This window comes from Strigops habroptila, chromosome W (genome assembly GCF_004027225.2).
Source record: "Strigops habroptila isolate Jane chromosome W, bStrHab1.2.pri, whole genome shotgun sequence".
In the NCBI taxonomy this organism is placed as follows: Eukaryota; Metazoa; Chordata; class Aves; order Psittaciformes; family Psittacidae; genus Strigops; species Strigops habroptila.
The window spans coordinates 34,081,023-34,341,980 of NC_044301.2; the positions used below are offsets into that span (position 1 = coordinate 34,081,023).

At 50.1% G+C, this 260,958-nt stretch overlaps 7 protein-coding genes, 1 long non-coding RNA gene and 1 pseudogene across 9 annotated transcripts; 2 read left to right on the forward strand and 7 right to left on the reverse strand.

The window, feature by feature from the left end:
• Positions 1–14,588: 14,588 nt before the first annotated feature.
• On the reverse strand, positions 14,589–27,801 carry LOC115619010 (fatty acid 2-hydroxylase-like). Its single transcript, XM_030511027.1, has 7 exons — positions 27,526–27,801; positions 19,588–19,683; positions 17,791–17,933; positions 17,586–17,692; positions 16,003–16,175; positions 15,299–15,551; positions 14,589–14,670 (listed from the first exon to the last, which is right to left on the reverse strand). The coding sequence occupies exons 1-7, from the start codon at positions 27,799–27,801 to the stop codon at positions 14,591–14,593; spliced, it is 1,128 nt and encodes a 375-aa protein (XP_030366887.1). The 3' UTR covers positions 14,589–14,590.
• A 6,959-nt stretch (positions 27,802–34,760) lies between these two features.
• LOC115619011 lies at positions 34,761–104,700 on the reverse strand (annotated as a pseudogene).
• A 5,902-nt stretch (positions 104,701–110,602) lies between these two features.
• Positions 110,603–127,280, forward strand: LOC115619149 (E3 ubiquitin-protein ligase ZNRF1-like). Of its 2 annotated transcripts, none has more exons than XM_030511200.1 (5): positions 110,603–111,035; positions 124,679–124,774; positions 125,325–125,430; positions 125,536–125,626; positions 126,303–127,280. In XM_030511200.1, the coding sequence occupies exons 1-4, from the start codon at positions 110,603–110,605 to the stop codon at positions 125,591–125,593; spliced, it is 693 nt and encodes a 230-aa protein (XP_030367060.1). In that variant the 3' UTR covers positions 125,594–125,626; positions 126,303–127,280. The 2 variants fall into 2 exon arrangements, with proteins under 2 accessions (XP_030367060.1, XP_030367059.1); XM_030511199.1 differs by lacking the exon at positions 126,303–127,280 and adding an exon at positions 126,038–126,125.
• Positions 127,281–127,671: 391 nt separating this feature from the next.
• LOC115619012 (probable D-lactate dehydrogenase, mitochondrial) lies at positions 127,672–133,774 on the reverse strand. Its single transcript, XM_030511028.1, is given in 13 exon segments — positions 127,672–127,859; positions 127,919–128,030; positions 128,108–128,198; positions 128,321–128,451; positions 129,078–129,150; positions 129,152–129,204; positions 129,291–129,484; positions 129,551–129,710; positions 130,142–130,318; positions 130,369–130,478; positions 131,884–131,995; positions 132,140–132,585; positions 133,647–133,774. Coding segments are annotated over 13 exon segments (1,932 nt in total). The 3' UTR covers positions 127,672–127,714.
• Positions 133,775–135,632: 1,858 nt separating this feature from the next.
• LOC115619013 (breast cancer anti-estrogen resistance protein 1-like) lies at positions 135,633–148,467 on the reverse strand. Its single transcript, XM_030511030.1, is given in 13 exon segments — positions 135,633–135,911; positions 135,913–136,059; positions 136,061–136,129; positions 136,461–136,505; positions 136,508–136,558; positions 136,789–137,928; positions 138,357–138,398; positions 138,401–138,475; positions 138,680–138,712; positions 138,714–138,842; positions 140,086–140,823; positions 147,353–147,469; positions 148,357–148,467. Coding segments are annotated over 13 exon segments (2,976 nt in total).
• A 10-nt stretch (positions 148,468–148,477) lies between these two features.
• On the reverse strand, positions 148,478–224,240 carry LOC115619014 (craniofacial development protein 1-like). Its single transcript, XM_030511031.1, has 6 exons — positions 224,218–224,240; positions 223,917–224,133; positions 222,002–222,102; positions 205,648–205,752; positions 153,866–154,024; positions 148,478–148,568 (listed from the first exon to the last, which is right to left on the reverse strand). Exons 1-6 carry the CDS (start codon positions 224,238–224,240, stop codon positions 148,478–148,480), a joined length of 696 nt encoding a protein of 231 aa, XP_030366891.1.
• Positions 180,751–198,944, reverse strand: LOC115619147. The gene is made up of 3 exons (XR_003994934.1): positions 198,933–198,944; positions 186,605–186,607; positions 180,751–180,876 (listed from the first exon to the last, which is right to left on the reverse strand). It is a non-coding gene; the product is annotated as an uncharacterized LOC115619147 (long non-coding RNA).
• A 1,647-nt stretch (positions 224,241–225,887) lies between the features above and the next one.
• LOC115619065 (transmembrane protein 170A-like) lies at positions 225,888–227,856 on the forward strand. Its single transcript, XM_030511079.1, has 3 exons — positions 225,888–226,005; positions 226,103–226,273; positions 227,412–227,856. The coding sequence occupies exons 1-3, from the start codon at positions 225,888–225,890 to the stop codon at positions 227,540–227,542; spliced, it is 420 nt and encodes a 139-aa protein (XP_030366939.1). The 3' UTR covers positions 227,543–227,856.
• A 3,437-nt stretch (positions 227,857–231,293) lies between these two features.
• On the reverse strand, positions 231,294–250,082 carry LOC115619171 (solute carrier family 12 member 3-like). The gene is given in 26 exon segments (XM_030511218.1): positions 231,294–231,432; positions 231,709–231,773; positions 231,885–232,020; positions 232,113–232,199; positions 243,148–243,259; positions 243,455–243,556; positions 243,926–244,008; positions 244,156–244,262; positions 244,393–244,533; positions 245,084–245,195; positions 245,605–245,704; positions 245,782–245,937; positions 246,025–246,126; positions 246,210–246,333; positions 246,546–246,653; positions 246,926–247,080; positions 247,376–247,460; positions 247,712–247,842; positions 248,072–248,183; positions 248,375–248,485; positions 248,670–248,809; positions 248,930–249,025; positions 249,234–249,309; positions 249,411–249,557; positions 249,794–249,941; positions 249,943–250,082. Coding segments are annotated over 26 exon segments (3,015 nt in total).
• Between the last annotated feature and the right edge of the window lie 10,876 nt (positions 250,083–260,958).

Sequence of the window (260,958 nt, forward strand, 5' to 3'; positions counted from 1 at the left end):
GGAAAGACAGACAAACAAGAAGCCTACTGTCCTAAGCACCTTCATCTCCTCAGCTGAGTGTCACAAGAAGTTACAGGAATCAAAGGAAGCTCTAAACTGAAGCAGACCAGAAGCCCAATTAAAATACTGGATGAGATCCTTCTCTGAAAGCACTGCTGATCTCCAAGGTGCAACCTAGTGTCTTCAACAATACTCCTTGATAAGATAACAGCAGAAGCATGGTAAGTAAACTTACTTATTTTGAACATTTCCAGGATTACTTATACATAGCATCCTGCAAACAGCAAAAGACTGTATTTAACATTACAGTAGCAATTACCCATTGCTGCTACTGCTCTTGGGAACTGCTTGCCAGAAAGCCCTGTGGCAGCAACCTGCTCCTATCAGCTGTGGGCATAATGATCTCTTAGCACCATCTGTTGGGAAGCTCAAAAGGATTTCCCCATCCAGTTTTGAAACAGCAAGATGACTCAAAAAAAAAGCCAAACAAAACAAACAAAACAAAAAAACCAAAACAAAACCCAAACAAAAAACAAAACCAAAAAAAACCCCCCCAAACAAGAAAAAACACCCCAAAAAACAAAAACACTCCCCCAACCCCCCTCAAAAAAAAACCAAAACCAAAAAAACCACAACACAGCAGTATGCAAAGGCTCAATACACAGAACTGGTCCTGCAGCTGGCTGTTGGGTCCTGCTGAGTTGAAAGCAACTGTCCAATGCTGCCCTGAGTCTAGAAAAGCAAGAAACAAAAGCCAGTTATTTCAGGGAAGCTAAAGACTCCACACGTTTCTCCACGCTTATTTGTGGCAAAATCCCTAGGCTCTGGCTACAATAGGAAGGTATCAAAGTCATCAAAACAGACCTTCTCTGGTAGAGGGGTAATCCTAATCAATCACCTGCTTTATGAACAATCAGCAGTATCATATGGCAGCCACTTATTTTGCTCAGCTCAAAGAAAATCTCCTTGTTACAACAATACCGTCTTCCTTTGGGTGGGGTGAGTTGGAGAGAAGAAAAGCAAAGTAGTGTTGTTCACTAATAACCTAAGGAACTTCTAATCAATACCTCCAATCCTAACTCAGACCTGGTTCCCATAGTCACTGGTAATATTAGATGCACAAGACTTGTATCAGTTTCATTCCATTGACTACTTTGTGCCTAGTCTGTCTACTTTCCCCTCTTCTATCCATCCCTGGATTGAAATACTCTTCCCCTCTCCCCCAGCAGTTCAGCTATCATCTCAATTATCCATGAGATTCAAAAGAATTTTTTCAGGTTGCCTTCTAGCCCCAAGAACTAGTGACCTTCATATACAATCTGAGGGCAAACAGTACAGTTACATTCAATCATCTGGGAGGAGAAGAGCTCTTGGTCTCCCTGAATTTAAAGGCAATGCTCCAGTTAATTATGATTTCACCTTTGTAGCTTTTGTAAATGTCAAAGATGAGACAAAACCCAAACAAGCCAGAAATGGGGATTTCTTACTGGCTGCAGAGCATTTGCACTCATCAACCTTTAAACCCATCACAAATGGCATTAAACACAGTACTTTTTCTTTGCCTGGAGGTAAAGAAAAATAACCCCCTACAGAAAAATATTAATTTGTATGTTTGGGAAAGTTTCTGCAGCAATTGTCACCAGAAAATGTAAACAGGCAGTCCCAAATCAAAGGTGAAATGCAAAACAGAGCACAAGTTCCACCGAGCTAAATGCTGGCTGGAACTGCCCAGTCAGCACTGCTGCAGGAAGCACTGACAGGAATCTGGCAGAGCAGAGCAGAGGGAACAGTGGGAGCAGCAGCTCTGCAAGCAAGATGGAAAGTGTAAAAGGGCTCAGGAGTCAACACAAGAAACAGGGGATTCACTTAACACAAGCAAATATCCTTCCAGAAGAGGTCAGAAAGTGCCGTGCTATTCTTGAGCTTAAAGGTATGTGAGGTGCCCAGAATTTGGCCACAGCCACGCACCTGGACTGAGCTGGGCTTTGTAAGCCAGGAAGCAAGGCAGTTTTAAATGATGCCAGATTTGATAAGAGTGTGTTCAGACCCAATTTCATCTCTGCTTTACCTGGCACTGATTGTCCTCTGGGAACCACCAACTCCCTGTTGGCTGTGAGCTCTCCTCACCTGCAGACATGTGACCTGTGCCCCTTGCAGCCTTTGCAGGAGCCATGACAGGACTCAACTGCAGGTCAGGCTCAGCAGCTGCTTCCTCTGTACCGGCATTTGGTATGACAACAGTGTCATCAGCAGGAAGAGCTGCAGCACTGCCTCCTCCTTCATTGAGCTCCAGAGCATGGGATGACAGCACACCATGACCAGAGGGCTCTGTGGGAAGCGTGTTGAGGTTCTCTGCAGAGGAACCAGCCTCTGCTTGGCTATCAACTTCCATCTCTTCTTAAGCCATTTCTGCAAAGAGTTAAAGAAAACCAGTATTTAATTGCAAATGTTGCACCCTACTTCCAGCCTGACAGTAGCAAGAATCAAGTGCAGCAGTGAGTGACTACAAAGCCTTTAGAACTCAGACTCAAGAGAAAACTTTGTCCCTTTGCAGCAGAGCTAAACCATCTCAAGTCAATACACATACATGAGTGGGCATAGCATACAGAAGTCTTTGGCTTAACAGCAGCTAGCACAAAGGCACATCACAAAAATCAATTTAAGTAAGTCTTTGGATTAATATGGAAAGTTAAGGATTTCTCACTGGCATAATTTGCCAGTAAATTCAGGTGGAGAACAGTTTGGAAGTATTTGAGAGATCCTCCATAGTGAGCAGCACTGCACAAACACCCAAAGACAGCCAGAAACAAGCTCTACAATGCAGTCCTTTGTTGCATTGCTTTCAGGGTGTATTTGAGTTTCTTTGAATAAGATTCTGTATAACAGAGTAGCATGATCCTTACCCACGGCTTGCTTAACAGGCCCTTCAGGTACCTTATATTCACCAGCACTACAAACCCAGAAAGGGTATCACAGCAGAACCCACATCCAAGACATTACAGGCAGCAAGTTACCTACAGCACCAGCATTTGCTGGTCCATATTCAGCCTGAGACTGAATCTGGACCCACAAATCCTGCAGATAAACAGGAGATCTGCAGTACGACCTCACTTAGATTATTTAAGGATGGTTGCCCTGCAAACATCTTTAGGATAAAGATTTCAGGCTACCTCCTATACAGAAGTACTATCTTAAGTTTTGAAGAATAAAAGACACTGTGCATTGCTAATTATTATGCTGCTATATACCATTAGAGCACTTCAGTCACCCTGTTCTACAGGCAGCCTTACAACACTAAAAAGTTCAAGATTACTTCATTAATTGAATAAATAGGTGTGCAAAAGAATAAAATAGTCCTTTCCTGGAGGAGGTGCATGGATTACGTTCCACAAGCTGCTGAAAGACATTTCACATTCTCAAAAAAAAAAATACTTAAGCAATCATAAACCTGAAAGGCCTTTGGAATTTACCATCACTTATGTGTCCAAAGCACACATCAAGATTTATTAGGCTAGGGACTGTGCAAACAGAGCAAGAACTGCTTTGAGTACAAAGAATACCCAGAAAAAGTATACAAGAATTACTAGAGGGGCTTGTAACAATGCTCGAATATTTTTATAGAGCTTTTAGGAAATCTTAACTTAAGAATAGTTTTATAATTCTTATCCCAATAACCAATTCAGCCTAAGTTAGGCCCAAATATAACCCAAAACCGAGCACACGCTCGACAAGCACCGATTCATTTCTGGTTTCTTACGAGGTTTGCTTGTTTTAACCAAGAACCAGCCACACGAGCAACGCGGGAGGGAGAAACCTCCTCCGGCAGCCGCGAGCACCCCCCACGCTCGGGACGCCAGCCCTGGCCGCGCCTCAGGCCAGGACCCGCCATCACACAGGCCTCCCACCGCCCAGCCCCGGCGACACCAACCCGCAGCACGGCCCCGCGGAGGAGGCCCTCCCGCGCCCGCGGTGCTCATGATACACCGGGCTAAGGGAACCGCCGCCACTCATCTACAGCCGAGCCACCCGAACGATGCTGCACCCCTGCCGCCCTACTAGGTAATTATCACCTCTACGCCCGCTTCTATAGGGCAAGCCGGTGCCAGGCCCGCCTTCTCATTGGCCAGCCGCTCTGTCCGTCTGTCCGACAGAACGGAGGGACAAAGAGGCGAGGGGAGGGAAGGCAGGGTTTGTTTTGATTGGCCAGAAAGACGACGGGAGGGCCCAGCTGATTGGACTGTGAGACCCCTGACAGCTTCAGGGGCGGGGCAAGGGGCGGGGGACCGAGTTTCCATTGGGGGAGCCGCCGGCGGGGCGAAAACGGCGGGAATTCGAGCGCATTCAAACAGGGAGTGGGGTGTTGCTATGGTGGTGGGATCTGTTGTGTCTTGAGGGAGCGCCGAGGCAGCCGCAGGGCTGAGGGGCAGATGGCCTTGTGGCCTCCCTCTGGTCACCCTCATGTCACCCCGGCTGCCGGGGCTCCTGCTGGCCTCTCCTTGTGTCCCCCCTTTGTGTTCTCTGGGGGCAACATCACCGGGGCAGAGCCTGTGGCAGGGTGCCCCCGCCTTCCCCTCAGACCCTTGGAGGGGTGGAGGTCTCAAACACACGTGTATTGAACAAACAGGGAGGGGGGCGAGTGGCATGCTGTGTGTCGCTGCTCCCCCTTGGCTTGTTTTCCGAGGCACCCGGCTGCTTTCAGCCACCTGCCCGTTTCCCAGTTAACTTCCTTGGTTTCTGCTTCTCTCCAGGTCAGACAGCATGTCCACAATCTCTGCAGAACACAAGGGTGTTAATCGAAACAGAAATCTGAACAGAGTATTTGTTATAGGCTTTCCCCCCCCACTTCTATGGAAGACAGCTTTCCTTCATGGATAACAACCAGGACATGGAGTCACTGTCTCCTCAGGCCAACGCAACTGGGCAGCCATTAGAATCACAGAATCCCAGACTGGTTTGGGTTGGAACAGTTCTTAAAGCTCATCCAGTTCCAACCCCCTGCCATGGGCAGGGACACCTTCCACTAGATCAGGTTGCTCCAAGCCCCTGTGTCCAACCTGGCCTTGAACACTGCCAGGGATGGGGCAGCCACAGCTTCTCTGGGCACCCTGTGCCAGGGCCTCACCACTGTTACGACCCAGACTGACTTAAGAGACAGTGAAATCTTCCCTGCCTTGGAGCAGTTCCTGAGATTGCAATTTATTGCTCAAAGCCCAAGGCAGGAATTCTTCATGCACTGTGTTGCAGCTGCTCCTCCAGTTTATGGAATCTGCAGGATCTGAGTGGGGATTAACACACGCACCCCTGCTCCCAGGTCTGTCCAAGAGAAAAAGCTTACTCTTACGTGATGCCAAATGAACAGCCTAGTGATAATTGCATAAACCTTAACTGTATGAACCATCAGTTACAGGAGAAAGAAAGGTCTAGTATTAGGGGACTTGTTAGCATAAGAAGGTAAGTCAAGGGGGGATCCCAAAACACAGACAAATTCATATGGAAAATAAGGGGCAAACTGACTGCCGCAACAGCTGATTGAGGGATACGAAGGGCCCGTGGAACAGATGTCCAGGACACTTATCCTTGGCAGAAGGGCGCTAGGAAGGGTCAAAGGCCCAGCAATGGTCAATGACTTTCCACAGGTCTTCAGGACAATCTTCCCCAACAGGTTCCTGATATTGGTGGTTGCAGATTTTCTCCATGATCTCCTGAGGACTGCAGCCTGAACAACACAAATGCAAACATGAGTGTCAGGACAGAGCTTTGCTGCCACAGGAGGGTGCTGGCGAGGAAACCCAGTGCACAGCCATGCCAAGAGCCTTCCTGCAGCCTACCACATGGAGAAGCCTGCAGAGAAGCCACCCAAACTGTCTCTGCAATGAACTCCCCTCATATTTGGCATGACACCATTGGGCTTCAGTGGAGCAAGATGTGTTTACGCTTCAATGCACAGGAACATCAGAGACAAACATTATTTGCATGTTTGTGGTTTAAGCATGTTGCTGAAATGATTTAGTGTATTGTATAACAGGGATGCTCCAGGAAGGAGCAGGGAGCATCCAGTGTGTCATGGTTTAAGCCCAGCTGGTAACTCAGAACCACCCAGCTGCTCACTCACTCCCCCCCTTCTTCCTCCTGAAGACTGAAAAGTCCTTGATAGGAGTAAACATTACTTAGCAACAACTAAAAACATCGGCGTGTTATCAGCACTGTTCTCAGGCTAAAGTTGAAAACACAGCACTGCACCAGCTACCAAGAAAAATGACTGCTAATGCTGAACACAGGACAGTATTGTCGTGGTTTAAGCCCAGATGGTAACTCAGAACCACGCAGCCGCTCGCTCACTACCCCAACTTCTTCCCCGCCCCCCACTCCTGGAGGGATGGGGAGGAAAATCGGAAGAATGTAACTCCCACGGGTTGAGATAAGAGCAGTCCCGTAACTAAGGTATAATGCAAAACCACTACTGCTACCACCAATGATAATAATGATTAGTGAAATAACAAGGGGAGAGGATACAATTGCTCACCACCCGCCGACCGATACCCAGCCCGACCTGAGCAGTGATCTGGCCCTTCTGGGTAACTCCCCCCAGTTTATATACTGGGCATGACGTGCTGTGGTATGGAATACCCCTTTGGCTAGTTTGGGTCAGGTGTCCTGTCTCTGCTTCCTCCCGGCTTCCCCTCCTCCCTGGCAGAGCATGAGACTGAAAAAGTCCTTGGTTGGAGTAAACATTACTTAGCAACAACTAAAAACATCAGTGTTATCAGCGTTGTTCCCAGGCTGAAAGTCAAAAACACAGCACTGCACCAGCTACTAAGAAGGAGAAAAAACGACTGCCATAGCTGAACCCAGGACAGTATCCGCCCCTTATTCCATACCATTCACATCATGCTCAGATCCCACATTTTTCAATATATCATCGCTTTTGTCTTTTAGATCTATATATATACCCCCACACCTGCGCACAAAGAGAGAGATATCATTCCTTAGACCATGGACCAATCCCTATAAAGTTGGTGAATTCATCCAGTCCATGATGTCAGGCTCCATCTCTTGTAACAGTCTTTCAGGGCAGGAGGGACGGTGTGTAGTGTTGGGTTGTTGCCTGCTGATGACACCATCAAACTCGTCTGGTCACTGCTGAGCTCATCTGGTTTTGTCAAAATTCATTCTTTATTGGGGTGTTGATTGGAGGGAAGTCAGGGTCAGTTGCTGGAGACATGAAGAAATCTAGCTGGTGGGCTATAAAAGCCTTATAGAGCAGGCAACAGCATACAATTGAGTTCATTGGCTGTTTTCCCCCAAAATTAAATCCCCTTGAGGTACACATGGGACTTCCCCATCTTCCCGCATTACCCACCAAGTATATCCAGGTCCCTGAGCAAAAGCAACCCCACAACAGAAGGATCCTCTGAGAGACCGGGTAAGGTGGACAGCTGCTTAATTTCCTCTGTCTCCAAGGCAGCGATACCAAAAGCCCATCGATACCCTTTTGGGTCTTTGAAGTACCCTCTCCTGAGATAGTCTATGCCAAGGATGCATGGAGCCCCTGGACCAGTCACAATGGGGTGCTTTTGCCACTTCCTCCCAGTCAGGCTGATTTCAGCCTCCAGTACAGTCAACTCTTGGGATCCTCCTGTCACTCCAGAAATATAAATGGGTTCCACCCCTTGATACCTTGATGGCATCAGGGTACACTGTGCACCGGTATCTACTAGAGCCTTATACTTCTGTGGGACTGATGTGCCAGGCCATCTGATCCACACAGTCCAGTAAACCCGATTATCCCTCTCCTCCACCTGGCTGGAGGCAGGGCCCCTCTAATAGTGATCACAAGATTGTCCTCTCATGTCTTGTAGAAAGGCATTACTATTCCTTGTCACAGGAGCTGGAGTAAAATCAGCTCTTTCACTCCATCTGGGAAACTGCTCACCAGAGAATGGAGCAGCAGCTTTCCTGGGAGGATCATCCTTGACCATTGTTCTCCTCTTCAGTTGACGCACCCGTTGCTCCAGAACTGAGGTAGATTTTCCATCCCACTTTCTCATGTCTTCTCCGTGATCCCGCAGGTAAAACCATAGGGTGGCCCGTGGCATGTACCTCCTATATTTTCTTTCTCGAGGACTAGGGTGCCTTCTGTTAATAGTTGAGACATGGGTTGGTACATGTGGGGAGCTGGATAGATCAGATAAATCGTCTCTCAATTGTTTGAACTCCTGGGACAGTTTTTCCACAGCTGAAATGATGGAAGGGGTGAGATTGTCTTTGAACTCTCAGAGTTGACAAGTCACTTTATCCACTGTTGGACTTCATCCAATTCATCCACTGAACACTCAGTGTTCATCCCACTTCATCCACATCACTCCAGGTCATTGATGCCAATGTGTGGGCATATGATGATGGCGCACTCCGTGTAAGTTTCCGCCACATGGGTCGTGTACATTCAACTTCATCTGGATCTACAGGTGCATTCCCGGCATCTGGCCTACGATAGATCATCTCTAGAATGGCTGATTCCCTCAGGGACTGGATGCCTTTCTCTATCATGGTCCAGTTGGCTGAGCGACTCGTAATATGGTCCTTGTAGGGAAACCTTTCCTTCACAGCTGCCAGGAGCTGCCTCCAAAGGCTGAGGGCTCGCTTCTCTCTTGCAATTGCTTTGTCAATTCCTCCTTCCCTGGCAAGTGATCCCAGCTGCTTGGCTTCCCTACCTTCTAGTTCGTGACTGTCGGCCCCACTGTCCCAGCATCGGAGCAACCAGGTGACGATGTGCTCCCCTGGATGATGGCTGAAATGTTTTCGTATATTCTGCAGCTCAGTCAAGGTCCGGAATTGAGAAGTCACCTCTTCTTCTTCTTCCTGTTCCTCTGATTCCTGTATCAATAACTCTTGTTCAGATGCTGTTCCTTGTAGTAATGGCATTGGGTCTTCATCTTTCTTCACTGCAGGGGTTGCTCTTTGTGCCTCTCGTTTGCTTTTCCCCTTGCTTACTGGGGCAACCAACGTTGGCATGGATTGGCCATTTGGTTTAGCTGCAGTGTTTGTCACTGTGGTTGGAGTGGCTGCAGCATCTGTCACCGGGGTTGTAGTGGCTGCAATGTCTGTTGTCAGGGTTGGTGTAGCTCCTGTGCTTGGGGGTTGAGTAGCTGTGTTGTCTGTTGCTTTGCCATCAATTCCAGAGACATCTTTTTCCCCTTGAAGGTGCTGGAGAGTGTTGAGCAGGGCTCTGTAGGCGCAGGCCAAGCCCCAGCACGTTGCCATGATTTGTCCCTCTCTGGTATTATCAGGATGACAGCACACCTCGTTTAAGTTTTCTGCTAATTTTTCCAGATTTCACCCCTTGTTCAGGGGTGAAGTTCCAAAGCACTGGAGGGGCCCATTGGTCCAGGTGCTTGCCCATACTATCCCACACACCCTGCCACTTATGGCTGTCTAGCCTCAGGAAAGATCTCTTGGTGGTCCTCTTAGATCGTCATTTAACCTTAGACAAGATCTGAACCCGACCCTGCTTAACTTTTGAGATCAGACAAGATTGGGCATTCTCAGGGTGGGATGGCCATGGGTAAAACACACGCTGTATGTGTGCCAACATCCTGATCCCCAGAACAAGCAGCAGGCAGGTCTCAAGGGTATTCAAAGGCCATCCAAAACCTTTAGAACTCTCAAATGCTGCTGTAAACAGCCTGGTGGGGGAGTGGGGGGTCTGAGGGAATGTCTCCTTCATAGTTTGACCCTCCGAGGAGGAAAACAAAGATGTGCAATTGCTAAAAAATTCCATTATATGCCTCCCAAAGTATAGAGGTGATGACCACTCTGGGAACGCAAGGCAGATCAGTTTCATGATCAATGATTCTATTGTATTACAAGTCATTACCATGAAGTACAGTGAAACAATAACCTTAGCCCAGGCCTCCCAGCCGATAAACACCAAAACAGCAAATACTGGCTGTAAGTAAGGTACAACATGCTGAAACTCTGAGATCAAGTGCAACAACTCTGAGAGCAAATAAATCAACACTGTGAGGACTATTAATCCGAAACAATGAATGCTTATCACAAATACGATTAGACACACTCTGGTCAGACCTGTTGTTATCTTGACACTTTGTGCCCCATGTTGGGTGCCACAAAGGACTGTCCTGGTTTAAGCCCAGCTGGTAACTCAGAATCACGCAACTGCTCACTCACTCCTCTGCTTTGTCATCCCCCTGCTCCCGGAGGGATAGGGAGGAAAATCAAAAGAATGTAACTCCCCCGGGTTGAGATAAGAACAGTCCAGTAACTAAGGTATAATACAAAACCACTACTGCTACCACCAATAATAATAATGATAAGGGAAATAACAAGGGGAGAGAATATGAAGCTAAAACGGGAAAAGGAAAAGAAAACAATAAACACAAATGATGCCCAATACAATTGCTCACCACCCACTGACCGATACCCAGCCCGACCCAAGCAGCAATCTGGGCCTTCCAGCTAACTCCCCCCAGTTTCTATACTGGGCATGACGTGCTGTGGTATGGAATACCCCTTTGGCCAGTTTGGGTCAGGTGTCCTGTCTCTGCTTCCTCCCGGCTTCCCCTCCTCCCTGGCAGAGCATGAGACTGAGAAAGTCCTTGGTCGGAGTAAACATTACTTAGCAACAACTAAAAACATTGGTGTTTTATCATTGTTGTTCTCAGGTTAAAGTCGAAAACACAGCGCTGCACCAGCTACTAAGAAAAATGACTGTTACAGCTGAACCCAGGACACAGTGCCAGACAGGAGCCGCCCTGGGCAATGTGGCTTTTACTCAGGGGACCAGATACTTCTGTCTCACTTTCAAATGGGATTTTGGAGGTCTCAATCTCCCCCAGTACGATCCCGAAGCTGGAAGAAGACAAGCAAGAGTTGAGCATTCATCCCACTATGTTGTCCTCCCTTCGCCAACCGCAAACATCTGCTTATGTGTCTGATTAAACCTTGGCCTTCTTCCACAGCTCAACAGCGACCCTGCCTGGCATCTGCCTGCTTACAGACATCTCTCAGGAAGGATAGACACACCTGTATATTTCACAGGGCTTCTTGTAGGGGTAGTTGATGTCTTTCAGGTTCTCAGGAGCTATGTAAGCCAACATAGAGACTTGTTTCCACGTATTCTTGGCTTTCCTCTTGATGGATGACTGTTTCACACAGCTCAAATCCTGAGAGCTGCTTGAGAAAATGAAAGAGAGAAAGGGGGAAATAGTAGATGTGCAAAATGCTGTGGACTGCCCTGAGATGGAGAAAACAAAGCGAGGTGTCCTGGGCAGCAAAGGCTAGCGTGCAGCCACATGTGTTGCCTGGCACATGAATCTTTCTGCAAGTGAAATGACAGGTGAATTGCCATAGTTTCAGCTCATCCCAGGGTGGATGGCTCAGAAATGCATACTTTGCTGATGATAAAACAGAGATAATGATGAACTGAGGTGTCACTGTCTGTCCTGGGTTCAGCTGTAGCAGTTATTTTTCTCCTTCTTAGTAGCTGGTGCAGTGCTGTGTTTTTTACTTTAGTCTGAGAACAGTGCTGATAACACACCAATGTTTTTAATTGTTGCTAAGGAATGCTTACCCCAATCAAGGACTTTTCAGTCTCTCATGCTCTGCCAGTGAGGAGGGACATGGGAACCCAGGAGGAAGCAGAGACGGGACACGTGACCCAAACAAGCCAAAGGGGCCCAGATCGCTGCTTGGGTCAGGCTGGGTATCGGTTGGCAGGTGGTGAGCAATTGTATTGGGCATCACTTGTGTTTATCATTTTCTTTTCCTTTTCCCCTTTTAGCTTTATTTTCTCTCCCCTTGTAATTTCCCTTATCATTATTATTATTGGTGGTGGTAGTAGTGGTTTTGTATTATACCTTAGTTACAGGACTGTTCTTATCTCAACCCAAGGGATTTACATTCTTTCAATTCTCCTCCCCATTTCTCCAGGAGCAGGGAGGGGGAAGAAGCAGGGGGGGAGTGAGCAAGCAGCTGCATGGTTCTGAGTTACCAGCTGGGCTTAAACCATAACAGTGCCTAAGGTGACAGAGGAGATGGCTCTACCCCGGGTTTTATTCTGGATGCATGATACAATTGCTCACCTCCCACTGACCGATACCCAGCCTGACCGAAGCAGCAATCTGGCCTTCTGGGTAACTCCCCCCAGTTTCTATAGTGGGCATGACATGCCATGGTATGGAATACCCCTTTGGCTAGTTTGGGTCAGGTGTCCTGTCTCTGCTTCCTCCTGGCTTCCCGTGCCCCTCCTCACTGGCAGAGCATGAGACTGAAAAGTCCTTGATTGGAGTAAACATTCCTTAGCAACAACTAAAAACATCGCTGTGTTATCAGCACTGTTCTCAGACTAAAGTCGAAAACACAGCACTGCACCAGCTACTAAGAAGGAGAAAAATAACTGTTACAGCTGAACCCAGGACAGTATTTGGGGCACCCCAATCGCTTCTGCTGTGGGCTTAAATCCCTCCCCAGTCCTCAGTGGGGCCACTGGCCCCCACCTCCTTACTGGGGACTGTGCCACAGCAGTGGCCCCATGTCAGAACATCCCCATGGTGCGCTGTGGCACTGCCAAGGGGGACAGGAAGTCAACCGTGTGCTGGGCTGCATCCCCATCAGCATGAGCAGCATGTCAAAGGAGGTGATCCTGCCTCTCTGCTCTCATGATACCCCACTTGGAGCACTGCATGCAGTTCTGGTGTCCCCAACATAAGAAGGACATGGATCTGTTGGAGCAAGTCCAGAGAAAGGCCACAAGGATGATCAGGGGCTGGAGCACCTCCCGTATGAAGACAGGCTGAGAAAGTTGGGGCTGTTCAGCCTGGAGAAGAGAAGCTGTGTGGAGACCTCATAGCAGCCTTCCAGTATCTGAAGGGGGCCTACAAGGATGCTGGGGAGGGACTCTTCATCAGGGACTGTAGTGATGGGCCAAAGGGGAATGGGTTCAAACTTAAACAGGGGAAGTTCAGGTTAGATGTAAGAAGTTCTTCCCTGTGAGGGTGGTGAGGCACTGGAACAGGCTGACGTGTGGCAAATGCTCCATCCCTGGCAGTGTTCGAGGCCATGTTGGACAGAGCCTTGGGCAACATGGTCTAGGGTGAGAAGTCCCTGTCCATAGCAGGGGGTTGGAACTTGATGATCTTAAGGTCCTTTCCAACCCAAACCATTCTATGATTCTATGACAGGGGGTGAGGATGCAGGGAAAGGGGAGGAGGAGGAGGTTGGGCAAGCAGGGCTCTTCCCTGCTTGCCCCAGGCATTGTAACACCCTCAGCATCAGCTCTGCACCCTGCTGAGCTCCCCCCACTGGGCAGCAGGACCCTCCAGAGCACACCCATCCCACACTAGGGGTGCTAGTCCTTTGGGACCTTCCACTCCCCTCCCCATCCCTGCAGCCTCGGGACCCCCCAGCATCAAAGGAAGGAGACTGCAGGCACCTGTGCTGGAAACAGCACTTGACCTTTTCCAGGAGCACAGGAAGCTTTGCAGTTGGCTTTGTCAAAGGGGCCAGCTGGTTTTGGGAAGCATGGGGCAGCACATGATGCTGTTGCCCAACTTCAGAGAAGTAAGCTGTTGCTTCAGCCAGCTTAGGCTTACCAAGAGCCTGGGATCACACAAGTTCACTGTGGTTTCCCGCTGCAGAGAGCATCTCCCTGGCCCTCACCATCATCCACAGCACAGCTTTTGTCAGCAGGGGGAGATGAGAAAGGAAACCCCCAGCTACCATGGCACTGAGGGTCATCAGCACCTGGGAAGGGATGCACCCACGGTGGGAGAACGTAGGAAGAGCCCTGAGGGATACACTAGCCCGACCCTTTTTAAAAGGCTTTATTTTTCAAAATATACAGTTTATTTATAATTGTAGTGTCTACAGTTTTACACAGAACTTTAAAGGTTTGGAATAAATAGCTGCAGTAAACATTAGGAAAAAACCCCCCACAACAATCACAGGATCAACAAGAAAAGGCATTTGGTAGTAATTCTGTCCATTGGAGTTTGAGTTTCAAGTAGCCAATGTCTACAAAACCCACAAACTTGATAAATCTTGGAGAGATAGAGGTGCATTGTTTAGAAAAAGGCGAAATCCAGATCTGCAGCATCCCCATGCAAAGGGCTGCAGGCCAAGAAAACCCTGTGCTGGGATCAGGCTGGGAGAAGGATATGGGATATAGAAGCCCCTCGGCACGAGTTACGTGATGGAGTTAACTGCAGCGTGTTGGGCCAGGGGGCTCCAGCAAGGTTCCAGGGCAGAGGAGTGAGGGTGGCATCAGGCACTTCATCTCTCAGGCAGCAGACCTGCCTGTGCATCTGTGTTCTGGAGCAGGAGGGCAGCAAGGAAGGGGCAGGAGCCCCCCAGGGAGCCCCGCAACCTCCTCCTCCCCTTTCTCTGCATCCTCACTCCTTGTCCCCCGTGGCAGTGCCACAGCGCAGCACGGGAATGATCCAGTGTGGGGCCACTGCTGTGGCACAGTTCCCAGGAAGGAGGCAGGGGCCAGTGGCCCCACTGAGGGCTCTGAGGGATGCCAGCCCCAGACCAGGATGGACAGAGCCAGCAGCCAGGCACCACACCAAGGCCATCAGTCCTCCTTCTCAAAGGTCTCCTCAGGGATGAGCGTCCCGAAGGGATGATCCCAAAAGTGAGTGGTGATGCCGAAGCCTGTGGGTGGGATAGAGAGAGCTGAGCCTACAGCACCACCATCACTGGGATGCTGCTGGGGCAGGGCGCAGCTTGCTCTACGTTAACTGGCATGGGGGGGAAGGGAGGAAAGCAAGGCGAGGGTGAGGAGGAAGAGCAGAAGGAGCTGGCTGGGCCATGCCGCCAGCCCCATGGATGATAGCTTATCTGGATGGGGCATTTTCTCCTAGGAAACTGGACAAAGGGCAAGTTGAGCAACTGCCGGGCTGGGGAAGGTATGGAGCAGACCCAGAGGAGCCCCGGGCCTCACCCTGTGCCTGACAACACCTCCTGGCAGGAGGAGATGCTGCTCCAGGCAGGGACAGGCACCCACATCCATGTCTCTGCCCCGGCATCCCCAGGCAGCATTGGTGCCCACCAGCAAGATGGATTGCTGCCTTCATCCCTGCACCACGCCAGCTCTCTGTCCTCAACCGGGGAGCCACGAAAGGTGTCCCATGGGCTGCAACACATCATACACTGCTTCCCCCTGCATCATGGATGGGTTTCCCCATCCCAAATCCCAATCCCTCTGCCCACACACACACAGGCAGAGGAGAATTTGACAGCCCTTTGCCCCTGCCAGCATGCACAGGCAGTGTGGCACTACCTGATTTTTGGTGTTCAAAGTGGTGCTTGACATGATAAGCCTTCAGGCCATACAGGTAGGTGCCCTTCTTTGGTGATCCGTAGTGGAGGTAATAGTGCATCATGTCGTAGATGACGTAGCCGCAGAGCCCCCCAACAAACACCGAGAGCCCCAGCGCCTCGGGCAGCAGGAGCTGCAGGACGCCATAGAAGAAGCCGATCACTAGCGAGGCTGGTACAGGAGGGAACACCAGGCGGGAGCTGTCAAAGGGAGACTGGAAGCAGAGAAGGATGGTGTGAAAGGGAGCTCCTAGCTCACCCCACATCCCCCAGTGCATTCTTGCAAAGAAGGCTGGGAAAAGCCAACACCAAAGCCTCCAGAAACCCTCCCCAAAAGATGAGCCCAGTGGCGAGAGCAGCCCCTTGCTGCTGCTGGTGGCTTTGGCTGACAGGTTCCCAAGCTCCACAGGGACATTTCCTCCAGTGAAGCTAGAGGGAGCCCATGGCTTTTTTTGTCTTCTCGCTTGCCCAACTGGAGCTTGCAGCTTTAACTCCAGCTCCTCTGAGCCCGTCTTGCAGCCCTTGCCGGTATTAAGTAAGGGCCCTGCTTGGGGCGAAGATGCCACAAGTCACACCATTGAACGTGCACCAACAGGCTCCACCTGAGCAAAGGCCACTGTTCCCACGGCTCAGTGGGTGCCAGCAGAGGTGTGAGCTGCGACTCACCTTGTGATGCTGCCCGTGCAGCAAGAAATGCAGGGTGATGAGATAGTAGTTACTAGCAGGTGGCTTCATGTGGAAGACAAAGCGATGGATGAGGTACTCTAGCAGGGACCACAGGAACATCCCCAGGAGGAAGATGAAGGGGAAGTAGTATTTGTGGACGGGGATGGAGTACTCTACACAATGAGACATGCAGCAGTTAGCAGGGCAGGTGATGTGCGGGTGATCTTCTCCATCACCATCCTCATCTGGACAAAGCTCGGCTCTCCCTCCCTCTCATCTGCCTCCTGCCCAGAGCTTCCCCAGGGAGCTCCTCAAGCACCACTCCAAACCACATCTTCCTTTGATTCCTGTTAATTTATACTCTTTATGGAAACAGTCAGCTTCTTGCTGCCACAAGGAGCCAGCAAGGGGGGTCCCCTACATTCCAGATGGCAATGGGGGCTTGGATGTGCACTGCAGGGACAACCCTGTTTGAACAAAGCTGCTTCACCCACCAGAATAAGGCAGAAGGGACCTTATCTGTGCAGGCAGCACTCGTGACAGTTAAATAGTGCTGCCGGTGCTGGGTTTTTATTATTTTGGGGGAAAAATAATAGGTTTGTTGGGCACTTTCCCCCGCAGAGCATTTTTCAGCCACCTCCTCCTTTCAGGGCTGGCTGCCAGCCCTGCATCGTTGCTAGAAGAATTCAGATTTCCCCCAAACACATTCAATTTTGGGGCAAAAGAACAAACCCAAAACCAAAACAAAACCAACAAACCCTTGGCAGCAAGGTGCCAAATGCCATGAGGAGTAGGAGGTTGCCAGTGCAGCTGGGCACAGCTGACACCGGGTGGCACCTTGCAAAAAAACCCAAAACCCAAAACAACCAAAACCAAACAAACAAAAAACCAAACACAAACAAAACCCCTCCAAAACAAACAAACAAACAAACAAGAAAAAAACCCCCCACAAAAACAAAACCAAAAAAACCCCAAACACAAAAGACCCAACAAAACCCCAGGGAGCCCAGCAAAAGAAAAAAGGACAACAAAGACAACAGCCTGCCCCGGCCACACTTGTTATTCCCGGGGGAGCAGACAGTGGGAGATTCAAGGGCAGGTGGTTCAGGCAAACAAGCCCCACACTGTGCGATGCCAGCAGCGCTGAGAGCTCGGTTTGTTCGCCTGCCATGCCAGCATCCAGCTGTGGCCCAGGGTGGGTGTCAGCAGGGTTGGCATGCACCGCAGTACCCATGGGGCTTAGGTTTGGGGATGGAAGGAAGGGAGGGAGGCAAGAGGGAGCAGGCTGCATGCTCCATGCCTCTATCGATGCCCTTTGCAGGGACAGAATGGTGTGGGTGAGAGGAGGGGATGGAGGTGGGTGAGCTCAGGCTTTAAAGCAGTGCAGGTGGCTTTGTGCAGGGGACATGCCAGTGGCCATGGGGACAGGGGGTCACCTGCTGCTTGTGCATGTGGCTCATAGTGAGTGTGCATGGAAGGAGGGATGAGGAAGGGATGCAGAGGTCTTCCCCACACCCAGGGCTGTCCCCTGGACCCAAAGTGGGAGCAGTGAGTGAGCCCAAAGGCTTTGCTGTTGCTCATACCTGTGGTGAAGGATGAGAAGAGCCTGGTGTTGCCCTGGGCAAGGGAGGTGTAGCTGACCCAGCTGAGATAGAGCACCACGGGAGCCCACACCATGAACACCACATACCTATGGGGTAGAGGGAGATGTCAGGAGAAGCGTCCCATGGGGTGGCAAGCTGTCCCTCCCTCCCCATAGAGGTACTGGCACAGACCCCAGGGGCTCACCATGCTGTCTTGGAGAGGGACTCGAGGAAATCCAAGTAGAAGAGGCGGATGGGACGATCTACAGGCTGGTGTACCCACTCGTCATACTTCTCCCCCAGGTAGCCCACCTGCCACAGTAAGGGCTTCTGCCAGTCCACCAGGTCCTGAGGGAGCAGACACCGGTTGTACCCACACACTGCCCTGGTACTGGGCACAGAGCTGTGGGATTTGGGGCTGCAAAGCCCTTCCCATGCCCCATAAGCAGCTGCTTCTTGCTCCAAACAGCCCCAAGCTCCCCATAAGCACCAGCATGGGGCAGACAAGCAGAGCCAGACACACATCAGCTCCATCTACACACAAACATGGGGCTGAGCTCACCCCTGTGACACTGGGTACCTGCCAGCAGTTCAAGGTAAAGGTGGCTGTACCCAGACCTGGCTCAGCATTAGGCCCCGATAACAGAAGCTCTCCCTGCTCCATGCCAGTGCTCACTCCATGCCAGTGAGCTGCAGGTAGGATGTGGAGCCCATCTCCATGGCATTGCCCTGACCAAGGGCTTTTCTCCTTGTGGAGAGGACACACAGGGTGAATACAGCCATTTGAGTGCTCCAGCAGCAAGGAGCAAAGCAGAAAGGGATGGGGAGCAGGGATATAGGATGGGAATGCAAACACCAGTCCCTGCTCCCATGCATAACTGCATTCAGATGGCTGCAAGAGCAAGAAGGGACCCATGCAGGTACGCATGTCTGCATGGAACAAAAATAGAGAGACACAACCAGCAGCACCACTTCTGCTGTTGCTCAGCATCCCCAGGCACATCTTCTGCTGGCCTAGCCAGATAAGGTGGTTTCTTGGTCCCACCCCTGCCCTGGGACAGAAACCATGCTCACCCCACCAAGCCCCAGGCCTGGCACCTCTCCATCATCCAGCCTGTGCCGTGTGGCACCAGCGCAGCACCAGCACCTGGGGCTGTGCCACCGGTCATTTGGCAGCGGTGGTAGGGGGGTGGCTCAGTTTGGGGTGTTTCAGGGTAAAGAGCCAAGGTGGCCATAGGCATTTTTGGGACTCTGCTGCAGGCAGGGATGGATGTGATCACCTAGGAGAGGAAACAACCCCAGCCCACAGTGGGTGCATGGGATAGGGATGGAGACACCCTCCATCAGGGAGGTAGAGGAAAAATCAGAGCAAAAAGGTCACTTTGGAGTGACTGATTTTAAAGGCAGTCAGCAAGTGAAATATAAAGATGGGGGAGGGTGAAAGGTGTTCTCCTGCTCAAAATAAAAATATCTTTTGCAAGATAAAAGCACACTCACTGAGGAGCATGCAAGGCACAGCAGCCAGATGGTGCCATAGAAGGCAGGGACATTCAAAGGCCCCTTGGGGACAAATCCCTACCCCTGTGGCATGCTCAGATTGGAGCTGGCAGGGCAGGGAGCACTCTGCACACATGGGGATCACCCTGTCTGGGCCAAGGGTTCCCTTAGTGCTCAATCAAGGGGAAAAAAAACAAAGTGGGAAAAAGCAATAACTGAAGCAAGGTGCAGCCTGGCAGCACATCCTGCTCGAAGGGCACAGCTGCTGTCAGAGAAAACCATCTCCTCCCACGCCACCACAGCAGGAGCCTCCCAGCATGGCCATGCCTGGGCAATAAAGCGGGAGTGATGCTGTCTGTGCTGGGAGAAAGGGCAGAAGCAGCCAGAATGGCCCGGCTCCCTCCTGGCATCCCTCCCATCCCAGGGGTCAGCAGACAGCCAGCATTCCTGCAGGGAAGAGAGCTGGTCTCCCCCAGGAGCACTCTGGCAGACCCCCAGATCTCACCTTCTCCACATCCACTATTTTACAGCGAGGATCCATCTGTGTTGGGGTCTTGGCTGCAGCATCTGCCACCTGCTCATCCACTGGCTCAGCAGGGCTCTGGAAAGGGAAGGAAAACCCCACAGTGAAGCACCGGTGGCAGATGTGGTTGGGGACAGTGATGGCCATGCCATCCAGGGTCACAGGCACAGTGAGACCATGACTGCTTGCTAAATGAATAAGGGGGAAAAATCTGATGAATTTAAGTCAGTACCTGCAGAGCAGGTTCCCAAGGGATGTGGCCACCAGCTACCCTTGAACTGCCCATCAAGCATCGCATGCTCGGGTCTTTTTGGAATCTCTCCCCAAGCCCAGTTGTCAGAGCACCCCACCATGCTGCTGGGAGGGCACCTGGTTCTGGTGCTTCAGGGGGGCATCGCTGGGTTAGTGCTCACCACACTGGTGATGGGCTCCCTCCTCCTCACCCCGCTGCTCTCCAGAAAAAGCCCAACTTGGCATTTTGGTTCCCGAGGTTCATTTTGGAGCCAGGAAGTATGGCACAGCCAGTGCCACCACCCTGGCTCTGGGCACAGGGAAGAAACGCAGCAGGATGGAGATCACCGCAGGGAAAAGGCAAAGTGCCCTTTGCAGGGTGGTGCTGGGCTGGGCACCTTGGCCACAGGCTACGCAAGATGGGGTGGCGGATTTAGGTTTGGCTAGAAAAGGCACACCAAGGCTTTGGGGACACAGCAGGATGAAACCTAGGTTGTGGTCCTACTGCCAGGGCTGGCCAAGAAACAGGAGAAACCTGCCTTGTGTGAAGCTTGGAAACAAATCCGTCATCAGCTGCTGGCGATGGCCTCCTTCCCACAGCCCTGCCAGCTCTGGCGCCGGCCCTGCTGCTGGCATGGGGCTTGGTGAGGGCACAGCATGCCTGTGCAAGCCTAACTCCAGCCATGCCTCCCAGCACCAGCAGCCTGCTGGGTCCCTGGGCAGGACATGCCAAACATGCCTTCTCTCCCACTTTGTCACCTCGAGTTACCCATTAACCTGGCAGCAGGGTACGGTGTGGCCCAGCAGCCCCGGCACACCAATGCCCACTGGGGTTCCCAGTTGTTGCAGGGAGGAAGTGTGTCCTCCTGGCAGCAATCGGGGGTCCTCAATGTACTCTCCCCACTGCTCGAAGAGGGATGTGATTCCCTTGAGGGATACAAGAGCATCACATCCCTATTGGGAATAAACCCCCTGGCAGCTGCCAGAGGAGCTGGGATGCAGGAGGACCAGTGTCACCTCACTAGGGCAGACAGGACTTTACTCCGTGCCACACTGGTGACACCGAGGTAGGGCCTGGGCACTCCTTGCCAGCCAGGCTCCCACCTCCTGTCCCAGGCTAGCCAGATTTCAAGCCTCATTCCACTGGTACAGGAGCTACGCTACCCAGCCCCAAGGCAGCACCTCACCCTGGGGCAGGGTAGGGCTTATTTCCAGCCAGGCTGGACTTGAGCAGGCATCAACTTTACTGGAGGCAGAGCACCAGCATAAGTTCTGGACCACCACACCTCCCTCTGTGAGGGTCCCCACTGCTATTTTTGGCTTTGCATGCTCTGTCCTTCAGGCAGACATCCTGAAACTGAGGTGGGATGCCTTGAAATCCAGCCGAGGATGGTCAAGTTATGGTTTTGCCCCCTCCCCACAGGTGCTTTGGAAGAAAATTTGGCTTCGAGAGAGAGAAATGGCTCCTCCATCCCCCAAGAAATGAGCCTGTGCTTTCCACCTCAACACTTGTACCTCAGCCTTGCCGGCAGCAGGAAGGATGCTTAAGAAAGCCAGGCTGATGCAACCCCCAGCACCTCTCCTTCCCTTTCCGAAATGTCCACATGCCTCCATCTCCCCTGCCCACGGACACCCAAGCACCACGTCATGCCCGGAGGCTTCCCTGTCCTCCCAGGTCAAGGAGGTGGATGGGAGCTCAGACCGCACCTCACCAGCAGCACCCAGTCTGGGCAGGATGGGTGCCACCAGTGAGATGCCATCACCCTGTGTGTGATGGCAGCTCTGTTCCAGCACCCAGCCTCACCTGAGTCACCTCCTGGTGAGGCATGGTGTGGCATGATGTGCTGTGGTATGGAATATCCCTTTGGCTAGTTTGGGTCAGGTGTCCTGTCTCTGCTTCCTCCCGACTTCCCCTCCTCCCTGGCAGAGCATGAGACTGAGAAAGTCCTTGGTCAGAGTAAACATTACTTAGCAACAACTAAAAACATCGGTGTGTTATCAGCGTTGTTCTCAGACTAAAGCCGAAAACACAGCACTGCACCAGCTACTAAAAAGGAGAAAAAAAAAGTGACTGCTACTGCTGAACCCAGGACACCTCCTCAGCGGGGGAGCAGGAGGAAGGCTCTCCTCTTGTTCATCCCAGGGCTGGCACCAAAAGAACCAGCAGCTGTGGCGCAACTGGGTGCAAGACATGCCTGCATGCCCCAGCTCGCTCCCCAGAGTGGCAGCATGCTCCTTCCTTCCCCACACAGGGATCCTGCATGGACCAAGCCCCACCAGCACCCAGACCAGCAATGGGACTTCAGCCCATCCTCCTCCTCCTCATAAAAGGTGGGTTTGAAGGAGGCTGAAGGGGTCTTCGCGAGTGCCAGGCTCTGCCTGTTGCCCATGGGTGATGCTAATGCATCAGAGTCATCCCCAGGCAAACAGGTTCTGCCAGGAAAGATGCGCAAGAACCTGATGCAACGAAGGGAAAGTTAACACTTACGAAAGGCCATCTTCCCACTGCCACCCCAGTGAGGTGCCAGCTCTCCTGCTGAGAGGCAAAGGGGCCAAACACTCAGGGCACAGTGCAATGTGGTGACCAGGTGACCCTGCACCTGCCCCTGAGCATCCTGCTGCCCTGCACAGGTCAGGCAGGGAGCTGAGCACCGGTCCTGCGCCAGCTGGAGAGCACTGGCTATAGAATCACAGAATGGTTTGGGTTGGAAGGGACCTTAAAGCTCATCCAGTTCCAACCCCCTGCCACGGGCAGGGACACCTTCCACTAGAGCAGGTTGCTCCAAGCCCCTGTGTCCAACCTGGCCTTGAACACTGCCAGGGATGGGGCAGCCACAGCTTCTCTGGGCACCCTGTGCCAGCGCCTCAGCATCCTCACAGGGAACAACTTCTTCCTGAGATCTCATCTCAATCTCCCCTCTGTCAGGTTAAAGCCATTCCCTCTTGTCCTGTCTCTACAGGCCCTTGTCAAAAGCCCCTCTCCAGATTTCTTGTTGGCCCCTTTAGGTATTAAAGACTGTTACAAGGTCTCCCCTGAGCCTTCTCTTCTCCAGGCCGATGCTGCCCCACAGCAGGGATCGAGGTGTTAGAAGAAAAACAAAATCCAGCTGTGATGCGGGCAGGTACAGATAGAAGGGATGGTCTGGCATGAGGTCCAGTGTGCCTGGGATGCAGGCAGGAGGAGAAGCTGGAAACCTCCCCCTGGCCCAAGCAGGGGGCTTCCTGCTTCCTGCAGACCACCACTCCACCAGCAGCCCAGACCCAGTTTTTCTACCCCAGAGCCTCCAGGACCTTCACCAAGCTCCTAAATGAGCTCAATTTGCTGATGTCCACATGGGACAAGCTGCGTTGGCAATGCAGGCTCAGGCATGCAGCATGAGGACACCCCACGAGGCACAGGGAGCCCAAGCAAGGTCCCCACCCATGGTGGCATGGTCCCAGCATCACCATCCCACCAGCATCATGGTGCCTGGGGCAGTGGCTAGCAGAGCCCACAAGGCTGCATCTCAGCCCATTAAACTGGGTGCAGCAGGACTATTAAAACAAGGTGGAATTTAACTTGTTCTTATGATAATAATAAAAAAAAGCCACTTCTTATTGCAATGCCTGTGAAGAACATGTGAGTGCCTATGTCCAGGCAAGCTCAGGTGCAATGGAGAACCAGGGCAAGCCCAACATGAGGTGATGTGGGTAAAAGGAAGGGGAGGACACCAACCCCAAGAGGGATGGGAGATTCACTGTGACTCACGGCCACATCACACACCCCAGAGAGGCTGTGATGAAAGTCTCTCATTACTTAAATTGAAGGGGTAATTAGATGATCCAGTTTCCCTCTAGCAAGGCTGCTAAAATACAATGTCTAGTTTGGGTAATTGTTGCTTTTCATGTTGATCTCCCCTATACATTGTTTGCATAGATAAAGAGTTTGAGGGTTAATTTGTCCTTAGCCAAATGGAGCTGGGTGACACAGAAGAGGGACCTGCAGCCGAAGGATGGAGCCAAGCTCCTGAGAGCAGCAGGAAGGGGTGCAGAGAGGTGTGCCAGCAGGATGAAGGCTGCCTCTCATCTTCCTCTTTGCTTTCCTGCACTAATCATAGAATCACCGACTGGTTTGGGTTGGAAAGGACCTTAAGATCATCCAGTTCCAACCCCCTGCCACGGGCAGGGACACCTTCCACCAGAGCAGGTTGCTCCAAGCCCCTGTGTCCAACCTGGCCTTGAACACTGCCAGGGATGGGGCAGCCACAGCTTCTCTGGGCACCCTGTGCCAGCGCCTCAGCATCCTCACAGGGAACAACTTCTTCCTGAGATCTCATCTCAATCTCCCCTCTGTCAGGTTAAAGCCATTCCCTCTTGTCCTGTCTCTACAGGCCCTTGTCAAAAGCCCCTCTCCAGATTTCTTGTTGGCCCCTTTAGGTATTAAAGACTGTTACAAGGTCTCCCCTGAGCCTTCTCTTCTCCAGGCCGATGCTGCCCCACAGCAGGGATCGAGGTGTTAGAAGAAAAACAAAATCCAGCTGTGATGCGGGCAGGTACAGATAGAAGGGATGGTCTGGCATGAGGTCCAGTGTGCCTGGGATGCAGGCAGGAGGAGAAGCTGGAAACCTCCCCCTGGCCCAAGCAGGGGGCTTCCTGCTTCCTGCAGACCACCACTCCACCAGCAGCCCAGACCCAGTTTTTCTACCCCAGAGCCTCCAGGACCTTCACCAAGCTCCTAAATGAGCTCAATTTGCTGATGTCCACATGGGACAAGCTGCGTTGGCAATGCAGGCTCAGGCATGCAGCATGAGGACACCCCACGAGGCACAGGGAGCCCAAGCAAGGTCCCCCACCCATGGTGGCATGGTCCCAGCATCACCATCCCACCAGCATCATGGTGCCTGGGCAGTGGCTAGCAGAGCCCCACAAGGCTGCATCTCAGCCCATTAAACTGGGTGCAGCAGGACTATTAAAACAAGGTGGAATTTAACTTGTTCTTATGATAATAATAAAAAAAAGCCACTTCTTATTGCAATGCCTGTGAAGAACATGTGAGTGCCTATGTCCAGGCAAGCTCAGGGTGCAATGGAGAACCAGGGCAAGCCCAACATGAGGTGATGTGGGTAAAAGGAAGGGGAGGACACCAACCCCAAGAGGGATGGGAGATTCACTGTGACTCACGGCCACATCACACACCCCAGAGAGGCTGTGATGAAAGTCTCTCATTACTTAAATTGAAGGGGTAATTAGATGATCCAGTTTCCCTCTAGCAAGGCTGCTAAAATACAATGTCTAGTTTGGGTAATTGTTGCTTTTCATGTTGATCTCCCCTATACATTGTTTGCATAGATAAAGAGTTTGAGGGTTAATTTGTCCTTAGCCAAATGGAGCTGGGTGACACAGAAGAGGGACCTGCAGCCGAAGGATGGAGCCAAGCTCCTGAGAGCAGCAGGAAGGGGTGCAGAGAGGTGTGCCAGCAGGATGAAGGCTGCCTCTCATCTTCCTCTTTGCTTTCCTGCACTAATCATAGAATCACCGACTGGTTTGGGTTGGAAAGGACCTTAAGATCATCCAGTTCCAACCCCCTGCCACGGGCAGGGACACCTTCCACCAGAGCAGGTTGCTCCAAGCCCCTGTGTCCAACCTGGCCTTGAACACTGCCAGGGATGGGGCAGCCACAGCTTCTCTGGGCACCCTGTGCCAGCGCCTCAGCACCCTCACAGTAAAGAACTTCTTCCCCATTCCAAACATAAGCAGGCAGCAATGCTGGATGCCTGCAGGACCACAGGCTCCTGCATCCCTTGGCATGGGGATGGTGCAGCCCTGGGACCTCCAATGGGCGAGGAGAAGCACCAGCAAAGCCATAGGGGTCTAGAGTCAGACTGGGGCAATGCACCACCTCCTTCAAAGAGCTGCTTGGGGTTTGCCTGCCCAAAAGCAGTCAGAGCAAAACCCAAGCACCACCAATGGCATCAATTCCCCATTCTCCCTCCAAAAGGGATTTTTGGGGAGTGGCAAGTCCATCAGAGCAGCTCACACATCAGGTGCGTGCTGGATGCATGCCAGACAGCAGGCAGCATTTTTCCCTCCCCCGTGTTACAACCTGGGACGGTTTATCTAGTGCCAGGTAGTGTCTGATCTCCCTGCACCCTGGCATTATCACGCTGTGTATTTGCATAGGGACAGTGGCAATTCCCATTGGTGTGAGAACTTGTTTGTCCGGAACCTTCCTTCACCCCAACCCATTGGGATCGTCATGCCTGCAAGGAGGCAGCGGCAGCAACGGGTGTCCCAACAGACAGGGTGCCATTGCTGGGACCCAGGGAAAGAGCAGGCATCACGCTGGGGCTGAACAAAGCCCCATCTGTGGCACTGCCACCTATCAGAGCCAAGGCTGTGCCTCAGGGAGCAAGTGCAAACAACAAGCCCAGAGGGACTGACCAGTCACCGACCTTGCCAGGATGTCCAGAGGGGAAAGCGGCCAAACTGGGCTGGCAAAGGGGCTGGGATGGCCCCACTGCTTGAGCATCCTGGGGCAGCAGCGCCTGGTGCCAAGCTGCCTCCTGGAAGTCCACCCGGCAGCAGCGCAGCTTCCTGGGGCACTTTCCCTTCTGCCTGGGCAGTGGCTGAGTGTGGGGCTGGCGTGGTGGGGACAGTGCTGAGTCACAGCCACCCTTATCCCACACCCAGACATCAGGGAGGTGGCCCGGCTCCTCATCCCAGCGGTGGCCACTTGCTGCCCACAAGCCCTGGTGCCCAGCACCCCGGTCCCTGAGGGCCAACAGTGCCAGGAAGGGTGCCCTGCCCCATGGCTCTGCTAAAACCCACAGAGTTGCATGTCCCCATCTCCCATGCCCCTCCAAAGACCCCAGCACCTCCATGCCATGCTGGCATGCCAGAATCCACCATCAGCCCAACTGCCCAGCATGGCCAGGGTAGGATGTGTCCATGGGATGGGATCCCAAAGATACCAGGCTCTGTGTGTCTGGGACATGGTCACTCTCAAGCACCGAGCTGCCTGGAACCTACGTGTCACGGGATCCTCTGCACCTCAGGCCCCACGGAGCCCAGCCCCACTGACACTGACAGCTCCAGACCTCCCTGGAACCAGTGCATTCCATGCACCCGGGACCTTTGTACCTCATACACCTCAGGCACTGTCCACACAGAGGCCTGGGAGCCTCAAACATGCCCTGCCCCATACACCACTCATGCTCCGAACACCCCAGGCCCTCCACAGCCTAGAGACCAAGCACCCAGTGCAGCTCCAACCCGGATCTGGGTGCCATATACACCCTATATGCTACATGCACCCCAAAGACTCCATGCCCTGTACACCCCAGACCCTAAACAGCTTCTGCACGTCCTGTACAGCCTCAAACCTATGGAGCCTGGACATGGAGTCCCCTACAGACCCTGTACAGCTCAGACTCCGTGCACCCTGGACTTGGGGTGCACTACAGACCCCTGCACTGCTCAGATCCCACACAGCCTGGGCCTGGGGCACCCTATGGGCTCTGACATCCCGGGCCTGGGACACCCCAGACCTGGGGCACCCTGGACCTGGGATACTCTATGGGGTCTGTACACCCCAGACCTGGGACACCCTGGACCTGAGGCACCCTATGGGCTCTGTACACACTGGACCCACAACACCCTCTGTACTCCGTACACCCCGAACCCGGGGCACCCCGCAGCCTCCGGCGGTACCTGCTCCTCGCCAGGCTCCATCTCCCCCACGTAGTACTGCTCCAGCCAGCGGCGGGCGTTGTCCGAATGCCGGTGCGGCGGCCCGTCCAGTGCGGCGCTCACGTCGGTGCCCGCCCGGCGGCGCAGCAGCTGCTCCCCGCCCGGGTGCAGCCGCACGAACCCGCTCAGGTCGTAGAGGCGGCGGCAGCAGGACACGAGGCAGGCGCCCTGCGCGCAGCGAACCCGCACCTCGGCGGCGCTGAACGACCGCGGCGACGCAGATGGTGGCGACGCCATGGCCCCGCTGCCCGGCGCTGCCCGTCCCGGACCACACCGCTCCCGCACGGCACCCACACCACCAGACTCTGCCGGTACCTGCACAACCGCATGCACGCATATGCCGACAAAGCCACGCCCCCCCCGGAGGGGCTTAGTCGTGGAGGCTCCACCCCCTTGCCGCGAGGGAATTGGGGGGGGGATAATTGGGGGCCTATGAGTAGGAGATGGGGAGAACGGGGCACCCCGGGGGGAAATGAGGGGCCTACGGGTGGGTTATGGGAGGAGTGGGGGACCCATGGGTGGGTGATGAGGGAGTGGGGCACCCCGGGGTGGGGTAATGGGGAGCCCATTGATGGGTGACGGGGGGAATGGGGCACCCCGGGGGGGGAGAATTGGGGGCCCATGGGTGGATGATGAGGGCAGTGGGGCACCCACGGGGGGGGGAGGGGAATGGGGGGCACACGGGTGGGTGATGGAGGTAGAGGGTGTCCACGGGGTACCCCAGGGAGAGCACAGGGGCATGCTTGGGGGGGGCAATCCAGGTGGGTTATGGGGGTTCTGGGGCAACTGGGAGGGGGAGAAGTGGAGTATTGGCACTCCAGGGGGAGGGACAGGGGGTGGGAGTATCTGGTGGGGAGTAATGGGGGGTACGGGGCACCCCCCCAGAAGCTCCATGGTGGCTGAGGCAGAAGGAACCCCAGTCCCAGCTCAGAGCCCCCCAGGAGAGTGGGGTCCCTCCTGGGGTCCCTCTCAAGGCCACCCCACCCCAGCATCACTTGCCATGAGGCGCTATGCCCCCCCCAGCTAATTAATAATTAAATGTCACACACGTGATTAGCTGGGGGGGGGGGAGGGGCATAGCCCAGCACCCCAAAATGCCCCCAGAGAACCACAGACAGGTAAATCACAAAGAATGACAAGAAAGGAGCTTTCCCCCCCCATTTTTGGGAAGCCTTCCCTCCAAGCAGCTGCTGGGATTGGAGGGGACAACACTCCTGTGGGGTGACACTCTTGACCGTGGTGATTAAGGTGGGGTTTGGAGTCAGGAATGGGGGGACCCCCCCCAGGCCCTGCCCCAGCCCCCCGGCTTTGGAGCGTTAAGTGATGCCTTTAATCAAGGCAGATGCCAAACTTGCCATGATGGCTTCACCTTCCAGCCCTGCTCCCGGCGTCACATGGAGCTGTTGGAGCAAGTCGAGAGGAGGCCATGAGGGTTAGATATAAGGAAGAAGTTCTTTACAGTGAGGGTGGTGAGGCACTGGAATGGGTTGCCCAAGGAAGCTGTGAATGCTCCATCCCTGGCGGTGTTCAAGGCCAGGTTGGACAGAGCCTTGGGTGACATGGTTTTAGCGTGAGGCATCCCTGCCCATGGCAGGGGGGTTGGAACTAGATGATCTTAAGGTCCTTTCCAACCCGAACTATTCTATGATCAGGGGCTGGAGCACCTCCCGTGTGACAATAGTCTGAGAAAGTTGGGGCTGTTCAGCCTGGAGAAGAGAAGCTGTGTGGAGACCTCATAGCAGCCTTCCAGTATCTGAAGGGGGCCTACAAGGATGCCAGAGCGGGACTCTTCATCAGGGACTGTAGCAATAGGACAAGGGATGATGGGTTCAAGCTTAAATAGGGGAGATTTAGATTGGATATAAGGAAGAAGTTCTTCCCTGTGAGGGTGGTGAGGCCCTGGCACAGGGTGCCCAGAGAAGCTGTGGCTGCCCCATCCCTGGCAGTGTTCAAGGCCAGGTTGGACACAGGGGCTTGGAGCAACCTGCTCTAGTGGAAGGTGTCCCTGCCTGTGGCAGGGGGTTGGAACTGGATGATCTTAAGGTCCCTTCCAACCCAAACCAGTCTCTGATTCTATGTGGTCAAAACCATCCCTTGATGGCCAGGCAGGGATTAAGGTTTTTCAGGTGAGTGTGGGGACAGTGGTGCCACCTCATCGTAGGGTGCTGGGGGAGCAGAGGGGACCCCGCCTGTGGCCCCACCACACTGTCCCCCTGTCGCTGTGCCATCTCCCTGCTGCCCTGGCCAGTTCTGCTGGTGGTATGGATCCAGCCCCGCCACAGTGTCCTGTGGCCGCAGCAGTGCCGGGAGCAGAGGCCCCTAGCACATCCCAGTCTATCCCAGCCTCTCCCCACAGCCCCAGGGGCTGGTGAAACCTGGGAAAGGCATTTCCTTCCCTTCACACCCACATCCAGACCAGGTGAGAGAAGGCAGGCTGGGCACCATGGTGATGGCCCAGGAGCCAGGGGATGCTCCACACTCCCGGGATTCAGGGTGTCCAGGTCCCTTGGGCACATCATGCTGCAAAGGGCCAAACTGGGAGTTCACTTGTGGTTCCAGCTCATGGCAGGGATGGGACCAGCTTTTACCAGCTACAGGTTCCCAGCACAGCACAGGGTGCACCAGTGGGTCTCTGCCATGGTCCCCTCCTAAGCACACAGGGATTGCTGTCCCCAGCTCCCCTGCACCAGGGCTTGGGGACATCAGGGAGCCTGTTGTGAGCTGACACCCCGTCTGCCCTCGTTACAGGGTGGCAATGGCTCCCGGGCTCCATGGTGGGGCTCTGTCCTCCGTGCAAGGTACAGGGGTGTCCCCAGGGTGGGCGAGCTGACCCCCAGCTCCGTGGAGGGATGCTCCAAGCACTGGTGGCACTGGGAGAGGGTTGGTGTGAGGACCAAGCTGTATGACAGACACTGCTGTCACAGCAGTGGAGGGTTTTGCCACTGTCCCCCCATCCCACCACTGTCCCCATCCCTGTTCCCACACTGTGCTGGGCGAGCAGCCCCTGGGGCGAACAGCATCCAGGAGTGGAGCTGTGTGATGATCAGCCCAGCCCAAATGAGAGCAGCCAAGTGGTTTTGGCTCCTCAGCTCTGAACTGGTTAACCCACCAGGCAGACACTGAGGCCAGCACAAGGCAGACACAGGAATGTGCTGCGGGGCTTTGGGCAGGATCAGGCCCTGCAGTGCGGGCACAGGCTGGCGCTGGGGGAATGGTGCCGCAGCCACAGACCAGGAGGGGGCTGATACAGGCACTGCAGCATCCATAGGGAGAGCTTCTCCTTGGCACCTTCTCCGACATCATCCTTCTTTCTTTGCTGCCAAACTGATCATCAGAGATTAAACTTCCTTCTCCATGCATGGAGAGCCTCGGCAGGCACAGGGAAGGCACCTCACACTCCTTAAACCCCTGCTAGCTCTGCGGGGCACAAAAAGGGTTTGAAAAGCTGGTGGTGGCCTCAAGAGCATGGTGCGGGCTGTCCTGGGAGCTTTCTCATCCAGGCACCCTTGGACAAGCCAGTGTGGATGCACTGGGCAGCCCTGGGGATGCACTCAGTGGGCAGCTGAAGCAAGTCCTGCCAAAGCAGCTACTTGGGGTTGGCCCAAAGGTCTCCTGTGCTGAGCATCCTCCTCTGCAATGGCCAGCAGTGATGGAGGAAGAGCAGGTACAGCAGCATCTCTGCAGAGTGCTGCTGGTTGGGGACACATGGGCAGGGCTCTGGCTGGCAGCAGTGTCACGGGTGGCCTGGGATGGACCTTCCCTCCCTGGAAGTGCCTGGTCACTCCCAGACACCTGGCAAACCCATGGCACTGGTGATGCCCCAAGGGAAGCGGTTTCACACTCTTTCTGTGCAGCGTGCGAAGAGCTCACTCCTGCCTCATGTTGAGCAGACAGTTTAATTCAATATCCCCTTGCTCCTGCACCAGCAGAAACCAGGAAGGTGTCACCCCATTCCCCAGCACTCAAGACTGACCATGGCCCATGGCCGTGTCGGTGGCTGGATGCTCTATTTGATGTGCCTGGTCTGACCACGGCAGCATCTTCAGAGCTGGTTCGGTGTGCGGTATGCCAAGACCTACCTCCTGAGCTGTGCCTGCCTCCTCTCCCCCTCCTGCTCACTTCTTAAAGCCTGAAGTTCTAAGAGATTTGGCCAGATTTGGAAACTGTTTGCACTTTAACAAAGAGCAGGTGGCTCAGGGGACAAGCAGTCAGGGACAGAGCAGATGGAGGGGCTGGTGTGGGTGCAGCAGCACGTCCTGTCTCTAATCGCTGGTGCCAAGCACAGCCAAGGCAATGGACTTCTCACTGGGCTCTAGGCAGTTGAGAATAAACTATTCCAGTTTCCTCGCAATAGTCACTTCTGCATTGAGCAAGACCGCTCCCAAAGCAACCACCACAGATGCTGCAGGGCGTGAGACAAACACCTGCAGTGTCCAGGAAGAAATTCCACCTACCTGTGCAGGGTTGCACAAACAGCCACGGCAAAGCACTTTTCCTCCTTCCTCCGAAGCCCCAGCTGCCCTCCACCTCAGAGGTATTCAGATACTATGGAGATAGACCCTAATGAACTGTAATAACACATAAACACTGGGATCCATTGGTCTATCATCCTTAAATAACACGTCTCCTTTCCCTTCCAACCTACACACCTGCACTCAAGCATGGAAATGAAAACACTTCCGAGCTGAAGGGCTGGCACGTAGGAAAGCGGAGGGTGGGAGCTGCTGGTACAGAGCACCCTTGCCCCAGGGCCAGCTCAGCACCCGTTGGGCTTGCTAGGGGTGCAGACACTGCCCGGGGCCTCTCCAAGCTGCAGGATGTGGGGTTTGGTTCACCAGCAGCTCAGACTCCACCCGGCTTCGTTTTCATAGAATCAGAGACTGGTTTGGGTTGGAAGGGACCTTAAGATCATCCAGTTCCAACCCCCTGCCACAGGCAGGGACACCTTCCACTAGACCAGGTTGCTCCAAGCCCCTGTGTCCAACCTGGCCTTGAACACTGCCAGGGATGGGGCAGCCACAGCTTCTCTGGGCAACCAGTGCCAGGGCCTCGCCACCCTCACAGGGAAGAACTTCCTTATATCTAATCTAAATCTCCCCTGTTTAAGTTTAAACCCATTACCCCTTGTCTTATCACTGCAGTCCCTGATGAAGAGTCTCTCTCCAGCATCCTTGTAGGCCCCCTTCAGATACTGGAAGGCTGCTACGAGGTCTCCACACAGCTTCTCTTCTCCAGGCTGAACAGCCCCAACTTTCTCAGCCTGTCTTCATACGGGAGGTGCTCCAGCCCCCTGATCATCCTCGTGGCCCTCCTCTGGACTTGCTCCAACAGCTCCATGTCCTTCTTATGTTGGGGACACCATAACTGCACACAGTACTCCAAGTGGCGTATCATGAGAGCAGAGTAGAGGGGCAGGATCACCTCCTTCAACCTGCTGGTCACGCTGCTGGGGATGCATCCCAGGACATGGGGGTCCTGAGCTGTGAGCGCACACTGTTGGAAAAACACTGCTGTTTTCCCAAGAGGTGCATCACGACCTGGGGCAGCTCCCAGCACCATCCCATCATCCCACTGCGAAAGCCAGTCTGGGAGTCCCAGCAGCAGGCAGTGAGCCCCCCAGCTACTGCAGGTATCTAGGGCTGCTGGGTGCAGGTATCTGGAGCAGGATCTCACTTTGGGGTGCAGGGAGAGGACTGTTAGGTGCAGCAACGACTGCCATGCTGGGAGGGAGAGCTGAGGAGAGCTCCCCACGGAGGGAGAACCAGCACAGCGACACCAAGTTCTACCAGAAGAGCATTTAAAAAAATAACTTTAATGGTTTAATGTTTTCAGATACACCCATCTGTTTATTCCACAGCAAAGCTGGCACAAAGGTTGGGAGCAGGCACAGCACAGGGCCCTGCTCAGCAGGCAAGCGCAGGAAGAGGGGATCAGCGCTGGCACAGGGTGGGGGTAACTCCAGCGGCCTCAGCCCTCACCACACATTTGCCCAAAGCCAAAGCTCAGGCTGAAGCCTGCTCAGGAGAGCTCGGGGTGCTCGGGGCATGTACACAACTGCACAGCAGTGTCCCCGGGATGGGAGTACCCAGAGGCACAGCCCCAGATGGATCAATCCGGTACATTCACCTATTGAAGCTCCACAGGGAGAAAAGGCACAAACTTTTTGCCTTCGTGAATCCCACCATCCTTTCAAAGCCCCTTTTCCCCTCAAAATTGCTGGCTCCCCAGCTCAGGAGCCTTGTCACTCAAGCACACCAGCAGCAAATCTTAACTTATTTATAGATTTCCCACATAGAGCCTGGAGAAAACAGTCAAAAGGAGTTGCATGGAGCAAGCTCAGTAGGGAAGCAAAGGCTTTCCAAAATGCCCTCAGATGCCACCACCCATGGGAATGCTGCGTGGATCCCAAACTCAACAGGTAGTGTCACTGACAAGGCAGGGGCAGGCAAGTTAAAGTGCATTATCACTCAGTCAGAGCAGGAGATGAAGACACTTTAAGAGTAATGGGACTAAAACTGCTGGAAGAAAGGAACTAATCCCAGTGACCCGGGGCACACAGTGGGGCTTTTCACACCAGCCACAGGTACAGACCCATGAGGGGGAAGCTATTTAGGAAGTAATCCTGAAAAATGTCATTTCATTCTCTTGCTTTATGGGATAATCTAAACAATGTAAACAGCCATTCAAAAAAAAACCCCAACCTTGTTGCTTCCTAAAGTAACTCTGAGCACAGTCCCATGGACTGTTCTCCAAGCGCAGTTTACAGTTCACCTTTATAGCTCACTGTTGCTTGTGAATTATTTCTGCCTTAACTATTTGGCTCCCTTGGAGCCCCTGTAAAGACACTATGAAGCAAGTCTGGCTCTGCCAGGAGAGTCCTTTCCAAAGAAACTTTTTAACACCTCCTCATCCCCACAGAGACTAGCGAATATTCACACACTCCTCTGCAGGAGGGAGCAATTTTTCCGGTCTGGCATCCATTGCCAGCAATGGACACAGCGAGTTTGGTCAAATCAGTCTGAAAGCAACCTGGGAAGCGTAGGAATACTGGAAGCACTTGTAAACATCACTGCAGAGCATCACCAGGACATCTTGCTTCAGCTCCCTGTGGCATCTCCTCCAGACACACTGTGGAGCAGAGCTGATTCACTTGGGAATTAAAAGATTAAGTCCAGTTCATGGGATGTCAGCCCTGCTCAGAAGGTGCTCTCGAGCAGGCAGTGGCACCCACAGCCCATGGGGCACACTTCCTGGGTGCAAAACCACTCCATCATACGGCTGGTGTGGCTCCCGTGTCTGCACGTCAGGCAGAAATTGGAGCCTTGCACCACCACGTGACAGATGGCGCACTGGAAGGTGAAGTCCTTGCAGATGGCACACTGGGTGCCACACACCTCGCTGTGGCAGTGGCTGCAGTACACACCGAACTCTGGCGGGAGGGAACAGAGAGTTAGTGCTGGCAGCCTTGCACACAGCCCCCTGTTCGACAGAGTCATCCCCCAAACTCACTGCCCAAGAGATCTGCCTCAAATCTCCTCCAGGGTGGGAGAATGGTATAGAATCATGGAATGGTTTGGGTTGGAAAGGAACTTAAAGCTCATCTAGTTCCCTGCCATGGGCAGGGACACCTTCTACTAGACCAGGTTGCTCCAAGCCCCGTCCAACCTGGCCTTGAACACTGCCAGGGATGGGGCAGCCACGTATCTTTGAGAGGCTTCAGTTTGGTATCAGTGCCGTGGCTCTCAGCCACGGAGGGGCAATGGCAGTGGTCAAAGTCACCAATTTTCACTCCAGTTACTCCCCAGGAGGAGTCCCAGGTGACAAAGTGAGACAGCCACTGCTTCTCTGGCATGTCTGTGAGATGCTCCTCTCCTCCCACATGCTCCTCTCCTCCCAGGTTAAGTTCACCTTTTTCCAGAGGCCTAAGAAGAAGATTTTTTGGCAGCTGCCCTTAAATGGCAGTTCTGGGAACCTACACTGCTGGAAAAATTTTGGAAGGGAAGTTCTATTTGCCTATTTCTTGGCTGGTTCACCCACAGTTAGATATCTTTCAATTTTACACAGGCACTAGAAGAACATTTCAGCCCAGATTCAGAGATTAGAACAGCACATGACTGGGCTCTTCTCCAGAGGGAATAAAGAATGGCCATCAGCATAAATAGCTGAACATCACTAGCATAGCAGTGTGTGCTTTTCCAGCTTTGCTGGAGAGATGTTACAGTCTACAAAGCCCTTGAACCAACATCAAGCCCTTGAACCAACATCTGCAAGCCTCATGTCCACCCAGAGCTGAGAAGAAGCTAAACCCATTTGCCAGCAGAGCTAACCTCTGGGCAGCACAATGGACACTTTTCATCCCACCTACTGACCCTGTGTTCCTAAGCTCCCAAGGCAGAGCCATGACTCTGCCTGGGCAGCTGGAGCAGACTGAAGCAGGCACTCACCAATTCCTTTGTGGGGATCAGGAGGACAAGAGACAAACTTGAGAACCTCAGCCCACTTCTCTCGCATGCCCCAGTGGTAAAGGATTTCTTCATAGCACTTCTTAAAGTCATCAAACTGCTGAATGTTGGCAGGATCCAGGAGACTAGAGGAACAAACAGGGTTGTCATCCACTCAGTGGCTGCAATCCTCTTCCCAGTGATGCCTATGCAACCAGCTAACACTGCTAGCAGAGCAGCAGATTACTTTCCACGTGTTGCTGAAACCTGGCTGAATGCTAACTGGTCTGGCCTTAACTTCTACCCCCAAGGGTATGGACTCAACGGGTGCACTGCCTACTGGGGCCCCCACCATGGCCACTTGTAGATGTATCAGATGCCATCCCAGCAGAGTTGATTTGCAGTATGAAGCTTCTCCAAATGACTATCTTGAATGAAAAGGTCCAGGAGCAGGCATGGTACTTGTCCTTGGTTCAGCTATAGCAGTCATTTTTCTCCTTCTTAGTAGCTGGTGCAGTGCTGTGTTTTTAACTTTCAGCCTGGGAACAACACTGATAACACACCGATGTTTTTAGTTTTTGCTAAGTAATGTTTACTCTGACCAAGGACTTTCTCAGTCTCATGCTTTGCCAGGGAGGAGGGGAAGCCGGGAGGAAGCAGAGACAGGACACCTGACCCAAACTGGCCAAAGGGGTATTCCATACCACAGCACGTCATGGCCAGTATATAAACCCAGGGGAGTTACCCAGAAGGGCCAGATCACTGCTCAGGTCGGGCTGGGTATCGGTCGGCAGATGCTGAGCAATTGTATCCTCTCCCCTTGTTATTTCCCTTATCATTATTACTATTAGTGGTAGTAATAGCAGTTTTGTATTATACCTTAGGCTTAGTTACTGGACTGCTCTTATCTCAACCCGTGGGAGTTATATTCTTCCGATTCTCCTCCCCATCCCTCCGGGAGTGGGGGAAAGAAGAAGGGGGGGGAGTGAGTGAGCAGCTGCGTGGTTCCAAGTTACCGGCTGGGCTCAAACCACGACAGTTCTTTGTGGCACCCAATGTCGGGCATGAAGGGTTGAGGTAACGACAGATCTGACCAGAGTGTGTCTAATCATATTTGTGATAAGCATTCATTGTTACTACTCGTCACAATGTTATTTATTTGCTCTCAGAGTTGTTGCGCTTGATCTCAGAGTTTCAGCATGTTGTACCTTACTTACAGCCACTATTTGCTGTTTTAGCGTTTATCGGCTGGGGGGCCTGGGCTAAGGTTCTTGTTTTGCTGTACTTCATGGTAATGACTTGTAATACAATAGACTCATTGATCATGAAACTGATCTGGCTTGCGCTTCCGGTGTGGCCATCACCTCTATACTTTGGTAGGTATATAATGAAATTTTTTAGCAATTACATTATTTTTTTTTTCTCCTTGGTGGGTCAATCTATGAAGGAGGCATTCCCTTAAACCCCCCGCTCCCCCACCAGCCTATTTGCAACAGCAGTTGAGAGTTCTGAAGGTTTTGGATGGCCGTTGAATACCCTTCAGACCTGCCTGCTGATTGTGCTGGGGATCAGCATGTTGGCAAACATACGGAGTGTGTTTTACCCAGGGCCATCCCACCCTGGGAACACCCTATTTCATCTGATCTCGAAAGTTAAGCAGTGTCGGGTTCAAATCTGGTCTAGGGTTAGACGACGATATAGGAGGACCACCAAGAGATTTTCCCTGAGGCTGGACAGTCATGAGTGGCAGGGTGTGTGGGATAGTATGGGCAAGTATCTAGGCCAGTGAGCCCCTCCAGTGCTTTGGAACTTCACCCCTGAACAAGTGCAACATCCGGAAAAACTAGTAAAACACTTAAACGAGGTGTGCTGTCGTTCTGGTTATACCAGAGAGAGACAACTCGCTGCAACGTGCTGGGACTTGGCCTACGCCTACAGAGCCCTGCTCAACACTATCCAGCACATTCAAAGGGAAAAAAATGTCTCTGGATCTGATGGCAAAGCAACAGACAACGCAGCTACTCCAACTCCAAGCACCACAGCTACACCAACCCCAGTGACAAGCACAACAGCTACTCAAACCCTGACCACAACAGACAAGGCAGCTACTCCAAATACAGCAGCTACACCAACCCCAGTGACAAGCACAGTAGCTACTCAAACCCTGACAGCAACAGACAATGCAGCTGTTGGTGTTACTCAACTCCCAAGCACAACAGCTGCACCAACCCCAGCAATAGACATTGCAACCACTCCAATCCTAGTGGCAGACACTGCAGCCACTCCAACCACAGTGACAAACACTGCAGCTAAACCAAATGGCCAGTTTGTGACAATGTCTGTTGCCCCTGTAAGCAAAAGCAAACGAGAGGCACAAAGAGCAACCCCTGCAGTGAAGAAAGATGAAGACCCAATGCCATTACTACAGGGAACAGGATCTGAACAAGAGTTACTACAACGTGGATCAGAGGAAGAGGAAGAAGACGTAACTTCTCGACCCCAGACCTCAACTAAGCTGCGGAATATGCAAAAAGATTTCAGTCATCTTCCAGGGGAGCACATTGTGACCTGGTTGCTCCAATGCTGGGAGAATGGGGCCGATGGTCACGAACTAGAAGGTAGGGAAGCCAAGCAGCTGGGATCACCTGCTAGGGAAGGAAGAATTGACAAAGCAATTGCAAAAGAGAAATGAGCCTTCAGCCTTTGGAAGTGGATCTTGGCAGCTGTGAAGGAAAGGTTTCCGTATGAGGATGATGTTATGAGTCACTCAGCCAATTAGACCATGATAGAGAGAGGCATCCAGACCCTGAGGGAATCAGCCATTCTAGAGATGATCTATCGTAGGCCGGATGCCGGGAACACATCCGTAGATCCAGATGAAGTCGAATGTACACGACCCATGTGGTGGAAACTTACACGGCATCAATGACCTGGAGTGAGGCAGTAGCACCAATAGTGGATGAACTGATTCATCATCTCCGAGAGTTCGAAGACAATCTCACCCCTTCCATCATTTCAGCTGTGGAAAAACTGTCCCAGGAGTTCAAACAATTGAGAGACGATTTATCCAATCTATCCAGATCCCCGCGTGTACCAACCCATGTCTCAGCTATTAACAGAAGGCGCCCTACTGCTCGAGAAAGAAAATACAGGACGTACACACCACGGGCCACCCTATGGTTTTACCTGTGGGACCACGGAGAAGACATGAGAAAGTGGGATGGAAAACCTACCTCAGCTCTGGAGCAACGGATGCATGAACTGAAGAGGAGAACAATGGTCAAGGATGATCCTCCCAGGAAAGCTGCTGCTCCAGTCTCTGGTGAGCAGTTTCCCAGATGGATTGGAAGAGCTGATTTTACTCCAGCTCCTGTGATAAGGAATAGTAATGCCTTTCTACAAGACATGAGAGGACAATCTTGTGATCACTATTAGAGGGGCCCTGCCTCCAGCCAGGTGGAGGAGAGGGATAATCGGGTTTACTGGACTGTGTGGATCAGATGGCCTGGCACATCAGTCCCACAGAAGTATAAGGCTCTAGTAGATACCGGTGCACAGTGTACCCTGATGCCATCAAGGTATCAAGGGGTGGAACCCATTTATATTTCTGGAGTGACAGGAGGATCCCAAGAGTTAACTGTACCGGAGGCTGAAATCAGCCTGACTGGGAGGAAGTGGCAAAAGCACCCCATTGTGACTGGTCCAGGGGCTCCATGCATCCTTGGCATAGACTATCTCAGGAGAGGGTACTTCAAAGACCCAAAAGGGTATAGATGGGCTTTTGGTATTGCTGCCTTGGAGACAGAGGAAATGAAGCAGCTGTCCACCTTGCCTGGTCTCTCAGAGGATCCTTCTGTTGTGGGGTTGCTGAAGGTCGAAGAACAACAAGTGCCAATTGTGACCACAACAGTGCACCGGCGGCAATATCGCACCAACCGAGACTCCTTGATTCCCATCCATAAGCTGATCCGTAGACTGGAGAGCCAAGGAGTGATCAGCAGGGCCCGCTCACCCTTTAATAGCCCCATATGGCCAGTGCAAAAGTCTAAGGGAGAGTGGAGACTAACAGTAGACTATCATGGCCTGAACAAAGTCACACCACCATTGAGTGCTGCCGTACCGGACATGCTAGAACTTCAATATGAACTGGAGTCAAAGGCAGCCAAGTGGGATGCCACAAGTGACATTGCCAATGCATTTTTCTCAATCCCTTTGGCAGCAGAATGCAGGCCACAGTTTGCTTTCACTTGGAGGGGCGTCCAGTACACTTGGAACCGACTGCCCCACGGGTGGAAACACAGCCCTACCATCTGCCATGGACTGATCCAGACTGCACTGGAACAGGGGCAAGCTCCAGAACACCTGCAATACATTGATGACATCATCGTGTGGGGTGATACAGTGGAAGAAGTTTTTGAGAAAGGGAGGAAGATAATCCAAATCCTGCTGAAGGCCGGTTTTGCCATAAAACAGAGTAAGGTCAAGGGACCTGCACAGGAGATTCAATTTTTGGGAATAAAATGGCAAGATGGACGTCGCCAGATCCCCACAGATGTGATCGACAAGATAACAGCAATGTCTCCACCAACTAACAAGAAAGAAACACAAGCTTTCTTAGGTGTTGTGGGGTTCTGGAGAATGCACATCCCAAACTACAGTCTGATTGTAAGCCCTCTCTGTCACGTGACCCGGAAGAAGAATGATTTCAAATGGGGCCCTGAGCAACAACAAGCCTTTGAACAAATTAAATGAGAAATAGTCCATGCAGTAGCCCTTGGACCAGTCCGGGTCGGGCCAGATGTGAAAAATGTGCTCTATACCGCAGCTGGGGAGAATGGTCCTACCTGGAGCCTCTGGCAGAAAGCTCCAGGGGAGACTCGAGGTCGACCCCTTGGCTTTTGGAGTCGGGGATATAAAGGATCCGAGGCCAGCTATACTCCCACTGAAAAAGAGATACTGGCAGCCTATGAAGGGGTTCGAGCTGCCTCAGAAGTGATTGGAACTGAAGCGCAGCTCCTCCTGGCACCCCGGTTGCCTGTGCTGGGCTGGATGTTCAAAGGCAGGGTCTCCTGGTTGGTCAACAGGAGGGGATCTGCCAACAGGGCTGGCCCAGCCCAATCAGAACTTTCACGTACTGTAGAGGGGGATAAAGTTCCTGTGGTGCACATAAAGAATTTGTTGGGGAAGACATTCTGGGTTATTCCTGCTTCAGGTAAAGGCAAACCCACTCGTGGGGTTGCTTTTGCTCAGGGACCTGGATATACTTGGTCGGTAATGCGGGAAGATGGGGAAGTCCGATGTGTACCTCAAGGGGATTTGATTTTGGGGGAAAAAAGCCAATGAACTCAATTGTATGCTGTTGCCTGCTCTATAACGCTTTTATAGCCCACCAGCTAGATGTCTTCAGGTCGCCAGCAATTGACCCTGACTTCCCTCCGATCATCACCTCAGCAAAGAATGAAGTTTGATGAAACCAGACAAGCTCAGCAGTGACCAGACGAGGTAGGCGCTGTCATCAGCAGGCAACAACCCAACACTACATCCCGTCCCTCCTGCCCTGAAAGACTGTTTCAAGAGATGGAGCCTGACATCATGGACTGGATGAATTCAGTAACTTTATAGGGATTGGTCCATGGACTAGGGAATGATATCTTTCTCTTTGTGTGTGTGTGTGGATATATATGGGACAGGGGCGATGGTGTGTTGAGAGATGTGGGATCTGAGCATGACATGAATGGTATGGAATAAGGGGTGGATACTGTCCTGGGTTCAGCTATGGCAGTCATTTTTCTCCTTCTTAGTAGCTGGTGCAGTGCTGTGTTTTTAACTTTCAGCCTGGGAACAATGCTGATAACACCGATGTTTTTAGTTGTTGCTAAGTAATGTTTACTCTGACCAAGGACTTTCTCAGTCTCATGCTCTGCCAGGGAGGAGGGGAAGCCGGGAGGAAGCAGAGACAGGACACCTGACCCAAACTGGCCAAAGGGGTATTCCATACCACAGAACGTCATACCCAGTATAGAAACCGGGAGGAGTTACCCAGAAGGGCCAGATCACTGCTCGGGTTGGGCTGGGTATCGGTTGGCGGGTGGTGAGCAATTGTATCCTCTCCCCTTGTTATTTCACTAATCATTATTATCATTGGTGGTAGCAGTAGTGGTTTTGTATTATACCTTAGTTACTGGACTGCTCTTATCTCAACCCGTGGGAGTTACATTCTTTTGATTCTCCTCCCCATCCCTCCTAGACAGGGAGGATTCTCATCACCAGGGCTGCAGTTACATAAAGGGACCTCTGTATGGGAGGTATTGTCCTGGGGGCAAGGAGAAGGCTGCTAATAATGGCTACAAGACATCATCAGCTCTGCTAAGCCCTGTTCTCTGCTCTTCTCCATGTCACAGGTAGATACCCTGATACCACCCTGAAACATTACAGCTTTGGTGCTAACAGGGCTGATGCTGCCCCAGGCCATGTATATCACAAGGAATTAGCCAACAGCTTTAACTGTGACACTGGAGCCCTTAAGAATGATGTCTGTGACGCCTTCACAGCTTCTTCGGCCTGCGGGTATTTAATGGCACGAGGAACCCAGCCTTCCCTACTGCTGCTGCTTTTCCAGTGAGAGGAAAAAGCACAGCACTGCTTTTCCTTCCCCTGAACCTTGTGGAATTAGCTGGCTGATGACACTGCAAGGCCACTCTTGATAATCACTGAATGTTCATGGTGACTGGGAGAAGTGCCTGAGGTCAGGAAAGCTAAGGCCCAGTTAGAATTAAATCTGGCAAGGGATGTGAAAGATAACAGGAAATGCTTCTATAGGTACGTAGCAAATAAAAGACAGACTAGGGACAACGTCGGCCCTCTCCGGAAGCTATCAGGAGAACTGGCTACCCTGGATTTGGAGAAGGCTGAGGTTCTTAATGACTACTTTGCCTCAGCCTTCACTGGCAAATGCTCTGACCACACCACCCAAGTCTTGGAAGGCAGATGCAGGGACTGGGAGAATGAAGACCTTAGGCCCACTGTAGGAGAGGATCAGGTTCGAGACCATCTTAAGAACCTGAATGTGCACAAGTCCATGGGACCTGATGAAATCCATTCATGGGTCCTGAAGGAGGTGGCAAATGAAGTTGCTAAACCACTGTCCATCATATTTGAAAAATCACGGCAGTCAGGTGGAGTTCCTGCTGACTGGAAAAAGGGAAATAAATACAAACCCCATTTTCAAGAAGGGGAAGGTGGAAGACCCGGGGAACTACAGACCAGTCAGTCTCACCTCTGTGCCTGGCAAAATCTTGGAGCAGATTCTCCTGGAAAGCATGCTAAGGCACATGAAAAACAACAAGGTGGTTGGTGACAGCCAACATGGCTTCACTAAGGGGAAATCCTGCCTGAACAATTTGGTGGCCTTCTATGATGGAGCCACGGAACCGATGGACAGGGGCAGAGCAGTTGACGTCATCTACCTGGACTTGTGCAAAGTGTTCGACACTGTCCACACGACATCCTTGTCTCTAAATTGGAGAGACACCAATTTGATAGATGGACCACTCGGTGGATAAAGAACTGGCTCGATGGCCGCATGCAAAGAGTTGTGGTAAACGGCTCAATGTCCAGTTGGAAAACAGTAACGAGTGGTGTCCCTCAGGGATCGGTGTTGGGACCAATCTTGTTCAACATCTTTGTCGGGGACATGGACAGTGGGATTGAGTGCGCCCTCAGCAAGTTTGCCGATGACACCAAGCTGTGTGGTTCGGTTGATACGCTGGAGGGAAGGGATGCCATCCAGAGGGACCTTAACATGCTTGTGAGGTGGGCTGATGCCAACCTTATGAAGTTTAACCAAGCCAAGTGCAAGGTCCTACACCTGGGTCAGGGCAATCCCAGTATTCACAGCTACAGGTTGGGTGGAGAAGAGATTCAGAGCAGCCCTGCAGAGAAGGACTTGGGGGTGTTGGTTGATGAGAAACTGAACATGAGCCGGCTTTAGTGTGCACTCGCAGCCCAGAAACCAGCCATATCCTGGGCTGCATCAAAAGAAGCGTGACCAGCAGGTCAAAGGAGGTGATCCTGCCCCTGTACTCTGCTCTCGTGACACCTCACTTGGAGTACTGTGTACAGTTCTGGTGTCCTCAACATAAGAAGGACATGGAGCTGTTGGAGCAAGTCCAGAGGAGGGCCACAAGGATGATAAGGGGGCTGGAGCACCTCCCGTATGAAGACAGGCTGAGAGAGTTGGGGCTGTTCAGCCTGGAGAAGAGAAGGCTGCGTGGAGACCTCATAGCAGCCTTCCAGTATCTGAAGGGGGCCTACAAGGATGCTGGGGAGGGACTCTTCATTAGGGACTGTAGTGATAGGACAAGGGGTAATGGGTTCAAACTTAAACAGGGGAAGTTTAGATTAGATATCAGGAAGAAGTTCTTCCCTGCGAGGGTGGTGAGGCACTGGAATGGGTTGCCCAAGGAAGTTGTGAATGCTCCATCCCTGGCGGTGTTCAAGGCCAGGTTGGACAGAGCCTTGGGCCACATGGTTTAGTGTGAGGTGTCCCTGCCCATGGCAGGGGGGTTGGAACTAGATGATCTTAAGGTCCTTTCCAACCCTAACTATTCTATGATTCTATGAAAACAAATGTCACTCCCGTGTTCAAGAAGGACAAGGAGGAGGAACCAGGGAACTGCAGGGCAGTCAGCCCAACCTTGATCCCTGGGAAGGTGATGGAGCAGCTGATCCTGGGAACCATGTCCAGGCACATGTAGGACAAGAAAATTACCAGGAGTAGTTGGCATGGATAACGGCCTCAATCGAGGCAGTCACCCCAAGTGCTTGCTATAGCCAGGCTGGAAGCAAAACAGTACAAACTGGTCTATCTCTTTACTTGTCTCCCACTGGAAAAGGCAGCAGTGGGAGCTCTTGGCTCTGGGATAACATGAGATCTAAGGGCCTAGCTGGGTATGTCTAGGGTGTTTGCAACAGTTCCTCCAAAGCCCAGTGGCACAGCATGCTACAGAAGTCAGAAGGGGCAGGACTGCAGGAGCACTGACACGGTTGTTGCAAGCCCTGCTCACTTCCAGCCATGGAGTCCCATCATGTTGGCCAAACTCTGGAAATATGCTCTAGCAGAGCACATCTACAGTCACAACCCTTCTTCCCCCACTGCAGGAGCCATCTACAACCCAGGCCAGAAGAGAGGGAGAGCCCTCTATTTCCTACCCAGGTGTCCATACCTACGCTCCAGCGTCCAGTGCCAAGTCCAAGATCTGACATGCTGGAACAGGAGCCAGAGGAAGTAAAGCTGGGCTGTTGAGGGGGAAAGAAGAGGAAATCATGTCATCTACATGAGCCATGTTCACAGATAGCTGAGACAAATGGGAAAGTACTGGCAATCATACATATCAGCTGTGGGAGGCCAGGTTGGAGGCACGAGGAGGAAAGGGGCCTGAGTTTGGGCACCCCCGTAACCTGGATTGGGCTTCAAATACGCTGCGGAGCATGGCCAGGGTCTGCACATCGTGGAGCTACGAGTAACAAGCCAGCCTGTGAAATGAAAAGGTCAGACAGTGTGGGACTGGGCAGAATTCAGTGGCAAAAGCATTGAGACTCCAGGGCAACTAATTCTGACCCTGTTGCCTAAACCAATTTGGGACACATTACTGCCCAGAGGAGGCATGTGTGCCCTGCAGGACTGGGTTGTCCTTTCCATCATGTCATTGAGGAGCCAAGTCCTCCTCCTGAGAACACTCACAGGCCAGAGAAAGACAGGAGCTCTGGGAATCCAGCAATACTCATGGCCTGATTATCCCAAGTTTGTGCAGCTTCAGGAACAACATCCACAGAATTGATTTTAACAGGATGTAAAGCTGGAGACATTAGACTCATCCCCAGCCACAATGTCTTTCTGAGAAAACCTGTGGTGGGGTTTTGCCTTGTGGACCACAGGTTTTCTGGGTGGCTATGAAGTTTCTGGTTTGCTCTGAAGACTGAAGGTGAAGAAGAACAACCTGTGCTCCCCTCCCATCACTGCCACGCAGCAGGAAAGAGCTAGGTCAAGCAACAGTAATGCCAAAGTACACCTCACAAATCCTGTGACTCCAAATAGGGTATACTGAGATAAAAATTACTAATTATGTCCTCTCCTGAACAGATTCAATGGCAGGAGACATCTGCAGCTAATACTTGGCTTTGAAACCAGTGGAATGGTTTCCCACTAATGTTTATATGGCAACAGCGAATCTGAAGGTGAAAAAAGCAGCTGCACCAACCACCCTCATTTAGGAGGTGGGGAGCAGAAAACCAAAATCCCCAAGTCAGGCATCGTGGGCATGCTTGAAAGCAGAGCTCCAACTGCACCTGGCCTATTGCTCAATGTTAGCCAAGGAAGACCTGGGTGCTAGATGGGAGGCCAAATGCTGCCTCCTGTATGTCATAAACACACTTGCAGCTTCCCTTCTTGATGCACCTCAGGCTTGAGAAGTGAATATACATGCTGTGGCACTCCTCCAAATCTGAAATGACACCTTACCACCAGTACATAGTTATGGAGAGCTCTGCTTCAGCAACCATTCCTCAACCCCTCCCCGGCATTCAGACACCTACAGGGACTCCAGTAATTGATGTCCAAATGGATGTTGTGCCCAAGGTATCTCCAAATCTGGGTCAGACTTCGGTCCAAGACAGAGATCAGTGGCTACCATGGCCAGTAACCAAACCTGGCAGACAGGAAGGAAAGTCATCAAAGCTACAATTAGAAACAACCGCACTCCCAGGGCATAGGTGTGTACAAATTCACTCACAGACAGATAATAATGGAGCTTGCTTTCTTTTTTTTTTTATTGGCAGCAGGGAGCAGTTTCAGCCTCCATGTCACAAATAATATACAGAGTAACACAAACCCGAAGCTTTCCCTGTCCTACTTGCTTTGAGTTTGGGTTAAACCTTGAAGAACAGTCTAACAGACCTGTCGGGGTAGCTTAACAGACCTATTAGTGCATTTTATATTCACAAACCTCAAAAGGGTTTAGATTTGATACAGTTTTTGGGTTCAGAGATGTCTGGTGGCTGAAAGTTTACTTGTCATACAGTGATTCAGCAGTATCTTTTGATTAGTTGTGTTACTGAACATCTCTGTTCTCCTGGCACAGCCCAGTGCAGACAGAAGTACAAGTTTACCATTTCTACTCCAATAATTTAGCTATTTCACATGAAATTTCTCCTTTATTTACCATACTCCACTCTGAAAACGGTTCCATCTTTTCAGTCTCTATACTGCTGATCTAGGACTGTTTTTTTCTGTTGTGCCTTTTAAATTGGGGCAATTAGAATATTCCAGGGAAAAGCAAAGCTCCTAATTTGGCATGAAAGAAAGAACAGGAAAAGAAAAGAAGCATGGTGCTGGAAAGACAGCAACCATAAAACCCAAACCCACATGCTCCAAATATGAAAACCAGCCAAGAACAGTAGTCCCCCAGCTGCTCACTGGGAAACCAGAAAGAAACAGGAGAGGAACTGAAAACAAAGACAAGGCCGAGTACAAGAGAGCACAGAAAGGAAATGGGAAAGATGCCACTTCCTACACTGCTGTAGAGCACATCTTACATGTAACCTGCAACTCAAACCTCCCTATCTGCTAGGAACAGGGCAAGCTGCAACACAGGCTAGAGTTACACAGGACAGGGAAAAACAAGCAAGAAACAGAAGTATCTCAGAGAAAGCTTGCAGAAGTCATTCCACCCAAGCTCTGGTCCAACATGGGCAAATGAAATGGCAAGATGAAGTAGCCCAAAACTTCCCAATCAATACAAGCTTACTAGCATGGCCAGGATCCCATCCCTTCTCTTATTCAGGGATCACTGCCATCCTTCTCCCACTATTCATCTTCAATAACACACTGCACATCAAGTCCAGCTCCAAACTAGCTGGGATTGATCCTAAGAAGCACCATTTCCAAGGAGATATCAGACCAAACTTGTATCAGGATATCCCCAAGCCAAGGTTCATTCTTGTCCCTAGAAGCTGGTGCCATCAGTTACGTGGTCCTGTGCCCATTCAGTCAATTGGTCTGCTCTGATTGACCTGGAGTGAGACAGTGGCATGCTGAGGAGAAGCAGGCTGGTCTTCAGCCTGTTCCCCAGTAGGATAACACACCCACCACTGGGGAGTCTCTGAGAGGCTGGCAAGGTGGGCTGAGGAAACCCATGTGGGCTTTCCTGCTTATCATTAGAATTCTTTCCAAGACACGTGGCACTTTTACTGCTTAAGATCTTACAGCAAATAGAAAAAGGTCAGGGTGTTCACACATGAGATATCTAGAGTGGAAAGGTCCAAGAGGTCTTTTTAAAGAACATTCTTTTTAATAATATAGAAAAAAAGAGAAGGGATATTTTTATTTTCTCTCCCCATACCCCTCTGCCTCCTTTAAGAAGGGACACCTGCTTCTTCCCTGAATGTCCATAGATTGGAAATTCTGTGAAGGACCAGACAGTATTACCAAAGCTAAGGAAGAAAAAAATCAGGAACAGAGATTTTGTAACTATCTGAAATAGAGAGTTTGGAAAAAGAAGCCCCTTGTTCTTAAAAAAAACAAAACCAAAACCAACCAAAAACCACAGAACTTCTCCATCCTTTCCATTAAAGCAGAAGAACTTGCTGTACAGACACTGGTATGCACAACCAAGTCTCCTCCAAGTGAATGGGGCACTCCAAATACTTCTGAAATTAAAAAGCCTTATGAGCCATTAACAGTTTACAGTTTGAAAATGTGCATTTATTGGGATTTTTAAGCCTGTGCATTTAAGTGTGGCATTTAACATGAGATTTGAAAAATAATTTGTACTGATAATTTCTCTCTTGAGCTGCAAACCTGTAAGATTTGCAGTGATGGTGCTGGAGCACCAATTCAAACTCTGTATACAACACCCCAGCACAAATTTCTTCCATCACACTTTTCAGATTTATAGGAGACAAGTCCCCTCTCACAGGCAGAGGGATACCATAAAAAAGCAGCAAGGCAAGAACAAAGAAAGAAGGTACAGAAGCATTCAAAGATCAGTGCTGACTGATGTCAGGAGTAAAGCACAGCCCAAACTAGCTGCTTTGATTTGGGAAAGGATGCCAGCCCATACGTACTCACATGTAGAGCTCTCCTAGCAGCTTGTGGACAGGCAGCAAGCAGGAAATATCTTGGATAATATAACTTTCCTGGTGGCTTTGATGGGTCAGTTGTTGGCATCTGTCCCCTCTCATTTGCTTTTCCACCTCCTTGATTTCTGCAGAACAAATAGCAATGTGTTACTGGGAGGGAGGACAGCAGGCTTCTTGGGCCAGGGAACACAGCACTAGGGTCAGGAATAATGCAAGCAGCACCCAAACCTGACTTTCAGAAGGCTCTGTGTTACCCTGGAAAACATCCATGACATGCCCAGGAGAACAAGCATCTCCATCTGTAGAAGTGAAAAATGGGTCAAGGCAGCAAGCTCAAGGTTGGACTCACTCAAAAAGTATTTTGTGAGTTCCCCTGTGAAAGCCAATAAGAGAACAAATCAGCCTCGGGATGCCAATCAAACCTGGGCAGGTTTGGCAGAAAGATGGTTCAATCATCACTCTCATTAGAGGTCTGGTCCGGGAACCCTCTGTGCATAGACCACTGCTGACTTCAGCCAACATCAGCACAGAGGTGTGGGAGGCAGCTTCTGCTTGCCCTTAGCTTCAGGACAAACTGACAGCTCCAGAGTGTCTCTCTTAGTCTGTCCCTTTGATGTTTGAGTAAACCCCTATTTAGCATCATGACAGGGTTCCCACCTCCTGCTTTATCAACAGCTTCAGAAAACTGGCAGACGGTAAAGCAGGGCCCAAGTTTTCCTAGCTACCATGCTCACAGCCACTTAAAGCTGGCTCAGAACATAAGGTGGTGGGGAGAAGAAAGGAGAGCAATCAACACAAGGGAAGAAAACCAAGAAGCCAAGATTCCCAAATACTTTCCATAACAGACACAGAGACCATCTTAATGCCAAGCTGCATAAAGCTACCTTGGCTGTATACCATAGAGTATTTGGCTGATATCCTGGCCTCTTCCAGCTCCTCACTCTAGGAAGGTGAGGAGAAGGAGGGATGAGAGGATGAGTGGCAGCATGACAGGGAGAAGGCACTGGAGCTCTACTGGCTGCTATGCAGTGTTCCCCAGAGCAGCAAAGAATGCTTTGCAATGCTGCTCCCCTATGGCTTGTTCCCTCATTGACACACAGATGCTCCTATGTGGAAGTGTCTCCTGGTCATGCTGAGTTATGGAGGGTGTCCTGAGGCACTTGTGGGGCTTCTTACACCCCCCCATCTGAAGCAGAACAGCTCCTTTGTTGGGGCCAGCAAAGCAGCCCCGTGGTGATAGCTCTGCAAGCTCACACAGACAACGCATCCATGCTCCTAAAGAACAGGCTGGGCTACAGGAAAGGCAGGACTTGGACCTGCAAGCGGGGTCACTTCTACTGTGGATGTCAGGCCAGGTCTGGGATGGCTGGGTGCCAAACTACCACGATACACAGTCCTGTGAGAACCTGGGCAGGCTTATCTCAGATACAAAATACCCTTAAAAAAAACTCATTAGAGAAAAAAATACTCATTAGATCTTAAGAAATTAATTCCTCGTTCACTGCCTGCCTGGCCCAAGCTCAGGCCAACATGCTGAGGAGGTCTTGCCATGCTGAGCAAACATGCTACTAGCACATGTCACAAGAAGCAAAAAGGATGTGCTCCTGAAGCCACTCTGGACAATGGGTGACTGAGGCTCAGAGGCTCAAGCACAGGCTTGACAGTAAGTGAAGGAGGCATTTCAGACCTGAAAGAGGTGGAGGTGGATTTTTCCAGGGATGCCCACATGAGAGCATCACCAGTTCCCCTGATCTTCCACCACTCCTCAGAGGAAAGAGAAGCAGAGTGTGCATGCTGCCCAATATTCAGAGGTGCCAAACGCTGGTGGAAACAGGGCTGTCAGCATTCAGTGCTATGGAAAAGCCGGCTAGGAGGCTGACTAGGGCATGATTCTGATCTCTGCCACGTCTCCTCAAGTCCTAATCCATACAAGCAGAGTTTGCCCGCAGTATTTATCTGCTACATCACTCTGAGAAGTGCTATGCAGTAGAAGGATAGAACGTGGTCAGGTGGGAGACCAATCTCTCTTGAGTCCATCAGTTCCTAATGAAGGCATTGTCTGATAGTTCTGATTGTTCTGACAGAACTATGGGAACCATCATCATTGACAGCAGAAGCTCTACTTTGAACCAAATAATTGCTGGTGTTCATTACAGGAGTAGCTCTCCACCAGGCAGTATTTGAGCACTTTTAACAGGGGTTACCAGAGGCAAGGAGAGCTCTGGCTTGGGTTTGTCTAGCCAAGGTCCACCACAAGGTTCCTCTTTCCCTTCTGCTTCACCTCTTCTCCCAGGAGAAGCTCCCACTATGGTGTTATTGAAAGGTGTCACCAAGACTCACAGGCATTAGGGTAGGATGGAAAATAGGTCTCTTCCTAGGGGCTGGAGCACAGGTCACAAGGGGGAGAGCAGGGAACATAACAGTTGGAGCTGAAGCAGAAATCAACATGTGTGCACCAAGCTATGACAGCTGAAGATCAAATTCACAGCTTCACAGCACAGGGGTCTTCTGCACTGCCCCTGACATTTCTAGCTCCTCCTGCAGCCTAGGATCCATGTCAAGCAGAACTGCATCTACCCAGCTGCTCCTGAGAGTTTAAGGAGAGGAAGAAAACAAAGAAAATAGCTACAGCAATAGTAAATTAAGACTCATCAGTTCCTCAGAGCACCAGAAGGAAAGAAACCAGAGCATTTATGACAATCATGGGGTTGAAGGTGACAGTGGGAACAACACTGAATAATGACTGAAAAAGCCAGCCTGCACCACCATACCCAAGGCTGTAATTTGCTGCAACCTGAGGTGATAATGATGGCAGTAAATGGGTTTCGTGTGGAAACAGATAGCCCAAGAATAAGCTGCTAACTGCTTTGTAGCAACCACCATCATCACTGTGTACTCAGCAGAAGTAGATCCAAAATGCTGCATGCCTGCTCGGAAAGGATGCCCAACAGTTGGGGGTGTGTGTCTTTGGATCCTGCTGAGGCAGGCAGTGCCGTAAGTAGCATCATGAAATGTAAAGTGCCTGTTTTGCATAAGCAGATGCAAAATTTCAGGGTTTGTGGTATAAAGTGGTGTTAGCAGAGCAAAGGGAAAGGTTGTGGACAGAAGGGAACAGACTAATATTCTAATATTTATTTTTTTTAAATAAGATTTAAAAATTGCTGCCTCCCTGCAGAAAGCTATGCCCCTTTATTTTGAACTACTACTTTATTTTGAACTACTGCCTACAGATTAACTCCCCCATGCAGGTCATGCATCACTGCCTGGATTTTTCTCTTCAAAATAACCAACATTTACTATTTCCAGCACCTCCCACAGTACCAAGCACCTTCCACAAAGGGGGTAAAAAACCCCCAACCTATCAAGGCACTTCTGTGCCCCACAGCAGGAATATTTCTTTATAGCTTTCATTAATTAATAGCTGGCACCTGCCCTGAAGCACTGGCATTTCTGAAATGGAGGCTAGCCATTACCTAGAAAGAAGGAGGAATTATTCCTTGCTAAGCTCTTGCTTCCCTGAGCAATGCTGAGCTCTTCCTCCAGAAGGGGGGGGGTACCTGGTCTGCACGAATACTCCACACCTCTCTTCGTGTATGCTTGCCTCTTCACCTTGGGCACTACAGCCCACTTTAGAGAATGTGATTAGCCTCTTCTAAAGGTTATCCACAAATACAATCAATCCTTCAAGGCTTGGATTAATCCATGTATCATTTTATGTATCTGTTAAAAAAAGTATAACTTTATCACATCACTACTTGCTCTTCCTTCCAAGCCAGTGGTAAGGGAATTAAACTGTGGCCCTTTGTGCACCACAATTTACCACACCACAAGCTGGCCAGTCCCTTGCTTGGTTTTCTTTCTTTCAGCCTGTTCCTAATTCAAGACAGAACTTAATTTCTTGCCTCCACTGCTCACATTTCTTTATTAGCTCTTTGCAAAAAGCCTTGATGGAATCAAGTAAATTACTTCTGGTTTCTTTCACCTATTACTTGCTAGTATAGTCTTAGAGCTGTTGTAATTAGGAAGGCTTGATGCTATTATACCAAGTTAAATTAGGTGTTACAGGATTCTATTTTATTCCCTGTTGTCTTATGAAAGGATAGCATGAGGGACAGCAGCTGTGGGAAAAAAAAAAAAAAAAAGAGTTTCACACAAACATTGAGAAAAGCATTCCTAAAGAGATCATCTTTAAATTGAAATGGAGTTTTCTAAGCTTTGCCTATGCTTGGCACATGAGTGATGAGATAGTAATTGCCCAAATTTACAGCACAGCTTGAGCAATGCTGATATCATCAAGATGTTCACATGGTTCAAGTTGAGAGACACATGGACCTGACTAATGGAAAACGACTGTCAAAGCAGCCTCGGAGGGGCAGGTGCCAGGAGGAGGGAGTAGCTGGAAGTGCAATCCCTCCATGCTGAATGCAGGGTGGTGCCATTCCTGGGGCTGGGAGAAGATCACAAATTAAGGAGAAATTCTATTTATTGCTGCAGGAAATAAGGCTTTATGGTGCACTGCACTGAGAGTAGGCAGCTCATTTTAATGAGATGCCAGATCATTGTCAGCAACTCAACCAGTTTGTTTCTTCCACAGCTCTTAAGTGATCCTCCCTCTCCAGCAAGGCTGCTTCTTTTTCAGAAATGAGGTGCTCTAATGTCAGTCTCATTAGTTGGATGATGAGGCATAATAATCATTTAGCTCCTCTGCGGCTCTGTTTCTTAGAGGTTGATCTTTTCTTACACTTCAAACTACCCCTTGGCATCCTTTCCTGACTGCTAGTGTAGGCTTAAATTATAGGTTTAAACTAACAATAATGTGTATGACTTTAACATAGTAAAATACAACAAAGTAAAATACAAACATGTAGAGAGTAAGGAATGTCTGGCTGATGGGGGAAAGAACATCATGGGACTGATAACAACTAAGGAGGCAGTAAATAAGACCAAGGATGCCAGCCTTCAAGATAGCAGAGACTGGAACAGAAGCAAGGACATACCAACTGCTAACTCAGCACTAGGACCTTGTGAGCATGCACAAGCACTGAGGTCATTCAGTAAACACAGTGAGGAAGACTATCAAGGACCACGAGAGACCCCCACTCAGCAAGAAAGCGCATGTGCAATTAGGATGCAAATATTATAATTAGTTCATGGATATCTCATGAACATGTAAAGCATTTCCCAGAAAGGTTGTAAATATGCATAAGTTTGTTGGATATATGGATGCTGCTTGTAGACTCCAGGGGCACTCACCTTTGTGAAATGATTCGCGTGTGCGCCCAGCACTGCGATAAAGAATGCTGCTTTCTAAAACTCCAAATTGAGTCTTGGAGAGTTTCTCCGACTGACTTTTGCAGTAACACTAGGCCAGGTAAAATAGGTATGTTGTAGGTCAGTATTTGTACCATGCAAACTACTGTCTGCTCCTGTCCACTTACACACTCTTACTGAAGCCCTTGGCCCTGTGTGGAGTGCAAGTCCCCCACCTCTGTGCAGGTTACTCAAAGGCAGGCAGGTGGCATTTTATTCTTGAACCCTTGGGTAGAAGACAGGGTTATATCAAGGACAGTATTAACACAGTGCACAGTACCAGGAAGTCATTAATTGCTTGTATGGACCAACATTGCCAGGCAGAGCAAGGAGACATCTGTATGTGAAAACATTATACCCAGAAAAGGGAAGAAAGACACCAAGAAAATTAAAGACAAAAGGTAAATAGACTGAAAAGTGCCCTGAACCAGCAGAGTAAAAATACTGTTCCCAATGGTTCTGTTACACAATGAACAGTTGCAAACCATGATCCCCACTTTCATTCACACAGTTGTACTATACATTACCTACATCCCTGTGTCTGTGTCCCACACCAGCCTCTGCAGAAGACTTTGGCAACCACGAATCTCAATAAAGTCTTCCACACAGATTTGTATTACTGCAAGAAGCACTGAACTGCTTCATGTGACCTTGTTCATACCATGAATTGTCAGCAGAGCAGAGGACCACACCCTGGCGCCTCACATGCCAGGCTCCTACTCTAATGAATTTTACTCCTCTTGGATGAGGAGGAAGGCAGCTAAGTGCAAACTGCATTATTTTTAACACAGTTGTCCAGCAACATGGCACAGAAATCTGTAGGAAGCTAAATAAACACTCCTGCTTACTCAGATATCCCTTTAACATCCAGTGTCCTCCAGGACTTCATCCACTGGAACCTGCTGTAACTGTTTATTTTAAACAATAAAAGCCACATGTCAGGATATCAGAAGAGATGTAGCGACCCTGCTACTTGGCAGGGCCATGTAGAAATTGTCATTATGGGTTGAGGAACTCATTCAGATTGAATAAGTGATCAAATTCACTGACTGACTATGCAGAATAGCTCCAAAGTAGGCTTTCACTACAAAAGTGCAGACATTTCATTAAGCACACAACTCAGTATTATAGCAATGATAAATGGAATCTCTTGAAGCACATTACTGCACACTCACTTGAAAAAAAACTTCTGTTTCAGTTCTGTAAGAGTCAACACAATAAAAGTGTTATTTGTGTCATGTGCAATGTATTTTACATTGATTTCCAGCTGATGATGAGCAGTCAGGGCCCATCAGCCATGCCTTTGGCCTCTACCTTCCCTTGCATCTTGCTGCTGGGAGAACCCTGCAGCCAGGGAGCTGTGGGGTGAGGCTGGCTGCAGGGCCCCATGGAAAGAGAGAGGAGAAGACTGCAGCCTTGTGCTACAGGTTCCATCACCAGGCCTCACCAGAGAAGGAGAAACAGGTTATTTGAAGGAAATTCAGTATAGTAGAGAAGCAGCAAAACTAAGCTCAGTTGTCCCATGCTCTCCTGTAGTGAGAGCAACCACTGCCAGCCTACACTCCCATGTGCTGTGAGTTTGAGAGGTCTGCAACCAGATAGACACCAGGCAAAGCCTGAGGGATGTCCTGAGAAGCAGCAGTTTCCAAGCCCTGCCAAATTCCCCAATGGGAAGCTTCAGGATACTGCTGTCCACCTCTGTGTGGAGCTGTCCCCAGGTCCCCACTGGCATGACCCTCTAACTGAAACAGGGGGGGAACCACAGCCACAGCACTTTCTAAGAGACATCCAGGTTTGAAACACTGATGGCATTGCCACAGTATAGATCCTTTCTGCTGACTACTCTTCTTTAGTGTGGGGGTTTTTTTTTGAGGAGTTAAAAAGAGGAAGAAAGGAGTGTGCATGTGTGAATAAAAAGTGAGAAAGTTATATATGTGTGTGTGTCTGTGTGTATACGCACACATTTAAATGAGCACAGAAAGGCTCAGTGCCAGATTTGGTTTCATTTTGGTTTACTAAAGAGATCCCTGCTGGGTTCAGCAGCTCCCCTCTCTTTACAAGAACATGACATATTACCTGTCTAGAAATGGGCAAATTCCATTTGTTTGCTAATGGTAGCAATGCCAGTGAGATTGCTACATGGGATTTAAATACCTGGTTATTGCTGGCAAACTCAGTTTTGGGGCTGAAGTTATATAACATGAGAGTTTAACACCCATTTCAACTTCTATTTTAATGCAAATATAAAATCCAAGCTTGAGAGCAAGGAGTTAACTATACTTAGTCTGGGCTTTTAAAAAACCTCACAATGAAATGACATAAAAATATGTAGCGTTGATCTAACAGAGGCCATGGCATTAACTCCTGAAGAATCAGAAAACCTTTGCCAAAAGGCGAGTTTTATTTTGTTTTTTAAACTATTTCATCTGCAAGAACATTTGAGCTAGCTCCCTGCTAGGGCCCTTACACTTCTTCCAATCCAGCATGTGAGGAGAGAGCTTGGCTACACAACGCTCTCTCCATTTTCTTCCCCATGACACAAATCTTGTTGCCATCAATACAAGGGCTGAGGAGATGTCGTGGTTTAAGCCCAGCTGGTAACTCAGAACCACGCAGCTGCTTGCTCACTCCCCCCTACTCCCGGAGGGATGGGGAGGAGAATCGAAAGAATGTAAATCCCACTGTTACAGCTAAACCCAGAACAGGAGACAGGTCATGTGAAATTGCACCATGCTGCTTCCACATGTTATTTTTAGCCTTGTCTGTCATCTTAGAGAGCTGCATGTCAGAGACAAGCACGCTGCAGAGGACAGAGGTAGCTCTTTAAATAAACTCTCCTGCAAAGACCAGAACAGGCTGTAATTATACCAGGCAGAACCATTTTCTCTTCCAGAGACAGAGGGTGTCCCCATGGCTAGAAAGTGTAGTGACTAACTCATATCATGTAAGCAGGACACAGTCCCAGAGAGGTCAGCTGTCATGTTGAGCACTGCTGGAAAATCAAGACCTCTTTTGGTGCCAAGGAAGGATGAGAACTCAAGGCTCTGACTTTCCCTCTGCTCCCGGGACAGGAGTTCCCAAGTTCCACTGCAGCAGAGCGCAGACAGCTCTCAGCTTTCCTTGGGGTACCTGGAAGCTCTCCATTGCTGCAGATTAGTGCCCTCAGCATGGACAATGGGCAAACTACTCGAAAGCCCCAGTTCTCAGGCTCTCAGTGGAAGCTTACTGTATTTCTGCAAGCCACTTCACCCCCTGCCGAAGCAGAGAGCTGGTTTCTGAGCAAGCTGCACAGCCTATTACTCCCCAGCATCTGCTCCAGGCACGTGAGGCTCTCAGCTGCTTCAGAACTACCCTACGGTCACCTTATGATTACCAACAGGTCTTCCTCACCCCCTATGTCCCTGAAGGAAACAATCCCACTCTCCGCCAAAGCCTTGCTTGTAAACAGCAATGACAGCAAGACCTACACCTAAGCCAGAAGTATGTGGATTGGAAGATCTTTGAAGAATCACGTAGGAATGATTTTTGTTTTAAAAAAGTCCAAAGGGGCACATATCCCTGAAAGAGACACCTGTAATAGAAATAACCCAATATACCCCATAATCTAGGAGAAGTTGTCAGTTAGCTGCAGAGAGCCACAATCCTTTGTAGTTATATACATCAGGAAGTACAGAGAACAGCAGAGTTGCCTATATGTATTTACCTGGAGGCTACAACTTAAGTGTGAGATTTTAACTCTACATAATGCAAAGGGAGACCGTGTAATGCACTGAAGGAAGCTGTGATGGTCAGTGTAGAGAAATATCAAAATAAGCAGGTCAAATGCTAGAGAGGATCAGTTACTAATAGGAGATAAATCCATGTGACGTTTTTACAGAGCTGCCTGTAAAAAGATGCCTTCCTCAGAGGAATATGAAGCTTCTGTTACTAGCAATGCTCACAGCTATATGAAAGGAATACAGATCACAAAAGCTGAAGTGTTAGGAAAGGCTTTTTGGTCTGGTACATACCCTCTCTTTGTAGTAGAAGGAGACCTGCTCCTCGCTGCATGTTGGACTCCTGCTGTACAAATGCAGATTGCCTGGAGTCTCTGTGCGGATCTTCATTGGAGTAACGAGGCCACTATGGTACACTGATAAAGCTGACAGGGACCTGGAAACAAGAGAATACACTTTCAGGAGCTTTCACCCACCAAACTGCCCTGGAGGCTCACACCAACATCTCCATTAACAAGCTGCTAACAATGTTTCAGGTGTTTTGAAAGGAGTCTCAGTTGAGGGCAGTGCTGTAAAGGACCAGGTTCTCTGTGTCGAGGGCACAGCTAACACTAGAGGTCAGTAACTCCAGCATAGGAACTAATCTATTTTCCCACCCATGACAGCAGCACACCTCAAATGTGACACTAGTACTCACCTGGGTGCGGGCTCCATCGGGGACACCGCACAGTACATGGTCATGGGTCTCGTGAAATACACCAGGTACCCTGAAGAGACAGGACATGGCATAAAGATCACACAGCGAGGAGCAGATTACTTAGGGGTGGGTTACACAATGAAACCTGGTAATTTAAGGTATCAGTCAAGGGACTGGGTGCCTATCCATTACCCTGAGGGCTTTTAAACCTCAAGTAGACAACCACATTTTTTGAACTCAAATGCACTCCCTGCAAACCCATTAAAGAGCATGTTTTGTTGATTGTCTTAAAAGCACTATCTCAAGTGGCTTACAGAATGTTAAAGACAGTAAGAGAAAATGAGCAGGTACATACTCATGCTTTAACTCTTCACCAGAACTTGTCAAGCACTGATACTCCAGAGGCAAGTGAGGTGATGTTTGGCAATACAGAGAAACCATTGCAGCTTGTATGGTTCTCAACAGGATAACCGTAGCCATCTGAAGCCACTCCAGAGCACTCTCTCACAAGCCTTACCCCATTTGTCAGCATCTCAGGTGTCTTCAGCCACCCACTCTTGCAAGAGTTTCAGGACTTAGCAGGTTTCACTGAGCCTATTCAATGCAATACCACTCTGTTTTTCTGGGAATTCAGTGAGGACTCTGTGAAAAGCAGCTTTCAAAACATGCTCAAACTGGGATGTAGTGAGGTGTGGAGGAGGCATGCTTGCATCTGTGAAAGAGCTCGGTGAAACTTAATAGCTCTTACTCAGACCTTAACCTGTTTTTTAAGGATGATCTTTGCATTGTACACATTGCTGGAAACCTGGACATGACTGTGTAGGCTTAAATCACAGGTTTAAACTAACAATAGCATGTGTGGCTCTAAACTAACATAGTAAAATACAGCAAACTGTTCTAACTTGCTAACACGTAGAGAGAAAGGAATGTTTATCTGACGGGGGAAGGAACATCACAGGACTGATAAGAACTAAGGAGACACTAAATAAGACCAAGAATGCCAGCCTTCAAGATAGCAGAGTGGCACCCAGCGTGGAGCGAGACTGGAACAGAACAGAAGCAAGGACATACCAGCTGCTAACTCAGCACTAGGACCTTGCGAGCATGCGCAAGCACTGAGGTCATTCAGTAAACACAGTGAGGAAGACTATCGGCAACCACCAGTGACCCCCACTCAGCAAGAAAGCGCATGTGCAATTAGGATGCAAATATTACAATCAGTTCCTGGAGATCTCATGAATATGTAAATCATCCCCTGGAAAAGCTGTGAATATGCATGAGTTTGCTAAATATACAGCTGCTGCCGCCGGCAAGTAAGGGGTGCGCTCACCTTTGTGAAACGATTCATGTGTGCGCCCAGCGCTGCGATAAAGAATGCTGCTTTCTAAAACTCCAAATTGAGTCCTAGAGAGTTTCTCCGACCGACTTTTGCGGTAACAATTTAGCGCCCGAACAGGGACCTTCTGCCATGTTTCCCGCAGATCTGGGGAGTCTCTGGGACCTTCACGCTGGTGTCGGGGAATTTCCCTGAAAGGAACCACAGATCCCCAGACTGACTCGGGACCTCAGTAAGATCCCTGATTTTATTTCTTTAAAAAGGCATTCTTTTGGTCCCTTACCCTGTTAGTCGCAGGGGATGCCCTGTGCAGTGGGTAAGGTTAGTCTGGTTCTGGCTGTCTGGACTCCAGTATCTGGGTGGAGGTCAGGATCAGGGGTACCACTGCCTCCAAAGGGAGAGTCCTGCTGAGACGAGGAAGTCCAAAATAGTAAATAAAAAAAAATTCAGTTTTAAGTAATATTAAGCTTGGTGGCTTTGTACGTAACAACAAAACTTTCCAAACCTAAAAAGCCCAACCAAAAGAACATAATAAGGATCATTGTATAAGATAAATTGTTGTAGCTGACATAGTTTTTGAACCTCATGACCTTCGTATAAAATTTATTGTAAGCAAAATAAGGGCTGTAGATAAAGTGTCTGAAACTAGCAGATGTTCAGGATGTGCTGTAGCTAAGTTAACTGATAAGTAGAAGGACGAGAAGAAATCACTCATGTCAGCAGTGTTACTGAACTAATTAAACTGGCGTAAGCACTTATCTACTGCGCAGACCTCAAAGACTACCAGAACAAGAATTCAAGGAAAAGATAAGGTGATGAAGAGGAGGATGATGAAGACACGACCACCAAAGACCACTACCATAATAAAGTGCGCATGCGGGAAGAATGTTCTAGGAATGTGATGTCATGTATAAACAACTTCATGAATATGTATACAATATAATGAATATGTATGACTAACAACAATATAATCATGGTTTGGTTGATGCTCGGACAGAACACGCTAGGAGGAGCTATCCCCCGTGTTCTCCAGCGCCGCAATAAAGAATACCTGCTTGTCAACTTAAAACTTTGTTGATGAGTTTTTAACGAGTTCTATGAATCACCTGCAAAGGTCCCTGCTGGGTTGCATTTTGCAACACTCTGGAATGTGGGTGGAGGTCAGGACCACTGCCTCCATGGGGGGGGGGGGTGGGTTTGAAGAAATCCCCATTGGGTTGCATTTTGCAACACTGGAAACAAATCGGTGAACCCCCGAGTGGCTCAGTCACTCGGGAGACTTCGAAACAAAAAGTGGTGGACCCCTGGGTGGCTCGGTTACTCGGGAGACTCTGGTAAAATACTATAATCAATGGTGGCTGTTGTACAAACTGGATTTTGGGGAAAAGTGGCCTGTGAACAGCACAATTAATTATAATACTTTGTTACAATTGATGTTATTCTTGAGACGAGAAGGAAAGGGGGATGAAGTAGCTTACACGGAAATGTTTTTCACTTTGAGAAATCATTGGGAATGGCAAAAGAATTGTGGTTTTAATCTTGCACCTCAGGACCTGTGAGCATTGTCCTTAGAGAAAGATAGTAAAATTCGCTTAAATGCTGTTGCTCTTTGTGCAGCATAGGACAATTTGAATTTGATGGTTGCCCCCTGGAGAAGGGGTATTGTGAATAACAGGGCCAAAGGTGCTGACAATGAGAATCAAGCACAAGCACAGGCACAGGCACTGAAAAGAGAGATGTTAGAGGGGGCTGAAGGATTTAGCCCTATAGCAGGGTGAACTAGGGAAAACAAGGGGAAACTGTGATTGTGTCTTTAAGACAAGCTGTGGGCAATGATGGTCCAGTCACGATAAAGATTCCCTTTACCATTATAGATTTGAATATTTGGAAACAAGTGGCTGGTAATTATGCATCATGCTTTCAAGAGTGTTGACAGGGATATGATTATTCATACGGCTCAGACCGCAGTAGTGCAACAAATAATGTCAGGCACACTGGCAGGTATACTGAATCTTCACGTACCTACTGCCAATCCTAACTGGGACCCTAATTGGGACCAGGACAGGCAGGCTTTGAAACAACATCAGTGGTGGATTTTATTCCGTATTAGGAATGCGGCCCTCAAGGCAGTGAACTGGTCTAAGGAAGTTGTGAATGCTCCATCCCTGGCAGCATTCAAGGCTAGGTTGGACAGAGTCTTGGGCAACATGAGTTAGTGTGTGGTGTCCCTGCCTGTGGGAGAGGATGGAAACTATTTGATTATTGCCAAAGAGAAGTAACTGCTTGGCTGGAGAAGAAAGAGTTAAAGAAGAAACAAAGTACATTGTGCAATCAAGCAGAGCAACCCATCTGGACAGGAGCAGGAGAACAGAAAGATAAGGAACTGGTTATTTGGGACTGTTTGTGAAACGACAAAGAATGTTGAAAAAACAAAACTGTAAATCAGGAAGTAAACATGATGTGATAAAATAGCTTGGTATAAGAGTTGGAGCAATAGGCTAAAGATAGCTTTTGCTAGAATGGTATAAAAGCCAGAGGAATAGGCAATAAAGTGATTCGCTGCATGAAGATGCTTTGAGTCCATGACTTTCATACGCCACAAATGGTGCCCAAACAGGGACTTAAAGAGACAGCAATGGCTGTACCGGTGGCGTAGCTCAGCTGAATGAATGTAGCTGAAAGGAAGCTTGAGAAACAGAGCTGAAAGTAAGCTCAAGAGACGGAGCTGAAAGGAAGCTCGAGAAACGGAGCTGAAAGGAAGCTCAAGAGACGGAGCTGAAAGGAAGCTCGAGAAACGGAGCTGAAAGGAAGCTCAAGAGACGGAGCTGAAAGGAAGCTCAAGAGACGGAGCTGAAAGGAAGCTCGAGAAACGGAGCTGAAAGGAAGCTCAAGAGACGGAGCTGAAAGGAAGCTCGAGAAACGGAGCTGAAAGGAAGCTCAAGAGACGGAGCTGAAAGGAAGCTCGAGAAACGGAGCTGAAAGGAAGCTCAAGAGACGGAGCTGAAAGGAAGCTCGAGAAATGGAGCTGAAAGGAAGCTCAAGAGATGGAGCTGAAAGGGAGCTCAAGAAACGGAGCTGAAAGGGAGCTCAAGAAACGGAGCTGAAAGGAAGCTCGAGAAACGGAGCTGAAAGGAAGCTCGAGAAACGGAGCTGAAAAAGGGAGCTCGAGAGTCGGAGCTGAAAGGGAGCTGGAGAGTCGGAGCTGAAAGGGAGCTGGAGAGTCGGAGCTGAAAGGAAGCTCGAGAGTCGGAGCTGAAAGGAAGCTCGAGAGTCAGAGCTGAAAGGAAGCTCGAGAGTCGGAGCTGAAAGGAAGCTCGAGAGATGGAGCTGAAAGGAAGCTCGAGAGACGGAGCTGAAAGGAAGCTTGAGAGACGGAGCTGAAAGTAAGCTCAAGAGACGGAGCTGAAAGGAAGCTCAAGAAATGGAGCTGAAAGGAAGCTCGAGAGTCGGAGCTGAAAGGAAGCTTGAGAGTCGGAGCTGAAAGGAAGCTCGAGAGTCGGAACTGAAATGAAGCTCAAGAAACAGAGCTGAAAGGAAGCTCGAGAGTCGGAGCTGAAAGGAAGCTCAAGAAACGGAGCTGAAAGGAAGCTCGAGAGTCGGAGCTGAAAGGAAGCTTGAGAGTCGGAGCTGAAAGGAAGCTCGAGAGATGGAGCTGAAAGGAAGCTCGAGGTGCACCATAATTACCATTCTGCAGGACAGAAGGTAAGTGGCTGAGAACATGATGGGAACACCATCACAGTTATCCTGAGATCAGCAGCACAGCCTGGAAGTAATGCGCCGTCTGCTTGAAACTCAGCATCGGCCCGTATCGGGTCCGCAGCTTGTGACTTTGTTAGAATGGATCCCTGATAAAGTGCCTGACTTTCCAGCTGGTGGCACTTTCCAAATCCCGGCTTGGCAAATTGTTGGTAAACGGCTGCATGATGCTGCTTCAAACGGGGACCCCACAGCAGGGAAGCATTTGACAACCTGGTGGCAGATCCTGGCCACTCTTCACCAGGTACAGACCAGCGCTGCCTCTGATGCCGTCATGTCTAAGGAAGCTACCGATGCTCGTGAGGGGGTAAAATCTCCTGAAGCCTCATCAACAGCTGCCCTCCCCCCGTGCCCCCTTCTGTCTCCCCGTCTGCGCCTCCTTTGTTGTCGCAGTCCTCACCACTGACCACGATGATCCTCGCCGCGCAAGCACCTCTGTCAGAAACGGCTGAGTCGGGTGATGACCCTGATAACCCTGATGATCCTAACGACCTTATGGACCCCTTTGATCCTGGTTTTGTAGATCTGGAGAAGGAGCTGGACTTGTTTCCTCCTCCTGCTGAGTTGCAGACATTTACAGGGAAGCAGGGGTGGGATCCGGAGGACCGATGGCAGGACTGCAGGCGGGAAGCTCTTAAGCGAGGGGACATTGGGGTAGCGGTGGCGTGCCCAGTTGTCTCTCGGCCACACCAGGCTCTCTCAGACACGTTAACTAAAAAAAAAAAAGGGGGAGCTGGGATCAAGACTCCCCACAAGATAGACTATGGAAAGCCACATTCGTCTTGAACTTTTTAAATCGTAATGGCTAGCTCAGTCGGTAGAGCAGTTGGGGGGCCTTGTACATTTGATAAAATTAATGAGCACACGCACATGGAGGAGGCTGAGCAAGAGCGTGATTGTGTCTGTTATTTAAACATGGGTGCGAGGATTTTGATGGGATGTGTTGCATGAATCTAAGTGACCACTCAGAATCGATTCATACTTGCAGCTAAATCAGGGGTGGGACGCTTTTGGTCTGTTTTCATGGCTCGGGAATTTTGGATCGTGGGTTAAAAATATCACAGGGTTTATTTTAATAGCTCTAATTGCTGTATTAATGATTGCCTTATGTCTTCCTTGTCTTTTTTCTTGTGTTCAACGATCAATCGAACGAAGTATGAATCAGGTTATGGTCACACAGTTATATGCGAACCTTGCCCTTTCGCAGATAAATAAAGAAGGGGGAGATGTAGGAGAGGATGGAAACTATTTCATTATTGCCAAAGAGAAGTAACTGCTTGGCAGAAAGAGTTAAAGAAGAAACAAAGTACATTGTGCAATCAAGCAGAGCAACCCAGCTGGCCAGGAGCAGGAGAACAGAAAGATAAGGAACTGGTTATTTGGGACTGTTTGTGAAACGACGAAGAATGTTGAAAAAACAAAACTGTAAACCAGGAAGTAAACATGATGTGATAAAATAGCTTGGGATAAGAGTGTCCTGGGTTCAGCTATAGCAGTCATTTTTCTCCTTCTTAGTAGCTGGTGCAGTGCTGTGTTTTTTAACTTTCAGCCTGGGAACAACGCTGATAACACCGATGTTTTTAGTTGTTGCTAAGTAATGTTTACTCTGACCAAGGACTTTCTCAGTCTCATGCTCTGCCAGGGAGGAGGGGAAGCCGGGAGGAAGCAGAGACAGGACACCTGACCCAAACTAGCCAAAGGGGTATTCCATACCACAGCACGTCATGCCCAGTATATAAACCGGGGAGAGTTACCCGGAAGGCCCAGATCACTGCTCGGGTCAGGCTGGGTATCAGTCGGCAGATGATGAGCAATTGTATCCTCTCCCCTTGTTATTTCCCTTATCATTATTATTATTAGTGGTAGGAGTAGTGGTTTTGTATTATACCTTAGGCTTAGTTACTGGACTGCTCTTAACCCGTGGGAGTTACATTCTTCCGATTCTCCTCCCCATCCCTCCGGGAGCAGGGGGAGGTAGAAGAGGGGGAGAGTGAGCGAGTGACTGCGTGGTTCCGAGTTACTGGATGGGCTTAAACCACAACAAAGAGTTAGAGCAATAGGCTAAAGATAGCTTTTGCTAGAATGGTATAAAAGCTAGAGCAATAGGCAATAAAGTGATTCGCTGCATGAAGATGCTTTGAGTCCGTGCCTTTCATATGCCACACCAGCCCATGGCAGGGCGGTTGGAACTAAATGATCTTAAGGTCCTTTCCAACCCTAACTATTCTATGATTCTAAGATATAAATGAATCACCTTCTGGATTCGTGGAAAGATTAAAAGAGGCGATGTGTAAATATACTACTATTGATCCTGAATCAGAGGAAGGAAGGAGAGAATTAGGCCATTTAATAAAAGGTCAAGCCATGGAAGATATAAGGAAATAGGTACAAAAGCTTAAGGGGGAGGAGCAATATGATTTAGGAAAAATAATGAATGTGGCCTAGGAGACCTATCACAATCGGACCACCATTGCTCTGGTGCAAGTTCCCCAAAATGGTGGTGGAAAGGGGTTCAAGTCCCCGATTATTAATATTGTTGGTTGATATAATACAATATTGTGTATTGTGGGTTATAGCGTGTCGGGTTTCAACTAGGAATCTGTTATTGTATATGTGGGGGCATAAGGTAAGCTCCAGAGTAAAACCGAATGTTTAATAAACAAAATCAAAAATAATTGTTGGCTGTAGCTCTCACCCATGAAACCAGGAAAGGGTCAGAAAGAAGGATTACATGGAAAGGTTTGTGAACAGACTCCACGGGTTGCACTGGAAGAGAGAATGCCCTCAGAATCAAAATAAACACTGGAGATTTAGTGGAATGTCAGGACAGGCAGAGGAAATTATTACTTCAGATGAAGATTGAGGAGGACTGGGGGAAGATTCAAAACCCTCCCCAACAGAGCCCCTGGTTACAGTTAGGTTGGGGAATGATAAGGTAAAATTTCTTGTAGAAACAGAAGCTACTTATTCTGTTATAAATACTTGTAAAGGGCAATTAAGCAAACAAACAGCTTCAGTCATTGGTGCCACAGTGTGGACAGGAACCTTGCCTTTCTCTCAACCTTTAAATTTTAAAATTGGCAAACAGATGTTGACCCATCAATTTCTTTCCATGCCTGAGTGCCCCGTGCTGTTATTGGATAGAGATATACTGAGTAAACTACATGCATAAATTGCGTTTAAAGAAAGGAAATTCAGATACATATTCCTGATGAAAAGGCTGTGGAGGTCTGAGTTTTTGTGTTACAGAAACCAGCCACTGAGCCAGATATACCAGAGAAAGTGGAGAAAACAGTGTCACCCCACTAGTATGGGCTGCTGGAGTACCGGGACAATCACGAAATGCAGAAGCAATAACTATTCATCTGAAACCAAATGTCAGACCAGTAAGACAGAAACAATATCCTATAAAACTGGAAGCAAGAAAAGGAACTAGAGCCTCTAATAGAAAATTTTACCGAATACTTTGGGACAAAAATGGACTGTATTTGTACTTCAATTGGTAACAACCATTCTGGAACAAAAAAGCAGTCATTGGCTTTCCCCAAGCAGGCTGTTAAAGTATCAGGCTGTGCTTTTAGAACAGGAGGACATAGAATTGAAAGTAACTAACCTTTTGAACCCAGCAGTGGTTTTGACAATAGATCCAGAAGCAGGAAAGCTGACTCACAACTGTTTACAGACTATTGAGCAGGTGTATTCCAGTCATACTGACCTGCAAGATACATCCCTGAAGGATGTGGACTACGAACTGTTTGTGGATGGTAGCAGCTTTATGAAAAATGCAAACTGGAGAGCAGGATACACTGTGGTAACCAAACATGAAATAACAAAGGCTAAAGCCCTGCCCCCCCAACACATCAGCACAGAAAGCCAAGCTGATGGCGCTACTGAGACGGTGCTTTTAAGACACATCAATTTGATAACACTCCAGTGAATATTGATAATCACGTTGCTGACAAAGCAGCCAAAGAAGCTGTGGGTGGGGACCTTTTATTAATATTGCCTCATAAGTACCAGTGCTTGGATAATGAAGTTCCAAGTTATCAAACAGAGGATGAGAAACTACCTAGTCTATTAGGAGCCAAGAAGAATGATGAAGGATGGTGGGTTACACCAAACAGGCAAGTAATAATTCCCCAGCCTCTTAAAACACCCGGCAACTCATGGGGGAACAGAATCAATGACTGAGGCTTTAAAGCTCCAAGTTCTGACTATGCAAATGGCTGGAATTATAAGTGTTCTAAAGAAGTGTGAACCTTGTTTACCATGCTAAGAGACCCCCACCTGGAACAACAAAGACAATTGTCCAGGAGACTATTAGCAAGTGGACTTTACAAAATTGCTACAGCACAATGGGCTCAAGTTATATATATATATATATAGGTACTAATAGATATGTTTTCTGGTTGGCGGGGGGCTTTTCCTTGTTGCACCAACATGGCTCATGAAATAGTAAAACATTTTTTGAATCAAATAATACCCCGATATGGTGTACCAGCAGGCTTGTCCTTGGATAGTGGTCTGCACTTTGTTACAGAAGTAGTTAGGAAAGTGGGAGAGTGTTTGGGAATCAAGTGGGATCTGTATACCCTATATAGACCTCAGGCTAGTGGGAAAGTGAGATGTATGAATCGGACACTTAAGTTATGATTCAAGAAACTTGTTTAACTTGGTTACAAGCCCTACCAATTGCTTTGTTAAGGATATGAATACAGCCAGGAAGGAATCATGTGAGTCCATATGAACTGATGTATGGGCTGCCTTAACAAGTGCCTTTTGTTCCTGGTGATATGTCCTTGCAGGGAAAACAGGATCTCAGACAATACCTGCTGGCACTGGGTAAAACTCTTAGCTCTGGTAATATCTTGGTAGGACATTACCCAGACTGTAGCTGGACAACGCAACTCCAGATTAAGGGACCCCAAACTGGCTATTGGAATGCTCCAGAAGGGAAAGGGTGGTTTAGAAAAGCCCTTCCCCCAGGATGGACAGGAACATGTACGTTGGGTATTGTACTCCCGGATGCTATACAGGCATTACAGATTGAGGTATCCAGCCTATCCCAGGTAACATTGCAGAACCATATGGCTCTTGGCACATACATAGACCAGAGTGGCAGAATATCCACAGATCTAGCAGAAATCTGGAAGCAGACAAAGATCTTACATCAGGCTGTTAGAGATGATACTAACTGGGGATTTGAAGAATTATGGCATGGACTTACTTCTTGGCTACCAAATTTGATATGGTTAAAAACCTTGTTTGTGATCATTATAGTAATAATTTGTGTCTGTATCCTTGCATGTATCATGATTTGGTTTTGTACTTGCTGGTCACAATGGTGTATTAGAATCCAATATGGGTAAAGGGTATAGAATGAGACTTACAGGATATATGTATATCCTATAAGTCTCAAAGGGGGGAAATGTAGGTTTAAATTGTAGATTTCAACTAACAATAGTGTGTGTGGCTTTAAACTAACAGTAAAATACAGCAAACTGCTCTAACTTGCTAACACGTAGAGAGAAAGGAATGTTCTGATGATGGGGAAAGGAACATCACAGGACTGATAACAAGTAAGGAGACACTAAATAAGACCAAGGATGCCAGCCTTCAAGATAGCAGAGTGGCACCCAATGCGGAGCAAGACTGGAACAGAACAGAAGCAAGGACATACCAACTGCTAACTCAGCACTAGGACCTTGCGAGTGTGCGCAAGCACTGAGGTCATTCAGTAAACACAGTGAGGAAGACTATCGAGGACCACCAGAGACCCCCACTCAGCAAGAAAGCACATGCATAATTAGGGACAGTTTTTCCACAGCTGAAATGATGGAAGGGGTGAGATTGTCTTCAAACTCCCAGAGCTGATGACTCACTTGATCCACTGCTGGTAGTGCTACCTCACTCCAGCTCCTTGATGCCAATGAGTGGGCATATGATGATGGCGCACTCCGTGTAAGTTTCCACTACATGCGTCGTGTACATTCGACTTCATCTGGATCTACAGGTGCATTCCCGGCATCCAGCCTATGACAGATCATCTCTAGAATGGCTAATTCCTGTAGCGAATTAATGGCTAAATGTAGTGGAGGCTTTTCTCTATTGTGGTCCACTTGCTTGGGTGACATAACATCGTCCTTGTAGGGAAACCTTTCCTTCACAGCTGCCAAGAGCTGCCTCCAGAGGCTGAGCATTCATTTCTCTTTTGCAATCGCTTTGTCAATTCCCCCTTCCCTAGCAAGTGATCCCAGCTGCTTGGCTTCCCTACCTTCTAGTTCATGACCATCGGCCCCATTGTCCCAGCATTGGAGCAACCAGGTGACAATGTGCTCCCCTGGAAGACGGGTGAAATCTTTTTGCATATTCCACAACTCAGTCAAGGTCAGGGATCAAGAAGTCACCTCTTCTTCCTCTGATTCCTGTACTAATTCCTCTCATTCGGATGTCACCCCCTCTAGTTCGCACACTGAGTCTTCATCTTCATTCACTGCATGAGTTGTTTCTTGTGCCTTTTGTTTGCTTTTCCTCTTGCTAATAGAGGCAACTGATACTGGCATGGATTGATCCTTTGGTTCAGCTGCAGTGTCTGTCACTGGGGTTGGAGTGGCTGCAGTGTCTGTCACTGGGGTTGGAGTGGCTGCAGTGTCTGTTGTCAGGGTTTGAGCAGCTGCAGTGCTTGTCGCTGGAGTTGGGGTAGCTACAGTGCTTGGGGTTTAAGTAGCTGCGTTGTCTGTTACTTTGCCATCAGATCCAGAGACATCTTGTTCCTGCTCCTTACAGAACAGGGCTCTGTAGGCATAGGCCAAGCCCCAGCACGTTGCAGCGAGTTGTCCCTCTCTGGTATAACCAGAACGACAGCACGCCTTGTCTAAGTGTTCTGCTAATTTTTCTGGATTTTGCATTTGTTCAGGAGTGAAGTTCCAAAGCACTGGAGGGGCCCACTGGCCCAGGTGCTTGCCCATATAATCCCACACACCCTGCCACTCCAACTGTCCAGCCTCAGGGAAGATCTCTTGGTGGTCCTCTTAAATTGTCATTTAACCTTAGACAAGACCCAAGCCCAACCCTGCTTAGCGTCTGAGATCATACGAGATCAGGTGTTCTCAGGGTGGTATGGCTGTAAGCAAAACACAAAGAGCATATTCAGCAACATGCTGGTTCCCAGCAAAAGGAGCAGGATGCTTTCAAGGGCATTGAAAGGATATTTAACATTCCCAGAATCTACTTCTACTGTAAATAGCCTGGTGGGGGAACAGAGGGTATGAGGGAGTGTCTCCTCCATAGGTTGACCCCCCGAGGGAAGGAGAAACAAAGATGTGTAATTGTTAAAAATTCCCATTACATGCCTCGCATAGTATAGAGGTGATAGCCACGCTGAGAACATATACCAGACCAGTTTCATGATCAATGATTCTACTGTATTACAAGTCACTACCATAAAGTACAACGAAACAAGAACCTTAGCCCAGGCCCCCCAGCCAATAAACGCTAAAACAGCAAATACTGTCTTTAAGTAAGGTATGACATACTGAAACTCTGAGATCAAGCACAACAACTCTGAGAGCCAATAAATCAACATTGTGACAACTGACTATCAATCCGAAACAATGAATGCTTATCACAAATATGTTTTGACACACTCCGGTCAGATCTGTTGTTATCTCAACCCTTTGTGCCCCACATTGGGTGCCAAAAAAACCTATTATGGTTTAAGCCCAGCCGGTAACTCAGAACCATGCAGCCGCTTGCTCACTCCCCCACTTCTTCCCCCCCCCACTCCCGGAAGGATGGGGAGGAGAATCAAAAGAACGTAAATCCCATGGGTTGAGATAAGAACAGTCCTGTAACTAAGGTATAATACAAAACCACTACTGCTACCACCAATAACCATAATGATAAGGGAAATAACAAGGGGAGAGAAAATAAAACTAAAAGGGGAAAAGGAAAACAATAAACACAAGTGATGCCCAATACAATTGCTCACCACCAGCCAACCAATACCCAGCCTGACCCGAGCAGCGACCTGGGCCTTCTGGGTAACTCGCCCCAGTTTACATACTGGGCATGATGTGCTGTGGTATGGAATACCCCTTTGGCTAGTTTGGGTCAGGTGTCCTGTCTCTGCTTCCTCCCGGCTTCCCATGCCCCTCCTCACTGGCAGAGCATGAGACTGAAAAGTCCTTGATTGGGGTAAGCATTACTTAGCAACAATTAAAAACACCGGTGTGTTATCAGCACTGTTCTCAGGCTAAAGTAAAAAACACAGCACTGCACCAGCTACTAAGAAGGAGGAAAATAACTGTTACAGCTGAACCCAGGACACTCTGCTATCTTGGTTGTCTCTGCATTGAAGCGGACTTGGAATGCTTGCATGATTAATCTATCTTGCTTGAGTTGAACACGACTTCCAGCCTTGGATATGTAGCTATTAGCTAAGACACACAACTGTGGTTCAAGCTTGCTTGAATGTTCATTCACAAGCTGGCTTAGACTGATCCTCCAGATCCTAACATGGTTCTGTATCAGTCTCCTCTTCTTCAAAGAGGAAAAGCAAGGTATAGAGAAGAAGGTGACTTAACTGAATTGCCTGAACAGCTGGTGGCAGACGTCTGGACACTGCAAAGCCATACCACAAGCGAGACCAAACCAGCCGTGCATGTTCCGTCAATGGCAGCTGAGGTGCTGGAAACAAAGCTGTGCTCTCCGGTTATCTAACCTCTAATATGAAATCTCCTATATTTAGCTGCCTACACTGGAAAATGTAGTCAGGACTGAACTCTAACAGCAGTCTCTCTATCCCACTCTTCCTCCCTTGCCTTTGCCAGCACACAGATAAGGTGGGTTTGCTGGGTCTGTGGTCTGGGATATGCTGGAGGCTTCTGATCCAGGCAGTGATTGAGGGGTTAACTGGTTAGCCTGGAGCTCTGAGCAGGGTGCGTGCACTCATCTAATAGTTTGTACAATTTATTTCAAAAGATCCATTTACAAATAGACACAGGAGAGCGGAAGCAATTAGAGTCACTGCTGACCCACTCAGCATTTGGTAATTTACTTTGTTAGCATGGAAACAACAGGGTAATGCTTCTGTGGATGCTGCCATAAAGCAAGTATAAAATAGCTGCAGCTTGAAGAGGGGCAGGACAGTGGGTAGGAGCTACTCCAAGGAAAGGCATGGTGATAGCACAAGCATCAACACCAGGAGCCAGGCCTCCACACCCCTAGTTAGCTGATGGCCACAGCGCAGGGGAGAGAGCACATCCAGCCCTGAACTCACCTTCTTTCTGCTTTCTCCACTGAAACTAGCACCACATCATCATGTCCCACAAAGGTGCGGACAGGCGTGTTCAAGCCAAAGACATTCCAGAGAAGGAGACTGTTCTCCCAGCAGAGTTGGGGGACCATCACTGTCACCAGCCCATTGCTGAAAGGCTTGAGAAACACCCTTCCAGTTAGCCTTGGGGAGTCCTGCTCCTATGCTGCTGTTATCATACTCTAATTTTTCCCTTTTCCTATCAACAAGAATATGTGGGTTTTAAAGGAGTTCAGCCCAAAACAGAACCAGGCTTAAAACTGGGAGGGTCCAAAGCAACCGTTGTGCAAAACCACTGTCTTACAAGGTATAAGATGAAGTATACCAAGATATTCAATGCAGCTCACTTAAGATTAATAATTTACTCCTGCTGCTTCCTCACTTTTTAGCTGGGAGGCTGAAGGGATTTCGCCATTGACTTTTCACAGGGGATCCTTCCTGCAATTTGCCTGGAGCTGCAAGAACTGCTACCTGGGGACTGAGCCCCAGCAGCTGCTCAGGGTCACGATGCTCAGACCAGAACCCTGTCCTGCACCCACCACCATGGGAATGGGGAAAGGGGATCAAAGATTCAAGGCACAGCATTGTCTTCAGGCCACATTCAGATATCTGGGGAAGAGAACGGAGATGCCTGATGTTAAGATCCTTAGCTTCACACGGCTGGGTGCTTGCTTTATAAATGGCAACAGTTCATGGATTTTATATGCTTTAAGATCCCACTGTGGCACAATTGGAAACCTTGAGAGTAGAAGAAGTGCTCAGAGAGGGAAGGCCACCATTGCATTGCTCTGTGCAACATGTACCAATACTGGAGCTGAGCAGAAAAATGGGACAATGAAAGCAGCAGCCACTTTCTGAGCCTCTTGCTCCCAGAGCCAACCACCTGTACTTGGGTCTTCACCCCCCAGGAGGATGATGCCCAAGACTGGGATCTCACAGTGCTAGGCATTCCTTCTCCTGAGTGCCTCCCACTGTGGATGTTGCTTTTTTAGGCCTTTTAAGCACCAAGAGGGGTTATAAAAATCAACTTAATGTCCAGCAGTAGAACTGGTGAGAAGCCCTTCAGCACTTCTTCTTTATTTAATGTCCCTTTGTGCATGAGTTTCTCACTCACCATGTATCTTGCCTTCCAGACAAGAACCTGGCAGGGAAGGATATTAAGGTATTTCCGAGACTGATGGTAATCCCAGAACTTAAAGAAATAAAACACAGAAAGACATGCAAAGGCAGGAGTCAGCTGGCTATACTTTCAGGCTGCAGTTTTCCATGTGACCTGCAGATATAACAGAGTGAAAAACATGCCAGGGTGCCCACAGCATCATTAGTAATCCCATTCACTACAGTAGAGATGGCCCCAAAGGACAAATATCAAGCTATCATCATCTGGCCGCATCCCTTAGATGAGTGACTTGGGGTCATATTCACAGTAATCATAGCTTGAGTAATTAGAGCAGGGAGACCAGCAGCCTGCTTGGGCTTTCAGAGCTGCAAGGCACCCTGCAGGTTCCCAGCCAATGTGCCAGTCCAGACTGGAGGCAGGCCCACCCTGCTATTACTGCTTTGTAATGAAGAACCTAACCTTTTGCTTTGCTAGAATACATATCAATTTCATTTGCCTCAGAGCTTAGCTAAATGTGAAAGAACTCCATTTAGCTGACATACAAAGCACACAATTCCCCTCCAAGTAAAAGGCCCTGCAGAGCAATGCTTGCAGGCAGTCTCTTATTGATAACCCAGTTCAACATGAGTTTGGGAACCCCAGGGGCTGGAGTATATGTCTTACCCCCAAGTTTCTGTAATCAGTTTGAGGCTGGCAACACTGCATTTTGAGGAAAAGGCTCTTCTGGCATGTGTGGCCAGCTCCCTTCTGGCAAGCAACAGGCAGAAGCAGTTGTTTTCAGCCTCAGTACTGCCCAAATCACCACAGATATGTGGCAAACATATGTGCACCCATCCTGCAGTGACTTCTGTGCCTGTTCTGTAAGCACATCCCTGGCTCACCACACACAGGTGGCCAGAAACCAAAAAATAAGGATCCAGACCTTGCCAATGGCAAGCACTCCTCAAGACTTCAGCAGTAGTAGAAGGGGATCTGCTGCACCATCCTGACATCTCCCAAGCAGGAATCCCAAAAGCAACATTTACCTTGAAAGAGTTGTCCTGGCTGGAAGTGGCCAGTGTATACTCATTGTCAGGATGCCAATCCAGACCATGGATTTTAGAGATGAGCTGCCAAGTACTCTACTGCAGTGGTTTCTGCAAGGAGAGACATTTTCTTTCTCAGCACAGGACTCCTGAAATTTCATCTAGCTCTTTGGCATAAAAAGAGGCAATTTAACAAGGGAGGTAGAACACCCTCCTGCTGGAGAAAGGAAAATAGCTCAGCAAAAGTGGTTAAAAAGGTCCCATGAAGCTGTGGCAAATTCCAGTCACCAAGCGCAGCCCTGAATGATACTTTATATTCAGTAAAACAGTGAAGTACTATGAGAACAAAAGCAAAATGCAAATATGCAGAGTTTCTGGGGAAGGAGGCTACCTACATGCTCTCTTCTGAAGGACTTTTTACAAAGGCATGTAGTGAACAGGACGAGGGGGAATGGCTTTAAACTGAAAGAGGGTGGATTTAGATTAGACATTAGGAAGAAGTTCTTCCCTGTGAGGGTGGTGAGACACTGGCACAGGGTGCCCAGAGAAGCTGTGGCTGCCCCATCCCTGGCAGTGTTCAAGGCCAGGTTGGACGGGGCTTGGAGCAACCTGGTCTAGTGGAAGGTGTCCCTGCCTGTGGCAGGGGGTCGGAACTGGATGAGCTTTAAGGTCCCTTCCAACCCAAACCATTCTGTGATTCTATGAATATGCACAGACTGCTCAAAAAACCCTCAGCTTACCCTTTTGTCTCATATTCAGACATCCCTATCATGGCTTGTTGCTAAACAGTTGGCATTTTTCTTGTTCCATTTCACCTGGGAAGCTCCAGCTGCAGCACAGAGCAGGTCAAAACAAGCAATTATAAAGTAAATGGTGCAGCAGACCCTTGACCTGGGCTTAGAGCTGTTGCTCTTAGAGCAGGAAAGGCAGTTCAAAGGAAGGATATCCCAGAAGCCTGCATGAAGGATGGCACAAAAATTATTAACTCCCAATTCCTCAGTGTAGTGTTTGTGTCCAAAGCAAGAGTGTTCCAGTTACATGCCTTCATTGCTGTTTCTAGTCACAGGTTGTCCCCAATTAAAATACTCATGTCCATTAACTCAGATGGAGCAACCTCTTCCAGACAAACATTGCAGGTTCCTCACCTCCCTCCCAAATCCCTTCTGGTTTCAGTCAAGTTACTTCCAGGTGCTTACAGATTAATTTGTCTCCCCAACATCCTCTCTACTATCTGATGCTATACAGGGAACCAGTGTTATTGATTTTTTATTAAAATACAGGTGTAGAAGGCTGCAGTGCAGGTGGAGATTAAGACTCACTGGGTGGAAAGAAGGACCAACTGTCAAAATACACTACAGAAGTCAAAGACATAAATAGCATTGTAAAAAAATGTAGTGGTTTGAGCCCAGCCGGTAACTCAGAACCACGCAGTCGCTCGCTCACTCCCCCCCTTCTTCCTCCCCCTGCTCCCGAAGGGATGGGGAGGAGAATGGGAAGAATGTAACTCCCACGGGTTGAGATAAGAGCAGTCCCGCAACTAAGGTATAATACAAACCACTACTGCTACCACCAATGATAATAACGATTAGTGAAATAACAAGGGGAGAGGATACAATTGCTCACCACCCGCCGACCGATACCAAGCCCGACCCGAGCAGTGATCTGGGCCTTCCGGGTAACTCCCCCCGGTTTCTATACTGGGCATGACGTGCTGTGGTATGGAATACCCCTTTGGCCAGTTTGGGTCAGGTGTCCTGTCTCTGCTTCCTCCCGGCTTCCCCTCCTCCCTGGCAAAGCATGAGACTGAGAAAGTCCTTGGTTGGAATAAACATTACTTAGCAACAACTAAAACCATCAGTTTTATCAGCGTTGTTCCCAGGCTGAAAGTTAAAAAACACAGCACTGCACCAGCTACTAAGAAGGAGAAAAATGACTGCTATAGCTGAACCCAGGACAGTATCCACCCCTTATTCCATACCATTCACGTCATGCTCAGATCCCACATCTCTCAACACACCATCGCCCCTGTCCCATATATACACATATATATACACCCACACACAGAGAAAGATATCATTCCCTAGTCCATGGACCAATCCCTGTAAAATTGCTGAATTCATCCAGTCCATGATGTCAGGCTCCATCTCTTGAAACAGTCTTTCAGGGCAGGAGGGACGGTGTGTAGTGTTGGGTTGTTGCCTGCTGATGACACCGCTGAACTCGTCTGGTCACTGCTGAGCTTGTCTGGTTTCATCAAACTTCATTCTTTGTTGAGGTGATGATCAGAGGGAAGTCAGGGTCAATTGCTGGCGACCTGAAGATATCTAGCTGGTGGGCTATAAAAGTGTTATAGAGCAGGCAACAGCGTACAATTGAGTTCATTGGCTGTTTTCCCCCAAAATCAAATCCCCTTGAGGTACACATCGGACTTCCCCATCTTCCCGCATTACCCACCAAGTATATCCAGGTCCCTGAGCAAAAGCAACCCCACGAGTGGGTTTGCCTTTACCTGAAGCAGGAATAACCCAGACTGTCTTCCCCAACAAATTCTTTATGTGCACCACAGGAACTTTATCCCCCTCTACAGTACGTGAAAGTTCTGATTGGGCTGGGCCAGCCCTGTTGGCAGATCCCCTACTGTTGACCAACCAGGTGGCTTTTGGTAAATGTGTATCCCAGTGTTTGAAAGTCCCACCACCCATTGCTCTCAGGGTAGCTTTTAACAGCCCATTGTACCGTTTGATTTTCCCAGAGGCTGGTGCATGGTAGGGGATGTGATATACCCACTCGATGCCATGCTCTTGGGCCCAAGTGTCTATGAGGTTGTTCCGGAAATGAGTCCCATTGTCTGACTCAATTCTCTGGGGTGCCGTGTCGCCACAAAACTTGTTTCTCAAGGCCCAGGATAGTGTTCCGGGCAGTGGCGTGGGACACAGCGTATGTTTCCAGCCAGCCGGTGGTTGCTTCCACCATGGTAAGCACATAGCGCTTGCCTTGGTGGGTCGGTGGGAGTGTGATATAGTCAATCTGCCAGGCCTCCCCATACTTGCACTTTGGCCATCGTCCTCCATACCAGAGAGGCTTTAACCATTTGGATTGCTTAATTGCAGCACATGTTTCACATTCGTGAATAACCTGGGCAATAGTGTCCATCGTTAAGTCCACCCCTTGATCACGAGCCCATCTATATGTTGCATCTCTGCCTTGATGGCCTGAGGTGTCATGGGCCCACCAGGCTAAAAATAATTCACCCTTATGTTGCCAATCTAAGTCCATCTGAGCCACTTCAATCTTAGCAGCTTTATCCACTTGCTGGTTATTCTGGTGTTCCTCAGTGGCCCGACTCTTGGGTACATGAGCATCTACATGGCGTACCTTCACCACCAGGTTCTGCACCCGAGCAGCGATATCTTGCCACAATGCAGCAGCCCAGATGGCTTTACTTCTGCGTTGCCAGTTGCTCTGCTTCCATTGCTGCAACCACCCCCACAGGGCATTTGCCACCATCCATGAGTCAGTATAGAGATAAAGTACTGGCCATTTTTCTTGTTCAGCAATGTCCAAGGCCAGCTGGATGGCTTTCACCTCTGCAAACTGACTCAATTCACCCTCTCCTTCAGCAGTTTCTGCAACTCGTCACAGGGGACTCCACACAGCTGCCTTCCATCTCTGATGCTTTCCCACAATACAGCAGGACCCATCAGTAAACAAGGCATATTGCTTCTCACTCTCTGACAGTTCATTATATGGTGGGGCCTCTTCAGCACACATCACCTCCTCTTCTGGTGACATCCCAAAATCTTTGCCCTCTGGCCAGTCCATGATGACTTCTAGAATTCCTGGACGACTGGGATTTCCTATTCGAGCTCGTTGTGTAATTAGTGCGGCCCACTTACTCCATGTAGCATCCGTTGCATGATGTGTAGAGGAGACCCTGCCTTTGAACATCCAGCCCAGCACAGGCAACCGGGGTGCCAGGAGGAGCTGCGCTTCAGTTCCAATCACTTCTGAGGCAGCTCGAACCCCTTCATAGGCTGCCAGTATCTCTTTTTCAGTGGGAGTATAGCTGGCCTCGGATCCTTTATATCCCCGACTCCAAAAGCCAAGGGGTCGACCTCGAGTCTCCCCTGGAGCTTTCTGCCAGAGGCTCCAGGTAGGACCATTCTCCCCAGCTGCGGTATAGAGCACATTTTTCACATCTGGCCCGGTCTGGACTGGTCCAAGGGCTACTGCATGAACTATTTCTCGTTTAATTTGTTCAAAGGCTTGTTGTTGCTCAGGGCCCCATTTGAAATCATTCTTCTTCCGGGTCACGTGACAGAGAGGGCTTACAATCAGACTGTAATTTGGGATGTGCATTCTCCAGAACCCCACAACACCTAAGAAAGCTTGTGTTTCTTTCTTGTTAGTTGGTGGAGACATTGCTGTTATGTTGTTGATCACGTCTGTGGGGATCTGGCGACGTCCATCTTGCCATTTTATTCCCAAAAATTGAATCTCCTGTGCAGGTCCCTTGACCTTATTCCGTTTTATGGCAAAACCGGCCTTCAGCAGGATTTGGATTATCTTCCTCCCTTTCTCAAAAACTTCTTCCGCTGTATCACCCCACACGATGATGTCATCAATGTATTGCAGGTGTTCTGGAGCTTGCCCCTGTTCCAGTGCAGTCTGGATCAACCCATGGCAGATGGTAGGGCTGTGTTTCCACCCGTGGGGCAGTCGGTTCCAAGTGTACTGGACGCCCCTCCAAGTGAAAGCAAACTGTGGCCTGCATTCTGCTGCCAAAGGGATTGAGAAAAATGCATTGGCAATGTCACTTGTGGCATCCCACTTGGCTGCCTTTGACTCCAGTTCAGATTGAAGTTCTAGCATGTCCGGTACGGCAGCACTCAATGGTGGTGTGACTTTGTTCAGGCCAGGATAGTCTACTGTTAGTCTCCACTCTCCATTAGACTTTTGCACTGGCCATATGGGGCTATTAAAGGGTGAACGGGTCCTGCTGATCACTCCTTGGCTCTCCAGTCTGCGGATCAGCTTATGGATGGGAATCAAGGAGTCTCGGTTGGTGCGATATTGCCGCCGGTGCACTGTTGTGGTCACAATTGGCGCTTGTTGTTCTTCGACCTTCAGCAACCCCACAACAGAAGGATCCTCTGAGAGACTGGGCAAGGTGGACAGCTGCTTAATTTCCTCTGTCTCCAAGGCAGCAATACCAAAAGCCCATCTATACCCTTTTGGGTCTTTGAAGTACCCTCTCCTGAGATAGTCTATGCCAAGGATGCATGGAGCCCCTGGACCAGTCACAATGGGGTGCTTTTGCCACTTCCTCCCAGTCAGGCTGATTTCTGCTTCCACTATAGTTAATGCTTGGGATCCTCCTGTCACTCCAGAAATATAAATGGGTTTCACCCCTTGATACCTTGATGGCATCAGAGTACACTGTGCACCGGTATCTACTAGAGCCTTATACTTCTGTGGGACTGATGTGCCAGGCCATCTGATCCACACAGTCCAGTAAACCCGATTATCCCTCTCCTCCACCTGGCTGGAGGCAGGGCCCCTCTAATAGTGATCATAAAATTCTCCACTTATGTCTTGTAGAAAGGCATTACTATTCCTTATCACAGGAGCTGGAGTAAAATCAGCTCTTCCACTCCATCTGGGAAACTGCACACCAGAGACTGGAGCAGCAGCTTTCCTGGGAGGATCATCCTTGACCATTGTTCTCCTCTTCAGTTCACGCATCCGTTGCTCCAGAGCTGAAGTAGGTTTTCCATCCCACTTTCTCATGTCTTCTCCGTGATCCCGCAGGTAAAACCATAGGGTGGCCCGTGGCGTGTACCTCCTATATTTTCTTTCTCGAGCAGTAGGGCACCTTCTGTTAATAGCTGAGACATGGGCTGGTACACGTGGGGAGCTGGATAGATCGGATACTGCTTAACTTTCGAGATTAAATGAATTAGGATGTTCCCAGGGTGGGATGGCCCTGGGTAAAACACACTCCGTATGTTTGCCAACATGCTGATCCCCAGCACAATCAGCAGGCAGGTTTCAAGGGTATTCAAAGGCCATCTAAAACCTTCAGAACTCTCAACTGCTGTTCCAAATAGGCTGGTGGGGGAACGGGGGGTGAAAGAGAATGCTTCCTTCGTAAGTTGACTCCCCGAGGAGAAAAAAAAAGATATGCAATTGCTAAAATATTTCATTATATACCTCCCAATGTATAGAGGTGATGGCCACGCTGGAAGCACAAACCAGACCAGTTTCATGATCAATGAGTCTATTGTATTACAAGTCATTACCATGAAGTACAGTGAAACAAGAACCTTAGCCTAGGCCCCCCAGCCGACAAACGCTAAAACAGCAAATAGTGGCTGTAAGTAAGGTACAACATGCTGAAACTCTGAGATCAAGCGCAACAAGTCTGAGAGCCAAATAATCACCATTGTGACGAGTAGTAACAATGAATGCTTATCACAAATATGATTAAACACACTCTGGTCAGATCTGTCGTTATCTCAACCCTTCGAGCCCCACGTTGGGCGCCACAAAGAACTGTCGTGGTTCGAGCCCAGCCGGTAACTCAGAACCACACAGCCGCTCGCTCACTCCCCCCCTTCTTCCTCCCCCCGCTCCCGGAGGGATGGGGAGGAGAATCGGAAGAATCTAACTCCCACGGGTTGAGATAAGAGCAGTCCCGCAACTAAGGTATAATACAAAACCACTACTGCTACCACCAATGATAATAACGATTAGTGAAATAATAACAAGGGGAGAGGATACAATTGCTCACCACCTGCCGACTGATACCCAGCCCGACCCGAGCAGTGATCTGGGCCTTCCGGGTAACTCCCCCCGGTTTCTATACTGGGCATGACGTGCTGTGGTATGGAATACCCCTTTGGCTAGTTTGGGTCAGGTGTCCTGTCTCTGCTTCCGCCCGGCTTCCCCTCCTCCCTGGCAAAGCATGAGACTGAGAAAGTCCTTGGTCAGAGTAAACATTACTTAGCAACAACTAAAAACATCAGTGTTATCAGCGTTGTTCCCAGGCTGAAAGTTAAAAAACACAGCACTGCACCAGCTACTAAGAAGGAGAAAAATGACTGCTGTAGCTGAACCCAGGACAAGAAACTAGATGATGGTCCAGATATGACTATATACAGTATCACGTGGAACTCAGTCATGGTCCTAAAATCAAAAGATGGGTGGTTATTTCAAAACACAGCTTCACAGTTGATGTGGATTGTTCAGATATTGTAAGAGAAATATGTGTTCTGTTCAGCCTTATTCTGCTTGTATTTTCAAAATATTTTAAGCTATCAGAAAGGTGAGGTCCATGAGAAAGCCAAACAGGTCTCAGCCTGCTGCTATTCCCCACCTTCTGCTGCACAGTGAGCAGATTCTTCCTGACAACCCAGCAAAAAGCTAGTCCAGGAAATAAATAAGCTACAAATAGGCTGCCAGTTGATTGATTTGATCCACTCACTAAAGGGTACACAAACATCTGGACCAGCACTAAACAGAATCAGGCATGGGAGGAAGGATGCTTTCTGGGGAGCTAGCTGCTGGGCTGGATCAGCTGACCTGTGGAACCTCACCCCAGGCACCAGAATTGAATGCTGCCTTTCTCAGATTCAGGAAGATTTTTGCATCACTGATAGAGGGGTTTGCTGGCTGCAAGGGGGAGCCACTGCAGATGTGCAGCCCAAGGAAATCTAAACAGCAGAGCGTAAGACATACACACTGGGAGGTTTGCTCTAATACTGGGGACAGTAGCTCAGGAAAAGGACGTTTTGCTTGTCAGCTGTACATCACCCAGTTCCAGTGCACAGCCGGTGAGGACTGACACACAGCAACTGCCACCAGGCAGTATTACAGGCAGCTAGACAGTCACCCTGCCAAAAGCCATGACAAGTGCCTTTCCAGAGCAAGTACAGCCCAAAGAGAGCTCCTTTGTGTCACGCTGAAGGTGCCCCAGGGAAGCAGATGCAGCAGGTTAATGTACCCAGCCCCCCAGTAAGTAAAGGGGTAGGCTGGCAGTCAGCAGGATTCAACAGCACTGCCTGGGGTGTGATTTAGTTTCTCAGCTGATTCAAGCAAATATAAAAGGATGTGGAGATATTACAGACAGGCAACATGGGACAAGCAGTGCAGCAAGGTGGTTAAGCAGGGAGGAAGCTATGTCTAAAAGGCACAAATACCATGTGACTGTCCACCAATTTCAGGACAGCCAGTCCAAGCACCACCCTCCATGCCTGGGAACCTCCAAGGGAGGAGTTGTGAACTGAAGCCTCTCAGGCTGCTCCTACATGGGATAATCACACATGGTGGCACTTATGTACTCTGCCACGTTTAGCCTCGGTGCATGACAGGAGGGAGGAATAACAGCAGGGGCACTTGACAATAGGCTTGTTTAATGCCTACATCACATGTACATGTCATACTTGCTGACTGCAGACAGCGAGACTGTAGGCTTCCTGGTGTCTCTGAAACACAACGCGGCCAATGTGAGTACCCACAGCATAGCCCAGAAGGTCAAACCTCTCCAGTGAGCTCCTTGCTATTCTAGGACTAATTGTATTGCTGCCTCCTGGGAGCTAATATGCTTTCTGCTTACCAAAATACACCAGTGTTAAATGGAATAAAGAAAGAGGTGACCAGCTGGAGGACAACAGCCATCCTGTATTGCCACCATGTACAGCAGCAAGTTTAGGACATAAGATGGCGTTGGAGAGGACTAGAGGGAGGAGAAACACATGCAAAGTGTGGCATGTTGCAACTGGGCAAGCAAGGAAACTGAGCTCACAAAGTGCTGTTGTAGGAAGCAACAAAACAGCCTTTCCCAGGAGGATTAAAAGAAAGAGAGCTGTGGAAAAACTCAACAAAAGCCACTGATGCATTTGTCAAGTCTTTGCAGACCCTGATTCAAGGCAGATGGAGCAGTGACTTCAGAGCAAAGACTTCACATCTAGCATATAACAACAAAATCAGTAGGAAGTAAGCCCAGCTGTGTGCAGACTCTACAGACCAAATTCTGCAGTGGTAGAAGCCAGTGTGGCACCATGACAACTCCTTGCAGCCAGGACATGGATCAAGGCAATAATTTGCTCCTTAACCTTGCTTCTCAGGAATTTACCTGCCCTTTCATGAAAAATGCCAGTGAAAATAAGGAATACTGTCTTCAGCTTTTTGCATTTACGAAAAGCAGTACATTTTCTGGAATAGACCGCACTTCTTCCCTCTAAGAATTTCTGCCTAATCAAAAAGTTATTAAGTGGGGACTTTCCAGCTGCCCTTATTGCAGGGCTACCTCCCTAGGGTGTCATTAGAAACAGCCACTTCAGCAGGATGTTCATTTGCTGGAGGCCAGCAGCTCCAGGACCTCACTGTCCCAGCAAGCTCAGAGACCTTACTAGCACAGGTGGGATGTAGAGGCTAGTCAGAGACTGCCTAACCAAGCATTTCTGGCCAAGTGATACAGGCAGGCACAAAATGATGGAAGGGCACCACAGATTTAAAGCAGGGCTTCTGATAACCTTCAGAGAACTCTATGTTTTGCTTGGCATTAAGATAGTATCACAGGAAAACACAACCAGCAGTTATTGTCTGTGTCTTTTAATTAATAATATGTTGCCATTCTCAAGCACCATTTAACCAAGGATCTAAGAGCTTAACAGGAGCTAAACAAGCCTCAGGGCAGCCTGGTGCAGTGGGGTTATATAATTATCCTCCTATTATAACTGAGCAAGGGAAGCAGAGAGGAACCAAGTGACTTGCCGGGGGTCATAAAGAGTTGATACAGAGCCAGCAAGAGAACCCAGCAGTCCCAGTGCCAGCTCCTTGCTTCTCAGGTGTAAAATAGGGTGTTTTAATATTGGTGGGTTTGGGATATATAGTTGGAAATATCCCTTAACCTGAAATTGCTCATGATAGAAAGCACCAGGAATCAAGGGAAAGCGCAAACAGGAAAATGTTCCTGAATACCACTGCCACTCTTCCCACTGCTGAGGGAGAGCTAGCAACAATCAGTGAATTTAGTGGAAAATGGCTGCAGGATCTTGAAATGGTGCTCATTCACTCAGCTAAAAATCCCAACAGGTTGAGAAACATCCTTGGGCTCCAGGAAAAGCTCCCAAGGAAAGATCTGAAATGGGTAGGTGTCCTGGGTTCAGCTATAGCAGTCATTTTTCTCCTTCTTAGTAGCTGGTGCAGTGCTGTGTTTTTTAACTTTCAGCCTGGGAACAACGCTGATAACACCGATGTTTTTAGTTGTTGCTAAGTAATGTTTATTCCAACCAAGGACTTTCTCAGTCTCATGCTTTGCCAGGGAGGAGGGGAAGCCGGGCGGAAGCAGAGACAGGACACCTGACCCAAACTAGCCAAAGGGGTATTCCATACCACAGCACGTCATGCCCAGTATAGAAACCGGGGGGAGTTACCCGGAAGGCCCAGATCACTGCTCGGGTCGGGCTTGGTATCAGTCGGCGGGTGGTGAGCAATTGTATCCTCTCCCCTTGTTATTTCACTAATCATTATTATCATTGGTGGTAGCAGTAGTGGTTTTGTATTATACCTTGGTTGCGGGACTGCTCTTATCTCAACCCGTGGGAGTTACATTCTTCCGATTCTCCTCCCCATCCCTCCGGGAGCAGGGGGAGGAAGGGGGGGAGTGAGCGAGCAGCTGTATGGTTCTGAGTTACCGGCTGGGCTCAAACCACGACAGTAGGGAATGAAGCCAGTTGGTATTTTTTCAACACAGGAGCACAACTGTAGCTTAACTGTACCACTACTGCCCTTCATTGACTCTGAACTGGCTTGAAAATAGGGGAAGAGAAGTCATCTTCGAGATTATGGGAAGCAGACAAAGCCCCTGCAAGCACAGCTGAAGAGCAGCACACTTGAGTGTGTGCTTTGCCTTGCAAGCTGCTAATTATGGAAAAGAGTGCAATGATTTCCCTGCAGTGCAGAAACATACTAACTTGATGTCCCAGATATAGATGTATGTGCAAGTAATAGAGGAGCCGACAAGGAGAGGTGCCATGCTTGACCTCATGCTCACCAACAGGGAGGGACTGGTTGGAAATGTGATGCTCCAGGGCAGCCTTGGCTGTAGCGATCATGAGATGGTCGAGTTCGAGATCCTCAGGACAGTAAGAAGAGCATGCAGCAAGCTCACTGCCCTGGACTTCAAGAGAGCAGACTTTGGCCTCTTCAGGAACCTCCTTAGTAAGGTTTCATGGGATATAGTCCTAGAGGGCAGGGGGGCCCAAGACTGCTGGTTGATATTCAAGGATCACCTGCTACAAGCTGAGGAGTGTTGCGTCTCGACTAGAATGAAATGCAGCAGGAGGGCCAGGAGACCTCCATGGATGGATAAGGAGCTGCTGAGGAAACTTAGAGGGAAAAAAGAAGCTTCTAGAAGGTGGAAGTGAGGACAGGCGGCCTGGGAAGAATACAGGAACATTGTCCAGGAAGCTAGGGACCAGGTGAGGAAAGCTAAGGCCCAGCTAGAATTAAATCTGGCAAGGGATGTGAAAGATAACAGGAAAGGCTTCTATAGGTATGTAGCAAATAAAAGACAGACTAGGGACAATGTGGGCCCTCTCCGGAAGGAAACAGGAGAACTGGCTACCCTGGATTTGGAGAAGGCTGAGGTTCTTAATGACTTCTTTGCCTCAGTCTTCACTGGCAAATGCTCTGACCACACCACCCAAGTCTTGGAAGGCAGATGCAGGGACTGGGAGAATGAAGACCTTAGGCCCACTGTAGGAGAGGATCAGGTTCGAGACCATCTTAAGAACCTGAATGTGCACAAGTCCATGGGACCTGATGAAATCCATCCATGGGTCCTGAAGGAGGTGGTGAATGAAGTTGCTAAGCCACTGTCCATCATATTTGAAAAATCCTGGCAGTCAGGTGAAGTTCCCGATGACTGGAAGAAGGGTAATATAACCCCCATTTTCAAGAAGGGGAAGGTGGAAGACCCAGGGAACTACAGACCAGTCAGTCTCACCTCTGTGCCTGGCAAAATCTTGGAGCAGATTCTCCTGGAAAGCATGCTAAGGCACATGAAAAACAACAAGGTGGTTGGTGACAGCCAAAATGGCTTCACTAAGGGGAAATCCTGCCTGACCAATTTGGTGGCCTTCTATGATGGAACCACGGAACTGATGGACAGGGGCAGAGCAGTTGACGTCATCTACCTGGACTTGTGCAAAGTGTTCGACACTGTCCACACGACATCCTTGTCTCTAAATTGGAGAGACATCAATTTGATAGATGGACCACTCAGTGGATAAAGAACTGGCTCGATGGCCGCACACAAAGAGTTGTGGTCAACGGCTCAATGTCCAGTTGGAAAACTGTAACGAGTGGTGTCCCTCAGGGATCGGTGTTGGGACCAATCTTGTTCAACATCTTTGTTGGGGACATGGACAGTGGGATTGAGTGCGCCCTCAGCAAGTTTGCCGACGACACCAAGCTGTGTGGTTCGGTTGATACGCTGGAGGGAAGGGATGCCATCCAGAGGGACCTTGACACGCTTGTGAGGTGGGCCGATGCCAACCTTATGAAGTTTAACCAAGCCAAGTGCAAGATCCTACACCTGGGTCAGGGCAATCCCAGTATTCACAGCTACAGGTTGGGTGGAGAAGAGATTCAGAGCAGCCCTGCAGAGAAGGACTTGAGGGTGTTGGTTGATGAGAAACTGAACATGAGCTGGCTTCAGTGTGCGCTTGCAGCCCAGAAAGCCAACCGTATCCTGGGCTGCATCAAAAGAAGCGTGACCAACAGGTCAAAGGAGGTGATCCTGCCCCTCTACTCTGCTCTTGTGAGACCTCACTTGGAGTACTGTGTACAGTTCTGGTGTCCTCAACATAAGAAGGACATGGAGCTGTTGGAGCAGGTCGCCTGTCCTTGCTTCCACCTTCTAGAAGCTTCTTTTTTCCCTCTAAGTTTCCTCAGCAGCTCCTTGTCCATCCATGGAGGTCTCCTGGCCCTCCTGCTGCACTTTCTTCTAGTCGGGATGCAACACTCTTGAGCACGTAGCAGGTGATCCTTGAATATCAGCCAGCAGTCTTGGGCCCCCCTGCCCTCTAGGACTGTATCCCATGAAACCTTACTAAGGAGGTTCCTGAAGAGGTCAAAGTCTGCTTTCTTGAAGTCCAGGGCAGTGAGCTTGCTGCATGCTCTTCTCACCGTCCTGAGGATCTCAAACTCAACCATCTCATGATCACTAGAGCCAAGGCTGCCCTGGAGCATTACATTTCCAACCAGTCCCTCCCTGTTGGTGAGCACAAGGTCCAGCATGGCACCTCTCCTCGTCGGCTCCTCTACTGCTTGAAAGAGGAAGTTGTCTTCCACACAATTAAGGAACCTCCTGGATTGCTTGTGCCGGGCCGTACCGTCCCTCCAACAGATGTCAGGATGGTTGAAGTCCCCCATGAGGACCAGGGCCTGCGAGCGTGAGGCTGCTCCTATCTGTCTGTAGAGCGCTTCATCCACAGAGTCCTCTTGATCAGGCGGCCTGTAACAGATCCCCACCGTAATGTCCCCCGTTGCTGTTTTCCCTTTGATCCTGACCCACAAACACTCTGTTACCTCATCACCCGTCCCCAGACAGAGTTCCATACTCTCTAGCCTATCACTGACATAGATAGCAACGCCCCCTCCCCGTCTGCCTGGCCTGTCTTTTCTAAACAGCCTGTAACCTTCCATTCCGACATTCCAGTCATAGGAGCCATCCCACCATGTTTCTGTGATACCAATGACATCATATTCCCGTAACCTTGCACACATCTCTAATTCCTCTTGCTTGTTCCCCATACTACGGGCATTTGTATAGAGGCACCTTATCCGAGCTCCAAATGAAGCCGACTCAATGGCTGGGGCTGCTGGAACATCTCTACATCGCTCCAAGCACTTATTACAGGTGCTGGCAACTGACCAGGAGTGTTGGGATGGATCAATGCTCCCCTCCCCCAACACATCTAGTTTAAAGCTTTCCTGACCAGCCTGGCAAGCCTCCTACCAAAACAGCTCTTCCCCTTCTTTGTCAGACCAGCTCCACCAGCCTCCAGTAGATCTGGCCTCCCAAATGGAGCCCCATGTTCTAAATAGCCAAACCCCTGACTATGGCACCAGCTTTCTAACCATTTATTAACCTGCCAGACACGCCTAGCTTTTTTAAGGTCCTCCCCTTTGCCCTGGAGAATCGATGAAAAAACTCTCTGAGCTCCAGAGCCCTTAACCACCTCTCCCAGGGCTCTGTAGTCCTTCTTAATGTCCTCCAGGCAACTGCTGTCTATATCTCTAGCACCCACATGGACGACTAGAAGGGGGTAATAGTCAGCAGGACTTACTAGAGCAGGCAGCCTCTCAGCAACATCCCTGATCCGAGCCCCCGGCAGGCAACACACCTCCCTCGAGACTGGATCAGGCCGGCAGATGAGCGCCTCTGTGCCTTTCAAAGTAGAGTCCCCTACTACTATGACCCTCAAGTCCTTAGATAGGACTTTACAAATGCGGTTTAGAGAAATTATCACTTCAGGCTTTAATTTATAGGCTAACACCAACTGCATTTAAGATTGTACAATCATAGAATCACAAACTGGTTTGGACTGGAAGGGACTTTAAAGCTCATCCTGTTCCAGCCCCCTGCCACAGGCAGGGACACCTTCCACTAGAGCAGGTTGCTCCAAGCCCCTGTGTCCAACCTGGCCTTGAACACTGCCACAGCTTCTCTGGGCAACCAGTGCCAGGGCCTCACCACCCTCACAGGGAACAACTTCTTCCTAAGATCTCATCTCAATCTCCCCTCTCTCAGGTTAAAGCCATTCCCCTTGTCCTGTCCCTACAGGCCCTTGTCAAAAGCCCCTCTCCAGCTTTCTTGTAGCCCCTTTAGGCACTGGAAGCTGCTCTAAGGTCTCCCTGGAGCCTTCTCTTGTCCAGGCTGAACAAGCCCAGCTCTCTCAGCCTGGCTCCAGAGCAGAGCTGCTCCAGCCCTCGGAGCATCTCCATGGCCTCCTCTGGACTCACTCCAACAGCTCCATGTCCCTCTTTTGTTGTTGCCCCAGAGCTGGATGCAGGACTGCAGGGGGTGTGTGTCTCCTCAGAGCTCAGTAGAGGAGGAGAATCCCCTCCCTCGACCTCTACCCAGCAGATGCATCATGGTTCCATTTGGCACTGTACCTGGGCTAACCTGGACACCAGGGTTATGGGGATGGCTCTTAGACTAGCAAATTCCCAGTACTTCAGGTGATAGGACATTGCTGTAAGACTTCACTAAGGAAACAATTGCTGAGCTGAATGTTATCATTTCTTCCTGTTTAGACTAATTTCCCCCTGTGTCTAGTAATTCCATGAAACTAGGGAAAGAGTGAGAGCAACTGTACTCAAAGCACTTAGAGGTGGAAATTAAAGCAAGAAAACAATGGTCTCCTAATGCTTTTTTTTTTTTGAATCTGAAAAAATACTATTATCTGGTAAAGTAGTACAACAGATGTTCAATTGCCTTCATTATGGCAAATAATCTACTCCAGTTTGGACATCATGGCTAAATCCAGCACCCAGGTAACTACACACTATCCCCCAGTTTGATATGATCCTGGACACTGCTAGAACCAGGAAAGCAGCTCATTCTGATCAGCAGCCTGAGAAGAAAAGCTCTTTGCAATTACCAATTTCAAATTAGATCCCTATTGCATGAAGACAAAGCAAGCTTTAAATACCAGGAGACCAAATTCACTATAAAGCACAACAGCCACCTGGAAAGGTGACTGAAACTACTATTAAATAGTTCTCCATTAACTGGAAACCCACAACTCCACAACATAGGCATGTTACAAAACTTAATGCTTTCAAATGACACATCTACAGCCTTTCTGCTATATACAGCAAAATGAGGTCTACAGCCAGATCAAGACTTCTAAGCTGAACTTTGTTGCTCTTAGAGAGCAGAGAACTAACAAGAAACGTGGAAAAGCAAAGCACAGAAAACAGCACATCAGAAGCAACGAAGCCAGCAGGAACAGAACACAATTAGGAAGTAGAAAGCAAGGTAAACCAAGGAAGTATAGAAAAGGAAAACTATTAGATAGCAGGGGAGCTTCAAGAGGCAGTGTAATTCCAGAATACCTACTGAAGTGCTTTTATAGTTAAAAATGCCAGTTTATCCCAGTCACTATGATGAAGCTATCATACTGCAATCTACTAGCCACCTGGTGTGGCTGGAGTTAGTGGTCTAGCAGTGCTTATTTCCATCAAAAAAAGGTGAGAGATGAGTATCTTCCCCCATCTTCCTCCTCAGGTGTCCAGGTCCTACTTATGAAAATCACAGTTACGTTCAGTTACACAAAAGGGTAATGGCTGTTTCTCTACAGGCAAATCTCAGAAGCTACAGTGTGGAAATAAAACCTGAACCACCATTTGATGGGAGTAACTTAGATTTCTCCAAAGCAGAAAAGGGAGAGAACAAAACACCAACAAAAGAAACACTTACATAGCCATTTATAGCTGTTTCCATAGCAATATAAAATATTTCAATTGCTCCAAGTGCCATGGATGACAGCATAACAAAAGACATGATATGAGAGGCTGCAATGCTTTCATGCACCAAGGCAAAATATTCTGGGTTGGGCACCAAGAAAGTGAGGAATATGCATAAACTTGGTTAGCGCATAAAATAAGCATAAAAGCTCGGTTAGTGACTCACTTGCTATCCCACAGAAACTCAGTGACACAAAGGTTGCACCTATTTCCTCTCCCAGATGCTCTGTGCTTGGGGCCACCCTGGCAATTCTCACCCTTCACCGAGCTTAACTTCTGCAACAAACCCAGTGGTAATATGCAGACCTGACACTGAGGACTCCTGTATTATACTTCTGATTCTATAGTGACTGTTAAAAACCATTTCTCATTTCATGAGGTCCTTCTGCCCAGTATTCACAGCTAAAGGTTGGGCAGAGAAGAGATTCAGAGCAGCCCTGCAGAGAAGGACTTGGGGGTGTTGGTTGATGAGAAACTGAACATGAGCCGGCTTCAGTGTGCGCTTGCAGCCCAGAAACCAACCTTAACCTGGGCTGCATCAAAAGAAGCGTGACCAGCAGGTCAAAGGAGGTGATCCTGCCCCTCTACTCTGCTCTTATGAGACCCCACTTGGAGTACTGTGTGCAGTTCTGGTGTCCTCAACATAAAAAGGACATGGAGCAAGTCCAGAGGAAGACCATGAGGATGATAAGGGGGCTGGAGCACCTCCCGTATGAAGACAGGCTGAGAGAGTTGGGGCTGTTCAGCCTGGAGAAGAGAAGGCTGCGTGGAGACCTCATAGCAGCCTTCCAGTATCTGAAGGGGGCCTACAAGGATGCTGGGGAGGGACTCTTCATCAGGGACTGGAGTGGTAGGACAAGGGGTAATGGCTTCAAACTTAAACAGGGGAAGTTTAGGTTAGGTATAAGGAAGAAGTTCTTAACAGTGAGGGTGGTGAGGCACTGGAACAGGTTGCCCAAGGAAGTTGTGAACGCTCCATCCCTGGCCGTGTTCAAGGCCAGGTTGGATGGAGTCTTGGGTGACATGGTTAGTGTAAGGTGTCCCTGCCCATGGCAGGGGTGTTGGAACTAGATGATCTTAAGGTCCTTTCCAACCCTAACTATTTTATGATTCTATGATTCTATGTGTCAACAGAACTCGTGACCAGCAGGTCTGGCTCAAATACTGCCCAGTCCAGGTCACTGCAAATGCAAAATCATAGTAGGTCAGCAAAGACAAGCACGTCAACTTCTCACAAGCCCCCAGTACATTTCTCTGACAAATTCATGGCCACTTCATGACATCTACTGAAATTTTCTTGTCTCAGCAAGTTCCCAGTTACCACTCATTGGTGGCATCAACCCCTCACTCTGGGATGCCTTCCTGTTGGGATCACCAAGTGTACCTGGGACACAAACAGCCTCCAGTCAGCCCAAACAGCTGACATTTCAAAGGTTGAATACTTTCCACAGACAGAAACTGGAGTAAAAACAGTCCTTCACCTGCATTTCCAGCCCAGCACTGAAACACAACCCTAGAACCAGAGGCAGAAATCACCACTGCAACACACTCTGAACTTGATCTTTGGGGTTACCTGCTTTAATTAAGCTGCTATTGCACAGAAACACAGCTGGGATTCAATTTAATAAACATGCTAGTATCTGTTTACCTGATGATGAATGCTGTTCATTACAAGGACAGCAGCCTAAGGCAATGACACTGTAGCCATCAAAGGCTAAGTTGATATACTGGGAGAAGCCATGAGAGGGGGAGCCACTTCACATGTGACATGGTCTCCAAATGGGAAGGCGGTACAGTCCAGAAAACTAAAAACAGGCTCAGAGCAGAGCCTGAACAGGGTGAGGACCAAAACACTTAGCTTCTGTGAAACAATGCACCGTTTTCTACCCAGCAGTCTGCAGCATTGCTTGTGTGTTCCTCACCTGATGTGCGTGTCCTTGCAGCGATGTGCAAATTTCCCCATTCCCTTCCTTCCACTTATACAGGTCAACATGCTGATTGCTCTGAAATTAGATGGAAGAAAGGAGATAGTCTCAGGCAAACAAGGTAGGAATCTGTTAGGACCAGGTTCGCCTCACTTTGAACAACCTCAGTTACCAATGAGTCACACCATGATTAGCAATGTCCTTGCCCAAAGCAGGAGAGCAAAGATGAAACTATAGGCTGCAAGGACTCTCAAAAGCTTAAACTTCAATTACATGTACTTAAAGCTGGAGATAAACAAGAATGGGAGAAAAAAAAAATCACATTGCAAAATGTTTCCATGAAATTATGTTCTCGGAGCTTTTATTTCCTAACAACATGCTGTAACTGCAGGCAATAGGCAGACAAATTCTCTCTGCAGGAATACCCTGCCAGTCTGTTCAGACTCACGACTGGAGTTTTCAGTGAGGGGGACAATGGATCACCATTGGTCCTCCTCAACTCTCTCTCAATTCCCTTCTGGGATAATCAGGGCCGCTGCCAAACATGAACAATACAGTCTAAAGGCTTCAAGGTCACCTTCTCAAGAGTACTCCCATCCTTGCCAGCCCAGGAAAAAAAAAAGCTTTAAGTGCTTACCACTAACTGTAAACCACAGGAGCAAACAAGATGACAACAATATTTAGGGCTCCTTCACTCATTCCAGGACTAAATCCTCTCTCAGTGCAGCCACACACAAAAGTTACTTGGACATAGCTATTGCGCTTTAAGTTTGTATTCTGCCTCAACCAAAGTTTACCTCAGCCCAGGTGGACTCTAATCTTTCTGGGGCAGGAATTGCCTTTTTTGGTGCGATTATAGCACCAAGCACAGTGGATCTTAGGCCATGACTGGAAATTCATGCTGATTCTGCAAAACCAGAAATAACGCAAACTTCATTAGCCCCCTAATCTTCATTAGCCCCTTGTTTTCAGACTTACAGGTAGATGAGGGGAAAATGTAATAGAGAAGAGACTCACAGTTTTTGCGGCAGTTTTTTGTGGTGGTGGTTTGTTTGTTTTGGGTTGGTTTTTTTTTTTGTCTTTTGTTGTTGTTTTTGTTTTGTTTTGTTTTTTTACCCCAAAACTGCTTCTTATGAATTGGAACTTGCAGATAGATAAAACACTACAGCCTTCCCTGAAATGGAAAGCCTCCTCCCAACTCAGCAATAATATATGGCATTTCTCTAATAACCCACAGCAGGACTGCACAAGAGTTTGGGGCAAGGAAAGCTCCTTGCATGTTTCTCATTGACAGAAGGATTTAAGGGGGTAGAGTGAAATCGCCCAACAGGATTTGTCCAGGACTCCAGAATTGGTGCTACAAGATAAAGGATCACCAGGTCACCAGTCTTTTTGTGGGGCATCTCACATGGAAAGCGTTGCCCCTAGCACCAGGTGTGGGGGAATGACAGCTCCTCCCATCAGGAGCATTTTCTAAAATATGTGCTGCTCATGATAAGTATCGGTGTGCACTTCCAACAATTTCATCACCCTCTTGTTCAAGCGTTTGTGACCACACAAAAAAAGTAACAAGGATTTAGGATTGAAAACAATGGCATTTCTTGAAACAACAGCTTAGGAGTCCTCAGAAATGTGCTTGAGCCAGAGGGCAGACACAGCCAAGCACAACAAAAGGATGTGTTTCAGCTCTTCTGGAAAGAAGCTAAAAAAAATAAGCAGCCCTTATCCAAACACAAGGACAGACTTCCCCTTTGCCTGTACTACTTTGAACTAACAGTACTGCAGACTAGGTGAAGCTGTTGACAGACAGGACACTCCCTTTTAGGGATAGAGCCCTCGGGGCTGTCTACAACACTTGCATGGTATACCTGAACATAAGACAACCTCAACAGCAGCCAGGCTGGACAGAGCCTTGGACCACGTGGTTTAGGGCAAGGTGTCCCTGCCCATGGCAGGGGGGTTGGAACTAGATGATCTTAAGGTCCTTTCCAACCCTTACGATTCTATGATTCTATGATTCTATGACTGATGGGGGACTGACAGCCAGCCTGAAGTAGCAAATCACATCTTCACAGTGCTGAATCCAAGCTGATTTATTCTTCCCAATGCACCTTTGCCCCCCTTAGGTATGGCCCTGAAACACATCCACACTGCTTCCAGACCTGACCTGAGACACACAGACCTGAGCACATGGTGCAAGTCTGCTTTCCACTTCTAAACAAGACAGGCTAAATTCTAATCCTAGGACAGGGCTGTAACGCAGCAGCACCAAAATGCCAGCCAACTGTAAGATGGCTGGAAAGGAGGTGTTTCTGACTCAAAAGGGAAAAGCTGCCTGATCTCATTTTTTCCTGGGGTAACGGTTGGACTTTATGATCTTAAAGGTCTTTTCCAACCTAGTTGATTTTATGATCTTGGGGATTCCTCGCTTGATGTATGTCAGCAAGTACATCTAAATCACCAGAGCATTTTGGCATAGAATCATAGAATGGTTTGGGTTGGAAAGGACCTTAAGGTCATCTAATTCCAACCCCCTGCCACAGGCAGGGACATCTTCCACTAGACCAGGTTGCTCAAAGCCCCGCCTTGAACACTTCCATCTTCATAAACAGAAGCAACAAGGTTTGATGCCAGCTACACCTAGTTTCAGTCTGTATCAAGATGGGTTCCTGTGTCTGCTCAGGGCAGCAAGAGACAGGAGTGTGAGATGGGCACAACCCTGCTTTGCAGCAGGGTCCTGCTCAGATCAGCATTAACTGATCACTGGATATCGCCTTCAGAATGTATTTGAAAAGAAGCTTTCCTGCTCTGCTCGTGGCCTGCACAGCACATTTCATTATTTGGGTTTGATTTTCACAGACTGTATCCAGAAGTGGCACTGAAGGGCACCTTTTTGAAAGTTTTACTAACTCTCCGCTGAGAAGCAGACAGCTGCTGAAGGCACCTTTAAGATGTCAGTTGTGCCAGAGCTGGGAGGAGACAGGCTGGGCAATGTTAGAGAGCAAACAAGCAAAGGCTCCTAACTGACAACACTGGTCCACTTTCAAGACTGCCTTTAATCTCAAGTCCTAAGTAAGAGTTGTAAGTTAAGTGCCAGTCCAGGAAGCAAAACAAACAAAAGTCCTAGGAAACCACTTTCTGCTAAGCATTTTCTCAAAAAAATAGCTGAAACCTCTCCACTCCCAACTATTCCAGGACTCTCAGGTTATAAAAGCAGATATAACACAGCAGCAAAGGCACCTCACCATGAGAACAGTCTGCATCTGGCCAGTGCTGGTTGCTGCAGTTGGTTGATGGCCAAGGCTGCCACTAGCAGAAGCTCAGGGCTCTGGGTGAACAAGCTACAGAGCATGATAGACCAAGTAAAGATCAGAGCTAAACACTGTATTCAAGTCTCACATGGCCACTATTGCTTCTTCAGACCAGTCTATTTATTTCTCCACGCACTGAATAAGAACTTCTCGCTGGCTCGGTCCCTGCCCATCTGCAAACCTAGATTGTTACAGCAGTGAGCCAGTATTGACTTGTGCTATTCATAGACTGCCTGGTGCACCACATCCTACCAGGAAGGTAAAAACAAAATACCACAGAGTAAGAAATTCAATAAATCTCATAACAGAATGGAAATTAGAAAGAGAGCACATCCCCCTTTCCTTCCAGAAAAAGGACCATTTGGATGCCCAGTTTCTTTGGGAAGGTGTTTTTACAAAAGACAAGCAAAACTAGATGCAACACTGACTGACCAATAACTGAGAGCCATCAAGCTAAATACTTCACTGGCAGTAGATCAGAGTAAGGCCTTGATCTTGGAACGTGACTTGCAGAAGCACACCTGTGTGAGCCTTCCAACCCTGCGGAAGTCCACCCATGAAAGACAGGGGAAGATGATGAGTTACAGCTCTTAAATGAGAGAACTCACTGAAGCTGCAAAGTAGTATGCATAGCTGTCGTGCAGGTTCCACTGCACTGCCCCTATGTCCCACTTGCTCTGTCGGGAGATCTTTCCATGACCCTCATTTGGAGCATCCAGGTTGACTATGTAGAGGAAAGGGCAGCTGCAAGACACACAGATGCAAAGGGGCTGTATCACACAGGACTGATCTCAAAACCCCAAGCTCACATGGAGCTCACAGCCTTGTGCCTAGAGGACCGGAGAAGCATTTCACAAGATAGATGAAAATACCCCAAAAGACACACTGAAATTAGACAGGATCTGCAAATGTAAGGGGTAGCTCTAGCACAGAACCCCCCAGATAACTAGGATACAAAAGGAAGCACTGAGAAATGGTGCAAGCCCATGCAAATATGCTTTTGCTGGCCTAATGCTGCAGCAGCAGAGCTGAGGTGGTGCAAGGCCGGGAGCACAGCGGAATAGCTTCATAGGAGCCAGCTTCAGTCTGGAGAGGTTGCTCCGAGCAGGAGTTAATGAGCCTTGACAAACATCAGATGATTCTGCACAGCTGCATCTTTCCACACCACACTGTTTGGGGGGCTTGGTTGATTCGTAGAACTCGTTAAGAACTCGCCAACAAAGTTTTAAGTTGACAAGCAGGTATTCTTTATTGCGGCGCCGGAAGACACAGGGGATATCGCCTCCTAATGTGTGTCTCATTTAAGCATCAAACAGACCATGATTGTATTGTTGCTTAACATACATATTCATTACATTTCCGATAAACATCATACATATGCATTAGTTGTCCGAGAATCATTTTACATAATTCCATGCCTATTTTCGCATGTGCATAACAACGTGGTAGTGGTCTTTGGTGGTCGTTTTACTTCTTCCAACAACCTTCATCACTTGGCCGTTCCTTGAACTCTTGTTCTGGAAGTCTTTGAAGCATGCGCAGTAGATAAATGCTTACACCAGCTTAATTAGTTCGGTAACACTGCTGACATAAGTGAGTGATTTCTCCTTGTCCTTCTACTTATCAGTTAACTTCACTACAGTACCTCCTGAACATCTGCTAGTTTCAGATACTCCTTAGCTACAGTCCTGTTTTGGTTACAATAAATTTTGTATGAAGGTCATAAGGTTCTAAAACCATGTCAGCTACAACGATTTATCTTATACAAGGACCCTTATTATGTTCTTTTGGTTGGGTTTCTTTAGGTTTGGAAAGTTTTGTTGTTATATACAAAGCCACCAAGCTTAAAGTTACTTAAAACTAAATTTTCTTATTTACAAAGGATTATATTTCATTTTGTACTTCCTCGTCTCATGGTTCTGCAGACAGTACAAGTACACCTGCATGGAGCTAGCTCAGCTGCAGCAGCTCATGAACAGGGGTGGACACAGCACTGCATGGATCTGGTTACGCTGCTTACCTGAGCTAACCCTATACGCAGCAGAGATATATTTGCAGGATGCTAAACCTGAATTCATACATCCTGCTGGATGTGGCCAACTCCCCACAAAGCTAGGCAAGGTATCACTCCTTCCACAGTTTGATTCATCTTACAAGCAAGATAAAGTGGCCAGAAATAATTGTGAGCCAGCTGAACTCTAATGGAAGACCAGCACCAAAACATATTGAACCATATGTAGTTAGCCACATATCACATGTCAGCTGCATAGCATGCATACAGCTGCTCTGAGCACTGTGAATCCTCCTAAGAGAAGGAATATAAAGAACATCTTTGCTGCCTTTCCAGACCAAAGTCCTCAGGGCTCCTCCCTACTCCAAAGAGCAAAGATGCTGAACCTTCTGAGGCTCTCACACAGCTTTAAAAGAAAGGAGGCAAATCCTCAAGGATTGCTGAGCATGCAGGAGAAGCTTGGAACGCAGAGGGCTGATGTTGAATTGCAGACAAGCTGTCCCCAGCTTGCTGTTGGTCCAAATAAGCAAGCTGTGAAACTGGGCAAGTGTAAGGGGGAAGGGACATCAAGTTAGACCCAAACCAGCTGCTGAGCTGGTTATTCCTGCACAGGGCTGCTGGACTAAGGGTTTACATGGAAACGAGCAGACCTCTGAGTTATACCAAAGGATCTGTTTCCTCTAAGGCTGACCAAAAGTCAGCTGCACCCACGCGATCCTGAATTTGAAGTGAATATCCTAATTGGTGTGGTAATTGCGTCGCTGACAGTGGGACAGGAATAGCTGTTCGTACTGAAAGGCGGCAGCTGGGCAGGCAACTGCTGAGCTGGTTGAAAACTTGCCCTTGAAGGTGGCTACGTAATGCCAAGCCCTCCTGGGAGCTCTGGCAGCTTGGAGTCTATGGCACCTACTGCTCTTGTTGAGTACACTGAACCAGCAGAGGAGCAGGTCAGAGAGCTTGGCTCCCCTGCCCAAGTACACCATGAGAATATTTGGGGCAAATTTTGCCTTAAGGAAATTATTTAATCTGTATTTCAAGCAGAATCCAAACAGTAGTTCATGATGCTCCACCTCCCACAAGTGGATTTGGGAAAGCGTATATGAGGAAAACCACAATAGTATTTTATTATGCTGTTGTTGCTGGCTTTCTACTCTGTATCCCATTGGAAATGTAACCCAGAATCCTTTTCATCAAGCTGTGAACAGAATTTAGCTGCACCTTTCTGAAACAATACATCAGCCCTTCAATTGAGGTCAACCTGAAGGTTGCTGATTTGGCTTGTGGAAATGACTGTCATACAGTTCTAATGGGGACTGTCACACTCACCCCGAGAGCACTGCATGCTGTCCCAGGCAATCCACTGACATCGCAGTCGCCTGTTAAAGAGAAACAGAGAACAAAACTAAATTATACCTCTCAGGCCAGCTTCTCGGCCAGACACACAGCTTTGGGGAGGAGTTCAGGAAAACCTGCCAGCTCATCTTCAAGGTACCAACTACTGTGGTAAGAGCCAAGGCTGATATCAGTCAGGGATGCTAGAAGTAACATCTCCTTAAAGAAGCACAGAAGGGTGATGAGGTGTAGCAGTTGATTTTGGGATGCAAGACAGCACACAGAAAACATCTTTGTTAGAGTAAATTGAAGACAAGACCTGGCAGACACCATTACAAGCAGAGACCTTGCTCCCTTCTCTCCACTATGGCAATCGCAGCTGCAGCCTTTCAATCAGCAATCTCTAATAAATCCATATTAATCAGCCTCTGTGGCATATGTAAGGCATGGACTCAGAGCATCTTCATGCAGTGAATCACTTTATTGCCTATTGTTCTAGCTTTTATACCATTCTAGCAAAAGATATTTTTAGCCTATTGCTCTACCTTTTATACCAAGCTAGTTTTAGCACATCATGTTTAGTTCCTGGTTTACAGTTTTGTTTTTTCAACATTCTTCATCATTTCACAAACAGTCCCAAAATAACCAGTTCCTTATCTTTCTGTTCTCCTGCTCCTGTCCAGATGGGTTGCTCTGCTTAATCACACAGTGTACTTTGCTGCTTCTTTAACTCTTTCTTCTCCAGCCAAGCAGTTACTTCTCTTTGGCAATAACGAAATAGTTTCCATCCTCTCCCACAAGCCTCTGCTCCCACTCAGGAGCTCTCTCAGTCTTCCCCCTCTTCCATTGCAGGGCCAGATTTAATTATATATGTACTGGGAGACAGAATGCAATCATTTGTGTACGGCTGGTCTCCAAAAACGAGAGATAGCTAAGAGGCATCAGAATTTACTTTGGCATTGCTTGCAAAGAAGGCCAAGAGATAACTTAAACGCCATAAGAAGAAAAAAGAATAGACTGAATGTTGTCTCCCCTCTTTTTGTTCAGAATGGAATTGGATGATCATCTCGTTTAATTGCCAAGAGAATAAAGGAAAATTTTACTTGGAAAGCCAAACAGTTCAGCCCATAAACACAGATATGACTTCAAAGCAGTTTTTAGCGTTCACAGTACTATGCCCCATGTTCTTCAAACTAACTGCTGTCATCTTCAAAGCTTCCTCTCTGAAGGCTCAGGATGTCCCTTCTGCTGTTCAGCATTCTGCTAAGTACTCTCAGCATGGATATAATAAGACTTCAAGATGTCCTACAGCTACTACTTATGAAGTAGACAAAATGGCAATCCCACTCGATTTCCATCAGATGTGATAGGAGAATAACCATCACAAAACCCTAGTTTTTTCAACCAGGGCTCCATCCCTGTGGAATAATTACTGAATATGATGTAGAAATTAAACTTATATTTAAAAATGTAGCATTGCTCACACATAAAGGAAAAACGGACTTGCAGGGTAAGATGCAGCTGCACGTGGTATGCCAGGAATTCACTCCACAGCGGTTCCCGTGGCAACATTGCTTGACGGAGGATGGAGCAGAGTGGAGATTCTGCGGCCAAACTCTGTCCCAACACCAGCAGAGATGGGAACTAGGTGGTACTTAAAACTGATAAGCTGCATACTTGCTGCCCTGAGCCAACGGCCTGTCATCTTTTGACAAAATGCTGTCCTTTGTGCGAACTTTGCTTCATTATAATGCATTTTAATACGAAAACACACCTCCACCTCCAATGCTACCCGCCTCCAAAGTGAGACCACCCCTCTTTGAGCATGCTCTTTGAATTTTTTGTGGCATATACCTTTAAAAGCAAAGCGAGGAAAGTTTACACCAATAACAATAAAGGTATGTATGACTAGAGTCACTCAAGCTCCACCTTGAAAGTGAAAAATAGTATAAAAATGACCCAAAAAGTGGGGGGCTTTAGGGAAGACATCATCGTGGACGAGCCGAGGAAGACCCCATCAGCTGACTACTCTCGACTCCTGGGACCGGTCGACGGGCTGGACCTTTCTTCCCCCCCATAGGGACGCCTTTGGGTAAGACTTGCACTGTATCCAGTGCTTCCCTGGGAAAATTAGGAATCTCTATATAGAGTTACTTTTTACTTTTATACTTTAAAGCCAGGCTGTATTATTCATAACTTTGTCGCGCGGTTGTATACCTTATTATTTGCACGTGCTTTTGCAGACAGTGTATTTATCACCGGCAATCCACAAGAACCTGTATCTGTTGCTTTAATAAACTGCACCGTTTAAGTAGCTAATCGTAAATCTCTCATTGGACGCGACCAGCTCCCTCAGTGTGGCCGTGCTAGTTCGTGAGCACGATTAGACTGAAGGTGCAGTGCACTATTAGTGCATCCGGAATCGTGATTATTCAATATATTGAATGCGACCGGACTGATAGTGGCAAATTGGGCATCACTCAGAATCTAAGCCTAGCTGCACCCAGCCCCTCTAATATCTGAGGATCAGCTGGAAAGCAAGGGGGTTTATTTTCTGCCAAATTATTTTACCCTTTCACACAACAATCCCCTAATTCCAAGTACCTCAACTAAGGGAAAAACAGCTTCACAAGCTCATTCTTTGCTAGAGACCAAAAGTCCACATGGCAAAGAGCTACAAATGCCTGCAGAGTTTCAGCAGGAGTCTGCAGTAAACCCCAGACCCATATCTATTCCCAACCAAGCCAAGTTTCACCGCTTTTGCTGTTCCAGGAACAACCTACTTTCACTGCTTTTTCCTAGGTAACAAGTCCAGTCTTCTGGCAAGGTTCTCCTAGTCCTAAAACTAATGCTGTAAAGAATAAGCTGGTTTTAAAATCTCTAAATGGTAAAGAAAGAATCCCAGCTTCCTAGATTTCACAGCACCTTGCAAAACAAAGTGGGCTACTAAATTTATTAAAAATAAAACAAGCAGAAGTAAGTTTTCCCAGGTGACACACTTCTGAGGAATTAAAATGAGGATCACTAAAGCCACTACTGGAACCAAAACTTTCTCACATGATGAAGAGCTAGTCAGCTGACATATTCCATACAGCTGTGGCCATCTTTCCTTGAGACAGGAGAAAAACATCAATTTGAAGTGATAATTTCATACACAAGTTTATCTTTCCTCATGTTGGCACCAGGATCTCATAAATCCTTACAAATAGTTTTTAATAATGAACATTGGTAAACTGTTTTTCCAGGCACCAAACATCATAAAATGCAATGAACAATTACAATGAAGTAAAAAGCTTCATGTGTCAGGCTGCTACTCTGGCAGGTCACAAATGAGTTTTATAGCAACAAACAGTTCCCTAAAATACTACAGTCTTATCTAGGCAACAGGAAAAAAAAAACAAACCACAAACGTAATGTACTTGGTATATTGCTATGTCAGTCTTCACAGCACAATGTTCCAGAAGGGAGGAATTGAAACTGAACAAACCAACCCGAAAGCAGTTTTTATCTCAAAACAACAATCAGGATAGCTAGAATTGCTGTTTATGAGTAACAATTATGTGAATAAGCACAGTAGGAGTACTGCACGTTTGAAAACCAGCTCTGAGCCCACAGCCCAGCCAGCATCTCCTCAGACTTCAAATGTCACTTGATTTCTGCTAGCCAAGCCAGGAAAAACACATTTTCATGTCTGAACTTCCATTAGTTTTAAATCTAGCTTCATTCTCTCCAACTGAAAGGCAACAGACCAATCCAATTTGCCAAGTCTATACTGGTTTTCAAGAGCTACAAACTCTTACCATACCTAACTTGCCATCTACATGCCGAGTTGCTACATATGGTACTATTTCACTGTTGGACATGGTGAGCTTTACTCTCCTTTTGATAGCACAGACAGCCTGACGAGAGCCTCTGTGGGTCACATCTAAATTGGAAGAGCACAGAGTCTGCCACCTCTGTCAGCTTGTATGGAAAGATGACACTTGTAGGCAAAAACAGCCCCAAATTACCCAGAGATTTTCTGAAGTGTTACAGGTTGGGTCCTTTAGTTTTTACATGACACACTTTGGCATGGTGAACAAAGACAACTGCTGTGCTTGCAGACACATACGGGCTATAAATGTAACTGCTGCCCACTCCTTTGACTCTCATTCCCATTTTTTGGGGCAGAGATTTTGGAGAGAGTGTGGCCTACAGGCAGAGCCCAAGCCTGGTACAGGATGATATAGCCAAGGTGTTTCAATTTCTCAAGCTCAGGTTTCCCAGCTGCAAAAAAGTTTGTGCAGACTCCTAAGAAAAGCTCAAGGACAAACATATAAATGAGTTTAGCTTGAAGCAGCAGCCTAGCAGCCACTGCAGCTCTCTGGTTTCATATGTGAGAGCAGGCAAGTCAGACAGATCACACCAGAGTGAACCAAAGGGACCAAAATACCCATGGTTAACCTCTCTATTAAGGTATACACTTGCACAACAGTGAGATTGAAACCAACTACTGCGGAAGAGGATGGAAACACCTGTGTTCTCCCTGCCACATACCAGTCATTATGAATAAGCAATCAAAACAGGCCACATATCTCCTGAGCCAGGTGCAATCTGAATCTGTGACCTAGGAAGACATACCTTTGTGTATCATTACCTGTTTCCTGAGAGCAAATATTCAACAGCAGACAAAACTGCTTTAACGTTTGTTCCAGGAGGAAAACAAAACTGATATAAAGCTTTTGAGGTATAAAAGCAAAAGGCTTTGTGAGCTTACAGAGGGTAGGCTGGATGTAGCACAGAGGATTCAATGCCCCTATTCGTGATTGTGAACGTGGAGCTGACATTACTCCAGCACAAGAGGACAAACTAGAAGACAAGAGAGTTTGTAGACCTATTTTTTGCATATTTTTCTGGGTTTCCTGCTTGTCCTGGGTTCAGCAGTAGCAGTCATTTTTCTCCTTCTTAGTAGCTGGTGCAGTGCTGTGTTTTTGATTTTCAGCCTGGGAACAACGCTGACAACACCGATGGTTTTAGTTGTTGCTAAGTAATGTTTATTCCAACCAAGGACTTTCTCAGTCTCATGCTTTGCCAGGGAGGAGGGGAAGCCGGGAGGAAACAGAGACAGGACACCTGACCCAAACTAGCCAAAGGGGTATTCCATACCACAGCACGTCATGCCCAGTATAGAAACTGGGGGGAGTTAGCTGGAAGGCCCAGATTGCTGCTCGGGTCGGGCTGGGTATCGGTCGGCGGGTGGTGAGCAATTGTATCCTCTCCCCTTGTTATTTCCCTTATCATTATTAGTATTGGTGGTAGCAGTAGTGGTTTTGTATTATACCTTAGTTACTGGACTGTTCTTATCTCAACCCGTGGGAGTTACATTCTTCCAATTTTCCTCCCCATCCCTCCGGGAGTGGGGGGAGAAAGAACGGGCTGGAGTGAGCGAGCAGCTGCGTGGTTCTGAGTTACTGGCTGGGCTTAAACCACGACAGTTCTTTGTGGTGCCCAACGAGGGGCACGAAAGGTTGAGATAACGACAGATCTGACCAGAGTGTGTCTAATCATATTTGTGATAAGCATTCATTGTTTCAGATTAATGGTCACTCGTTACAATGTTGCTTTATTTGCTCTCAGAGTTGTTGCGCTTGATCTCAGAGTTTCAGCATGTTGTACCTTACTTACAGCCACTATTTGCTGTTTTAGTGTTTATCGGCTGGGGGGCCTGGGCTAAGGTTCTTGTTTCACTGTACTTCATGGTAATGACTTGTAATACAATAGACTCATTGATCATGATACTGGTCTGGCTTGCGTTCCCAGTGTGGTCATCACCTCTATACTTTGGGAGGTATATAATGGAATTTCTTAGCAATTACGCATCTTTCTTTTTCCTTCCCTCGGGGGGTCAACCTATGGAGGAGACATTGCCTCGTACCCTCCGCTCCCCCACCAGGCCATTTACAGTAGGAGTAGATTCTGGAAAAGTAAAAGATCTTGAATACACTTTCAATGCCCTTGAAAGCATCCTGCTCCTTTTGCTGGGAACCAGCATGTTGCTGAATATGCTCTCTCTGTTTTGCCTACAGCCATACCACCCTGAAACATGTGATCCTGTCCGATCTCGGAAGCTAAACAGGGTCGGGCTCGGGTCTTCTCTAGGGTTAAACGACGATATAGGAGGACCACCAAGGGATTTTCGACAAGGCTGGAAAGTCATGAATGGCAGGGTGTTTGGGGCAGTATGGGCAAGTATCTAGTCCAGTGGACCCCTCCAGTGCTTTGGAAGTGTCAGAGATGGAAGGCAGCTGTGTGGAGTCCCCTGTGACAAGTTGCAGAAACTGCTGAAGGAGAGGGTGAATTGAGTCAGTTTGCAGAGGTGAAAGCCATCCAGCTGGCCTTGGACATTGCTGAACGAGAAAAATGGCCAGTACTTTATCTCTATACTGACTCATGGATGGTGGCAAATGCCCTGTGGGGGTGGTTGCAGCAATGGAAGCAGAGCAACTGGCAACGCAGAAGTAAACCCATCTGGGCTGCTGCATTGTGGCAAGATATCGCTGGTCGGGTGCAGAACCTGGTGGTGAAGGTACGCCACGTAGATGCTCATGTACCCAAGAGTCGGGCCACTGAGGAACACCAGAACAACCAACAGGTGGATAAAGCTGTTAAGATTGAAGTGGCTCAGATGGACTTGGATTGGCAACATAAGGGTGAATTATTTTTAGCCTGGTGGGCCCATGACACCTCAGGCCATCAAGGCAGAGATGCAACATATAGATGGGCTCGTGATCGAGGTGTGGACTTAACGATGGACACTATTGCCCAGGTTATTCATGAATGTGAAACATGTGCTGCAATTAAGCAAGTCAAGCGGTTAAAGCCTCTCTGGTATGGAGGACGATGGCCAAAGTGCAAGTATGGGGAGGCCTGGCAGATTGACTATATCACACTCCCACCAACCCGCCAAGGCAAGCGCTATGTGCTTACCATGGTGGAAGCAACCACCGGCTGGCTGGAAACATACGCTGTGTCCCACGCCACTGCCCGGAACACTATCCTGGGCCTTGAGAAACAAGTCTTGTGGCGACACGGCACCCCAGAGAGAATTGAGTCAGACAATGGGACTCATTTCTGGAACAACCTTATAGACACTTGGGCCAAAGAGCATGGCATTGAGTGGGTATATCACATCCCCTACCATGCACCAGCCTCTGGGAAAACCGAACGGTACAATGGGCTGTTAAAAACTACCCTGAGAGCAATGGGTGGTGGGACTTTCAAACACTGGGATACACATTTACCAAAAGCCACCTGGTTGGTCAACAGTAGGGGATCTGCCAACAGGGCTGGCCCAGCCCAATCAGAACTTTTACGTACTGTAGAGGGGGATAAAGTTCCTGTGGTGCACATAAAGAATTTGTTGGGGAAGACAGTCTGGGTTATTCCTGCTTCAGGTAAAGGCAAACCCACTCGTGGGGTTGCTTTTGCTCAGGGACCTGGATATACTTGGTGGGTCATGCGGGAAGATGAGGAAGTCCCATGTGTACCTCAAGGGGATTTAATTTTGGGGGAAAACAGCCAATGAACTCAATTGTACGCTGTTGCCTGCTCTATAACACTTTTATAGCCCACCAGCTAGATGTCTTCAGGTCGCCAGCAACTGACCCTGACTTCCCTCTGATCATCACCTCAACAAAGAATGAACTTTGATGAAACCAGATGAGCTCAGCAGTGACCAGACAAGTTCAGCCGTGTCATCAGCAGGCAACAGCCCAACACTACACACCGTCCCTCCTGCCCTGAAAGACTATTACAAGAGATGGAGCCTGACATCATGGACTGGATGAATTCAGTAACTTTACAGGGATTGGTCCATGGACTAGGGAATGATATTTTTCTCTTTGTGTGTGGGGGGGTGTGTATATATATATATATGAGACAAAAGCGATGTTATCTTGAAAAATGTGGGATCTGAGCGTGATGTGAATGGTATGGAATAAGGGGCGGATACTGTCCTGGGTTCAGCTATAGCAGTCATTTTTCTCCTTCTTAGTAGCTGGTGCAGTGCCGTGGTTTTGACTTTCAGCCTGGGAACAACGCTGTTAACACCGATGTTTTTAGTTGTTGCTAAGTAATGTTTATTCCGACCAAGGACTTTCTCAGTCTCATGCTTTGCCAGGGAGGAGGGGAAGCCGGGAGGAAGCAGAGACAGGACACCTGACCCAAACTAGCCAAAGGGGTATTCCATACCACAGCACGTCATGCCCAGTATATAAACCGGGGGGAGTTACCCGGAAGGCCCAGATCACTGCTCGGGTCGGGCTGGGTATCGGTCGGCGGGTGGTGAGCAATTGTATCCTCTCCCCTTGTTATTTCACTAATCGTTATTATCATTGGTGGTAGCAGTAGTGGTTTTGTGTTATTCCTTAGTTGCGTGACTGCTCTTATCTCAACCCGTGGGAGTTACATTCTTCCGATTCTCCTCCCCATCCCTCTGGGAGCGGGGGGAGGAAGAAAGGGGGGGGAGTGAGCAAGCGACTGTGTGATTCCAAGTTACCGGCTGGGCTTAAACCACGACATTGCTGAAGTAGCTCATAGTTTACCCACCATATCCAGCTGTGCTAAGCAACTATCACCTTAGAAACCCCCTATGTTTCCTAGAATAGTTTCTAAGAGAGCACATAAACAAACTCTGAGGGGAGCTCTCCTTTAGCCAGCAACTTCAAAACCAAGAGCTGACCTTTTTGCTATTTATAAGAAGATATAATCCACTTTTTCTCCTAATCGAGCAACACTCAGCAGTTTATACTGCAAATGAGAAAGAAGCTATAAAAGTCCCAGAGGAAAAATATGGAAATATGTGTGGGAAGTGGAAATATCTTCTATTAGGCCTGACATTATACTGCAAAAAAAATTATAAAAATAAAAGTATAAAAAAATCTAAGATCTAACTAAGATTAGAAATAAAGTGCCTCATGAATTAAGGCATTATCGCCGCACAAACGGCTCCGATACCAGCTCAGCCCCGTCCTTCTACAGCCGGCGAAAGGCCCCGCGCGGCCGAGCAGCCCCGCAACAGCAGGGCAGCAACCCCCGACTGCAACAGCCTCCCCGACCTGGGCGTCGCAGAACTCCACCACCACATTCTCCCTGCTCCAGCCCGCCGCCATCTTGGGTCGCCCCACTACGGGCGGGGCCAGCGGCAGCGCGCCTGCGCACAGCGGGGCGCCGCGCGGGGGATGACGGGAAATGTAGTCCTACCGCGCTCAGTACCCACATACACACGCAGCCCCGGTGCACCGGGGGTAGTGCGTCCACCTCTCGGTGGGGCCTCATGGCGCGCGCGGCTCTAGCGCGGCCCGGCCTCCCTGTAGCGCCTCGCTATGGCGGCTTCCGCTTGGTTACGGCCCCGCTGCAGGCCCGCAGGATGCATGGGGTCGAGGGCTGTGCTCCGTGGAGCAGTGCCCACCCGGGGCGCGGTGTCTCTATGACCCGTGTGGCCGCGGCAGCGAGCGCAGGCCCAAGCGGCGGAGGCCGACAGCAGCGTAGGGGTTAAGGGCGGCGGGCCGGGGTGGGGGGAGGCGGGAGCATGCGTGTTACCGGCCTCTATTGTCCCCGGCGCGGCGCCGAGCACCCAGGTGGCTGGCGGCGGTTGGCAGCGAGGGCGCAGGGCCCCGCTCCGCTAGGCACGGCCTCGCTGCCACATGGGCCACAGCTGATTGTCGCCCGGCTGCTCGGCCGCGCCCCGGGCAGGAGCGAGGCGGGTGGAGCGACCCGGCCGGCGTCCACACACATCACCCTTCCCTCGCCGTCTCGGTCTCCCCTTCCTCCCCTACGCGGCCCCGGAGCCCTCGGCGGTCCCTGCCGGGGGTGACGACGGCGACGACGGCGGCGGCCTCGGAGCGCCCTCGCCCCTGCGGGCCCGGCGCGGGGAGGATGCCTGGGGCGGGGATGGGTTTTCGCCCGTAGTTCCCCGCGCCTCCCTCGCTTCCTTCCGCCCCCTCTCGCCTCCCGGGGGTGGCGCGGCCCCGTTCCCCGCGGGGGGCTGTCGCTCGGCTTCCTCCGGCCCTGCGGCGCCCATATGGGGGGTAAGCAGAGCACGGCGGCCCGTTCGCGGGGCCCCTTCCCGGGGGTGTCGACGGATGACAGCGCCGTGCCGCCGCCGGGAGGAGGTGGGGGGCCGCCCCCCTTCGGCCATTACCGGCCGGGCGGCGGCGGCGCCGCCATGGGGCTGCGCAGCCGCTCCGTCAGCTCGGTGGCCGGTATGGGCATGGACCCCGCGGCGGCCGGCGCCGTCCCCTTCGGGCTGTACGCGGCGGCGGCGGGGGAGGCCGAGCGGGCTCCGGGCGGCGGCGGCGGTCCGGGCTCCGACTCCATGTACGCCCATGGCAACGGTTACCAGGAAACGGGAGGCGGTCACCATAGAGACGGGATGCTGTACCTGGGCGCCAGGGCCTCGCTGGCCGACGCGCTGCCCCTCCACATCGCACCGCGGTGGTTCAGCTCGCACAGTGGTGAGTGCCTGCTCCCCGGAGCCTCCCTACGGCTTCCTCTCCTTCAGTGGGTGCCCGGGTGTGGCACTGGGCACAGTTCGCCTGGGACCAGGGTGGGGGAGGGGGGCTGCCCCCGTTTTGGCTGGCTGGTCAACCCCCCTTGTGCTAAGCCTGAAGGAAGGACCCTCATCCCCTCCCTGGTGCTGGGGATGGTGTCTGTCAAGGTCGAGGGAGGAGGCTTTCTGGAAGGGATGTGGCTTGGCTCTGGGATGTGAAGCAGTGCATATGGCACACACACATCCCCCCCACTTCGACCTGGAGGAAAGTGGTCTGAGGGTGCTGTAGCTTGAGCACTGGGTTTTGAAGACCAGGCTGAGCTCCTCATGCTTCTTCTGAAAGTGTTTGGGGGGTGTCAGTCAGGTGTAGTGGTTCCTACACCTTAGAAGCTGGGAAAGGGGTAGAGGAAGCCTTTGAAAGTGAGGTGTGGGATTTTCCCCCCCCCCCCCTTTTTTTTTTTCATCTGATAAAGGGCCAGGGAGAGGCCAAAGCGGGTTTTCTCATTGAAGCCAGCTGGCACCATTGTGGTGCTGTGGAGGAAGCAGAGGAGGAACTGCCTGCCTCTTTAGTGGGGCTGGGGAGCTTGCAGGAAACGTGTCAGGCCAAGGGAGGGGTAAGGTTGTCCCCATCTTCATCCTCCAGGCTGGACCCTTCCATGGGTCCTGGTGTCTGGAGAAGGAGCTCTGGCTGTGAGTAGGGCTGTGTCACTGACCTAGTTTTGGCTGGGTACAGGGAGCAAGGTGGGAGGTCCTCCCTTCCCCTCCTGGCTAGAAGGGAAGTCATTTCAGGGATGTCTCCTTGTGTTTCCTGGAATAGCCTGGGATTTCTCTCCCACCCATCCCATTTGCAAATGCTGTAAGTATTCTCTTTGCATGACATGGTCTGGGAATTTCATAATACGCCTTGGGACAATGCCTCATTTTCAGGAAGGCTGGAAACTGAACCAGTGGACAAGAACAAAGTGCAAAATGAGGCTTGTGGGGGCCCATTTTCCTCCTTCCATCTTGGGATTTTTCCCCATTACCCAGTCTCCAGAGGCTGCTCTTCTCAGTTAGATGAAAGCTCTATGTCTTGCATCGCATCTTCAATGGCAGAACACCCCGGGCCCTATTCCTATTGATCTGGATAAACCGTGTGCTTGCAGTCCTTCCTGGCAGATGAAGAGGGCTGGCTGGCATGTGAAACCAAGTGCTTCTGCAAACTTTCTTGCTCTGTGACCTTGTGCAGACTGTGCTGCTGCTCTGGGTTTTAAACACAGAAAGAAACTAAGGCACAGCATCCTTGCAGGTATTTCACAAGCCTCTGTGTGAACGAGTGCCATGGGGCCTTCTGCTATGCCTGGTGCTGGAGCGAGGAGGGTTTTGTTACAGAAACACCCTGGAGCTAATCTGCACGTAGAGGTGGTCATTTAGAGAGTATCAGTTACATTAAATGATAGTTCTCAAGCTGCAATGCTGAGAGGCAAAGACCTGCTCATAAAAATAAACCAGCTGCAAAATGGAGTAAGCTTTTTCTGACAACTCGAGTTAGTGCAATGCTGCTAAGTTAAAGCCAATGCCCTTGGAAGATTGCAGCACAAGCTGTGGGAAGTGCTGCAGGAACTGGGTTTCTCTGGTGCCTCTTGAGGCTCTCTGAGAGTGTTTGAGCTGTGCTGAAGCAGCAGTGAGCAGCCTTGGGCAGCCTGTTCCAGTGCCTCACCACTCACTGTAAAGAATTTCTTCCTTATATCTAACCTAAATCTCCTGTTTAAGTCTGAATCCATTACCCCTTGTCCTATCACTACAGTCCTTGATGAAGAGTCCCTCCCCAGCATCCTTGTAGGCCCCCTTCAGATACTGGAAGGCTGCTATGAGGTCTCCACGCAGCCTTCTCTTTTCCAGGCTGAACAGCCCCAACTCTCTCAGCCTGTTTTGAGGGATCATTTGGAAGCGGCCCTGATGACTCCCCAGGCTGGTGATATTCAGCTATTGGACTCCTTGGGTCTGGAGGGGTTGCTCTTCTGCTTCAGCCTTCTTCGAGCCAGCTGCAGGGCAGCATACACCCAGGGCAAGAGGCAGCATCTACCTTGGAAGAACAAAGTACTGAATACCAGAAGATGGGAGACTGGAAGGCATACCAGGCCTGCAGCCTGATGAAGTTTAAGTGTGTCAACATTGGTGGTGTGTGTGAGGAGCTGGCGGTGGTTATCTCCAGTCTCCGCAGGGAGAGCTGTGCTGCCTTGACTCCAGTGCCCTCTGAAATCTCTTGTCTGCCTTGCCCAGGAGCCAGGTACTAATTGCTGTTCATGCTAAAAGCTTGGCTGGGCATGCTCCTCTCTTAAACCTGTGCTTAAATCAGCGTAGGGGAGCTGGGTGCCCTCTCCCCCCTCCACACACGTGTATTCCAGAGATGCTGAGAGGGATGCTCTCATGTTCCTTGGGCTGACCCACTTCCCAGGCAGGATTGTCTTCCCAGCCCATGATGTAAGTTTGTCCCATGCTGGTTTGTTTTGCTGTTTGTTCTGGTGACTGGAATAACTGTAAAAGCTTCTCTTATTTATTAATGTGCTCTTAGGGCTCCTGTGCTCCCTCTCTCTTGTTTGCTGGCTGGAGGATCAATCAGCTGCAGACATCTTTGGTGGAGGAGTGGTACCCAGGCTGGCACTGGGCCAAGGGAGCTGCAGAGAGTCACGGGGAAAATGCTGCTAAATGCTGCAAATTAATTTCAAGAGAAACGCAGGGAGGGAGAAAAAAACACTTTGGAGGAGGGAAAAAAAAAAGCCTTTTTTTCCTCCCATGTAATCTCCGTGTGACAAATCAGACAAGCAGCAAAGAGCTCTTTAAATGAATTCCCTCTGCAGGGACCGGTTCTGTGGCACCCCAGCCAGCTGGTGGGCAACCACAAGGCATGTCTCATTGCCTCTGTTGCTGGTACACCAGATGTGCTGAATACTTGGCTTTGAGTAAATGTGACCTGGCTTTCTCCTGGTTCCCTTGAAAATTTAAATCAATGATAGGACAAGGGACAATGGATTCAAACTTAAATGGGAGATTCAGGTTGGATATAAGGAAGTTCTTCCCTATGAGGGTGGTGAGGCCCTGGCACAAGTTGCCCAGAGAAGCTGTGGCTGCCCCATCCCTGGCAGTGTTCAAGGCCAGGTTGGACACAGGGGCTTGGAGCAACCTGCTCTAGTGGAAGGTGTCCCTGCCTGTGGCAGGGGGTTGGAACTGGATGAGCTTTAAGGTCCCTTCCGACCCAAACCAGTCTGGGATTCTATGATTTATATGAGTGATGCTGTAAAGCAGCAGGCCCTGATGCAGAGCATTTTGCCCGCCTGCTCCAGTGTGGCTGTACATCAGGACACAACAAGCTTCTGTCTGTGGAGGTAGACCCATTTTTTCTTGCAGATAGAGCAGGAGTGGTTAAAGTTGGGCTTTAGATGTCTCACCCACACCAGTCCCACCAGGCAGGTTTCAAATGTGGGTGAACCCACTCGAGGTTTGGGTCTCCCCACCTGGGAATGCTCCTGTTTTTCTCTTGCAGGTGCTGCTTTGGCCAAACTCTTTCCTTGGTGCTTTCTGGTGGGAGGCCATCAGGAGGTGCAGCTGCAGGAAGCTCTGCTGGCCTGGGACCTCTTCTTGTGCCGCTGCACAGCATTTCCCATGGGCAGAGCCCAGCTGTTGGCGGGTTTCCTGCCCTGCCCTGCCCTGCCAGGATGCGAGCAGAGGAGGGGAGTGGGGGCAGGGATGGTGCCTCACTGTTGGAGAGGCTGCAGTGCACCTCCGAGGTGGAGCTGACTCCTCTTCCCCTCCTTCCGTACAGAGCTGAGCTGCTCCGGCTGGTGTCAACAGCAGGTTGGGGAAGTTCCTGGCTCTCTGCGCTCATGCACACTCGTGCAGCTGTGGGCCTCCCATCAGCAGTGCAGAAATGAGACCATGCACCTTGTGCAACGGTCTGGTGGTGCTTTGTAGAGGAGCAGAGAGATGCAGTGGAAATACTTACCCTTTTGCTAGTTTTAACAGAAATTCCCCAGGGCTGTATATTCCCAGTGAGCCCCCTCGGCTCGTTGAGGCTGGGTTGAGTTATAGCCATGGTTCCTGAGAGACTGTCACCTACCAGGCACAGAAATGGGGATGGGATGGATCCTGGTGAGGGAAGCACAATGGGACAGATGAAGAATTGCTCTGAAAGCTGCTCAGAGCTGTTTCCTGGCCCTAGCAGGTAGGACTGCGTGACAACAGTGGGTATTTTTAGAGGCCAGTTGCCTGCAATGCAAGAGAAGGAAAGCAGCAGGCAGGCAGGAGAACTAAGTGATGCTTCCCCTGTCCTGCATCCCTGCCCAGCATTTTATTTTCTGGGGCTGCTGGCTTTAAGGAGTTTCCACATCCTCTGTGCCTCTTTGCTTGTTGCTGCCTCAAAAGGCAGCTGGCTTCATTTTCCCCTTGGCTTTCTCCATGTTTTTTCTGATCGCGGCTCAGCAGCTCAGTGGTGGTGTCGGGGGCTCTATTCATTGCATTGCAGCTTGGTGTGGTGGGCGTTTGGGGGATTGGATTTTTTGGAGAAGTCTTTGTCACCAGTGAGGGAAAACCCACAGTTCCTCCTGCAGCCAGGGTAATTGCAGTAATCCATTTGGGAGCTCTCCCTACATGGCAATGGAGCTGCGTTTCATCAGCAGTGCTGCAAAGGAATTGGATTCACCTTTCAATCCATCCATCCATCCAAGGCCTGTACATCCGTGGCTGGGGAAAATGAAGGGGGAGAGTTGATGGCTTAAATTAATGTCCGCAGGGAGGTCAAGTCAGTGTGGACTGAGGTCAGTTTTGGGGCCTGACGTCTGTTAAGCTGGTGCTGAGCAGGATGGGGTGAGGCTGAGCACCCTGCCTGAGCTGCCTTGGCATTCCAGGTTATCCCTACCCAGATCTTGCTGCTTTGAGCTGTTGTCCATCTGCTTATTTATTGCAATGTTGATTTCATAGCCCTTGAAGTCTGCTGTTTGCCTGGATCTTACCCTTCCAAGGGTGGTTGTAGACACCTTTGATTTCTTTTTGCTTACCGTATGAAGCAGACAGCACCCTGTGGCCGGTTCTGGGTGAGTGTTTCACGGGGAACTCTGCTTCCCAAGGCCCTGCCCAGCTTTGGAAGTGGAGGTACACTGTGCTCCCCTGGGTGTTGCATTGGTAGTTTTCCTTTCTCCTGGGGAAGAGAGGGCTTGAAATCCCACAGCTGGGATTTTTGTCACCTGCAGCCCCACTGTTTCCCTCCTGCTCCCAACAGCTGCTGGCTGCGGGACAGCTCAGCCCTTCCTGTGTTTGAGGGTGGCATGTGTTGAAGTGAAGGGGGGAGGCAGGAGCAGAGGAGATGGGACAGCCAGGCAGGGTTGTTCCTGCCTGTGGCATGGTGTGCAGCCCATCCTGCCTCCACTAGCAGGATCTGGCATGGGTGTACATCTGTGGCTGGAGAAGGGGAGCTCATGTTGACTGTCTGGGCAGTTTGGTGCTGTTGAGCATCCCTCCCCTCCTGTACCATGCACGGGAGAGGTATGTGATCATTCTGCAGGTCTGCACCCCACCTTTTTCCTTCCTGCTGTCCTGGTAGCTGGGAGCATTCACTGGGCATCCCTTAGCAATTCCAGACCCTCCTGTGGAGCAGGGAGATGCTCTCTGCCATGCATCTCTTCCTACCATGCCAGGGGCAGCTGAGGTTAGGGCTTGCTCTGCAGTGTGCTCCCACCTAGGGCTTTTTCCCAATGGTGTCTTTCTGCAGAAAGAAACAGTGTTAGCTGGCCACGGGTGTTTCCCAGCCATGTGCTGCCTGTGGCTGTAGCTCTGTGTGCATTTTGTCTCTGCTGCCTGCTACTTAAGAATTGCCCTTTCTCTACCCTGAAAAGCAGTGTCTTGTGCTTCCCACACACCTCAGGGGCTGGGGGTCTTGCACTAATGAAAACCAATTGCCCCAGTAACTCCTGCCAACATGGCCCAGGCATGAAGTGCCATGGAAGACCCTCCACCATGGAGGTGCTGCCATGGGATGCCCAGGGAGGAGGTGTCTCAGGAGCCAGATGGGATTGCTTCCCAGCAGGAGGGGGTACATGGGTGAGATCAGTGCTGTGCTCTGCTCCCTCTGCCAGCATCACAAAGGCGGGACATGTCATCATGTCTCTCCGGAGTATCCCTTCATCCTCCCCAGTGAGACCAGCTGAAGCTGAGGCATGATGGAGCCTCGGCACCATCAAGGCACGAGTGTTTTGTTTTGGAAAAACCCGAGGTTCAGGAGGGAGGGAGCTAGGGAGCTGCTGTGTCACCCCACAGCCTCAGATCCAGTTGCATTTGGGAGTAGCTCAGGTCAGGCTTTTGCACTTGAGCCTTTCAGAAAGCAGGAGTTCCTCTGGCAGCTTGGCAGCAGCTGGAGCCCACAGCAGGGACTCCGTGGGTGCCTCCCAACGATGGCTTAGGAGTGACTCACACCTGGTCCCCGTGTGACATTTCCTTGCTGCTCCCTCCCAGCCAAAGCATCCCAACTCTCCCTTTCAGCTCCGCTTTCCAAGTCTCCACATCCCACTATGCTGCTGGAAGATCCCCTGTGATCCTTCATTTGGGCACCCAGGACCCCCCCCCCCATTGCCCCGTTGGCTCTGTGCATCTTGCGGATGATTGCTGCCTGCAGCAGGGCTTGCGGTTGGGCTTCCTCCTTCATGCAAGAGTCAGGAGGGAAGAAGCAGGTGCACAGGTAAACTCTTTGAAAATTCCCAGGTGTGCCTACAGGATTCCTCTCCTCTTTGGGCAGTGAATTTGAAACCCGGAGCCTCCCTCGAGAGGTAGGGAAGTAGTACCAGGACATCCCTGCTGCTCTTGTGTGCCATGAGATGGCCTCAGGCTGATTTTGTGACTAGCAGGAGCCCTGAATAAGCTTGAAACTCAGTAAATTCAAGCCCTGCAGCCCAATGTCAGGAGTCTAAAGTGTTAATGCCTTTGCTGGGCTGTCGCCTGGGTCCCCTCTGCTTAACTTTGCTGTTCTCTGGGATGCTAAAATTAGCTTTGGGCTACATACTCTTCCTTATGAAGCCTGTTCCCAGCAACTGGGGGAGTATTTCTGCAGTAAAGTAGGACTGGCAGGCAGGGTAAGGTTGCCTTTCTCATCCAGGTCTGGAGGAACTGATTCTGCAGCATAGCCTGGGCTATAGGAGGGAGATGCTCCCTACCTGTAGCATAGGTACCTGTCCTGGGTTCAGCTGTCCACACTACAGGCCATGCTGGAGGTATCTTGGAAGGCTTTGGTGTGTCCATCTGCCGAGGCTCAATGGCTTTGGGTGCTCTGGAGCAAATGTCCCTGTGGGGTTCCCTCACTTGCGTCTCCTGCCCCTTCCCAACGCTCTGGCTTTCCTCAGCCCCAGTATTACAATCTGTTCTTCTTCCTGTCCTCCCCCCACCCCCATAAGAAACCAGCTGGCTAAAAAAAAATACAATACAATAAAATATCTGCCTCCTGGCTTGCAGCAAGGCAACCCTGGGCTGCTGCAATGTGATGCCACCCAGCCCCTCCACTCAGAGTCCTGTGTCCCTCTGGCCCCGCATCCCAGCTGGAACACTGATGCCTTTTTCTTGCTGCTGCATCTCCTTTTTGTGGCTTGAGTTGGGTGGGAGGGGGCAGAGGCATCTCCAAAACCTCAAGTGTTAGGGTGGTGCTGGCCTTGGCCAGCTTCATGGTCCATGGCATGTCCCTGCTGCTCTTGGCTGGTGTGTGGCCAACCTGGTGGCAAACACCTGCAGCATGGGGACTTTGCCAGGAGCCACTGCGAGTCAGGGACAGCTTTTCTTAGACACTGCAAAACCTTGCCTTGCACAGAAGCAGCTTCTTTTTGGGGTGCTACTTCACATTACAAACATTTATTTTCTCCTGGCTCAGCAAGCTGGACTGACTCCATCAGCAAGGAAATGGTGGGGTGGAACAGGGATGGACCATTGCCAAGGCCCATTTGGCTTCTTTCCAAGCTCTGCCATCCAGGGATGTCCCATCCCAGCCACGTCCCTGCTGCCTGGCTGATCATTTGGGGCTGGCCCACTGGCATCTCCCAGCCCTGCCTCCCATCCCCAGGAAGGTGGGATGTTTGTTTCCACCCTGGAGCCATCCTTTATGCTCTCCCACCTTCCTCCAGACTTGAATTGGGAGAAAGGACACTCGTAGGGCCCTTTTTCAGAGCTAGCAAATGAGGCCGCTTAAGTGCTTTACTCCTTCCTGCCTATATGTCCCTGCTCGTGTCAACCCTTGTGCTGCACAATAGCCCAGCACTGTCACTGCATTCACCTGGTGCCCTGGGCCGCGGAGCCATGTTGGGCTTTGGCTCCTGCATCTGCCCATGCAGCTGATGCTGCTTCCTTCTGCAAGGGGAGGTGGGTTTGGGCCTGATTCTTCTGGGTGCCCTGGCCTCCAGGCACTCAATGCAAGCGCTTTGCTGGCAGAGGGAGCATAGTCCTTGGTGTGACCGTGAGCTGCCTCCTGACCCCATTGCAAGGCAGCATCACCAGCTGCATTGCTCGGAGGCTGATAGAGCATCACTTCCATGGTGGGTGATGCTCTCAGAAGAGGACACCCATGGAGGTCCTCAGCTACCAGGTCCCTGAGGTGCCCAAGTGCTGGAGATGTGCTCTGTGCACCCCATGTGCCATCTCCCAGTGTGCTGTCCTGTAACAGTCATATTTTAGAAAAATGAGGAGTGAATTCATTTTCCAGGAAATGTCAGGTCTGAATATCTTGGCTTTGCAGGTTTCCTTCACTTGGCTGGTGAGGAGGACAACTCCTCCATGATCCTTCCTGGGGCTGTGCTGGAGCTCATGATGGGTAAAGGAAGGGGAGGACTCAGAGTCCCTTTACCTCACCCAACCCCACATGCTTCTCTGCTTCAGATTGACCAACTGGGCCCATAGATAGGGTCTTTTAGCCTTTCCATCCTTTTCGATCACTAGCATATTTTTTTTTAAAGATGATCCATCTCTTCCAGCTTCCACCTGATGCCAGTTCAGCTGGCAAGTTCAGGGAAGCTGCAGAAGGAGTTGGGATGCTCTGGGTTTGCTCAGCAAGGAGGAGACACCAGGACCCTGCTTCAACTGCATGCTTGGACCAAATATTCCCTGTGTTCATTTCATGCTTGGACACATCCTCACCTGGTGTAAGCCAGCTCCCTTGGCCAGGGGCCCAGGATGTCCTCTGGACACATGGAGATGCACTGTGCAGCTGAAGTGGACATCAGGCAGCCTGGGGCTTATCCCTGAGTTCCCTGGTGCTCAGGTTGTCCCGTGGGGTGGTGGCACAGAGGGAGGGACTCCTCCTGGGGTAGGCATATTCTGGGGATGCTGCTATACACAGGGCTTCTGGTTTATCCCACTGTGGTAGCGGGGTCCTGGGCAGCTGGGGATGACTTTGGTGAGTGCTACTCTGTATGGGGTGGGTTGCTTGTGCCTGGGCTGCTGCTTCTCCCTGCCTTCAGGGCACATCATCCCCCACCAGCATCTTCTTCCCATTGCTGGAGGTGCCGCGCAGCGGTGAAGCTGCTGCTCCCTGCATTTCAGCCATCTGCTAGTGATAGAGCCAAGGTCTCCTACCGCTGGGGTGATGCCATGTCTCCCAGTGGCCCTGTAGCCTGGAAATAAGCTGTCTGGAGGCACATCAAGCTAGCAGAGGGTTTGGTGAGTGAATGTGGACATGGCATGTGCCTTTCCCTGTGGTCAGGGATGTGCTTGCAGCTCCCGTGGATACCATCTTGCCCATCCCCAAGGGGAGCAGCCGCTTCCACTTGCAGGATGTGGTGTGGTTGACCCTGTTGTAGTGCTTAGTGGCTTCTCTAAGCTGCACAGGTTGCTGTGGGCATTACTTGTAGGCACAAGTGATGGGAATTTCCTGTCCCAGCTGTGTTTGAGATGTTTACAGGTGGGTTGGAAAGGTGTCTTGACCCTACCACCACCACCAAAACCCTGGCAGCCTGTGTGGCAGTGCTTTTGGCACTGTGAGGATTAACTGCGGAGCTTTTTCAGCTTGCATAGGACCTGCTGGAGGTTTTCAGAGGTTCCCAGCTCTGCTTCACCCAGCTCTCTAAAATTAACCATGTAACCTTCCTAAAAATATTCAGAGGGCAGTAGCCCCTGGAGAGCACCAGTGCTGCTTGCTCCCAGCTTCTAGACCAAGCCATCAGAGAGATGAGATCACCTGCTAACCTGTCTCTTGAAGCCCTGGAAAGCTCTTGGCTTTCTCAGTGTCTCCTGCAGGATACGAGAGTCCAGGTCTGGATCTGAACCTGCCTTTCTGGGCCAGCCTGTTTCCCACAGCACCCTCTTCTTCCTCACTTGCTCCTGGTGAGAGCTGGTGCCTGCCTGCACATCTCTGTGACATGCGGTGACATTGCCAGCTTCAGGTTTAACGTGCTGCAGGCAGGAGCATCACCAGCTGCCCAGGGTGCCTTGGGAAGGAGGAAGGGTCCATGGCCTTTCCCTGGAGCATCCCTAAGCCTCCCCATGGATGTGGGAGGCCCAGGCAAGAAGAAATAGCTGGGCCCTTCCTCCCTTTTTTTTTCATGCATGTGGGAGGAGGGTGGAAAGGGCTTGAGGAGGAGGGAGAGAGCCGAATTTTCCATGAGCAGCTGTCAAAATGTAATCTCCTGCATTGCTTGGGCTGGCAGCTTAGCCAGGATAAATTAACAGGGATTTTGGGGAATGTGGAAAATCCCATAGCCTGGAGGAGGGCTGGCCATGTGGGGAGCAGCCCTTTCATCTGCAGGACCAGCTCTGGGCCCCAGCACCTGCCTGAGCCATGGAGGGATGCTCCGAGGTGCTGGGCTCCACTGTTGGGTGTCCCCTGGCCTCACTGGGTTTTCCATCCACAACATTCCCCCAAAGGTCACCCAGAGAAGGGGTGAGGGAGCCCAACCCCCTTCCCTGCCTCCCCTTTCCCAGGCTCCAGTGCCTGCCATGGAGGGGGATGCAAGCAGTTGCTTTTGCAATGCCAAGTATTTGTGCTGACAGTTGGGGTGCAGGGTGCCCCCCTGCCATAGGGGCCTTTCCATGCTGGCTCCTCACTCCTGCTCAGACCCAGGAATTTATGGAATTGCATTTTCACCCCGCTGCTCCATCCTGTGAAATGCAGAGCCAGGAAAGTGTGTGCACTTGGCTCAGCCCCCAGACCCATGCAGCAGCCAGCATCTGTGCCTGGAGCACATCACACATGTACTGGGGTTTGAGCCTGGGCCCCTCCATCTGCACAATGTCCCCATGTCCTTGTCACAGGGCCGTGGTGGTGCTGGGGGTCCCTGTTCCCTGCCAGATGCTCTGGGAGCACTGAGGAGCATGATGGGTGTTCATGCCGGCTATTTATAACTGTGCTAAAGCTACCCCAGCTAGCAAAGAGGCCTGGAGACATGGCAGCAGCGCTCACCAGAGCCTGCAAAGGGCCCTGCTCTTTCCCTGGCTCCTGCTGCTTCATGCCCTGGGCTGGGTGGTCTCATTTGCCCTGGTTGCACGTCTCACTGGATCCCTTTGGATGCTGCTGGAGCCGGTAGATCTGGGGCAGCCATTTAAAATAACACATTGGCACAGAAAAAGGGGGGGGAGGGGGGGGCAGAGAAAACGAGGTCTTCCCGTGTGGTGCACGGGGGATGGTACCTCACCTCTGCAAATGCCTTGTCCTGGCACCAAGCTGGCAGCTGGAACACCTTTCCCAAAGGGAGCCCTTCACAGACACCCCGTGCCAGGGGCTTGCTGCTGGGAACCAGTCCCCAGAGCCTCCCTGGTGCTGGGAGACCATCCTCCTTCAACCAGGATGGGTTCAGCCAGGGACAGGCAGGCTGCCAGGGGAGCTGGGTGACAGGAAAGGTGTCTCACAAGGGGAAGCTAGTTGGGTCTTGTGGGAGGCAGGCTGGGAAGCTATCTGAGCCCACTCTATAAATACACCAGGTGGATAAACACTTGGGAGGAGGAAAAAACTCACCCAACTATTTCAGCTAATGGGCACCACAAGGTATAAATCAGTCAGGAGTAAAATTAGGCTGGAGAGGAAAAGGCAAGTTGGGGCTGCTGCCCATGAAGGCTCCAGCTGCTGGTGTTGCCCTTTCATCTAGGCCTTGGTGCAAATAAGGTTGGACTCACATCAGAGACCCTGTGGCAGGGATGGGTCCCTGCAGTGACACTCTGCTGGAGGGGCTCCTTGTTTTAGCAGGTCCCTTTAGAGCCAGTCCCCCACTATCCATGACACTCATCCTTGCTGTGCCCTCCCTGGGAATAACCACCCTCCAGAGGGGCAGGAGTCGGCATCCCTGTCCTAGGCTTTCATCCAAGGAGCTGGGAAGTAATCTGTATTTATCACTGCTGCTAATGAGAGCAGGTATCCTGTCTGTTTGCACGGCAGAGGTCTGACCTGCCTACCCTTAAAGCCACCCACACTTTCTCCTTTCCAAGAAGCAAAAAATATGCACTTGCCACGTCCACGTGGTGGCAAACAAGAACCTGATTCATCCTTAGATAATTTGTGTACGTTCCTCTCCTTTCCCGAGCAGCCTTTGCATATATATGAAGAAAGCTCAAGCAGCACTGCAGTCAAACCTGATCTGCTTTTAGAAGACAGGTCCTTAAATTACCCTCTCTGCAGGCAGGGAATTGATAGATATTCTGGTGCAAACCCATGGTGGTGGTGGTGGTGGCATGCATGTGTTTAGCTGCGGCAGCTTGAGCCCTACTGCACTGGGCAGTGACAAACTGCGTGGCCTTGAGTTGGCCATGGTGGGACAACAGGAGTCCTGGGTGGGTGACCTGCAGGGCTGGTTGGGGTTTTGCTCCCTAAGAGTTTGGAGTATAGTAAACTTGGGTTTGGGGCAGCCTGGCTTGGTGGCGCTGGGGATGATGCCATGGCAGTCTGTATGGCTCGAGCTTGTGGTGGCACCGGTGGGATACCCTGGCACCAGATGGGCTCTGTCCTCATGCCCAAGCAAGGATGCAGAGCAGATCTGGCCAGCTTCATCCAAGAATCTGAGTCGCCAGGCAGGGCCAAAATCAAGCTGGGACACCAGCCTGTGAGGTCCCCTGCTCCTGGAGCTGGTGGCTGGCATTGGAGGGCTGAGCACCCACCTCACTCCTGCCAAAAGCTGGAGAAAGCAGCAGTGTGGGCTCATGGCTCTGGCCTGCCAGTGCTCTGCTGCAGCCCTACAGCAAAACCTCCTTCCTTGCAGCTTTCCTGGCTTGCTGTGGCAGCAGGGACATCACCATCCAGGCACAGAGACGTGCCCCTGCCCTTGCCAGCTGCGGGTGCTGTGTGCCCCTGGCTGCTCTCACTCTTTAAGGCCTGGCAGCAGCTGGTGGCCACGCGTGCTCTGCCTTGGTACGCTCCCTGTACTCTCTTCACAGCAGGCATGGGGACAACCAGCATGCCCGCTCAGGCAGCTGTCCCTTCTCGGGTGGCTGTCCCCTCTCAGGTGGCTGTCCCCCATGCTGGCACTGCTGGCAGCCAGCACAAGATGAGCAGGTGCCCAGTGGGCACTGCATGGGGTCCGTGCCACCATGCAGGCAGCAGGTGAGGGGCTGCCCGCTGCTGGGATGTGGTGTGGACTCTTCTGTTTCCCTCACTAGGGGCTCTTCTTTCCGTTCTCCCTCCAGGTTTCAAGTGCCCCATTTGCTCCAAATCAGTGGCTTCTGATGAGATGGAAATGCACTTTATCATGTGTCTGAGCAAACCTCGCCTCTCCTACAATGGTAAGAGCCAGGTTCTGCAGGGGACACAGTGTCCTGCTGGCTTGGGATGACTCCAGGCAGGCTGGAGACACCGCAGGCTGCATGGGCAGGCGGTTCAGACGGGCTTGTCAAAGGGCTGTGCTCCAGTGGGATGGTGCAGCTCACGGTCCCTGCTCAGCTCTGCCCTCCTGGCATGGCTCAACCCCGCTGCTTGTGTCTTTGGGACCCTTTGGGACACAGCCCCCTCCCCGTGTTGCAGTGTGCTGTACCAGAGGGACCTGTCCTGGCCAGGTGTCCTGCCTGGGGTAGGGGATGTGTCCTCCTGGGTTGCCCCTCAGAATGGTCGTTGCTTTCCTCCCCTCCTCACTGGCAGTGAAGCTTACTGGGCTGAGCACTGCTCCTGCATCTCCCATCCTCTTGATGCTCACCCCCTACTCAGTGGTGCTTTTTTGGAAGCCAGCCCCATCTCGGCTGCCTCCACAGAGGTGACTGTGGGCTCCCCTCCATCCCGGGAATGGGAATACCTCCACAGTGGACCACGTCTCACTGGTGCCCTCTCCTCTCCTCCCAGATGACGTGCTGACCAAGGACGCTGGCGAGTGTGTGATCTGCCTGGAAGAACTGCTGCAGGGGGACACGATAGCCAGGCTGCCCTGCCTCTGCATCTATCACAAAAGGTACTGTGCAGGGACCAGGGGACACAGCCAGGTGGGTGGCAGGGGGATAGCCGGGGACATCCCGAGGCTCAGCAGCACAGTGGTGACATGCTTTCCTCTCTGCAGCTGTATAGACTCATGGTTTGAAGTGAACAGATCTTGCCCGGAGCATCCTTCTGATTGACCCATCGGGTGTGCTTGCTGATTTCTCTCTAAGGTGAGCCTGCGGTGGGCTGGTCAAATGAGATTTTCCTGTGCTGGGTTTAAATCCTGGGCTGGGAGGGGAGGATGGGGTGGGATGGGGCAGGATGGGCTGGCTGTGGCTCCTAGAATCATAGAATCAACTAGGTTGGAAAAGACCTTTTAAGATCATCAAGTCGAACCATTACCCCAGCGCTGCCAAGTCCACCACTAAACCATATCACTGAGGGCCTCATCTACATAGTTTGTGAACACTTCCAGGGACAGTGATTCCACCACTGCCCTGGGCAGCCTGTTCCAATGCCTGAGCACCCGCTCTGTGAAGAAATTATTCCTAATATCCAATCTAAACCTCCCATGGCGCAACTTGAGGCTGTTACCTCTTGTCCTGCTCCTCACCTGGGATCATCTCTCTCTGCCTTTGCAGGGCACCTTGCTATACCTGCTGTACCTCCTCTCTTCATCCCCCCTGCCCCTCCTGGAGTTTTTGGCTGACTTTAAATTCCTCGAGAAGATGGAAATAAAACTCAGAAACTTGAACCCACTTGGGACAACAGCAATTTTTTTTATTTTTATTTATTATTTTTATTATTTTATTATTTTAATTTGGTTTGTTTGGTTTTTGCCCTTTTTTTGTTTGTTTTTTGTTTTGTATTATATTATTATTATTATTTAAACGATTTAAAATAAAGAACCATCCAGGAGAAGACAAGTGTGAGACCAATGGAGCAACCTGCTCTCCCCTCCACAGTTGCTGGTCACCAGGAGAGCTCTGCCTGCCAGGGAGGCCCCAGGGACACCCTCGGCCAAAACCCTGCCATGATGTTTGGCTTTTCGCCCCAGAACAAAAGGGGAAACTGCTGGGGGAAAACAGCCGGCCAAACGGAGCACACGGCATTCCTCATCGGCAACCTCCCACCCGGACCTGCCCGTGGGCTCTGCTCAGTGTTTTTGCACTGACTCAACAGGAATTTTCTCCTCTTTTCCCATCTCCCTTTTGGAGATCTCCACCCCGGGCCTGGCAGCGTGAGATGGGGACTCTGCCCCATGCTGGGAGCAGGGACACTGCTCCCCCCTGCTGAGCCACAGGGGTCTGTCTATCAAGTGTTTACAATGAGTAACAAAAAAACGAAAAAAAACGAAAAAAAAAGAGAAAATGGTTAAAAAAAGAAAAAAAAAGAAAAAAAACAAAAAAAACCCCAAACCCAGCCACAACTGAAGCTTCGTGTTGACTGTCGCGTTCTTCAATTTGAGCTTTCCTGCCCCAGTGATGTTTACAGACTGGTCACTCTTTAACTCAGCTATAACCACTCAGAGACTGGAGAGCTGCAGCATCCCACCGCCCCTCTGCCACCCCTCGCCGGGCTCCTCTTGCCAAAACTCCTTCCTTGCCATCTCCTTGGAGTCGAACCCTTTTGAGGAGGGGATGGGGAAGGTCCCTGATGGCCTCTCCCCAGCCACCCCTGGTCATGGCAGTGTGTTTGCCAGAGGTGCGAAGACAGAGTCAGTTCCTGGCAGTGACACCCCAGCCCATCCCCATCCCCTCCAGGCACGGTGGGTATGTTTATGTTTGTGAGACCTCCCCTGCTGGTGGCTGTGCCCCCGCAGGAAACCTTTCTGTATTTATATATTAAAAACAAGGGGAAAAAACCCAAAACCTTCAAAGAGTTCAGAGCGGGGGGGGGGGGGGCTTCCTTCATTAGTCAAGGTGTTTTGATATGGTATTAAAACAATGTTCAATAAAATAGTCACTGTAGTTTTATTTCACTGGCTTTCTTGGTGAAACAGAGGGTGCTGGTGCCCCTTCCCCATAGCTACCTTGGTGTGGGGATGGCCAACACAGCCTGGAGAGCTCTCAACCCCACAGCTCTGGGGGAGGGGCTAAAGTGGGACCCCACCAGTCCCCCGACCCTGGGGGTATGCACTGCTTGGGGCAGAGAACCCCTGGGGATGGGTTAGGGGTGTCCTGTCCCCCCCAAAAGACATCACAGCGCATGGAGGCTGCAGGTGCAAAGGGGTTTATTGAGGGTCCCTGACCTAGAGGGGTGGGGATGGGGGAATTTGGGGAAACACAAGGGGTGCCAGTCTGGTGCTGATGCCACCCTCAGAGCACCTTGCTGGGGTTCATGAGGTTGTGGGGGTCCAGTGCAGCCTTGATGCTGTGCAGGGTATCCAGCCCCTCTTGTCCCAGCTCCTCCAGCAGCAGCACCCACTTGCCCAGCCCCACACCGTGCTCCCTGGTGCAGGTCCTGGGATGGGGATGTCTGTCTGTCCATCCCTGTCCCCCCTGGAGCATCCCCATCCCCACCTGCCCAGGCGCTCAGTGAAGGCATGGATGCGCTGCACCTTGGCTGGGTCCTGGGTGTTGGAGACAAGGATGCAGTGGAAGTTGCCATCACCCACATGTCCCACCACGGGGCCTGTGGGGCTGTGGGTCAGGAGGGGTGCAGTGTGGAGGACAACAGCCCCTCAACCAACATCCCTCTGCCCCACTGACTGATGAGGCCAGAATCCTGAAAGTCCTGGTTGGTCTCCACCACCATGTTGGGCAGGTGGGAGATGGGCACGCAGATGTCCATGGAGTAGCCCTGGGCCGGGCAGGGCAGAGTGGTGGCACCTGCAGCTCCAGGGCACTGTGCCTCAGGGCAGAGCAGTGGCACCTGCAGCTCCATGGGGCACCACTGCTGTTGTCCCTGTGCCTGTCCCTCACCTGGCAGCCAGGTCGCAGTGCCAGGGCCATGTACCAGGCGCAGTGGCACATGGCCCAGAGGTGCCTGCGCTCCTCTGGCTCCTCTGCCCAGGCCAGGCTGGAGGTGACGTTCAGACGCATGATCTCCTCTGCCAGGAGCCCTGGGATGGGGTGGGACAGGACATGCAGAACCCCCGGGCACCTGGCCCTTGCCCTGGGACCCCCAATCCCCACCTTGGGCATCCATCTCACACCTCAGGACACCCCTGATCCCCTCATACCCTGCCCCTGAGACCATCAGCAGACCCCAGTCCATGTACTCATCCCTCACACTGGTGATATTCCCAGTCTTCCAGTCCCCATCCTGGGCACCCATCCCAGGCACCCATCCCTGGTGCCCCTGGTCCTGGGAACCCGTCCTTCTCCTCAGGACAGCCCTGGTCCCCTGTCCACAGGCTCCCATCCACATCCATGGGACACCCCTCCAGGACCCCAGTCCTAGGCTCTGGGCACCCTCACCCTGGTGACACAAAGGTCCCCCAATCCCTGGCCCTGGGCACGAATCCATTGCCTCAGGACACACCTGGTTCCCCATCCCAGATAGTGGACACTGTCACTCACCCCAGAGCCATGTCATGGCCACCCAGCACTGTCCTTCATGCCCCTGGTTCCCCATCCCTTGTCCCTGAGCACCTGTGCCCACCATGGCGCCCAGCCCTAGGCACTCTGTCACCAGGGCCACCCCAGCCTCATCCCACGCTGGTGCTGTGCCTATCCATCTTCCTCTGCTGCTTGGCCAGGCTGTGCCAGGAGCCGTGGAGCTCCAGGAACAGCATGGGGACCAACCAGCAGGTCCATGCTGCTGAAGTGGCTGCAGGCACCCACCATCACCTCACCCAGGAACTCTGGCCAGGAGACAGTATGAGCCTTGCCACCAGCACCCAGACCCCCAGCCTGAGCACCAGACCCACCACCATCCCCTGGCACCCACCAATGTGTGCCACGAGCATGGTAGCCTGCAGGACCTGCACAATGCAATCCATGACTGCCTCCATGCTGGGGAAGGTGGTGGTGGCACTAGCCTTGGGCAGCAGGTGCAGGTGCAGCGTGGGCTGTGTGAGGAAGCCCAGGGTGCCCTTGGAGCCCATGAACAGCAAGGTCAGGCCGTAGCCAGCTGCCTGCTTCCTGCATGGAGCTGGTGAGTAGGTGCCAGTTTGGCCCCAACCCAGCCCAGACCCCCCTGGTGCCCACCTGGGCTGGCGCCTGGCACCCGCAGTGTGGAGCAGACACCCGTCTGACAGCACCACATGCAGGTTCAGCATGTTGGAGTGCATGGTGCCAAAGCGCACTGTGTTGGTGCCCGAGGCACCCATGGCCTCCATGCCACATAGCGAGGCATCTGCGCCAGAGTCTGTGAGCAGGGGATGGGGATGGGAAGGGTGGCTTGGCATGGGGACGGGGCTATGGGACATCCCCATGGGACCCCATACTGTGCCTGGCCCTGTGCCAGCCCCAGTGCACCCCTGGGACCATGGGGGCTGCATGGTATTATGGCACCCACTCCCCCATGGACACCTCTGGGACCACAGCATCTCAGTGGGGACCCCCATCACCCTTGGGATCAAAGCACACCCATGGGTACCCCCAGCACCTCTGGGATGACAGCATGCTCAGTCCCATGAGCACCCCTGAGACCATGGCAACTCCAGCCCTATGGGTACCTCTAGTGCACCCCTGGGACCACGGCACCCTTGGCCTCATGGGTACACCCAGCACCCCCAGTGTTACCACCCCCAGCCCCAGACACCCCCCTGCCTGCTCCCTGGTGCCCACAGTACTGACAGGGAATCAGAGCCCGGTGCACTGCAAGCCACAGGTAGCTATTGAGGGCCTTGCAGGTGACGCCAGGCTCCACTGCCACCGGGAAGTCCTCAAGGCTCAGCTCTGCGATGGCATCCATGCGGCTCAGGTCAAAACAGATGCTGCCCTGTCATGGGGGGCCAGCACCGGCAGCCCCAGGCAGGGGCTGGGCAGGGGTCGGGGGAGTCTATACCTGCATGGTCTGTACCTGCCTATGCTGAAGGGCACCATGGGCCCACAGCAGCAGTAGCAGTGTGCAGCCAGCTCCTGTACCTGGTCCATGGCATGTGGCCACACCATGGTGTCCGGGGGAGGACAGCTGGGGACAGGGGCACCAGTGCCACCCACCCCCCTCCACAACCTCCCCACCATGTCCCTTCTTCCTCGCCCCAGACCCTTCCCCCCCATTGCCCTTCCCCTCCATGGGCCCTCTCCCAGCCCAGACCCTTCTCCTCCATATTCATGCTCATTCAGAGCAGCCCTGCAGAAAAGGACTTGGGGGTGTTGGTTGACGAGAAGCTTAACATGAGCCGGCAGTGTGTGCTTGCAGCCCAGAAAGCCAACCGTATCCTGGGCTGCATCAAAAGAAGCGTGACCAGCAGGTCGAAGGAGGTGATCCTGCCCCTCTACTCTGCTCTCGTGAGACCTCACTTGGAGTACTGCGTACAGTTCTGGTGTCCTCAACATAAAAAGGACATGGAGCTGTTGGAGCGAGTCCAGAGGAGGGCCACGAGGATGATAAGAGGGCTGGAGCACTTCCCGTATGAAGACAGGCTGAGAGAGTTGGGGCTGTTCAGCCTGGAGAAGGGAAGGCTGCGTGGAGACCTCATAGCAGCCTTCCAGTATCTGAAGGGGGCCTACAAGGATGCTGGGGAGGGACTCTTCCTTAGGGACTGTAGTGGTAGGACAAGGGGTAACGGGTTCAAACTTAAACAGGGGAAGTTTAGATTAGATATAAGGAAGAAGTTCTTTACAGTGAGGGTGGTGAAGCACTGGAATGGGTTGCCCAGGGAGGTTGTGGATGCTCCATCCCTGGCGGTGTTCAAGGCCAGGTTGGACAGAGCCTTGAACCACGTGGTTTAGGGCAAGGTGTCCCTGCCCACGGCAGGGGGGTTGGAACTAGATGATCTTAAGGTCCTTTCCAACCCTTACGATTCTATGATTCTATATGCCCATTTCCCTCCCCATGGCCCTTTCCCGACCCAGACTCTTCCTCTCCCTAGACCCTTCCCTTCCCCATGGCTCTTTCCCTCTGCAGGACACTTCCTCTCCCCAGACCCTTCCTCTCACATGCCCTCAATCCAGACCCTTCCTCTCCCAAGACCCTTCCCTTCCCGATGGCCCTTCCCATCCACAGGACTCTTCCTCTACCAAGACCCTTCCCTGACCCAGACTCTTCCTCTCCCTAGACCCTTCCCTTCCCCATGGCTCTTTCCCTCTGCAGGACACTTCCTCTCCCCAGACCCTTCCTCTCACATGCCCTCAATCCAGACCCTTCCTCTCCCAAGACCCTTCCCTTCCCGATGGCCCTTCCCATCCACAGGACTCTTCCTCTCCCAAGACCCTTCCCGTCCCCATAGCTCTTCCCCTCTCCCATGCCCCTTCCCCTCCCGATGGCCCTTCCCATCCACAGGACTCTTCCTCTCCCAAGACCCTTCCCGTCCCCATAGCTCTTCCCCTCTCCCATGCCCCTTCCCCTCCCCATCCCTCCCCCGGGGTCCGACATGTGCATGGACTCATCGTGCCCGTGCTGCTCCCATACCGCCATGGCCGTGGAGACGTTGGGGGCCCCCACCACGGCCCTCAGGGCCTCCATGAAGTCGGGGGTCAGCGGGCAGTGTGGGGAGGGGAGCCCTAAGGGTCCGACCCGGGGTCATGGGCCCAGGACCTCCGCCCACAGCTGAGGGCAGCAGGGTCACACCAGGACCGTCCCCCATCCTTTCGTATCCCACGGGATCCCCGAACCCCCGCCCGGCCCCACCTTGGAGCAGCAGCTCCGGCGCCCCAGGGCCCCCCCAGCCCCAGGGACTTGGTGGCTTCGGCTGGGGACAGGAGCGGGGCGTTGCCCGGCCCCTCCCGCCGCCGCCACCGCCGCGTTAAGGTGGCTCCGGCTGACGGGGCCGCGGCGCCGGGACACGGGTCCCTCCCGGGCGGGCCTCCCCCGCGCCTCCCGCACCGGGGCCCTCCCCGGGGAGCCCCCAGGCTCTGCCCTGCTCTGCCCCACACCGGCAGCACCGGGCGTCCCGCGGCTGCTCGGGTGTCCCGGCCCCCGGCCTGCGTCCCTGCCTGCGGCACCGTTCCTATCGCCTGCACCCCCAGCCGGGGCGCCGGGGACTCCACAGGGACTGATGGGGACTGACGGGGATCCTGGGGAATGGCCCTGTGGGTCCTGGGTTGGCAGGTCCCTGGGGTGCAGCTCCCAGCCCCTGGGGCACAGAGAGCAGGAACACAGAGAGGACTCAAGGGGACACCAGGGAGCAAGAGCACAGGTCCTGGGCTGATGGGGACCCGGGGAGCAAACCCCAACCCCAGGGACAGATGGGTGGCAGGGTCACCCCAGGAACCAAGGTCACCCTAGGGACCAAGGACACTGTCCTGGTTTCCATTGTGATAGTGTCAATTTTCTTCCTAGTAGCTAGCTAGTCCAGTTGATGGATGCAGGCCGGGGTCCGGGACACCCGAGCAGTCGCGGGGACAGCTGGTGCAGCCAGTGTGGGCAAAGCAGGGCAGGGGCGGGAGCCCGGGAGCTCCCCGGGGGGTTCCGACCAGGAGGGAGGGACGGAGGGACCCGTGTCCAGGCACCACGGCTCTGTCAGCCGTGCAATTAATAATATAAATAGTTTGCTTCAGCAAAAGCTTGCTTTGTCTTTGTTTTTGCATTGTATCCTGCTTGAGCACAATCGTGTAGGCAGATGGGAAGAATGTAAATTCCTGAAACTGTGAAACAAACAGGAATAAGGGACTTTTGCAGCCGGACATAGGATGTATGGCAGTCATGCTCGATTGAACCAACATCTAATCTGGAAGTAACAGAACAAGGTATAAGGGCTTTAGGCACATGCACAGAGTTAAGTAGGTCAAAAGTTCATATCAAAGAAGACTACTAGCCTTTATCAACTAGCTCTTAAAAGACCCTCCTGGATACGTGCAGAAGAAAGAATGAAGATTGCTTCAGCTGTTGGGAGGTGGGATTCGTCTTTCTGAAAGTCCTATGAATATGTAAAAGGCTTGACTATAAGAAACTTTGTACTCACAAGTGTGCATGCAGGATATGAAGGCATGCACCCAGCGCTGTAAATAAACCTTTGCTCCACTGACTTTGTCCCCAGTTAAATTTTTCTAAAGATGAGCACATTTCTCACAGCCAGAACCACCTTAACATGGCAGTGGCAGCCGGAGGGGCTGGGCAGGGGCCCACTCCTGGCCTCTGCTGAAGCCACCATGCCCCTGCAACAGGGTGGGGGGGGGAAATCCAGTGTGACCGCACTGCCCTTGGCTGTGGGTCCCGGGCCCATGGCCCCGAGTCAGACTCTCCTTCCTCTCCCTGCATTGCCCACTGCCCCCCGACTTCATGGAGGCCCTGAAGGCCATGGTCAGGGCCCCCAAGGTATCCATGGCCACGGCTGTGAGGGAGCAGCATGGGCACAAGGAGTCCATGCACATGTGGGTGCATGGGCCAAGGACTCTGGGGAAGGAATGGGAGAGGAAGGGTCTTGGTTGGGGAAGGGCCATGGGGAGGGAAATGGGCATATAGAGGAGAAGGGTCTGGGGAGAAGAAGGGCCATGGTGGGGAGATTGTGGAAGGGGTGGTGGTGTCAATGGCAGCAGTGCCCCATCCCCCCCAGATGCCATGGTGTGGCTGCACACAGTGGGGCAGGTACAGGAGCTGGCTGTGCTCTGCTACTGCATGCCTGCAGTGCCCTTCGGCACAGGCACAGGCCTGGAGGGCAGCGTCAGCACCATGCAGGTACAGACCTCCCTCCTGGCCCCTGCCCGGGGCTGCTGGTGCCAGCTATGCCCAGCCCCTATGGTGCCCCATGGCAGGGCCATGTCTGCTTTGACCTGAGCCTCGATGACTTCTTGGTGGCAGTGGAGCCTGGCATCACCCACAAGGCCCTCAACAGCCACCTGCAGGGCACCGAGCTCTGGTTTCCCACTGGTACCATGGTGCATCAGGGGTCCAGCTACAACCTGATCCTGATCATTGTGGGCTCCAAGGGCACCCTGGGCTTCATTATGGAGGCCATGCTGCACCTGTACCCATTGGCTGAGGCTACCACCACCTTCCCCCAACACCCATAAAATCATAGAATAGTTTGGGTTGCAAGAGCCCTTCAATGTCCTGCACTATCCAGGTGCTGCAGGTCTCCATGCCCATGGCCTGCAGCAGTTGGGGCTGAGGGCCAATGGAGTTCCTAGATGAGATGATGGCGGCTGGTTGGAGGTGCTGGTGGTGGCCACACTTCTTCTAGAGTTCCACAGCCCCTGGCACAGACTGGGAGCACTATGGCTTGAGAAGCTTGATCAGGAGGGACTGGACATCCTGAACCACACTGAACTCACCCCCCAAACCCATGAACCCTAGCAAAATGCACAAAGGCAGCAACCCCCTGAAGTCAGGGCTGGGTAGCCCCCCTGTCCCCCTTCATTTTCACCCCTAACCTTCTCATTCCCTTTCCTTTGTACCTGCAGCCTCTACACACCATGATCTCTTTTTTGGGGGGCCTGACAGGACACCCCAACCTTCCCAATGGGTTCCCTCCCCCCAGCAGGCAAATGCAGATACCCACAAGCTAGGGGGGTTTCTGGGCAAATCTTTATGCTGCTGGGGGTAGAGGGCTAAGTTTTGGGGGCTGCAACTCCATAGCTTTGGGAACCAGCAGAAGCTTCCCCTCTGTTTAAAAGGCACCGCTGTCAGTTTGCATTTCAGTTACAGCTGGTACAGGAGCGAAACCCAAGATGCAAGAACATATAGATCAGACCCTTCCTGCCCCAGGCCCCCTCACCCCTCTGGGGACCCTTACCCAGAACCCCTGGTGAACAGTACAACCTGTCCCACCACAGCCAGTGGCTTCCACACCATTAAGATGTGGCCACTTGGGAGCAGCCAACAGCATCATCCCACATTGTGAGGCACATCCCCATCCTGATTCAACAGGGACACAGCCCCACAGCCTTGAGGCTGCTGGCTTTGTATGGAGAGAGGACAGCAGGGATGAGCAGGCACAAATCCACCTCCCAGCTTTGCTTCATTATGGGCATGGCTCCAAAACCAATCCTGGCCTCTGGCCAGAGGAAGGAAAAAGAGGAAGGGGGATAATGGCTGCAGCCCCTCACCCCTCTACCAGCAGAGCCCCAAACCCCTGGTGCACATGGGGAGTCTCTATGTACGTCCGCTTACAGGAGGCAGAGAGGGCTCTCGTGGAGGGGGATATGTTTCTGGGGACAGAGTGAGGGCAGCAGCCCTGCACCATCACATGGCTGCCAGATGGCCCAGCACCATCCTAAACTGCTGCGTGCTGTTGGCAAGGTCCTCGACACACTCCACCATGTGCTTCGAGGCAGCAGGAGAAGGGTAGTGGAGGGTGGTCACCATGATCTTGAGCATCTCACAGAGGAGGTTGCTGTAGTGCATCACCTTGTGCTGGACATCCTGGGCCTTGGCCTGGCAGGACAGCGTGTCCCCAATGAAAATAAGTTTGTGGGTGCTGAGGATGATGAACTTGCTGTGGGCCACAAAGATCTTGCAGGGGTTGGTTGGTGCTGACAGCAGTGAAGAAGGCATCGACGGCGTTGGTGAGCGTGGCAAGGTTGGCCTTGCACTGCTCCAGGTAGAAGAGGAGGAGCTGGTGGTCAGCAGGACACCGGCCATCCTGCACTGGGCCATAGTGCTGGGGGGGGGCTCCAGTTGGACAGGTCATTGTCAATGGGGCATGTCGCCTCCTGTTCCAGCTGCTCGAACTGCTTCAGCTGCAGGAGGGATGGGTGTGAGGCAGGGCAGCCATCAAGCCAATGCCTGCTCCCCTCCCTGGAGCCACCGGCATGGCTGACAGTGGCCACCAGCCCCAGGTGTGCCCCAGGGGAAACAGCAAGGGACAGTGCCAGTCCCAGGACAGCTGTGCCAGGCTCCTCTCCCCTCCACAGTGCTGGCGTGGGAGGTGAGCCAGAACCCACCACAGGGACAGCCACGCAAGAGGGGGCCATGGTCTAGGCCAGGGGGGTACAAGCAGAGCAGAACCCAAGGCCCCTGCCTGCCATGAGAGCTGTACCCAGCAGCGCCTGCCTGCCCCAGCCCCATTACCTGCTGGTGCTCCAGCTGGTCCTTGCTCTGCTAGATGATGTTGGAGATGGAGAAAGCTCCAGCAGCTCTTTCTGGGTCTTCTCAAACTCCTCCTTGCCCTGCAGGGAAGGAAGGGACATGACATGGAGGTCAGCAACACTGGCTTTGCCAGGACCAAGTCCTCACCTACCCTGGGACACCCCTGGTCCCCATAGTGCTCAAGCCATAGGGTAAAATCAAGATGTGGGTGGCAGAAGCACCATGGCAGTCAGAATTGTCTGATCCCCCCATGCCAGGGACCACTGGCACAAACCCACCTATGGAGAGCATCCCCACTGCCTGCACTCACCTGGAGATGGACATAGTCACAATCCTCCATCCAGTTGCTCTCACTGTTCTTGTAGGGCCTGTTGGGAGACTCCTGGACCAGCAGCTTGGGTGGGGAGGGCAGGGGCCACAACTGGATGCTGCTGGCCTTGTCAGAAGGGTGAGGGGGCCTGTGGCTGCCACTCTCCACCGCCAGCTTTGTCCTTTTGAAGAGGAGGGAGGCATTGCCATGCAGGAAGGAGGCCAACTGCTTAGTGTCATCAGGAATGCCACGTGAGTGCATGACAAAGTGCTCCAAGTCATCTGTGCCCAGCTTGCTGCTGGCCAAGGTGCTCAGGGCCCAGTGGCAAGCGTCCAGTGCTTGGCTGTGCTGCACCAGAGTCTGGTAGACCTCCTCCATCTTCTGCAACTGCTTGCTGAGCTTGGTGTAGAGGGAATAGTCAGAGGCCTGGGCAGCACTGCCCACCACCCCCTGGGCAAACTCTAGCAGGTCCCTGAGGGCCATCCGGACACCCTTGGCTGCCCTACAGATGCTGGCAGCATTGGCCTCCATGTGCTTGGGGCTGCGCCAGTTGGCACTGATGAAGGACATGAGGTAGGAGACTGTGCTGCCAACACCGTGCTGGAGCTTGGCCAGCATCTCCATGGTGGCATCCACATCCAGGGAGAACTCCTTGCCAGCTCCCTTGGCCAGCTCCTTAATGGGCGCTACATCCAGCAAGGATGTGGAGATGTTGCTGTGGGTGCTGCCTGTGCTGGAGACTGAGAGGCGCTTGGCATTGGCACCCTTGGCCTCACAGTCCACTTGTGGTGGGACATCATAGATGTACTCACCCTCTGTGTCCAGGGAGCCCTTACCTGAGGCATGCAGGTCCTGGGGCAAGTCATACACCTGGGAGAAGGCCAACCCCCCCAGCTTCTTGAGGCTGGGGGGTACATCATAGATCTCTTGATAGAGCAGTGGATTGGGGGAACCTTTCCCAGCCACCAGTGGTACATCATAGATGTCCTCTGGCAAATAGGGCTCCTGCTGGGCCAGGAGGGGGTGGTGGGAAGGGTCAAAGGCTTTCTGCTTGGCAAAGGCAGGGGGCACATTGTAGGCCTCCTCCCGCACTGGGCCATCTAGCACATCCTTGCTCACTGAGGGGGGCACATCGTACACCTGCAAGGGCAGCAGCAGGGAGAGTCAGCATTATTGGGAGAGCCAGCCTGGGTCACACCTGGATGTGAGGTGTGCTGTGCCATACATCACCAGCAGCTCCAGGGATGCAAGACAGTGCTGGGTGAGCACCAGGACAGAGCCACCTCAGGGGTGCTCCTGCCTCCAGGGAGGTTGGCACAGCCCTGCTGCAGCATCCCAGCCTCCCACATCCCCTGTGGGGTGGGAATCAAAGTCCTAGAGCAGCCCAGGATGGAAGAGACCTTGCAAGATCATCCAGTCCAACCTCATCCCCTAGATGAGATTATCTAGGACCCTGTCCCCTCACATCTTGAAAGCTTTCAGTGCCAGGGAGGCCACCAGATCTCTGGGGAAGACGTTCCATGATTGTTTTCACTGTAAAAATGTCTCTTATATGGAGAAGCTGGGACCTCCCCAGCAGCACTTAGAGTTTGGTGCAGGTTCTTCCCCACTGGGAAGGGCTGGGGGGCACATCATAGATCTCCTGCCCATTGAGACCCTTCACTGCCATAGGTGGGGTGTCATAGCCCTGGAAGGGGGAGGACGGGACGGACACAGGACCATGAGTCAGGGATGGTGTGAGTACCTGCCTCTTCCCAGGGACCACTGGGAAGGACAGAGGTGCCCAAAACAGCACCAGGGCTCACAATGTGCCCAGCTTTGGGTGTCATTTGTCCAGATTTGTATCCCACACTGTGACAGAGCATCTCCCTGCCCCCCCAACCAGCCTCACCTCCTGGCTGAACTGGCTCAGAACCCCCCCCTTGGACAGGAAGCACATCATAGATCTCCTGGGAGCCCGTGGAGAGAAGGTAACAAGGAAAATAATACTCATCCTGCTCACCCTTGGGGGAGTCATAGGCATACACTTGCCCCACATGGGTGGGCACCAGCATCTGGCAAGAGGAAAAGGGATGAGGTGGGCACCACCGAGCATCGCCAGCCTGCCTCCCACCCCACATCACCCCTCCAAAACACAGCGATGGGGCTGGAAAGAGGGGTACTGGGACTGTCTGGCACCGGGAAACCGGTGCCCACGGGAGGGCGCTGCCTGGCCAGGCTGCGCTGCCAGGACCGGGATGATCTCACCGGTTATTTATAGCAGCGAGCCTCGGCGAGAGACAAAGCCCAGCGGCACGGCCGTAGCGTGCGGGAGGGAACGGCCGATGTGGGCACCGAGCCGCGGGCAGCGACCTGCCAGCGCCCGGCGGGTACAGCAGGTCCCTGCCCATGGCTCAGTGCCTCCCACCTTGCTGTACCATGGGACACGAAAGCAGCACAGAACCAAACCCAGAGGATCACGGCAGCCCGAGGCAAGAAGGGCTGAGCCACTGGCAGAGGTGCCAGGCTAGTCCTCCATTTTAGGATGCTCCCCATGCACTGGCCGCGGTTTGGCAGCCCCACGGCCCCTCACCAGCTGCTTCCCAGGGGGTAAGTCAGAGCAGCATTCCCAGAAAACACAATGCTGAAAGCATCTCACTCCTCTTCCCCAGAATGATGTGCCCGGGAAGGGGCAGAGCCAGGAAGAGCCTGGTGTCTAGGGTGCAGCCGTTAGGCTGACCTGGACAGGGTCCCTGTGCTGGGGACAGGCTGGTGGCTCACCCTTGCCTTGCCAATTAACCCAACTGGCAAGCACCAGCAGGCTCCTTGGCTTGGCTGGGACATGCTGGCACTGGCTGCCTGCCCCTGCCCACACTCCCAGGAGGAAGGAGAGATGACAGCACCATGCCGGGTACCACAGCTACCTCCATAGCTGCAGGATCTGGCCAAGGGGCATCTCCAGGCAGCTCTTAGGTTACCAGCAGCCCATGCCTGTACCAGACACCAGTAGATCCCATGCTGGAGACCAAGAGGACCCGAGTGCCAAATGCTGTGCCAGCCCCAAGCTGGGTAGCCCACACCAACCTGGGCACCTCAGTCACTGCAGGGACACCTCCCTCCCCCCCTGACACCCACTCCTGCCTGTGGCGTGGGCAAGGATGCCCACACACACACCACCACCCCCCCCATATGGGCAAAAGGACTGCCTGCTCCCAAAGACAGTGGTGGGCTGATAAGAGCCCTGTCACCCACTTGCCACCACGGACCACAGAGAGCCCTGCAACCATGCTACCACCCCCTCTAGTCCCCCCATCCTACCTTTCCCTGAGGCTTGTGCCCTTCCCAGCTCCTCATGTCCAATGACGGAGGCACCTGGTAGATGCCTTGAGCCTGACTGGCTGAGGGGGGAACCTGGTAGATGTCCTGAGGGGGGCTGGCAGAGCCTCCAGGGTACACCTCTGCCACTTGGCCCAGGGAGGGGGGCACCTGGGAGATCTCCTGGCCAGGGCTGGTGAAAGCATAGGGAGGCATCTGCTTCAGGTAGGCAGGTGGCTGCTTAGCCAGGGCAGACAGAAACTGTCCGGTAGGTGCTGAGCCTGGGTACAGACCCTGCTGTCCCTTACTGGGGACTGACATCAGGTAGATGTTGTCCCCTTGGGGGGCATAAGCAGGGTGCATGGGTGTGTACTGCAAGGCAGGTGACAGCGGGGTGTAGCCCCCTTGGTAGTGGCAAGGCAGAGCCAACTGGGACACCAGCAGCTGAGGCAGTGCCTGCCCCTGCACAGGGCCAGGCACTTGCTGCTGCTGCTTCTTGTCATACATCCCCACCAGGATCTTGAGGCGGTTCCTGGGGACTATGCCCTGCCGGCCATGGAGCAAGCAGAGCCACCAGCCATCCAGCCCTCGCATGCTGCACTCCAGCACCATCATAATGTCGCCCTTGCGGAAGGAGAGCCCATCCGGGGACTTGGCCACATTGTCATACAGTGCCTTGGCCAGCACATTCTGCAAGAGAGCCCCGCGCCAGAGCGGTGAGTCATCCCAGCAGACCCAGCACTAGGATGGAGCCCCAGGGGTTTTGCTGAGCAGGTCCCACCAGCTGGATCTCTCTACTCCAACTGCCTTTTCCTTCCCAGCTGAAGTTCAACCCATCCTTCCCAGAGGTGGTGCTGGGAAGAGGCTAGGCCCTCCCAACTCCCCGGTATTGGGGGGCCCTCCTCTGCCTCTCCCTCCCCTTCCCACCACCAGGGAGGAAGTGCCATGGCAGCAAGCCAGCCACGGCCATCCCCACGCCAGCTGCCACGGGACCCCTTCCGCCATGGCTACCCTCATGGCAGACACAGGCCATGCCACCGCGGTGTGCCCGGGACACTGCACAGAGCCCTCTGGCCTCACCGATGCCACGCCAGCAGCACAGACCACAGCCTGCCCCAAGATGGCAGGGCCGGCCCCGCCCACTCACGCCCCACCCCACAGGCCTCGCCTGCCTTCCCTGCCGGCCTGGTAGGGAGGCCTGTAGCCCTGGTGGGATCTCCCCATGAGGCCTGGAACACTGTGGGGACAAGGCCTCCCTGCCCCAGTGTGGCAGGGCTAGGCCTGTAGGCTTAAATTATAGGTTTAAGCTAACGTATCAGACACAATAATGTGTATGACTTTAACGTAGTAGAATATAGCAAGTTGTTCTAACTTGCTGACACATAGGGAATAAAGAATGTCCGGTTGATGGGGGAAAAAACATCACAGGACTGATAACTAAGGAGACACTAAATAAGACCAAGGATGCCAGCCTTCAAGATAACAGAGTGGCGCCCAGCGTGGAGCGAGACTGGAACAGAACAGAAGCAAGGACATACCAACTGCTAGCTCAGCACTAGGACCTTGTGAGTGTGCGCAAGCACTGAGGTCATTCAGTAAACACAGTGAGGAAGACTATCGGCGACCACCAGCGACCCCCACTCAGCAAGAAAGCGCATGTGCAATTAGGATGCAAATATTACAATCAGTCCCAGGAAATCTCGTATGTAAAGCGTTCCCTGGAAAAGCTGTGAATATGCATGAGTTTGCTAAATATACAGCTGCTGCCGCCGGCAAGTAAGGGGTGCGCTCACCTTTGTGAAACGATTCATGTGTGCGCCCAGCGCTGCGATAAAGAATGCTGCTTTCTAAAACTCCAAATTGAGTCCTAGAGAGTTTCTCCGACCGACTTTTGCGGTAACAGGCCAAGGTCACTCGAAGTGAGTCGGCCGCCCTGAGGGAGCCCTGCCCGAGAGGCAAGACCGCGGCCTTCCCCGTGCTCCGCCGTGCCAGGGCCCCCCCATGAGCCCTCACCCCCAGGTCCCGTGAGGAGCGCCCCCACCCCAGTCACCCCGCCCATGGGGCTGTCTCACCAGGTAGCTCATCTTCCCGCGGCGCCATACAGGACTAGCGCCAATCGGGCCGAAAGACAGCACAGCAGTAGTGCCGTAGGGATCATTATAGTGCGTACCCGCTTGGGCCCGGCGGCACCATCCGCGCCCATTGGCTGCGCCCGCCCCGAGGGGGCGGGGCTGCGGCGGCGGGCGGGGCTTGGACGGGGAGAGGAGGGGCGGGCACCGGGAGGGGGCTCGGCACTAGCGGCTGGGAGGGGGATGAGGTCGGGGACCGGCACCGGCACCGGCACCGTGCCACCGTGCAGCCAGGGTGCAGAGGGGGTGTGGTGGGTGTGTAACGGGTGTGCAATGGATGTGCAATGGATGTGCACTGGGGGTGTAACGGGGGTACATGGGCATGTGACAGGCGTGTAACGGGGGTGCGATGGGGGGATTACAGGAGTGTAACGGGCTTGGAGCACATACGTGTGTGTAATGGGTGTGTAGCAGGGGAGGTGTGTGTGAAGTGTGTAACAGGTATTCTGGGCGGGTAATGGGTATGCAACAGCAGGGGGGTACCAGGTGGGTGTAAGAGGCAGGTAACGGGTGGGTGTAGGTACAACAGGTGTGTAAGGCAGGGGCTGATGTGTGCAATGGGGGTGCGTGTGGGGGGGTGTGTGTGTGTGTTTTCAAGAACTTTCTGTCAGCTGCACGTCCCACCTCAGCCCAGGTGCTGCTGCGGGGTGACGGTCCATTATGGCACACATGGCACACTGCAGCATCTGGCATGCTGCCCACCCGGCCTGTTCCAACAGCCCGGGCACGTGGCCCACGGGTGCCCTGGCAGCCAGTGAGTCTGTGCTTGACACTGCCCCATGCTGAGCCACAGCTCCGGCGCTGCCGGCATTTGCACAGAGCCAGGAGTGGGCTGGGAGGGCGGCTACAGGGCAAGCGGGGAGCTCGTGGGAGGCACGTGTGCGAGCTGCATGGGCACACACAAGCTGCAGGACACATAGGAGCTGCAGTGGAGGAACAGGACCCATGTGACATGCACAGACCTGCACAAGCTGCACAGACACACATGCATGGCCCAGCACAGGAGTGTGTGAGAGCTGGGTGCACACAGGCTATAGAGGGAGGGGACCTGGGGGTGCCCAGTGAGCATGCGAGGCCTGTGCATGAGCAGGGAGCCAAGGGGAGGCACATGGGGGTGCCCAGCAGCCACGGGGGTGCACACACGAGCTCCAGAGCCACAGGGCAGTGGAGCAAGCAGTGCATGCTGAGGCAGGCCAGGAATGCACCTCTGCCTGTGCATGTGCTACCGCCATGGCATTCCTTCTTGGCTCTGTTCACCTCAGGGGTTACCTTTGGGCCGCACCAATGTGCTGCAGCAGAGCTGAGGCCACATTGCAAACACGTGCCCTACCACAAAAAGTGAGGCTTGTTCTGCTCCCCGAGAGCCACCACCACCATTCCTCAGCAACAACAACCTCCCCTCGCTGTCCCCTGCTAGGAGGCAGGTTCCCCAGTGCATCGCTGGCAGAAGGGGAAACTGAGGCATGGCCAGGGATAGGAGATATCCGGCGGGGGGGGGGGCTGTGGTTGTGCCCACAAACTGCAGCTGCCCCGGCAGGCACAGTCAGAGGACTGTGGTTTCCTCTTGCCAGTGGCAGCAGTGACAGCGCAGGGGATGAGCCCTGCAGGCATCCCTGGGATGGGCTCCAAGCTCTGCAGCTGATTCCCATGAGGCCGCGGTGTGTTTGCTTCAGAGCCCCTGAGCCTGGTGAGGTTCTGCCTCCCTCCCATCGAGGGTGTCTCCTGGGATCCCCAGGGTGATCCTGCCACCACATGGCTTCAGGCGAGTGCTGAGGAGCCACAAGCTCCCTGCTTTGGTACTTAAAAGCAGCAGGGATTTTATTTTCCCCTCCCTGTGATGATGCTCAGATCAAAGCATCCCCTGTCAATATTCAATCCTGGCCATTTTCAGTGCATCGGAGCCAAAATTGCTGCTTGCATCTGCTCAGCATCCTGAACTGGCAATGGCTCCTGCATCCCCTGCTTCTGCAGCTGAGTTCCTGGGGGGTAACAGGCACCAACAGGCCTCCCTGCAGCTTCTCCCACCTCTAAGAAAATGAAATGCCAAAAATGAAGATCTGAAGTGGAGTGTTACGGGGGCCCCACGGCGCTGGGGATGCTCATAGCTGGGTTGGTGACACGGTTGGTTGCCGGCAGTGGGGTACGGCGAGAGCCCCACACTGTGGTTTTCTACCAGCTCTGGTGGACACAGGGCTGGGCATTTCGGGATGGATGCTGCTTGGGATGCAGGTTGCCCCAGCAACAGTTGCTATGGAAAACACTTTGGCGGCAGAATTTCCAGCCATATTCATGTGTCTCTCATTGTCTTCAGGAGTGTCTCTGGCATCCAGGCACAGCCAGCTCTGCACCAGGCAGGCTCCGCTGCACCTGTGCCAGGACTGGCTTTTCCTGGCATGGGAAGTGTTGGAGGACCCCAAAGTGGGGGTTCAGGGGAGCACAGTGGGTGTGCATGGGATGGGGGGAGCAGGTGAACGGTGCTGTGCCAGGTTAATTGGCTAATTGCTGATTAACACCCCATCAGCCCCTCTATGCCCCAACCACCAGAGGGGATGTGTTTCAGTGATCCCACACCTGGGGTACAGCTCTGGGACAGTGGGACATCTCGGGAAAGGGGGTGGCGCTGGGACATTTGAGGGGCTGGAGCCATCCCCGATGGAGACCAGCAGCTCTGGACCAGGCTGCCTGCTCCTGCCCGTAGCACTTGCCTGCAGCCCTGCCAGGGCTGTGCTTCGGAAAGCTGCCTCCTGCCTCCTGGAGCAGCAATAGGATTACACAAGACTGAGTCTCCTAGCAATGAATGGAGAAATAAATCCTGTAAGGCAGGATGGGATTTATTAGCCTTCAATATTCTGGAAATAATGACATTTCTCTTGGCTTGTATTATCATGGGACCCAACAGTATCAGAACAAGGATTTATCCCCACACCTCTCCATGGTGCTGGGTCAGTTTTAAGCTGCAGAGAGGAGATGATGGAGGAGACCACTCGCCTTTCCAGAGAGCAGGATGGCGGGACCAGGATGGCTGGGCACCCCCTCATCTCTGGAAAAGCTAAGGTGGAGTGCTGGCCTTGGGCTGCCCCAACAGTAGCAGCTGTGTTCATCTCCCCATTCATCCCCTGGCGAGGGCTGGGCTGATCCTTGCTCCTGGCCGGGGCTGTGCCACTGCCACTGGCTGAACTTCAAACATTGGTGCCAGCACCCACTACTGGCGTGAGGATGCCCTGAGTGGGGACCCTCGCTCAGATGGGTGAGAGACCCATGAGCCACCCTGTTACTCCCCGTTAGTCCTGAATCTACCACAGCCATGCTGTGCTGCTGGATGGGACATTGCTACAGGGAAAAGAGGTGGGAGAGGCTGAAAGCAGCAGCTTGGAGAAGAGGATGTGGTGCCACCAGCATCACCAGCCCTTCCCAGCGCCAGGTCCCCATGGGGAACTGCTGCCCCGCTGTGGGGAGATGCCTCCTGGAGCCAGCCATGCTTTGCCCCATGGCAGCTTGGCCAGCCCAGAATCCCATCGCAGGCCTTGGGATGGCCTGGCAGAGTCCCATGGGATGCACCTTGAGAGCCAGACATGTATTCCTGTATTCCTACCACCTCAGCAGCTGTAAATGCACACCATTCCCTACCCCATAGCAAGCTCCCTAGGCAGCTTCCCCAAACCCCACTGAACAGCTCTGTAACAGTTTCACCACGGCTCCGGAGCGTGGCCACTATGGCAGAACCCCAACTGACAGGGCACACAGACACAATTGCTGCCTTGTTTGGGGCCCAGCCACACAAGGGGCCCCTTCAGGCAGCCAGGGAAGGGAGAGCTCCTCGGGGCAAGGTGATGCTCAGGCCATGAGGGACTCCTTGGAGTGCCAGTTATCCCCAGCAAATGCCCTGGGTGGGTTCTGACCTACAGAGGATACATGAGCTTCCTGGAGAGGATGGCTCAAGGTGGGAACATCTCAAAAGAAGGACCTGCACCTCCTGGGAGCTTTGCTCCTTCCAGAGAGCTCAGGGCTGGCTGGGATGCCAAGGGCTGGCTGGGACAGGGGCCACCCCCCTTTGTGGGAAGGTGTCTGGGAATGGAAATAGCAAGCGGAGGTGGGGGGGATGTTGGCTTTTTGTTTTTCCTTCCTAAGCAGCCGAGCTGTGTTTTCTGGAGACCTGTAAATCACTCCTCATCTTCAGGAAAGAGAGGTGAGGAATACATGATCCAACCAAGCAAAAATGCAGGACACTTGGGTATGCATATGGAGGAAGCTAGGAATCAGCCCCAGGCTGGAGGCTGCCTCCGGCTGTCCCACAGAGTCCATCCCAGCTTGCTGGGCTGGGAGCTGATACCACAGCCCTACTCACGTCCAGGATTCCGGGAGTTGGGGAGCCCAGCAGAGAGGAGAGCCAAGGCTCTCAGCCACTGCCATGAAACCACACTTTTCCAGCAGGTCAGGTTGCTTCCAAGATTTCAAAATTTTCCACATTTGCTCAGCTGAAGGGAAGGAAAAACCCCAGAGAGGCTGGATAGTTTCTGGAGAGCAGAGCTGGGGCTGGCAGGCAGGATCCTGTAAACTGGGGGTCATTGATTTTCCCAGTTTACCAGCGTGCTGGTGGAGGCTGTGCTGGCCAGATCCCACTAACGGACCGTTAGCATGTGTGGAAATCCAAAGCCATCCCCCCAAGTCACCCAGAGCCTGATGCTGCTGCAGGGCCCTCTCTGGACACAGCCTGGAGCTCTTTAAGGCTTTTAAGGCTGGGTTTGGTGCCTCTGGCCTTGGGTTCTCGAAAGGTTTCCCTGTTGCATCTGCCAGCCAGGAGCCCTGAGCTGAAACCTCCCCACAACAGTGCCCTGGACAGGGACTTCAGTTGTTTTTGCAACCAAAACCAAAGCAGCAACTGGCTTGGGAGCATTTGGAGATGAAAACATGTCATTGCCCCCTTGTTTTGTTTGTGTCCAATTTCAGGCTTGTTGAAGCAGGTCTGTAACAGCTGATTCTGTACAGAACAGGCTGCAGCTCCCCCCAGCACATGGTGTTTTGTTCTCATCTATCCTGCAACACAGCCACAGAGCATTGGCTGACTCAGCAGCTGACACGTGAGTCCAAAGCTGAGACCATGTTCAGTGCTGTGGGCAAGGGGCTAGCACAGCATCGCTCACCCCATTAGCAGGAAGGATGGGGCTGGCATCGCTCTTCCACTGGCACAGCACCAGCACGGGCTGCCCACTGAGTGGGTTCTGAGCATCTGTGGGGAAAGGCACCTCTACTCCGAGGACCTGCACGGAACAAATGTTGGGAGTTGCCGAACTCAGCAAGCACGAGACCAGAAGGGATGGCAAGATGATGGTGCGTTACTGGCCTCCAGCTCCACGCCCAGGCGCCTCTGCTCTCCCAGGCAGCTTCACTGAATGCCCCTGAGTGGCCAGGCCGTGGGAGGGTCTCCTCACTCCTGCAGCACCACTACAGGACGACTACGTTGTCCCCATCAACCCCCAGTTCTGGATTTAATCCCAGACACCAGGCACCTCTGAGCAGGGATTTTCACCATCACAGTCAGACACTCCTTACTGTATGTGACCCTTAATTTCTCTGTTCCCTGCTTCCTGCACAAACCACGCTGCCAGCATGCAAGAGTGCTGGGATGGAATACTTTATTCATGTGAATGTTAAGATTCTGGCCCATCCTGCCTGCTGCAGCTGCTCCCATCTTCTTGACAGTGTGAACAAGGAAGGATTTCTTCATGGGCTTGCTTAACACCCCCTCCCCCAGCATCATCAGACCCCCAAGCAAGTACAGACAGTTAGGCTTTGTCCAGGCAAGAGCACAGCACAGCGGGGCAAGGAGGCTGCGGGGCTGGCAGAGCGGGGAGAAGGGCTCCAGCACACAGCTTGTGCACACACAACACCCATGAAACCTTCCTGCAGCTCCACTCTCACAGATGAATATGCCAGCACCCTCCCAGCCTTGATAGTTCCTCCTGCTGCCAGAAGCACCTAGGGTTGGCAAAGGATGGGTGCCACCATATCTTCTCCTTGGAAAGCTGCCTGCCAGAATCATGTTGGTTCCTTCTATCACCTTCTGGGCCATTTAACCCTCAAAGTGCCCCCTGCCTACTGACAAATACCCTCCCCAAACTATTACAGTATAAGGAAAAACCTGTACGTTGAGCCATACAGGCTGAGTCTTGGGTAGAGAATGATTTCCGTGCTCGGTGGTCCAGCGGTGGCTGGCAGTCCCTAGCCAGCACTCGGGCACAGAAGGGAGCATCCCCATCCCCAGCAGTTCAGGGCTTCATCCTGCTCAGTCTGAGGTCGCGTTCGATTTCAAACTGCCTGTGATCCACGCGCTCCAGAAATGCTTTCCTCTCGATGTACCTGCAGGGAGGCAGAGGGTGTTAAGCAGTGCCCGTAGCAGCCAGCGCTGCCCCCAGCCTGGGACAAAGCCGACCCGAAGCTAGGAGCAGGGAAGGCATCATCTGCTTCCCTCCCTCTCTCTCCATGATCTGGTCACTGCACTGAATGTCTCCCATGGACACCAGAACTGCTCTGTGGCCTGCTGGGTGTCTCCTGGGGGACTCACAGAGGTCTGGGGTGAAGGGATCCCACAGACTGGAGATATGGGCTAGCTGCTTCTGGTTCCAGCTCTCCTCTTATGGCTGAGTGTCCTGGGTTCAGCACTGCACCAGCTACTAAGAAGGAGAAAAATAACTGCTACAGCTGAACCCAGGACACTGAGAAATCATAGAATCACAGAATGGTTTGGGGCATCATCCCTGCTGCCACCCCATGCCCCATCTCATCCCCAGCCTATCTCTGTGCTGACACAACTGGGTCAGCTCATCTCCGTCAGGTGCAAGGGGCAGAAGCGTAATGCAGATGATGTGCTGGCCATGAGGAGGTATTTTTCTGCCCCCCCTGCTCCTCGCCATCAGAGGAGGGCTGAGTGCTGAGGCCCCCTCCCCACACTGGCTCAGGAAAGGCAGGCAGGGGAGTGTTGCTTCCCTTCATTCCTGCAAGGAGGGAGGTGACCCACTCCTGGGACCGGGCTCAGAGAGGCCACGGTAAGGAAGTCAGAGGGTCACGTTGAATATTAGTGTGTCATATTGCTGGGTGTGTGGTTTTCCTCCCCCTCTGCTGCTAAACACCAAACACAACCACAACCGGGAAGGCAAGGGACAGGGGTTACTGCTGGCAACCTGGGAACACCCTGACTGCTTGGGCACCAACACCCTGAGCTACTGAATTTGAAGCTCCTTCAGCCCCTCTGCAATACCCTTCTCCCAACTCCAGCAAGAGGTCAGTGCCTTCCTCTTCTTCCTTGGCTGCTGTGCCTCTGGTGGGCAGGGACTGGCTCCTGGGGGATGGATACGGATCATGAACCAGGAATGTGGTCTCACGGCCACAGCCAGCAGCTCTGCATGGAGGAGGAACTGCATGACATTACCCCATGGTGTTGTCCTTGGCCAACCACAGAAAAGCTCTGCAAGGGCCGGAGCAGACCCTGCAGGGCACTGCCTGTGCATACATCAGGGTTTATGGGTGTCATGGTTTAAGCCCAGCTGGTAACTCAGAACCACGCAGCTGCTCGCTCACTCCCCCCCTTCTTCCCCCCTGCTCCTGGAGGGATGGGGAGGAGAATCAAAAGAATATAAATCCCATGGGTTGAGATAAGAGCAGTCCCGCAACTAAGGTATAATACAAAACCACTACTGCTACCACCAATAATAATAATGATAAGGGAAATAACAAGGGGAGAGAATATAAAACTAAAAGGGGAAAAGGAAAACAATAAACACAAGTGATGCCCAATACAATTGCTCACCACCAGCCAACCAATACCCAGCCTGACCCGAGCAGCGACCTGGGCCTTCTGGGTAACTCGCCCCAGTTTACATACTGGGCATGACGTGCTGTGGTATGGAATACCCCTTTGGCTAGTTTGGGTCAGGTGTCCTGTCTCTGCTTCCTCCCGGCTTCCCATGCCCCTCCTCACTGGCAGAGCATGAGACTGAAAAGTCCTTGATCAGGGTAAGCATTACTTAGCAACAGCTAAAAACATCGGTGTGTTATCAGCGCTGTTCTCAGACTAAAGCCAAAACACAGCACTGCACCAGCTACTAAGAAGGAGAAAAAATAACTGTTACAGCTGAACCCAGGACAATGGGGCAGGCAGCCTGGAAACAAGCCTGGCTGGCTGTACAGCATGCACATGGAGGCTGGAGGTGCTGATGGACAGAAGCAAGGAAGCAGCAGGTCTGCAGGGGTGGCACAAGTCCCCCTGCCCCACTGCACCCTGAACCCTGTGCCCAAGCTGCGGCTGCATCTCTGGTTCCCAGTCTGGCTCCGTGCAACCGACAGCAAGGCCATGCAAAATGGCAGTGTAAAGTGCATGAGCGAGGCACAAACACCTGTCCTGTGCTTGTCTAAATAACCTTTGCTACCTGAATCAGTAGCTTCCTGTAAATTATCAGCCCATGTGGAAACAGGGTGGCTGTGATCCACAGGAGAGGAAGGTAAATTTGTGGGGAGAAGAGGCTGTCCCTGCTAATGAGGGCAGCTGCAAACTGCTCTGAGGAGGGTTTCACTGGCGCTGCCTGTCCCCTGCCAGGCACCACCAGTCATGAGTGTACAGGGCTGGCCTAGGGCTGCTCCCCATTGGGACTGCCCTACAAAGGTGGCCCAATTAAGAGGCCGCTACACATTTCCATTTATAAAGCACTTCAGAGAGATCAACAGCAAAGGGGACAGCTGCCTCTGCTCCTTACTTCACCCTCCTGTCAAATCCAGGACAGGCCCTCAGGATCTGACACAATCTGCACAAACCCAGATCCTGCTGCTGGGGCAATGCAAATCACTGTATGGGGCTGGTGATACAAGGGGTGGAAAATCAGAGGCAGGGGTGAACACAGCCACAGGGCAGCACACATTCCCTCTGCCTTGGGAATCCCGGGTCCAGGCCGTGGCTGGCTGATAACCAGCATCAGCAGCAGAAACATGCCACAGCCCCAGAGAAGGGCCAGGAGGTCTGAGGCACGAAGAGCTTTGGGCTGTGAACAGCAACTTCTGCAAGGCTACCAGAAAAAAGAAATTCAGCCTGCCTTCCCTTCTGAGCAAAAATAAATGCCTCTTGCCTTCCTCAAGACATGCATGGATCATCCTTGTACTGCGCAGGCACACATGGCATCAGGCAGACAGCTCCAGGGGCAGGTTGTGGCTGTCCTGGTCAGGCAGACATTTAGTTACAAAGCAGGACAGAGGTTTCTAATGCACATTGGCACTAGGGATTAAAGGCAGCACCTGCTCCCTCCTGCCTGGATTGAAGGGTTAACAACGGCTCATTACAGTTTTCATAGAGATGGGTAAATGATTGCTCACCGAAGGGTGAGCAGAGCCTACCTTATTAAAGGAGAAGAGGTGGCTGTGGAAGGGACTACAGGCTCTCCTGCAAAGTGACCTGAAGCAGGCAATAGCAGTGTCTGTGTGCTCTGCCCCCCGAGCAGGCTGGCTGCTCTGTAATGGTGCAACACACCTCACACCACAGGCATGCTGGTGAAACCCTTCAAGGGCTTCACACCTCGAAGGTGGAAGTAATTCACAGTGAGCAGATACTCAGGTGATCCCCTCATATTACGTGCCTGACTGGCACAAACAGATTTATAAGGAGTATCTAAAATTATCACAGCATCCTGTTTCTCATTTGTTTAATGACAAAACCTCTTAATAATATAACCCAGTGGATTTTTCCAGCCTGGGATGTGACAGACAGCAAAACCTAAAGCTCTTCAAGCTTATAGAAGCTCTTAAAAATTGCTGCTCTGCTTTGCTCATCTTTTCAATGTGCTGATCCCTTCTTCAGCCTTCAAGGAGCATTATGTTAGTGTCTCCAGAAAGGTTTGCTAGGTGTGAAGAGCAAGCTGTCCTGCTTGTATGGGGTGGGAAAGGAAACAGCACTGCCTAAGAAAAATCAACATACTGGGTTTGAACAAGCAAGAGATGCTACAAAACACTCATGCAGGGCAGCCTGGCCTGTCTGGGGTGTGTACAGTCCAGCTGAGAGTGATGGACCCTGATTCAGGCTGATTCCACCGGCTGTGGAAAGAAATGGTGTGTCCCGGCACTTGGCAGGAGATGGTCTGGCTTTTAATGGTGGTACTACTGCCCAGTCCAGAGCAGTGAAGGCCCAAAGCTGTTACCACACTTGGCACCCACTCAGGACATCTGCATAGGGCAAATTCTCACTCCACATCCCATCGGGACAAGCCAGCCAGGTGCCACAGACAGAAACAGGACCGTTCCCTGGAGGTGGGCTCTCCCAAAGCAGCCTGCAGCTCCTGATGGGGCTTCGTGGGAGAAGCTCACCCTCCTCCTTCATCTCAGAGCCTGGTACATGGCCTGGCACTGCCTCCAGACTCCTGGCACAGGCCATTTCAATGGAGAGCCTTGTGTATGGGGCTCTGACTGCAGCATTAGCCATGCTGCAGACAGCATCAGCAGTGATCTGGTGCTCTGCCACACCTGTACACAATGTAAATCACTCACCAACTTGGATTTCAGGGATCTTGCAGGAACACTTGACCCCCTCCAGCACTCCTAATGAATTGCTCTACTTGTGCAAGGGCAAGTGTCCAGAAACCCATTAGGGCAGATCTGATGGAGTAGGGGTGTTGTGGAAGAGTGCAAGACCAAACTGAAAAAAACACAGCACAAACTCCAATGTGTTGGAATGCAGAAGCTCTGAGTTTTTTCTGCAGAGTAAAGAAACAGCTTAAAATAAAAATACATTTTATGAGCTGTCCACTAAGCTGGTTATGTTTTACCAGAGATTAGCAAAACAGTTGTAGTGGAAACACCACTTCTGATCTTATTACCCTTCCCTGCAGTGCATGTTATTAACTGTTTTATTTACAGCATCGCCATTTACTTTTATGATACTTCCATTAACTTCATTGGAGTGAACATTGCTTGATGCACACAGTCAACACCCAGTGCTGCCATAATCTTTAATGCACCTTGCCAGCTGCTCTGGGTTTGCAGGAGGAGGGAGGACAGAGGCAGCTGGAATGTGTCACTTGAAGAATGGAACAAAAAACATATGTCCCAATTTGAGACAGGGCAAAGGCAATTGTGTTTTCTCATGGGAGTGCTGTGCTAGACCGGTTCCCGCTGCATCTGTGCCACTAGCAGGAGAGAAGATAAAGCACAGTCAGACTCTACTTTAGCTGGACTTGAGTTGGAAAGGATCTTAAGATCATCTAGTTCCAACCCCCTGCCACAGGCAGGGACATCTTCCAGTAGACCAGGTTGCTCAAGGCCCTGTCCAACCTGGCCTTGAACACTGCCAGGGATGGAGTATTTACCCCTTCTTTGGGCAACCTGTTCCAGTGTCTCACCACTCTCACGGTAAAGAATTTCTTCCTTATATCTAACCTAAATCTCCCCTGTTGAAGTTTGAAAGAACTCACGAGGTTGTTAGCAGAGAGTGATAGGTGCTTGCAGACTTACCTGTCTCCCTGTGATTCCTAGAGCAGCTACTGCCTTTATATATCCCAAGAATAAATCCTTGGTAAATCCCACAGGTTTGCTGAACTCTCTCTGTAGCAAGAGATGGAGTTCCTACATGTATAGGAAGTGGTGGGAAATGCTGGACTGCTATTAGGTAAAGTCCCTCTTACCCATCTTTCCCTCGGTTATGGATCGCCAGTTCTTCCACAATCCCCTCCTCCTCCTTGAAGTTCTCCCAGTCCAGTTTAGATTTCTCCAATGTGCTCATCTTCTGCTTTTTGGAGCCAATCTTCTCCAGGAGGCTGCTCATACCACTTGGCCTCTTCACCCTGATGGAGATAAGGGAGCAAATGTCACTTAAAAGCAGGGAGAGAGCAATTAAAAATGGAGCTGAAAAACATCATGTGTGAGAGCAGTGACCTTGATGGTGGTGAGCCACCGCTACTAAACAGATGGCCACCAACTTCAGGCAGCCTGGAGGCAGCAAGGTCACACTTCCTGGAGATCCTGCTCCCCCGTTCCCCTGGAAGCAGCAGAGTTCATTAGACACATATCTCAAATGCTCGCTTTTTGTGAAAGGACTTTTTCATTTATCTTCTTAAGAGAACAGAAAGCTTTCAGGCCAAAAGAGATCATTAAATCATCTAGTTTAACCCCTTGTATATACCAGTCCAAGCCATTCCACTGATCACCTCTGTGCTAAGCCCAGCTCTTTGTCTTCAGTTTAAAGTGTCGTTTTCTGGAAGGGATCCAGCCTCAGTGCATCACCAGCACTGACAACACATCTAGGAATTAACCATTTCATTGGTATTAGCGCGTCTGTTTTCAATTTGATTTTGTCTAGCTTTAGGTTCTGGTTGCTGCTGCTTATTCTAAATCCAACAGTACTTTGGTGCCCGGGCAGGTCTCTTTAGTAACATACTCATACACCATAACGAACTTACACCTGAATTACCATTTCCCAGGTCCCTGTTTAGCAGGAGACCACCTTGGGCCCCCAAATCTCCCCTTTATGCTGGGAAATGCACACACAGCAACTCGGGTCAGCCAGGTTGCCCTCCAAGGAAGACAATTCCCAGGGCTAGGAACCAGTAAAACAAACTGGTATTAACCCTTCTTAAACCCCTCCAGGAGAGGGGGGCAAACAGCATCCCATTGAACTTGGTGTTTACACACATTCCAGAGATAACTTCAGGTCTGCAGGGCCTTTGCCTCTGCAAGAAGCCGGAGAGGAAAATATTCTCGTTCCTGAGAGATGGAGGAATTTGGGGAGGGGGGCCTACGGAAGGCAAGGCAGCCAGGTGAACGTGGCAGACTGCTCTCCATCAAGACTCTCCAAGCACAGTCCTGCCCAGGGGTAGCTGTTCTTGGGAATGTACTCAAAGCTGTCCTTATCGGATCATTAGCATGGTTTATACTTCCATAATTTGCAAGCCTCTAAAGGAAAATAATTCTGCAGTTTATATGGAATTAAATCAAAGAAAATGACGTCTTCTAAAGCCTCAGCCAGAATATTCTCAATGCAAGAATGGCTGCCCATAGTCACTTGGGGTTGCAGCTGCCTGATAGAGATATATTTGGGCTACAAACCCTGGATTAAGGGAACCTTGGCAGGATCTATAGCCCCTGGACAAAGCTGCCTGCCCCTCCTCATATGTCTGGCCAGAGGAGCAGAAATGGCCTAGGACCTGGCCCTCTTCTTTCTTTCAGTCCCTGCCCACCTGTTGCGTGAAAGGGTAAAATAATTTGGCAGAAAATAAACCCCCTTGCTTTCCAGCTGGTCCTCAGATATTAGAGGGGCTGGGTGCGGCTAGGCTTAGATTCTGAGTGATGCCCAATTTGCCACTATCAGTCCGGTCGCATTCAATATATTGAATAATCACGATTCCGGATGCACTAATAGTGCACTGCACCTTTAGTCTAATCGTGCTCACGAACTAGCACGGCCACACTGAGGGAGCTGGTCGCGTCCAATGAGAGATTTACGATTAGCTACTTAAACGGTGCAGTTTATTAAAGCAACAGATACAGGTTCTTGTGGATTGCCGGTGATAAATACACTGTCTGCAAAAGCACGTGCAAATAATAAGGTATACAACCGCGCGACAAAGTTATGAATAATACAGCCTGGCTTTAAAGTATAAAATTAAAAAGCAACTCTATATAGAGATTCCTAATTTTCCCGGGGAAGCACTGGATACAGTGCAAGTCTTACCCAAAGGCGTCCCTATGGGGGGGAAGAAAGGTCCAGCCCGTCGACCGGTCCCAGGAGTCGAGAGTAGTCAGCTGATGGGGTCTTCCTCGGCTCGTCCACAATGATGTCTTCCCTAAAGCCCCCCACTTTTTGGGTCATTTTTATAGTATTTTTCACTTTCAAGGTGGAGCTTGAGTGACTCTAGTCATACATACCTTTATTGTTATTGGTGTAAACTTTCCTTGCTTCGCTTTTAAAGGTATATGCCACAAAAAATTCAAAGAGCATGCTCAAAGAGGGGTGGTCTCACTTTGGAGGCGGGTAGCATTGGAGGTGGAGGTGTGTTTTCGTATTAAAATGCATTATAATGAAGCAAAGTTCGCACAAAAGACAGCATTTTGTCAAAAGATGACAGGCCGTTGGCTCAGGGCAGCAAGTATGCAGCTTATCAGTTTTAAGTACCACCTAGTTCCCATCTCTGCTGGTGTTGGGACAGAGTTTGGCCGCAGAATCTCCACTCTGCTCCATCCTCCGTCAAGCAATGTTGCCACGGGAACCGCTGTGGAGTGAATTCCTGGCATACCACGTGCAGCTGCATCTTACCCTGCAAGTCCGTTTTTCCTTTATGTGTGAGCAATGCTACATTTTTAAATATAAGTTTAATTTCTAAATCATATTCAGTAATTATCCCACACCACCGCAGTGCCAGCCAGCACTTTTCACTCTGTGGGGACACAGAGTGACCTGGATGCACTTTTATTCACCTTTATCTCTGAATGTTTCATCAAGATGTCTACAGCCCTTCATTTCATGACCATGAAATAAAACCTTGATCCTTGCTCAGCCTCCGATTCTCCCTTCCCTTTCAAGACATGATGGCTTCAATTATCCTTATCTGCAGGTAGCAGGAAAGTGGTGCAAGGGGGGCAAAATGTGCAAAGATCTCAGCACAAGATAAAATTGGAGAGATTTGGTTCCCACATCTGGCCATCCAGGACTACACACGAGCCTTGCACAACCACCAAGCCCAGTATCAAATGCATGTTCATGTTGAGAGGGAGTGGGAGGAGAGGAGATATGACAAGTAAGGCGGCAAAACCAAACAAAATATTGGGCAAGCATCCCCTGCGGCATTCCCTGCTGAGCAGCTGCCTGGATGGCAGAGCCTAGTGCTTGTGCACAGCAGTTCCTTACTGGGAGGCCTTGGGTTTTAGCATAAGACTTAATGTAAAGATGCCCTGAGACAGATGTAGAGAAGTGGATAAAGAACTGGCTCGATGGCTACACGCAAAGAGTTGTGGTCAACGGCTCAATGTCCAGTTGGAAAACAGTAACGAGTGGTGTCCCTCAGGGATCGGTGTTGGGACCGGTCCTGTTCAACATCTTTGTCGGCGACATGGACAGTGGGATTGAGTGCGCCCTCAGCCACTTTGCCGACGACACCAAGCTGTGTGGTTCGGTTGATACGCTGGAGGGAAGGGATGCCATCCAGAGGGACCTTGACACGCTTGTGAGGTGGGCCGATGCCAACCTTATGAAGTTTAACCAAGCCAAGTGCAAGATCCTACACCTGGGTGGGGGCAATCCCAGGCACTGCTACAGGTTGGGTGGAGAAGAGATTCAGAGCAGCCCTGCAGAGAAGGACTTGGGGGTGTTGGTTGATGAGAAGCTTAACATGAGCTGGCTTCAGTGTGCGCTTGCAGCCCAGAAAGCCAACCGTATCCTGGGCTGCATCAAAAGAAGCGTGACCAGCAGGTCAAAGGAGGCGATCCTGCCCCTCTACTCTCCTCTCATGAGACTTCACTTGGAGTACTGTGTACAGTTCTGGTGTCCTCAACATAAGAAGGACATGGAGCTGTTGGAGCAGGTCCAGAGGAGGGCCACGAGGATGATAAGGGGGCTGGAGCACCTCCTGTATGAAGACAGGCTAAGAAAGTTGGGGCTGTTCAGCCTGGAAAAGAGAAGGCTGCGTGGAGACCTCATAGCAGCCTTCCAGTATCTGAAGGGGGCCTACAAGGATGCTGGGGAGGGACTCTTCATTAGGGACTGTAGCGATAGGACAAGAGGTAATGGCTTCAAACTTAAACAGGAGAAGTTCAGGTTAGATATAAGGAAGAAGTTCTTCTCTGTGAGGGTGGTGAGGCACTGGAATGGGTTGCCCAAGGAAGTTGTGGATGCTCCATCCCTGGCGGTGTTCAAGGCCAGGCTGGACAGAGCCTTGGGTGACATGGTTTAGTGCGAGGTGTCCCTGCCCATGGCAGGGGGGTTGGAACTAGATGATCTTAAGGTCCTTTCCAACCCTAACTATTCTATGATTCTAAGTGCTATGGCTGATCCAGCTGGCACTGCTCCCCTCCTCAAAGCCTGGCAGGCAGAAGGTGTTTAAATTAACAGAAGGTATTCAATAACACATTTCTCTGAATGCATGTAACTTTCCAGACACACTTGTGCTTACAATTTTGCTTACCTTTGAAGTGGGAGAAGCAGAGGTGCAGAAATGGAGGGTGTTGTCCCTTGTCCCTAGATGTCTCCTAAGTGTTTTTTTGGGCAAAGAACCCCAATGGCATGAGAGCCATCTCAACAGTTTACCTGCATCCACCAACTTTTCTGCAGGTGGGAGCCTACAGCCACCATATAGCTGTACTACAGACAGGCCTGTCTCTGCAGAAGACAGCACACACCTGGAAAACCCACTTGAAGCTGTTTCAAGATCTCTCCTGGGAATGCCTGCCCTGAAGAGTGACAAGCAGGCGCAGAGGCAGGCTCGCACATGCCAGGACTGATGCCTTTTCTTCTGCACCTTGGGCTGTCAGCTGCCAAGGGGAAGAGCTGAGTTGGGACAGGGGCCAATCAGCCAGGCTGGGCTGCCACACACGTCCCTGCACGAAACACAGACTGGGACATGCCCACAGGCAGCTGCTGTCCCCAAACCACAGTGGAGGATATACAAGAGGGAAGGGAACCAAACGCAAGATGGTTTGCAACCAGAGGTGGAAAGCAGAGGCAGTGCTGGCTTCACAGCCGGGAGCGGGGGCTGCAGGCTGCATGAAGGTTGCTTGTCACACACCTTTTCTCCCATGGTAATTCCTGGCATAAATTAACGTCTACATGCACACATATGTAACAGTGCTCAAGGCCTCTCTATCTCCTCTTGGCCATGGATCTCAGGAGCATACCTTAAAAGATACAATTCACCCCATGTTTGAAGCTACAGAGTCTAGGTTATGAACATGGACCTCCATCAAGTGCTTCCAGATAGCCACAAGAATACTTGCAAGTCAACATTTTCTTCAAGGCAAGGGAACCTGACCAAAAAGAGCAGGCTATGTTGCACCCTTGTGTTGATCACTACTCCAAAACCACTGCTAATATCTGGTGTCAGCTCCACACTGGAGATGGGCCCTGGGCTGGATGACCCGGCTCTGCTCCTGCCCGAACAACTCTGTGCTGTTTGCAGCAGGACCAAGCCTGGGCCAGGCAATGAGATGGGGCCAGGCACAGGCTGAAGGACATGTTTGTGTCTGCTGCTGAGTCTTCACTCCACGCTGAGCCTTCCATCACCCTGAAGAAATCCAACAGCAAACCTGGGGGTGGGAATTCCTACGCTTGTGCCAAAATGAAGTAAATGAGAGACATTAAAGTCCAATTAAAAACTTGCTTGGCCTTAAATGCCTCATCCATGTAAAAAGCAAGTAAAGGAGCCTGATTAATTGCATTCAGTGCCAACAAGAGGAATTATTAACCTTTTTGTACTCATTAAGGGTATCTGCTGTGGCATCTTTAATCATTAAGGCATTTAAAAGAGAGAAAGTAATTTGCTAAGACATAATGGATCCTGGGGATGAGGATCAGGACAATCGCCCATTTAGGACACAAAGACATGCTCTTCCTTTCCATGATTAAAAAGCACAGCCAGTCAGCCCCTGAACCAGCAAATCAACATGCTGGGGAGCTCTGCCTTGGTGGGGGGACTCCCCTGCACCCATCTGATGCCTTCAGGACAAGGACCATGTCTGTACGTCACCTGGTGTGGTCGCACACGGGGACAAGCAGCAAGCCAAGGGCTCCCTTGCTGTCCCACCATACATGAACACACTCTGTATTCCTGTCATAGAATCATAGAATAGTTAGGGTTGGAAAGGACCTTAAGATCATCTAGTTCCAACCCCCCTGCCATGGGCAGGGACACCTCGCACTAAACCATGTCGCCCAAGACTCCATCCAACTTGGCCTTGAACACCGCCAGGGATGGAGCATTCACCACTTCTTTGGGCAACCCATTCCAGTGCCTCACCACCCTCACAGAGAACTTCTTCCTTATATCTAACCTGAACTTCCCCTGTTTAAGTTTGAAGCCATTACCCCTTGTCCTACCACTACAGGCCCTAACAAAGAGTCCTTCTCCAGCATCCTTGTAGGCCCCCTTCAGATACTGGAAGGCTGCTATGAGGTCTCCACACAGCCTTCTCTTCTCCAGGCTGAACAGCCCCAAATCTCTCAGCCTGTCTTCATACGGGAGGTGCTCCAGCCCCCTGATCATCCTCGTGGCCCTCCTCTGGACCTGCTCCAACAGCTCCATGTCCTTCTTATGTTGAGGACACCAGAACTGTACACAGTACTCCAAGTGAAGTCTCATGAGAGGAGAGTAGAGGGGCAGGATCACCTCTTTCGACCTGCTGGTCACGCTTCTTTTGATGCAGCCCAGGATACGGTTGGCTTTCTGGGCTGCGAGCGCGCACTGCTGGCTCATGTTCAGTTTCTCAACCAACACGCCTGTCCTTAACAATGAGCCTGCAGCCGACCAGGACCTTGGAAAATTGCTGCTATACCAATGATAAAGTGTCACTGTCGCATGTAATCCCTGCTGTCTTGTAACATGAAAGTTGGCAGCATCTGGGAAATGCATGCCTGCCTCCAAAGAGGCAGACTTCATCACAGTCTTTACAAAATAATCTTCAAGCAATAGGAAGACAGGGCTACAAAGGTCTCGTAGTGCATCCTGCTGGCCAAAGCAAGATGAGTTCCTCTCCCACCCACCCGGAGATGGGTGCTCTGAAGGCCTCCTGACACCAACCCCACATGTAGTAGAGGTTTCAGTACTTCATCTGCCTTTCACTTACTTTAAATTTTCCCCAATGACTAAATTTCCTTGCTCAGCCTATGACTCATTATCTTCTTCCTAGTAGCTACTAAGAACAGATAATTCCCTCACTTTTTGCAGCAGCCTTTTATGTCTTTGAAAGCTTTCCCTATCTCCTTGCTGCTCAGCTTGCTCTTTACTAGACTAAACAATCCCGAGTCCTTCCCTCTCATTCCTCATGGTTTCCAGCCCCCTGACCACTCTTGCTGCTCTCCCTGGACTCTCTGCTATTGGCCCACATCTTCCTTGAAATACAGCATCCAAAACAGGAAAGAAAGGGTTCCAGCCGTGGCTTTACCAGCACTGGGAGCAGGAGGAATACTTCAGATGCCTTGTGAAGCATGCAACTCCTTACACGGCCTCCTGTGATGTGTGCTTTTTCACAACTGTGTGACAGCATTGACTCACGTTGAGCCTGTGATTCACTGAGGTATATCTGTGTGCTCCACTGCTGCCAAGCCAGTTATTTCCTTCCTTGTTCCATGCAGATGATTATTGCTACACAAAGGCAGAGCTTTGCACTGGTCCTTCTGTGCTGTTCCCCCGTTTGCCCTCACGTTTCCCTTGACATAGCAGATCTCGGGTGTCTTCACAGCCTCTGCCATTCACAACACCCATGCTGCAGCTGTTGAAGAGTACCAGTGAGGGAAGCATCTCCTGTCCTTGTGAAATACCCATGGAGACAATTTAGCAGCTGAACCAGCATCAGTTGGCCAAAAAAGATCAAGCTGATGGCCAGAAGCAGGCATGGACCATCAGGGTCAGAGATGGCAGGAGGAGCTGTGACAGTTCATGCTGTCCAACTCCAATAAGCAAAGGGTGCTCACAGGACACCTACTCGTGTTAATCAAGGAACCAGCAGTGTTCCCAGCTCCAGCCTGACCTCCACCCTTGGGGATCACAAACCCTCTGCTGTTCTGTTTCTGCTGGCTCCACGGGAGCGTGGAGACCACAAAACCTGCAGTGCTTCTCCATCTGCCTTGTATCATCCTCCTCATTGTGGAGGACAACAACTGCTGTAGCAGGAAGGTCCTACTTTTGTCTTCTAGCAATACTTTTAAGAAGGGCTCAATTTGTAAGAAAGAGTGGGGCATCTTCTCTGGCCTCACTGCAGGATTTGCACCTCCCAGAGGAGAGACAGTTTGGTGCAGGGCACTCTACCAACTTCCAGCATACATCCAAAGCATCTGGTGACTCTCCATGAGGCACTGCAGAGCAACCTTTCTTTTTGCAGAAATAGATCTGGACTCACAGAGGTGACATGATTTCATCAGAAGGAAATCTTGCAAGGCCAGGAAAGACCCTGTATCTCCTGCCCCAGCCTCTACACAGCTTATCAAAGAAATCACCTTTACCATTGAAAAAGTGCAGGTTACAAGTACAGGCTAAAAATTCCACTTTCAAGGAGGTTCAGAACTAGGATGGACAGTTTTTGTTGTGTGTTAGATGATGAGACTATTATGACAGGCAAGGGTGCTGCTGATGTCTGGCACAAGAGGACAAGCAGGAGGCATCTGCTCGCAGGTCTTCTTCAGCATGGCTGAACAGCTTTGCAAATCTTCAAGCAGAAGAACCCAACTCAAACATCAGCCATAACACAAAATGCTTCCCTGCTTGCTCTCTGCAAGGCAGGGCAGCATGTCAGATCCCACCAGAATAGGATGCCAGTGAGTAAACGTCACTGAGTGCAGAAAGATGGCATCCCAGGCCATGCAGCCCTGAAAGTACTACCTTCATCATCAAGCCCTGGCTCTCCTGCAGCCCCTCTCCTGCCACCTCCCTTCTCTACTGGAGCCTGCGATATTTCATAGAATCCCAGACTGGTTTGGGTTGGAAGGGACCTTAAAGCTCATCCAGTTCCAACCCCCTGCCACAGGCAGGGACACCTTCCACTAGAGCAGGTTGCTCCAAGCCCTGTCCAACCTGGCCTTGAACACTGCCAGGGATGGGGCAGCCACAGCTTCTCTGGGCAACCTGTGCCAGGGCCTCACCACCCTCACAGAGAAGAACTTCTTCCTGAGATCTCATCTCAATCTCCCCTCTGTCAGTTTAAAGCCATTCCCCCTTGTCCTGTCCCTACAGGCCCTTGTCAAAAGCCCCTCTCCATGTTTCTTGTTGGCCCCTTTAGGCACTGGAAGCTCTAAGGTCTCCCTGGAGCCTTCTCTTGTCCAGGCTGAACAAGCCCAGCTCTCTCAGCCTGTCTCCAGAGCAGAGCTGCTCCAGCCCTCGGAGCATCTCCGTGGCTTCCTCTAGACTCGCTCCAACAGCTCCATGTCCCTCTTGTGTTGTTGCCTCAAAGCCAGATGCAGGACTGGGGGGGGGGAGGGGGGGGGGGTGTCTCCCCAGAGCTCAGTAGAGGGGGAGAATCCCCTCCCTCAACCTGCTGCTCACACTGCTGGGGATGCAGCCCAGGACACGGGGTTCTGGGCTGCAAGCACACACTGCCTGGTCATGGGGAGCTTCTCATCAACCAACACCCCCAAGTCCTTCTCCTCAGATCTGCTCTCAATCCATTCTCCACCCAGTCTGTATTTGTGCTTGGGATTGCCCTGACCCAGTGCAGGACCTTGCACTTGGCCTTGTTGAACTTCACGAGGTCTGCATGGTTGCACCTCTTGAGCCTGTCCAGGTCCCTCTGGATCCCATCCCTTCCCTCCAACCTGTTGACCGACCAATATTTACTTGCAGTGCAGCAATAGCAGCTCTGTTCCTGTCACCCCAAGCACTTTGATGGCAGGTGAGAAACTGCCATTCAGCAAAGAGGAGAGCACAAGGTTTTGTAAATAGTAATATCTCTTCCTGCCACAAACTGCTGTAAAGCTGAATAGTTTCCTTAATGGCAGGAAATGGTTCTCATACAAACTAACCACAGCTGGGCAACTCCTGCAGTCAGTAAATGCTTTCATTTTAATAACGTGGAAGATTCCTGCCCAGCACACCATGGGTCACCCACCCTGCTGGCCTCCCTTTAAACAGCAACTTGCATGGGTGTGAGAGACATTGCACGAGGAGGATGTATGCAGAGACCTGGCTGGTGGCCCATGTGCCAGCTCTGCTGTTCACCCCCAGCTTCTCCAGACCATCTTCCTCAACAGAGGAGTGAAAATGATGGTGGGGAGGAAGAGTGGCACATGGCAGGAAGGGAATCAGGGTGCCATCTGCTCCTCAAGGTCAGGGTGGTCCAGCAAGACAGAGCAGATGGCAGCAGAATGATGGTGGCTGGTATTACCAGCTTGCAGGAACCCTCCCCAGAATGACAGAACAGGTCTTCCTCTTCAGACCCTAAAACCAACCAGCTCTTCCTATCCCTCACCCTGTGCAATTGGCCAAGGACAAAAAAATCTCCCAGGCAAAACCTAACCACATTCCTTTTTTTTTCCCCTACTTGGCATCATTTCCTGAACAGGCACTTGGATGCAAAGAGCTTGTTCTCAGCCCTGCCTGTCATAACAGGTAGTTAAAAATAACAAACAAGAAAGCCTCCCCAATGCCAACCAAACATTGAAATCCCAGGTGGAAAAAACCAAAAAGCAAGCGAGGAGGAAATGCAGATAAAAGCAGGGTGGGTGCTGCTGAAGGGCTGGCAGGGTGGTGGTGATCCCAGTCAGAGGGCAGTGCCCAGGACTGAGTGAACTCAGGGCAGGCTGGCAGGGAGAGGACAGCCCAATTCCCACTGCCTGGCCAGGGCAGCGCAGGCCAAGGAATTTGCTGCCAACTCAGACAGCGGTGCCTGTGCATATGCTCTGCTCCTGAGCTGGTAACAGATACCCAGCATTTACACCCTAAAGCACATATAAACCAAGCCAAAGAACCTGCCTGAAATGCTCTAGGAGTAGCAGTGATTTTTGAGGCAGGGTTATAAACCCAGATCTTTGTAGTGAGGATCATAGAGCTTCTTGCACACTGAAGAGTGACATGCACCAAACCACTGTGGAAAAGTGTCGTGGTTTAAGCCCAGCCGGTAACTCAGAACCATGCAGCTTCTCGCTCACTCCCCCCCTTCTTCCTCCCCCCCCGCTCCCGGAGGGATGGGGAGGAGAATTGAGGGAATGTAAATCCCACGGGTTGAGATAAGAACAATCCAGTAACTAAGGTATAATACAAAACCACTACTGCTACCACCAATAATAATAATGATAAGGGAAATAACAAGGGGAGAGAATATAAAACTAAAAGAGGAAAGAAAGAAAACAATAAACACAAGTGATGCACAATATAATTGCTCACCACCTGTCGACTGATACCCAGCCTGACCCAAGCAGCGATCTAGGCCTTCTGGGTAACTCCCCCCAGTTTCTATACTGGGCATGACGTGCTGTGGTATGGAATACCCCTTTGGCTAGTTTGGGTCAGGTGTCCTGTCTCTGCTTCCTCCCACCTTCTTGTGCCCCTCCTCACTGGCAGAGCATGAGACTAAAAGTCCTTGGTTGGAGTAAACATTACTTAGCAACAAGTAAAAACATTGGTGTTATCAGCGTTGTTCCCAGGCTGAAAGTCAAAACCACAGCACTGCGCCAGCTACTAAGGAGGAGAAAAATGACTGCTACAGCTGAACCCAGGAGAAAAAGTAGCCACAACTGGGGCAAACCCCATTTGGTGGTGCTGCAGGGCACCTATGTCCTACACCTACATGCTACAGTGCTGCCTATGTCCAAAGGTAGCAAGAGACACAAGTGCACTGACCACCTGCAGTCCTGCTAACACTTATTTCTGCTGCACAGAGGGCTTCACTGACAGAAGCGGTCAGCAGCTCCTGGTGAAAATCCCCTGAGTACAATTACCCCTGCAGAAGGTGGCTGGTCTGACTGCAGCAGCGCCAGCCTGAAGTACTTACAACAAACAAGGAAATGTGAGGTTTAACTTGAGCTGATGGTGTGAGTTAACTCTTCTCGGGCTTTTGTTCAGGCTTGCCAACCCAAGTTAACCCCAAGTTGCTTTGCCATCACTGCTGTTGCAGTGCAGAGTAGCAAAACCTGAAGAGCTAAGCTGAGCCCCAGGTCCTTCTGGTTTCTGATGTCACCCCATACCCCCAAGACCTCAGGACAGCCTCATGGTGAAGACTCCTACATGAACACTGATGTTCACAGCTTCTTTTCACTCGTAGGAAGTCTTTGACATGGACTCTACTGAGCTGAGGAGGTGATCCAGGATCACAGCACAAAGCACGACTAGTATTAAAATAAGCAACGTCAGACACATAGGGAAGAAAAGGTGTAACCTCTTGAGAAGTGAGAGTGATAGTTCTCCTTTCCCATAGCCAGGGTCTATGTGGAAAAGAGTTTAAGACAGAGCTAAAAGGCACTGCCAGGCAAGGAGAGCCAGACTGCTACACCTCAGCAGCCTGGCAATTGAAGCCTAGCCAAGATGACGTGGTTTCCATCAGCATGAAGAGCAAGGGCAGATATGACAGACTAAATGCACATGTGATGCTGCCTTGGTGAGGGTTGCTGCAGGTAGTGCCAGAGCTCGCCATGGGCACAGTTGATTCTGGATGTCTTTGTGCCTAAATATAGCCAGTGGGGGAACAGAGATTTGTCACAGGGGAAAAAACATGTCACTCCCACCTCCCAACAGCAGTGAGCAATGGCCCACCAAAGAGCAATGCTTCAGTATTCCAGCTACTGGTTTATTGCTGGATTTGTTATTAATCCAGCACAGTGAGTTGTGGTGTGACTTTACAAGTTGCATGATGCTTCTTTGCTCTGGCAGAGTGCACCTCACCTTCAGGAGGGAAATAAGTGTCATGGTACCACCTTACTGTAGGTAGTTAAGGTATGGCGGCCGGAAGATATCGCGATGTACGGAAAGAGAGAGCCCCCCCCTAGGTACTCTCACAAGCCCCATAGCATGGAGAGGGGAATTGTGGGGCTAGGCTGGACAATACCATAAAAGGTAAAATTTGTTAACCTGCCCTTCTGATTGGGTCAGCACAGGTACTTTCGTGTGGCCGAAAGGTATAAAGCACCTGCTGTTGTTTAATAAAACGCTATTTGGTCATCCTCCATATTGGTGTCTGTGATCTTCTAGCCCTAAGCCAGGGGTTGGCTTAGTTCTGCAAGTCTTGGCTGAAGCAACGCAGCAACAAGTGGTGAGCCCGACGTGATTCGTTCGGAGGGCAGAGGTGTAGCTCGCGAGCATGGAAGTAACGATTAAGGTACTGATAACGTTGGCAAAGGATTTCAAGATTTGTATCAAATCTGGCAGCATTAAGGCGTGCCTGGAATCTCTGATTCACAGTGGGGTGCTTGGTCACCCTGCTCAGATATTTAATTCCAAAAATTGGCCACAACTTAAACAGACACTGATTGAGCAGGCACTGGCGGGAAAGCCAGACGCCCTCATCACTTTGGGAAAGTTGTTGGCTTTATTACAACTGGCTCGGCAAGATCGGGAGGCATGGGGGGCGGCGCAGTTATACTTACGGGGAGCCGCGCTTGAAACTGCGCCTCCCACTACAACAGCGGCAGTGCAGACTGGCGAGCCTGGTGATGGTGGGGAGGACGAGGTGGAGGATAAATCTATAGAGCAGCTGCCTGAGCCGCAGGCATTTCTTGTTACTGAGTCTGAAGAGGAGCCCTCTGCGACCGGTGCGCAGGGAGGGGCCGCGCGAAAGGAGCCCCCCGCGCCACCGGCATACCCGTGAGGGGAGTTAAAAGATACTGTAGCTCATTATAACGAGGAATGTCTTAAGGGGGACGCTGCAGTCAAGGGCGGCAAGTCTGCAGCCCGTCCTAACAAGCAATGTCTTAAAGGGGACGCTGCAATCAGGGGCGGCGAGTCTGGGCCGGGTGAATCGAAAAATCAGAATGTGGACCCCCTAGATGCGCTCCCGGGCATGGTACTGAGGCATCTAGACGACGAGGAATTATTAGACCTGGGATTGAAACGTGTGGGTGGCGGTGACGCAGGGTCCTTTGGGGCACAGAAGAAGGAACGCAGTACCCCGAAGGAACAAACGGCATGGCGGGAATGGCGGGGAGGTGGATGTGAAATGCGTTCTGATTCTGAGTCAGAAAATGAGGAGGCTACGGCGAGTGGCGCTGGACCCCCTCAGGGCTCGAGTGTCGAGGAAGAGAAGCTTGAAACACCACAGCAGGTTATGGGGGATCTTAGTAAAGCGGTAGATGCGCTGAAGGCAGAGACACTGAGACAAAAACGCGCCTTGCACCGGCTGGGCAAAGCCCCGCCCCCTGTGGCGCAGCCAAATTGGAACTTGATTGCGAAAGACTGTGTGCTAAGTGGCGTAACCCTAGAAGCTGTACCTGCGGCCGCGCCTCCACAGGCGTTCCCTGTTCAGGTTGGGCCACAAGGAGGAGCTATGTGGACGCCCCTAGACGCTAAGTTGGTTCAGGCCCTTCACAAGGCAATAAAAGAGGAAGGTTTGTCGAGCGAAACCACACCTATGCTGCTCGACTCCGCCCACGTCCAGCCACTAGCCCCTGCCGACGCTAGGCAGCTGGCAAGGGCGGTACTAACTGGCCTGCTATTCCTTCTTTTGAAGGAGGCATGGTATCTCGAACTGCAAGGCCGCATACAAGCTGCAACGACAGATCCCACCCATCCCCTCCGACAGTCCACTTTTGATAGGTCACCGGGGCGGGAGGGGATACTAACATTCTTGTAAGCTCGCAGCCAATGATGTTTATAATAGATGATGAAGAGCAGGGAAAACAGTTGGTTGCCACAGTGACTCCTGTTATTGCTAGGATAGAACAAGCCCTGTTAGGCCGAGATGCACTCCGTCAAATGGGAATTACTATGAAGGATTTTTAGGGGGGGCCACTGCTCAACCTGACCCACAACAAGATAGAATTACTTGGCTGACGAATGATCCGGTTTGGGTGGAACAGTGGCCCCTCACTCAAGAAAAATTACAAGCAGCCAAGGAAATTGTGAAGGTAGAAGCTCAAAGTGGTCATCTTGAGCCTTCTACTAGTCCATGGAACACCCCGATATTCGTAATTCGAAAGAAAAACAAAAACAAATGGAGATTACTCCATGACCTGAGAGCTGTGAATGCGCAGATGGAAGCGATGGGACCTTTGCAAACTGGTCTGCCGCTTGTTTCTGCTATCCCACAGGATTGGTATATCATAATAATTGATATTCGAGATTGTTTTTTCAGCATCCCTCTTGCCCTGGAAGACCGGAAAAGGTTTGCCTTTACCCTACCTGCAATCAATTTGGAGGAGCCAGCAACACGCTGGCAATGGACAGTCCTGCCACAAGGTATGAAAAACTCACCCACAATGTGCCAGCGTTACGTGGCTAAGGCGCTGGAGGGTATCAGGGAAAAGTGGAGTTCAACAAAGGTTTTGCATTACATGGATGATATCCTGATGGCTGCAGAGGACAGAGCCGTCCTGGATTCCTTGTTCCAACAGGTGCAGACCAATTTACAGCAATTTGGGTTAAACATAGCAGAGGAGAAGATTCAAAAGGGTAGTACACTCAAATACTTGGGAACAGAAATTAGGGGAGAGCAGGTCACTGCCCAACCTATCCAAATAAATCCAGAAATTAAGACACTTAACGATGTTCAAAAGCTAGTGGGGGCCATTCAATGGTTGAGAACTTTTGTTCCGATCCCCAATGACCTAATGGAACCTTTTTATGACCTGCTAAAGGGTAACCAAATTTGGGAACCACGCACTCTTACAGAGGAGGCGCGAAAGGCGTTGGTAGAAATCCAACGCAGAACAGAGAAATTTGCTCTTATTCGCATACAACCAGGCAAGGACATCATTTTAGCCTGGGCCTTTACCAAAGGAGGCTGTTTTGGAATGCTAGGACAAGACAGAAAGAAGGAATTGTGTCCCCTGTTGTGGGCATACTCTTCAAAGGGAAATGACAGCTTTGTGAGGTGGAGCAAGGTTGCAGTTTTGGTAATGGAATCTTTAAGAAAATCAAACAGAAAAACATTTGGCAAGGAACCAGATGTCATCTGGCTGCCCTGGACTAAAAAACAGGTGACAGAACTGATGGAGAACAAAGTAGAGCTGCAATTATCTCTAAGTACATACCATGGGAAGGTTGAGACAGGAAAGGTAGAGCTCTGGAAAAGATACATGGATGCATTACAGCCCTCACTGCAGTTGAGAGTGCTCGATAATCCCCAGCCTGGGCTGACATATTTTACCGATGCATCCTCTGTCACAGACACAGCAGTGGTGGTCTGGAAGGAAGCCAATAAATGGGAAAAACTAATCTGGGTAGAAGCAGGGAAGAGTGTTCAATGGCTAGAGGCAAAAGCTATGTGTCTAGCGCTTGAACAAACTCCTGAAAAACATATTAATGTCTGTACAGACTCTATGTACGTGTACAAATTGGTTCAATCAATGAAGAGAGGAGGATACGCTAACGGGGACATTTCAAATGCATTACAAGAAGCATTAGGAAAGCGAACTGGTACAGTCACAGTGATTCACATCAATAGCCACCAAAATTGCCCTGGTCCACTGGTGGAAGGTAACACAAAAGCAGATTCTGCTGCAAAAAGGTTGTGGACGTTACAACAGGCTAGTGAACTACACCAGAAGCTACATATTGGTGCAAAAGCATTGGCAAAAGAATGTAATATTCCTATTAGAGAAGCTCGGGAAGTTGTCGCTACTTGTCCCTATTGCCAGCACTCCCCATTATGGGAGGCTGGAGTGAATCCTAGAGGGCTGCAAGCACGAGAGTTATGGCAGACAGACTTTACGGAATGTTCACTCATGGCCCCTAGGAAACACCTTGCGGTTACAGTTGATACTTATAGCGGTGCAATAATGGCCACACCACACATCAAGCAGACGGGAAAGACAGTCATACAACACTGGGTCACCGTCATGGCCTGGCTGGGAACCCCAAAAACGATTAAAACAGATAATGGGCCTTGTTTTAGAAGCACATTAGTTGAAGATTGGTGCAAGAAGTGGGACATTGAATTAAAACACGGGATCCCATACAACTGTCAGGGCCAGGGGATTGTGGAGCGCGGTCATCGTGCGCTCAAGGAAAAAATTAAGATCCTTGGAGAAGAAGAAGGGTATTCGGGAAAAATACCGACAGATCAACAAAATAATATCTTAAATCGAGCCCTGTTAGCTTTAAATCACTATATTAGAGGACACGAACAGTATTCGCCAATAGAAAAACAGTATTTAAAACAACAAGTAGCTACCTTTCCCCAGGTGCGAGTTAAATTTCCAGGGGAACTACAGTGGGAATCCGGGTGGAGGCTGCGTACAATTGGAAGAGGGTATGCAGCAGTAGAAAAGGAGGGATTGCTGAGATGGGTACCTAGCAGATGTATTAAGGCGGAATTAAAGGAGGATCAGAATAAACTAATGAAAATTGTGAGTTCTTGTCCGCAGGACTGGATTGTCGGACGCCCTCGCAACCGGTACATCTCAGTGACGAATGAAGATGACAAGGAAGAGGATCAGACCTGATGCTTCTACAGCAAGGGGGAGTGTGCGCTGCACTAGAGGAAGAGTGTTGTGTATATGCAGACCACACCAGAATAGTAAAAGACACTATGACCAAATTGCAGAAAGGTCTGGAAAAAACGAAGGAGGGAACGAGAGGCACAGCAAAGTTGGTTTACGTCATGGTTCAACCATTCACCATGGCTGACCACCCTGATATCTACCTAATGGGACCAATCACAATGATTGTAATAGCAGTGATTTTGGGACCCTGTCAAGCTCGTTTCATTTGTTAAGAGTCAATTAGAGAGTGTTAGCATTAGATTAATGGCATTTTAGCGATTGCTCTAAGACTGTTTTCGTTTAAAACTCCCTTTAGCTATCCCTAGTTATACACCACTACTCTCAGTTGTTCTCCAGTTATCCTGTTTGGTGTGCCTTATATTTTCTATCTAACTTATAATGTATATTTTTAGAATTTTTATAAGAAATAATGTAGAAACAGCACACGTTTGCTAGGTTTGCACACAAGTTTTATGACACGTATTTTTAGGATTGTTTTATCTTAATCACCTTATTGGTGCATAGGGAGGGGGGATATGTAGGTAGTTAAGGTATGGCGGCCGGAAGATATCGCGATGTACGGAAAGAGAGAGCCCCCCCCTAGGTACTCTCACAAGCCCCATAGCATGGAGAGGGGAATTGTGGGGCTAGGCTGGACAATACCATAAAAGGTAAAATTTGTTAACCTGCCCTTCTGATTGGGTCAGCACAGGTACTTCCGTGTGGCCGAAAGGTATAAAGCACCTGCTGTTGTTTAATAAAACGCTATTTGGTCATCCTCCATATTGGTGTCTGTGATCTTCTAGCCCTAAGTCAGGGGTTGGCTTAGTTCTGCAAGTCTTGGCTGAAGCAACGCAGCAACACTTACAAACAGCAAAACCCACACAGCAGGTGGGGAAGTGGCTGGCAGAGCATCACACCACGGGATGCCAGCAGAGATTCCAGTTAGTGACTTCTTTTCTGGTGTACTCTCCAAGATATACAGATACTTCATGCTCATCTCCATGTCATGAATTGTGTTGGATTTGGATAGGCCTTTCCAAAGTACAGGGTTGGAAAAACGTACCTAAGCACTGCCTTGCTCCAAAACAGGACAGCATGGATGTGGTACCACCTTGTTCTCCAGTCTGCTCCCCAAATTGGGGAACAACCCGGCTGTAAATATACAGTAATACTGCACACATGAACATAGTTGTGTGTGAGGCACTGGGTGGTGAGGCACTTAAACAGGTTGCCCAAAGAAGTGGTAAATGCTCCATCCCTGGCAGTGTTCAAGGCCAGGTTGGACGAAGCCTTGGGTGACATGGTCTAGTGTGAGGCATCCCTGCCCATGGCAGGGGGTTGGAACTAGATGATCTTAAGGTCCTTTCCAACCCTAACTATTCTATGATTCTATAATTATTCCAGGAATAAAACCAGACACGGGTCTCCATGTACACCAAGAGGCAAATTTGCTGAGCAGGGGAGAGATGGGATGTTTTGGCTCAGGAACAGCAGAGAGCAGCAGCAATAGCAGAGGTGCACGACTGCTGGAGCTGGCCTTTCCTCACACAGGTCTCATCTCATAGCATCTGGGTCTGCACCCACCTCTCTGGAGGGCTGGAGTCTCCTTTTACAGGCTTTGGAGGACATGCTCATCAGGAAGCACATCAGTTCTTGGGGAGCTGGTTGGCTCAGGCAGAGCCCTTGACCTGCAGGTCCCCTTATCAGCAGGAAGGGCTCATTAGGGAACGGACCAGGGTTTCCTGCTCAGGACCAAACCCTTTGTGAAGGGACTGCTGCCGTGGAGAACCCGCTTCCTAACAGCAAGAGGAAGCAGAATATTTTCCTTAGGCCTCTGAGACAGAGTTGTTATGGGGTGGTTGTCAACAAAATAAAGTTGCACTTGTGGAGCTGGGCAGTGCACGCCATGCATGGGCTGTTACTGTGGGATAAAGGTACTCCCAGCAGCATCCCTGCCTGTCCCCCAAGCTGGGGACAATTCAGAGTGGCATAAGGCCTCTCTGTACCAGTGTAACTGCAGCTGCCCTATGGGCTGTACTGGCAGAACAATTTTAACAAAAACAAAATCTTGCACCCTCCCAATCAGTGTGACATTGTGCAGAGACCTCTGCTCGCTCTGGCTCTTCTCCAGCCCAGAGCACAGACCCAGGCTGTTTCAGTAGCAGACCTAGCCAATTATGTTACAATATCTGCATATGGAGCTCACAGGAGCTTAATTGAAAGAGCTGTAGCATTCAAATAACTTTTGATACTATGAAGACATTAACGAGTCCAACCACTAACCAGCCCTGTCTGATACTTGGCTGATGGGTAAGGACCTGTAACTTGGTCTGCAGCCAGAGCTATGCCTCTGTTAACTCAGCACAGCACTGCAGCTGTGGCCAAATGCTGATGGAGTTGCCCCTTCCTAGCTGGAAGATGAAGTAACTCCTCACGTGAGCTCTCCTCCACCCAGGGCATCCACACAATGCAAACCAGACCTGCTCCTGCCACTGAAAGACCACATACATGCACCCAAACAAACAAAACTGTTCCCACATGGACTAATTTCAACCTGCAAAGCACCATTTCTGTTTATTCTTTATATTGAAAAATATCATGCATGCTCTTCATATATATTTTATGTTGCTCTGAAGTTCTGTACATGTTTTGGGATGATAAATATGCCAGTTTCAGATGGATTTTGCTACACCAGCACAGAACCAGTACACCTACCCCACTTCAAGGTGGTGGGCTACATTTAACTTGGTATCTTAGTGCTGCCACTGAGAAGTGGTGAGAAATGCCTTTCGTAAAGCTGTAACTGTGCGTGGGGAGGGGAAGGTGCTTCTACTATGCTCTCTTCTGATCCAATGCACAGAAATCAGCAAAAATGCATACATACACACACAAGCTGCCAGTGCGCTTGCACTCCTATGTGGCTGTGAGGCATCTCACACCCCAGCAGCAGGCAAGGGCAAAAAGTAAAAGCAAGAAGGCATGATGCTTTTGGTACCCACGACTAACAGGTTGATGACCTGAAAGCTGCCAGAAGCTACTGCAAGTCAGTTGCTGTGGCATCTAACGTGCTTGCTGGGCTACATCTTGGGTCACACACTGGAGCATTTTAGAGTAACACCCTGTATTATGCCCATATTTAGCCATGGAAATAGGTGTGACTTGACTTTCAAACACTTGCAGCCCTCACTGACTTCACTGGGTTCAGCCAAGATGTTTCAATAAACCCATAACGACCACAACTCTTGGCTGTGACCAAGCACAGGCCATTTTTATCTTAAAAGGCATTTGTTCGAGAACATTCCAAGCTGCTAGAACCAACAGCACTGAGGCAATTTCACCATGCAACCTTAAAAACATTGACAGCTTTGTCTGCAAAGCGACATGGATTAATTGGTGACCAATCCTTAAAAAAAAAAGATTAGTTAGAAAAAAAACTTCTGGCAGACAGAGGAGAAATTCTTCCTCTCTTCAGAGGCTGACTCCTTCTTCCTTTGTCTAATAGCAGATCTTTTGTTCAGGATTTCAGTTGGGAGCAGCCCCAAGGTATGCGGAGAATGTCTTGGTTATGACGAGCCCTCCAGACTGGTAGGCTGGTGCACGGACTCTGTTTTAATGGGCAGAGAAACAGCTCCAAATCATGCCTAAGAAGTAGTGCTAATGGAATTGTTCCAGTGCTAAATGGATTTCAAAGTGAATGAGTGTGGATGGCGGAGCAGCTGGTGCAACTCCTAGGTTGCTCTTTACAGTGCAGTGTGCCACACAAGGAGGATCTAACACCCCAACCACCCGAGCCTTGAGAAAACAACCCCCAGTGTGTCCCCCCCAGCAATGCAGAGTCCCTGTCTCTGCTCCCATGGTTTGTGGACAGCCCCAGTCCTGATTAGCTTCCCACTGTATCGGATCAACGCCAGGCTTTGATCAAAATGAGGTGAGAAAGGCAGGACAGAAGCAGGGAGGGAGCCCCCTTGGGAGGGACCCCTCTTCTTCCCCCAGCAATTAATCTGACAGCTTTAAGAATAGTTCTGATTAAAAGAAATATACTGCCTTCCACTGGCAAATGTTTGCATGTCAGCAGCCCAGGACAGGAGAAAGTTCCCAGGAAATTAAGTCAGGGGAAAGGAGCGTCAGGGCTCCCTAGCACAAATGCATCACTACAACAAGCAACAAGCTAGAGCCCGGTGGAGCAGTTGCTTTGCAGCATTATCCAAGTTAATAAACAGCATGAATATAACATCTTATCTTTCAGTGGAAAGCCTGGCCTGGCAGCATGTTGGACAATAAAGATTTGGGCACTGCTACAAGCAGCCATAAAACGAGAATGAGGGTTTGATCACATTTAATTGCTTTTGGGAAGGGTAACATCACCTGAGTATCCATCACAATTACCTTCTCTGTTCCATCCCAGATTAAGAGCTGGCCAAACGATCCAGATCAAATTGGGTATTTCAGGGGGTAAGGAAAGGAGGGAAATACCCAAAAAGCTTTAAAGATATTTGCCATATAAAACCTGAAGTCCAACCCACAAGAAAGCAGGCAATAAAAACGATTGATGAAAGAATGTGCTTTTTGTGAGAGAAACAGTGTTGTTTTCACATATTGGGGATGAGGCTTTGCAATATTAAGGCTTTGTAATATTGGGGCTGGGGCTAAGTTACTAAGGAAACGAAACAAAGGGTTTGAAATACCATGACTTAGACACACTCTGTGGTTAAAGACAATGTCATCTTTGGGCCACAGACACACTCTGTGGTTAAAAAGAATGTTATCTTTGTACAGCCTATGAAACTAAGCAGGTGCAGGCTGGTTCTGTAGTTAAACAGTAAGTTGGGGTGTCACATGTCTGCCAGAGAGTTAGGAAATTGAACCATAAAAGGAGATAAATAAATAAGAGGAAGGGGCATATGAAATCGAGTAAGGGGAGATGTAACCAGAGGCGGGACAGTTGGCATGTAGATTATACGCGTCAGATATAGGCTGTAAACCTTGGAGTACGCAACCAATGGGGAAACAAGGGAGGGAACTTGTGGATGGGATAGGAAATATAAATCAAACTTCTGCCTTTGCTGTGTGTGCCTACTTGCCAGGACACCCGTTTTTGCAAAAATGTTAATAAATTGCTGCTTCACTGCTGTGTCTACCCTGAGCTTTTACAAGAAAAGTTTTTATCTAGAGACCATTTCTCACACTTCTCAACTACAACTAAGGCTGGTGACTGCAGAAGCAGCTCAGTAACAAACAGAAGATAGTACAGAGAGCCCAAAATGTATCTAAGAGGAGAAACTAAGATTATCCTACGTTATTTTTCCAGGGCTTGACTGAAGTGTTTTAAATGCCTGAGGCTGGCAAGGCTACCCCCGAGTGCCTTTTAGCTCTGGCAGCAGCCACTTCGAAGAGCTTCCCTTCCTCTTCCCAGAGACCCACCTCACTGGAAATAGATTTCAAGTCTCAGGAGGAAGAACATGGAAACAGCTGACTTCTCCCAGTTGTCACCTTCCAGCTGGAGGCAGGCTTCCCTTCTGCCCATGCAAAGTGGGAGGCTCCCAGATTTTGCAGCTAACATTCACCTACCAAAAGCTGCTTGGGAAACCAAAGCTCTCACTGAATGTGGGGACCACAACCCTGCGGGGCTCCCACTACCTCCGGCAGCCCCATGCAGAGGGGGGTGGCAAGACCAGGGTTTTTATGACACATCATCTCTGGAATTCACTGGTGAGCATCCCACAGCCTCTGCTTGGTACAATGCCAGAGCTGTTTCTCAAATCCTGCGTGACCTACCAGCTGCTGAGGGCAAACCAGCAAGGCAGACATCATCCAGAGAGGAGACAAGATCAGCAGGCTGCTGCTGAATGAACAGACAAATGCTTCACAGAACTCACTCCTGTACTGTTAGAGGGAACAGGTTCAGGTCCTAGACAGCCTGCATGACCCCAGGCAGTTCATTTAGTCCCTTTGTAGCAAGACTTTTGTCTTGGAAGGCAGAGAGCTATGCAAGCAGTGCTGAGCAAGGCAGGCAGGCTGCCAGCTGAGGATTCAAACTCCTTCAGGGAACTGCAACAGTTACGCGGTAAACGCATTAACCATGGGAACAGCTTCCCAAAGGATGTGGCGGATCCCAAGTTGTAAGTCTTTCCACTGTGAGTGGATGCCTCTCAAACATGCAGGCTGTAGTTCAACTACAAGTGCTTGCAGGGAGCTCTCAGGGAATGACACGACCCCAGCGAAGGCAGGGGCTTGGACTGGGCACCAGGGAGCTGCTTCTGACCTTCAAGCAACAAACCTGCCCTCTGCACCTCGCCATGGCAATTCAAGACTTCTCTTGGCTATTCCCCTTTTTCTATGTCTCTGCCCAGCCCAGTTTTCAGCTGTTCCTGTGATCTGCCCCAGGCCAGCTAAATTCCCTTTGACCGGACCTGGTGAGCAACCCTCTAAACCTTGTCACCCCTCTAGCTGGTTTTGTTGGGGTTTTTTTTGTTTGTTTGCTTTTTCAGTTACAAATAAGATCTCCTAGTGAAAGTTTCTCTGTTTCTTTGCTTCAGATTCTGTTCTCCCAGCACCGGTTTCTTGGTGAAACTCCCAGATAAGGACCAGTGAAAGCTTTCACAGCGTGTGCCAGAACCAGGCTCTGCAAATAGCCAGGTACAAGGAGGTCATGCTGAATGTCCCAGGAGACCAGCAAGAAACAGGAAACTTTCTGCAGGAAATAAAATAAAAAATCCCTTATCTGCCTCAATCACAGTAACATTTGGATAAAATGTTCTCATTCCTATCTGGGCTGTCATCTGGCAGCCCTGCTCTCAGGTCTCTAGCAACACTCGGCTGATCCACACGTGTACCTTGGTGGAAAGGATTACTGTATCACATACAAAGTCATTCCTCCTTTTCTCATCTCTTGGCTTTTGAATTTCTAGTTCTTTTCAGGGTCTATAATCAGGGATTTGAGGAGTTGATTTCTACCCAATAAAATGTCATAGCTCCCTCCAGGATATCTCTGATACAGCACTTCTTCTGTGATTCCTTTCCTTCCATTCACCAACCTAAACCCTCTCCATGAGCAGAAAAGCCCAAGCAGGGTAAAGCCTTGCTAAGGGAAGAAACTCTCCCATTATTCTCATCCAAGAAAGTGGCACAAAGTAAAAAAGACTAGAAGGGATGGCTTGGATCCCTGAGTCACAGCAGAGCTGGAAAAGGCTCATCTCCAGGAGGACAGAGTGCCAGCACTTTTTTTTTTAACTGAGCCAGCAGCTGCAGAATTTAAGCTTTATTAAAAGCCTGTTTTGCCCTTGCTGCTGCAAAGGAAACCATCTCCCTCCTCTCCCCTCCCAAATAAAAAGCCAAAGTCTGCAGACAGACATCCGGTAATGTCACCTTAGAAAGAGGTGGCAGCTTGACTCATCTCAGTGGGACGTGGTGCACAGAGCAGCTTTACTTCCAATTCAGGTTACAACAGAAATATACTGCTCCCACAGCTGATCCTTGCTTTGAGGTTTTATTATGAGCAATACAACAAACTTTCGATATTCTCTGATTACAAGTGTCTGGAGCAAGAAAGGAAGAGATAGGTAGGGAAAACAGGCGGGCTGGATTTTGAGGCTGTATGCACCACTTATTACTCCCAGTCTTTCATTTACTTCTGCATGCAGAAGCCCTCTCTCCTAGAGATACACACTGTGTGACAGGTCAGAAAGGCCCCCTTTAAATGGCCTTCCTACAATATATTTTAGCATAACACAAACAAGAGGCTGCATTATTTGTCAGGTCAGAGCAAGAGACAAACAGCACTGAACTAGATACCATTTACTAAACGCTGTTCTCTGAGGTCTATTCTAAGCCTACCTCAATTTATAGATTGCTGGATCAGTAATTTAGGCTATTTGATGGTTAGCATTTAGAAGTGCACATTTCTGGGAAGGCTGAAAACCTGCTTTTGATTTACAAAATCACTGTAGGGTCTCTAGTGGCTTGGGTATTTGTCAGAGGCAGGTGTTCTGTGTTAGTCACGTTCTCCCTTTTCTCCCTACATCCAGGTTTAATATCAGCAATGAAATACCAACTGCTCCTGCAGCATTTAGAATCATAGAATCAACTAGGTTGGAAAAGACCTTTAAGATCATCAAGTCCAACCATTACCCTAGGACTGCCGAGACCATCACTAAACCATATCACTGAGGTCCTCATCTACATAGTTTGTGAACACTTCCAGGGACAGTGATTCCACCACTGCCCTGGGCAGCCTGTTCCAATGCCTGAGCACCCTCTTTGTGAAGAAATTTTTCCTAATATCCAATCTAAACCTGTTAAGTGTCCGTTCTTCCCCAGGTGATAGATTCTCTTTTTTTTCCTGAGTTCAAGCAATATCTCCCTGTTCAGCCAGGCTGGTCTCTTCCCCAACAGTTTGATTTTCAGCACATAGGGACCGCCTGCTCCTGCACCTTAAAGATTTCATTCTTGAAGAGCGTCCAACCTTCCTGGACTCCTTTGTCCTTCAGTAATGTTTCCCAAGGAATTCTGCCAACCAGTGTCCTAAACAGGCCAAAGTCAGCCTTCTGGAAGTCTAAGGTGGAGGTTTTACTGACCTTCTTCCTGACTTCTCCAAGGATTGAAAATTCTATCATTTCATGATCGCTTTGCCCAAGATGGCCTCCAACCATCACATCACCCACCAGTCCTTCTCTGTTTGCGAACAGCAAATCTAGCCAGGCATCTCCCCTAGTTGGCTCACCAACCAGCTGGGTTAGGAAGCTATATCTTCCACACCCTCCAAGAACTTCCTGGATTGTTTCTTCTCTGCTGTGTTGTACTTCCAGCAGACATCTGGTAGGTTGAAGTCCCCCACGAGAACAAGGGCAAGTGATCTTAAAACTTCTCCAAGTTGTTTGAAGAACACTTCATCTGTAGCTTCATCCTGGCTAGGTGGTCTATAACAGACTCCTACCGGGATATCAGCTTGGTTGGCCTTCTCCCTGATCTTCACCCACAAACATTCAGCCTTCTCACTCACAACATTGAGTTCTTAGGCAGTCAATGCACTCCCTGACATACAACGCAGCCCCACCACCTCTTTTTCCTTGCCTATGCCTTCTGAAGAGCCTGTAACCATCCATTGCAGCACTCCAATCATGCGAATCGTTCCACTGTGTTTCTGTGACGGCAATTATGTCATGATTTCCCTGTTGCACAATGGCTTCCAGCTCTTCCTGTTTGTTGCCCATGCTGCAGGCATTGGCATAAATGCATTTAAGTCGCCCTGTGGATCTGGACTCCAGCAGCGGCACGCTACCCCATGGCTTATGTCTAGTGAGCCTGGTGTTATCCCCTTCCCCCTTCAAACCTAGTTTAAAGCTCTCTCTATAAGCCCTGATAGCTCCTGGGCTAGAATCCTTTTCCCCCTTTGGGACAGGTGTACCCCATCTGCTGCCAGAAGACCTGGTGCCGTATAGACAGACCCATGGTCAAAACCCCCAAAATTCTGGCGCTGACACCAGTCATGGAGCCAGGAATTAATTAATGCAATTTTTCTGATGTTACCATTGACGTTGTTTGCGGCTGGCAGGAGGGACGAGAACACTACTTGGGCTCCCGAACCCTGAATCAGTCACCCCAAGGCCCTGAAGTCCTTCTTGAGTCCCCTCAGGCTTCTTGAAGAGATTTCTTCATTGCCCACCTGGAAGACTAATAAAGGATAGTAGTCACAGGGCTGTACCAGATGAGTGAGTTTCCTGGTGACATCCCTTACCCTGGCCCCAGGGAGGCAGCAGACTCCTTTGTGAGTCTGATCAGGTCGGCATATGGGGCCCTCTGTTCCCCTCAGGGTGAAGTCACCAATCACCACCACTCGTCTTTTTTTTTTTTTTCTAGTACAGCTGGTCATAAAACAAGGTATTCTCTGACTTTTCTGTGGGAACTCTTCTAACCTGGATGGTCCCTTATCATAGTCTTCCTCACTTTCCTGATCCTGAAGTACCAGGGCCTCATATCTATTGTAAAGGGGTACTTGGGAAGATCACACGAGCTGGGGGGTAATACACTGTCTACTCCAAAGCGTAACGCATTGCCAACCTCCCTTGTCTCCTAGGTTCCTTCCATTTGCCCAATGGCAAGAAGGTAGGGGATCCTGAAGTTCTTTTGTTTCAGGTGGCTGGCTGGCTTCTCTCAGGGATGGTAGAGTGCAGGTCCACCAGTCAATCTTCTCCTCAGATTCCCTTATGCTCCTTAGCTGTTCCACCTCTTCCCATAGCTCTGCCACCATGCAGAGCAAATCATCAACCTGCTGACATCTTACACAGCCACCATCTAAAATCACCAACAGGCTCTGGCGCTCACTACAGCCAGATACCTGGACAGTTACATGTTTATAAGGGACCTCTGTCTGGGTCACCATGTCCTTCCTGGCCAGCAGAGAGAACTTAGTTTTCTTTGCTTTCTGTCGAGAGGATGCCATCCTAGAGCATTTTCTTGATGACCGCTGGCTGAGCTTACTTCTGCAGCCTGCCAGATTACTGGACCCTTGCTGCTCACCTGCCCACGCCACGCCCTGTTTGCCCACTCTGCTCACCGCGCTCCCAAGGGCAGTGTTTTACCTGCTCGGGGAGGTGCCGTCCCTTATGAGTCGGCTGCTCGCGTCAGCAGTGCTGCTGGCTCCTGGGCAAGGCCTGACAAGGACTTAGGGCTCCCTTGGTGGCTCTTGTCGTTCAGGAATGAGACTCCTGGACGCTGTGTTTTCCCCATGCTCCGGTATTGAAGGTGTCCTCTCTAGAGCTACTCACCTCAGCAAATTTACTCTAAAACAGCAGAGCAAGCCTGAGTCTTGTTCCCCTTACCATTTCTAGCCTGTTGTGTCAGTTGCCACATGATATTAAGGCTTTAGGATGATGTATATCAACCAGCTGGGGTGGGGGAGAAGGGGACCAGAAAGCATCTAAATAATCTGTGCCCTCCCCACGCCTTGGGGAGGGTGTCCCAGCCTCCCAGGACAAGTAACATTCCTCCCCTGCATCCCTGCTTGCAGAGGATGGTGCCAGGGGCTGGCCTAGCTGAACAAAACAGAGCAGGATTTGAAGAGGAAAGGGCGAACATGCCTAAGTTTGCAACTAGACCCTGCTTTCACCCAGCCCCTTCTGACTCCCTGGACCCCAAGCTGCTGCTATCTTTCAGGCCTGGGTTGGGATTCCCTCTGGAGTGTGTCAGCAGAGCTCTTTAAAATGGCAGTGAGAATCCTCATTAAGCAACAGGACTAACTGTCCTTCCTCAAACACCGAGCACATCAGCTCCAAAAGCCTCCCAGAGCCTGCAGTGCCTCTACAAAGCAGGCAGTGAGCATTGCTTCAGCTGGCTCTCAACGTGGCCTGTTTCATAACACAAAAGGAAACTCAAATCCTTCAGGGCTCAGATTTTTTTCCAAACTGGGTAAACACATGCAAGCACACATTATTTGCATGCACAGCAACTGGGACAAAGGATCTGTGGCCAGGTAGGTGTCTAACCAGTGGTCCGGGCATGCAGTAATGCGTGTAATCCTAGAAATCTTCAGCTAAAAGAGACATCTCTCTAGGCCGACTCTGTGCTGCTTCCAAGTCTCTCTTTGAGGTTAAAAAGCAGCTTTTGTTGTTTCGAACATTACCGTTTCAGAAAAAAACCAAAACCACCCCTGCTCAACCCCCCCACCCCAAAGGTTTGGTTTGGAACCCAAAACATTGGTGCCTTAATAGCAGAATGTCAAAGCCCTCCAGTCATTAGGCAGATTATATTTAAGAGCCCCATGTGCAGCTGATCAGAGATTTATTCCTTAAAGGAATGAAATGGCAAGACAGCGCACCTCAGCAAGCAATCTTGTTTAATAGTCAATTAGCAGAGATGTGCTCTTCTGAGCTAAAGATCACTGCAGACAGAGAAAAACCATGCACCACCATCAGCTTTCCTCCACTTCTGCTATTAAATCAAGCCAGCTGATCCACTTTCAGCCCATCATTAACTGGCAAGACTGGGACGCATCTAAAGGTCACCCAGCAGTTTTATCCCAACCAGGACAGTAATATTCTTGAGAATAAAATATTTTTTTAGACTAGAGGGGGGCTGAATGGGCTCAGAAGCCAAAAGAAAACCCCCAACTTTTTCAGTACAAAGCCTTGTCTCGGAGCATGTAATTAAACCAGGGCGAATTACAATCCTCTCACAGCGACTCCCCTTACGGATCCAAATACCTAAACCCTACATGCCCTGTCATACAGCTGGGAGAAGGAAACAGCTAACTAAAGGCAGATTTGTATTGTGTTGATGTATTAGCACCAGACAAATTACAGACAAGGGCAGGCCACCTATATCCAGCCAAATGGTGGTAACAAGCAGCACTGTGAACCAGAGCACACACCCGAATTTCATAGGCACATGGACATCAGCATAACCAAAAGCACATGGGGGTTCTTCTCTAGAGCTGCTAACCCCAGTGTTCAAAAGCCATGAGTCAGCCTCTGCACCCTCTCCAGTTGAGATTAGCTTAAAAGCTAGACATTGCAGAAAAGTAAGAAAATCAGGAACAGTATTAATTTGCCTCCTCATTTCTAAGCCTTAGGTTAAGCCAGCCAGAGTGGCTGTCCTTTCCTTCCAGCCTTTAGAGATAGAAACTTTTCCTTGCTCAAAAGCCGAGGTACTTACCTGGTCACTTTCCCCCAGGACTTGAGTATTAGGAGGAAAACTTGCCAAGTCTTTAAAGACTTGGTGGTTCATGCAAAGCTAACATCACCCCCTCCCACAATCAATCAAATACAACACTGGGTGACTCAGGATTTCCAACAAGAGGCTTGTGCTACCTGGTTAAGAGTAGAGGAGAGCCGTTATCCACAACCCAGCCTGGAGAGTCTGATAGAAAGGTTTTTGCCACCAAAACAGTGCTCTTCAGGGAGACTAAAGGCTTAAACTGTCCATGGACTCTGAATGACCATGTGAACAACCCTCTAAAATCCTCTATGCTGGAGGTGGTGCAGTGCAATGTCATGCTGCAGGAAAACAGGGTTACTAGTGCAATCCACTGAGAAGCAGCAAAAGCAGGGTGTGAAAGCTGTCAATACCACCACAACAGCATGGACAGAGCAGAAACCCCAGGGGTTTCTGTATCAGAGGATGCTCCTCTGATACAACACAAACAGCTCATGGACAGAGCAGAAAAAGGGTCTGCATGTCAAATTAGGGTGCCTCCCACCTTGTGGGTTACCACAAACATCTCTGCAGGCTGAGACCTACCCTGGGGACTTGGATTTAGTTTCCTGCTGTGAAGAGCGGGGAGAACACAAACATGCCCAAAGCCCCTCATGGGGTGGCTGTACCCAGAGCCCCATAGAAAACCCAAGCTGGCTTGGAGCTTGCCAGCAGCACGATGCACAGATTCACTCTGTGTCCCCACAGCAGCACTGTGCCTGGGCACTTCCACCACCCTCCAGACACACTGCCTTAGCTTGGGCTGAAGCTCCCTGTGTCCCTGTGTCCTCCTCACCAACATCACACACATCTGGTGGTATAGAGGGTGCTGGGTTTGGTGTGCCCAGCTGTCCCCCACACTCCCAAGTCTACTGATCACAAAGTCAGAGCTTTCTATTTCCAGTTAAGCTATTAACAAAGCAAGCATCCCAGTCATCAGTTAAGTCTGTTACACCACACACAACCAGCTCACCATCAAATTCCCTTGAAGCAACTCCATCACTTGTTTCAACCTGCCAGCAAAAAGATGAATGGCTGGCAGGAGGATGTTGAATACTGTTTCAGGCTGCTCTTAAGAGGTTGTGTGGGAACTGTTCACACCCTCCTCCTGAGCACACGCTGCTGTGAATGCAGTCCCTGCACTACTCAGCTCTATGATCACGCAGCTCCAGCAAGGGGAGCATCTTTGCTCCTGCCACATGTGTCTGTCTTAAAGGGGACATGAAAGCTGCTGGCTTTGTTTTACACTAGGATCCATGCCTGTGTTTCCCCCTTACCACATTTTTAAATATGGACAGCTGGAAGCCCTTCTCCAAACTATTTTCCCCCTGCTGCTTTCTTCTTTTGTTCAAGACAATGTTAATCTGTTCCTTTCTGATCTTGCCAGATAGTTTTCTGGAGATATCAGGGATGGTTATTTTTTTGATTGAAGGGCTGGAGCACCACAAGGCTCATGAAGATGTCCTTTCCCATAAAGGGTTGGATAGTCAGTGGAGACAGCAAAAGTAAGTGACTACAGGAATCTTTCAAAGCATTACAGGCAGAAAGATCATCCTCCCCTTTGTTGTTGATGTTTAAAGTGTACAAAGCCCCATATATTTAATTCCCACATACATTGCTCAGTCTCCTGCATTGCAATCAAGGCTATGTCATGAGAACTCCAGCATGGCACATCCTTACCCATCAATTTTGGGAACCAAGGCAGGGCTGTGGTAAGCAGTAGACCAAGAGGGATGTGGTTTTATTCCCTGTAGGATTTCCACATGCTCCCCTACCCCCGCCCCACTCAGAGGGAGCAGCAGGGAAAAGAGAAACATGTTAGATGCTTCAAATCTTTGGTCTTTTTCATATCTGCAAATACAAGTTTCTTATTAACAGATAAAGAAAAAACCCTTTCATCCTCTACACCTCAACCTAATCTTTAAATACCTAGTGAAATATAAGTAACTGAGAAATGCTTTTAGCAGCTGTGGGCTCAGTCATCCTTTTCATGTACATAGACAGAAGATGACTAGGACTAAAGGTTGCTTAACTTAAAACTGACACAGTGTGATTGCCGTGCCTGGCAATGAATATTAAAAGCAATTACAAGATTGACATTATCTAGCTGCACCGTAGCTTCTATTTTTTTTCCCTATTTAAATGCTCCATTCCTCAGTTCTTACTGTAAGGATCTGAGTCAGGAAAATACAGCTCAGGCTGACACCTTCCAGAAGTGCCTGTTAAAGCCCAGCTTTTGAGGTGCCCAACTTATGACACTTAAAAGGGCTCAGCTTACAAAGAAACATGATTTCCTGAGGACAAACACAAATAAAAACACTCCTCAGGTGTCATGTGCTGCACATATGTTTGAAGCTTCAAAGAGGCACTGCTTGACTTTTCTAGATGTAGAGCAATGTTACTAAACCACCTTCTTCACCTTTCACAGCCAGCTTTGTCCTCTGAGAAGTGACTGCAGAGCAGCAGTAAGGAACTGGAGTTCTCTCACACACTCCAGGGACCACTTTAACTACAGTTTCTACTCCGAATGAGGACAGATGTTTCCCTGAATGTGTAGAATTCATTTTTTCCCCCCTAAAGAAATGGCTTTAAAGCTGCTAAGTGGTTCTAACTGAATGAGCAGTGGTTAAGCAAGGGCATAATATGGAACAAGCAAGTTGCCAAAATGCTTTCTCTCTTTAAAAAGGAGGAGAAAGCACCATCGCCTGCACATACTTGCTCCAATGCCCAAATTGCTCTCGCCACGAAACGTGTACCTTATTTCTAGCTCCAGCTTTTTCAACCACTGCTTACAGTTGCTTCTTGGTGGGCTGGGTTAAAGAGCACCTCCCTCAACCGAGAATGACATCCTCATGCAGAAAACTACAGTTAAGGCCAAGTCATATTGTACATTATTTCTTCTAACCCGAAAGCTGTGCTTCAGCTCTCACATTAATTAGAGCCAGTACGTGATCCAATGACAACTCATGTTGTATTTTGTAGTGGAGGTGGGAGCTGTTTCCGAGTAACAGGCTAAAACCTTGGGCTGCCCAAGGTCACAGAGGATACTCCGCTGCGGAGCACGCTTCAGCTGCTGCCCTGGACTCCACAGAGAGTGTACAAAGCCTCTCAGCGGATCCCCTCATGTGTGTGTGAAACCTGGGCCAGCTGCAGAACAAACCTAAGCAGAGCTCTCGTGGGCTGACAGCCCCACCTATTCTGCAGCAAGGACACAGGCAGCAGCAGCACCACTTGCCTCTCCACTGCGACGTTCACCACCAGATCCCCAGGTTTCCCCTCTCTTGCCCTGCAGTGATGCACGAGCATTGTTGGCAAGCTGGTCCCATGCTATCACCAAGCCTCAGCACTGTTCTGGACTTACATGATGTGAAAGCTGACGGTCAAGCGCTTGTACAGCAAAATCTAGCTCACCCTGGCCACTTTGCAAGTAGGATATTGGTTTTTTGTACATGAAACAAAGGTAAGAAAGCCCAGCACTGGGCATAAACAAGCTGACTGTACATAATGGACATTGTTAGGTGTCTGAATAGGTCACTGACTCAAAGGAAAGTTCAGCTCCGCAATGCAGGTCTTGAGCTCTGAATACCAAGCAGAAAGCATCCTTGTGCACTCATGCCCCATGCATTCAGTGCAGCTGGATCTTTTTGTATTTCTCACTGTCCATTTCCTCCTGAATTTCCCTAGTTTCCTTCCATTCATATTACGAGCCTTTGTTCTTTCTCTGCCCTCTTCCTCCTACTATTTTGAAGTGTACAGATGGAGTCTAAGGGTGGGGAAACAAGCAGAGTCACAGCATGGTAGAAAAACAACTTTCACAGCTTAGTGAAAATAGGATAAACCAGCTCTAGCATTGTATGGAAGTAGTGACCCCTTTTGCAAGAGGTAGGACCCTGCCAAACTGCAGCCACAAAGAATTTTCTATATTAAGAAGTTGAAAATAGGGCCCTTCATGGAATTAATTTCTTCCTAGTTGTTCAAACCTTGTGTGTGGGACTTTCCACCAGGACTCCCACCATCCACCATGGTGGAATATTCTTCTTCCCACCAACATGTCTCAAAGTACCACAGCAGTCTGTGCAGCAGAGTTATCCCAACTCTGAACATTAACTGAGATATCCTGAGCAACCCATCTGAGCATCCCTACAGTCTTTCGGCATAGGAGGAAGGTATTTGCACACTGACAGCCTAGATTTGGGTCTGGTGCTGATGAGCTTCTCCTTTGGATTGGGGTAAATCACAGATTACCCACTGATAAGATGAATTTCGTAAGAGACACCTGCTGTGGAAAACAAACTCAGAAGCTGGTGTCACTGATGTACAGCTCCAGGCATATGCACTGGCACTGGGGAAGCCCAGGCTGAGTGAGGTACTTGCCCCAAACGCAGAGGGTTAGGAAATAGCACTAAAGACTGAGCCAGGGAAATGCTGAAAACACCCACAGAAGGAGTTGTCTAGTTGTTGGCCTTGCTTTGTTCCAGATTTAATGACTAGAAGTGCTCCCCATTGAGGTCCAAGACACCCTGTGATCTTAGGGGTGCTCTGGGACCAAGTCCTGCCCAACAGAGCAGTGATCAGCACTCCTGCTTGCACTAGCAGAGACAAGCTTCATAACATGCAAGTTTTCTACAGCCTTTCTTTCCAAATGCTCAAAGACAACCTGCATGTATGACAACTAGCATCAGGACTTCTGCAGCACTTGAGACTACCAGACCTGTCAGCTTTCAGTGATAATAATCACCTGTCAAAAATGCAGATCAGACTGGAGAAGAAATAAGGGTTAAAAGGAAGAAAATATGAACAAGTACCTGGAGCTGTAGCCAAGGCAATCAAGAGACTGAATTCAGCTGCTTTGTAAGAACCACATAATGCAACATGTTCCTCCTCCAGTACAGGGGTCCTAGGGTGACTCCACAATAGATTTATGCCTGTGGCTTTAAATTTGCTGATAAATAGCCTATGCACTCATGCACCCAATGGGTGTGGGGGAGGAAGAAAACAGAAAGATTTCAGATTACAACAAGAGCAGCTTTTGTCGCTTGCTTTAGATGGTGTGAGAGGCAGTTTTCAGGCTCTTGGACTTGGGAAGAATATTTTCTGTTCCATTCTTGATGTGCTTGGCTGCCTTCTACCAAAACCTGTTTTAAATCCACAAATGAAACTAGGCTGAGTCTGCATAACTTCTTAATTCCCTGGTGGAAAAAGGGCACTTGAGCATATTTCCAGGAATGACAGACACCCACAGTTCCCATTATTGTCATGTGAAGCACTGCTCTCTGGCCAGCTCCCTCCCCAAGCCCCACTTTCTCCCTGGAATATCACCCCAACTTGTCACTGATGATATCTGCTTTTCTCTTTATAGCAACACCTCACTACTAGCTAGTCCTGCATTGCTGCTGTGTTTGCATCCAGTTTCATACACAGAATTGAGATCACACTCGGGCACGTGGATCAGGTCTTGACACCTATCTGCTCCAAGGTCATGAATGGATCTGCTCCAGGTAGCAAGGATGATGGGAATTATAAGGAAGCTTTTTATTCCTGTATTGCCCTGTGCCTGCTCTAAAGGGACCCATCCAGGACCACATCCATGCCCCTTCTCCTCAAGAGGGGAAGCACAGAAGAGCAGCGACGCATCCTGACAGCTCCACGCAGTTTGGAAGACCTGGGGAAATGCTCCTAGCAGGAACTAAGTTGGGCAGCTCCACAACCAATCCAGCTTCCGTGAGCTGAAACAGACCCCAGCAGAAAGCTGGTGGGTGGCTCTTTGTAGATCTGAAGGCAACCTGGAGAAGTCCCATGGGGGAGAGAAAGACATGATCTACAGGACCACAGGTGAGCCTGAACCCATAAAGACATACCCCTGTGCTGACATTCAGATTATAAGTAAGGCCCATTCACTTCCACACAGCAACTCCCAGAGTTCATGTAAAATCCTCTAAGGACAGGGGCCACTGTTAGTAACGATGTGAGCTGTGCCTAGGACAAAGCCTTTCTCCAGATACCTGGAGAAAGGATGCCAAATGCTTCTCCTAGAAAAATCAGAATTATTCCAGCATATGAAAAGAAAACCCTCTTTCACAGAGTATTAAGACAATAGTAGAATCCATTCTTTAAAAAAGTAAGTTAAAGGACACAGCAACAGCTAATAAAGTGGGCACCAGCTCTGTTAGAGCAGCAATATTTTTTGGCAGCGGTATTTTAAGGCTAATCTCCTGTTCCATGAACAGTAGCAGCCTAAATGGGAAGGATTGCTGAGTCAACTTTTGCTTTGGCCTTCACAATGTGCTCTGTTTTCCAACAGGTTATAACCTACCAGGGAAAGCTGAAGTGGGCAGAAGGGGGTGAATTTAAGAGCTTTGAAGAAATGTGGAAAGAAATATATGAAATTCAAGCCTCTGTTTAATTAAAAAGCTGAAGAAAATGATATCACAATGTTGTGAGCTATGACTGCAAAGACCTGGGGCAGTTGCATGTATGTGACTCCAGTGATGCTCTGCTGGGACATGAAATATTTTTTCTTGCAACTCTATGCAACAAATGATGTTACCCTAATAGTCACCTTAACATAGATGCGCATGGAGCAGCTTTCAGAACAGGAGATACTGCAAGTCGGCTGTTGTCCAAAGGTCATGCATGTCTCCTCAACCTGAAAGAGGTGTCCTGCACAGGACCACTCTGCTAACAGTATCTTTTGCAAGTAGCCAGGAAAAGCTTTTATGTTTAAATAAAGGAGTTGGTAGAGAAAAATCACTTCCTTTCATTTGCTCTCTCCACACTGAGTGGAACTGCAGTTGAATTAAGAGACTGGGTTGCCATCCCCCTCCCTGTACCCCACAGCCTCTCAGTGTGGCTTGCTTTTTTGCATGAAGATAGTTATCCTAAAGTTTTATAAGCTTGCTTTTCCTTTTCCAACTAAACATGCTAAGGTGCTCAAACTCTACAGGGCAGTGTATGCAACTGGCATGCACACTAACTCATGACAATGTGCTCCCATGCTGCTACCTGATGCATCAGATGCTGAGACCCCTCTGGCACAGGACAAAAGGTGAGTCCTCTCCTGCACAGCTTTACCATGTCTGGATGGATCCCAGCTGTGCTGTGATGTTCTCTGCTACCCTCATCAACAACTACCCCTGTATTTTGAACATTTCCCCCAGCGAGAGCTAAACCCTACATTGGAACAGCCTGCAAAAATTCAATAACCATCGACTACTAGTTATGTTGTAGACTACACTTACTACAACTAGTTAATGTAAAAGCTGGTGTTGAGATGCAGAACATATCCTACATCCAGCTCTCCATCCCCACAGCAGCAGGGGAGGAAGGGGGGCTGCAATGCCCAGACAAAGCATCAGACCTCTGCTCGCTGCTCCGCAGCCAGCCCACGCGCCTTGACAGGCACTACCCAGCAAATCCCATTCAGACAGAGCTTATTAGACCAGGCACAGCAAGGCACAAAGCCAGCTCAGATTTGGAAGCAGCACAGCTCAGCCTGCACAAAGCTCTGCCTTTGCCAGTAAGCCCTCCAAGAACTGGCAGGTACGTTCTGCATGGAGCCAGCTCAGGGGTCCACAGGCCCCTGTTACAGTTTATTTACAAGCCACGTGATGAGTGCCTTGCTGGGGAAGGGGCAACTGCACACACAAGAAACCCAGTGTGTTCTGACTGTGTATTAACTCTGCATGTGGCTCCAAGTCCTAAAAGGATCACAAAGATGAGAAAACCACTGAAATTTACTTTAAAAAGTTTCTCAGCCCTTATCGTGCCTTCTGGATGACTGTTCAGCTTGATTAGCTGATGAAGAACCATGCAGCAGAACTACTCGGCATGCTCTGCACTGAGGCTCTAGAGAGGATGATGACGTACCACATCTAACCCACCATGCCTCCAGCATTTCCAAGGAACAGGGTCTTCACCTCTTCCTCCACAGCCATCATGCGTCTGGGTTTCTGGGCAGCTGCTTTCTTTTTGATTACATCACAAATCAAAGTAAATAAAAAACTCCGTCAGGGACCTCTTCCCAGGATTCAGTCTGAATCTTCACTTTCCCATTTTCAGCCCCACACATCCACAGCCTGTGGACCCAAGAGGACCCTGTCCATTATTTCTGCATCTGAAGCATGTTATCACTTAGCAATGCCCTTTCTTTTACTTTGTACAACACTGAATTCCCCAGAGCATTCAGCATAATCTCTGAGCTAATGCTTCAAGGCTCCCAGATGTCACAGCCACAGCCCTACTATATTGATATCAATATTTAAAACCAAAAGGCCCTCTTCCTCCAGCACAGTCTGCATTTCCAGGTTTATCACAATAGTAAAAAATACACACATGTATTCTTGGCTCAAGGTGCACATACGAAACCAGATTCACTCATGCATTGGCCAGACAGCTGACATCCATCCTGACATTTATTTCCATGTATGAGGAGGAAAGATGAAACGCAATTATACACCTCTGGAGTTTGCCCTTGGTCAAGCTGCTAAATGTCATAAATCAGGCACTGGGCATCCTCAAATACAGAGACAGGCACCTAGAGAGAGCTGGAGAGCAAGAGGGGCAGTGGCAGCCTCTTCTGAATTAAATAGGCATAAACATAACTGTGTCCTAGTGACACTGAAATAAAACCCACAAGAGCAGAGCTCAAGCAATTTGCTGTATTCTGGGAAGTTCTGGTGTACTTGTAGCTGTTTCAAACAATTTGTTCAACAATTAGTCGCCACAGTTAATTAACCTCAAAGAAAGGGGAGGATTCTTCATTTATTGAGGTCTTCAACTCAAGATTAGCTAAAATCCTTTACCAGAAAGGCCAAACAAAGTCCACTGGTTTGGCAGATGGGTGGCTGGGGAGAAGCATGCTGTGCAGGAGTTGAGGCCAGATGAACTCATGAGCTTTTCTGGCCTTCAGCTCTAGCAGCCAAGCAGAGGTTGTAGCTGACAGTAGTTGACCAAGGAGCTGTTTTGCAGGCCTGCCACATTGGACATGCCCAATTCAGACAGGGGTTTTGGGGTTTTTTTGGGGTTTTCTGTTTGTTTTATTAAAAACCTCTTTCCAGGTACAATCAGACTTTTCACATAAAACCCAGCAGACACGAAGACAACATGGAAAGCAAGTGCTACAAGAAAGGCAACCCAGAAACTTGGGCAACAGTTTTGGTACCTTCAGCAGACATCACAAACCCACTTCTTTTGACTCAAATTGCCTAGAGAATGATGCTAAATCCTGGAGTCCCTCCTGCAAAGCACAGCTCCTGGCAAAGAAAGGGCACTGAGAGTTTGGATGGCAAAGCTCTCCTTTTATTTCAGGAACAGATCTGACTCCAAATAATCTTCTAGTATGACTTGGGACCCTATACTTTTACTGGCTAAAAGGTATACAAGCTGATTGAGGTCCCCATCCCAACATAAGCAGGTTTAGGATTCCTGCTGAATCCCCAGCTACCGAGCTCCTAGGGTTTCCAATGGGATGAGGGGCTTGGATCTTCTTCCAGGAGCCATCTGTCCTACAGTGCAGGTAGTGGCAATAAGTCTGTGTATTGTGAAGGTTTTTCCCCCCATGTACTATTCCCAGCTGTAAACCATGAGGCCAATCCACCACTAACAAATGTACAGGCACCCTCAAAGCTTTCCCTGTCACCCTGAGAATGGGATTGCTGGGAAGCTGATCTAGCTTGCCTTACCAGGTCTCTAGTTCAGGGTTGTGCCCTGTAATGCCCAGCACAGACTGGGGTTATGTTAACTGGCAATCTAGGCTACAATGAGACACAGGAGGTGTGGAAGGGGGAGGAAAAGCACAGCAAATGGGAGAAGAGACAACTGCAGAGTTTGCTTTGGGAATCCTAGACAGAACATTCCCTGGGAGTTTCCAGAGCTGCCCCAGGCTCCCTTGGTTTGTTTGATACAGAAAATTAAGACTTTATAACTGCAGTGGCTGATATCCAGCCACTCCCTTCCCAGCCTGTCATACATCAAGCAAAGCAGAAGCTCTGGCACAAAGACGTGTGTGTGGGGAATGTGCCAATTTCTGCCCAAGTTTTAAGACCCAGGACACCACACTCAAGGTTTTACACAACCTGTGGCAGAGCCTGCATGGATTTATATTCTCAGTCTTGTCAATATGATCTCATTGCCTCCTAAAGGAAGACCACGGCCAGAAATCCCATGGCCAAAGACAACAGTCATTTATTTGTTTCCAGGTGTCCGTGATGCTAATGCTGTTCCTCTCAAGCTCCCCCAGACCTGACACTGAAGTTCCCTACTTGTTAAAGACAACTTCAGCAGCTAAAGACAATGCAGCATGAATACCTACTGACCTGGCACAACAAGAGCACAGCAGGTCATGGAGCAAGAAGGTATCAAAGCTGAGCAAAGGATCCCCATGCCATGCAGAAACAGGAAAGCACTCTTTGTAACAGCAGTGCTCCCTGCTTCCCATCCATCTCATCTAGTGCTAAAGGAAGGAGTCAGAAGGCAATTTTTTTCCCAGGAGACATTTGTTTATAACAAAGGAAACTGAGGACAGTCAGCTCAAACAGCTATGACCAACAACCTCTTCCTAACATTCACCAACACACTTTTACTTCCAAAAACTTTGAAGAAAAGTCAGTATGAGAAACCCTACTTATTTGTCTGAGTGCAGATATTCTATGCCCATAAAAGATTCAAACCCTGCTCTGCAATCACAGCACTGACCAGGGGAAAGCTGCTAAGCATCTTCACTGTCCCATAGGGTTAATAAAGCTTCAAAGGTTTCTTAAGAGTTCTTGTTAAATGCAGTGGCCATGAAACCATAAAATGAGGAAGGAGACGGCTATCTTGTACAGTCTGCAGAGCCAGCCCAAAGCACACGACCTGTTTTGTACCCATCTGTTTGCAGAGGCCATGTAATTCTCTAGAAGGGGTTTTGTTTCCAAAACAAATGCTACAAACTCTTCTATGACTTTGGGAAGTAGAAAGCAAAATCCAGCTCCCGATGTAAACAGCCAAACAGTGCTGGCGAGGCTCTTGAGTGCACGTGTGTGAGTGGGAAAGAGAGCCCCTCCAGCTTTCCAAAGGGCTATTGCAAACAGCAGGGAGGGAGAAGGGATTTTGCACATTAGGAAAAATACTGTGATGGTGCTTGTCCTTAAAGTGAACGCTGCACAACAAAAGGCCTTGGGCTGCATTGTCTGTTTAGCACTTTTCTTATGCAAACCATGCAGTGTACAGTGAGACTGAATCCCTGGTTAGCAGGGGGTACATGGCAGGAACCGTTCCTGGCTGCAGCACAGGTCAGCGTACTGGGTGCTGTACAAACCACTGCTGAACTACCTTCATGTTTTTCTAGCCTAAGCGACTTTGCTGTGCATCATCCAGAGCCTACGGCAAAGCCAAGGATGTTCCCACATAGCAGTCTCCAGAGAGTTAGAGACATGGTATATACCAGCTGCTTCCTCAGCCAGCCTGCAATGGGAAATGTGCAGGTCACAGATGAAGAGGCAGGCATGCTGCATACCAGCCAGAGTGTAAGGAAACAGCACAACCGTGCTGGAAAATGACTCAGTGCTCTCCCAAGGAAATTTAATAATCCCATCTTTCACATGCTTATGCCTCTGCTGGTTTTATGCAGAGCTTCCCTGGGCAAGCTGTAGGAGCAGGGATGCAGCTCCAGATGAGTCAGGAAGGTTAGAGTAGTGGAATGGGGGTAGGGGAAGACAAGCCACTGAATTCCCAGGGGCTTTGCATTATGAAAGCCATGAGCTGCAATCAGCAAGCCTCTGTGGGTTCGCTTTAACCCCGTCCTTGCTGCCAAACAAGCATCTCAACTGACCTCCTGACAGCATACATATTACTGGTGACACACAGCATGCTCAACCTCAAGGCAAAACAGGCAAACACCTGAAGAACAGCCATTTGCTTTCTTTCAGTCAGTATTTTCCAAACTATGCAAGTTTCTTCTGCACTTGCATTCATAGGTGCTGCAAGCCAGCCTGCTGCTCTCAGGCCTGCAGCTTAAAGGACACCTTCCACTAGACCAGGTTGCTTCAAGCCCCGTCCAACCTGGCCTTGAACACTGCCAGGGATGGGGCAGCCACAGCTTCTCTGGGCAACTTGTGCCAGTGCCTCACCACCCTCACAGGGAAGAATCAATAGTAGATGCTAGGAGAAGAGAGGGTATAAAATGCATCTTCCCCTAGGATTCCCAATAAAAAAAAAGAAAGCAGTCTCAAACAGAAACTTCAAACAAATCAGTTTACTCCCTGCCTCAGTGCGTACAAGTGCATCTCACACATGTCCTCACGCACCCAGAGGGATGTCTGCTGCCAGCACGACACCAGTTATCTGCCACCACAGAGCGTCCTTTGGTACAGCAACTGCCCCAAGGACTGTACTCGCTCTGCAAAGGCAAGAGCTTCGGGGTAAAGCCAACTGGGCTGTAACCCAACACATCAGGAAGGCTTTGAAACTCCTTGGATAGGGAAATAAGGTACTCCATGGCTTGGCAGACTGGATTAGAGCACCCTGGAGAGCTTGAGACAGTCTGAAGCTTGTTTAAGGTGCCCTTTCAGCTCAGCCTGTGCACCAGTTCACTCAAGGCTCAGGGTTTTGCGCAGGAATAAGTAAGGGGAGTGCAAGAACTGGGGGGCTCTGCCACCTCCACACCAGGAGAGCAAAGTGAACCCCAGCCATGCTAACCATCCTCATGGCCAGAAACCAGCAGAGGAAATCCCCATGGCTGGGGTACACACTTGCTCAGCCTCTCTTGGGCTTTTTCTGGAAACAAACAAAAGAGCAGTTGCAGAGACTGCTGCCAACTGAAGAGACTGGAGCTCTGAAGAGACCATGAGCCCTTTGAGAGTTCAGAGTCACACCAACATCTCCTTTAAGACAGGGAGAAAGCCAGCATTTTAGTTGGTAACTAACCCTAATTGCTTGACTTCACGTCTTGATATGAAGCCAGCCAGCCTGGGCACGCCTGTTTTCTACACCCAGTCCTGCACAAGGCTGACAACCTAGTGTGCAGATCAAAGTTTTGGCTAACAAATGCGCTGGAAAATATTGGTGTGCTGATTTTCCATGAATGAAACCACTAGTATGTGAAAAGCCTGCGGCAACAGGACTGCCTGAAAGCAGGGAGCATCGCTGTGCTCCAACTGCCACTCCAGCCTTACTTCTGGTTCATGTTTTATGAAGAATGATTCAGCTGAACTTGTTCCTTGACATGAGAAAAATGAGTGTGGGAAAGCAAGAGGATGTAACAAGCATCTGGTATAGGGGAGACACTCAAGGGACATGGTGCAGCTCAGTTAATATGCAAGGAAGCACTATAAAAGCAAAATAAGAGAAGAGTGGAAACAAATCTTAGCAGACACACCCCCAAGCCATGGAACAGCTGGGAACAGCAGCTCTTCGAATCCACCTCCAATCCCAGGCTTTCACCATGAATCAAGGCTGCTCCTCTCACTCCAACCAGACCAAGTCTAAAATGGGAAGATACAGGGCTCACAAGGGCTCTGGAATAAAAACATGGCTTACTTCATTCCCCATTAGCAGTTAATTTCCTCAATCGTTTTCACGGGGGGGGGGGGGGGGGGGGAAGAAATGCTTGTGATCTAAGAGATGAAAGCAAATGAAAATAAGCCTCATAAAACCTGTACTGCCCTAAAGGAAAACTGCCCCACAACTTTCATTGGGGAATTACCAAAGGCCCCAGACTGGTGGGGGGTTGTTTGTATTTTATAAGACAGATGCTTTAGAGATGTAAGTCCTAAAATAGCTGAGATTCCATTCTACTGAACCTCAAATGAGACTAGAAAAAGAAACAGCTGATGCCACTTAGTCCAGCCCAGGGATCCAGCCTAGCCACATCAAGACAGAGGACTGAAGCAAGGCACAGGGCTGTACAGGCACTGATAAACTTCCTCCCGATGAGATGCCACTGCCCCAAGCAAAAGCCACCACACCAAGTGCTGGCATGGCTGCAGGGAAGTGTGGAACGGAGCTAAAGAATCTCATTCATTTCTATTGCAAAAGAGAGGCTGGGGCAGAAGGTATTGACTCATTTAGCCTGAGAACAAGAAAGGATTGCTCCTGAGAGACTAGTTTAAATGAAGGATGTTTAATGCATGTTTTACTTTGAGAGTGGGTACGAAACTTCCCACACTCGGAGCTCTGTTTCTTATTGGAAAAGGCTTAACATAAGCTCAAAAGCAAGAACTGTTCAGAAAAGGGGCAAAGACCCAAAATGGCAGAGCTCTCCCACCCGCAGCTAAGCCTCAGAGATGACTGCAGCCCTGGATAAGCCTGTCTGCAGGTAGTGGTCAGGTCCCTAGCACAGGATCCACCAGCAGTGTGGCCACACTCACAGCTTGGACAGCCCGACTCACTTTGCTTCTCAGCTGGGCTGCAAAGCCCACACTGGTGCCCTCGCTGTTGCCAAACCTGTGCCAGCCAGAGAGCAGCATCCACACTGCTGCAGGCTCTGCAAGGGGTCTGGCTTCATGGGATGCTGGAAGCCTCAGTCCACGCTGACATCAAGAGGGGAGGCAGATGTTCAGAGGATAAGGTTGTTTGGCATGCTTTACAAGTGTGCAGCATTCAGCATCTTATTTACTATGGCTGATGGAAACCCTTCTCTTCAGTACTAAACCAGTCATTGTTCTTTCTAATGACAAACCTCCCCTTCCCCACACATACAAACACTCATCCCATGGGGTAATTGTCGTGGTTTAAGCCCAGCTGGTAACTCAGACCCACACAGCCGCTCACTCACTCCCCCCCTTCTTCCCTCCCCCTCAGCTCCCGGAGGGATGGGGAGGAGGATCGAAAGAATGTAAATCCCATGGGTTGAGATAAGAGCAGTCCAGTAACTAAGGTATAATACAAAACTACTACTACTACCACCACCAATAATAATAATGGTAAGGGAAATAACAAGGGGAGAGAATATAAAACCAAAAGAGGAAAGAAAGAAAACAATAAACCCAAGTGATGCCCAATACAATTGCTCACCATCTGCCAACCGATACCCAGATCGACCCGAGCAGCGATCTGGGCCTTCCGGGTAACTCCCCCCAGTTTCTATACTGGGCATGACGTGCTGTGGTATGGAATACCCCTTTGGCTACTTTGGGTCAGGTGTCCTGTCTCTGCTTCCTCCTGGCTTCTTGTGCCCCTCCTCACTGGCAGAGTATGAGAGACTGAAAAGTCCTTGATCAGAGTAAGCATTACTTAGCAACAACTAAAAACATCGGTGTGTTATCAGCATTGTTCTCAGACTAAAGTCGAAAACACAGCACTGCACCAGCTGCTAGGAAGAAGAAAAATAACTGTTACAGCTGAACCCAGGACAGTAATTAATTTCAGGCCCCCTAGCAAATCAAACCAAGATACTAAAAAAAAATCACCCAGCCTCATTACCATGTTGATTCAAGGAGAGGATGTAAACCAGTAGACAGACACTAATAATGAATAATTAAACAAAAAATAAAACCAACAAAGGATCTAAGACCTGAAAAGAAATTACTCACTTGGAACAGCTACCACCACATTTAATCTTTCACAACCAAAGTGTATGAACAGGAAGTAAGTAAAACTAGCTCTAGGGCACATGAATATTGCCCTTGGCTGGTTCATCTTGTGCACAGAAAAATATGTCATGTGCTACTCACACCCAGACATTTGGCGATGGCGCAAGGGGCTGGATCTCTCCGTCTGGGAGAACAGCACTCTCTGGAGCACAGTAAGAGAAGCGCAGGAGAAAGCTGAGAAGCCTTAAAATCACTAAGAACAGAGCTATTCAATTGCTGAAGTGACTATTGAAAAAAGTCTACCTCCAACTTCTCCAAAGGTCTTGATTACTTGCTTTATCTGCATCCTTATTCAGCCCATACAAGAAAAATGTGCAAGAGTTTTAGCTAAATAACCATCTACAGTTGATGCTGAGCTGAAATTGGACTGTAAATTCCTGCTTTCTGAAGAAAAAAAAGCCCATGGGATTGCTGTGAAATGAAATTGCTCCCTGGAGGCATGTGAGTGCTGCAGCACTTGCTCTAGATCTGAGGTTCACGGAAGCTGAGAGCCTGTGCCTGTCTCACCAGTGTTCACTTCAGAAGTAATCAGTTTTCGTCATGATAGCAAAGGGATCCAATTAGCTTGAGCCAACTCATGCAGAAAGAGCACCTTTTGCAAAGGAAAGCTTTGGATGCAAAGCAGCTCCTAGGAGTAGCCAGGCTGGAGGGGAAGGTTAGCTTAGAAATTACAGTAATGGGTTGGGATGCTGCAAACAGGCTCCAGGTTCTCCTACCATCCATATCCTCCCACCACAACTGCCACACTCCTCCTCCTGCACATTGAAGGTGGGAGAGAAGCTATGGACAGACATCTTCCTGCTGGAGTCCCTCTACTCCAACATTAGCATGCAGCAGAGTAAATGACTTCTCAAAGAAAAGGCCTAAAGCTTTTCACACCATTTAATGGTCAGTCTGCATGAATTGCTCTACAGTAGACTAGGAGAGGAAAGCATCCACGATGGACAGGCCAGAGTTTATCTTGCTTGCTTTGTTCAGGGCCAGTATGTGTCTCAAGGTCAGAGCTTTCTTGCATTGCCTCTTCCTGCTGGGTCTTGCACTGAGGTCCAAACTCTTGCAGGCCAAACTCAGCCTGGGGGTCAGCAAGCACTGCATCTCCTGAACTCTGTGGGAGTGGTGCCTGCTTGCTTCAAAGACAAATGTTATCTGGTTTATACCAGCCTACAAGGCATAAAAAAGCCTAGAAGGTCACACGTCCACCACTGTAATTTCAGGCAGGATCAAACAGAAAAGCAACAGCTGGGCTGAGTGAGCAAGTCCACATTTAATTACAAGCGGGTTTGGTAATAAGCAAAGGTAAGAACAAAGCAAGTGAAAAAACCTCCCTTTTTCTTCCTGGCTCCTGTTCAGGCCATGTAGAAACAGCTACCTAGAGAAGAATCACAAATAAGATCCACCAACTATATATTTATTTCATTTTCAGAACTGCTACAGCAGCACTGTTTCCTATGCAACACTGCTGTGCTTTGACATGCATCAGGGACCGATGGGCAGCCAGCAGCTGCTCACAATGCAGGGCTTGGGTCTTTGCAGTTATTTCCCAGCCTGGAACTCAACCCCCACATTGTGTCTCAAGTCACACATGAACAAGTACATGCACACACTCATTCTGCTGTAAGCTATGTGGAAAATTTAATTTGCTTTAACATCCTCTGAATATGAAATGGTGGTTGCAAAATAGGATTACTAGCACAGGGGATGACAGACCCAGCTTGCCAATCAGAACTTTTACTTAATGTGGAGGGGAGAAAGTTCCTGTGGTGCACATAAAGAATTTGCTGGGGAAGACAGTCTGGGTTATTCCTGCTTCAGGTAAAGGCAAACCCACTCGTGGGGTTGCTTTTGCTCAGGGACCTGGATATACTTGGTGGGTAATGCAGGAAGATGGGGAAGTCCAGTTTGTACCTCAAGGGGATTTAATTTTGGGGGAAAACAGCCAATGAACTCAATTATATGCTGTTGCCTGCTATATAACACTTCTATAGCCCATCAGCTAGATGCCCATCTCCACCACTCTGGGCTTTGAAAAGAAGATATGTGCTCTCATGAGAGAATAAAATCATGGCAAAAGCTGCAGCAGCGGGAGTCTCCAAGAATTGTTCTCAGGTCTCCATCGACTGACCCTGACTTCTCTCTGATCATCACCCCAACGAAGAATGAATTTTGATGAAACCAGATGAGCTCAGCAGCGACCAGACGAGTTCAGCGGTGTCATCAGCAGGCAACAGCCCAACACTACATACTGTCCCTCCTGCCCTGAAAGAATGTTATGACAGATGGAGCCTGACATCATGGACTGAATGAATTCAGCGAACTTTATAGGGATGGTCCATGGACTACGGAATGATATCTGTCTCTTTGTGTGTGTGTATATATATATATACATGAGACAAAAAGCAATGGTATATAGAAAAATGTGGGATCTGAGCATGACGTGAATGGTATGGGATAAGGGGTGGATACTGTCCTGGGTTCAGCTGTAACAGTTATTTTTCTCCTTCTTAGTAGCTGGTGCAGTGCTGTTTTTTGGCTTTAGTCTGAGAACAATGCTGATAACACAGAGATGTTTTTAGTTGTTGCTAAGTAATGTTTGCTCTGATCAAGGACTTTTCAGTCTCATGCTCTGCCAGTGAAGCGGGGCACAGGAAGCCGGGAGGAAGCAGAGACAGGACACCTGACCCAAAGTAGCCAAAGGGGTATTCCATACCACAGCACGTCATGCCCAGTATAGAAACTGGGGGGAGTTACCCGGAAGGCCCAGATCACTGCTCGGGTCGGGCTGGGTATCGGTCAGTGGGTGGTGAGCAACTGTATTGGGCATCACTTGTGTTTATTGTTTTTTTTTCCTTTTCCCCTGTTGGTTTTATATTCTCTCCCCTTGTTATTTCCCTTATCATGATTATTATTATTGGTGGTGGTAGTAGTAGTAGTTTTGTATTATACCTTAGTTACTGGACTGCTCTTATCTCAACCCATGGGATTTACATTCTTTCGATCCTCCTCCCCATCCCTCCGGGAGCTGAGGGGGAGGGAAGAAGGGGGGCTTCTGACCTTTCTAGCAGTTCCTACTGAGAGAACTGGGTGGGTTGTTTTGTACTCCTGGCTTTAATTACAGCCAAGTGTTTAAGTTATTCTCCTCCAACCACCCCCATGTCCCTCACAAACACAAATCCAGCTTTTTATAGCACATCTGGTATGGATGTTAAACACATTCAGGAAATGCTCTTTCAGCCCCAAACATCCCTTCCCCTGGACCAGTTGTACTGCAAGGGTTTCTAATGTGGAGTTGTGGAGCCTGATGTTTGTTTTTGTGATGGCTGCTTTCCTAGATTACGTCTGTTTATAGAAGGGAAATCGAAAAAATGCAGGGTAGGCTGGCTGCATCCAGAAATAATGCAAGCTGCCTGCAAGGTGAAGAAAGAAAAGCCAGATGGAGATGCCACTCTAAGCTGCTTGAATGCCCTGCACACAGGGCAATGCTTTTTTCTTTTCTCTTTTTTAAATAGCTGACAAAGCTCCTGGGGGCTGACAGTGGCTCGCAGCACAGTGGGTGTCCACAGGCACTTCTAGGATCTCAAATCACAGGTTTTTCACTGCCTTCTAGTGATATTGCCCCCAACTGGGGCTTCTCCTGTAATGTACAAGGGAGAAAATGCACCTTCTCCCCCAAAACTTCTATTTTAAGGGGCACCAGCAAAGAGCCATCAGGCTACGCCAGGTTCTGTCAGTCCCCTGGTGCTGCTCTGGCTTGTCACTGAGGCTTGTGGCTGTTTGCTCCAGAGGGGGCAGGGCTTGGACAATAGCTTGGCTCCAAGTCTACAACCTGACCTTTGTAATTTTCTCAACACAAGGGACTTGCCTCTGGCTTTAAGAAACACTGCAAGCCTGCTAGTAACTTTCTCACCTGAAAATACCCTGGCTGACTTCCCAGCTGGAAGCACCCTCCTAAGCCCAAAGGCAAGCATATTTGCTGGCAGTCTCAGGAATCAGTCTTGGATACTATCCCAAGGTAGAAAACTCCCTGGAGCACTCTCAGACCAGAGGGCACACACTAGCCAGGCTGCCCCAGACTGTCTCCTGCTGAACCCTCAAGAGCACTGGGCTGTTCCACACGTTGATCAAAATACCACTGCTACACCTCAGCTGTAGTATCACTGCACAAACCCAGGATACTCTGCAGCAGGTTGGGAGATGAAAGGCATATGGGGCTGCACTGCATCAGGGTTTGCTGCTCTGAAAGGCGGCAAGACAAGCTCAGGGTATTTCCCCCCTCCCCTCCCTGCAGCCAGGCCACCTCATATTTTAAGCAAGCAACTGTCAGTAGGACATCACACATCAGCAAACTGAATGACAACTGAATTGAGCTGCCTCCAAAATAATCACACTGGATGAAAGTTAAAGGAGTCATTGAACTCGTTATTTCCTATATTGATTTTTATTCCATTTTTTCCATATTTGATGTGGATTCTTCACTTCAGATACCTGCAGCATTAACTCAAACTGGGCTCCAGCACAAGCAGCTGTGCACCTTGGTAATGACTAGGTTGTGCAGGCCCATTGGCCACCCACCTCCTCCTCTGGGCCAGTAAGATACAAGAGGAAACCTGGATCTCAGCAGGAAGGTGAGCAGCTTGTGGGGCTTTCCCAGTGGGCTAGCAAACCTGCCTGCACTCAGAGCAGCAGGGCATTTGCTGGGGGAACTGGAAGGCAGGTTTGAAGGGATGGGACCACCAGCAGTATGCACAGCAAGGAACTGCCCTAGCTTCAGCTGCCACCCAAACCACTTCTGCACCCACCCAGATTGAACAAAGAATACCAGTCCAAGTCAAAGCAAGTTTTCCAGCACAAAACCCCATAACACAACACTTAGGTTACAATTAATGAGCTCTGCAGGGCCAAACTCTTGTGCAGTATGAACAACAGCAAGAAGACTATGCTCATCTTTGCATTCGTTCATCTCAGGGAACAGCAGCTGTCAAGTCACACACACACATACTATACTTTCATTGCCCTGATCTAACTACAAGCTTTGCAACACTTAGCAGGGAAAAATGAGTGACAATCCAGCTGCATCAACTGACTAACAGCCTATCTTGGGGAAAGGTAGCCTGAACTCACACTGGAGAATTGCTCTTCAGCAGATGGGAAGGACAATGTATTTATTTGATGGGGGGTGTTTCTATGTGACCAAATCGTGTGCAGCTTATATCTTAAATATAAATGCAAACGACTGACTTAAAAATCATTGTTGGAACACAGAAGCATCTCCTCTATTCCTGAGAAGTAGGTGATCTCCCAAGCTCATCAAGAACCACAGAGAGGCATGTCAGATGCACAGGGGACCTGACCTCTTTGTATCTTTGACAAGCATTATGATAATCTCAGAATTAGGTGTTAAAGCTTGAACAAAGTGACAAATCCACATCGAAATGATATTAGAGAACATCAAAAAGGCATCTCACATTCAAATGCTCCCCCAAAGTTTATAAGAAACCACAGCCCAGCCTGTCATGGCTTTTTATGGTCCCAAGAAGCACTTGTCAAAGGAACTGCAGGCAATCTCAGGCATGTACCTTGGCTACCTGCAGCTTCATCAAGCTGCTCAAGACATTCAAAACAGTATTTCCTTACTAGGAAGAATGATTTATGAGGATTGAGAAATTCAAGCCTGAACCTACAAAGGAGTCATGGGGACTCATGAGTTGCTTCCCCCACTTCCCTCCCCCCCCATCATCACACCTTCCAGGCCTAGTCTTGCTCCCACTGAAATCCTGCAGAAAAGAAATACCCATTAGCTTAAATATCACAAGTGCCTTTATTGTGGGCTTCGGTGCAGTCTTGCTCACTAAGGGTCCATATCTAGGCAGAGAAACCACATACTCACCCAGAGACTGTTGGGAGGGAAGATGGAGCTGCTGACTGCCATTTCTCTTGCTGCTTCAGAAAAGCTTTAGCTTCTTTTGAGGTGGAGTCCACTTCTTTAGTCACTCTGTTGGAAGAAAAGGAGACAGACCAGAGGGTAAGGAAGAGCTGTACTCACAACAGCAAAAACAAAGAACCAGCAACAGAAAACAGGTACGGGAGTCCCCACACCACTTGCAAAGACATCACCTCCATCAGCTTCAGGCTGAAGATCAGACATCTTGTTAAGATTTCATGCCAGTGACAAACCCTCTATATTCATGGTAGAAAAGAGTAGCTAATTAGAGCTGGGAGAGGAAGGGATTTTTTTGTTGTTGTTTTCCTTCAAACGAACAGGAATGCTTATTCATTCAAACAGGCCTGTTTCACTAGCATCCACTAACTGCTCTGCTCAGGTCACTGGGGGCAATTCCAGGCTCTTAATTGGGCTCTCGATTTCCTCATTTGTGGGTCAGTGAGGCAGCACTTCTGCCACGCATGTCTCACAGGCTTGGCAACATCTGCATCCCAAACCAAAGCACAGAAACTGGCTCCAGGCATGGGGAATGGAAGAAAAAGCTCTGAAAAGGCAGAACGCAGAAATTTGCTCTCATTTTCTATTTAATTTTTGATTGAGGACCTGAGGGTGCAAAACATTGAACTTAAAAAAATTATATATCAATACAACATCTACAGCAGGGAAAGAATTACAAACATGAGAAAAAAATCTCGAGAAAAAACATTCAGTAACTAATTGTTAGAAAACCCCAGCTACTTTAGCCCCTCATTTACAATCACCTGCCTCCAGTGACACATTTTCCACACTCTCAGGAGCTCTTAATGAGGTTGCCCTGGTTTGCCAAGCTAATAATTTTGCTCCCTTGTTCCTTGATCCTCTTTGGTCACAGGATCTGCCCTGGTGTCATGGTTTGAGCCCAGCCGGTAACTCAGAACCACGCAGCCGCTCGCTCACTCCCCCCCCCTCTTCCTCCCCCCACTCCCGGAGGGATGGGGAGGAGAATCGGAAGAATGCAACTCCCACGGGTTGAGATAAGAGCAGTCCCACAACCAAGGTATAATACAAAACCACTACTGCTACCACCAATGATAATAATGATTAGTGAAATAACAAGGGGAGAGGATACAATTGCTCACCACCCGCCGACCGATACCCAGCCCGACTTGAGCAGCGATCTGGGCCTTCCGGGTAACTCCCCCTGGTTTATATACTGGGCATGACGTGCTGTGGTATGGAATACCCCTTTGGCCAGTTTGGGTCAGGTGTCCTGTCTCTGCTTCCTCCCGGATTCCCCTCCTCCCTGGCAAAGCATGAGACTGAGAAAGTCCTTGGTTGGAATAAACATTACTTAGCAACAACTAAAAACATCGGTGTTATCAGCGTTGTTCCCAGGCTGAAAGTTAAAAAACACAGCACTGCACCAGCTACTAAGAAGGAGAAAAATGACTGCTATAGATGAACCCAGGACAGTATCCACCCCTTATTCCATACCATTCATGTCATGCTCAGATCCCACATCTCTCAGAACACCATCACCCCTGTCCCATATATACACATATATATACACCCACACCCACACACAAAGATATCATTCCCTAGTCCATGGACCAATCCCTGTAAAATTGCTGAACTCATCCAGTCCATGATGTCAGGCTCCATCTCTTGTAATAGTCTTTCAGGGCAGGAAGGACGGTGTGTAGTGTTGGGTTGTTGCCTGCTGATGACACTGGTGAACTCATCTGGTCACTGCTGAGCTCATCTGGTTTCCTCAAAATTCATTCTTTGTTGAGGTGATGATCGGAGGGAAGTCAGGGTCAGTTGCTGGTGACCTGAAGATATCTAGCTGGTGGGCTATAAAAGTGTTATAGAGCAGGCAACAGCGTACAATTGAGTTCATTGGCTGTTTTCCCCCAAAATCAAATCCCCTTGAGGTACACATCGGACTTCCCCATCTTCCCGCATTACCGACCAAGTATATCCAGGTCCCTGAGCAAAAGCAACCCCACGAGTGGGTTTGCCTTTACCTGAAGCAGGAATAACCCAGACTGTCTTCCCCAACAAATTCTTTATGATGTGCACCACAGGAACTTTATCCCCCCCTACAGTACGTAAAAGTTCTGATTGGGCTGGGCCAGCCCTGTTGGCAGATCCCCTCGTGTTGACCAACCAGGTGGCTTTTGGTAAATGTGTATCCCAGTGTTTGAAAGTCCCACCACCCATTGCTCTCAGTGTAGTTTTTAACAGCCCATTGTGCAGTTCGATTTTCCCAGAGGCTGGTGCATGGTAGGGGATGTGGTATACCCACTCAATGCCATGCTCTTTGGCCCAAGTGTCTATGAGGTTGTTCCGGAAATGAGTCCCATTGTCTGACTCAATTCTCTCTGGGGTGCCGTGTCGCCATAAGACTTGTTTCTCAAGACCCAGGATAGTGTTCTGGGCAGTGGCGTGGGACACAGCGTATGTTTCCAGCCAGCCGGTGGTTGCTTCCACCATGATAAGCACATAGCGCTTGCCTTGGCGGGTCGGTGGGAGCGTGATATAGTCAATCTGCCAGGCCTCCCCATACTTATACTTCAGCCATTGTCCTCCATACCAGAGAGGCTCTAACCGCTTGGCTTGCTTAATTGCAGCACATGTTTCACATTCGTAAATAACCTGGGCAATAGTGTCCATCTTTAAGTCCACCCCTCGATCACGAGCCCATCTATATGTTGCATCTCTGCCTTGATGGCCTGAGGTGTCATGGGCCCACCGGGCTAAAAATAATTCACCCTTATGTTGCCAATCCAAGTCCATCTGAGCCACTTCAATCTTAGCAGCTTTATCCACTTGCTGGTTATTCTGGTGTTCCTCAGTGGCCCGACTCTTGGGTACATGAGCATCTACGTGGCGTACCTTCACCACCAGGTTCTGCACCCGAGCAGCGATATCTTGCCACAATGCAGCAGCCCAGATGGGTTTACTTCTGCGTTGCCAGTTGCTCTGCTTCCATTGCTGCAACCACCCCCACAGGGCATTTGCCACCATCCATGAGTCAGTATAAAGTACTGGCCATTTTTCTCATTCAGCAATGTCCAAGGCCAGCTGGATGGCTTTCACCTCTGCAAACTGACTCAATTCACCCTCTCCTTCAGCAGTTTCTGCAACTTGTCACAGGGGACTCCACACAGCTGCCTTCCATCTCCAATGCTTTCCCACAATACAGCAGGACCCATCAGTAAACAAGGCATATTCCTTTTCACTCTCTGACAGTTCATTATATGGTGGGGCCTCTTCAGCACGCGTCACCTCCTCTTCTGGTGACATCCCAAAATCTTTGCCCTCTGGCCAGTCCATGATGACTTCTAGAATTCCTGGATGACTGGGATTTCCTATTCGAGCTCGTTGTGTAATTAGTGCGGCCCACTTACTCCATGTAGCATCCGTTGCATGATGTGTAGAGGAGACCCTGCCTTTGAACATCCAGCCCAGCACAGGCAACCGGGGTGCCAGGAGGAGCTGCGCTTCAGTGCCAATCACTTCTGAGGCAGCTCGAACCCCTTCATAGGCTGCCAGTATCTCTTTTTCAGTGGGAGTATAGCTGGCCTCGGATCCTTTATATCCCCGACTCCAAAAGCCAAGGGGTCGACCTCGAGTCTCCCCTGGAGCTTTCTGCCAGAGGCTCCAGGTAGGACCATTCTCCCTGGCTGCGGTATAGAGCACATTTTTCATATCTGGCCCGGCCCGGACTGGTCCAAGGGCTACTGCATGAGCTATTTCTCGTTTAATTTGTTCAAAGGCTTGTTGTTGCTCAGGGCCCCATTTGAAATCATTCTTCTTCCGGGTCACGTGGTAGAGAGGGCTTACAATCAGACTGTAATTTGGGATGTGCATTCTCCAGAACCCCACAACACCTAAGAAAGCTTGTGTTTCTTTCTTGTTAGTTGGTGGAGACATTGCTGTTATCTTGTTGATCACGTCTGTGGGGATCTGGCGACGTCCATCTTGCCATTTTATTCCCAAAAATTGAATCTCCTGTGCAGGTCCCTTGACCTTATTCTGTTTTATGGCAAAACCGGCCTTCAGCAGGATTTGGATTATCTTCCTCCCTTTCTTAAAAACTTCTTACACTGTATCACCCCACACGATGATGTCATCAATGTATTGCAGGTGTTCTGGAGCTTGCCCCTGTTCCAGTGCAGTCTGGATCAATCCATGGCAGATGGTAGGGCTGTGTTTCCACCCCTGGGGCAGTCGGTTCCAAGTGTACTGGACACCCCTCCAAGTGAAAGCAAACTGTGGCCTGCATTCTGCTGCCAAAGGGATTGAGAAAAATGCATTGGCAATGTCAATTGTGGCATCCCACTTGGCTGCCTTTGACTCCAGTTCAGATTGAAGTTCTAGCATGTCCGGTACGGCAGCACTCAATGGTGGTGTGACTTCGTTCAGGCCGTGATAGTCTACTGTTAGTCTCCACTTTCCATTAGACTTTTGCACTGGCCATATGGGGCTATTAAAGGGTGAGCGGGTCCTGCTGATCACTCCTTGGCTCTCCAGTCTGCGGATCAGCTTATGGATGGGAATCAGGGAGTCTCGGTTGGTGCGATATTGCCGCCGGTGCACTGTTGTGGTCACAATTGGCACTTGTTGTTCTTCGACCTTCAGCAACCCCACAACAGAAGGATCCTCTGAGAGACTGGGCAAGGTGGACAGCTGCTTAATTTCCTCTGTTTCCAAGGCAGCGATACCAAAAGCCCATCTATACCCTTTTGGGTCTTTGAAGTACCCTCTCCTGAGATAGTCTATGCCAAGGATGCATGGAGCCCCTGGACCAGTCACAATGGGGTGCTTTTGCCACTTCCTCCCAGTCAGGCTGATTTCAGCTTCCAGCATAGTTAACGCTTGGGATCCTCCTGTCACTCCAGAAATATAAATGGGTTCCACCCCTTGATACCTTGATGGCATCAGAGTACACTGTGCACCGGTATCTACTAGAGCCTTATACTTCTGTGGGACTGATGTGCCAGGCCATCTGATCCACACAGTCCGGTAAACCCGATTATCCCTCTCCTCCACCTGGCTGGAGGCAGGGCCCCTCTAATAGTGATCACAAGATTCTCCACTTAGGTCTTGTAGAAAGGGATTAGAATTCCTTATCACAGGAGCTGGATTAAAATCAGCTCTTCCACTCCATCTGGGAAACTGCTCACCAGAGACTGGAGCAGCAGCTTTCCTGGGAGGATCATCCTTGACCATTGTTCTCCTCTTCAGTTCACGCACCTGTTGCTCCAGATCTGAGGTAGGTTTTCCATCCCACACTCTCATGTCTTCTCCGTGATCCCGCAGGTAAAACCATAGGGTGGCCCGTGGGAAAAAAAACTGGCTCGATGGCCACACGCAGAGAGTTGTGGTCAACGGCTCAATTTCCAACTGGAGACAGGTAATGAGTGGTGTCCCTCAGGGATCGGTGTTGGGACCGATCCTGTTCAACACCTTTGTCAGCGACATGGACAATGGAATTGAGTGTGCCCTCACTAAGTTTGCTGACGACACCAAGCTGTGTGGTTCGGTTGATAAGCTGGATGGAAGGGATGCCATCCAGAGGGACCTGGACACGCTTGAGAGGTGGTCAATGTCAACCTCATGAAGGTCAACAAAGCAAAGTATTTTGTCCTACGCCTTGGTCGGGGCAATCCCAGGCACAGCTACAGGTTGGACAGAGAAGTGAATGAGAGCAGCCCTGCAGAGAAGGACTTGGGGGTGTTGGTCAATGAGAAACTGAACATGAGCTGGCACTGTGCACTCGCAGCCTGGGCTGCATCAAAAGAAGCGTGACCAGCAGGTTGAAGTAGGTGATCCTGCCCCTCTACTCTGCTCTTGTGAGACCTCACTTGGAGTACTGTGTACAGTTCTGGTGTCCCCAACGTAAGGAGGACATGGAGCTGTTAGAGCAAGTCCAGAGGAGGGCCATGAGGATGATAAGAGGGCTGGAGCACCTCCCGTATGAAGACAGGCTGAGAGAGTTGGGGCTGTTCAGCCTGGAGAAGAGAAGCTGCGTGGAGACCTCATAGCAGCCTTCCAGTATCTGCAGAGGACCTACAAGGATGTCAGAGAGGGACTTTTCATCAGGGACTGTAGCAATAGGACAAGGGGTAATGGGTTTAAACTGAAACGGGAAGTTCAGGTTAGATACAACCAAGAAGTTCTTTACTGTGAGGGTGGTGAGGCACTGTAACGGGTTGCCGAAGGAAGTGGTAAATGCTCCATCCCTGGCAGTGTTCAAGCCGGGTTGGACAGAGCCTTGGGCAACATGGTCTAGTGCGAGGTGTCCCTGCCCATGGCAGGGGGGTTGGAACTAGATGCTGACCAAGCCAGCAGGCCCCTTTTGGGCTTCTGCTTGCTGTTTCTGCAACCAGCTCTCTAAAACCAAGGGGAAGTAGTACTGCAGTTACTGAGCTCCCACTGGGGCTTGTAATAGGTAGAGCACAACAAACACATCTCTGGAGTAGCTGACCTATGGCCAGGGCACAAAGCTTCACCTACCTGTTGACTAGAGGTTATCCACCCCAGTTTTACATCTCTCCGACCACTGGGTCTCTGCTTGCTTCTTTGGATAACTATTCCCTCAGCCAGCCCCATCACACTGCCTCAAAATCCCACCATGCATTTAGCATTTCAGCCTTTGAGGCATCCCATCATTTTTACTTGTACCTCCCAAAAGATTTAACTTTGGATTATGAGTTGAGCAATCCAGGTGAACAGATGTAGCTGCTGTATGTGTGAGCATGACAGTGTTCTGACCCTGTTAACTACAACTTGCAAGTACACCAAAAGCAAGGTAGATCTCTACAACCCCACAACTCCTAAAAAGCAGTGCAATGTTCACATTATGAATCTCTCCTCTTGCTGAAGGAAGGAGTATCACAGGTCTCAAGAGTCAGGAGTTCAAAATACACTTAGAGCTATGAACACTGGACACATAGGTTACACAGATCACAACAGGAGCCAACGCACACTACAAAGCAGAGCATCCCCATGAGGAAGAGACCAGACTAAGCTTGACTTGGTTTATAATGTATTAACGAGATAGTAAGGCAGCAGACATCTTTGCCTTCCCTTCAAGCTAACACAGAAATCCTCTTGCTTCAGAATCCCTTAGTTACCAGGAAGAGAAAAAAAAAAAAAAAAAAAAAAAAAAAAAAAAAAAAAAAAAAAATCCATCTTGCAAGCTGCACTTCCCAGCCTGAGAAACCCGAGGCCCAAAGGCAGCAAAGCAGCTCTGCCAGCATCTCACCAGACATCACAAGCCCTTTCTGAGCCTGTAGCTGTCAGGAATGACACAGCAGCTTGGAAACAAGGGAAGCAGGGTAAGCAGCAAAATGCTGGGACTGGATCAGAGTCCCCTGTGATGAAGGCATGAACAGAGGGACAAAAAGATCCCCTTACTAACAGCAAAAGAGCGCCTGTGAGACCTGAATATGTCCTAAGCACCTTCTGTTTCCAGATTTTTAGAAGTCAGGCAATTGTCTGAGAGCCATGTACAGAAACAACATCTCCTCCCTTACCTACTGGGGAAGGGTGGGATTTTTACTTATGTATTTCCACACTAACTACACACCATGCAGGCAGAACACACTTGGAAGAACCTGAAGATGGGAGAACACAGTTGGTAATCCAGCTCCCAATACTGATGCAGCAACCAGATATCACAGGTTTGAAAGACCTATAAATGCCCAAGTTAATCTAGAGGTCAAGCCATCATTTTGGAGATGCTTTGAGACTCCTCTCCCACCTTTGGGGATACCAGCTGAGCCTTCTTTTTCATCGCACTGATCACCAGCAAAATGCACAAATGAAACCAGCACACAATAATTATTTCCTTAAAAGCATCAAGCCATATTAGAAACATAAGATGACTTTCAGGTGGACATCTGCTCCATCACTTTGGGATTTTCAAAAGCATAGTAAAATAAAAGACAAGAGGAGTCAGCATGTTGGTGAATGCCAGATAATGCACTGGACAAAGCTGGCAGTACTGTGTAACACTTTGCAAGTCACAGCCCCTCTGTGCAACTGAGGCATGCTCTGACCTCCAAGAATAACAACAGCGTAAGGACAGGAACAGGCTGCTGCCTTCACTCCATTATGCCCAGATCAGCATTTTGCTGCTTGTTTGTAGAAAAGCAACCAGTTGCTTTTTAGACTGCCACCTCTAAACAGCTGTCACAGTGATATTCCATGTAATGCTGGGGGGTTTGATTTGTCTTATGGTCCCAAGGAATCATCCCCAGGCCCCTAGTGCTCAGATTTCTAGAAAAAAAAAAAAAAAAAAAATAAAAATCTTAAAAGCCAAGGTTTTTGCACTGCGAGAGCCTCATTGAGGAAGTGGTATGTCACTGGAAAGTGGCTAGAATCCATTTTCTAGAACCCCTTAGCCAAGGAGGGCTGAGGATAAAACCCTATGACCATCACTGGTCATCAACATGAAACAGAAGTCCTCAGAGAGGCTGGACTTTGAAGTGGCTTTTCAAGGGGCTACTGAAATTCATTTGTCTTTTGCTAACATTTCCTTGCTACTGTAGCCAAAGCCATTGCACAAAGCACACCAAAACATGAGCAGTTTCTTCCTCTGCCCCTATATTAGTTCAGTTAATTGTCTCCCATATCTAAGCTGCAACACCCATTTACCTAATCTAGTGGAAGCTGTGTATCACTTGCTATCCACCTGGAGAAAAGGCAGGGCTTTCCAAATATAAGGCTTCCCAGGACAGATCCTGGTAATGCTCACCTGCCTAATCACTCACGCATATAAGCAATACAGCAAAAAGAAAATCACATATGGAACATGTCACACACATATCAGCCTTGATCTGACATGCACCACACTACCTAAAACCTCAGTAAGAGATGCACATCCCAACTACTGATCTTCCTCCTGATTTTAAAAGCAACTGTCCTTCACTCAGCATTGCACAAAACCCCTTGAGCACAAAACAAATGACCAAGATTCACACCCAGCAAGAAGTGTGAGCATGCTGCCACACCCCCTTCCTATTCTTCATCTGCTGAGTTTCCTGGAAAGCATCACAAGGTAAGAAGAGTTAATGTTCTCAGTGCTAATTAGCCCAACACATCTGACTGAGCCATGCTGAGACCACAGAGCAAGAACAGAGATGTACAATTACACATTTATAAAATTGCTCTCTGTGCCAGTTCTAAATCCTGAGACTTGGGGGAGTAAATTCCCTGCTCTTTTTACCTCTTTCCCCTTGAAATACATTAACTCCATCAGCCTGTCCCCACCCCTGCTTGATGCTTGCCAGGAAGAAGCAGAAGCCGCAGCTATTGCTCAGACAGCTACTGTAACTGTCTTGAAAACAAAGCAATAAAACAGGTATTAGTCTCCCAAACTCCTTGGCTTACACTCCCTTTATTTCCCAACTTTGTCACATTTGGTCAGTCTCAGTTGTCACACAAGGTCAGAGAGGACATCACAGCCACTGAGAAGGAAATAAGAGGCTGAACAAGGTCAGGCTATTCTCAGATGTCTGATCTACTTCTCCTGCAGCCATTTCCACCTACTCTCTTAAAAAGGGTTGGGATCCAAGGGGCTGAAGCTCTGGAAGAGGACAGCAGATCTGGGGTTAGAAACAGTGAGCAGTCTAGGACATAGGTGTATTTAATAAGCACACAGATGAGCTAAGATTAAAAAAAGAAAACCAGTATTTCAGTAATGAGAGGCAGCATCAAGAAATCACCTAGAAGCAGCACTGTACAACTGCAGAACACTGAATCATAACCCCAGCTCTGCTGCACACAGGTAAGCACTTCTTGCCATGAGGGAATAGATCAGTTCTTAACCAGCTCTGCACAGCTCTCCAGAGTAGTTCACCGAGGTAAAGAGTCCAGCAGCCCAGCTAACACCACAGATTTGACTCAGACCTCACCATCCCACTGAATCAGGCCTAAGCTAAAGGGTACATTGACCTTGATGACTTCATGGGACACCACAAAACCTGAACTTTGGCCAGCCATGGCCTGTAGCCCTGCCCACACAATTCCCATCATCAATGGCATTCCTGAAAAAGGAGATCTGCACTACTGGCTGAGAAAGGGCTTTTATTAGCACAGGAAAGCCTCCTGACAAGAACCTGCCCTCAGCCACCTCACTTCACCTTGGCTTCTCCTGCTCAAGGGGTCATGAATTTCACCACCAAAACCTACCGATCCAACTTAAGGTCCTTAAGTTCCAACTTCAATCTCCTATGAATAATTTTTTTTCTTGAATCCCTGAGGTAGGCTGAAAACCTGTGAAGCAGCAACACAGAATGAGTAATGAGTTTGGTTGTTTGTTTTTTTTTTTCAGGCACATCCTAGATGCTAACCATTTACAACAGTAATGGATGAAAATCAGGTTCTCTTTCACTCCACACTTCAACTGTAGCAGATGTAGTAATCACTGTAGTAATTACTGGGATTTATACTGGCTCAGGTTGATAAGTATTTGGTTATTGAGACAAGGAAGTACAAAATTAAATATAATCCTTTGTAAACAAGAAAATTCAGTTTTAAGTAACTTTAAGCTTGGTGGCTTTGTACATAACAACAAAACTTTCCAAACCTAAAAAGCCCAACCAAAAGAACATAATAAGGATCATTGTATAAGATAAATTGTTGTAGCTGACATAGTTTTTGAACCTCATGACCTTCGTATAAAATTTATTGTAAGCAAAATAAAGACTGTAGATAAAGAGTGTCTGAAACTAGCAGATGTTCAGGAGGTACTGTAGCTAAGTTAACTGATAAGTAGAAGGACGAGAAGAAATCACTCACTTATGTCAGCAGTGTTACCGAACTAATTAAACTGGCGTAAGCACTTATCTACTGCACAGACCTCAAAGACTACCAGAACAAGAATTCAAGGAAAAGATAAGGTGATGAAGAGGAAGATGATGAAGAAATGACCACCAAAGGTCCCAAAGACCACTACCATAATAAAGTGCGCATGCGGGAAGAATGTTCTAGGAATGTGATGTCATGTATAAACAACTTCATGAATATGTATACAATATAATGAATATGTATGACTAACAACAATATAATCATGGTTCGGTTGATGCTCGGACAGAACATGCTAGGAGGAGCTATCCCCCGTGTTCTCCGGCGCCGCAATAAAGAATACCTGCTTGTCAACTTAAAACTTTGTTGGTGAGTTTTTAACGAGTTCTACGAATCAGTTATTAATCAGATACTTTATGTACCTCTTTAAAAGCTTTGTATTTTGCTTTTAAGATGCAACAGCCGCACTGTAAACTATCACCTTCCCTAACCTGGAACACAAGCTGCCTCTCAGCTCTGCTCAGCACCCGTAGCCAGCACAACTTGTTTCCTCACAGGATAGTGGACGCACAAATAAAAGCAGTCATATTGCAGTAAACCAGAGGCTATCTCAAGTCACAAATCCAATCTCCTACAAGAGTCAACAGCAGGGAGCCCTTATCCAGAGATGGAGTGTGCAAGCGCAATGAAGAAGCTCAAGAAGAAAACTCAAGGGTTAATGCAAAATCTGATCTGCAAGCCCTCCAGGGGTCAGGAGCAATTGCCTCCAAGAAGACAGCTATTGCCACCTACCTTACAGCAGTAAGGACTGAGCAGGAAGGGGACCACAGTGCAGAGGCCTGAGGCCATCACCCAGCTTGCGAGGAATCTTTCTGGATCCCAGACTGGCACTCCTGGAGAAGACAGGCTTGTGGGAAAAGTAAAGGGAGCTGTGACAGGAACACCCTGCCAGATTTCAGGAAAAGAGCAGGGCTCTCCCCAGTGACAGATGGAGACTGGAGCCCTGCTATGGCTTTGCTTTGGCTGCTTTGTTCAGGCACACAGGGAAGTAGCCAAGGGTCACTGAAGCAGCACAAGCCAGTTTTGCCAGCACAACACAACACTCTCAGTACAGCATGGCGACTCTGCAGTACCAGGACAACATTCCCAGCAGCAGAATAACCTGAGTGTGTAAAGCTCTGGATTTAAACCACACAAAGAACATATGCAAGAAATAGGAAGCTTCTAGCTTTGAATCTTTTACTTGGAATTTGCAATGTATGAACAAAGCAGGGTGTCACACACAGGCCTCCCGTTCCCAAATTAGCACCCAAGCCAGACACGATTCCTCCTCTCAACTTCGTTTTGCTTCTCACAAGCCAAATGAAGGTGCACAGAAGATATTTCAAACTAAAACCTACTCCTGCTACCTTTCAATGGCCCCACTTCACTCTTCCCTCACAAGCTGTTACACTGCCTGTGATGGACACCATGGGGCTGGGCCAGCTCCATGTGTAGGAGCCACATTCTGCTTCAGTCCTGGATGGACACAAAGTTGACTTTCTTTGAAGGAGCACAGAAGAACCATTTTGATACACTAAGCACAACAGCAGTTTAAAGAAAGCCAAGGGCCAAAGAATTTTGGAGTGCCAAAGAGAAAACAAGCCTCATCATACAGCAATTACATTTTGCAATAGATAAACCCTGGCACCAGGGATGCAATTCCCTATTAACGCAACCACGCATCCTGCATCGTGGGGCAAGTTCGTAAACCAGAGGCTTCAAAGGAGCTTCAAACTCCTCTGTCAGGGAGAAGTTACTTGAACTTCCATTTAGATGCTGAACTGCCTTTGCAAATTGCTCCCACTGCCCACAATTACAGCCATTTGGGTGACAGTCACCTGCAGCTCCTAATCTATTTAACACCAGGGAGGAATGAAAAGCAGACAGAAAAGTCACAACTGGAAAATATAGAAATCAGTTAAAAGACTGTTTCTAGTTCCAGGATTCGAAAGCTTTGGTTTTACAAGCTAATACTAAATCATGTATTCTCTAAAATTACAAGCCACTAAATTTAATTCTTTATTTGGTGATTGGTAATTTGTAATACTCTGAACCTAAAGTTCACCATTAGGAACTGATACAAGTGCAGACTAATCAAAATGGACATTAAGTGCAACAATAACCTATAGGGGAGCTGACAGCTTAAAGAGGAAGGTCTTTCACTATTCTAGTATAGCCCTGCAGTTGGAAATCTGTTTCAAGAGACTTCTGCTACTCCAATCATGCAAGAGATTATACCATCTCCTTACAGGAGAAAATAAATTGTTCTGCAACATGAGATCAGGGCTAAATGATCTTCTGTGAGCAGACTGTCAAAATTCATGCCCTGAATCTATCAGTACTTAAACACTGATCTAAATTCTTCTCAAGCTTTCATAAGAGCAACACTCAAAAGTAGCCTCAAACTATTTAGAAAGGAAAGCAACAGAAGCAGCTCTCTCATTTTACTTCTTTTGGTCCAGAAACATACACACAACTGCACATACACCAACTACTATGTGTTGGCCTTTATAAACTATGATGTGCCAGCTGCTTCCCTAGGCAAGGAAGTCAGCCTTTGGTATTCAGAGCATTTGCAGACTTTAGGGTAGCGCAAAGACAACCTCCCGCTATTCTAAAGGAAAAGCAGCCCTCTGGCCCTGACCTACTGCCATTACTGGAAAGTAGCAGTTGCTGTAAGCAGTGGCAAATCCTTATAGTCTACCCACAGCTAACAGTGTAATGCATCTAGAGACGTGAGATGTAGCAAACAACACAAAAGCTTCAGCTTCGAATATCACAAAAATCACAGAGGCAAAAAAACCATTGAAGGACTTTTCTGTTATCAAAGGAAGTAGCACATTGTAACTCTCGCACCAGCAGAAAACAGTCCCCAGAGCTTGCTGCAGCATCTGTTGCTGGCTCTGTAACCTATTGATACAATGGCTGCTGTAAACAAAACCCACATCAGCCTTGGTAGTTTGCTGGATTACAGTCTCCTGTCATCCAGGCTCCAGCTTTTGTCTATTTGATCAAAAATTAGTAGAAAGTTGTATCAATTCCTTTGCAGTGCCCAAGGGAAACAGCACTGAGCAGTACAAAAGACGCTAGAAAAGCAACTGGTGTGGAAAAATAAGCCTTTAGCTAACTTAGCTATAGCTATATAAAGCCTACAAGGATGCTGGAGAGGGACTCTTCATTAGGGACTGTAGCGATAGGACAAGGGGTAATGGGTTCAAAGTTAAATAGGGGAAGTTCAGGTTAGATATAAGGAAGAAGTTCTTTACAGTGAGGGTGGTGAGGCACTGGAATGGGTTGCCCAAGGAAGTTGTGAATGCTCCATCCCTGGCAGTGCTCAAGGCCAGGTTGGACAGAGCCTTGGGTGACATGGTCTAGTGTGAGGCATCCCTGCCCGTGGCAGGGGGTTGGAACTAGATGATCTTAAGGTCCTTTCCAACCCAAATCATTCTATGATTCTATAAGATACCAATGTCAAAAGCTCAGAAGCTTAGGAGCCCTGGACAAGTTCTGTTCACAAGGCAAGCCACTTTTTGAAGGGCAGAGAAAGTTTCCCTGACCCCTCCAACTAATTACCTATAAAAGCAAGGGCAGCACTGGCAAAGCAAATCTATAACCACAAAAATCTAGAATGCCAGAATCAGACCAACACCTGAATAATTCTGTGCTTAAATCATAATTATCTGGGGCTTCTTTTCCTAGAGAGAGGTAAACAAGAAGGTTCAAGGCAGATGTTTTTGCTAGGTCCCTGCTTTAAAGGGTCCTATACTCCACAAAAAATTGCATGAGAAAAATTCCTTTCTGCAAGTGGAAGACTCCTGTTCTGAAGGAAGGCCACAAGGTGAGTTTCCCTGTAAATCAACCCCCTCCTTTAAGTGATATACATCTATGTTTATGTTAGGACATGACACTTGCCTACAATGCACAGATGGACATGTCCAGGCTTTAAATAAGACTGCATGCTGATTTCCTGCAACCCCAAAGCACCAGGAATGCAGTTCTGCTGTATGCCATCTGATGATGCATCAGAACTCAACAAGGCTTTTGTATGACAGCCCTGTGATCCTAAAGCTTTGGCTATTCTCACACAGCAGGACATCATGTTTGAACCAGGAAAAAACCCCAGGAAAATCAGAGACAAGCAAGCTGGCAGCTGAGGAGGAGAGCACGCATTAGGAGACAAATTTCGCTACAGAATTTCTGTAATTCTGCTACAGATTTTTATCTGTCCACAGGAAAGACTGTGCCTTTCCTTTGTAGAAAGGGTATGGCGGATCCTCTCAGAAAAGCTGCAGTGGTACAGTTCTTTGCCATTTTATCAGCAAACGAAGGGTATTCCCACAGCCTGGATTGTGCAGGGAAATAGGAAAGTCGCTACTATGGCTCTCCTCAGATTTTTTTCAAACAGCTCAGGCAGCAGTACTGACATGAACAGCAAGAGCAGCAGAAGCCCCTGCTCTCTGCTTCCTCTTCCAGATTAAAGGCTGGGAGTTATTGCTGGGAACTGCTGCCTGCTGCTGTCACATGCACAGGCAAAATTCTCATCTGACAAAACTAGGCTTACCTATTAAAACCAAAAAACACCATGTAACAACCACAAGGTCGCAGTGCATTCAGATTTCAAGTGGGTTCACCCAGGCCTCTCAGTTCTGGTCTTACACATTTATAAAATGCCTGCCCCTTTTTGCAGTGCATTCGTAGAGGCATCTTGCAGGCCAACCTCAGCCCAATGGATGACTTTCCCTTGCCCATCACCTTTGTTGCAGCTGTTTCAGAGGTAAAAGCACTCAGCTATTAGTCCGTCCAGCAAAATACCTCTTATTGTCTGCAGATCTTTGCAGTGAGTTGTGAATATCACCAGGGAAAGTGCCAGCAAATATCCTGCCCCAACGCAGGACTTGAACTAGACTGAAAGAATAAAACATTACTGTCATTCATGCGGGGCTGTACGTGGTTCTCTCCTTGTCTCAACCTTCCCAGTGTGCAATGTCACCAGGAAGCTTTGCCAACCATTTTAAACACTGTCTAGATGGGGAAGCTGAAGAGAATTTACAGGAGTATTTTGAAGTTGAGCAAAGACTGAGATCTGCACATCATAGACTGGTTTGGGTTGAGAGGGACCTTAAAGCTCATCCAGTTCCAACCCCCTGCCACAGGCAGGGACACCTTCCACTAGACCAGGTTGCTCCAAGCCCCATCCAACCTGGCCTTGAACACTGCCAGGGATGGGGCAGCCGCCACAGCTTCTCTGGGCAACCGGTGCCAGGATACTCTGCAGCCCTCAGGCAGGGGTATCCTGGCCCAGTTTTCCTTGAGGTCTGTATGTGCTCATGATATTAAAAAAGTTTAAAGGAAAGAGAAGATACACCATGCTTCACAGCACATTTCCAGCCTGCCCACAGAAAAGCAGCACCCAGTTTGTGCTCAATCTGCAGTAGATAGATCACATCTGCCAACTTACCTGACCTCCTCATCAGCAAAATCAAATATTTTGGTGATTGTCACTTTTCCTGAATCTTTTGGTTTCTTCTGAAGCTTGTTCCCACTCTTCTCTCCTTCAGCCTACAAAATACATGAAGGAGAAAGCAAAACAATGAATTTGTGGAGCCAAGCCAAATTATCACTCCAAGGGGCCGAGGACCCAACACAGACCTCAGGTCCCACAGCAATTTAGGCTGGCTGGTCAAAGCAAGTCACCCACAGACAAGAAAAAGGAAACAAATGCCCCTGCCACCAAAAGGAAATTCCCTACTTAGTTCCAGATTCTCACTGGAACTCAAGGATCAAAACAGACCCAAAATGAGATGTGAAATTGTAATTAAATGTAGGAAGGAGCAAGAATACACTGCTGTGGTTCATACAGCAAGCGAAAGCCTGAAGACTCAGTTCTCCCAAACTAAACTCCTTGGCAGTAAAGGTGCCAGGGTGGATTACACAGAAATATGTTTATTTTTACTCAAGAATATAGAAGAACACAAGGTTGATCTTCATAAACAACCCTGAAGATATTAAGCTACTTGTCAACAACGTCTCTTTGAGAGGCAAATAGCTTTATTAAGCAATTTGTCAACAACACCTCTTAATTTACTCAGTCACAACTACAGCTTTTAACAGCATATATAAAAACCCCAGACCCTACAAATAATCAAAACAAACCCCAAAAATTCTTGGTCTAGATCAACCACATACCACAGAGATTTTCAAGCAGACAGAAGAGAAAAGAGGAACTGCAGCTCTCCATAAATTATTCTAGGCCATGAAGGGACTTTTAAAGACCACTCATGTTTTAGGGATCTGCCCGCAGAATTGCTCAGAGAACTTTTATTCTCTCCTCCTCTCTAATTCTACCTGTAGCCATCTCAGCTGTTCAGCCAGTAACAAGTGAGGTGGAGAGAAGCAGGAGGGTTCAGATGAAAGGACTCTTCTTCTAAAAGTTGCAAGCAAAGATTACACGACTATACTTGTTCTGCAACCCTCCAACAGTTGGAGAAAGAAGCTTCACACAGTGAGGAGAGCTGTACTTGCCAGGAGTACAACTCTCCTCACTGATTTAGGAGTCCAGACTTTTGTTACAAAATACCTTTTAGTCTGACCACTCAAAAAGGGGAAAAAACAAAAGATGGCTTGAGGAACAGAGGGTGAGTTTTGGTACCTTCTTCCCTTCTACCACCTTCAGTGTGAACGGCTTTGCAAGGAAAATACATGCACTTGGTTTTATTAAGAACCAAATCCTTTTAAATACCTGATTATACACAGAATTCTCCCTACGGAAAACCTCTGCAGATAGGGAGCGAGAGCACATTACAGGGCTTATAAAGGAAGCTAGAGAAAACTCGATTCATTCTTGTTACCAGTGTCCATACCAACACACAGCATCTTCCAGCCCCCCTCACTGTATGAGGATGAAGAGCAAAGCACAGAGATATCAGTAGGAGTCTCTTCAGCTTCCCCCTCCCCCCCCCCCCCCCCCCCAGACCCTCCTTTTTTGGTTTTATTTCGAGCATCAGGAAAGGCACAAGCCTCAGGGGAGAGCTGTGCCCACCAGCACAGCTCAGACCAAAGTTCACTGTGCTGTTCCTACATCACAAGGAGAATCCAGGACCAGGAAGGGAAACCAGCAGGGTTCTGTAGGGCACTCCAAGATGCTGACAAGCAGCTCCAGAAGCAGCACTGCCAGATCACAGACCTCCCCAGCCAGAAGGAAACCAGTCTGCCCCATGATGAGGCTCCAGGCTTACAAAGCAGATAGGGCAGTGGTAAACCCAGCCTCTCCCAGCTTTGACTGACACCTAGTACCAGGTAGAGCCCACACTGCCTGCTCTAAAGTTTTAGGCCCTTCCCACCCCTCCCTGGGTGAAGGCCGAGCACTCTGTTACCTTCTCAGCCTGAGTGGCAGCCACTGCTTTGGGTTTCTGTCCCACATCGCTAAGGAAGCTGGCCCAAAGAGCATCCTCTTTCTTTTTTATTTCTTTTTCTCTTCTTCTTTTCACCTGCTCTACATTATCCACTTCCTCCTCCTCCTCTTCATTTTGCTGAGCCTTTTCTTCCTCTTTCTCATCCAGCTCTAGCAAGAGACCTCCTTTCTTCCTCTTTCTGGAATAGGATGCAAAAAAAAAAAAAAACCTAAATAAAAAAATATATATACTGAGGTGCTGCAACACTATTGCAGAGCTCAACGGTGAAGCAACATGGTATTTCATATTTACACTAAGACAGTGTTGTGGTTTAAGCCCAGCCAGTAACTCAGAACCACGCAGCCGCTCGCTCACTCCTCCCCTTCTTCCTCCCCCCATTCCTGGATGGATGGGGAGGAGAATTGGAAGAATGTAACTCCCACGGGTTGAGATAAGAGCAGTCCCGCAACTAAGGTATAATACAAAACCACTACTGCTACCACCAATAATAATAATGATAAGGGAAATAACAAGGGGAGAGGATACAATTGCTCACCACCCGCCAACCGATACCCAGCCCAACTCGAGCAGTGATCTGGGCCTTCCGGGTAACTCCCCCCGGTTTATATACTGGGCATGACGTGCTGTGGTATGGAATACCCCTTTGGCTAGTTTGGGTCAGGTGTCCTGTCTCTGCTTCCTCCCGGCTTCCCCTCCTCCCTGGCAGAGCATGAGACTGAGAAAGTCCTTGGTCAGAGTAAACATTACTTAGCAACAACTAAAAACATCGGTGTTATCAGCGTTGTTCCCAGGCTGAAAGTCAAAAACACAGCACTGCCCCAGCTACTAAGAAGGAAAAAAAATGACTGCTATAGCTGAACCCAGGACAGTCTACCTGGGGCAATTCCCCTTGTCTTGGGGGTGAAGCTGCTTAATTAAAAGACAATGCTGTTCAGAAAACACCACAGGACTGAAGCAGGCTGTCCCCCTGAAGTGGACTGGCACTTATGTGTACCTGTAAGGGTATAATGGGCTCTAGAATACTGCAGGAACCACAAGAGGAGGAGAACCTGAGCTGGATAGAAACCAGCCTCAAATAAGCTATATACACGGGAAGTTTCTCCCACCAAAAGTGCTTTGCACTTAAAAAGGCTTATTAGAAGGAAACTAACTGGCTCCTGCAGGGGGTTTCAGGCACGATGTCCTTCAAGCCTGAGGATCTCTAGCGCTGAATCACAACGACGAAAAGCGTTTCTCGTCTCCCAGCACCTCACCACAGCGCCCGGCGGGACGAGCACCGGCGAAGGCAGCTCCCGGCCACACCAACGCGGATTCTCCCACCCGGGACGCCGCGCCTGTGCGGAACCAGGGGCAGGTCCGCCCGCGGCTGTACCTGCTAGAGGGGCGGCGGGGGCTCCTCCTGCCGCGGGGCGGCCGCGGGCTGTCCGCCGGCTCCTTCCGCACCAGCTCGCTCACGTCGTCCTCGCTGTACTCCACACCTGCAAGCACAGCCGGTGAGGACCGGGACCGGGACCACCCCGCTCACCTGAGGGCACGTAATCCTCGTCCTCAGCCGAAGAGTACTCCTCCGACATAGTGCCGATACCAACCCCGGCGCATCCTCGCGCACGCCGCCACCGTCCGCTCGCGCCCCCTGGCGGGGTGGGCGATACTTGCGCTTCCAAAGCAGCGCCGAATACAGGGAGGAACAACGAGAAAGCTGCCAGCAGGCTAAATCACCCCTCCAACCCCGACCCGAATCGAGGGCTCCCAGAGTTCTTTGCGGCCGACAGCTGTTCCCATAGCAACGCGAGGGTGGGGACGGGGCCTGGCGGCTCGGACGCTCCCCTGGCGAACGGTGGTTGGCGAAGGGTTTTGCCTGTCACCGCACGACGCTTCCCATTGGCTGTGACGGGCGGAAGGGGCGGTGGTGGCGGCGGGTCTAGTGAGGGGATGGAGGGCGGCGGGCCGGGTCGTGGGGGACTCTTGCATCAGATTCTCAGCCTCCGCCTGGTGCCTCGCGTCGGCAACGGCACCACCACTTATTCCAGCCCGCTCTCCACCTTCCCAGGTACCTTTCCTACAGCGGGGCCTGCTCAGATGCGGGGCCCTCCTTCTGCCGGCGGCCTGAGAGCTCCGCGCCAGCCTCACGGTGCTTTTCCCCACAGAGATGTGGTACGGTGTATTCCTGTGGGCACTCGTCTTCTCCCTCTCCTTCCACATCCCGGCAGCTTTGCTAGCGCTCTTCACGCTCCGGCACCACAAGTACGGCAGGTTCATGTCCGTGAGCCTCCTGCTGATGGGCATCGTGGGACCCGTTACCGCCGGCATCCTCACAAGTACGGTAGATGATCGAAAATCGCGACCGGGGGCCTCTGCAGTGATCAGAAGTTGCCTTTGGGGGCGTGTCCAACCGTGGCATTCCCCAGGGTAGAGAGGAGATGAATGTTTTAGCTGCATTCCTCCCTTAGTCCATGCTTGGTATGAAACCCCACCTGGAGTCCTGCATCCAGCTCTGGAGTCCTCAGTATAAGAAAAACATGGACCTGTTGGAGAGGGTCCAGAGGAGGGACACAAAAATGACCAGAGGGATGAAACACCTCTCCTATGAGGAAAGGCTGAGAGTTTTGTGGTTGTTCAGCCTGGAGAAGAGAAGACTCTGGGGAGACCTCATTGCGGCCTTTCAGTTTTTAAAAGGGGCCTATAAGAAAGATGGGGAGAGACTTTTTAGCAGGGTCTGTGTGATAGGACGAGGGGTGATGGTTTTAAACTAAAAGAGGGAGATTCAGGCTGGATGTGAGGAAGAAATTCTTTACAGTGAGGGTGGTAAAATACTGGCACAGGTTGCCCAGAGAGGTGGTAGATGTGCCATCCCTGGAGACATTCAAGGCCAGGCTGGATGTGGTTCTGAGCAACCTGATCTAGATGAAGATGTCCCTGCTCATCACAGGGGGGTTGGACTACATGAGCTTTGAAGGTCCCTTCCAACTCAAACTATTCTATGATTCTATGTTTGAAAGAGTTGGACCATACCAACATCGAGCCCTTTGTCAGAGCTTTCAAACATGCCTGTCAGGTGCAGAGCCAGGTGGGCTTTCAGGTTTCTGAGCACTCAGAGAAAAAACATGCACAGGTTTGGTGTCTGTGCCCAGAACTGGGTAATATTTGCAGTCCGTGGGCTGTGGCATAGAGGATCTTGTGACAACAGTATGTCCAAACCCACCCCAATTTCCATACCTTCTGCAGGCCTCAGCAGAGCTTCACCACCAATTTACTTGTTCCCACCAGCACATGTTGGTTACTGGCTGAGGTTTATCATGGCAAACCCAGTCCACACTTCTGCCAGCCCTCTCCCCCTTGTTCTTTGCCCCAGTCTCCCATCCTCCAAGACTCCTCCCTTCATCCCTATCGTATGACAGCATGTGTCTCATGTGTGCTGTCACGCATTCATGTTTTGGCTTTTCCTCCTCTCTGCAGGTGCTGCCATTGCTGGAGTTTACAGAGCTGCGGGGAAAAAAATGATTCCCTTTGAAGCCCTCATTTTGGGAGTGGGCCAGACATTCTGCGTGGTGGTGGTTTCGTTTCTACGCATTTTAGCCACTCTCTAGCTTTTCTTCAGATGCTAGGGATCACAAATCAAAGGAAGAGCAAAGGATCTGCTGCCTGTGCCACCTCTGAAACAGATCAGAGGGAGCACAATGGGAGGTGTGCCTGGGTGTGTGCTTTCTCTGCTGGATAAAGGATACCCGAGGGCCTGCTCCTGCCTCCAGTGTGGCATGAAATTAAGCTAAAAATTGTGAATTTTGTTACTTTTTGGTAACATTAAGTGCCAAGTGAAACTTTATTTCCCTGGAGGATAGGAAACTAAATAGTTTCTGGAGGAGGAGGCCCATCTACCTTTTACCATTGATGAATTGTAGCAACAGGACATAGCTAAGAGATGACACTAGCTGTTGTGGGGTAGAACCGGTGCTACAGAGTGAAGTGATGCCTTTGGAGCTCACTTAATGCTTTGACCTCTTGCTGCTTTGTTTGCAGTGAATTCTTTTAATGTGATTTTTTTTTTTTTTTAAATGAGAAAATTAATTTGTTTTCTTCCTAGCCCAAATACCAGCTCTTGCTCATAGTGAATTTGGAAGCAGCAAAAGGAAAAATTATTTTAGACAGATGAAAGTGCAAATTTGTCACTGAGAACCATGACTATGAATGCTGCAGTGGGGGAAATAACTGGTGTAAAAAGGATTGCTACCTTTGTGAATTTTATTACAGCAAAGCCCTTCAGGCACTGTGTACCTTCTGCCTGAAAGGCAGAGCACAGCTGATGGGGCACTACACCCCATTGCCCACACTGGGAATCCCAGGGCATGTGTGTGAGTGTGCGCTGTTGCTTCTCAGGCTCTGAAGATGACTCATGGTTTTAAACTTCTTCATTCTCCTTTTACTTGCTGATCATGTTTGTGGTGTGGTGGAATTGGGTGTCTTTGCTGACATGGAAACATTGCTGGCCAGCTTATATAAAACTCAGTACAATGCTGCTTAGGCGACTGTGCTGGTTGGCACTGGGTTGTTAGGATTTGGGGCTTCCCAGGTGCGGAGGCAGCCAGCCCACAGTGTGGTGCCGGGTGGGATTCCTGCAAGGCTCCTGGGAGGAGCCCCAGTGATTCCCATGTCCCAGCCCAACCCTTACCAGCAGACGGCGTGGTCTCTCATAATGAATTGGTTTAGTTTGGTTTGTTTTAAGTGACTTTTTAACTAACTCTTAGATCTGTCCTTTTGCCAGGAGACACGCCATGTGGCTGGGGCGCTCCAGTAGCTGGCTGGGTACTTCCTGGGGGCTTGTTTTTTTTTGAGCCTTGGTGAAGCTGAGGTTGAGTCCCAAGGATGGGGGGTTGGTGTAGCCAGCCCCATGGCTCTGCTGTGGTCCTTTGGTTATTGCCAGCTGACATGGCATGGGCTGCCGAGGGAAGGCGCCATCTGTATCCAGCCTTGCAGAACACATTTCCCATCTGTGTTTTTGCTGAACTCCTTTGGTTTCCAAACCAGCTTGCCTGTTGTACTTGCAACATTTCATAAGGCCAGTTATCCTCCATGAGCCATGTGTCCTCTCTGCTGAAATAACCCTCAGCAGGGCACTCTGTATCATGAAGAATTTCTCTCTATGTACGAACTTCTCGGGTGCGGTCTGTTGGCAGCTGATGGTGAGAGGTGTTTTTCAGGAACTACTTACTGAGATTACCCTAATTTTTATCCCATGTTAATTCTGGGAATAAAGCTGTGCACTTAGGGAAGGCTTTAATGTGAATCCTTCTCCTTAGGTGGGTGAGGTCCAGGTGGTGTAACAAATTCTAAGCCCTGGATCTCCAGAGGGCCCCGTGTCCTGTGCTGCTTGTAGAGAGCCCGTCTTCCTACTGTGGCATCCACCGGGGGAAGGTTGAGCCTCTCCTTCCCTCTTTGCTTCTGCCCCAATGAAAAAGCAGGAGTAATGATCTCTCTAGATGTGTTTTCCCCTCCCCATTTCAAATGGCTGCACACACAGTGTGTCCAGTGTGCCTGGTTTAATTCACATGAATTCTGTGTTTTCCTGGGTGGATTAAAAGTCTCTCATGGGACTTGGACTGGACAGGTCTGGCCTTACCTTTCAGGTGAGGCTAGAAACCAGTGTCCTGAGCACTCACTGTGCTCCCCTTTCCCCCACCCTGGCATCAAGGACTAAGCTGATGGCAACTGGGAAAGCACTTTATCAGTGTGCCATGTGTGATGGCACAAGGCTGGTTCCTCTGCAGTAATGGGGCTGAGGCACGCAGGATGCAAGTCTGGGCTGTTAAGAACAAAAATTGCTTAATAAAATCACTTGGTGCTGGGTGAACTGAAACCCTCCTGGTTTCTACCCATTCTGATCTCCCAAAGTCTGTTTTGGGGAGAGGGAAGGGGTCTGCTTTACTTGAAGAGTTGACAGCTTGGCCACTGTTTGGAAGTTGAGTGGTTGGAGCCAGTGGTGCCTCTCTGTGCCAGGCGCTGTGAAATTTTCAAGGCTTAGGAGGTGAACAATCAGCTGCTGACTTGTCTTGACAGGGATTAGCACTGGGGGTGTGTTCTTTGGTACTCGCGGAGCATCCACTGCTCCCCTGGCTGCCTTCCTCACTTCCCTGTCCAATAAAATAAGATCCAAACAGCAAGGAGAAGTAGTCTTGAATCAGTCAGTGCCAGCAGCTTCCTCCCCTCTCATTGCATCAGCTTGGTCTTCCCTTTATATTCCTTTATCCTGAGTGAGGTGAGCAGAGGAATAACTTCAGTTTTCAGCAGGTGGCAATAGACTTTGCTCAAGCTTGCCCAAAACTTCAAAGAGTTGTAAAACTGTCAATGCTGAGGTGTTCTAGGCAGTGCTGTGAACCCCTGGCCAGTGTTGCTCAAGGAAATACCTTGCAGAGAAGCTGCCTGCCCTGGAGAAATGTCACTGTTGAGGCTGAGGCTCATGGTCCTGCTTTCTGTGTGCAGACGTCCCCTGTGCTGCTCTGATTCACCTCCCCCCTCGCTTCCTGTCTCGCTAATGACTCTGGCTATCACAAACAAATCTTTGTATGATGGGAAACTCTGTAAATTTTATTTTTCTACTGACACTTCTAACACTGGTGGTGATTATCAATAAATTCTGTAACCATCGAGGTGAACAAAGTTGTGTGTTTCTCCTGCAGCATGACAATGGGGCCTGGCTTGTGCTGCTGGAAATGAGCCTTGCTCCTGCCTTGCCCTGGGCCATCTGCACCCAGAATGTCCTGGTTCTGGTGGTTAATTTTTGTCTCCATTAGGAGCTGGACCCACTCCTGCAGCCAGACAGTGCAGCCTGACATGACATCTCACTGCAGCTCTGCTGTCAGGGATGGGCTTGGCCTATTTTGGGGCCAGGAGCCCCCCTCCCTGATTGGACAATGGGGGGTCCCTGCACCCCCCAGGCTTAGTACTGATCCACTCCTGCCCTCCCAGGGCAGTTCTCATCCTCGGATGGTGGCTTTGCCAGGGCTGTGGGTCAGTCCCTGTGCACCGCTCGGGCTCTCCCAGGGCAGTGGAAGTCTCACTGTCCCCTTCCTGCTCTCAAGATGGGACCCCACACTTCACCTGCGTGTCTCTGGCTAAACCCAGGGCCGGAGCAATGCCTGCACTATTACATATCTATATACAGCCTACAGAGACTGAGATTGGCAAGACAAGGCTTTGGAAGGGTGGCAGCTGCATGCAGTGAGCAGTTCCCAAGAGCTGGCAACCAGACGCCTTCACTGCTCCCTTAGCCCCAGTCAAGCGTGTTCTGAGATCAGAACTGGCCTGACAAATTCACATCCCGAGTCAGCAGGGATCCAAGAGGCTTTACTGGCAGTAAAAGGTCAGCGTGTTCTCTTGGTTGCCTCGGATGAGGATGATGAGGGGTTGCAGGTCCTGTGAGAGTGTCTTAAGCCAGGCCATGTAGAGGGAGCGGGGGCAGCCCTTCCTGCTGATGGGCAGTGTGCTGTGGCACAGCAAGGGGCCAGTGAAGCACAGCCCCCCTAGCCAGGCTCCATCCTTAGTCCCCCTCTCCATCCACCACTAATTTACAGGTTATTATTTCCCTAAAAAGGGGCAACAGCACATCCTCCCCTCCCCGATAAGACCCAGGCCACACCTCTTGGTGCCTTCCAAAGGGTTCTCCCCACTGTCCCACCACAGGGTGAGGGTGTCAGTCCAGGGGGAGCAAACATCCAGGGGGACCATTTCCATGGGGCAGGAGGGTGTTGGTGGTACCTACATGGCTATGAGTGCCATGTCCTGAGAGTAGTCCAGCAAAATCTCATTCAGCCTCACTTGGAGTGACTGCAGAGCAAAGAGGGGTGAGAAACACAAAAAGGTTGTTTCCAAAAAGCCTGAATTTTGTCTCAAAAGCAGGAGATCCTGTGCAGGAGCTCCCCACATCACCACTGCTACCTTGGCTCTGTTCTTATCAACCTCCTTGTCAGAAATCTTCCAGGGACAGCCCTGCCTTATCTCATTCACTGTGGCCTCATCTTTGAAGCCATCATTTAGCCTGAAGGGAGCGATGAGGTCATCAAACCTCTTGATGCTGCAAGACAAGCAGACAGTGATGGTGCCAGGGGTCTGGATGGGTTTGGGGGTGCTGGGGAGAGGTGGGGAGAAGGGGAAGGGGGTGGTTACTGCTCTGGCGGGGGTTTCTGGCTGATGTCAGGGAGGATGTGGACCTCGTGGAAGCTGAGGCGGAACTTGCTCAGCAGAGAGACGATCCTATCAGAGGAAAAAGGACACATTTTCCAGAAATAAGTGGGCACAGCAGCCCTGGGACCTGTCCTGGCAGAAAGCCCTGCTACCATCTTTGGCATGCACTTGGGTTTTTCCCACTCCACAATCACACTGATTTTTGGAGGAGCAAGGCAAAGCAGCCAGGTCGGAGCCATGTCCTGGGTTCAGCTGTAACAGTTATTTTTTCTCCATCTCAGTAGCTGGTGAAGTGCTGTATTTTGGCTTTAGTCTGAGAACAATGCTGATAACACCGATGGTTTAGTTGTTCCTAAGTAATGCTTACCCCAATCAAGGACTTTTCAGTCTTATGCTCTGCCAGTGAGGAGGGGCACAGGAAGCCGGGAGGAAGCAGAGACAGGACACCTGACCCAAACTAGCCAAAGGGGAATTCCATACCACAGCACATAGTAGAAGTCATCATGGACTGGCCAGAGGGCAAAGATTTTGGAATGTCACCAGAAGAGGAGGTGATGTGTGCTGAAGATGCCCCACCATATAATGAACTGTCAGAGAGTGAGAAGCAATATGCCTTGTTTACTGATGGGTCCTGCTGTATTGTGGGAAAGCATCGGAGATGGAAGGCAGCTGTGTGGAGTCCCCTGTGACAAGTTGCAGAAACTGCTGAAGGAGAGGGTGAATTGAGTCAGTTTGCAGAGGTGAAAGCCATCCAGCTGGCCTTGGACATTGCTGAACAAGAAAAATGGCCAGTACTTTATCTCTCTACTGACTCATGGATGGTGGCAAATGCCCTGTGGGGGTGGTTGCAGCAATGGAAGCAGAGCAACTGGCAACGCAGAGGGAAACCCATCTGGGCTGCTGCATTGTGGTGAGATATTGCTGCCCAGGTGCAGAACCTGGTGGTGAAGGTACGCCACGTAGATGCTCATGTACCCAAGAGTCGGGCCACTGAGGAACACCAGAATAACCAGCAAGTGGATAAAGCTGCTAAGGTTGAAGTGGCTCAGATGGACTTAGATTGGCAACATAAGGGTGAATTATTTTTAGCCCGGTGGGCCCATGACACCTCAGGCCATCAAGGCAGAGATGCAACATATAGATGGGCTCGTGATCGAGGGGTGGACTTAAAACAATGGACACTATTGCCCAGGTTATTCATGAATGTGAAATGTGCTGCAATTAAGCAAGCCAAGCGGTTAAAGCCTCTCTGGTATAGAAAATGGCGGAAGTACAAGTATGGGGAGGCCTGGCAGATTGACTATATCACACTCCCACCAACCCGCCAAGGCAAGTGCCATGTGCTTACCATGGTGGAAGCAACCACCGGACGGCTGGAAACATATGCTGTGCCCCATGCCACTGCCTGGAACAATATCCTGGGCCTTGAGAAACAAGTCTTGTGGTGACATGGCACCCCAGAGAAAACTGAGTCAGACAATGGGACTGTCATGGTTTGAGCCCAGCTGGTAACTTGGAACCATGCAGCCGCTCACTCAGTCCCCCCCTTCTTCCTCCCCCCGCTCCCGGAGGGATGGGGAGGAGAATCAAAAGAATGTAACTCCCAAGGGTTGAGATAAGAGCAGTCCCGCAACTAAGGTATAATACAAAATCACTACTGCTACCACCAATGATAATAATGATAAGGGAAATAACAAGGGGAGAGGATACAATTGCTCACCACCCACTGACCGATACCAAGCCCGACCCGAGCAGTGATCTGGCCTTCCGGGTAACTCCCCCCGGTTTATATACTGAGCATGACGTGCCATGGTATGGAATACCCCTTTGGCTAGTTTGGGTCAGGTGTCCTGTCCCTGCTTCCTCCCGGCTTCCTCTCCTCCCTGGCAGAGCATGAGACTGAGAAACTCCTTGGTCGGAGTAAAGATTACTTAGCAACAACTAAAAACATCGGTGTTATCAGCGTTGTTCCCAGGCTGAAAGTTAAAAAACACAGCACTGCACCAGCTACTAAGAAGGAGAAAAATGACTGCTATAGCTGAACCCAGGACAGTATCCACCCCTTATTCCATACCATTCATGTCATGCTCAGATCCCATATCTCTCAACACACCATCGCCCCTGTCCCATATATACACATATATATACACCCACACCAACACACAAAGAGAAAGATATCATTCCCTACTCCATGGACCAATCCCTATATAGTTGCTGAATTCATCCAGTCCATGATGTCAGGCTCCATCTCTTGTAATAGTCTTTCAGGACAAGAGGGACGGTATGTAGTGTTGGGTTGTTGCCTGCTGATGACACTGGTGAACTCGTCTGGTCACTGCTGAGCTCGTCTGGTTTCCTCAAAATTCATTCTTTGTTGAGGTGATGATCGGAGGGAAGTCAGGGTCAGTTGCTGGCGACCTGAAGATATCTAGCTGGTGGGCTATAAAAGTGTTATAGAGCAGGCAACAGCATACAATTGAGTTCATTGGCTGTTTTCCCCCAAAATTAAATCCCCTTGAGGTACACACCGGACTTCCTCATCTTCCCGCATTACCGACCAAGTATATCCAGGTCCCTGAGCAAAAGCATCCCCACGGGTGCGTTTGCCTTTACCTGAAGCAGGAATAAACCAGACTGTCTTCCCCAACAAATTCTTTATGATGTGCCCCACAGGAACTTTATCCCCCCCTACAGTACGTAAAAGTTCTGATTGGGCTGGGCCAGCCCTGTTGGCAGATCCCCTAGTGTTGACCAACCAGGTGGCTTTTGGTAAATGTGTATCCCAGTGTTTGAAAGTCCCACCACCCATTGCTCTCAGTGTAGTTTTTAACAGCCCATTGTGCAGTTCGATTTTCCCAGAGGCTGGTGCATGGTAGGGGATGTGATATACCCACTCAATGCCATGCTCTTTGGCCCAAGTGTCTATGAGGTTGTTCCGGAAATGAGTCCCACTGTCTGACTCAATTCTCTCTGGGGTGCCCTGTCACCACAAGACTTGTTTCTCAAGGCCCAGGATAGTGTTCCGGGCAGTGGCGTGGGGCACAGCGTATGTTTCCAGCCAGTCGGTGGTTGCTTCGACCATGGTAAGCACATGGCACTTGCCTTGGCAGGTCGATGGGAGTGTGATATAGTCAATCTGCCAGGCCTCCCCATACTTGTACTTCAGCCATCGTCCTCCATACCAGAGAGGCTTTAACCGCTTGGCTTGCTTAATTGCAGCACGTTTCACATTCGTGAATAACCTGGGCAATAGTGTCCATTGTTAAGTCCACCCCTTGATCAGGAGCCCACCTATATGTTGCATCTCTGCCTTGATGGCCTGAGGTGTCATGGGCCCACAGGGCTAAAAATAATTCACCCTTATGTTGCCAATCTAAGTCCATCTGAGCCACTTCAATCTTAGCAGCTTTATCTACTGGCTGGTTGTTCTGGTGTTCCTCAGTGGCCCCACTCTTGGGTACATGAGCATCTACGTGGCGTACCTTCACCACCAGGTTCTGCACCCGAGCAGCGATATCTTGCCACAATGCAGCAGCCCAGATGGGTTTCCCTCTGCGTTGCCAGTTGCTCTGCTTCCATTGCTGCAACCACCCCCACAGGGCATTTGCCACCATCCATGAGTCAGTATAGAGGTAAAGTACTGGCCATTTTTCTCATTCAGCAATGTCCAAGGCCAGCTGGATGGCTTTCACCTCTGCAAACTGACTCGAGTCACCCTCTCCTTCAGCAGTTTCTGCAACTTGTCACAGGGGACTCCACACAGCTGCCTTCCATCTCCAATGCTTTCCCACAATACAGCAGGACCCATCAGTAAACAAGGCATATTGCTTCTCACTCTCTGACAGTTCATTATATGGTGGGGCCTCTTCAGCACGCGTCACCTCCTCTTCTGGTGACATTCCAAAATCTTTGCCCTCTGGCCAGTCCATGATGACTTCTAGAATTCCTGGACGACTGGGATTTCCTATTCGAGCTTGTTGTGTAATTAGTGCAGCCCACTTACTCCATGTAGCATCCATTGCATGATGTGTAGAGGAGACCCTGCCTTTGAACATCCAGCCCAGCACAGGCAACCGGGGTGCCAGGAGGAGCTGCGCTTCAGTTCCAATCACTTCTGAAGCAGCTGGAACCCCTTCATAGGCTGCCAATATCTCTTTCTCAGTGGGAGTATAGCTGTCCTCCAATCCTCTGTTTTCCCAACTCCAAAAGCCAAGGGGTCGACCTCGAGTCTCCCCTGGAGCTTTCTGCCAGAGGCTCCAGGTAGGACCATTCTCCCCAGCTGCGGTATAGAGCACATTTTTCACATCTGGAGCAGCCCGGACTGGTCCAAGGGCTACTGCATGAACTATTTCTCGTTTAATTTGTTCAAAGGCTTGTTGTTGCTCAGGGCCCCATTTGAAATCATTCTTCTTCCGGGTCATGTGATAGAGAGGGCTTAGAATCAGACTGTAATTTGGGATGTGCATTCTCCAGAACCCCACAACACCTAAGAAAGCTTGTGTTTCTTATTAGTTGGTGGAGACATTGCTGTTATCTTGTTGATCACATCTGTGGGGATCTGGTGACATCCATCTTGCCATTTTATTCCCCAAAATTGAATCTCCTGTGCAGGTCCCTTGACCTTACTCTGTTTTATGGCAAAACCGGCCTTCAGCAGGATTTGGATTATCTTCCTCCCTTTCTCAAAAACTTCTTCTGCTATATCACCCCACACGATGATGTCATCAATGTATTGCAGGTGTTCTGGAGCTTGCCCCTGTTCCAGTGCAGTCTGGATCAATCCATGGCAGATGGTAGGGCTGTGTTTCCACCCCTGGGGCAGTCAGTTCCAAGTGTACTGGACGCCCCTCTAAGTGAAAGCAAACTGTGGCCTGCATTCTGCTGCCAAAGGGATTGAGAAAAATGCATTGGCAATATCATTTGTGGCATCCCACTTGGCTGCCTTTGACTCCAGTTCATATTGAAGTTCTAGCATGTCCGGTACGGCAGCACTCAATGGTGGTGTGACTTCGTTCAGGCCACGATAGTCTACTGTTAGTCTCCACTCTCCATTAGACTTTTGCACTGGCCATATGGGGCTATTAAAGGGTGAGCGAGTCCTGCTGATCACTCCTTGGCTCTCCAGTCTACGGATCAGCTTATGGATGGGAATCAAGGAGTCTCGGTTGGTGCGATATTGCCGCCGGTGCACTGTTGTGGTCGCAATTGGCACTTGTTGTTCTTCAACCTTCAGCAACCCCACAACAGAAGGATCCTCTGAGAGACTGGGCAAGGTGGACAGCTGCTTAATTTCCTCTGTTTCCAAGGCAGCGATACCAAAAGCCCATCTATACCCTTTTGGGTCTTTGAAGTACCCTCTCCTGAGATAGTCTATGCCAAGGATGCATGGAGCCCCTGGACCAGTTACAATGGGGTGCTTTTGCCACTTCCTCCCAGTCAGGCTGATTTCAGCCTCCGGTACAGTTAACTCTTGGGATCCTACTGTCACTCCAGAAATATAAATGGGTTCCACCCCTTGATACCTTGATGGCATCAGGGTACACTGTGCACCGGTATCTACTAGAGCCTTATACTTCTGTGGGACTGATGTGCCAGGCCACTGATCCACACAGTCCAGTAAACCCGATTATCCCTCTCCTCCACCTGGCTGGAGGCAGGGCCCCTCTAATAGTGATCACAAGATTGTCCTCTCATGTCTTGTAGAAAGGGATTAGTATTCCTTATGACAGGAGCTGGAGTAAAATCAGCTCTTCCACTCCATCTGGGAAACTGCTCACCAGAGAATGGAGCAGCAGCTTTCCTGGGAGGATCATCCTTGACCATTGTTCTCCTCTTCAGTTCATGCACCCGTTGCTCCAGAGCTGAAGTAGGTTTTCCGTCCCGCTTTCTCATGTCTTCTCCATGATCCCGCAGGTAAAACCATAGGGTGGCCTGTGGCGTGTACCTCCTATATTTTCTTTCTCGAGCAGTAGGGCGCCTTCTGTTAATAGCTGAGACATGGGTTGGTATGCGTGGGGAGCTGGATAGATCGGATAAATCGTCTCTCAATTGTTTGAACTCCTGGGACAGTTTTTCCACAGCTGAAATGATGGAAGGGCTGAGATTGTCTTCAAACTCTCGGAGTTGACGAATCAGGAAATCCACTGTTGGTGATACTCCGTCATTCCAGGTCACTGATGCCAATGTGTGGGCATATGATGATGGCGCACTCCGTGTAAGTTTCCGCCACGTGGGTCGTGTACATTCGACTTCATCTGGATCTACGGATGTGTTCCTGGAATCCGGCCTACGATAGATCATCTCTAGAATGGCTGATTCCCTCAGGGACTGGATGCCTTTCTCTATCATGGTCCAGTTGGCTGAGCGACTCGTAATATCGTCCTTGTAGGGGAATCTTTCCTTCACAGCTGCCAGGAGCCGCCTCCAAAGGCTGAGGGCTCGCTTCTCTCTTGCAATCGCTTTGTCAATTCCTCCTTCCTTAGCAAGTGATCCCAGCTGCTTGGCTTCCTTACCTTCTAGTTCATGACCGTCGGCCCCATTGTCCCAGCATCGGAGCAACCAGGTGACAATGTGCTCCCCTGGAAGACGGGTGAAATCTTTTTGCATATTCCACAGCTCGGTTGAGGTCCGGGGTCGAGACATCACCGCTTCTTCTTCTTCCTCTTCCTCTGATCCACACAGTAGTAACTCTTGTTCAGATCCTGTTCCGTGTAGTGATGGCATTGGGACTTCATCTTTCTTCACTGCAGGGGTTGCTCTTTGTTCCTCTCGTCTGCTTTTGATTACAGGGGCAACAGATATTGTCACAAACTGGCCATTTGGTTTAGCTGCAGTGTTTGTCACTGTGGTTGGAGTGGCTGCAGTGTCTGCCAATGGGATTGGAGTGGCTGCAGCGTCTGCCACTAGAGTTGGAGTGGCTGCAGTGTCTGTTGCCGGGGTTGGTGCAGCTGTTGTGCTTGGGAGTTGAGTAACTGTCCTGGGTTCAGCTATAGCAGTCATTTTTCTCCTTCTTAGTAGCTGGTGCAGTGCTGTGTTTTTTAACTTTCAGCCTGGGAACAACGCTGATAACACCGATGTTTTTAGTTGTTGCTAAGTAATGTTTATTCCAACCAAGGACTTTCTCAGTCTCATGCTTTGCCAGGGAGGAGGGGAAGCCGGGAAGAAACAGGGACAGGACACCTGACCCAAACTAGCCAAAGGGGTATTCCATACCACAGCACGTCATGCTCAGTATATAAACCGGGGGGAGTTACCCGGAAGGCCCAGATCACTGCTCGGGTCGGGCTGGGTATCGGTCGGCGGGTGGTGAGCAATTGTATCCTCTCCCCTTGTTATTTCACTAATCGTTATTATCATTGGTGGTAGCAGTAGTGGTTTTGTATTATACCTTAGTTGCGGGACTGCTCTTATCTCAACCCGTGGGAGTTACATTCTTTTGATTCTCCTCCCCATCGCTCCGGGAGCGGGGGGAGGAAGAAGGGGGGGAGTGAGCGAGCGGCTGCGTGGTTCTGAGTTACCGGCTGGGCTCAAACCACGACAGTAACACCAACAGCTGCATTGTCTGTTGCTGTCAGGTTTTGAGTAGCTGCTGTGCTTGTCACTGGGGTTGGTGTAGCTGCTGTATTTGGAGTTGGAGTAGTTGTGTTGTCTGTTGTGGTCAGGGTTTGAGTAGCTGCTGTGCTTGTAGTTGGCATAGCTGCGTTGTCTGTTGCTTTGCCATCTGATCCAGAGACATTTTTTTCCCTTTGAAGGTTAGTGTTTTGCAGGGCTCTGTAGGCGTAGGCCAAGCCCCAGCACCTTGCCATGATTTGTCCCTCTCTGGTATAACCAGGATGACAGCACACCTCGTTTAAGTGTTTTACTAGTTTTTCTGGATGTTGCACTTTTTCAGGGGTGAAGTTCCAAAGCACTGGAGGGGCCCACTGGCCTAGATACTTGCCCATACTATCCCACACACCCTGCCACTCATGACTGTCCAGCCTCAGGGAAAATCTCTTGGTGGTCCTCCTATATCATCATCTAACCCTAGACCAGACTTGAACTAGATACTGCTTAACTTTCGAGATCAGACGAAATAGGGTGTTCCCAGGGTGGGATGGCCCTGGGTAAAACACACTCCGTATGTTTGCCAACATGCTGATCCCCAGCACAATCAGCAGGCAGGTCTCAAGGGTATTCAAAGGCCATCCAAAACCTTCAGAACTCTCACTTGCTGTTTTTTGTAAATAGGCTGGTGGGGGAGCGGGGGTGTAAGGGAATGCCTCCTTCATAGGTTGACCCCCCGAGGAGGAAAAAAAAGATATGTAATTGCTCAAATAATTCATTATATACCTCCCAAAGTATAGAGGTGATGGCCACACTGGAAGCGCATGCCAGATCAGTTTCATGATCAATGAGTCTATTGTATTACAAGTCATTACCATGAAGTACAGTGAAACAAGAACCTTAGCCCAGGCCCCCCAGCCGATAAACACTAAAACAGCAAATAGTGGCTGTAAGTAAGGTACAACATGCTGAAACTCTGAGATCAAGCGCAACAACTCTGAGAGCCAATAAATCAACATTGTGACGAGTAGTAACAATGAATGCTTATCACAAATGTGATTAGACACACTCTGGTCAGATCTGTCATTATCTCAACCCTTCGAGCCCCACGTTGGGCGCCACAAAGAACTGTCATGGTTTGAGCCAAGCCGGTAACTCAGAACCACGCAGCCGCTCGCTCACTCCCCCCCCTTTCTTCATCTCCCCGCTCCTGGAGGGATGGGGAGGAGAATCAAAAGAATGTAACTTCCATGGGTTGAGATAAGAGCAGTCCCGTAATTAAGGTATAATACAAAACCACTACTGCTACCACCAATGATAATAATAAGGGAAATAACAAGGGGAGAGGATACAATTGCTCACCACCCGCTGACCGATACCCAGCCCAACCTGAGCAGTGATCTCAGCCTTCCGGGTAACTCCCCCCGGTTTATATACTGGGCATGATGTGCTGTGGTATAGAATACCCCTTTGGCCACTTTGGGTCAGGTGTCCTGTCTCTGCTTCCTTCCGGCTTCCCCTCCTCCCTGGCAAAGCATGAGACTGAGAAAGTCCTTGGTCGGAATAAACATCACTTTTAGCAACTACTAAAAACATCAGTGTTACCAGCGTTGTTCCCAGGCTGAAAGTTAAAAAACACAGCACTGCACCAGCTACTAAGAAGGAGAAAAATGACTGCTATAGCTGAACCCAGGACAGGGACTCGTTTCCGGAACAACCTTATAGACACTTGGGCCACAGAACACGGCATTGAGTGGGTTTATCACATCCCCTACCATGCACCAGCCTCTGGGAAAATCGAACGGTACAATGGGCTGTTAAAAACTACACTGAGAGCAATGGGTGGTGGGACTTTCAAACATTGGGATACACATTTAGCGAAAGCCACCTGGTTGGTCAACACAAGGGGATCTGCCAACAGGGCTGGCCCAGCCCAATCAGAACTTTTACGTACTGTAGGGGGGGATAAAGTTCCTGTGGTGCACATCATAAAGAATTTGTTGGGGAAGACAGTCTGGGTTATTCCTGCTTCAGGTAAAGGCAAACGCACCCGTGGGGATGCTTTTGCTCAGGGACATGGATATACTTGGTCGGTAATGTGGGAAGATGGGGAAGTCCGGTGTGTACCTTAATGGGATTTAATTTTTGGGGCAAAACAGCCAATGAACTCACTTGTATGCTGTTGCCTGCTGTATAACACTTTTATAGCCATCAGCTAGATGCCCATCTCCACCACTCTGGGCTTTGAAAAGAAGATATGTGCTCTCATGATCATCATCAAAGAATAAAGTCATGGGAAAAGCCAGCAGCAGCAGCAGGAGTCTCCCAGAATTGTTCTCAGGCCACCATTGGCTGACCCTGACTTCCCTCCAATCATCACCCCAACAAAGAACGAATTTTGATGAACCAGACGAGCTCAGCAGTGACCAGATGAGTTTGGTGGTGTCATCAGCAGGCAACAACCCAACACTACACACCGTCCCTCCTGCCCTGAAAGACTGTTAAGACTGATGGAGCCTAACATTATGGACTGAATGAATTCAGCAAACTTTATAGGGATTGTCCATGGACTAAGGAATGATATTTGTCTCTTTGTGTCTGTTGTGTCTTTGTCTGTCTATTGTGTGTTTGTGTGTGTGTTTATATAGATGAGAGAAAAAGTGATGGTATATTGAAAAAAACGTGGGATCTGAGCATGACATGAATGGTATGGAATAAGGGGTGGATATTGTCCTGGGTTCAGCTGTAACAGTTATTCTTCTCCTTCTTAGTAGCTGGTGCAGTGCTGTGGTTTTGACTCTAGTCCAAGAAAATGCTGATAACACACCAATGTTTTTAGTTGTTGCTAAGTAATGCTTACTCTGACCAAGGACTTTTCAGTCTCATGCTCTGCCCGTGAGGAGGGACACAGGAAGCCGGGAGGAAGCAGAGACAGGACACCTGACCCAAACTAGCCAAAGGGGTATTCCATACTACAGCATGTCATGCCTAGTATATAAACTGGGGGGAGTTAGCTGGAAGGCCCAGATTGCTGCTCATTTCGGGCTGGGTATCAGTCGGCGGGTGGTGAGCAACTGTATTGTGCATCACTTGGGTTTATTGTTTTTTTTCCTTTCCCCTCTTAGTTTTATATTCTCTCCCCTTGTTATTTCCCTTATCATTATTATTATTGGTGGTAGCAATAGTAGTTTTGCATTGTACCTTAGTTACTGGACTGTTCTTATCTCAACCTGTGGGATTTACATTCTTTTGATTCTCCTCCCCATCCTTCTGGGAGCAGGGGGAAGAAGTGGAGGAGTGAGCGAGCGGCTGCATGGGTCTGAGTTACCAGCTGGGCTTAAACCACAAGAAGCCCATAGATCACAGCTGTTACTGCAAAGCCTAGGGGGTCAGGGGGGAAGCAGCTCCTGCCACCCACCCATGGGGACAACAGTGGTGTCTGCCTGGCTACGAGGGGCTGTGGGGCACTTACACCTTCTTCTCCTCATCCATCATGTTGATCTGCCCGCTGACAAACACACCGATTTTGCACTTTCCCCACCACTTCTTGTGCCCCAGGAGGTAGGGGATGAGCAGCGCGAGACCTGGCCCCAAAACACCCAGCAGTAGAGGTGGTGGCAGCAGCCCCGGGGGCTCACTAGCACTGTTGACACCAGATGCCAGGGATGCCCAGGCACAGTTGGCAAGGATGGAGCCCTCCTGGGCAATGGGGGTGCTGGGATCACATTAGGTGGACAGAGGGATGTCAAAGAGCCACAGCAGCCAAAGGTGAAGGTTACCTCCACTGTCGAAGAGCCAGTAAATGTCAATGGTCTTCTTGCCCTGCTCTCTCTGGAAGATGGTGCTTGCCTGCTGCTCGCTGGCCAAGGTGGTGGGATTCACTGCCTGGTGTTGGCAAGGAGCACTGCCAGCCATGGATTAAAGGCCCATCCCTACTCCCAACCCACAGCCCTGCTATAAACCTGGCTTCCCAAGAATAATCCTTGGAGCCAGGGATGTTCTGAGTGGCCCCGAGCCAGGACCAACCTATGCTCGGGGCTGCTCTGCTGCCTCAAACATGGAGTTAACTGGGGAAGGAGGAGATGAGCATGGGCAGCAGGCAGCACCCCGCTGTCCCCAGCCCCTTCAGTCCCAGCCAGGAGTGATGTCCCCCCAGGACCGTGACCTTCGGCTGGGGACATGTTGCCTGCTGGCACATCCTACAGCTCCAGCACATCTCTGAGCATCCCTGGCTGCCCAAAAGCACTTACCATGTGCCTGAAGCACTCAGGAAACATTCAGACCTTCCTTCATCCTCATCAAGCACACACCATACTTGAAATCAAAGGCATCGCTGGAAGGAGGGAGGAGGAGGTTAACAGTGGCCATCTCATGTCGGGTGGCACTGCCAGCATGTGGCCACAGCATCCCCACACCCAACCACAGGGCCACCACCAGGTCCCAGCATCCCCAAGGGATGGAGGAGCTGGTGTGGCTGTACTGCAGGATGCCCACATAGTCCTCCAGGCTCTGTGAGGACACCATCCGCCAGTTCCTCTTGTAGCCCAGCACCGGGATGTTGGGTCTCATCTTCCCGAGGCCAGCAGTCTATGGATAGATGTCCCCATGAGACCCCTCTGCAGGGACAGATGGACACAGGTAGTGTCAGTCCGCAGGGGAAGATACAAAGGGGGTGCCTGGAGGTTAGGGAGGGGGGGTCAGAGCCCCCAGGCTCTACCTGGATGAGCATTTGGACACCACTTCTCAGATTCTCAGCTACCACATCCGTATAGAAAGCCTTGATCTTCCTCTTCATAAGCCACTTGGTGTGGCCGTCTGCTGTCAGCCGAGACTCTGGCATCTTCTGTTTCCACAGTCCCTGCAGGGAGCAGGGACAAGGGCTCAGGCACAGGCAGCCCTTCCAGCTGGTGGTCTTCCCTCCAAGGACCTCCAGCTCCTCTCTTCCCAAATCATTGGCAAGACCTGGATGTAACCACTGCACATGAGGGAGGTTGCAATCACAGCAAGAGAATCAGTGAATTTTGGGAGTCAGCAGCCAACACACACAGTGCCAGCAGTCCCATGGCTGCAGATGAGTTGGCATTTGCTGCACCTCAATTGCTCTTGAGGCTTCAGGACCACCCCTGTCCTCTGAGCAACCGCCTTGTCCTACTATGTCTTTGCTTTGTCAATTAATTGGCAAGGGGAAGCCATTAGCCCACAGGGACATCCTGGTGCTTCATCAATATTGCTTAACAAGCTGGAAAGAGGCTTCCAGATGAAACATATCATCTGGTGGCACATAACGAGCACTCTTCAATCCCCACCCTGTGAGCCCACCAGGACACATCTGGATTTCCCAGCCCACCACCCATGGGTGGCCGGAGCCCCCAGGACAAGGAACCAACTGGCTTTTGCAGTTGATTCACAATCAGCACATTGCTGCAGAGCATCAGACTGAGGTTCTTGGTGAAGGTCCCCACGAAGTCCACCAGGTCCGGGTGGAAATTGGGAGGGCCGGTGAGCACCAGGCACTGCGGTCTGTGGGCAGGGAGGAAAAAGGTGGTGAAGGCTGGTACTTTGGTGGCACAGAGCCTCTCTGGAATGAGCCACATCTCCCATGCCTGACCAGCAGCAACTATAGGGAGCATCTTTAGGATGAGACAAAATCCAGCTGAGGGTCCAGCCTCACTCTTTAAGGTCTTTTTATATCAGATAAGACCAATATGTCTGCCTCGTACAGGGAAGCAAGGTTTGCCCTGCTTTCCACCTCTGTCCACATGGCAAAGATGTGGGACTTTGGAGACAGCCACATTTTGCTGGGGCTCCCAGTTACTGAGGATGGTGGTGAGGATGTGACCATGAGTGTGAAGCCATCCTGGGTTTGCTGGCAGCAGCTGGCTCTGCATCTCCCTCCCTCTGTGCCCAGCACCGCACCGAGACCCCTTGCCTGTAATTCTTGACGTGCTCATCCACTTGGCTCAGCCCCACTGAGTAGTTGAGGGCCATGTTGTACAAGCTGGCTTGCATGGAGGAGCCCCAGTTGACATCTACATGGAGAAGATGGATTAGCCATAGGTCCAGACACCTCCTGGGGTATCACTGGAGCTGGGTTACTGCCATGCACCTGGCTTTTTGTAGAGGATGTATCCCAGGAGGAAGATGACAATGCCGAAGGCAATGAAGGCTGCCCACCAGGTCAGCAGGAACATGATCACCACTGAGATGGCAGCCCCAAAGAGCGCAGCCCACTTGCTGTAATACTGAAAGGAGGGTTGCCAGCCTGCAGCAAACACAGAGTGGCGCTGCTGGGATGGGAGCTGCACGGGGAGCTGCTTGCCACGGCCCGGCACAGCATGGCACAGCCCACCTGGGGAGTTGGTGATGGAGGCGTGGAAGCAGCTGAAGTTGATGAGGGCATAGGAGCAGAGGAAGAAGTTGGAGATGATGGGGGTGATGGTGTTGAGATCAGCTGTGGGGAGGAGGAGGACAAGCTGTTGGTGGCAGGGACTGAGGCACCTGGCTGGCAGCAGGCACTGGGTGGGCAGCACCTACCAATGAGGATGAAGCCAACGGCGATGACGTAGGTGAGCATGTAGCCGCGGATGGGCTCGCTGTTCCTCCCATAGCCCTTCCTGAAGAAGCTTATGAGAGGGTAGAGCTGGTCCCTGCAGAGACACTGTGGGGAGAGACGTGTTGGGGATGGCAGCACCATGGTGGCTCTTGCACCCCTAAGAGCAAGGGCTGAACTGGCCTCATGCCTTACACCAATGGCAGCATCCTCCTCACCCTGGGGCTGCTCATGGCCACAGAGCACTGAGACATGACCAAGAGCATTGTTCACTTTTGCTGCCAGGCTCAGGAGCTGGGGGACATGGACACCCCCCCCACCTGGAAGACTTTGGGGGCTGAGACAAGGCAGGCCAGTGCCAAGGAGAGGGTAGCACCAAAGATCCCTGCTGTGATGAGGGGGCCAAATCCAGACACCATGCTCATGCTCTGCCCAAAAACCAGGCAGTCAGGAAACCCAGCACCCCCAGCACATCAGCCTCTGCCCTGGCCCTAAGGGATTTCCAGGCCCCATCCTGCCACCCTCAGTGCTTTTCCATCAACATTATCCCAGCAGTGAAGTCCAGCCATGTCTAAAACCCTAGGAAGACATCCCCATTACATGAGTGCTTCAATAGGATGCTGGGCATGGGGCCACCCTGAGAAACCCATCCCTTGGAGCACAAACCCAGCCAGGAGCATGGAGCAGGGCAGGCGAGCACCTGGTAGTAGTTGCTGAGCCCATATTGGCAGCTCTGCCACTGGGCACAGGCAGTGAAGTTCCATCTGAAAGCACAGGCCAGCCCCTCACAGCCCAGCGAGCCCAGTGCCACACTGTTGTTGAGGCTGCCTGAGGCATCCCAGACCACACAGGTGCCTGCAGGGACACAGTGCTGCTCAGTGCCTGCTCACGTGGAGGTGCCACATGTCCTCTTGCCTGCGACATCCCCCAAGTCCCTGCCCTGGGGCTGCCATGAGCAATGCCATGAGCTGTGTTGCTCACCCAGGACTGCATGGGGACAGGAATGAGGTCTGGCACCTGTGGCACTCACCCTGGGGTATCAGTGCTGGTGTCCATGGTTTGCTCCCAGCTCCCACCACCTGCATCCTCCCAGGCCACCCATTTCAGGGGAGCGGGTCCTACCCAGCTCACCTGAGGATGTGCCACTTACTGATTGTAGCAGAAAGCACCAGGTAAGACATGGTGGTCCAGAAGATGGCCATCAAGGTGCCCTTGGGGATGGCCATGGTGGGATCCTGCCCAAGGAAGTCCCAGAGATGTAAGACAGCTTTACAGTAGCACCACTAAAATGATGTTTTAATTGTGGCTGCTATACAAGAGGAATTTTGATTCACTGTGACACAAAGCCACAGAGCATCTCCTGGCTGAGCCTTCCCCAAAGCTTCCAGAAGAAATAAACTAGGGTATAAAAGTTGGATCAAAACCAAAGGCCCAGGAAAAACAGGCCTTGATCCCTGAGAAATGCCGGCTCAGCAATCAAACCCACCTTCAGGTCACCTGAAATGTTGGCTCCAGCCAGGATGCTGGTTGCTGATGGGAAGAAAATGGAAAACAAGCTGAAGAAGGAGCCCTTGGGTCCCTGCCAGTTGGGCACGAAGTTCTGGGCAAAGATGTCGGCTGGGGAGGAAGCAGAGGAGAAGCATTTGGGGCGTCCCAACTGTCTGTCTCCTGGCTGAAGCATCTCAGTGGTGGTTGGAGGCACACCGCTGATGGCAGGTAATCCATGGGAGGAAGACACCAAGCTCTTGATGACATCTCTCAGCGAGGAGCACATTCCCATAGCAAACCTCTCTCAACAGCAGCAAAGAGCCAGGCTCCAGCCACGCGCTTGGCACTGCTGACTCACCTCGGTAGCTGAAGAAGCCCTTTGCTTACTTCTCAGTGGTGGCAGGGATCACCATCCCCACCAGGTAGTTTATGAAGGAAACTAAGATGACCAGGAAGAACAGTATCTGTGCCTGCCAGAGCAGAAAGAGCTAGCTAAGGGGTTGGGGTTTGGGCACCGAGAGGGAGAAGAATGTGTTTGGAGAACCCCCAGCCCATTTTTGTAGAGCTATGGGCATCCTCTGCTCCTCAGGTGCCTGGTGGGCAGCAGGGATGGCTCTTATCAACCCAGGGGAATAAGGCGAGTGGAAGAAGTGAGGGTTACCTTGGCCTTCCACTCAATGCTGGCCAGGGAGATGCCCAACGGCACTGTCACGGTGACCACCCCAATGATGCGGATGTCGTTGGTGGGGTCCATGATGAGGGAGTTGTGCTCCTGGGGAGAGGGAACCATCTACAACATGGAAATAACCCTTGCTCTTACTGAACCACCAGGACTGCCATGACTTTAGCAGCCACTGGTTGATTATCAGTGGTCCAATGTTAATGTAAATATTAGTAATTAATGTTGCTTGTGCACGGAGGTGGGACCCAGGGGACACACAGAGCCACTGTCTTACCTGCAGGAGGTTCTGGGCAGTTTTGGCAAAGCCCACCATGTGCATGGCCATGGCCACTGCGTTTGCGAAGGTGAAGATCAGCCCGATGGAGCCACCCAGCTCTGGCCCAAGGCTCCACGAGATGAGGAAATAGGTGCCCCCTGAAGCGGTGGGAACACCCTGTGGCATTTGCTGCCTCCCCAACACATTTTTGGGCCCCCCCTGCACCTCGCAGCCCATGCCAGGAGTGGTGGCTGTGCCAGGACACACACACACACTACCTGACTTCACTTTGCCGTTGGTGGATATGGCGGAGATGGACAGGCCAGCGATGGTGGTCACTGTCACGGACATCAGGATGATGAGCCATGTCAGGGCTGCAGGGAGAGGGCACAGCTGTGATCCTGTGTCCATCTCCATCCACCCCCCAGCCCCATAGACCCCCCTGCCTTCCCTCGGAGACCCACAAGGACCCCATCCACCGCCTCCCACCATGTTTGATGCTGCTGGCATTGGCCCCCCGGTGCTTTGGGTGACAGGGAGCTCGGTGCTGCTGTCCTGCCTGTGCTGTGCCGCAGCACCCACCGATTCCCACCTGGGCAGTGATCCAGGGCAGGCGCAGGTCGAGGATGACTCCCCAGATGTTCAGCATGCAGTGAATCTGGGGGGACAGAGAGGGGACACTGACCATCAGCCTGCGGACGCTGGGACCATGCTGGCTCTCCTAGGAGAGGCTGCTCCCATGGGATCAGTTGCACTCACCATCACACCCTTCACCCATCCAAAGTGGATGGGCTCCAGCACAAGGTCTCTGCCCATCTCCCCTGGTGCCTCCTCTGGGCTGGCCTCCATCAGCCCGTTGCTCTGCTGCAGGTCAGACACAGGTGCACAGAGGTGGCCTGGGTCCAGCTGTGGGGATAAGGGGGAGGCAGGTGAGGGAGGGAAGGCAGTCAGGTGTCCCCAGGGGTGCAGACCTCTGGAGAAAGCTTGGTTATCCCTCTGCCTTCTCCTAGGGCCTTCCCGGAGATGTGCGCATTGGCACAGCACCAGTTATGGCACCAAGAAGCAGGAGATGAAGCACCACAACCACAGAGACATCACAGGAACCAGTGGCATGGGCCAGGGGATGCTGAATCCCACCTTACCTTGAGGATGGAGTGCAGGTCTGCCAGCAAAGGCCTGCCCTTCCCATTGTCTCCCACCCTCTTGCTGTTGGCATAGTGCTCATAGGCGGGCATGATGTCCACCGTGTTGTAGCTGAAGGTCCTGGTGCAGAGGGTGCTGCCCAAGAGCTGGGTGAGTACTGCCACAACTGGAGCCCTCGGTGGGCACGTAGGAACTACAACCACCCTCCTCCGTGCCCAGGAGGGTGCTGATGGTGAAGCAGCTGCTGCAGTGGGCTGGAGGCAGCTCCGCGATGGGCAGCTCAGCCATTGCCCTGGCCCAAGGGACCTGCCAGGAGAGGGATGGGGCAGAGAGGGGCTCTCCAAGGCTTTATACCTAGCAAAACCAGAGTGAGGCAACCAGCATCCACCCACCGCTGCTGCTAATGGGGGGAAAGGAATTGGCTTGAACCACCCCAAGCTGGTCAGGGGAAAAAAAACTAGCTGGAAGGGATATCAAACCTGCAGTAATCAGTATCCCTGCCTCCCAGTGCTCGATGGGGTGGCGATAACAGATTTGAGATTAAGTCCCAAGGACAGAGCGGGAGAGAAATGTGGTGTGGAATTTGCCTCCAGCCCTGACCGAGAACATTCAGTTCCTACTGGGATTTATTATGGAAAATGGGAGCAAGACTCCCATGCACCCTCACCCTTCCCTGGGATACTGCCCCAGACCCGGCAGATCCCGTAAATCATCTTGGCTGGTCTTGTGGCACTGAGCTGTTCCAGACATGGGGAGGGAAATGGCCCCTTTATCGCAGAGTGAAACCAGGGGAAAGTGGGGAGTGTGATATCAAGGGATGCCCCCACTAGGGCTCAGATGCCAGGGGGCTGGAAGGGGGATGGAGAGGCTGGAGAACATGGAGCAGTGACAGCCACAGAGTCCCTCCATGACTGCCCAGGGCTGGGAGTTGGCAGCTCTCTGGTGCCAGGCAGCAGATACCCACGTCCCACAGCCCCCTTCTCCTGAGCCCAGGGAGGAGGAACTGCTGAGCACCCAGGGTTCAAAACTGCCCCAAACCCCATCCTTGACTTAATAAACCACTTAAACCCTTCCCCGCATCACAGAAAACATGAGCCAAGGCCAAACTGCCACTCAGTGTCCACCCTGCAGCCACCAGGATGTGAGGCTGGGGGAAGGATGGGATAGTTACAGATAACATCAGCAAAGACAGCAAATAAGTCAGGCAATAAAATGTGAGGGCAGCCCATTTGAGTTTCAGCCCTGTGTGGCTTTGCAAGTGAATGGAAAATTCAGGTTGCCCCTGGCTGTCTTCTGCACTCATGCACAAACACTAACCTGCTTTTTGAGGACTCGCTCCAGCCCCCTTGATTGTTTGTGTGTGAGCAGACACCATCCATAACTGCACAAGCCCCACATGGGCCAGCATGGACTCATTACCCAGGGAGATGAGGACAGGCAGCCCTGCCTGCAGCATGGCTCAGCCCTCACAGCACCCCAGTATCCCAGTGCAGAACATCCCAACACTGCCCTTCCGACCCCCAGCCTTGGAACAGGAAGAAGGGTGAGATGGGGACAAGGAAAAAGCCTTGCTCCAGCATCTCCTGCAACACCTCCTGCAAGGTGAGGTGGACACCAGCTTCCTGAAGAGCAGCACCTGCTTCTAAGAGCAACAGAGCTGGCAAAGGACCCAGAGCACAAGTCTGATGAGGAATGGCTGAGGTAACTGGGGGAGTTTAGTCTACAACTACCTGAAAGGAGGATGGAGGGAGGAGGTGGCTGGTCTCTTCTCCCAAGGAACAAGGGATAGGACAAGAGGAAACAGCCTCAAGCTGCACCAGGGGAGGTTTAGATTGGATATTAGGAACAATTTCTTCACAGAGAGGGTGATCAGGCATTGGAACAGGCTGCCCAGGGCAGTGGTGGAATCACCATCCCTGGAAGTGTTCACAAACCATGTAGACAAGGCCCTCAGTGACATGGTTTAGTGGTGGACTTGGCAGTGCTGGGGGAACTGTTGGACCTGATGATCTTAAAAGTCTTTTCCAAACCAGTTGATTCTATGATTCCTCTTGCAACAACAGATGCAGCAGCAGACTCATGCCCAGAAGAAATGGCTTTATTTTAGAGCCTTGCATTCCATCAAAAACGCTAACTTGCCCAAACCAGCACAAATCACAGTCTCTTAAACTGGGGATGGGTGTCTGTTAAACACAGCATGGTCAAAGATGTTCCAGCAGAGACAGGAGTTCTCCAGACGCCAGGCAAAGAGTGAAGCGAGTGGTATGATGCCACCCTGGTGTAATGAAATAGCCGGATAGTAGGATGCGCTTGTCGTCGGCCTGATTCACAACACCAGCTGCAGCACCAATACCGGGTCCTGCGGTGCGGGGAGCAGGAGGGGAATGCTCTGTGGCACATCCCGCCAGCCCCTCCACTCATGCAGTGAAGAGGTGCCAAGTTGCTTCTGCAGGGCCTCTCCTCGCTTCCAGCCAACCCCCCGGTTCGTTCTGGCTATTAAATGGATCAAAATGAACCTGAATCGAGTTAGGCAGAGCATGGTGCAATGCTTTACATGCAGCTTCTTTCAATGTTTGCCAAAGTGCTATGTTCCAACAGGCCTTTAATGAAGTTTTAATGGTCCTGTTTCCATCCCCATGGAAGAGGGAACCTACCACCCTGGATATCACAGGCCACACAAATGATGCAGGGGCTTGGCACTGCAAACCCACCGCAGAGAGCAGGGCTCCATTTCTCAGCACTGCAGGGAAGGAAGCCTGGGAAGAGAAAATAGATGGTTATTCAGGCAACTGCTGGCCACCTCACCTGATGGGGACAAAAGGATCATTTCCCATCCTCTTCCAGGCACCATTTCCATCCTTCAAGCTTCAGACCCAGACAGAAACAGGGCAAAAATGCTGGTACAGGGACATGAACAGCAGCAGTATTTAAGCGCTGTCATACCCCAGGGACACAGAACTGGAGTTATCAATATCCCCTTCTTCCCTCCAGGCTGGAAGGAAAACAGCTTGCTTCCTTGAGAGGCTGGGGTTCATTAAAGTTGAGGAGACGAGTGTTGAGAAGGTAACAAGAACAAAAAAAATTCATAAAATTCATTTTTTCTGAATACAATTCCTTCAGCTCCTGCAAGGAAAAAGGTCCAAGTGCTGTCTTAGACAGCAGGTGGTGGGAGACCATGGGTGAGAAGAGAGGAGCCCCCTCATTCAGCAGGTCTGCTTCAGCCAGGGGGTCTGGAAAACACAACAAAACAATCAGGATTGAGATGCAGAATCTGCTGCCAGCAGGGAAATCCAAGACAAGGCCGAGGAGCAGGAAAATCTTACACAGGGTGTAGGCAGTAACCTGAACTGTGCAGCCGGTGGAGCCACGCGTACACCAGGGTAGCAGTGTGGGCACCGTGGTGAAAATAGTTAGAATTAATGCTGTGGGGATAAAAAAAAAACCCAAAATCAAAACCCCCAAAGACACCAATCTGAGAAGACAAGACCCACCGACACCAGCTCTGCAGCAGAGTTTAGGAGGGGTCCTTGAGGCACTTTTCATCAGTTTCCTGCTTGTTGGCAGAAAACCTGTTAATTCTCACATAGAATCATAGAATCAGAGAATAGTTAGGGTTGGAAAGGACCTTAAGATCATCTAGTTCCAACCCCCCTGCCATGGGCAGGGACACCTCACACTAAATCATGTCGCCCAAGGCTCTGTCCAACCTGGCCTTGAACACCGCCAGGGATGGAGCATTCACAACTTCCTTGGGCAACCCATTCCAGTGCTTCACCACCCTCACTGTGAAGAACTTCTTCCTTATATCTAATCTAAACTTCCCCTGTCTAAGTTTGAAGCCACTGCCTCTTGTCCTACCACTACAGTCCCTAACGAAGAGTCCCTCCCCAGCATCCTTATAGGCTCCCTTCAGATACTGGAAGGCTGCTATGAGGTCTCCACACAGCCTTCTCTTCTCCAGGCTGAACAGCCCCAACTCTCTCAGCCTGTCTTCATACGGGAGGTGCTCCAGCCCCCTGATCATCCTCGTGGCCCTCCTCTGGACTTGCTCCTACAGCTCCATGTCCTTCTTATGTTGAGGACACCAGAACTGTACACAATACTCCAAGTGAGGTGTCACGAGAGCAGAGTAGAGGGGCAGGATCACCTCCTTTGACCTGCTGGTCACGCTTCTTTTGATGCAGCCCAGGATACGGTTGGCTTTCTGGGCTGCAAGCGCACACTGCTGGCTCATGTTAAGCTTCTCATCAACCAACACCCCCAAGTCCTTCTCTGCAGGGCTGCTCTGAATCTCTTCTCCACCCAACCTGTAGCTGTGCCTGGGATTGCCCCCACCCAGGTGTAGGATCTTGCACTTGGCTTGGTTGAACTTCATAAGGTTGGCATCAGCCCACCTCACAAGCGTGTCAAGGTCCCTCTGGATGGCATCCCTTCCCTCCAGCGTATCAACCGAACCACACAGCTTGGTGTCGTCGGCAAACTTGCTGAGGGCTCACTCAATCCCACTGTCCATGTCGCCGACAAAGATGTTGAACAGGACCAGTCCCAACACCGATCCCTGAGGGACACCACTCGTTACAGTTTTCCAACGGGACATCGAGCCATTTACCACGACTCTTTGCGTGCGGCCATCGAGCCAGTTTTTGATCCACCGAGTGGTCCATCTATCAAATTGATGTCTCTCCAATTTAGAGACAAGGATGTCGTGCGGGACAGTGTCGAATGCTTTGCACACGTCCAGGTAGATGACGTCAACTGCTTTGCCCCTGTCCATCAATTCCGTGGCTCCATCATAGAAGGCCACCAAATTGGTCAGGCAGGATTTCCCCTTAGTGAAGCCATGTTGGCTGTCACCAACCACCTTGTTGTTTCTCATGTGCCTTAGCATGCTTTCCAGGAGAATCTGCTCCAAGATTTTGCCAGGCACAGAGGTGAGACTGACTGGTCTGTAGTTCCCCGGGTCTTCCACCTTCCCCTTCTTGAAAATGGGGGTTACATTACCCTTCTTCCAGTCATCAGGAACTTCACCTGACTGCCATGATTTTTCAAATATGATGGACAGTGGCTTAGCAACTTCATTCGCCAGCTCCCTCAGGACCTGTGGATGGATTTCATCAGGTCCCATGGACTTGTGCACGTTCAGGTTCTTAAGATGGTCTCGAACCTGATCCTCTCCTACAGTGGGCCTAAGGTCTTCATTCTCACAGCCCCTGCATCTGCTTTCCAAGACTTGGGTGGTGTGGTCAGAGCATTCGCTAGTGAAGACTGAGGCAAGGAAGTCATTAAGAACCTCAGCCTTCTCCAAATCCACGGTAGCCAGTTCTCCTGATAGCTTCCGGAGAGGGCCCATGTTGCCTGCAGAGAGTAGTAATCACAAATATCACAAAGCTCTTATAAAATTTCTCAATAGAGGTCGTTGCTCTTATCTTCACATAAATTCCTGGCTAACTCAGAACAGCTTCTTGGCCATTGTAGTTGTGTCACTTTATTTGTCTTTAAATTTTAAATTGTGAAATTTTTCCTGATCAAAAACTCCTGGACTGGGGCAGTGGATAGCTGTTGTCTGCAAGAACACATGCTCATGAGTGTAAGGGAGGTCCTACACAGTAGAAGATAACCTGGGTTAAACTGATATCAAATTAAGTTGATAAGCATTTGGGAATGACTGAGAGACTGTTCAGTGCATAGACTGACAAGAACATGTCTGGAAGTTCATATGTTTGTATTATTTAATTTCAAAGTTGGGATACAGTTTCCAAAAAAGAGAGATTCTTTTGAAGACCCTGTCAGCATTTCATCCTCATTTGAAACAAGAAATGGAATGATGATACCATCTGGAGAAAAGCTCCCACTTCTCAGCTCTTTTCCTGGAATCCACACAAGCCAGGACATGGCAGGAACATTGGTCCTGCTGTGCTGTGACCTGACAGCATCAGCAAAGCTGAACTGTAAAGCTGATTAAACTGAAAGTGAAAACAATGATTTTTCCATTGCATTTGTGCTTTCTGTTGTTTGTCCAGGCAGCAAGTTGGTCACATTTAACTGAGCTCTTCCAATACTCGAAGGTGATCCTGTCTACCCAGTAAAGTACTGACATTCTGGGTAGCTGATGCTACCCTAGCAAAGCTATCTGCCAGTATTGCTGAGGTACAGTGTAACAGCTAATGAGGGTGTGCAGCCAGCTGTAACAGACTTGGATGGTAAAAAGCTTAATTTGAAAACTGCAGATGTACCTGCTTTTTCTTGGAAAAAGTTACTGATTCCAGTTTAGAGGAATATCAGTAGGCTTGAGTTATACAGTAACAAACCTGAAAACATGCTTGCTTTTCTGAAATCTTCTCTATTTCTCTTTGCCCCAACTATGTCGGTTGGCTTCATAATAAATATTATGCTTTTATACCAAGCTTGTCTTTTATCTTCAGACCATCAGGGCTGTAGCAGTGCTTATGAAGCAGCTGATATTAAAGGGCTGCTTACCTCAAAGGGGTCTGTCTTTTCAAACCCAAGACTTGCAAAGCTGATGCTGAAATGAAGAATTCCATTTTTAGGAAATAGGAAACATTGGAGAGCATTGCTTACTTAATTGGGAGTATTCTTTCCTCCGCAGTGTTGAACATCCATGTTCAGTGGTGGCTACACTGAAAACACCTGTGATTTGTAGTAAACACAAGAACAGCTTTATGCAATATTAGACTATTATGGCATGTTAAGTTTTATAAAAGAGTACAATTTTTCCATGCCATGACTCCATCAGCTGTCCCTCCCCATCTTCACTGAAAATACCTCAATCCTAGCATTGTCTCTGTGGGTAGAATGATGATTTTTTTCAGGTCGAGATATTACCAGCATCCTTCCTCCTGCAGCAGACCAGCAATGGGGTGCTTCTCAGCGCATAACTGAATGCTGCAGTCCCATTTTGTATATGTATGTGCCATGGTGCTGGCACAAAACCGGAGTGGGTGTCAGATTTACTAGACTGGATCCATTTGAGCTGGTCCATTGAATTCTGTGTCCTTGCTGTGATGGAGGTTCAAGAAAGACTGATGTGACAATAAGCAACCTTTCAAGAAACAAAAGGAAAGAATTAAAATTACAAGATGCTATCAAGAGACACCAATGTCCTAATTCTAGAGAGCTAATGGTTGGTTTGTGCACTGAATAAGGAGGATTTCTGTCACTTCAGAAAGTTTAAGCTATATTGGGAAGATAATGGGGTATTGCAGTGAGACTGTGCATTTTGCTCTGTAGATAGTTCAAAACCCTGTCCTTAGTTCTGTCAGGAACATGGTTTTGCTGTTGGTCTTTAGGAGTAGATATACTGGTAAAATACGTTGCAGTAATTTTATACCTCCTTATGCGCTTCCCATTAAACAGCCTAGCTACACCGGTGAGTTGGGTCCTCCAGGTCACAGCTCTTTGGACAGTGTGGAGATGGCGTATGCTCATCAGGTGAGTAGAAATAAAAAATAAACATAGTTAAATATTGTTTTCTACAGAGAGGTGGGGAAAATACAGATCTATGAGTGCAGTGCATAAGAAGATACAGTAGGTAAAGCCTGAAAATATCTGCCTGGAGTTAAAAAGCAATTGGAAAATACAGAAATTTAGCCTGGCTTCTTAGAAGTGTACTCACTTGTCTGCTACAGGGATTTTTTTGTCAAAAAGAGATCCTGAACACCATCTATGACTGTAGAAATCACTTATGCATGTAATTAATAGTAAACTGAAACTCTTTTCACCTTTCAAAAAAAAAGTTTTTTAGAATTCATGTCAATGTGTACAGTGGGCCTAAGGTCTTCATTCTCACAGTCCCTGCATCTGCTTTCCAAGACTTGGGTGGTGTGGTCAGAGCATTTGCTAGTGAAGACTGAGGCAAAGAAGTCATTAAGAACCTCAGCCTTCTCCAAATCCACGGTAGCCAGTTCTCCTGATAGCGTCCGGAGAGGGCCCATGTTGTCCCTAGTCTGTCTTTTATTTGCTACATACCTATAGAAGCCTTTCCTGTTATCTTTCACATCTCTTGCCAGATTTAATTCTAACTGGGCCTTAGCTTTCCTAACCTGGTCCCTAGCTTCCCAGACAATGTTCCTATATTCTTCCCAGGCCGCCTGTCCTCGCTTCCACCTTCTATAAGCTTCTTTTTTCCCCTCTAAGTCAACATGAACTGGTTGTCTTCCCTTAGCTCAGTTGATTTGTTACAAGTAGCCCATGGTTAACCCCTGGGCAGAGCTTTAATGTTGTTTTTTCTTCCCAACTGAACAGGTAACATAGGGCAGAAGTTTACAGTGAGTATTTCCAGATTCCCATGACACCCTGCACCTCCCTCGTAAATCCAAACCCCACCAACTCAGACCTTGTTCAAAGGATGTGCAGACTGTAAAGCTTTCAGAGCTGCCATGCTGATACTGAAGCACTTGGGGATGTTTCATGACTGATGAGCCATACAAGCCATGAAAAACCGACCTGGAGACTCTGCGTGTCTCTGTTGTGTCCGTACCGGGACAGGACATCCCATGCTCTCAAAGCAAACACCTTCTCACTTTTTCCTCAGATCTCCTCCAGCAATACAAGCGTGAGCTGCATCTGACTCAAGCTACCTGCATCTCAGCTACCTGGAGGATCTTTACTGCTGAGGATTAGTCCTGGAGTAGGAGAAAGCAGATGGAATTATCCTAAATTTAACCTTCGGCATCCTTCTGTACTTTTTTCTCGTATAAAGGGGCAGAGCTCCACTGACTTATTTGTCAGCTTATACTAAGAATAAATTCAGCTCAGATAAATATCCACAGCTCTGCTGCAGGCTGTGCCTGGCAAACTACAACAACACTGACCTGCTCAGATGTTGCTGGCCACTATCATGGTTTTGTGATGAATTTAGTGACACCCCAAAAAACCCTTCTAGCAGGTGAGCTGTTTGTTTAGAAAACCAAGTCTAAGGCTGCACGTTAGCACAGTCAGAGCGTGACGGTCCAACGGGTTCACAAACATCACTCCAGCAGCAGGTCATAACCCTGAGGGAATAGAACCAGGTTTTTCTCTCCAGCAGATTAAGCGTGGGGTAGAGAGAAAAGAGTGACATCTGGAAAACCACAGGGGTGCCTTATTCAGCAAAGCACCAGTGTGTGTGTCAGCATCTACCTCAATGCAGCAAAGCCCTTAGAGTCATGCAGAGGAGAGCCAGGTTTGCAAAAGCCAGGCCTAGGTGCAGAGCTGGAACCTGCTGCTCTGAGGAACGTGGGAAGACAATGGGCTGGAATGTTTAATACCTTCAGGGACCCAAGAATAAATCACAGGGCAATCAACAAGAAATTATTTAATTCCAACTATCTGTGGCAGCTTCTGCTATACCCACAACCTCTCACATCTTGTCTCAAACGGGGCTGGGTCTTACCTTTCCAGGGTTAGTCTCAGGCTTTGACTCCCTGGGGTTTATTTCCTCTGTCCGTCCATCACAGAAGGACCATCTTGGCTTTTGGAAGCATGAAATGATGCAGTTTCTGCTTAGCTTAGAAGGGAGCAGAGGCTGGAGTTACAACCACTGAGCACAAAGGGAGCAAGCAGCATGCAGCCATCAATTTTCTCTTTTACTAACACCCATGAAGGCTGAGAAGCACCAGGAAGCATCTGCTACAGCCATCCTCAAGGGGCAGACAAAGGGCAACGTGCTGTTTTGAAAAGGTCCCCAGGTTCAAGGTTTGACATCAGAAACGTGCTGGTGAGGCAGCATGATAGCTCCACTGAGCAGGGGATAGGCAAAAGACAGAAGAACGAGGCCCTGCAAACGGCCGTGGCAAGAGCTGAGCCCCAAAGGACCTCTCTGTCCCTGCACAAAGGGTGGAGGGGGGGAGGGAATTACAGCAGGGAAAGGTGGCCTTTACCCTTCCTGAATAGACTCCACAGACACTGTCCCTCTCCTGCTCAGGTCAGCGGTTGCCTGAGGCCAGGTACAGCCTCGCCAGCCTCTCTGTACGTGGGGTGGTTTGATGCCAGGAGTAACTCAGGGACAGGGGCCAAGTGCCAGCAAGGAAAACCACCACAGGAGCAGGGTTTATCCCACAGGCCCATACCTGGGGCAACCCTGGCACAACCAGGACTGTCTGCAACCATTACAAAAGATGTCCTGTTCCACCACCTAGTTTTTGGTAACCTGTTCTCTGGGGGATTGGATGACTTGGCAACGGAGACATACCAAGCAGCATTCCTACACCAATATGCCAGAAATGTTAATGGCTAATAAAGCCTTTCCACACTCACCTGTTGACATTTTGTTAGGCAATTCAATTCCCCCACCCCAAATAACTCTTTGGTAACTCACCAAATACCCTTCACTTGCAGGGTGCTGTCCAGGTCTCTTTCAGCCTCCAGTGGAAACCACCTTGACCATGCCAGAGGAGGACTTGGTGCCACACACAGTCCCTGGCTCTGCTGCTGGTAGCTCCAGCAGCGTTTGCTAATGCCGAGGGACATGGCTGTGGGTGGCTTAGGAAGCCATCCCTTTGCTTCCTGTCCAAAAAGGTTGACAAAATTTATGCTACAACATTTCTGGCAGAAAAAAGTAATTAGGAAATTGTCATCAAGTCACTCAAATATCCCTCTATGCTCTTAAACTCAGACACAGCAAAATGGTGATGAATTCTCTCCCACAATAGCTATTAACATGCACAGGCTGAAATCAGCCCGTGTTTTGTTGCCTGTTCTGCACCCAGAACCACACGTGTTCTCACATCCCAGGAAGGCAAAGAGCACACAGGCAAGACAGCGGCAGCACAAAGGGCGCATCCATAGGGAGCAGTGGGAGAAACGACCAACATTCCTCCTATTTAATTTCAAAGATAGGCACATATATTAAAGAGGAAAGCTCACACCACAACATGCTCCCTGGGCTTTCACATGGATTTATGGTAGCTCAAAACATTTGAAGCTAACCTTTTTTTAATGCCACTCACTTCAGTGGGACTCAGGTTTCCCACTAAACCAAAAGTAATATCCACCCATGCCCAGTGCATCCACACTTGGACTTCTCTGGTGAACTTTCTTCCTTCTCCTGGTGAACTCCACATGGGATAATTTTGAATGCAACTGGCTAAAAACTCACGTGTCAACCGCCGAAATCTCTCCTACCCAATATACCTGTTTCCAATCCCAGCTGCTCCTCCAAAACAGA

Excerpts from the sequence above, each read along its gene's own strand:
- LOC115619010 (XM_030511027.1), bottom strand. The coding sequence starts at position 27,801 with ATGGCGTCGCCACCATCTGCGTCGCCGCGGTCGTTCAGCGCCGCCGAG. Across the intron at positions 17,693-17,790 it reads TCCCTCTCCAAGACAGCATG|GTATGTGGTGTTCATGGTGT; the intron begins GTGAGCCCCTGG and ends TCTACCCCATAG. Across the intron at positions 16,176-17,585 it reads CTTCTCATCCTTCACCACAG|AGTACTCCATCCCCGTCCAC; the intron begins GTATGAGCAACA and ends CTCATTGTGTAG.
- LOC115619065 (XM_030511079.1), top strand. The coding sequence starts at position 225,888 with ATGGAGGGCGGCGGGCCGGGTCGTGGGGGACTCTTGCATCAGATTCTC. Across the intron at positions 226,006-226,102 it reads CCCGCTCTCCACCTTCCCAG|AGATGTGGTACGGTGTATTC; the intron begins GTACCTTTCCTA and ends TTTTCCCCACAG. Across the intron at positions 226,274-227,411 it reads TACCGCCGGCATCCTCACAA|GTGCTGCCATTGCTGGAGTT; the intron begins GTACGGTAGATG and ends TCCTCTCTGCAG.
- LOC115619149 (XM_030511200.1), top strand. The coding sequence starts at position 110,603 with ATGGGGGGTAAGCAGAGCACGGCGGCCCGTTCGCGGGGCCCCTTCCCG. Across the intron at positions 111,036-124,678 it reads GTGGTTCAGCTCGCACAGTG|GTTTCAAGTGCCCCATTTGC; the intron begins GTGAGTGCCTGC and ends TTCTCCCTCCAG. Across the intron at positions 124,775-125,324 it reads ACCTCGCCTCTCCTACAATG|ATGACGTGCTGACCAAGGAC; the intron begins GTAAGAGCCAGG and ends CTCTCCTCCCAG.
- LOC115619014 (XM_030511031.1), bottom strand. The coding sequence starts at position 224,240 with ATGAAATACCATGTTGCTTCACC. Across the intron at positions 222,103-223,916 it reads CTGCCACTCAGGCTGAGAAG|GCTGAAGGAGAGAAGAGTGG; the intron begins GTAACAGAGTGC and ends TGTATTTTGTAG. Across the intron at positions 148,569-153,865 it reads CATAACCGAGGGAAAGATGG|GTACATCGAGAGGAAAGCAT; the intron begins GTAAGAGGGACT and ends GCCTCCCTGCAG.